The 288358-nt window shown below is 39.3% G+C and overlaps 4 protein-coding genes and 3 non-coding genes across 7 annotated transcripts; 4 read left to right on the plus strand and 3 right to left on the minus strand.

The window, feature by feature from the left end:
• Nucleotides 1-36210: 36210 nt before the first annotated feature.
• Nucleotides 36211-36283, plus strand: Trnaa-agc. The gene has a single exon. It is a non-coding gene; the product is annotated as a tRNA-Ala (tRNA).
• A 15466-nt stretch (nucleotides 36284-51749) lies between these two features.
• Nucleotides 51750-51822, minus strand: Trnaa-agc. The gene has a single exon. It is a non-coding gene; the product is annotated as a tRNA-Ala (tRNA).
• Nucleotides 51823-86213: 34391 nt separating this feature from the next.
• On the plus strand, nucleotides 86214-226302 carry LOC124158147 (protein gooseberry-neuro-like). The gene is made up of 7 exons (XM_046533331.1): nucleotides 86214-86706; nucleotides 119425-119728; nucleotides 132165-132271; nucleotides 206320-206519; nucleotides 207608-208052; nucleotides 219294-219511; nucleotides 222940-226302. Exons 1-7 carry the CDS (start codon nucleotides 86649-86651, stop codon nucleotides 223387-223389), a joined length of 1782 nt encoding a protein of 593 aa, XP_046389287.1. The 5' UTR covers nucleotides 86214-86648; the 3' UTR covers nucleotides 223390-226302.
• Trnag-gcc lies at nucleotides 214669-214739 on the minus strand. Its single transcript has one exon. It is a non-coding gene; the product is annotated as a tRNA-Gly (tRNA).
• A 9714-nt stretch (nucleotides 226303-236016) lies between the features above and the next one.
• On the plus strand, nucleotides 236017-242172 carry LOC124157557 (protein arginine methyltransferase NDUFAF7 homolog, mitochondrial). Its single transcript, XM_046532386.1, has 9 exons — nucleotides 236017-236226; nucleotides 236668-236918; nucleotides 237085-237195; nucleotides 237432-237525; nucleotides 237659-237819; nucleotides 238221-238343; nucleotides 238752-238907; nucleotides 239608-239781; nucleotides 241437-242172. Exons 1-9 carry the CDS (start codon nucleotides 236151-236153, stop codon nucleotides 241614-241616), a joined length of 1326 nt encoding a protein of 441 aa, XP_046388342.1. The 5' UTR covers nucleotides 236017-236150; the 3' UTR covers nucleotides 241617-242172.
• A 1662-nt stretch (nucleotides 242173-243834) lies between these two features.
• LOC124157556 (aarF domain-containing kinase 1) lies at nucleotides 243835-261619 on the minus strand. The gene is made up of 10 exons (XM_046532385.1): nucleotides 261151-261619; nucleotides 260725-260814; nucleotides 258108-258311; nucleotides 257445-257621; nucleotides 255289-255447; nucleotides 253966-254241; nucleotides 252189-252389; nucleotides 251053-251195; nucleotides 248530-248772; nucleotides 243835-245915 (listed from the first exon to the last, which is right to left on the minus strand). The coding sequence occupies exons 1-10, from the start codon at nucleotides 261283-261285 to the stop codon at nucleotides 245912-245914; spliced, it is 1632 nt and encodes a 543-aa protein (XP_046388341.1). The 5' UTR covers nucleotides 261286-261619; the 3' UTR covers nucleotides 243835-245911.
• Nucleotides 261620-265526: 3907 nt separating this feature from the next.
• Nucleotides 265527-279168, plus strand: LOC124157558 (epoxide hydrolase 4-like). Its single transcript, XM_046532388.1, has 7 exons — nucleotides 265527-266038; nucleotides 266307-266431; nucleotides 268505-268617; nucleotides 269141-269303; nucleotides 275280-275434; nucleotides 276337-276633; nucleotides 278255-279168. Exons 1-7 carry the CDS (start codon nucleotides 265811-265813, stop codon nucleotides 278473-278475), a joined length of 1302 nt encoding a protein of 433 aa, XP_046388344.1. The 5' UTR covers nucleotides 265527-265810; the 3' UTR covers nucleotides 278476-279168.
• The last annotated feature ends 9190 nt before the right edge of the window (nucleotides 279169-288358 follow it).

Genomic DNA, 288358 nt, shown 5'->3' on the forward strand with positions numbered 1-288358 from the left:
CCATAATGCACTAGCTCCACAAAATTAAGCCTGGAATTAAAAGTTAATATCTCACGTTACACGAGGTTGTATTTACTATTTACTGGTATAGTAAAGAAACGTATGGATAACATAGCGTAGCTCTATGCCTGGTTATGAAAGCTTACCATCATTTCGAGCACGCAACAAATCTTCTTCCTTCTAATCTTTTTCCCCAGCAGTTCCCTTATTAATCACATCAACAGAAATGGTAACCAATAAATGAAGATAAAAGAAAAAACGTATGCATAATACAAGCAAAATTCACGGAACGTGCAAAAAACTACTTCCAAGAAGAAGTCGGTACCAAGCACGCCAAAACACAGACAAAAAAGAAACGCATTACCCTACGGCGACTAACAATGCAGATCCGATTGAACGCAATTGTGTGGAAGGAAACATTTTCAATGGAAGGCGGGGGTCAATGTTTTTTCTCTCTCCTCTTCTTCTCCATCCGACCGAGAACCAACCTGGCCGAGGGCGTACGGTGCCCAAGTGGTGAATGAAAAGTTAATATTCTTGAGGTATGAAAATTCTCTTTCACGGAGGTCGCACGTGTGAATGGACTGGAGAGAAAATGGAGGGGGAAGGAGGGACAAAGAAAGAAGGGAGGGAATGAGGATGAGGAGAAGAGGAAGCATGGGAGGAGGTAGAGGCCAAGCAGGGGGATGAGAGCGTCTGGAGACACGGAGGAGACGCCGAAGGAGAGCTCAGTCGGCCATTTTCCCACTTATCCTCGTAAGCCTGGTTTGATTTTCGTTGGCTGCAACAGCAGTATGTCCAAAACGATATATCGCCACAAATATCAATACAGAAGCGTCCCAAGAGAGCTAACACGCTTTGCGATGGCAGAGGCTTTGACAGGTTTTCGAGCTTAATTGAACGAGAGCTTTGAGATAGTATCAACAATGCGATTGCACAATCTCTCCCATTTCGAAATTGTTTCAGGCAATTATAATCGCATATTTTTTTCCAACCTTAATTTTATTATGCCCTTGAGAATACAGTGTAAAATAAAATGCCGAACACGTTAGATACCCCAGAAAACCGCTCCAATGGCAACTGCAAAGTGCATCCAAAAAAGTTGTGAGTTACCATAGCTCAGTAACTAAAGAGTTGCGACCCCATGTTTATGTACAAAAAATGCTTAAAATTTTCTCCCCTTCCACCTCTTGAGGAATTTCAGATTCCTCCTGAAAATCGCGTACAGTAGTATGGTATAATAGTAGCGGCATGATACCATAGCAATCAAATTCGATGTGTAAAGAAGGATGCACATTTTGGGATGGCTTGAATAATCGATACCACTAGGCATACTGCAATTGGTACATAAGCTAGGTTTATACGGCCGTGGACAGAGGTAGAAAAACAAAAGAAGAGTCAGTTTCTACGGAGAAATATTTTTATCTCTTCTTCGTAATGAGACAAACGTAGGCTTACCATTTTTCCTTCTGTAATCATATGATTTGCAAGCGAAATAAAATCAAGCCGCTATAGGGTACATATCCATATCCATAGACTGCTGCTGTGTTACACGTAAAAAAACTACTTCAACTTTGTTATTGGATCAAATGACGGCCCCAATCGATTTGTACCAACTCTATTACGAGTCTCAATCAACACGTAGAGGTAGATCTTAACTCTCAGCCTCTACAGTAGTCAATTTCGACGTGTAAACAAGGCTGCACATTTTGCGATGGCTCGATTAATCGATACCACTAGAGAAACTTCTATCAATACATAAGTTAGATTTAGCACTTTCATTTCTCAGGCTGATGTCCTAACATCTTCCAGTCATACGCCAATTGAGGCGGCCTACAAAGAATTATGTAGGATTGAAAAGAGTAGCTTTATTGCCCTACGACTGAAGGTCATTTCGAACATTAAGTCTATGAAAAAATTGAATTTTACTTAACTGGCCTTCGCTCGCAAAGTAAACCTTATTCTAAAGCACCAAAACTTCATCAGAAAAAACTATAATTAATGATACAAGTGTATGAGTGATACTTAGCTTCAACGTTTGTTGGACGAGGCAGATAAAGAAAGCAAAAAATAAAAAGTCCGGAGACCAAGGTAGGGCTGATTGCTAGGGTGAAGTCATGGAGGAGAGGAAACATAATCATAGATACACCAATATTGTATGCTCAACAATTTTTTAATAATCTGACCAGTGTTTCGGCACTATACACAATGCCATTCTCAGTCATAAGGAAAATGACACAGAGACACTCTACCTATGAGAATGAGAGAGAGTATAGTGTCGAAACCTGGATAAGACTATTAAAAAATGTGTATATTAGTGTATCTGAGATTATGTTTCCTGTTACAGAGCTCCACCAAATATCGCCATCCACCCTTAGGTTGGTTATGGAGGAGAGGTGTGGAATCACCCGGGAAGGTATGAAACAAGACAGAATGTCAGAGAATAGTGACGATGGAGAACGATTCTGGAGTGAAAGGCGGAGATGGAAAAAGGAAGGAAGAGAAGAAGGCGAGGAAGGAAGGAGATGAAGGCGGCAGAAGTAAAGGAGAGATGGATGTGGTGCTGAAAAGACGTTGATTTTCGGAAGAGTACATAAAAAACGCGGGGAATGAGGTTTCGGATTGTGTGGCAGGGAGGGATGAGGAAAAAAACGGGAGCGGGCGAGAGATGAGCATTCCCTTTTAATAATGGACTCGAGCCGTGGGAAAGCGTTCCCTTGGAGAAAGGACGTTGTTGGCTTAGAAACGGGGTACGCACTGCTGTTGCTGCTACTACCTGTGAGCAGCGTCATTCTTTAACGCCGCCCTTCACGTCTGTGAGTCTATGTGTGTCCACCTCCCTATCTCACGCCACCCCCTCCAAATCCCCTATCCCTGCTATCCCAACCCATCCCCCCTTCGGCGAGTACTTCGGCGAAATTTGCTCCAAAAGCCTTCTTGCCTCGAGTCTCCCAAGATTTGGGGATCGAAGTCTAGCGGAGGTTGATTCACACTTCCCCTCCTCCCGATTGGGGAATAGGGCAATTCAAGGTCGTGAATCTACATCTACTCATGCAGTCTACATCACGCTACTTGAATCCTTTCCGTAAATAGTACCCTCCTCAGCAACTGCATGTGTCAATATACATTGAAATAGGTTGATCTTGTTTCTCATTTTGCCATCTTACCATGCTCTTTAGAATCATATAATAAGGTATGTACAATTGTTGGTGATTGAGTTTATCTTGCCAGTATAGTTATATATTAAATCATTGTAATACATGTTGTTTATTCATCATATTTTTATTGCTATAAATTAATTGAGTTAAATCATAGTGTTATTTTGTCTTGTTACTATGCATTACTGCAATGAATAATTGTATTATTGTGCCATTCAGTTAAGTAAAAAGTACAATGTTCTTCACAGAATTTAATGCTCAAAAGGATTTGCGGTCCTAGGATAATATAGCTACTATTTTCAATCCTACTTACTTCTTTGTAGGCCACCTCAATTGGCGTATGACTGGGAGATGTTAGGACATAAGCCTGAAAAAGTGCTAATTTATGTCGAGACCGTCATTGTATTCCTCAGGCTGATGAGCTCCTATTGTGAAATATAGATTGTCACCAAAAGACAATTGACTCTCGCATGACTTTCTCGTGCATTATTGCCTTTCCCGGATCCAAGGCCTCCACGGCTCCTCCTACGCCTCCATTTCATGCAACTCACATTTATTGAGCTAAGCTCAAGAAAAAAACCGTGGATAGCATTTTTTAAGTTTGCGCTTTGCATAATTATTATAAAAATTTAGGGATATTTTTTCAGTGCTTTCACTACGGCTTTATTTTTAAAATGGGCCTCTATTCCTCGTTCTAAAAAAACTTTAATGCTAATACATTAGTCAATGTATCTCTCCCATAATATCGCAGAATCTGGAAATACCGTGAGTTTTCAAAATAATATCCTCTCTTGGTCTAAACGAAAGATGGCTGTTATCAATTTCTCAAGCATCCAAGTAAACCTAGCGCGTATCCTCTGAGCATCTAGCGGCTATAGGATTTCATGCAACTCCTATATTCGGTATTCGCATCAATACCTCGGCCGCGGGCGAGGTATTAATGGCCGGCCGGCCGTTGCTTAGCGAAAAATCTTTATTTGGACTTGGAGGAATTTTGGTTTTCTAGCAACCTGAAGGACCAAGGTTTATGGCTCTTTTTAAACCTCTAATTCTGGTTATTATTACCAGTATTCTTACAGGTGGATTAAGATCGTTGTTTTGAGGAGGAATATTTTTTCGCGGCTCCCAGGGAATATGCCATGAATCACGCCATACCTCTAAACGAAACGAGCTCTCGCATAGACGATTAAAAGGTATCAAACGTATTAGTGAAAAAAATTAACAAAGTTCACTATGTGGGCTGAATAAAGGGCTGGTGTTCAAACGTCCTGCCAATGGTTACCAATTTTCAGTTTTCACGGTAAAGAGGGTCATCCTACGTTAGGGTGTCCCTATAAATGCAATTTTGGAATTTTTATCACAAAAGTTTTATTTATATCCTTTTAGCAATGAAAGCTCATCTGTATTTTTTAGTGTATCAATTAATACATACATGTGTCATAAACCTTTTGAATATTTGAAACAAAGTGAGTGAAAATTTGAAAAGCATGGGAATTAACCCAAATTAGAATATTCGGATACAAAATTGAAATATCCTTCTAATAAGTCATAAATAATTGAAGTATAAGGAATTTGATGTCACTTACCATGTTTTTCACTCCTTGCTTAGATTTTGGGAATGGAATATGACAAAAAATGTACCTATTGACATTGAACTGTTTTCGTACTCCAAAAACATGGATAAATGTGCCTAAATATTCATAAAAATCAGAAAATAATCGCGAATAAAACTATTACATTCGGCGAAAAGGAAAGATTACATGAACCTCCTACCACGATAATGAGGTACTATTCTAAGGATCACTAAACTCTTTTGCACCATAAAATCCACTGATGTGGCACTCATAATCAGAACCAGAAAACGGGAGTTAAATTGGCATTTCACTTGATCTGTAACAAGAATCGTAGGCGGATCTAGGAGGGGGCTCGCCCCCCCCCCCAGACTCTTAAAAAATATGCAAGATTTTTAGTAGGGTCCCTTTATCATTGCGCTCGTTTTGTATCACGAGGTATCCTTGTGCCCCGCCCCCAGAACCAAATCCTGAATACGGCCAAGACAGCAACATAGATCTTTTTGGGAACGATTACATAAATACCAGTAAAAATATACCGCATTCAAAAAATTAAGCGATTGTTAATCGGAGCTGTGACCTCGCTACTGGCTAGAGCGAAGTGTCTGATAAGCTTTTCCAGCGGATAAATGGATTAAAGGATGTGCACCGGGACAAAAATTCCACCACATTCCAGCGCTCTAATCGATGGTATTCATCTGCCTCTTCACTTAAATTCAACTCGCAACCGTCAAAGCTGCTAAGCTTTATTTGGCCTTTTATACTATTAATTTTTAGTGGAAAATTACTTCATTTTTAAGCCTAAACAACACACTGCATAGAGGGTAGAGTGCTGGAATGTGTTAGAATTTTTGTCCCGGCATAGCCAAATGATTTTTTCATGGCGAAATTTCTCCTTGGTGTGTTAATTATTACCTTTTATTTTTCAAATATATAAATTTAGAACGATGTTGCAGGCGTAAGGGATAGAACATTTTAAATCTGGATATCATTGACCCAATTAGTAAAGAAGAATTTTACAAAGAAAAAAATTACATGAGAAATTGAAGGCAAAATGACTTTGTCTCTATCACACTCTGGGTATCTCCTCGGAATAGAATGACTCTGATGTGAGGGCGACAGTTGACGAGAGTACTGATAAATAGTCGATAGTGGACATTGCGTTCCAGGATACGACCATAAAATCTCCCGATCCGGGTGGTGATCATTTCGGCGTGGGAACAGGAGGAAAAACAACAAGGATCCTGAGACAATTTAAGACACTATCCTCCTGCTTCCCAAAGGACCTCCCCTCTCCGTGAAGTCGTGAGAGGAGGCGGTGGGGGTGGGGGGGGTGGGAGGATGTTGGAAAGAGACACGAACGACCGAACGGTCTGGCGGAGGACAGTTTGGACAAATGAAGGGGTCTTTCCGCATGCGGGCGATTAGAGAGCGGAATGGGCGTGGCCAATGGATGAGACATGGCCGGGATGTGAAATGCTGTTTGATCCTGCTGCGGCGAACTTGGTTCCGGAATGGAGGATTGGAGGTGGGAGGAGGTGAGTGTGGGGATGAGGGAGACGGTGCGTGGGAGGAGACCTCGAGTCAATTTTGGAAAGACTTAATTGCTGACTGGAGATGATGCTCCCGGAATACGGTTATTAAAAAAGGAGGAACATCTGCATCTCCGTCCGAGCTCCAACGGGAGGCAGTGGCGCAGCGAGGGGGGGTTTTGGGGGTTAAACCCCCCCCCCAGAGCTCAGAGAAATATTTAATTTTAATCCATTTGACTTAATTAGATTGATATTACTAATAGAATAGTGTAAGGATTAATAAAATATCCCTCATAAAGCCGTAAAACTCACCATTTTGAACCGCTTATCTTAAAATTCCGCAATTTAATAATCTCGCACCTACCGCTTATCCTGGAGGGTATTCCATACCACCATTACCCCAGTATTAGTTGAACCTAACCCCCCCCCCAGCCTTAATTCCTGGCTGCGCCCCTGACGGGAGGAATCGTGCTACAGAACTTAATCACAGTGACATATTCGTCATGGGCAGAATTCACCTCTTTGTAGAGGATAGGAGAATATCTAGAGTTAAAAAGAACAAACTTCATCCTCAGGTACCCGCCGCCGCGTCGAAACTAGTTGTACCACGAAAATAAATTGGTGGATAAATACAAAGTTCGTTCTTTTAAATTCTTGAAATGAACATCCACAAAGTTGAGCCTGAGACTATAGAGATTATAGGAGAATATCTGTCGAGGTCATCAATACCACAAATACTTCCTACGGCCCTTGATGTTGCTGCCAATGCACGAGTACATGCCGGATTACTATCACGTTTCAGAGAGCTACGGTATCTTTTGAATTAGAACCACTTGCAATGCCAGTAAGTTACTAACTCAACACAAAAATACCAAGTCCGTTCGATGAGGCAGTAGACTGACCTTATGGAAAATTCCGCACTTACATTTTGTCCTCCATTACAAAATGCACGACCTCCGTAATCGTTCTACTTATCATATATTCTCACAATAAATTTTGCATTGAAAGTGGCTAAATATGATTCTACCATATGATCTTGATTTTGATTCTAATTATCTAATAATTATCCGCGCAATCTTGTTTTTCCAAGGGATGTAGTATCTTTGCTCCTTGACTAGTACATCCAGGCCCATCCCATCATTCTCCGGCAGGGAGGGAAAATATAACAGATTTCAAGAAGCAGCTCACGGAATGGCGAACCCAGCTCAAAACCTGGAGAGATATGTGTGCTTTGTATACGAAAAAAATATGAATAAAATAATTTCGCTTACGAAAAAACTCATCTCAACAATCAATTCACCCGTATACCTTTATTCAGGTAGTACCTGTTCTAATCATATTCCATTCATCGAAAAATCCGTAGTACCTAAAATTGAGTTCAATAAAAAGCTGTGACCAATTCTTCAATAAGGAATGAAGAGAATTCAATCAAGGTATCTGCATTAATGCCTTAAGTATGTGGAACATTTTCCAACAAAACCATTAGAAACGGCGGGAAGCCTATTACGTGTGCCATCCGGAGGTAGCTTATCCACTGCTTGAGGTCGGCCATTTTGCTTCGATGTCGGCAACAGTGAATCGTTTTCGTCGCGCGGATTGGTTCCTCGCAATTATCGGCTAAGGGATCGTAAAATTTCGCTTTGCACCGCATATTTCGCGGAGACGAGCGATTAGTTGTGGAATGGGGAATACTAGCGTTCTGCTGCCTAAGGATATCGAGGTGTGGACGGGAGAAGGATTTTTATCCGTCAACTAGAGGCACGCTTCTCATGTTCTATAATGGAATTAGCACTGGAACTTCAAGGTGCAAGGATGAAAAATCCACCATCGTCCACAACTATGATGGCTTCGTCACAAGTGGAGAAAGTGAGGCGGTGTACAGGTAGCAAAAGTGACTAAATAGTCGTAAAAAGCAAGATTAGGGACACATTTAACACCCGAAGCTAAAAGCGAAGAGTGATAATAAATGATTTCGTCGGCAGTGAAAGAGAACTAGCTTACTTCCTCCTGTGGAATGGGTTTTTTAGCCTGCTGCCTGAGGATATCGAGGTGTGGACAGGAGACGGATTTTTATTCGTCAGCTAGGCACACGCTCCGCATGTCATATAATGGAATTAGCACAGGGACTTCAAGGTGCACGGGTGAAAAATCCTCCCCTGTCCACAGCTGTGATCGCTTCGTTACAAGTGGAAAGAAGGTTAGGCTATCTACAGGTAGAAAAGGTGACTAAATAGTCGTAAAAAGCAAGATTAGGGACACTTTTAACACCCACAGCCAAAAGCGCAGAGTATTAATTGATGATTAACTCAGCAATGAAAGAAAATTAGCTTAATTCCTCCGATTTTCTAGCAGGAAAACGTAAAAAAATGAATGAATAGGGTCAGGTGGTTTAGAAGACGAGCAAAAATGTTTGGGGCTGCACTAGACGAGATACGACAAAAAGTCATAAAAGTCTACCCCCATTAAAATCGTCTGAAACCCTAGGAAAAATTGTTAAAACACTAAATGTTCTATTTTTAATCAAGCTAAGGTTAGATATCATGGAAAAAAGGCCGCAGGCCAGTGCCGGATGGTTTGAGGGGTCAGAACCCTCCCATCGATCAAGAACAAGTTTTAAGCATAATACTCCGCGCTACGAATATTACTACTTATAATTTTACAAACCAAGTGTAAAAAATACTGCTTTATCACGCATTATTAAGCAAGGTATCGGATACAATCGTGAAGGGTCTGCGTGGCGTTGGCTAAGCAATCTCTATGGGGAGCCCGCTGCGCGTCAGTCACAACATTCGGATGGAAAGACCATTCAAATTAGAAAACAACCAAAACGATATATTATAAAAAATCGAGAACAATCTCAATAAATTAAGAGCACTACCAAATAAAAATCATACAAGGGCGCCGAGAGTTGAAGATAAAAATGTAAAGACTCATTAAACTTACGAAGATATAATAAATATATATCATTAGTATCTGTCACACATAAAGAAGCCCATGCTATTCTTGAAAGACATTCACATTACATTCATATAAATCACATGATTAACATCTCGTTATCCTCCTGTGTCAATAATTGCCATAGTTTATCGAAATATCATCGTCACACATTTTATTTCCATCGATGGACTTTTAAACTATCTCTTTCTTCAAAAACATAAACTCATCCAGTGAGGGTATATTCAAAGGAAGTTTTATTCCAATTGAATGAAACGATTAACTGACAGCCATTCGGTTTTATTTTGTATGAAATTCAACGGTTCTATCTCTAACATTCATTAATTCTCCAATGGCTCTATATCCACCAATCTAATCACCTCTTCCATATGACGCGAACGATAACTGTTATGAGTAATCCCCATTAGCCGGCTGTAGTAGCCCCAAATAAACTAATGATGAACCACGGTACAAGTCGCAGAACCTGGCATTAACGAATGGAGGAAATGGTCACGCCGCTAACCAGCCAAAATCAAAATCGACTCCAAATGAATACGCATTATATATCAGTTTAAGAATCGTATAGCTACTGGGCTCTGAATTTAAAACTTCATGCATTATCTCTATTTTCTATTGAATTTCAAAATCACAACTCCAAAAATATAACGCCACCACGCAATATTATAGGAATTTCCCTAAATTCTGCCAAATAAATTGTTAAAAAAACTTCTAAGTCGACCTTTGTTTGACGAAATTCTAAAAGGGTTCACCCTCTCCCTGGTTTCTCCACCTCTAATTCGCCAATTTGAGCATTTTTAGAGCGATGAGTAACATGGAGGGAAGGAGTTTCCCAAAAAAATCAGGACGGATAAAGAAAGACAAAAAATTGAGCAGCGGAAGAAAACTTGACATTATTTTGAGATTGCGACCATGTGTGGGGCCCTCCCCAGTCGAGAAAATTTCTTTTTTTTAGACGAAATAAAAAAAAAACTAGGGAAACCTGAAGACCACCGTGTCGACGAGATTGCCTTGATGACAACCACGGCCATTACGACCGTAGGTGACATTAACGGGAAAAAAAATTCAAACAGGAAGGACAATGTTTTGTGCTTGCATAGTTTATTTAACAACGGTTTAAATCAGAAAGTCTAAGTTCTTTGACATAAGATAGGTTTGAATGAATGAATGTTTGAATGAATATGAATGAATGCTCAGAATATTTATTGTGATCTAGATAAAACCTATAAGAGCTAAAGAATAGATAATATATATAATGTTCTGCGATATATTAATATTATAATAATAATAACAATATTTAATTCGACATTCATTCGGTTCTTTAACTTCTTCGGTAAAATTGTGGTGTAAAATTGAATTTTTGTCTATTTGGTTTCCCTAAAAAGAAAGACCAAAGAGAAATCTCATAAATTGTTTGAGCACTAGTAGCAATTCTCACTTTTGAGTTTCAAGAATGAAATTAAGGCATGATATGTAATGTAAGCTAATTACAGTGTGCACAAATCCACAAACCTGGAAATCAGTCAATTATAAAGGTGTAATATTAAGCTCATAAATGCACAAGGAATTCAAATAACTAAATATGCGTACGCAAATATTTTCACGAATCAATAGGAATATCTCAGATCTCCGAGCTTAGCACAGGAAGTGGATTGGAAGGATTCCTGTGAATAATAAATGGGAAAGGCTTAAGATAATGATATGATAGGTTCCATAAAGTGTACCTGAATACAATATGATACAATATGCTATCAAATCGAGGTGAGAGTTCCGTTTCAGGTGAAAGGCAAAAGTGCAAGTTGATGTATAACTGCGCAATAACATTTTCAAAATTCATAAATGAAATTGACAGTAATTACATCTTTATCGCACATTTTACTCTCTTTGATACATAAAGTTTAAACATAAATATGCTAAAACAAATTCAGAATACAATTTGCATTGTATAATTAACAGTGCTGAAATAAATCAATGGCATATAGCTGCATATTGTGGAACACAGGCTGGCAGATAATTGCACGAAATAATACAAGGTAATTGAAGATGCTTACTTTCATAAAATTTACGAGTAAAACTAGTTTCAGCAACTAGGAGAGATATTCAGGACCAATTATAATTAAGAATAATGCCATACCACGAAAACATTTATCAGTTTGAATAATTATCCTCCACAGTTCGAGTTTCAACTGTTTAATATTAATGATTTTTAAATTAATTTTCCCGTGAGTTGGGTGGAAAGTAGACTGCATATGCTCATTCTGGTTGCTCAAAATATAACATTAATCTGTATTTCCTTGGACTCGTAATATTGAGCCTATTTCCAAAAGCGTTAGGGTAAAAGGAACAAAAATTGAGTTTACCTGAGAACGAGTCAAAGTAAGACCGCAATCCGAACGGTCGCGCACAAAAATTATGGAGCATGGCGGAAAACCCAAGGCTCAGAGCTTGTTAATGATGTGTGCTAATTACTGTAACCAATCTGGTGAATATTTTTTTTCTGCTCCCTACCGAGATGATGAGGTGACTACAAAAAAAGATGGATGCCAAGATTAATGATGTCGGCACCGAAATTATAGCGGCCAACTCTTTTAAGGTGTTTGACTCTGGCACTCCTTCATGGCCGGATGTGCCCCTGCGGCGAGAAGTTTCAGTAAACATAGAAACAGTAATGATGTCGTAATTTTTCAGAAAAATTTACACCTAAGAAAAAGTAAAACACTTACACACAATGAGTTATGAATTTCAAGCAAATACACCAATGACTTTCATCGCCCTAAATGATTATATTCTTAAAAGCGATCAATTTTTTCTTTTGTTAAATTTTTAATTGTGTATTATCACTAATACACAATTTACAATATTACATTCATATCAATTCGAGTAACTTGGGCTTTTATTATGCAACTCATTCTAACCATTCCGTCAGCTTAAGTGTTAAAGTGTAAATGTTATATACAAACTTCAAGCCAAATTAGTAAATGTAAAATTCTTACAAGTGGTTTTGGTGGGCTCTCTATCTTTCATATACAACAATACGTTTTTCAATTTTCTACTTTTATACAATTTTACGACCACTATTATCGATAATATATAATTTTAAAGTGTAGAGTATGCACCATTATGCTACAACTAAACTTTTCATTTAGCTTTGTATGTAAATATACAAGCTTTGGGAAATCACCACAAAATATTACCAGCCTAAGAACAGTGAAGAAAAGTTGGACGGAGTATTTTTCTCCCGGTGACTAAGATAAATTATCATTTTGAAAAAGGAATGCATGCTTAAGTATTCATTTATTTGGACTTCATAATAAGCGGTAGTGAGAATTATTTTAGATCTACCATTCATTTCAGGTGTTCATCATCCAATTTAACATCGGTCATTTCCAAATCTACTCTACCGATATGGAGACCCTTGATCTAACTAGAGCGTGACATACAATTTAATACCTATATGTTTGTTTCCCAAATGCTCCAAGATGAGGGATTCTTATTCCGTATTTACGCTAATGCGAGCATTGGGGACAGCAGTCAGCTATGAAGTTGGAGACCGGAGTCTTATGAATTGAGAAAAGAAAAGCAATCTCGTTGTGGCACACAAGATTTAACTAGTTAAAATATCTAACACTCCTCATTGTCTACAGGATAAGAAAACCAACTTGAGTCATTACCGACTTAATTTAGATGCTTCGTCCTGCGTCGTCCAAAGTAAAGATCGTGAGATTTGGTTTTAGGACAGCTTTATCTAACCAGTGTGTTTCGTTATTCATGGAAGAGAGAATTTACTCGGGTTACACCATGATAAAATCTCATGTTCTCATGGTTAAAATCAACGAAATTACTTATTAAATAATGGGGTAAGGAGTAATTAACTTCATCCCTTGAACAACTTTATCTCCCGCGATAGTCGAGAAGATAACGCAACGGACTTGGTGTGGAAATAGTATCCTTGAAATGTAATTTTCCAAGCGTTAGCTAGCGGATTATACCTACCTACTTCCCATAATGAAAAATAAATTGTTTTGCCAAATTTTGAGGAATGCCCAGCCATACCGAATTATATGCCTATTTATATGTCTACCTAAAGCTCCATCATTTTTTGCTGCCAAAGCTGTAAATTTGAGACATTTTGGAGTAGTAAATTTATTATTATTATTAGTTTTATATTAACGCACAATGCATTTAGAATAATGAATGTCTTATTCCACAACTGTAAGAAATATAAACATTTCATCTACCGCACCGGATGAATGGTTACCGTAAATGCGGTAACCATTCATCTATCGCATATCAAATACTTATAGAGAACCACACCTTCCACTCGACCATTCTTAATTGGTGACGAATTACTCGATAAAAACTTGTACGATCAATTTTTAGTGTTTATAGACTGTTATCAACATTTGTCTGCATTGAAGATTTGATAATTTTATATTTTACCATTTAATTATTCTATCAGATGCAATTTTGATTATTTGAGAAAAAGGAAAAATATTGAACAGGGACTGCTCTGATTAAATTGACAATTTCAAGATGATTACGTAATTTTAGAAAAAGTATTTTCTCGCGATGAAAGACAAAATAAGACAAACTGATAGGGAGTGATGCGTTCTTTCAAGAGATATAGGAGCTATAAATGCAATCATTCCGGCAGTTGCCAACCGAGAGACGATAAAAAGCGGAAGGATGCACCGCTGCCTTCAATTCAACTTGTGACAGAAGAAAAAATAAGACAGGTTGATAATAAGTGATGCGTTATTTTAATACATAAGCAATAAATACAATCATAGTGGCGGTTTCCGATCGAGAGACCGTCAGCTCAGGAAATCTGTGAAGGGAATGAGCGGGCTGATAAAAAGCGTAAGGATGCATCGCTGGCTTCAATTCAGCTCCCGAGCCAAAACACCTCAGGCTGCGGTTTTATGTATTGGGGATTACTATAGACCCTTCTCCTTGCTCGCACCTCATTCGGAAATTGCCCTGGGCCAAAAGAATGAAACGAGCGGGAAGCGTGGGGCGGTAAGTAAGAGACGGGGACTGACGTGGAGGTAATTAATTGAGCTTCCCATCTCTCCAAAGAGCCGACTCGGCTACCTGAATTAGGTGTACCCACCACTCCCGCCTCCCTATCACACGATTCCCGTGACGAGAAAAAGAGAAGAGAGGAACGCAATTAAAGAGGCTCACGGACCATCCTTCCCATAATTCCTCACTCCTTCCATTCCGCCACCCCGAGAATCGTTCCAAATTCTCCGGCCCGCGGAGCACCTACAGCCATTACACCACAGTGGATGACTTCAAACCCCTCCTCAGCTTCAAATTTTCCGTTTCTGGAGTTATAAAGAGACTGGGGTGGTTATTAACTGCATATTTAAATGGCAACTCTCAAATGTATATCGTTTGAGCTGTCCACCGCAGGCCCCTTAGTGATATTGTTGTAGGTACTTTATATCCATCTACCACGCTATCGCACTTATCTATCTTTTTTAATTTTACATGCATGTTAGATATAAAGTATTATAGAGCGTCCTTACTAAAATTACTTAACCTAACGTTAAATTGATCTTATTTCCCCCAAAGGTACCTATTATATATATAGATACGCCACTAGGAGCTAATAGCAGGAAATTATTGCGAATAAATTGTTTCAAGAACATGGCAAAAATTCAAAATATTGACGAATTTATGCCTCGTTGAAGACACACAACATCATATATCATCGCTACCCAATACTTGGATTGCTTTAATATAACCTTCCAACCAAATCTCCAAATTCTTGAGACTCGATGACTGCGCGCTAGGCTTTTGGAGAATATATATATTTAAGAGCGACCCGGAGACTATCATGTTAGGACCGTACTTTATTTCCAGGTCCGACAGAAACAATAAATTGAGAGAGATTTTCTGCCGAACAGATAGGAGTGGAATTCGTTTTCCCCCTAACAATAAAGGATTTTAATAAAAGCTGGGTGGAACTAATAATATTTGCTTTTTATTTCTTAACGGCTAGTGTCCTAACGTCCCTGGCCACACGCTTATTGAGGCGGCTTGAGGAGCAATATATAGATATAGATAACTTATATTTTTCGCTATTTATTCTCTTTCATAGCCTTCATCACTTGATATGTGTGCCTCGTACCAGACCTTCCTTTACCGTTATTCCCATCTGCTTGCCCTTCGATGATTTTCTTCAATACACCATCATGCTTCATGGTGCGGACGTTTAGGTTTAATAAAACCTTCCAAGCAACTTCCCAAACAGCTAGAGAATTAGAAGCTGTGCGCTAGGCTTATATTGCTTGAGTGATGGAGAATACATATCTTTAAGAGCAACCCGGAGAATATCATATTAGAACCGTACTATATTTCCTGGTCCAACAGGCATAACTCTGCTACACAAAGGTTAAGAAAAGACTTCGCTGTTTCACAGTCTTTTCTTAACCTTTGTGCATCATGAAGGAGTTTCACCGTGTTACGCCAACCACCATCGCATCGCATAACTCTGTTACCCTACCTTCTTAAGATTTTTAGAAGATCTCTATTTTGCAACTCTTCCAATAGAAAATTCTTGTATAAGTCATTATAAATAGTTGTTACAATGTTTTTAGGAATAAAGAAATAATTTTTTAGTATTATGTACACTGGTATTAGACAAAGAAGAATTTATATGGCAGCGTCGTCCGGTCGCATTTTTAGCGAAGTGCGAGGCTCGCCAGTGTCCAAGCCAATGGTTCCTGCGGCGCGAATTAGTCACTAATGATTAAAAAACGAGTTCCAAGGATTAGGAAGTCCAAAACTAAAATAAAATATCGAGCATTTATCCTAGAAACGAGTATTCTTGGTCGCATTTATCATATTTTCAACTTCGCGGCTGGCGTAGTCTCGTTAATGGTGTCGGCGGCGCCCATCTCTAACAGTGATTGGGTCAATCGCACTGTTTCAGGCGTGACTGCGAGGAATTTACTAATTTTCATAAAATGATAGGAGTCAATTTTTTTCACAAATTTAGTTGCAAAACTTCACTACGACCCAAGTTTCGAAGAAAATCTTCATCATCGGGCACATTGGTCATAAAGAGCATCGCAATTATTGCTACAAATATTTATATGGAAAAAGTAATAAACTTTGTAAGGATCACCAATGTATTTTTAAAAAGCACGACCAGGGTTTCATAACATAGCTACATATTCTGATGACTCTTCATGGAAGATGGAGCTATGATATGACACCCGGGTTTTGCTTTATTAAAAATACATGTGAACCTTACAAAGCGTATTCTTTTATTTTCCTTAATGGAAAGACTTCATGCAGTCAATGCTGACGTTATCAGTTACAAATATACAGTTTTAACATCCCCGACATAGTCATACCACCTACCTCCCCAAGTTTGCGTAACTATAATTTAAATGTCTTTTATAACCAATATGCCTTATCATGAAGATCATATTGGAAACCTAGATCGTAGTAAATGTTTGCAATAAACATTTGTTGAAATATAAAGATATTCTCATTAATTCATAATGATTGGGCAAAGTTTTAAAATAATTTCAGGTGGCAGGAAGAATATTGTCCTACACAATGCTTTCTTCTGGCTTATCTGATAGTATCGTTCTTCGAAAGCCTCTAACTAGGATCCTACGCGTCAATCAAAGGCGGCAAGGGCAATTCAAACATTTTCGCTCATTGAGGAAAGGATTTGTTCCCATCGTCAATCTTCGCCATTCATTCCGAAGGGATCTTCATTTCCGGTCCCCTCATACTGAACCTTTTTTCCTCTTCTTCTTTTTTTAATCCTCCGCCGACTTCTTTTTCACTAGGAGGTCCTCGCGACTCCTCACAGTGGGCTTCTCCCTCGGGGCAGGCGGGCTTGCCTCAATCCGCCACGGCAACCGTCCCTACCGCACCTCTTTCGCCCTGATCACCCGACCCTCTCCCAGCCACTTCCTCCACCAGCAGCAGCGAGCCGCACCTTCCATTCATCGTTACGAAAATGAGTACCTTTATTCTTTTTTATTTTAAGTATTCTACCCCTAAAAGTAGATTTACAAGAGGCATTTCGCCGATCCCGTAAATCCCAGATTGGAGTTCCCTCTTCAATTCACATTAAGGTCTACTCCCATTCATTCAATCTCAAAATCCAATTCTCTTTCTTCACCTTCCCCGCTTACGTCGCATTCTTCCCTCTGACACTGTTTTCAACATCCCCTCTCCGCTCAGTCCACGCTCCATGCAAACCTTCCGTCATATCCGTATCTCAACCATAAGCTGCCTCTCATACTCACCATGTCGGGCACTTCCTTGTTCTTCCTTCTATCCGTCAACTTTCTCCATTCCTCTCCATACCAACACCTTGAAGGCCTCCAGTCATTTCTCGTCCTCCGTCCCAAGTGCTCATGTTCCAGCACCGTAAAGCGACATTCTCTAGATCAGACTCATCAGAAGCCTTTTCTTTAAACTCTTGCTTAAAGATCCTCTCATTAGCTCCTTGTTCATTAACGCCACATTTTCAACCGCAATTCTCTTCCTGATTCCCTTGCTTCTGTATCCGTTTTCTTCCAATGTCCTGCCCGTATAGTTGAATTGCTCTACCTACTTTTATATTGAGCCTCATATTCATAGCTCGCAGGGGTTTTCAAAATCGCATAATATCGCAAAATCGCTTGGTATTCTTGTGGTAATAGAAATGCGAGGTTTATTCAGTTTGTAGATAATTTTAATTATTTTCATTCAAGATATTTACCACGTTAAGTATCGCAAGTAGCGGGAATGAGGGTGGAAGCATTTGAGAAAAGAGATGCTAGAGAAGAATGATGAAAATCGAAGGGATGGGCCGAGAGAGCGATGACGATTGGCTATAAAGAAGAGTGGGAGAAACGAAAAAGGATTTTGATCGACCCCATAAGTGTTAAAACTTTCGCGTCCATATATTACCTCATTGGCGTAACGTGCTTAGAGTTCGGGGAAAATTTTTGAAAAATGAAATGCCTGAAAATACATTTTACACCATTTTGGCACATAAAATTTGGGTTTCACTCGAAATCCCACGGGAAATCATTATGCTATAAATAGGAAACAATATTAGCATGGTATAAAATTCTCTCAGGCTTTGGGGGGCGGAGATCTCTCCCCTACTTCCCCCCTTACTTGTATCACTAATAGAGATTTTCGTTTTCCTAGGTTTCTGAATTGCAAATAATTAGACGTTTAATGTGATAGGAAAAACCAACGCAATGGCTGAAGGTTTCTGGAGCGAGAATCATGTGCTTTGATCTCTTTTGGGAGGTGACACGTGGTGTATACTTCGTTATGTTGACTGTCGTCGATTCTGTGCGGGAAGTTGGGTGCGCGTATATTCAATATTTGATACGTAGGATATGTCCTTCATAGAATTTAATGATTTTATTACGATATAGGGGAAGTTTCTCCTGATGGGGAATAAAATTGATAAAAATTGTGCATAAAATGGGATAAAAATACTTTAGAATAACAATTTCCATGATTTATTTATTTTTTAATTTCCTGAGGAGGTCGGCGGACCCCCCTTCCACTAGGAGGTATTCTAAACCCTTACCTTCCGGAAGCCCGTCCACCACCAAGTTTTACTCCATTCGTCGCCAATGATTATGTCGCTGCCACCGCAAGGCGAATCATCATATGGTGATAGTGGCCGTCTCAAGATCCTGATGGGTCTTGAAACGGCCACTAAAGCTTGGTTTTCCTCTACCCTTAGGTGATACCGAAGGGGACCAAAGCAAGCGCAACACTACAATGGATTTTGAGAATAACGGGTATTGACAACCGCCCCACACTCCCCATAGGAGCATCCATGTCAACAGAACAATTAAAAGCGCTCACTTGACACGACCATTCACACCGTCTCAGTAGCACTTACACAAACACTGCGTCCAATAATTTCTGTCCCAGGTCACGCACTGTGGAAGCCCATGTCCAATTGCTGGGTCAAGACGGCTCGCCAACAAGCGACGGCGCTGCGGGGGTAAGCTCCCTGTTTTAGCTCCGATGTCCATGCGCGCATTCACTCCGGCACTAAATCAAGCGTCCGGAATAAAGGAAGACAACGGAAGGAGGAGTGTGGAAAACATGCACATGGGGGACGAGAAAAGTTTCGGCACAGTTAACGGGCCCTCTTTTCACTTGTCCATCGCCTCTCAGCACCGTACTGTGCACTAGAACCTTCCCACCGACCAAAAAGCTTGAAAAGGAGGGGGTGTCTGCGCATGCTTTTACGGACAAAAAATTTCAGACCCAAAGACATAAAAATTTAGAAAATAATTAAATTGAAAACTTAACTTCACAATTCTGGGGCGTAAGCTAAAACAATTAATAAGCAGTGGGAGTTTACGTATTATGGTTACATTAACGCGAAAATCATCGTCGGTTTACGTCGACTTTGAATTAGCGTGAACATTTTTGAGCTCACAATGTCGTAGTCATTTATTTCGTGCGCTTTCCCTACGCGTTTAATTATCTCAAAAACCTTGAATCACAAAAATTGCAACAGAGGATTCTCCATTGGCGTCTGCATGTGTTGTGATTCACCGTCCACTATATTTGGTTTGCTAAAGTCATCAGTCGCGTCGCTGACGGTCATAGCAATCACGATTTCACAGATAAATAAGCAATTTTTAGCGCAGTTGAACGTAATTTATATTCGTGATTATGTGATTTATTAAACTCATAACTTTTCAATGCCAATCGTTACGATATTAAAAACAAATGGATCGATCGCAGCTCATCGACGCGCCACGGACATTTTTTTGAAAACTGATTAAAATGCTCTCAAATAGTTAACAAAAACCAAGCTTAACGGGACGAACTGGATCCTCCTCAATGTAGTCTTTGCCGTGAATTATGAGGATAGGATATCATTCAAGACAAAATATAGCATGATTAAAATGATGGTATGGAGAAACATGCTTCGGAGAAGGCATTTGGCCACCTTAGAAATAATCTCAATACGGTGGGTGCGGCAGTTTGCAATTAGTTCCTAAAGGAGAGATTCATGGCGTCCTTGGATGTTTACTCTGGTTACCATTGGCAGTGGCTAACCTAGTAGCGAATAAATTAGCGACTATCGCCACGATTGTTAAATTAGCTCCAAATGGCTATTAATGTTGGCTGTAACTACAGCTAGGGACGAAAGAACCGGAATAAACACCCAGAGCGCTAATTCTAATTATTATCAGCTGTCTCAAACTGAAGCCAGCAGATAATTTAGCGACATTCACTGAGATTACTGCAATATATTCTTATGGCTTGCTAATGTTAACTGTAACGCCCTTACGACAGAAACGGAATTTTCGGAAACGAATTAAAATGCTCCCAAAGTGGCAACAAAATCTAGTTTAAACGGGACCGACTGGCGCCTCCTCGATGTATTCCTTACCATGAATTATAAAAGGAGGCGTATCTGATAAAAAATAGGTTCCACGCTATTCTTGTCTACAATGTAGGCTCTACAAACGCTGCTAATGATAACAGTACTGGAATCTCACGCTAAAAGTGCTTCCGACGGTTAATTTATTGCTTAGATTTTCTTAAAACCGCCCTTAACTTGTCCATCCAATTCCACCCGCTCTCCTTTAGCCTCATCTCCCTGCGTATCCTGTCGAATAGAAGTCCTCCGCTCCTTCTCTTACGCCATTGTCTCTCGGGACCCCCGCGGGCTCCTGCATCTTTGTGTGGGCGTCAAGAGAGGGTGCAACCTATTTCCCTACACCCCCACTTCCGAACCCATCCCATTCCCTTTGTCTCGCACGGTCACCGTCCCATTTCCCGGGAAAGCAGAGAAATGCCACGACGCTATAGAAGGAGGAAAATGTAGACAGGAGAGTTGGAGGAGGAGGAAACAAAAGGAAGGAAGGAAGACGTGGGTAGGTCTTCGAGGAGAGAATGAGGAGGAATGGAAGGACTTCCGAGCGAAACAAAAAATATACAACACGAGGATTGGGGGGCACAAATGGAGTGTAGAAGTGGGTGGGATGGGGTGGGTTCGAACCCCTTTTTTTTGCGAATGTGTGAAGTGAGAGAGATAATAGGGGATGGTCTGGCTGCTTTTTGAAAGAAATAAGAATGGAGGATGATAGGATGGATGAGGCGGTTACATTTTCGTGGAAGTAGCATATCATACCCTACATATAGTCAATGACTATTACATGATAAACGATGGGAGGTGTGGATCGGGTTAGTGTGCTGGCTGAATTGTTGGATTCCAACCTCGTGGACTCGAGTTCAAATCCCGGCGGTGGCAGAGAATTTTCAGAGACTGCCCGGTCACTGCTTGAATGATGTGTGGAGGACATTTCAAGTGCAACTATGCCCGTCGTATGGGACGTTAAGCCTTCGGTTTCTTTCTTTAAGAGCAGGCTAATGCCGACGCCAGGTTTCTCTCCACCCTTCCATTCCATTCCCTTTCCTAATGGCGGTGATGACCTCAGCTCTCGGTCGCCTCCTCAAAATACTACCCAACAAAGGATGCGAGATGAAGATCAAATGAGTGTCAAAGAAGACCTTAAGAGGATATAAGGCTGAACGCAGTAATCTTGGAAATATCTACGGGAGGATTGATTGGATGTAAATATAGATTCTAAGGCGAGTATATGAGCCTCTCATCGGACGACTAATGTTAATGGGGCAAGTGCGATCAAATAAATATACCTTAAGACTATCAAATTGTTTTTGGGACGAAATTAAAAGTTCAAAATGAGCAGATATACGATTGAATATGAGACGAACTATTAAATTGAGATAACATTCGTTTTTACCGTTGAAACAATAATAAATGAATAGGTTAATGGATATGTACAGTTCATAACTAGAACACCACATTATATTTCTATACCAATTGGAAACCATTTGAAGGTATTTCGAATCACTGAGACAGCATAAAGAAGTTCCCTAAATGTAAAATACCTATTTACAAGGATAATAACGGTGCATTAAGGCCTAGGGGACACGGTTGTCAGACTGGGCCATATTCATAGATTTAACTTCGATTCAAGTGCATTATAAGTTAAGATCTAAGATAAAAATGCTTAAGTTTAGCAAATCAAGAGTCGCGAAAGCATGGCACTGAGCAATTTGCGTTGAAACAATTGCTAGTTGAATATCTCTTATTGATGAGAGGTGGAATAAGATGCAGCTCTTCTCTCAACTTAATGGCTCCACTGAAAAAGGACGAAGAATCGTGAAAAAAAGATCGGAAGTATCTAATTCCTGCTTAATTAATGACAAATTTATTGCAATTCTTTCCTAATATAATGATCACCTGTGACTACTACGACTTCATTCTCCCAAAAAACCGCGAGAATATGCTAAGTAAACTATGATCGTTTATGACACAAGCGATAGTCGTAAAGCAATCCCATTCAAAACAGAGGTCGAAAACAAAGATAGGCCTTTAATATTCGATGACAATAATCCATGACTGACTAACGTCGAGCGATAATCGCATTGAGAGAGGCCCTTTCTCAAGGAATAAAACTCTAAGGTTACGATTTATCGCCTCATGCAATACAGCAAATATCCTAACTTTCGCTCAATGACTGTTAATCCAGAAACAATAATTTCATTGAAATATATTCTTCTAAGATTTTCCCGTATTTACAACTAATCAAACAGATTTAAAAATAATTATCACAAAATATAAGTAATAATATACCCTTCCTCATCCTTAATCATCTCCGATACGATTGTGTTCCGCAGTGCTTTCGTAAGTGAAACGAGAAATAAATTCCGGCTTGAAGTAGCGCGGTGTGAAACATAAATAGTGAGGGTGAACACTTGAAAATACACTAGTCCTCGAGTATTAAAACTGGTTCTCGAGCGTCCATAAACTTATTCAAGTAACCATGTATTCGTTTGGACAACCATGGTCCAGGCGAATACAAAATATGTAAAGCTAGGTTCACACGTCGAAGATGATTGTTGGGTAAATTAACTACACCCCCAGTTCAGGGTAACTGGTGTCAATTAGGTTCAAGGCATTGCATAACCTAATCAGTGGTCGCGTTATAAGCTAATTTAGGGAATCGCGTGCTTTCTAACGCTTGGAAAGAAAGGGCTCTGGGATAAATTGTAATCACGGAGTTAATAACGTGAAAAGGGAACTTACCAAGTGATCTCCGCTGTATCTTGAGTACCCCAGTCAGCCTGCTCGGGCAACTGGCGCTGGATGTCAACCAGAGTACATACTGTGGATGAAAACAGAAAAAAATATATCAATCAAGAAATAAAGAAGAGATATTTACGTAGTTACGAAAGTCAGACGAGTTCGTTAGACGAAAAGTTGATGAAGTGTGAATTATATGGAACTTTTCATTTACTCGTGAAAATAATGCTATCTGATTGATTTCTTTTTGTAAAATGGAAAATTTGTGGGAATCTTCGTCGTTTAAATTCTGTATTTTTCTGTATATTTGCTCTATTTCTCCTTTTCATTTAAAAACTGGAATGGAAAGTGTGATGGCTATCAGTTTTGTGTCACACTAATTTTCTTATTACACTAGAAATCAATTTTCTCAAGTAATCGGAAAGTTTCATGCAAAAATAAAAACATAAAGTTGTAATGTTTGAGAAATGGTTGGGTGAAAAGAGGTTCGGTAACGACCCCAAGGGCTAACTATTATGATAATCCTAGCTATTACTATGGGAAAGCAATACTAATTTTGCTTTCCTGAAATTTTGTCTTATATAACGGGGTCTTTTGACTCATTGATAAAGTGGTCTATGAAGATGATAAAATAGTTACTAAAGAAATGATTTGACTTCTGGTATAGGTGGAATATTCCATTCATATCATGTATTGGTAAATGTAACGATATTCCCCTCTTGTTTCAACCATTTAATGAGACTCCCGGTTTCCATACACAGTTATAAATTTCTACTGTAATTAAAAAAAAATTGTCGCGGCTGAGCTTTAAGCCACCGAGTGCGTCCACCGGGTTGCGGATGGTGGGTCAACCTTTAGATATAGAGGTTAGCTGCGATATAAGCAAGTTTACTTGTCGAATAAGCAGTCGTGGACAAAAAGCGGCGGTAATCCGAGGTGGTATAGGTCTATCCCTGGGTGAGATAGGCCATCTAAATGATACATTAAACCTGTGAAGATACCGTGACTTGGCGATGAGAGGCCGCCAACAATTATGCCTCACATCACCCGGAGGAGAGGGCAGCAGCTCTTCTTCATATGAGTGAAGGTGGAGATCACGATGGTCAGTACAGCGACAATCATTGCACTTCAGGCGAGGTAACATTTACTTTAACGGCTGTAGTACTGCGATGTGGAAGGCAAGGGGAAACCACCACATTATTATCCCGAGGAGTCGCAGCTACTCCAACTTTAAACTATCTGACATGATGGAATTCTCTCAGGTAAAAAATTCCGGAGGTAAACTAGTCCCCCATTAGGATCTCCGGGCGGGGACTACCCGAGAGGGTACATCGGTCAATTGTGATAAAGTTATGAGGATAGGTACATGGAACGTGAGATCACTCAGGACTTGCGGTAAGCTAGAAAACCTTAAAGTGGAAATGGAAAGACTGAATATCGACGTACTAGGAATCAGCGAAATGAAATGGCCTGAGGAGGGAGACATTTGGAGTGGAAGCAATAGGATTATACACACAGGATCCCTGAACGGTAATGCTGGGGTTGGGATAATGCTCAGAAAGAGCGCCGAAATGCGTGTGAAAAGCCTCTTACAGTACAATGAAAGGATATTATGGTGAAGATAGAGACTAAGCCGGTGGATACCGTAGTGGTACAGGTCTACATGCCCACGACAGACTACGAGGATGAAGAAGTTGAAGACGTCTACGATGATATCAAGGAAGTAATCAAAAAGGTAAGGGGTGAGGAAAACCTTATTGTTTAAGTGATTGAAACGCTGTCGTCGGCGAAGGCCAGGATGGAAGAATAACCGGAAAATATGGATTAGGAAATAGAAATGAAAGAGGAGAAAGGCTGTTAGAGTTCTGCACAGAACACAAATTAGTGGTTGCCAACACTCTATTTAAGAATCACATGCGAAGAAGATACACATGGAAAATGCCAGGAGACAAAAGAAGATTTCAACTAGACTATATTTTAGTGAAGCAGAGGTTTAGAAACCAGATAAAGGGCTGTAAAAGCTACCCGGGGGCAGATATCGACAGTGATCATAATCTAGTGATGATGAAATGCCATCTGAAATTCAAGAAATTGAAGAAATCAGCAAAGAACACCTGGCAATTAGAGAAACTGAAAGAGCCAAAAAATCAACAGGCCTTTCAAGAAGTAGTGGAGCGCTAGATAGGACGAGATCAGTCTGAAAACTCAGTTGAGAATAACTGGACTACCATAAAAAGTGGATTTCAGGAGGCCGCTAGAGAAGTTCTAGGGAGAAGAAAATGTGTTAAGAAAAAGCCATGGATCACGGATGAATTCATATACCTCATTGAAGAACGGAGAAAGTATAAGAATACGAATACTGAGGAAGGACAGGCTTGCTACAAGAGAATAAGGAACGAGATTTGCCGCCAAGCGAGGAAAGCCAGAGAAGCGTGGATGAGGAACATATGTGAGGACGCACAAAATAACCTCGTAAAAGGGAAAGTGGAAGCGGCCTATAGAATAGTGAGGAACCATTTCAAGGAACGAAACACAAAATGTAATAGCATAAGGGACAGGAATGGAAACATTCTAATTGAAAACGAAGACAAAGCCGAGAGATGGAAGAAATACCTGGAGGAATTATACAACGGGAGCAAACTTAGCTCAAAAGTTCTCGAAGAGGAAAGTGAAGTTGAAAAGGATGACATTGGAGCAAGCATCTTAAGATCGGAATTTGACGCTGCAGTAAGAGACCTGCGAAAGAATAAGGCCCCAGGAATAGATGACATTCCAGCAGAGTTAATAAAAAATGCAGGAGAAAATGTCTTAACTCAACTGTATAAAACTATCTGCGATATGTACTCAACAGGAGATTTACCTAGTGACTTCGAGAAGAACATCATCATTCCCATACCCAAAAAGAAGAGAGCTGAGAAGTGCGAAGAATTTAGGACCATAAGCCTGACGACACATGCGTCAAAGATTCTGACAAGAATCATTTACAGGAGAATTGAACGAAGAGCAGAAGAATTCCTGGATGAGGACCAATTCGGATTTAGGAAAAGCAGGGGCAAAAGGGAAGCAATTTTGGCTCTTAGGATGATCATAGAGAAGAGAATGGAGAAAAACAAACCAACCTTGATAGCATTTGTCGATTTAGAGAAGGCCTTTGATAACGTGGAATGGAATTCAATGCTTAGAATTTTGAAGGAAATCGGCATACTCTACAATGATCGTAGAATTATTCATAGTGTGTATAAAAACCAAGTAGCTGTGATCAAATGTGGACCAAACGGTGCAGAAGCAAGAATAAGAAAAGGGGTTAGACTAGGTTGTGCGCTTTCCCCCTTAATTTTTAATGTTTACATAGAGAAAGCCATCAACGAAATCAAGCAGAAAGCTTCGGGTGTCAATATCCACGGAGAAAAAATTAGTATGCTGCGATTTGCTGACGACATAGCAGTCATAGCCGAGACAGAGAAGGATTTGAAGAAGACGTTGATAAACATGGAAAGGACAATGGCCCGATATCAGCTGAAAATCAACAAAAAGAAGACTAAGATATTAGTTTGCAGCAAAAGAGAGGAGGCTAAAACAAACATCAACCTAATAAGCATAAGCTTGAAGAGGTGAACGAGTTCTCTTACCTGGGAAGCCGAATTACCAGCGATGGACGGAGAAAGAAAGAAATACACAGTAGAATAGCGCAGGCGAAGAGGGCTTTCTACAAAAAGAAGAATCTTCTTACAGCTGAAAATACCAGCATAGAAGTAAGGAAACAATTCATCAGATGCTACATATGGAGTATGTTTCTCTATGGAAGCGAGGCTTGGACGTTGACAGCAGCAGAGAAGTCAAGAGTGGAAGCATTCGAAATGTGGTGCTGCCGAAGAATGATGAAGATAGAATGGATTGACCGTGTGAGTAACCAGGAAGTGCTAAGGAGAGTGGGAGAAAAGAGAAGCCTCCTAAAAACATTAAGCAGAAGAAGGGACAACTTAGTTGGCCACATTTTGAGGTACGATGGTCTAATGAAGACATTCGTTGAAGGACAAGTGGAAGGGAAAAAGGGCAAGGGACGGCCCCGAATGAGTTATATAGGACAGGTTATAAAGGATGTAAAAGAGAATAAATATGTAGCTATGAAGAGATTAGCGGATAGGAGAGAGAAATGGAGAGCTGCGTCAAACCAATCTTAGGATTGTTGACTAATGATGATGAATAAAAAATTAGTGTGACACAAAATTGATAGCCATCACACTTTCCACTCTAGTTTTTACATGAAAAGAAATAGGGCTAATATGCAGAAAAATACAGTATTTAAATGACGAAGATTTAAAAAAATTGCCATTTTACAAAAAGAAATCAATCAGATAGCATACTTTTCTCGAGTAAATGAAAAGTTCCATGTAAATCTAACTTCCAAAATTTTTCATCCACAAATGCTTATGTCACAAAAGACTGTTTTGTGGGGTGTGGGATAATTAAGATTCGCTAGAATAAAACCACCGGCATCCTTAAGAAAACGATTAAGTTGCTTTAATACCTTCGTTTCACACGTTCCTCTACAAGCAGTTAGATAAAATATTACCAAAAGTAACCCGAAAACTGAACGTGAAATAAATCGTTTTCTCAGCTGCGACATTGATTTTTTTCTGATATTATTTCAGCTAACTTTTTACCACAACCGAACCGGATTCTCGGAAGATCAATTGATAAAATCTGAAACGAACGTAAATCGTAGTTCGTTCAGAGAGAAAAACATATCCCTCGAGTCAGTGCCGTTCCCGTGAATTAATTGCTTCAACGAATACACATTCCCATGAGGGACTGAAGTGGTTGGAAGGCTTAAATGAGTTAAGGTCGAATGCGCAGTGCATTATACTCTTGGACCTACTGCAGAGAGTGCGTTAAATTTCGGGTTAAACTTTGAGTCTGGAGAGAATGGGAGGATTGAGGATAAAGAAGGAAAGTTTGATAGGTATTGGAGAAAAGGCACTGGAGCGGTAGCGCAGCGGTGTTGAGACGATCCAGATGTAGTCAACGGCTTCATTCAAGTGAAATTAAAGCAATTCACGTCGCTGAAAAGCAAGACCCACCGTTAGCGGAAGTGATCGTGAAGTGGAATCCGCAAGCTTTGCGGTGCTTGAACATCCCCGAGACGGTGGTTGTTTATTTCGGGGATGAAGAACGAGGGATGGCTTTTTTTTTGTTTCAAGACAAATACTAGAATTTAGAATCGCTTCACCAAATCATCCAAACTATCGCTTTCTTCCAATAAAACAATCGTTCACAGTGGAAATATAAAATAAATAATTATACGGTTTAAATCCTTAGATATATTTGATACTCTGGCGTCGGCGGTAGGTAAAACTATAATAATAGATTCTAGAATACTAGAATCAGTCGAGAGCGAACACCTCTAGTGTTTAAAGCTCGGGCTTTACTCTTCGCCTCTGGTACAGCTTGGCAGCGCAGACTTGGACGGATAGTAGGACTAGAATAATATACTCAGCAGTCCAGACCATCTAATCTGGTTAAGTCCACAATTTTCCTCAGAGAGGATTATCGTGTGGGTAACTGAACTGGCTAAAACACTACTACTGACTACAGGTGTAGTAGTATTCTCACTAATGAGGACGACACAATGGACCACTAATTTCCAAAATTTCTATACGAAGCAAAACGTCTAACAATACAATTGGGAAGAAAACTAGGGAAAATATGCTTATTAAGCGGGAAAAAAACCTTACAATTAAAGCCTACCCTTTTCTAAGCTACTCGACACTCTGATGGATCGTTAAATGGAAGGAGTACTGCTTTCAAAGAGATCACAGTTATGTGCCCAGCTTAGAATCGGGTATCCATAAGCTAAATCTTTGGTCCATAAAATTCAAACCGGAGGGCGTTGGAGGTCAGCACTCTATAGATGCCTACCCCTTCAAACAGGATAAGCATAATTCTCAGGGTACTGATAATGTTAGCATTAGTTTTATATCGGGCGGTCGACACCCAGCAAGCAATTAGCAAGATGTTAGCTTCGGAGGGAGCTAGGGTGGTATGTGGGTATACTGATATTATGTAGTCCATTTGCACGCATCGGAAAACCATATCTTTCATGAAATCAGGAACATATTTCGTTTCCTTTCTGCTGAAAGATAATTCATCGTTCGTTACTGGCAGACGTTACGAAATGTAACTATATTGAAAAATGACGAGTCAGACGATAGACGCTTCATAGGCAGTGGTCTCCTCTATAGATGCATCGCTGGTAGTCGCCACAATCTAAAAAATTAGGGGGAGCTGAAAGCCTCATAGCTCCCCTGACTACAAAACTCACATTAAGACACAAAATAATCTCAAAATGACATGCGAGAGAAAATCAGGATAAAACGCCTTGCATGATTAGCTAACGATAGTAGTACATATAGAGTGAATCCGGATCAGTGGCGGATACAGAAAAAACTCAAAGGGGGGGGGCGCAAACGACATCTTGAGCTATATTTACTTTTATCGTTATTAAAAAGTAATAAAGTTACATGCACGTTTAAGAAAGTTTTATTTTAACTGATTGCGCACATATGCTAGACAATGCTACCTTATGAAACAAAAAAGTTACAATTGTGGTTCTGCAATGTTCGTGCAATGCGCGTTCCCCCGCACCCCCATATGTATCCGCCACCGATCCGGATGCTGACGAGGCGGAGGAAAATCCTCACCCCAAGAGAGACAGAATATCGCGTCTCTTCTGCATCATTTTTACCGTCCATTTCCATTCTCGGTGAATTAAGTGCAAGAGAAGGGAAGTGGAGTGGAAAACATCTAAAAGTTAAGGAAAAAATAAAGAGTAAATCGAGACACGAATCGTGAAATCACTCAGAAAAGAGAGTAGCTGCTGGAATTCCTCCTCCGGAACCTTAAGACACAGCGGTAGCGATGAGCAAGCGTTGGATGAGTTGCAGAGATGTAATGACTTCTTTTACCATCCTTTGTGACAATCCGAAAAACAGGTTGAATGAGATTGAGCGATAACTCCCTGTCAATAGTCTCCAGCCACATAAAAGGGATAAACCAAGGGAAAAAGTCGAGAGGAAGCTCCAGCTGGATCATTTTTTGTGACTAATTGCTCACATTAAACTTGTGCCACTCATCTTGAAATTTTCATAGACTATACGGTAGACCATGGTCGACATTTACTTGAACTTATCTCAACTTTGAAAAATTTTCTAATAATTTTCTCAGATTCAACTTTTATGTACGTATTTGAGCAACAGTCAAATGCTAACAACGGTCATCTCTATTCAATCAGAAAATTTTTAGATGACCGCCCATGTTTAAAAGGAAACAATGCTTGCCCCAAAAAAGTAAGATACAACCGATCGAGAGGGTCCTTTAAGTCCTGAGAACGCAAAGAGAAAAACCAGTGCGAAGTAATCAAGTATGAAAAAAAATTGATCGGCATCCTCCATTTCCTGTGTCTCCACATTTACTACTGAAATATTGGAGACATCAAAACTTCGGACCTATTAAGGCTCAGAAATAAATTTGCAAAATTTTTAATTCAAGGACCGATTAAAAGAAATAGAGATTCTTCTACCCCAGAATAAGATGAATAAATGACCACGTCCGCTATCTCACTTTTCTAATACTTTCAAAAATTTGTGTAAGTTTAAAAATAAATCCGAATCCCTTTTTTTCAAAACTATACGTTGCCTGTAATAGGGGGAGGAGTTAGTAAAAATCCCACAAATCGGCTTACGACTGAATTGAACCTGGGCCGCGGGTTAAAGGTGGAACAAGCGAAAAACCTTCGAAACAGGATGAAAAAACATGAAAGCCGTGGTCATCCTAAGTTGCCCGCGCCTGACGCACTAATTTGTCACGTACTCAGTATTTCGAAAGGTGAAGATAGAACTCAACCCCCGAACTGAGATACAGACTAGTGTAATTTACAGACTAGTACTGTACTGACTAGTGTACTGTACAGACTAGTGTACTGTACAGACTAGTGTACTGTACTAGTGTACATTCAGGATAAGGGGGAGGGGAGCAGCTCCTTCCCCTAGGCCACCTTGTGCTAGGAGAATTACGTTTATGTGTATTCGAAGGCACCACTCCAGAAGCTAAACTTTCTGCCCACTAGGTTACCCCACTAATATGGAATACCACCTACTTAGTTTAGATTCCAAATATGGATACCAATTCGTATCATTTTTACCCTATGATATCTACATCTACGACATGATTATCCGAAAAAACCCCAGATTAAGGTATCCTCTGAATAGTCTCTCGCCAAGTTCGAATAATCTATGATAGACCCTCACTTTACGATATAAATCTGTTCCAGAGGACCAATAGTAAAGCGAATTCCATCGTATGTTGGATAGGTATCATGTACGGATGAGGTATCAGTTAAAATAGCTTCAGCGCTTGTAAATGTTGCTATGTTAAAAATTTATTTTGCACACAAATAGGCCTTAGAATTAAATAATTGATGACACACTGTGCGATTAGTGAAAAAATCGGCAACATTTGAGAAGCACGCGCGAAATCAGCTCATATTGTATGCCGAATCCGTCGTAAGTCGAATCCATCGCAAAGGCCAACGTTTAACACGGTGCACACAATTGCTCAATCTGACGTGACAATCAGAAATTGCATCGTGTAAAGGCCGTTTTACACGGGGCATGCAATTGCACAATCTAACGTGTGTACGAAGGCGCAGTCAAAACTGCGTCGTGTAAATCGGTGAATTGCTAGAACACATGCGAGAATGCGTGGACGTGAGATGACACATTAGCCCCTGTTCTAATTTCGTTCATGTACTCGCGCAATTCCACGCCATTTTATAAATTAATGCAGTTCTAACCTGTGCAATTCCGTTCACCATGTAAAACGGCCTTAAAGCGTTGAATTACTAGAACGCATGCGAGAATTCATGGACAAGAGATGGAAAAATAGCCCCTGTTCTAATTTAGTCGATGCATTCGCGCAATTACACGCCACAAGGAGAAGTTAATGCAGTTCTAACCCGCACAATTACGAGCCCCATGTAAAACGGCCATAAAGCGTTGAATTACTTGAACGCATGCGAGAATGCATGCACCAGAGATGGAAAAATAGCCCCTGCTCTAATTTCGTTCATGCATTCGCGCAATTCCAACCATGAGGAGAAGTTAATGCAGTTCTAACCTGCGCAATTACTTGCCCCGTGTAAAACGGCCCATAGTATTGAGTAGCCGCCACTCATCCTAAACACCACTAAGCTCCCTCGCAACAGACTAGAGTACATGGGAAACTCCTTCCCCTTCTATTTACGGAGACAGCGGCCGGGGGACAAGGGAGGCGGAGAGCAGGAGGCACCACGATGTCACAAGTTTCGCGGCGATTGGTCACGGTGTTACAGCGACGTCTTAGGGAACGTTGGAGAGGAAGGAGGGAAAGCGAAGGGAAAAGGAGATGAAGATAGTAGCAGGATGGGGAGGGAGGGAGCGAGGAGTTGGGGAGAAATATGGGGGTGGGGGAGGGAGAAAAAGGGAGAAGCCGGCTTTGTTTAGGGAGCCCCCAATCATGACGGTATTATTCTTAAGAGCACGGTCACCAGACATTCATAAAATCCCCAATATTCATTCAATGACTTCATTCAAATAACAGAATAGTGTTAGGAGAACGTTGTTTAAGTGTGCTCGAAGGCTACGCCCAGATTTTACCGACCCCTTGATCAGTAGGTAAACGTTCTATAGACAATCGGTCAAAAATTCATTCAATAATTCAAATATTTACACTTTAATATTTGAATGCTTCCGGGAAGAGAGAGATAAAGAAAACATTTAAATGTCCTCCTCCTTCACTCAATTAGTGTTTCAACATGAAAGTTGATATTTATTAGGTGAGGGTAGAGCTCACAACAGACTAAGCCACAGATTTGTGAATGTCACTCGTACATATGGAGATGGTTGCATGAATAGAGAATTGGTAAACCACCACGGTCTCCATCTTAATCTTGGTTACATTAGCATGAACAAGCAAGTGCTCCTTGACAACAATATTAAAGAAGATGATGGCGCCATTTATGATGGCCACATTCAGGGTGGCGGGGCAGTTGATTTCCCTGGTCCACCTGGCATTTCGAATATTTTGCTACTGGGATATCGGAAGGCTTCATTCGGGGTTTGAAACCGAGCAGTAGCCATGCACTCTACCTGCTAAGCTTCCTCCCCCCCCCCCACACCAATTAGAAAAGCCAGGATGCTCCTTCTTAAAGGCTGTTTTACAAGGGGCACGTGATTGCGTAGGTTAGAACTGCATTAATTTCTCATTGCTGCGTGCAATTGCGCGAATGAGATTAGAAAAGGGGATATTTTTCTATCTCACGTACACGCATTCTGGCAATTCACCACTTAACGCGACGCAATTTTGACTGCGCTTATTCACACACGTAAGATTGTGCAATTACGTACTCCGTGTAAAATGACCTAAAGCATTGTAAAAATTACAATCTTTTAAACGAGGATAAAATTTTAGGGCCTAACATTAATTCGAGTTCTGTGATAAAATGTTACCAACAACCTACTCTCTCAATGTTCAGCCCTAAGGTCGGCTCTGATGGGAGAGGGTAGGGGTCACCCGCTGGAGTGTGAATATCCACTGAGTAAGGGGACCCAAATAATTTACCTATCTTAAGGATTGATTAGGTAAATAATTTCTGAGGATATGCGAGGGTACCTATTGATTTTGAGGCGTCCAAATACTTCACTTATCTTGGAGCTTTGGGCCAATCAATAATTAGACAAGCTTCCTGCTCCTCAAGCTACAGTGTCGTAATGCAGGAAGCATTTAACAGCGATTCTTAAGAAGTTTAAAGCATGTATTGCGGTCCTCGATTAGTTTTAGTGTCTTCTTCCGTACTTCACAATTAGCTTTGATAAAAATACCTGAAATCGTAAGCCAATGCTTTGTAAGATCTGCCTCTTAAAGAATGAGGAAGATAAGCTAAAACATTAAAGAGATTTTTGGTACAAACATTACATCCGGGAATACATTTTAGTGCTAACTGAAGAGAAATAAAGGCCAACAAGAGAGAGGGAGACGTAATTTTTCACGAATGGCAAGAAGCCCAGAGTGTTTCGAAGATTTATCGTAACAGCCACGATACACACAAGGAGACTTTTAAAATTTATTATTTCACGGTTCATAGGAAGCTTTGAAAGAAAACCCACAAGTCGTAAGTCAAGAGAGGACAGGCAAGTGAGACAAATCGCACATTAATGATTCCCTGGCAACGGCTGTCGGTAACGGCCCCACGCGCAGAATATATCACGAGGCCATTAGCATTATTAATGGAAGAATCGGATCAAATAAGGGAAGGACTATTATCTGGTGCCTCTCAGAAAGTGATTAATTGGCCGCCGATCGCAGTTAACTGAGGTGGAAATGTACTGAAAAATTGCTAGGACAAGGCTTTCTTCGCAACCTCTCAAAGCTGACATAATTACACTCATAAGAACTTAAAGCTAGATTCAAGATTCCATCAAGAGACAAAACAAGCCCACAGAGATACTGTACACAGATAATAACGATTTATTAATTAATTTAAATATCTCTCTCGAGTTCATATATTTATAACTTACAAGTATTAGCCGAACTAAATGCAGCGGCATACTTTTTCTAATTCTCTCGTGTAAATGAAATGGTAAAAAAGTAATGTATTAAATAGTAGGAAATTAGCGAAGAAATATTGATGAAAGCAGGTGAACAGGATCACGTACATCAATCATCCAGATCTATTTTACATTTTACATGACAAAGAAACATTGCAAAAAATATATAACGAATAATTTTGCTCTAGAAAAAGCTATCTTTCCTGGAGCGCTCTGGAAAAAGCTATTTTTGGTTTCTTTCTGCGCTGTTATATTTCAAAACATTCATCATTCCTCATGAATTATGATTTGATGAAAATCTGCAATACAAAAAACAAGCATAATAAAAAATATCAAGACATCATTTACAGTCAAAGTAAGAAAGAGCCATGCGAATAGATTGCAGATTTCGAAATGGCCCAATTCCGTGGAAAAAAATTAAGAGGTTAAGAGACTATTACAAATAAATCCTCAGTTTGAAAAAATTGCCTTCTTGTCTAAATAAAAAAAATCTCCATCTAGCATTGAAAGGTAACGATAAAATGGCCACCGATCGTCACTAATCCCCATGTGAAACTATATCCTCAGGTGTAGGTAACGGCTATTGAATAATCCCTATTGAACATTGATATCATTTTCCTCTCACAATCAGTTATATGAAAACTATGATATGATGAAAAATAAGTCACTAAAAATCAAACATTAGATATGAAATGCATTAAGAGCTATCACACTCAACAATGCTTTTTAAACATGCTTTCTATGTCAAATATAAACAACAGCAAGCTGAAGTCGACATGATCGACGGGTTTTATCGCCGTCAAGTTATTTACGGTAAATAAAAATAATAATTGTTTACGAGAATAATGAGCTCAAATAACATTCTCGTAGGCAGAAAATGAACTAATTATCGACTTTCACTTTATTTCATGTTAGTATTGGTGCTCCACCATAAAAAAGACCACCTATTTCCACGGCAATCAACGACCTATGGAAATAGCCAACACACCATTAAACTGCGAAAACGATGTGATTATCCATGGTTCTCTGCAGTAAAATCTTTTTCCTCTTTTACATAAAAGTGTATAAAAATTATCACAAAAATTTCAAAACCACCAAAATGTAAGGAAGGGTTAATGAGGTAAATTATAAATGTTGTTAGTATGCCAAACTATTCCAAGAGAGATTATGTTTTCTTGCTTATCACCATAAAAAAGAAACGGCAAACACACCTTACAATCAATAGGGGGCGTGGCTCAAATGGTAGAGCGCTCGCTTAGCATGCGAGAGGTACCAGGATCGATACCTGGCGCCTCCAAACTTTTTGATCCACTCATTCTGCGATTACTCAGTATCATAAATTTTAAAGGAGAATACAAGAATGTAAATTTTACACATTATTTTTACAGGTTATTTTGATATTAAAAAGCATAAGGTGAGTGGAGTTTCAAAATATTTTCATAAATAAAATTCTTAAATTTGCGTTCTCTAACGCTAGGTTCCCGCTTTGGACTTCGCTCCAGATTCAATTCACATACGATTCTATCCATTCTCATTTACAATAAGAATTTGTTTATGAAGTGCTACGTTGTGCACAAGCCTACTGAATTCTTAATTCAACATTAAATGAAAAAAATAGCTCATTGAGGTAGCTTTTACATCATGAATTGTTTAAATCTAATAGTTTTTAAATTTTGCGCACGATATTTCGTAGAATACGAGAAGGTTTTTCTGGATCAATCTTTAAGCTACATTACGGGAACCCCTTATCCCAAGCTGGCAGAAGATAACGAGGTAAATTTTGATGGGGATCGGGTGATTGTGGAGGCTAGAATATTGGCCTCCCATCCCGTCGGCATGTGTTCAAATTGAGGCTTTGAAAGAGATTTTTCAGACACTGCCCGATCCTTGCTCAAGTGCTTTTTGGAGGGCGCTTCAAGTATTCCTTCCGTCGAATGGGACGTTAAGCCGTGATCCTCTCCCGTTAAGGTACGTCGATGCCGACGCCGGGTTTCTCTCCACCTTTCCCTCCCTTCCCTCATGGCGCAAATTACGCAATGTGTATTGCTGGAAGATTTTCGGATGAGAAAGTAAAAGAGAGGTGCTATTTCGCACTCGACCGACTACGCCTTGAATATGCAGCGAGCATATGGGATCCGGTACAGAAAGACTTAAGACGTGAACTTAATATAATACAAAAGAAATTCGTCTAAAATTGCTACGGGCCTACTAAGAACGTTACACAGATGTTAAGCGAATTAGGCTGGGTGCTGCTCGAGACTCGGCGCTTGCCTTAGATTGCTTGGGTACCTGAGAATAATTATCTTTAAGAGCAGCAAGGAAAACATCAAATTAGAGCTCCACTATATTTCCAGGTCCGACAGGAGCAAAAAATTAAGAGAGATTATTTGGCGAACGGATAGGCATGTGAATTCGTTTTTCCCCTTAACCATAAAGGGCTTTAATGAATGCTAGTCGTAATTTTGTTTGAGCATTTGCTTTCATATGTGAACGGCTCCGCTACAAGCCTTTTTAGGCGACTTGCGGTGTAGTATGCAGATGTAGATGAAATGACGTAGCCTACGGCTGCCTCCTTCAAACACCATACCATACCGTTAATCTTCATTCTTGTTTCCTCACGGCACATGATACGATAGCGCCATTGTGATATTCCCCCTACGATTAAACCCACCATAAGGCTGGGGAATTTCCCTCACTCCACACGAGCCAGCCGCTTCGAGCTTCTCAATTGGCTGGAGGGGAACCCTTTCACAGCCATCAACTTATCGCATGCGTAACCCAAAGACCCGCCCCCTCAATATGCCATCTCTCCCCGTTAACCGAAACCTAAGCAGTGATGCCAGCACACACGAGTATTCAGTGGCGTAACGAGGAATATGCTTTGGGGGGGGTCTGGGGGTGAAGCTCCCCCTCCGTGCAACAGGGGGTCCGGGAAATCTTTTGAAAAATTACATACCGGAGATACATTTTACATCATTTTGGCACTTAAATTTTCACTTTGAGTAAATGCCGTAATTATATGTCAAAAATAGATTATAGTTTAAATTTTTTTTCTCTGACGCTTTGGGGGGGGATATATTCCCTTTAACCCCCCCCCCCCCATAGTCACGCCACTGCAATTATTCGATAGAGGATTCTCCGTTCGGCCTTCAAATGTGTTGTCATCCACCGCGCAATTAAATGGTTTTGCTTGCGTTGTTGACAGGGAGAACGATCCAAGGGTCACGTAGAAATAAGCTAGATTTAGGGCTGCTCACCGATATTTGTATTCGTCACAATGCGATCTTTCAAACTCATAAATTTTCAGTTATATATCTCACGATTGTAAATATTTAATATTTATTATTGAGAATAAATCTTCCCTATTGCGCCTTTTGTAACGGACACCTACTACACTTACACAATTGCCGTTTTTTTCTCTCTCCCAGATATCACTTTTTTTACAGACTTCCTACCTTGTTAAAAACTATTTCGTCTACCTACCCTTCTCTCGATCTCTCAAGCCTTTTAGATCATTCAAGAGGCAGCTTCGAAAAGCCACCTCCTAAATATTTATGTTTTGTTCTTTCTTTTAGTTATGTTATAGTTTTAATTTGTTAAAGTAGCAGATTATAAGTTTTATATTGAATGTAAAATCCATATAGTCTGCTTTTGAAAAATTATATAAATGAATACGTCGATTGCTCTCATCTCATCGCCTTACTACGTACATTTTTGAAAACGAAAAATTACCTCCCAAGTGCATAAGTACAAGAAGAACAAGAAAGAAATCACGAAAAAAAAGTACCACAAGGGAGACTCGATTCTGGAATCTCGACATGGGAGTAGGACACCATAGCCATGGGACCATGACAACATAAGCTCGAATGAAGTTCTGTAGGTAACTTAGAGTGAAATGCATTGACACCCATCGATCCTCGTGCCACTAGTGACAAAAGTTAGAGTGCGATTTAATGTGCGGGGACCGGGTTCACATTAGGACTGCTACTGCTACTTAGTTAAGCTTCCATAGTAATATAAATTCTATGCCTGGGATTTAGGTACCCAACTGGCGAATTGGGGCACGGCTTAAAATACGCCAATAAGTGGCAACAATAATCAAGCTTTTAAAGAACGGACTGGAGTCTCTGCTATGTAGTTCCCTCGCCACCACGATCGAAAGCCATTCCTCCGCCCGCGCCTTCGCTTCTCGGCCGAGCATGCTTCCGCACCCACCCACGCGAGGAGCCACTTCTAAATCCCAGCGCCTTCTTTGAAACCAAGCCTCGCCTTTCCTGCTTTCCTCCCATTTCAGACCCCGGGGGGAGCCTTTATCGAAGGCCCCCCCTCGTCGAGGCGAGCGGAAGGGCGTACTCCCGAGGAATGGCTAGAAAGCGAATCGGTTGTGGCGGCTGCGGTGTCCGCTCCTGGCACAGGACGGTCGTAATTCCACCGAGTCGCGGTCGTGGACGGAAAAGGTGCGCGGGAACAATCCGCTGTCTCCGCGATACGCTCCATATCCCTATCCTGCATGTAAAACCTTTGACTGGTGTACTTCGAATACCTGCAACATATTTAAATGAAAGGTAGTAAGTAGCACTTTTCCCCAATTATATAGTGCATACGACGCGTTTCGGCTCACAGAGCCATCATCTGGTACAAGACCTTCAGATATTAGCTCTGTCAGTCAAAACGAGTCGTACACATTAAATAATGGTGGAAAAGTGCTACTACCTTTCATTTTAATACGTCGATTTTCCACTTTATCACGCCTGAATCGGCTGAACTTATTCATATACTACATGCCTACGAAAAAAACTTACATTAAACGTTGTATAAACAGACGTAAAAAGATACTTACGTCTGTTTATACAACACTCCCTTGAGGTCGCCGGTGTCATGAGCACTGACGCAAATGAATTTCTATTTCTTGCATTAAAATTGACTTTTAAGTCACACTGGCATGAAGTTCTTCATTACGATCTCCATGGAGACTGAAATCTGATTTTTTTATACCTAAAAACTCCTACAGTTACCTTCGCAATAGCAACCGTGATTTTTAGTAATTGAGTTTAATTTATTTGCCTATAAATTTCTTCGAAAAAGTTGACTGACGCATTAAAATTTCAATTTTTATGCATAAAATTTAATAAGGATATAAAAATTCCCAATTTAAACAGGTAAAAAGACCATTTCCACATAAACCGTTGACTGGGTGAATGGAAGTATGTGCCTACCATTGTACTCGTGTCCTAGCCATAATTTTTAAGGCTAATATAATTCAGACTCATCTGTACTCCTAACATTCAATCTGAGCCTAATGAAATAAGAAAAAAGCCCACTGTTTCCACGCATATCCCTTTTTCACGTCTCACTCATTCAAATTACTTAAGGTAAAAACATTGAAATGATTCATGAATTTACTTCATACAAACCATTACTCTATTGAGAAATCTAATAATACCAAATAGAGCAAAAAAATAAAAACACTATCAGTAGTGCTTACCGCGAATGTGTTATTTCATGAGTTATAGCACCTGAGAATTGATGAACTTTTCACTTTCTTTTATCAAGAACAGCGGTTCCCAACCGGTGGTACGCGTATCCCTTTGTGGTACGTCACGAACCAGTCGGGGCTACGCCGAAAACAATCGGTAATGGCAGAAGCCAGGAAGCATGTATCTCTTAACCAGGAAATATGTATAGATAATATATGAGGTATTTAAAACAAAGTTTATATTTATGCAATTATTTATAACTAAAAGTGTCACCTACCCGTAGTGAAATTATGTAATAAAATGTGCACATTACATTTTTGGGGGTGCAATATTAGTTATACATATACACATAGAGGGGTACGAGAGGAAAAAAAGTTGGGAACCGCTGATCTAGAAGGATATCTATTCATAACCGTGTTAGAGTAGGCATCTTCAAGAAGATAAGAAGTGGCAATACGCTACTCATGCCCTTTTCTATCAAGATGTGCTCAGGGCGTTACGTGGCTGAGGATTGATCTGGAAAAAGGATGACAGGAAGATTGAGCATAGATGAGAGAACTAGATATTGTAGAATAGCAATTGGTGGATTTAATGCTCTTTATCAGACCGAGACTAAGAGGTAAGGCCACCGACGATGCAGTTCAACGAGTAAGGCAAGCGGAAATGAGGGTACGAAAGTAGTCTAAGCCAAGGGAGAAGGGTGTTATACTCACATCAGCGAGGGAGAGATGTGTGATTCAAAATCAAAATATTAATTAAGAAAAAAATAAATGACATGAATTATGACATGGAGGCAACAGCAACGAAGCTCCACACACCTTACAGACATGAAACTAAAATTATGACTAATAATAGGACGAAAAATATTATTCTTCTGTCTCGTTCAATTCATAGTATCACTATGAAAAAAGCTGGCATTTTAAAGCGAAACCTTTGCCTACATACAAACGCGTTATACACTGATCAATGAAGTTACTAGCTTTTCAATTCAAATGCTCATCGAAATCCACCGGCCAATTCTGGAATATGTAATGGAAAACTGACTTTGCAACATCTATCAACTTGTTAAAGTATGCTGATTTACAGCTTACTGCAATATACATATCAAAGGTAAGTTGCAAATTGTTGGAAAAAAGGTAATTCCATTACAACTTATTCACTGCGATTGTCATTCATAATGCATTTTATGATGCACTTACAAGATATTTAGGATAACCTTGGGAGTTAAATCTGTTCATTAAATAAAACGGCGATAAATAATTGGTACCCTATATGTATTTATATTCCAAACGCTATTTCATATACCTTTCCTAATAAATAAAAATTATTAAGTCTGTGTAGGGCTTTATTAGTAATTTGTATGAAATCGGTAGACAGCATCATCGTTCACCAAAAAGTGAGGTGTTGTACACCTCCATTCGTAATGGCTCGCTAAAAGAAAATAAAGATGGCGAAAAAAGATTTTCCCACGACTAATAGAACTCCTTACCCGGGAGAAATCAATAGCTCAAGTGGCAAGTGTCACGAAAATCTCCGCCTCTATTTTTAGTACGAATTCCGCGATACTCGTTGCAAAAAGGCGTCTCCAACTCGCCATGGAAGAATTTCTGCTTCCCGATCAAGCTGTTGAAGGGAGGAAGAGAAGGACCTACATGAAATTACGAGTACCGACAGTGAGGTGCCCGACGTGACTTGTTTGGTTTTCACGCTCATTATTCCTCTTGTATCTCGCTTCATAACGGTGATAATCAAATTCGAAACGCTGCGAAGGGCGCGAACGATGAAAATTACGACGCTCACCAAGAGAGACGTACTTAACAGTTATGAAGTCTTCCTTGTGACGAGAACCAAGACCCCTTTCATGATGCATTGCAAAGAGATAATTGTTACCATAAATCCGCCGATTAACAGGCTGTGCGTGTTTAAACGGCAGGTGTAGAGTGGTAGACAATGTATTTCGCCTCAGGCGCATCGTATAAACCTACGGTAGGCAGTTTTAAGTAGCAGTTCAAATCCGCATTATCGACCCTGACTTACAATTAGATACATACATACATAAATACCGTATAGCAGTTATAGTTATACAGTAAACAGAAAAGGGAATACCTGAAGAAAGGACGAACAAAACGAAAACCAGAAAAACAACTAAATTACCTATAATTTGAAAAAACAATAGTTAAATGATAATAAATGATAAATTGACATGTAAGTAGCTATGAAAGGATCTTGGTTGTAATGGGCTTGAAGACTGCCATGTGATATAAAACTAAAATACAAATCGAGAAAAAAATAAAATGGCAAGAGTTATGACATGTAGGCAACAGATTCACAATTTCAAAAAATTAGCGACATGAATCCTAAATTCTGGCTAATACTAGGGCAAAAATTATTTTTCTCCTGTCACGTAAATTTCATAGCATAATTTTGGGAAACGCTTGCATTTTAAATCGAAGCCTGCCAAGTATGGATGCTCAGTGTCTCAACCCAAGACATTGAGCCTCCATTGAATTTAATAACTGCCTATCGAATTGTAGTTTAATATATAAAAAATATCAAAGACAGATCATAAACGCATGACAAGAAACGAGAAAAGAAATACCGAGAATTGTTAAGACTAGAACTACCGATGGAGTCATTCTGACTCCTCGCGATTTTTATTTCTCTGCCCTGACTAAAATTTTCCGAATTCTGACCTGAAATTCCGTTACTTTTATTCATTTTTGACACAAAGTAATGCTTTGCGATTAAAATGGTACTAGAAAATAAATAAGTACACGTTTTCAAAAAAATCGCGAGTTGTCAGAATGACTCCATCGGTAGTTCTAGCGTTAAAGCAGAGGCAGAGAAGGAGCCGAAATTGATTTCTTCAGCGATTCACGTAAAGGTAAAAATGCATACGAATTACGGCGATGAGTTAAAGAAACGTCCAATTTTTATTCTATGGGGCCGAATACGACATAAAATTATCACATCATCATCATGGTTAATTGTGAAGACAGGTCGCAGCAGGTTTGATACACACCGTAATGGCCGTTTTACACGGGGCACGGAATTGCGCAGGTTAGAGCTGCATTAATTTCTAAAATGGCGTGGAATTGCGCGAATGCATGAACGAAATTAGAACAGGGGCTATTTTGCCGTCTCGCATCCACGCATTCTCGCATGTGTTCTAGCAATTCACCGCATTACACGACGCAATTTTGATTGCGCCTTCGCATGTACGTCAGATTGCGCAATTCCGTGTACCGTGTAAAACGGCCTTAACAATTGTTTGGCAAGGCTTCCGGCAAAACATAAATTTCCATTAATTCTTTCGAGGATATTTTTTCTCGGCATCTTTGGAAAATAGCAACTAAAGTCATAATTTTACAATTAAAACAGTCACCTTGGTAGCCGACAGTCACAAAGTATTCTGACAATTAAGTTAAAATTACTACGTAAGTTCTGTCGGACCATCTTAATACATGAATTTCTACGTTCGCTCGTTGCGGCGTACGCTACGATTGGTACCATCTGAGTTGCTCTAAAATCTAATGAGTCAAAGGGTTGGAAGATAAGCGCAGCCATAATTATGGAAAATGGGAAATAAGTCCCTAGTACAGATCGCACTCGAAAAAAATTATTTCATTTCGAAAGGATTATTTAAGACGTGGTTACAACAAGTACACGACAAGATTGTTGTAACAAGTATTTTCAGCCTGCAACAAAAGGAGTGTGAGTTAAAATCCACTGTAGAATCTTTAAAGCAGAGGCAGTTTTGTTGTCAGGAAAAGGGAAAAAAATTTAGAACGTAGGATGAATAAACATTAAAAAAAATAATTGAAATGCTACCAAACAACGGCGGAAGCTTGCCCAGAAACAACATTGTTATGGGGTCTTTTTTGTGGTAGACGCTATTCAGTAAACCTCCAAACGATACGCCTCAACGTCGGTTTGCCATAAATAATTCTAGCAGCAATTACAATTAGTTCAATGATAAAAATACAACCGGAGATGGATATTTATAGTCGTGGGTAGTGTAAAACCCGAAATTTTTGTCCGGTCGTAATAGGCAACGATCCTGCTCTACGATTTGGACCGTGTAATGAACCATATTCACCACAAGCGCCGCGCTTTTTGAAGTTAACTGAAGTCACGACCAGATTCCGTACTTCACGCAATCTTTGGTACGGACACAAAAGCCCAGGAAATGAGGAGTAGTATTACCGAGTTCAGAACCCGCTAATCGGCCCATGAAGAATAACACAACCCACGTGCTACGCGTATGACGATAGCGAGACCAAAATCAGCTCTTTATGCAAGAGAAGGTGAGGATGGGGCCATAACTTTGAACAAACAAGTGAGTTATTTATGCCTCAATCGACATGGGTCAGAAAAATCAACTGGAAAAACCTTGCTCGTAATGGTTCCCTCAGGGGCCGTTCACACCGTGGAGCTAAAAAGGCAACCCAAAGCATTGAGGAGGACGTATGATGGGCAGCTTATGCCCCCTCTAATGGGGCCCTTAAAGTCGATTGCCCAGGGCTGTGGGCCATCCTGAGGGCGAGGAGGAAAACCGCCATGCACCCCCTTCCTCACAGATATCGCTGCCTTGGGGCTCTTTGGAACGGAAGCAATCCAGGAAAAGGCCTCCGGATGGGCCTTCAAGACGAGGCCTCAGGAGAGGCCAACCAAAAGAGGTCAGGGTGCGTAAATTCCAGGGTCGGCGCTCACTTAGGAATATCGGGGAAAGAAAAGAATTTGCCTTAGTTGCTGGGAAAAGTTCGATATGTAAAAACCAAAAAGGGAACGTTACGTGCACTCATTTATTGCCACACCACCGAAAATAGCACTATTCGAATTTTTACACCGGGGTTTTCAGAACACTAAACAGTTATACGCACACGAACACCCATGCTCTGGATAGGGGCAAAATACCTAGGCGGGACTCGAACCCGTGGCCTTCAGTTTGGCAGGCATGGACTTAACCCCACTCTCATTATAATAATAAATTCTGGGAATCGAAGACTTCCTAGTTCGTACCGACATTTTCTGATTTTTCATGCCCTTTTTATAGGCTTATCGCGTTAAGAATCATGTAAGTGTAAGGAAATTTTCCAACCCCCTGAGAATAAGTACATGGGTTAGCGTACTGGTTACCTTTCAGAATTTTAGCGCACCGTTATACACAACGCTGCAGCCCTTGAAATATTACGGTCTGAAATGCTTATTAGTTGGCACCAAAAAGTAGGTACTTAATTATGAAGTCGAAAGTAAATGTATTTGTGCTCCATTAAGTATCTACTTAAGTTAAATAATTTATTCCAATGTATTACAAAATCAATATTAAACTCCTACTTATTGGCTAGTTCGTTGTGATTTCGAATTTCAATATGCCTAGTACCGAAAACATAAGAAACTTACAGCGAAATATCCGGAAAATATCGAAAAATACCTCGGTAAAACCTGGAAATTTATTTCCAGAAAGGAGAGGCTATTTCAAAAACCAAGATCGTTGAGGATAGGACGCTGGGGTTGACCAGAAAGATGCGAATGTGACGGCTCGTTCCTTGCCGGGTTTATGACGGCCACACCCTTGAAAAGGGGAGGCAAGGTTCAGAATTATATTGACCCCCACTTAAAAACCCTGAGGGTTGAGAAGGAGATGGTCTCGCTCGGGAGGTGGGAAAACATTGCGTATTCACCCGGTTTCCTCTTGCGGAGCTAAAGAATTCGTCGGGACTGGGCAAGAGAGGGCTACCGAACTTGTAGATCCCAAAAACCGATCGGCTAGACTCAGCGGCACCTCCACGAGTTTGAAGGATGACTTTATGAGCGACTCGTGGGCAAGGGGTGCGGGGTTGACTCCTTGACGAAAGCTCTTTTCAGATCCTGTCCTTCCGAGAAACGAGCTGACCAGGAGAAAGGCGGGGGAGTGAGCGACAAGGATACAAGCCAAAGGACAGGGGTAATATAGTCATAAGAAGAGGTAGTGGTGCCTCTTTCACCCACGGTAGTAACCCCCCTTCCAAGGATCTTTGTGCTTTTGACTTCGGCGTACTTCGGGTCGGGGGCAGAAAAAGTCTGGGGAGAGCCTTAACTTTCCTCACGAACCCTACCCAAAGAAAATTCGGGGTGAAGAGATCCTCAGTTTTGTCCCCATAAGTCACAATAAACGCTTGCTCTTAGCGACCGGATCCGGAACTCATTGTACTGCCCAGAAGAAACCCCGACACAGTCCAGTCTAGCTCACCTACTTCTTTCCTTCCCTTTTCCGAATGTTATTTTTTCTCAGTCGCTGTCGAGAGCGGTAAGTTTTTCAAGGGACCTTTTCACCTCCTGGTCCAAGCGGAGAAAATTTCCTTTCCAGGAGCTGTGCTATCTTCCTTTCTTACTGCTTCACTCACATGTCCACGACGGAGCTGGCAGACAAATTTGGACTAGCCTGGAGTGTGAGGGTAGAAGGGAATGCGTGGACAAGGCGACCGACCTGTTCCCTCGGAAATAAAGAGGGATTTCCCGCGGTGTTCGTTTCCAATTGTTGTGACTTCTGCACCATCTCTCCGATGGAAGCGAGACATACAAACACGCCCTGTAAGAATAGCTCAGGAGGACATCAATGTGACATCTGTGACTCTAACGGGGACGATTTGAAAACCTCCTTCAGCCACCGGTATGCTCCAGATATACATAGTTATATAGTATACATACCGCAGGAGAAGTAGGAGCGGATCACCATTAACAACTGATCCATTCTACAAGACGATAAATATTCTTCACACAATGAACCTTCTCTAGGACGGTGGTGTTAACGCATGTTTTTTTTAATGTGACGAATTAGAAGTGAATTGGTATAGCTTGTATTAGCTAGTAATCCTTACTTACAACAGCCTCAATTCAACCAAACACAAAGGGGCACATCAAATGCAAAGGAATAGCAAGACATTGTAGGAAATGCCTTGAAACGTATCCCGCTTGTAATTTGATAATATTTTACACATGGGTAAATAACGACCCAGCTGCATAAGTAATGAGGTTATATTTAAAAAAAATATACGAGTCAATGGCTATGGCTACCGACGAATAAAGCTCCAAAACCCTGAAATAGGTAGTGATCATCGTTAAATACTGTTTAATGAGAGTTATATCGGCAATCGGATTTAACTACAGTGACTCCTGGAGTCTTTCTAAGGAATGATTTATAGATTTTTTAACCGAATTCCAGTAAAACGGACTAGAAAAGCCACCCAAAATAATGCTGCCACTCATGTTTATCTAAAGTAATTGCTAAAGCAATTTGACCAATGTTGCGAAATATGCAATAACCTTAATGCATGCATACAGATAGCGTTGTTTTGGAAATAGAAAACCACTGGCATTTTCCTGTGAATTACCGCCCATGTAAATTTTCAAATCATTGAGTTGTAAATAGTTTGTCAAAACAGCATTGCTTGAAAAAATAATTCTGTTCTATTTTCTCTACACACGGTCGACTTGGCTCATTCCTTTCTGTAAAAAGTCATAGAGGTTTTTCCCATTTGAAATGGCAATGCTTGCTTGGCTCTGCGTTACTAGACATTACACGGCCTAGAAGAGCGGTGAACGGTGACACAGTATGGCGCGAAAAAAACAAGGCCCCACGGCGACACTTTAATGTAAGTTCGCAACCGTCAAAAAGTGCTGAAATCATGTTCCTGTGCTAAGAGGCTAAGAATGTAGCCTTAGGACCGAAAAAGAACGGTTGAAAAAAATATTGACGATGGAAAAGAATTGAAAACCGTGAACGCATAGTTTCTAACGGAGCGCAACGGAAAGATTCAAAGATTTTCCGCGTTTAGAGAAATTCTGCCACTCCAAATTTTCTGTGAGGCGCCGTAAAACCTGAGGCAGGCGTTCAACAGTTAACTTTATGGATTTAAGGGTTGAATTTTGACTATAGAGAAAGCAATATAAATATTTTCCAAGGTTAAAACAAATGTATGGAATTGTACACCCGTCAAACGCATTTTCATTTTTCTCATCATTGTTTAATCCATAACGACTCAAGTATACCTCCCTTAGCCATGCAATCTTTACTACTAATCTACTAATAACTGTAAGCCTATAAGAATATATCACTAGGAGAGATACCGGACAACCAATAGGCCATCATTTTCTTGGTTAAAGGTAATTAAAAAAGTGAGTAGATGTTTTCCTGAGTTTAATTTAACATTATTATCTAGAGTGTACTCGTATTATTCTGAATTAAATTCCCAGAGTTATCACAGAAAAACCGGGACCTACCACATGGTATAGACGAACAGACGAATTAGGTACTAAATATAATTCTTGGTAACTTAGCCCTTCTTTCAATAAGTTGTATCCTCCTAGGTTTGTCATCACGAGAAGAGGAGAATGAATAATTTCATATTTCATTTCATCAGTAAGACGGGAGCGTGTCTCGAATGGAAGAGCGCTCGCTTAGCACGCGAGAGGTACCACATACCAGAATTGACAACCAGACCCACTACAATTTTTCCCACTCAGTCAAAGAATTTGCAAGCATCCAATTCTATCGGATGTTTCGCATAACAATTTTACATTTTCTGAAGACAAACTATGAAAAAATTCCCTTAGCAGTTTGTGATAATAATGATATGCACTGAAAATATGCATTAGCCAGATGTTCATCCTCGCACCACAGATATACTATCAAAAAGATAAAAGGCCAAAATGAGACGTCAATGAAATCATATGTTATTAATTTATAAATTTTAGCAGAAATGGTTATTAAACATGTATTTTAATTTTGAATTCCGTTAAACCCATTTCGGGGTGGATTAATACGGGCCTCAACATCACCTTTTTTCAGCTATGAGTGCTCTTAGAAACTAGCTTTTACCTTAATTTATATAGAGGCAATAAATTAACCACAAAGAAATTCTTTTCATTCCATCGCATAAACATGACATACGAAATGAAAGAACTAAGCTAGCTATATGTTAGCGCTGACATAAAACTTACTTAGCAAGTACGGGGGTAGGGAGAGAGTTGTGGTAAACCACTCCTGAGGTTGTGACGTCACCAACTAATCTGCAGAGAAGGTTAAGGCTATTGCATGTATCTCGAAAAGGAGGAGACGGATCACTAAAGGGAAAAATATTGGTCTCTTTATTTCCCAACTATATCAAAATAGACATTTAAAAACAAAATTGGCGAACGAGCCCATTAAGGGTAATTCATCAGCAGGAAAGCAAAGAATAAGCAACTCGGAGAGCCTTAAACTACGACAACTACTTTCCTTAAAAACATCTTCAGTCTCACTTAATACTGCTAAGTCTCTGAAAATGATGAAGGTAGATGAGAGATCCAAACCCTTCAAGGGACGAAAATAATGTGGGCGCCCTGGGATAATAACTTATGATGGTAGCTCTGCCATAAAATCTGCGTAGCAAGTGATTCGGGCATGGATAAATATTTGCGTACTCCACATTTTCAATATTACAATCATAGTCCACCTTCATTAGTTTTGTCTTCCTATGATTTTTGCTGCGAATGAATAATTACAATGAATGACATCCTACCCTTGGATTCAGCTTATTTTTACAATTTGGAGGTTATTAAAATCTAAGAATGAGCGAAGAACAAATTAAATGGCGCCGGAAATTGATGCTGGGATTCCTCGTGCACAATCATTGGAGTCACTATTCTCAAGGAATGAACCTGAAATTATTATTCATTGTTCTACTGCATCCAGCCGGAGAGAGCGATTACCATTCACAGCATCCCACAAACTTGGGGGTCACTGAAATCTTAGAATAGAAGAGGTAAACATTTAAAAGTTATCAAGTTACCGCTCGGTATCGATTCTGACATTTTCCCGGAGAGGGAAAAAGTCACCAGAATGTGAAAAGGAGCGAAATTTCGCAAGGATTGCGGGATAAACCCACGGTCTCGTCACGAAGAGCGGGACTTTTCGAATTGGGAAGGAAAGGGACTGCTGGAGAAAGAATAGGGGGTGAGCTGCGAAGGGAGGAGGGGAGGATGATAAATGGGTTCTGTCTGCTGCAAAGGGACGAGGGCGGTGGTATCCCTCCTTGGGGTCCTTCGCCGGGGCGGCTGTTTTGCTTGACTGGCGTCCACTCTTTGAATGATGCGTGTTTCTTAATTGGGTGCTCAAGGTGGGTGAGAAGAACACGTGAAGGAGCAATTTTGACCCGAGGCTAATTCCTTCTTCCTCTCCTTCTCCCTAACCCCCAGCCACCCCCTTCGGCCCTTTCTGTGTAAGCCGCCGCGACACTCATCCCCTTCACCCTTACCCCCTTACCCACCTCTTCACCGTATCGCGCCCTCTTTCCTCTTTCTCAGCCGCCCCGTGCCAAATATTTGCGCTGAAAAGTCAGTCTCGTCTCTCAACTTCCTCCCCCAATTCACCCGCCCCGTCAACGTGTTACCACCTTTGTAATTGTATCGATAACAGCGGTAGATTAAGGGGGGGATCGAGTTGGTTTGGTGGCTAGAATGTTGGATTCCCACCTCGTGGGCTCGGGTTCAAATCCTTGTGATGGCAGAAAATTTTCAGAGATTGCCCGATCCCTGCTTTGAATACTATGCGGAGGAAATTTCAAGCGTAACACTCCTTCCGTCGGATGGGACGTTAAGCCGTGGTCCCCTTGGCGCTTTTTGTTCCCTCGTGGCGAAATTGGCCTCATCTGTCGGTCGCTTCCTCCAAATTCCACACCGCACCGGATTAAGGGACACGACCTTCAAGGTGGCTCACCAATGAAATATTGAATTTCAATAGCTTATCGAAAATTGTTAAAAAATAATTGATGAATATCTAAAAGCCACTTGTCTACGCATATCAGACCTCAGACACATGATAGTGGAAAGATTTGGCGGTCCATCAAGGCGGCGTGGAAAGGTAAATTAGAAGACCAAAGTCATGCGATTCTGTGAAGCACCCCGAGGTAGGGACATCAAGATAAAAGTAGGCGGGACAAATGTACCGGAATAAAAATTTAGGATTGAAATAAAAGTTTTCAAAAGTTATATCATACTAAGTTAGGGATAAAAATTACTGGAGGCGCTCGGTATCGATCTTGGTAACTCTCGCATGCTAAGCAAGATCTCTACCATTTACCACATTCCTATTTACAAAAAAAAATTAACCAGCATTTATATAAAGTACGCCATACATACACTTTCCAAACCTCCGTGGGTGAACCAAAAAAAGTTCCTAAGCTTATCATAAACAAAAGAAGAAAAAATATAGGAATGAAATTTTTTTCAATATTTATATCATGCCAAGCTCGTGATAAAAATTTCTGGAGGCGCCAGGTATCGATCCTGATACCTCTCGCATGCTAAGCGAGCGCTCTACCATTTGAGCTACGCCCCCTCACATTTTGCCACAGAAAATTTAACCGGTATTCATATTAATCGAGCTATATACTTTCCAAACCTTTGCAGGAAAACAAAAATAAGGTTACTATTCGCTATAAGCTTATTCGCGAAATCAATGGCCGATGGAGGCAGCACTACCATCGGCGGCAACGTGGTAGGTTACAAACGGTGTTGTTGGAAATTGGGTTCCACCCCCACGGTGGCCTAATGATCTCAAATCGCCGCTTCATTTGGGAGATTTTGCAAGTCCTCCAAGCGGCTCTTAAGAGATGGTCAGCCTTCATCGGGAGTGTTGGACTGAGGGAGAAGCGGGGAGTGGAGGGATGGGCAGCGGGGGTCTTCTCTTTCGGAAAGCGCCGCTGTGGTCGCAAGGCCGTCTCCCGATGACTTCAGTCTGCTTCAATTGTGTTCCACGGGCGGCGCGAGCAGATGAAGTGGCAAAGAAGGAGGCGCCCCCGAAGCGAAAGAATTTTCTAATTAAATCTTCTTCTCCCCCACTTCCCAACCGCCACCACTCCTCCAGCCACATACTGAGGCTATTCAGCCCAGTCGATTGACTCATGATGACCAGCTCACACCCCAGTATTGAACTCAAATCAACCTTAAAAAGCATCGCTAAGCTGATGTGACCACTGGTCATACTGACCTCAATCGACATTGTGGTATATAGCCGATATGGTATATAACTGAGTGGAGAGCTGCGTCAAACCAATCCTAGGATTTTTGACCAGTGATGATGATGATGATGAGCCGATATATCCACTAGATATTTAAAGATAATTAATGACCAGTTCAAACCCTAATAGCAAACTCAAATCGAGCATAAATGTAACCACTGATCATACCACCTCCATCCTTACAGCGCCTTACGATCGATTTAGCCGCTCAATATTTTGTACGTATTCACACGGCATTGTTTGAGTTAATTTCCTTAAGTATCTGTAAAGGAGAAATGCATTATTACGTTATGCGACGTCGACAGATATTAACCGTGTTCAAAGTAATGGCGAGGATAAATACTATTCATGGTATTTAATTTCTTGACTTTGGAGCGTGAAAACTCAGAATTGCTGAAGATTGTTTGCCCCAAATTCACTTAGACGGAGCCACCACCTAAACGACGAAATAATTTCCTTTATTTCCATAGCAAATTTTCCAAAAGATAGCAATGAAATGTAATATTACAGACTTAAAAGGATCTGGTGTTAGAATAAAAAGTAAACCTACCAACCAATACCAAAATGTATGAGCTAATGTTATTTATAATACTCTGCTTCTCTAATAATGCTTTCTCGGTATTTCATTGTTTTTATTTTAAATAATATTTCCTTCGAAAATGTGAGGGACAGGGATTATCCTCATCGGCTTTAAATAATACTTAACATGTTTAATCATCATTGCTGAATAGTTGTTTTCACCACTCTCACTACGAAAACAATCCTGCAGCTATAAATTGGAAAAAAATAAGTATTTCCCTCATTGATATTACATGCTAACTGGCCAGCCGGCGTTGCTCGGGAAGAATAGTACACAGAGAAATGGAAAACTTGAAATTCGTGGTCACATGGAAGGATTTTTAGGTAAAGGAACAAAGTAGGTATAATGATGGCATAAATATGTAACATCAAGCAATGGAAAAAATTAATTCCGTATACCGCGCACGGGATCAGCTTAAACCCCGCTCCACAACACTCTTCGTTATGTGTCCGTATGTGAGCAGAACAAAAACATCGTTTGAACGCCTGCACCAGCAAAAAAGTCTGAATCAAAAGGATAAATTGTTAAGTGTAGGATCCTATTTTTTCCTTTGATCATGTCAAGAGCTGTGCCTACCCGGCACGATGTCGAACCACAGAAGTTGTATGACGTGACCTAACAAACATTAATGAGAAAACGATGCAAAGGACGCGTCGCGTCGGACACATCCAGAAGTAGCACTGCGGGCTTTTAGGGTATGAGATGCACCTACGTACTAACTTTGGTTGCCATCCGTAAAGCCGAGTGAATATGCATAGCGTAGGTACAGAAAAACATCATTATGTTTTATAAATATAGATTTGGTATTCAAGAGAACTAGAATTCAAAGAAAAAAGTTGTAGCACTTTATTTTTACTTCAATTTTGGGTTGTCGGAGTCGCACCCAGAGTGGGGAGTCGCAGCCAGAATGGTCGAGCTTCATGGTCCCGAATCGTTTCACCAATTGCCTGATTACTTATGACTACACCTTAGGAATAATCGCGTGGTCCATTCTATGACTGCTACAAAGGTAGTATCCACTTTAAAAATAGTTTACTGAACAGAGCTAAGGAAAACTTAAACAAAAAAATTCTTTTTATCTCGAAAGAGTGAATATATTAAGCCAATCCAAAAAGCATGAAGAGGCCGATCGATAAAGCAGAGTATTATAAATCCTATTAGTACATATGTTTTGGTATTGGTTAGTGCGTTTATTTTTTACTCTAACACCAGATCCTTTTAAGTCTCTGCCATTACATTTCATTGCGAGCTTTTTGCTTCACCTTTGCAATAATGCGTGGTTCATTACGTGACTGCCACAAAGGTGGTACCCTGCACTTATGAAATAGTTTACCAGACAGACCTACGGAAAACTAGAACAGAAAAATTCGAACAGCACATCGCGTAATAGGGAATAAATTAAGCCAATCCAAATCGCATCAAGAGGACGATGGTGGTGTGCAAAAAAAGAGAAGAAACTCGGGCAATCAGTCGCGGCAGCTCTCCGAGCAAACACTTGGAACGTGTCTCCGATAAAAAAAATCACCGACCGAGTGACGGAGGCACGCCATTTGACGCGAAACGTGCCTCAGGGTGACACTTGAAGCGAATCATATCTACTACTTTTCGGCAAGAGCGTAGGTACACACTCTTCCCCGAGGAGGAGAAAAGAAGGCGGGGAGGGGAGGGTTGCGGCACGGCCAGGGTCATTTATCTTGCGCCGAGTCCCGAAAAAGGCTAATTTGACCGACACTGCCACTTCCCAACCCTTCTCGTCAAAATGGAAATGTCTAAAGAGAGGAAGACAGAGAGAGAGAGAGAGTTTGCACGCTCGTGCATGTGTTAGTAAGGGGAAAGAATGAGAGGTTGAAGAGGGAAATAAATGCGAGGATAAGATATGCACGGGTCCACACTCTGCTACAAGGAGGATAGTCGTGACAAATATATACGAATACACTCCTAAAAGTTTTAATTCACATGAAGTTACTGAAAGAATTAACATTTCGTTTGGTAAACGTAACTACGATGGGCTCAATCTATAGAGAGAGGAGCATTTCAACATTGAGAATAGAATGTAAATGTAGTATTATCCAAGGACGTATTCGTCTGCTAATAACATACAACAGAGTGCATACACAGCATGGAGGAAAATTGTGTCTCAGAATTTAACTCGTGATAGCTGATTCCAATAGGAACCAAAATCACTGATGATGTTTGGGTCGAAAACGCACCATTTTTAAACCACAGAGACTTTGAAGCCAAGCGCTCCGATTGGCCGCGAGTTTCCGATGCCGGACGCTATGGATAACTGATGATTTCGAATGCTTTGCCTGCGGGAGTTCGCGATGCATCTAAGGCTTGGCTCAAAGTTTCTGTAGATAAAAAATAATCTGTTTTCGGTCGAAACATCATTGGAAATTTTGGTTCATACTGGCCTAAGCTATCCGCGGTGAAAATTTCAAGGGACAATTTTTCTCCACCCTGTATATTTGAACTCGACATAATATAACACATTGATTCTCATAGCAATTAAATTATTACGAATGATAACAACAATCCGTCGATGATGTTTTGCGTACTTATTAAATCAAAACCCTTCTTGGTTAAATAGTTACAAAGAAATTCGATTTTTCGATAATTTTAAATGATAATATACTTGTACATTCATTAAGTAGATATTCACCGCACACGGTGCAATTACTCCATTAGAGAAACATAGAAAATATTGTTTAATGGCAGATTAATAACACATTGCAAAGTTTCTGCGCCTCATAATTATGAATTGATCTTTTGAAGCACTCTTATTATACCTTTTTTACAGATTCATTGGAAAGATAACGTGCCGCATGAAATACCTTTCACATCCACACTATTGTAGCACCACAATGGAAATTTAGGCATGATATATGATGAGTTAGGTGCATATTAAGGATATGAATTGGTATTACCTAGCAGCCATATTCCTGAAACGCAGCGATACAACAAGACAGCATCGTGCTATACTAAGTAAGTAATGATGATAAGTAATGATTGACTGTACATAAATTGGGTATGGTTTGGGAAATTACCGCAATAAAAGGAAAATAGGAGGGAGTGAAAATTATTTGAAAAGGGTAGGTGAAGGAGCTTTATCCCCTACCACCACCTAATAAACGAGCATTATACCGTGACTTTACCATCACCATTCTTTCATTTAGTATTAGAGGGGATGGGAGACCTTAATATCGACGGTTTTATGACGTGTATCAGACGATAGTGTCGGGTTAAGGGATCGTTTCGGCCGGTTGCAACCCCTTTGTCCTGCCCCCCCGAAAGGACTTGATGAGCACGGAAAGGGGTGAAGGGTCGAGGGGACGCCAGCATGCCCTCCTGACGCCTCCAACGACACACCGTGACGTAAGAGTGCATCAATCAAGCTCACAGCAAAGTGAGCATCGTTAGAAAGAAATTCCAGAGGAACACGACGCGTGTCATCCCATTTCTGAAAGGAGATATCGCGATTTCCCTATTTGTTTTCCTGATCGACCACTTGTGTGTGCGTGTATTCCAAAAAGGCATTTACAACAAGCCGCTTGAGTTGCCGTCTCGCTATTGCCGATCCAAAGCCAAGCACTTGAACTGAGGAAAATTACGACATACGGCGACGCTCATCCACGACAAGTAATATTACAAATGACGGAAGACTGAGTAACAAATAAAGCTGAGTGAGTGAAATTCCATCTTTACCAACCGAATAAAATAAATTATTCACTAAAAGTCCCAAGTAAAAAGAAATTATACGGCTTTCTATTAATTACCTCTTAAAGAGGAAGATAACGATTGCAAGTGGTTAGACCTCGAATTGCGATGAGAGTAGTAACAACTAGAACGAAATCAGCTCTCCTCAACCAAAAAATCCCATGCTATTTTCTCTGTAGAACACGCAAAATTAGTTAGGAGGAAATAAAACATCCACATATACGATTTTCCGGGCAAGCCACCACCATGGTATGGGGCATGGGGAAATTCCGTGCCAGGCAGTTTGTTATTGAGGGTGCTCGTTCTTCAAAATTCTATCTCCAAAGGTCATGGGTAAAGAGAAAGGTATAAGGAACAGAAAGAATTTGTAAAAAAAAAAGGTTTTCGGAATACAAGAGCATTTTTGCCAGTTCCTCGGCCCTCTCTTTACCTACTCCACTTCGCCATAAATGTCACCGTAGTGACGCATGTACGCACTCAATAATTATTGAGTATAATTGTTTAAAATCAAAAGAAACTCCAAAGCTTGCTAACTAGTTTAAAAATCCTCATTATACCCACTTCCACCAAATTGCGTGCTAATTAACCTAGATTTTATCTATCAATTTAGACCACGAGACCCCTATATTCGTATCCCTCATAACTAGCCTCCCGATCGTACACCTAATCGACGCCGCTCTCCTCTCCAGCTCGGCTTACGACCGCGCGGTGGCCGGCTATACTAATGGGCTGAATAATTTTTGGAAACACTTTTTAATGAATGGACTCCGCGGTTGGTCTCTCCGGTCGAAGAGGAGGCTAGAGAATTGGCCGCGTGGAGATAGGAAGAGCAGCGTAATGGACGAGGGCCCTGTTGTTCATAATTGCCAGCACCCGACTCTCTCGCGATGAGGAGTTAAATTGGGCAGTGAGAAGGACAAGGGAAGAGGGGAGGGATGGCGGTAATGACCGCGGAGAAAATGAAAAAAAGGAGAGGAAGGATATATAGTAGGGGCTACTCTGTGGATAGCGCACGGAGTTGTTTGATGTGGGGCCTGGATAAGGAGGTGGAGAGCTGTGGGTATTAATCATTCCCGCTTGGCTTTGCCCGGCGGCGGCCGCTGGGGTTTGAGATAATTCACACCAATGAGGAGGATATAATATCAGCCAACGCCGGGAGCGATGGTGTGGCTTGATGAAAACGGAAGCGGGGGGTGGGGGATTAAGGAATTAAACCCTTTCCCAAAATGGCCGCTCGGGCGAAGGAGAAGAATTCGGTGCGAGAGACGGACGAGTTGCGGAAGCACGAATTGTTTTACAACGACGCGATAGCATTATGTACATCACTTGCTGAATTGAGATTATTTTTATAGCTTGATTTTAAAGCTACGGTAACGTTTGGTGTTATAATACTCTTGGTGCTTAATGAATGTTGATATTTAATGTTATTAAGAAGTTGCTGATGTTACACATAAGAGTCGCTCTAAATGAAGCATCAGAACCTATTTTATGTCTGCTTTTTCCCAGCCTACGATGGCAGTGAAGATTTTTCGGATCCTCCATATCTCTTTCCTGATATTCTGATATGGAGGACCTTACGCGGAGTGAAACCCGAGAAATCTTCACTGCCATCTGAACATAAGCTAAAACGTTAACAAATCATTGTGAGCGCAGAGGCAATTTACAAGATATGTATAGTAGATACCTCATCTATTCACCTTTCAAAGGATCATTTAAAATCAAAAATGCGTAGTTAAGAAGGAAAGATAATTCACTGCATACGTAACATGAATCGCAAGAGGTGAAGTACCCGGGTGGAAGAAAGTCAAGGATAAAATCAGCAGAGGAAAGAGAAATAAATTCTTGGATGGTGGCTCACTATTTCCTCGCGGCCATTGTAAGTACCTTTAAGTAACATTGTAAGTAAATTTACTGTAAGGCACAACACAGACTGAGATCCCGATTGCTTAGGGAAAATTGCGTTCACTGATATGTTTTTTGAAGACTAGAAAGACTCTGAACTCTTCAATTCAAACAAAAAACGCGCATAAATATACGTAATTAGCTGCTATATTTATTGGAATAATAAAATTAATCAAAATATTAAATTGAACCTTTATAGACTAATAAAAACATAAATACTTATTTCACATTCAGAACATACAGAAGAAAAAAAATAACTAAACAAAAGCTTAACACGAGGATCGACTTGTACAAACTTTTTCAACGATCTGCAAAGCAGTTTGTTTATTACTTAGATTAAATATCTAGTAGATATGGAAAATATTGTCACTACAGTAACAACCATAATGAATAGCATCCAACTTTCCTCAGAGAGAGAACATAATTTGAAATAATAGTGATAATAAACTAATTTATTGATCTAGGAGTGAACTCCTTTGGACAGAATATGGACTCCATTTAAATTGCCTTCTCTGAAAGTAAATAATTACCCACTTGTTATAATGAGAATAAAAGCTTAAAAATATACTACAGTGTCGAAAATAAGAATAGATATCTCATGAACAAACATATTGTGGCGATAGTCAACCTTATCCACCAGCTAGGAAAAGACTCGTAAAAAAACAAGAACTAATTCGCTTTGTTTGTTTATCGCGGGGACTGTTGACGTTTCCGTGAAGGCGACACGGGCTCTTAAGCAGGCACGTGTGACGAGGGGATCCGAAAGATTCCCACGAGGTGTCGCGGACCCTAAAACAGTTTTGAAGTGTTTTCTAGCCTTTAAGGAAGAACCGGAAAAAAAGCAGAGAGAAATTCCAAGAATGGAAGCGGGAAAGGGATTGACCACCACCGCCGCCGCTGAGTGTTCTTGGGCTCCGGGAATCGGTGGCACATTGGCCCACAGAGAATTCTCCCGTCCTCCTCGGATATCTTTCTCCTCACCGCGCGTGTCCAAAGGTATTCGAAACGCCTGCCTCTCCGACTCCGTGGAAGAGCATGCCGCGAACTGCTCGGAAGGAAGACTTGCGCGCTCTTCTAGGTGGTGGTGGACATGCGAGTCAAACATCTCCCTCAGGAACTATACTTACTGCACAGGAATTTGTTAATAGAGTTTTTGACATATTGACAGCGCAGTTAATTTGATCCTCAAGCATGCATATCAATAACTCCAGGCTTGGGAATAATTTTAATTGGGACTGCTTACTGTTCAGGAATCCAAAACTTAATGCTAAACAGACTGATTCGTCTGTATTGTCTTGTTTTCCTGTCGACACATGGACCTGAAATATCTGGAGCTATTAGCCTCGCAAAGGTGAGGGTACAAAGGTATTTCAAACAAATGTGAATAGAACCCCTTCATATAAAATAAAGCTACTCAGTATTCAATATGATTAACATTTTATAACATTTTAGAACCTTCAATTTGGTTGTGATAACCCATCAAGAGCCCTTTTTATCGACCAAAATGATTCCAAGATATATCATCGGGTATTTATTCATTAATCCTGAATACTAACTCCCATTTATCAGAATTACAAATTATTTAACATTTTGTCAATAAATCGCGATTTCATCCCTTTAACTAAGTAATAATAAGAGAGTGCTCCAAATGACTGTGCAATAACAATGAACAGAGGCCAACATTTAAACCCCAACTTCAGCGTTATCATGGGAGGAGAAAAAGTTAAGAAATAAAATTATTCGAAATGTATTGAATCTATAACATTTCTTCTTATATTAAGGGCAATTTAAATATAATTCATAATCGAAATAAACAGAATGAATAAAAACGCTACTGTCGTCACTATAAGACCCATTGTGTGATCTTGGATTTTGCTATTAAATCTTCATCCCATGAGCAGAAGCAAAATATCGCTCTTGTTTACATTTGCACAGGCTTGGAAGAGAGATTAAAATTGTTCCAAAAACGGCTGTATTTCTTGTTGGACTTTAGACGCTTCAAACAGCAAGTCGATATGGGTCTATCGCGTATTACTGTTGCCCCCATTCCTGCACTTTAGCTAATACGTTTTAAGAGGGAATATTGCCAGAGAAAACCGAAAATTTACTATACATATCATAAAAATGTAAATATAACCATTGAATTGAATTATGAATAGGTTTTTCTACTTAATAAAACACCCAGTTAGCCTCAGTTCCGAGTTGGCACCATCATGTTAAAACTGACACATGAATTTACTATGTTCGCTAAACAAAGAGAGCTCATTAACATTGAAACAGTGTTGTGAGGCCTAAATATGCAAATATTTTGTATACAAAACTTTTATCACCATACAGCAGAGCACAACAAGCATATTTGATTAGTTGGATTACCATAATTTCGACTTTTCTATCGTATTAAATAGGAAGCATTAATTTAATAATTTATTCTTCTTTAAATTGTTCCCCACCTAAGATAAAATCAACCTAGGAATAATTTAGCCCTGAGAAGTATCCTGAGGTTAGAATTTGCTGCTGTCTTCCCTCCTAAAGGTATGTGAGCGATAGAAATGGCACTGAAAATAGATTCCAATGGAATTTGGGTACAAAAATTAAAACAAATGAAAATTTGTAAGGAGGCAAAACAATATTATCAGTAGAATTTTGATAGACTTTGAAACTCCAAGAAGCCGACCGCGAAATACTCAACTTTCGCAGGGGAGAGTCAACTTTTTATTAATTATGTGCGTTTCAAAGTTCCAGTAACTACGAGGGATTAGCCACTAAATCTATCAGGTAGTAATGTGCCTAAGATATAGGCACTGGTTGGACGATTACTCATACGGCACCCTATTTAAAAATTCCTCATTCAATCTACATCACTGAACAGTCACTAATGCCTACATTCACGCTCTTTAACGATTCATAAAAAATCATTCATTGGAGCACTGGAATTCACCCGCAAATATCCCCTTTAATGGCTTTTGGTGACATGAAAATTTGTCGACATTTGTCGAATTTGTCTAGCGTTTGCTTCTGAAAAATTCACATCCTCCAAATTCATCGAGTTCATCGGAATTACATCGAGTCCATTCTCTAAACTCAACGGTGATTATTCCTATAAAGTATAGCAAAAATTATCAGCCGACATAATTATACAAAAATAAGCAATCTAAATCAAATTAAGTTTCACTACAAGCTGATTTACTCCGTCGCATTAAAAATCTTTTTTTATTTCCTGCACAATATGTTCAACTTCGTTAATGGAAGTAGCTCTTTCAATATTTGAGGCTCTACTTAGATTCAGTGTATTAGAGGTTCAAGCTTAAATTTTGATCACATGCATTATTTTCAAATATTAATGCAGCGCATTTATTTAAAATACATATAGATTTAAAATAATTAACGTTTTCCGGCATGTTAGAACCTTCTATTGGGCTGTATTAATAATTAACCGACGAGAGCCCTAAATATCGATCACTATGACGCCAAGATGTATCGTAAGGTTAATGTATTAATCTTTTTCCTAAACCTTTTAACTAATAATTAAAATTATTTAATATTGAGACAATATATCACGATTTCATTAATTCAGTCATAGTACGCGTACAGAACAAATAACAAATAAACTAAAGTGGACAAAAAAGTCAGAGGAGAAGAGTTTTAAATATCTCTAAACCCACCCGTTTGCAAGGCTATTAGCCCAAGGCAGATATTTCAGAATTTCCGCGTATCGACAGGTAAGAAAGAAAACACAGGCAAAAGTCTGTTTAGCATAAAATTACGGAATACTGGACAGTAAGCAGCTAAAATATATATTTTACATGCAACACAACACGGGTGATGGAGAAGACAAAACAATTACCCGACAAACTAAAAATATTCCGTATGAAAAAAGCCAGCTGTAACAAATTATGAAATAAAAAAGCACTGCATGAGAACACTCACAAGGGCGAAGAACGGCCGCCGAAACACCTCCGGGGGCAGCAGCGGCGTTTAGCACCGTGTCCACGTCCTCCATTCGGGCCCGTTCTCATGGAAAACGTTCATCTCCACGGAATAATTGAGATCTTTTTCCATATCCACTCGCCGTGAAGAATCATATTTCCTCGGGTCGCGGCAAGGTAGGGGGAAGTGTCTGTGGGAAGTGAGAGAGAGAGAGAGAGGAATTGAGGGAGAGGAAGGATGCGTAGAAGGAAGGAGGAGGATCAATCCGTGTTTATTCATCAAAGCAACAGGTCCACCAATCTTCTCGCCGTAATCAGTCCACCCGCCTTCTCTCTGAGAAGCAACTGTAGTGTGAAAGAGTCCCTCTCATTTCCACTTCAAAGGGATGGAGATAGACAAAGGGAGTGCATCTTCAGTGGATTTAATGGGTGGTTAGTGTGCCTAACTAAGTGGAGGGGAGAGGCAGCTCAAAGGATTCCCCAAGTTAAGGACCCCTCTCCGGCCAACGAGCAACTATTCACCTTTTTGTGGGGCAATTTCATCGCCCTCGTGGTTCGTCTATGATGTTTCCAAATAACAAGATAATCTTTAAGCTGCCTACTTTGCTTTATATTGATAAGGTCACAACAATCAGGCTACTGATTCAAATGTTATGCCTTAAATTGTTATCATGAAAGATTTAACTTAAAATCGAGGCATCGCATCGGCGTCAACGGCCCTGATGACGATGAATGAGTCATTCATCGAAACGTCGGCAAGGATGGCGATTGAGGATCTAACCCGGATGGAAACCCGAGAGCTGTCCATGTCAAATTGTTATTAATTCGTAATATTCTATTATTTGCAAGAGATTTTACGAAAATTCGTTTTTGCGTTAGTAAATGGCAATAACGGAGAGGATGATCTCGGATAAAATATCTGCACCAGTTACTGAAGAACGTGAAAGAGAAGACAGATGTAAAATAATTAGCTATACCTTGACGTAAAATACCTAGATGTAAAATAATTAGCTGATTGGAGATTTGAGTGGAGAGCTGCGTCTAATCATGACGATGATATATGAGATTGCTCGAATACAGAAAAATACTTATATATAATATAATATAATTGCTCGAATACAGAATACTTGGAAACTACAGAAAAAACCGATGGCCAAAATTTGAAAAAGATAAGTAGATCCGAGACCAGTTATATTGATATCTATGGGGATAAGGCCAAGCTTAGAGTGTGGATTTTATGAGTTATTATAGTAGTTATAGCCGGTGAATAACTATAATCGGATATCATTATCAGAAATATCTTTCCAGGTGAATCTGCTATAAGTATGTTTAGTAACTTATTTAGTAATTTTCCACCAACGGACCGATAAGAGGAAATGACATAAGCCTCGTGTGGCTCGTTGCTGTTAAATCTCTCGTTTCCGATTCCTTGCCTCGGTGAATGGTTCTTCCTGATCGAGTAAATGAACCAAAACTCCAAATCTTCGCAAATTCACTCTGATTTTTATGGCACTCCACACCAAAATACGATTGATTTAATTTTAACTCAAATGCAACGAAAATATTCGAAAGCTAAGAAAGGAAGCTGAACAAAACAAAAGCTCTCGCACCGGGTCAATAAACTAGCCATTTCCGCAGACCGAGGCTCGCGTTCTCCACGCCTGCGCGGCACATGAGCTTAAGTCCACGGGAGCGGATCTCAAAAGACAGCGAGGATGAAAAGGAGGCGCCGATATGGAATGAAGAGGAAGGAACGAGATGAAAGGGAGAAGAAAGAAGGAAAGCGATGGATAAGGCATGAGGAGGAGTCACCCTTCATTTAGCACAGAGTCGAGTCTAAAAAGTCCAAACGGCGATGCTTGAGTTTACACTCACACACATCACAGCTGCTAATGCCGCCGCCAGAGTCCCTTTCATCTCCTCTGCTGCCTTTACACGCGCCTTTGACGGAGAGCCGAACAAATGGAATTATTCGCAGAGGCGCGCGCGTGCCACCTTCATGCTAACGAATCGACCGAATCAATTAGGGCGGCGATGCGGAGCCGAACATCGAGGGGTAGTAGGCATTTATGCTGAAGCCAAGAAGGAAGAGCTTTCTCGTGGTCTAATTCATGTACCCATCATTCGTTTTATCTTCTGAGAGTAAATACAGAGTTATCATACAAGAATAGTGAGATTCCGAACATGGTTTAATTGAAAACAGAATTATTCAGAGTATTTGTTTCTTTTATTTTTCGAATTTCGTTGTCTCAAACAGTTTTTTTTACATAATTAATACATTTCAATATATACTCCCTTAGTGATTGGCAAGAGAGAAACCCAGCGTCTATATTAGACTATTCTTATAGACGGGACGGGACGAGTTTAACGTCCCATCCTACGGACAAAGTGCTGTATTTTAAGTGCCCCCCTCAAGGCACTCAAGCACTCAGCCACTGAAAAATCTCTGCCACCGCTGGACTATGAACCCGGAACCCTTTAGGGTCGGAGTGAACGACTGAAAGAAAAAAGTTAGCAAACGAATTACTTTTATTCTGATCGTACCAAAATCTTGACTTCATCATTGTGAGAATTAACATCAGTTCGAAAAAACAACACGAAAACAAATCTCTTGTCGTATGTAGCCAAACAGTCCATCTTATAATTACGTATTCTGCCATTTCAATCCTGATTCCACACACTTAAATAGATTATCAATCATGTATATGTTTACTCTGAGTTATGCTCCAGGCGACTCGTGTCATGTTTATCTTTATCCATGTTATTGCCTATATATGTTTTGCTTGTCCTATATTTCTTTTCGCAATTCCCTTTGCTTGACGCTAAACATTCATGGAAGAATTCGGTAGCATTATGATTGACTCCATGAAAGCATCTTATTATTGTGAATTAAAAGCAGTAACTTAGTAATTCTACTGGATTTTATTGAACTCAAGTGGGATTCGACTTTGCAAATTACCATCAATCACTTCGCATGCTCCATTGCGACCGACTTCACTTGGTCACACTTCCAATTATGATGTTAAAGGTTAAAATGCATCTCTCTGAAATTTGTTCAAAGAAATTAGCTGTATAGGTTTACCAGAAAATTAATCCAGACAATGTACAATGCTGGGAAAGAGTTTAATTTGTAATTCGAAAATCATGAAAGACATGGTGGTTGCCACACAAAAAGTTTTATAACCTACGCACTTTACCACCGAAAAATTCTATTAATATTGAACTGTAATTTGATTGATTTACATTGAACGTTCAAGGGTAATTATTTGTGAGCTATAGATGAGATGCACGGAAATTGGTAAAAATTATCTGAAAAGAATACAAGACTTCGAGGATTGGTACTGGATGAGACTTTAGAAAATATAATTGACGGCTTATGTGAGAAAAGAGGATGTATACAGAAGATTAAGAGTTGGAAGGAAACAAAACAGTACATTAAGATAGGTAGATCACGGTAGTTTGGCCAATCCATCACGCATAGAAATTACGTGGTAGGCATAACAGAGAGTTATGCCTACCACGTAACGTACCCCCCCCCCCCCCACAAAAGACTTAGAGACAAATCTTTGGAGGAAGTTTTTTTTAATAATAATATATTTATTACTCCGTTCACAATTTAAAAATTTAAATATCATACATATTAAACCAATTTTGGAGCTTCAGGTGACCACAGAGAGTATTGCCTCTTGGAGGGATCACCTTCAGAAATACAATTTTAATACATATTATATCGTTACATAGCAAAAAAATGCCTTCGGGATGAATTTTAGATGCATAACTAATATGCAATAAAAGATTTTTTTAAAGAAAAAATGGAATCGAAGTAAAATATTCAAAATAAGAAGTGTCGGATGATTAGCGGGGATTGTCGAAAGGAAGTGGCATGGGGCAGTTAAATGCAGTGCTGCAGTATACCAACCCCATAATTTTAATTCTATAGATACGCGTAGGTAAATGTAAAATGCCATTAATTATTTTTCGACATAAAGTAACTGAAATTTTTTTTATAAAGCTTAAGTTTTGACCATTTTTAAAAAGCTTTTTGGAAAGATCACTCGGATTCATTCCCCATAGAGGGTATTCTTTTGAGCTCTTGCTACCCCTATTTCAAAACTGAAGTTAGGCCTCTGTAATCAGTGAACTATAACTTTGCTATCCAGACGTTTTTGTCTGATACAGGCTGGCACGTAATTCGTAGTTGAAGGAGACGAATGGCAGCAAACGTAATATGGCCCATGAGAGGACAAGAGAGGTAGAGTGTTGGTTGTCGTGCTTGCTGTTCATTTTGGCAGATAATATACTCCAAATACGCTGCCTTTCACAGAGTAGCTGTCCTGCTACCTGCTTGTCATTACATCTCCATAAATAGTGACAATCATTTTTAATGTTCCAAGTATTTGCCGACGAAACTTCTCTTATTGTCCTCTTTCTACGAAAAGTTACTGAGTATTTCTTTTCCCAACCATTAAAGTTGTGCTTCTCCTGATTTTTTCCCACATGTATATCGTATGAACCTCATCAAACCTTACTTCCCTTTCGTCAAATCACAATGTCTCCTCATCTTTCTTCTTCACTCAACTGGAGATCTCCTCACTCATTAACGTTAATCTTTGGTAGTGAAAAAATATCCACTAACCCGAGAGAAGAAAACGCCTCCAGGCCATTGCCCCAAACGAAACGTTACCAGACAAATGAACGACGCTGAGCGTACTTCTTGGATTTGCCTTCCTCTGGATACATACCCTTATTCTCATTTCCGCGAGAAATCCCCAAAGCGGACCAGGGACTGTTTAAAAGGGTAATAAAAAGTAAGGGAGGAAAGGGTTGGGCGAACACACAGCGGGGAGGAACGTGGTAGTTATAATAAAGCAAGCAGCCAGTAGTCTCTCCCGCTGAGCGAGGACAAATTAAGGTACTGAACCGCGGGCCTCCGGAAATGTGGTCCAACGGTTCCTGGAATACCCAAAAAGCCTGCGAAAGAGAAAAAGTGAGGACGACAAAGAGAGAGAAATAATGAAGAGGGAATTAACTGTTGAACGCGGATCTCAATCCGGATACGTACGTATTTATACGATCACGACAACTGGCGATGAAATTGAAGCGAGGTAGTGCTCAATGATTACGGACGGAGATGGCCTCGTTGAATCTGAGAACTAATAAAAGCCAATTTGTACCCAATCATGGCGGATTTAAGTTGTTTTATGCCGTTGATTTCATTCAGGCGGTTTTAGGACACCAAATGTTCTTCTTAATTCTTATGTGATGCAGGAAAACGTCGTACAGTAACAGCGTCTTGCTTTCAGCTTCATTGACTTTACTCCATGGCAATTTTACCGAGATCCAAGCGCGGAGAGACGCGAAAAAGAAGACAAATCACGTTAAGACCCTATCATGCTATAAATAGTAAGTGAAGTGAAGTTATCGTAAAGAATATTTTTTAACTTCTTCCAATTATCTAACTAGATTCGATTCGAAACAATATTTCTTTGCTTTTCTCGGCAGTTTGGAGTTCACCATATTTGTTCTGAGGAAGCTGTTTCATTTAGAGAGGTATTGTAGGATTGGTGAGACATATTTTTCGAGTATTTCCAATTTTCCTCAGAGTTCCTTGGATTGAGAACGTGTTCTACGGAAACGACGATGTTTTCCGTAGAATTTCTCACGTTCTTTAGAAAAAATTTTGCAGAAATATTTAGCAGGAAGCTATTCGCTTAAATATACGCTACCATGTTGAAATTAACAGGGTATACAATGTAAAACGTTTTCAACAATTTTATGAAGCTCAAAGTTGAGAAGTGTAACTTTAAATTATTTTCTAGGACGTAATTTTTTAACATTTGAGATATAGGCTGATGTTGAACTGGATCCAATGTACTTACCGTGAAAATTTCACAGCAAGTTGTACGCGAGTTGGTGAGGAGCAGGAATGCAAAGGAATTGATGACGCATCAATGAATCAAGATGACGCCTGATTGATGTCAGAATTCCTCAGCTAAGTGATGAGCAAACGAGCTTAGAAACTTAGACATATCTCCTGTTTGATATAAACCTATCCATCCTACACCAAAAATAAACTTTTGTGCACTCTATTACATACTCATTTCCCTAATAGTCAATTCTTTGTGATCAGCACAACGGAATTTTTAAAAATTACATCACAGATATATTCACGGCTCCATTGATCAAAATTTCTCTAAAACTCTAGCCTCCAACTTCTAAGGGTCTCCGATGGACTAGGGAACAGTTTCTTATCAAATCAGGTAATCGTAAACAGAAAGTCTTGTATGATGTTGGGCACGTTATGGTGGAAGTTCTTAATACTAGTAAAATAAGACATTGCTATACTTCCACTGAGTTTTATTATGACACTACACGTTTCGTCGTTACAAACATTGGATAATGTTGTTTGCAACGACGAAACGCGTCGTGTCATAATAAAACTCAGTGGAAATATTGCAATGTCTCATTTTACTAACAAAATGGAAAGGCCGATGGCAAAAAGACTGATCAAAGGGGAGGTGTGCGTCCTCTTAAGAGAGGTTTCACTTGGCATTACAGAGCGGACCACTGGAGACTGCGCATTCCACAAGTGGCGCGTTGTTACTCTGACAGTGGCAGGCGCCTCCGTGATGTGAAGGAGGAGAGGATGGGAGGGAGGAGAGAGAGACCTGAATGGAATTCTTTCGGGGGGCGGAGAATGAAGGGAGGGAGAGATGGGGATATTTGGTAGGAATGTGGGATGGGGATGAGATACAAGGGTAGGGTGGGAGTTTATGAGGAGGAGAGAATAGGGGAAGGGGTTGGAATAATGTTGGCAGAGAAAGGGGAAGGAGAGTGGCAGGAGAGAAAGAATGCAATGACGAAGATGAGGCAGGAGCAGGAATGCAAAGGGATGTGTACGACGCATTGATGAAGCTAGATGGTGTCTAGATGAATGATGCCGGAATTCCTCAGGAAAATGATGAACAGACGAGCTTAGAAACTTAGACATATCTGCGGTTCAATGTAAACCTATCCACCTTACACCAAAAATAAACTTAAGTGCTATCTTTTATACATAAATTCCCCTAATAATTAATTCTCAGTGATCAGCGATACGGAATTTCCAAATATTGCATCACAGATGTGCTCACGGCTTCATAAATCAAATAAAGAGAGAAATTATTGATTCATTTAACCTAATCTCCACAAATTAGGCAGTGGTGCACATCAAAAACATATTCCATATCCTTTGGTTTTTCTCTGTGTCTCTGTTAACAAATAATTCTATTATAAAATAACTAATTTCATGAATACGATCCTAGAGGTACTCCTATTGATACTATTCACTTCATTCCATTTAATTAAAGCTTTTTCTGATTCATTGTAGCAGGAAATGCGATTCCATGAATTCGTATTAATATTCATTAGAAAATGCCCAGCCTCAGTCATTACACAACGAAATTTCTATGGATCTTTAGCCTCCGACATCTACGTGTATATGATGGACGAGAGAACCATTTCATATTAAAACGGGTAATTTAAAATCGAATGACCTACGGCCGTGAAATTAAAGTAGATGGGGATCGCAGGAAGCATTGACGCGAAGGGGTTTAAGGAGATATGTGGGCATAAAGTGCAAGAATATTGTGAAAGAGGAGCAAAGTAGTCGGATGAAAATGAATGGGAGAACGAGAGAATGAAGGCACACTTAATTTAAATAACTTTTGAAATAATTGGTTTTGGAAGGAGAAAAAAATAAGCTCGCTCGGCTAAACTTGAATTGTATTTCGCTTAATTATTAGAGGATAAAAGAATAAACGACTACCATATTTTAGAAAAAAAATGCCAATTCATGGCAATTTAGTTTGGTCGCGAAGAAAAGTATGAACCACTGTTACTGAAGTTCTCTTAAATATATAAATTCTTGAAAAAATAATAAGGATGACTTTAGAAGAATCACTCACACTTCGGAGTGACTTTTGGCAGCTCTTTCTTCCTTGCATGTATCATTATTATGAGTGTTACGGACAACACTGCATATTTTCTTTGCCTTAAATTCTTAAGCCAAATACGCCTACTCGGCCTTCAATTAATTAACTACTCATCTTGCCCTGTTGATTAAAATGTTTACCGTCCATCCAAATTCCATTACACGATATTTACATTTTTTCAATTGATTATCAACTCATAAAATACAGAACATATTTAAAATGTCAAAAATGACTTTCATCCGGCTGAATAGATAGAATTCATAAACTAACGACTTCTGCCGCTTTAAACAATCTTATCAATCCATGTGTGACCCAAATAGAATCAGCAACGCGGCTGAACCAAATTATTGGCGGTCCAATTTTATGCATGGGAATGATTCATACTGCTGTAGTGGTTTAAGACAAAAGAAAATGATGAAAAAAGGCAAAAGAAAGTAAAAGCATCAACTCATTACTTCGAATGCTTTGCCTTTGTCCAAAGCATCCGATAACAGGGCAAACTCGCGGCCAATCGGAGCGCTTGGCTCAAAGCTTCTGTGGTTTAAAAACTGTGCGTTTTCGACCTAAACATCATTAGTAATTTTGGTTCCGACTGGCATCAGCGATCTTGAAAATTTCGCGAAACAACTTTTCCTCCACCCTTCATAGCCTTAACTCGCCCTTGTAAAGAGGAAAATTGGAATTCGAAGAGAAACGGGGGACTATGGATAGGAATTTGAGCCGGACATATTCGGAATCCCTTGGTTGGGGCCAAAAGGGGAATGTTTGAGGGGAAGGGGTAAGGAGCGATGCGGTCTAGGACGATAGGATGAAGGCTGCAGGAGGTATTAGGGTGGTGGAAGGAGGACAGGGGTCGTCTCTACAAAAGAAACTCCGATACAAGAGGAGGAGGGTGCTTTGCTCTACTGCCGCCGTGTTGTGCGTGTGGGAGGGGGAAGAAAGGAGGAGAGAATGGTGGGAAGGGCGTTATGGAGAGAGGAAAGAAGAAAAAAACGACGTTCGCTGGGCGTTGTGAGAGTCATCATCAATTTTCCAGCCGCCGGCTGTGAACAATGGCACGGTGCGTGTGGGTGGGAAGGTGGAAGGAAGGGGCGAGAGGAAATAAATAGAGCTGGGAAGGAGAGAAGAGCAGAATAAGGTAGAATGGAGGCCGAGGATGAAGAGGCGAGAGCAAGAGGAACGGAAAATCCATAAGACTTTGATGTAAAAATGTTTCTCGGCAGGCACGTAGCCAGAACGCTGCATGAAACAAGTGAATATGTACGCAGTCACGCGCACGGGTGCAAATTTAATATATACACCAAAGAATAAAAAAAATTCCTTTCTTCTATTCCACACTTTATTTTAAATAGCACGACCCGGGTTTCAGCTATCATCACCTGAGCAGCATCATCGAGCAGCATCTAACGCTATCATCACGTGATGATAGCATTAGATGCTGAAACACGGGTCGTGCTATTTAATACTAAGTGTGGAATAGAACTAAGTGATTTTATTTTATTCTATGATGAAGCAATTCCACAAAGTAACGCCTGAGACCGTGTCTTATATATACACCAAAGATGAATTTTGCCATGAAAAAATATTCCTCGACGGTTAATCCAAATATTTTTTCATGGTGAAATTCGTCGTTGGTGTACGTATATAGCGTTCACGATATTTGCTTCGGAGGGAGCATGGGTGGTATACTGGTTGCCTATCTGATCTTTTGTTTCCAATTGCAATTGAAAAACCATACATTTCATCAAATCAGTTTTGTTTTTCGTTTGCATAATGCTTAAAGTTATATTCATAGTCGGTCATTGACAGGCATAATAAAATTTAACTATACTGAAGTGTTGAGTGCCAGAGGATAGGTGCCCTTAAGCTAGTGGCCTCCGCAGCGGATGTATCACGAATAATCGCCACTCATGAGGGGGCTGGTAAGCGAAAAGAAATACGAAGTGATGAGCAGAAAAGTGAAGTTGGATAGGAATAAAGAATGGAGATGCGTGGACTCATACAAGAAGGCGCAAATTAATTGAAACCATTATTAAAATTAAAGTTTAAAATAGGCCGCGTTTCATTTCATCGTGCGTAAAAATACCACAGCAGCCCTAGTCGATAGAACCTCTGCGTTCACACTTATTTAAATATGAATTATCCCATCCTTATTTCGGTATATGTTTCTTGATTCGAATGAATATTTCAATGACGATATTTAGGTCAAGATTACCAGTTATGATTGAAATTATCCGCACGCACTTACTGCGATCGGAATTAGTCTTTGAAAATTTTCAATCCCAAGGCTCACTACCATAGCTCATAACGACATCGGAAGTTTAAAAATTCGAGCAAAAATTCCAGTTCCAAGGCAAACCGGTTGGAATCAACCGTTCGAGATGAAAAATTCCGAAAAATGCCAAACATACCCCCACGCGGTTTATCAGCACACCTCTGCGGAATCTATACAGACAAAGTCATATGCCACGTACTTATATAATATGCCATCGCCACATAAATAAAATTGCCCGCCTCGGTGGTGGCGAGTCTTTGCCTACCATACCAATGGTCACGGGTTCGAATCTAGTTTGGGTGGGTTGCCCCTATTCAACACAAGTATGTTCGTGTACCTTTCATTTTCAAGATAAAAAAACGATGTAAAAGGCCAATGGTGCTGTTTTCAATGGAAGAATAAATAAATAAAAATAAATAAATATTGCATAGCTCCGAATAGCACCGTCCATCGCTCATGGCATCACCTACATGAAGTAACAAGAACCATCATCCCCGTCCTTCTCCGCGCCCTATATCAGTCCCCATTTTCCCAGCAAGAGCTCTTTCCTCCTGTTCTCCCCTACCCACACTTTCTGCCTACCCCTTGTACCCCCCCCCCTCCCGCCCGCCCCACCCCATTCCGACGCAACAGGTGGCTCATTTCGAAACGGCCTCCGACCGATTGTCAAAGAGGTGTTGCTCTCTCTCGCTACTCCTCCCGACGGGGGGGGGGGGTTTCTGGGGGAAGGGAGTGTAGAGGAGGGCCCGGCAAGAGAGAAGAGGATGCGAGAAAAAAGAGGAGACGATGGAGAGGGAAAAAACACATGAAAGAAAAGGCTCACACCTACGAGCGGCGCTGCATGGAGGGAAGGGGACCCAGTACGGGACCCTGCGGAACTCCCTCCCTCGCTGAGGAGACGATGTATATAATGCCGCGGAGGGAAAAGTGGAGGTTCATCGTTGAGGGGGGTTGCTTTGTTTTGTTTGCGGGTGGAGGTGCCGAGTTCTCTGCCGGGATGGGAGCGGGGAAGATGATGCAGTAGGTGGTGGACTGGGGGGTGAGGGAGATTATTTTTTCGATGCGAGAGAGAGCGGGTTCCTTTTGATGAAGGCGGCCTTTTGTAGGGGGGCAGGGGAAGAGATTGGCCGGGCATCGAGCGAGGGTGAGGGTGGTTGGCAGATGTGCGTAAGAGAGGATGCTCTTTTCTGAGCGGTGAAACTGAGATGAAGTCAGGGAGGTGGTTTGGGTGGAAAATTGAGTGGACTCACCGCCCCTCTCGCATCCAAACAGCACTCATCTACTAATATACCTACCAATTCGCTCGCAGCATTCACACCAGCAAATGAGAGGGCTATAATAACGAACGGGGTAAAGACGGGCACACGCGTGTCGTGTTTGGTGAACCATTTCAATGATAACGAAGATTCCGCTACCTTTGCGATAGTGAATTACTTGATTAAAAACACTTTTTCCTGTTTGATAAACATTTTCCAAGCTTTTCACGTGGTATATTTGCATTCATTATGCACATGATAATTTAATTTGAAATCCTCAAAAATAAAAGGCTTATGAAAGAATTTATCTAGGGAGTATGGTAGCGTAATGGGTAAACTACTTGGCTGCTGATCGAAGGCTAACGTGTTCAAGGCTGGTTTGATTAACTTTTTCCAGGTCGCGTGGTGTATTTGCATTCATTATCCGTATGATAATTTAATTTGAAATCCCATAAAATAAAAGGCATACAAAGGTATTTATCTGGAGAGCATCGTAGCGTAGCGGGTAAAGCACTTGGCTGCTGACCGAAGGCTTCCGTGTTCACACTTCAGGTATAGCATTCGAAGACCCCAAAACGAAATTCCTACGAATTTCTCACGTCTGAGGCTTACTCCGAAATGAGCTCTGCCCTCATATATCCAAACCAACTTTACGTTAGATTCACTGAGTGAGTGAAGTATTTATCTTAATTTAGGAAGGTATACATAAAGCGTAAGGCCGCCTCCCACCCTCCGAAATGAGGGAAAAATGAGGATTAGAATCCTGAAACATGCGCGAGGGCATGGCTACGGCATGCAGTGTCACTCATGGATGAATTTCTTATTAGAATATATTTTAATATTAAATAATATATATTGCCCTTATTTGCAATGAGTTAGCTATCGTTACATTCATCTTGGCCCACACCCGAGGATGTACGCATAAATGTAACTGTCTTCATTACCCTGATTTGATTGATTGGAATGGATAGGCTATACCTACCTAATATTTTGAAGAACAAAGTGTTTGTCACATACGCCGAGCCCATCATCATTCATAAGATCCAATATCACTGGAGTAATCCATTCTTCTTCACATTTCTCTTCCAAACTTCTCCATATCCTGAAGCTCAAATTCACTCTAGTCATTTTTTTCGGGGGTTACTCACTCGTTACGGTAGGTTTACATGAAAGGTGACACACTCATTATGCTAGTAATTACCCCTGTCCCCTTTTCCACGTTTCATCTCTGCATGTGATTGTAATTTTAAAAATTCCAATTACTCACTGCGTAGGTTATTGCAGTGAATTTTGAAGAGGGAAGTGATTATCCCTCTATTAATTGCCATATTTAGTTTTTCCTTGTAACATATCTCTTCACCCATTCAACTTTGAAACCGGAAACATGGAATTTTTCGGTAAAACGCGCTTTTGAATTTTCTAATGAGGGAAAAATTTCCTTATGTCCTTCCAACTCTTCATGCTTTCACATCCGAAAAAACTTGCCTCTATTCTTTATAGTAGCTAGCAAAATGATCATCAAAGGAAAAATTAAGTGAAAGTTTGGTTCAGGAAGGTTTGAACATGTTGATGTGCCGGTCCTACCCCGAAAGTCACGCTGACCAAATAATACTTACCTATTTAGACTTTGTCGATCAAAATCTATTAAAGTAAAAATTAATATATAAGATAATGTTATTTTTTGAAGCCATCACCTCAAAAATCGACAAATCATGTAACAATATTCCCGGACGTCAAAAAATCACGAATTTATTCACACGATCACCTTTCCATAGATTCGATTTCTGCCGGCTCGATTTCATAGCTTGCGCTTGGATTCGCGAACTGAGGAGAACGAAGAAGATGAAATAAACAGAAGGGAAATACAGAAGGAATTAATAGAAATTGTTTGGTGATGAGGGGAAAATTATTGAGGAGATTTTTATAAGGGAGATGTTTTGGATGAAAAGAGTACAGACCGGTTGCTAAACACTATGTTGGAGGGAAATGTTAGGTAGGCGGGTAATAGCTAATGCATAGAGTGAAAGGGAATAGGCCTTATTGCAAAGAAGGGCACATTAACGTGAGGGCACAAGGAGAAGAGGCCGGAGATGTTAGCGTATTGCTCCATGCAAACCTACCTTGACCGGATAAATCAATTTCTATGGACATTAATATACCTAACCGAAAATGACCAATACAGGCAGTACTAACGAATTTATTTTGACAATAATTTTCCGTTGATTTTCCTACCATGAAAATTTGAGCGCATCATTACATATTTGGAGTGTGATAAGCACGACCATTACAAAAGCAGAAAGAAACACTTACCTTTCTAATTTTCAAGCATACGAGGATTGGATTGGTTTTGTAAATTATTTACTTTCAGATCCATTTTCATCGCGAAAGATTGGTCATGTATTGTTCAGATCGCCAAAAGGAAACTTTGCCACGTTTTATTAGGAATTATTGGTCCAAATCCAGCTATGGTTTCTTCTCCAGCTTCATGAGCATCCTAAGATTGCATTACGCCAGCTAATGTCTAATTTTAAGAAACCGGTCACTGCTCAAGAAATGTTAGTAAGTCAGCACTAATTCGAAGGCTCATAACGGATTTAATACACAAGGAATTACAACCAAAAATAAAATATATCCATACCCAGCAAATGGATGGGCATTTAATGCCAGAATTTTTATACGAAATACTATTTATTTCATCGCCTTGGTAAACCAAGGGGCTTTGGCTCAAGCAAACAACTTCTCTTACCAAACGCAAAATTTCTCCAAGAATCAAAAATTATTGACCGAAAAACAGCATTCAATTCCTAAAATAAAGGCTACTCAGCGAACATAGAAAATCGCATGAGAAAATGACGGCGGAGCAATCAAAATATAGGTCGGGATAGATTAAAATTTCCACGCGTAACAAAAACTACATTATTTCGTAAAACATGAAGCAAAACCTAGTAATGCCAGAAACCATATGTTACAATGAAATTAAATATAGCATGCCAATGGTTCTATATCCGACGTGCCCAGGGTAACTAACGCTTGCTTTGCTGCAACGTGGGGGGCACTTCTAGGCTAGTGCTCTGAGCGTCAGATGGGACATTAAACCGTGAAGCCGTTGACACCGACAAAGAAAGCGGGCGAATGCTGACGTCGGCTCCTTGTCCACCATCTCTCCATTCCCTGACTTCATTCCAGACCACTTAGCCTAACGGTTAAAATTACGATGGTTTCCGGCAAGTATACTACATATTTCCAACGAACATCTCTCAACAGCACATTGACATGCCTGCATCAACGGATACCAATGAATTTCGTCCAGAAAAGAGAAACTTAAGAGAGAGGGGTGAAAAAATAGTTTTCAAGGGCGCTCATTAACTGTTGCACTTCAGTTTCATACACTTCAGGGGTGATGAAAAGAAGTGTACATAACACAAATAGACAATTATTCTTTTAACGACGGGCACGCAAATAACTGAATGTATCAAACGACAGACGATCTTGAAGTGAAAATAAAATATACATTTGTAAATAAACTTGTTCATTGACAAAACCAGTGCGGCTCTGATGTATAACCTTATATACTAATTCCGATCCGTAACTTTACCGCACTTTATATCAGCATAACAAGGGACACCAGGATAACATCACCAAGATATCACTTGACACCAACATGGCATCTTCTACATCATCATCATTTATTACTTGGCGGTTGAAGTGGGGTTTTGCCGGTTTCCCTCACGTCTCGGACAAATGTCGGACCATTAGCCATCCCGAAGGAAAGAATTCCAGGTAATATGCGTTACAGTTGCTGCTACAAGCTCTCAAACAAATGTGAACTCAGACCCGTGCTGGGCCGCTGGGATACCGGGACGTATCCCGGTGCGCCCTCCTGCCTGGAAATCTTTGGCGCCCTCATGTTCCGAAACAAACAAATTTTACAGCCAGAATGTTGAGCAGTTGACTTGATCTCAAATATATATCATTGAACAGCATAATTTACTCCGTCTTGAGTACACAAAATAAAAGTTTAAATTTATATAATTCAATCTGGCGAGATTCAATGTAATTTCAAGAGAGTAAGGATAAAAATTTCGAAATTTATTTTTTATATTCCACACTCCCAGACATCCCCTTCTGGTTGTCCTCCCCCCGCATAGTGCTGGCGCCCTCTGGCTATGACCGTTCACCGCCGTAAGAAGGGATTCAGCACGGTCCTGTGTAAACTTGAATTAACTATTTGACAAGCCCTGAATAGGAATTTCCGAAACGAGGTTCATGCTGTATATATGCCTGAAAACTACCAAATCCATGTAAATATCTATTGCGCAGGGGCAGAATTGGAAATTAACCTCTTTTTGGATTCACTTGAATTTCCATGGAGCAACATTTCCGTTCGTCTCTTTCAGAGAAATCTGGAGCGCTGAAATTCGTTCGTAGGTTTAAGCGGCGATGTTCGCGATGACTGCCAAATCCCGGGTTCTCCAGCCGCGTTTGTCGCTTTTGATTGACTACAGTTTCAAAAGCCATCCTGCTTTCATCTTCATGTCGAAGGTGAGAAGTCTTGATTTATCGCCGTCTAAAGGACGCCGGAAGGACGGCCATTGCTATCTAAGACGGCGAAAAATCAAGACTTCTCACCTTCGACCTGAATACTAAGGATGGCTTTTGAAACTCTAGTCAATTATAAACGACAAACACGGCTGGAGAACACGAAATTTGGCAGTCACCTGGAGCGCTGCTTAAATAAGTTTTTTTAGAATTGAGCCGGACGTAACATGAGGACTTAGGTTTCATAGATATGTCAATATGAAAGGATATTTTGCACTGTAATGGTCAATAAAGCTTGGCTGACAATGCTGATGCGCTCATAATGAAATCGGAGTGAGAGACAATTTCAGGGAAAATAAAAATACCTACAGGAAGCAGACGTGAAGTCATGGAATAAAGGAAACTGGAATGTAACTACTAAGTGACGAATATTACTCGGGTTTTCCCGGAGCCCGTGAAATATTCGTCTGAAGTATTCACCGGGAAAAATTAAAATCGTTTAACTTCTAAGTATTCGCCCTATTCTATAATGTCCCTCAGCCTGAGGCGGCGCGATATTTTGATGACATTTACAACGAAAAATTATTTAACCTAACCCAATAATTGAAAAAAAAACTATGAAATTAGGGAAGCATGTGAGTTTTCCTTCACTTATAACAATATGTAATATAAAAGACTAGCATTGGGAATACGCACAATAAGATTTGAACATCGTTCAAAAATCATTCCAAAACTTTTGTTTACTTTGCAGTCAGACATTATTATCTAATTTAAGAAGAATAAATATTTAACAAGCTAACATTTAAAAATAAATTTAGCAGAAAATGCCGCCCTGTTTTCGTATGAATATGACAACATGCGATTTTTTTCAGGCTGGTAGGCTAGACACCAGTAACCCTCTTAAGGGCCCAACGCATTAGATAGAACAAAATGGTCCACCCAGCATTTCCAAAATGTTTGCAGGGCTTAGTTTTTGTGCTCAATAAGTTTTCACCAGTAATTTTCGAAGTCGAAATAATTAAAGTTTGGAAAAGAGAAGAAACTTAACTCAAAACAAAATGGAAAAAAAACAAGTCTATCGTTTATGGAACGCCTCTACCATTAGGTTTCGAACTTCTACTCTTTTGATCTCCACTGGCCACTCTCTGATTTCTTTTTTCTTAATTGCCATTAAGGAGTCCATTAATCTCATATCACATAAATTCATAAACATCCTGAGGAGGGCGATATTACATGCGGTAACAATTGTAAACCGTGTCTACGCGCTTTTGGTCACGATAAAATGAAAAATGTTTTCACGCGGACGTGGTTTCAAAATATTTCCATCGTTGGAACCATTGCGCGGAAAGCTCACCGTGAATTCTAACATAATAACGTTGGTCACTCATCAGTCTCTCCTATTTCTTCTTCTGCTTTTGAGTTCAAAATGAAAGTATTTTCCGCCGTCTCAAAGCGTTATTGACTGAAGAGGTATTTAAAAATACTCCCTGCAATCAGTTTGTAACGCCACCTGTTTCAAAACAATTTAAAAATATTTATGACGCTATTGAACATAAAAGGAGACTGGCCCCAAAAAGTATTGGAGTTGTTTCAGAATTTTTTACCTAACGGGCCCATCAAAAGGACCAACTACCCTAAGTGCTCATTGATTTTCACAAAGGTTAATGAAAAAAAGAATAAAAACCCGGCAATACACATATAACTGCAAAAAATTAATCTAGCCATTCATGACCTTAATGGAGGAAGCACTCGAAAGCTAAATTTGTCGACAAAGTTATCGTAGAGTTCATGGAGACAGCTCAGGCCTCATCATAGTTTCACACAACCTACAGTTTCTTACAGTGGTACTTAAAGAACTAAGCTAAAACCTCACAAAGATTAGCCTAAATCGTAATCGGGAAAAATGACGTTTGTGTTAATAGCAAATTAAATGAATGCAATGAGTGCGTTTTAATCACCAATCACTTACAAGAGTATCAGCTGAAAAGAGTGGGGCTGATAAAAATTTTAAGTACGTTTTGACTATGAATGAACTTGAAACTTTCTCCCTGAATAGGTAGCTCAATATGTACCTACTCATGAAGGATAAGGTGGTATGTTTTCCTAGCTCAACACCCACCCACGACTAAGAGATTACTTTTACTCATACAGGAGAGAATTAGCTAAGAAACTTGATGTGGTCATTGTATATTTAGCACGGAAATAATTATTACAAAATATTTTTCAACGCACTGCACAAGCTAACAAGGAAAGGAAATATAAAACCCACTCCAAAAATAGAATTTGGTAATAATGACTGATTTGCCACTTACTTCCTTTCACCATGTCTTTTTTTCTCTATCCTCACCTCCGTCACGAAGCTCGACAAATATTTTCCCTCTTCAGCATCAGACACCACCTTTTCCGTCATCCTGTGTTTTCAAACCATCAACCTGCTTCCTCCTCACTAAATGCACTCCCTACCATTTGTCTTCCTCCACCTCAACTTTCTCCAACCTTGCCCAAACCTGAAACCCAGTGCCCATGGCCATCCGTCTTCGTCCCGAGTCCACATTTCCGCTTCTTCCAACGCCATACTCCATTGCAGTAGTAACTATCATTTCCCTGCATCACCCCTTACTTTCATTTGTTCTAACAAACGCTTCCTGCCCTTCGGGGACCGAAAACTGTCAGAAAAAAAGTCGCATAATGTGAAACATATCATATTCAAGTAATCCAAGCATCAAAGAAGGAGAAATGATGCTGAATTACATCTGCTGTCAAAAAATGTCTTACGTGCTGGGAGGAGGTGGAGTTTTTATTAAGAAAGATAGCATAAAATGTTTTAAATTTAAGCTATATTGTGTGTATTTAACTGCTGTGTGTTTCTGAAAATAACTTTGTAGTTATCATGTGTGTTAACTTTATAGGTAAGGATAATAACTGGATTATTAAAACTGAATGCACAAATGATGGGCGAATAAAAATAATCATTGAGTTTAATCAAAGAAAATGTGTATAATACATTGATAGCACCAGTTCTGTTGGAGGAATGTATGATGGTAGCCCCAAAACAGGTTCATACAGGGTATCTATACATTCTACTACTTTTTAAAGGGTATTTTGTAATTGTATATGAGTGGGATAAAGCTATACAATGGTATTTTTGTTATTATTTCATTTTCTATTGACGATATAAAAGAATTACTTGTCTAGTTATTTTCCATAGTTTTCATTAAAAATATACCGACCATTAAACATAAACCGACGGGTGACCGTCATGTTCAAGGTGCCGAAAACCAGGAAAGCAAAAAAACTGTTTTTCAAACTGCGCTGACAGAAAAGCTCAAAAAAGTAAAACCTGAGTCAGTTGTTTTAAATTCCTCTTCTTAATGACCATCTAAATTCTCCCACTGCGACTAACCAAACCAGATATTCTAAAATTGGTTTCATTCCCTCACGAAAAATTCTTTGGACAACAGCTATGTTATCTTAGAAAATGTAATTATTTCCACGAAATGTATGACTTCTTGGACGCTGAGGCCGCAGTAAATGTTAGTAAAGAAATCTAATACGCAGCCGTAATCCCAGAGCAGACTGTCATCAAGAATAAAGCCGTCGAAATGTGAGGAAAACAATGTTAAAAATGGATTTCTTTGTATAGGATCAGTCCCACATTCGACTTTTGGGAGACCGTGTGTCAAATTTCAAAAATATAGAAGAAAATGTAACCACTTATTTCGAATACATGTAAGTAGGATACAAAGTGCGAAAGTTATGTCATAATCATCAAAGTCATAATCTGAAATGCATAAATAGGCATATGTTTTTGCCAACAAATTAAGCGGATAGTACATAAAATTTTAAATTCCTTCAGTAATATCTAATCGCAACTAGATAAAAATATATTAAAATCTGTCCATTTGAATGAAATAGGTTCGTATTTTGCGTTTTCCAGCGAATTCGGTTTGAATTCCCCGTTCATTCTCCGCATCGCCTGTCATAAATATCACCGACAAAATTATTCAATGAGCAATGTACAGCAATATTCTATGGGTTTACAATATATGTTTCTCTTTATTAGTAATGAGGCACATTTCACCGCGAAGCAGATCTGATGATTTGATTCGGCGGAAGATAATCATCAATTATTTTTTTTTAGACTTACGTGGAAAAACTTATTGGCATTTTATACCACAGTGATTAGATTTTGTCAAGGTAAATAGCTTATTTTCTGGTGGATAGGTTAATTAGTAGCCAAAAAAAAATGCAGAATGAATGTGAAATCAAATAGTTGTGGATTTAGAAATGAAATTCAAACTCAAATTCAACCAGCAAAAGATTAAGAAGTTGCAAAAGTCTGCTCTGCCCATACAGTTGGTGAAAAGTAGGTACTCACTGGATACCTGAGAAATAAATTCCTATCAAAAAATTTTCACGCAGTAAAAAATATTATGAGAGAAAGAATGGGAATAAGACTGTGATAGAATTGGTGACTATATACTATATATTAGTAGAGTTGAGAGACTATTCTAACAATTCTAACTTAATTATGTAATTGAATTATGCAATTGAATGCAGTTCGGAGAGAAAATTTCTGTCCGAAATTTTGAATTCTTTACCTAATTATGTATTTTAGTAGTTGCCATTCATCTTTACAGTTTAATCAATGAATGAGTAATCAACAAAAGCATCGCATGAAGTAAATCAATTCAACAAAGAACTTTTTTCATTTTACGATTTTCAATTCACTTTCGCCATGAAGAAATGATATTAAACATGTACTACAAGAATATTCGAAACATTTATTAGAATAAAACAGAAAAGTGACGGAAATATTCTGCCTAAAACAGAAAATTTTCAAGAAAGTGGCAGTTCTACATATTTTCTTAATGGGCTGGGCGTGGGCTTCAGTCACCCCCCTTCATCGATATTTGACGGATCCTTCAAATGCGTGCCAAGAATATTAAAAGATATGTTAAAATCTTTCGACGAAAATCATAATAAAGTTATGCTTTCTCATAGTTTATAAAAAAAATCCCATATAATGAGAAAAAAGAATCCATTCATCTATCGATTTCACATGTAGCAGTTATCAAAAAAACTGAGACCTAATGAAATAAAAAGGGAAATTAATTGGTTAAGATGGCGGAGGAATCAAATAAATATTCCAAGTTCCAATTTACAAAAACAAAACGTTAGGCGCAGGGTATTTTACGCATTAGCATTGGAAGAATAAAATAAAAAATAATTTACTAACTTTTTCATCAAAAAAGTTGACTTCATACTCGTATTATATATTCCATAGCACAGAATATTACCAGAGCATCAATGACGAAAATTATTAACCTCTTGTCTATTTTCACTCAACACAAAATTAAAGGAATTCGCACCACACGAAATGAGGTTTTAATTATTTTAGCTGTACGTTAAATAGGTTAATAAGAATAATTTTTATGTGTTAGGCAATATAATCATTGTGAAATTCCCAAGGATTCAGATGCAATTAATAGCTATGTAAATGCCTTAAGTTTGATGAAATTAAAAGAAAAAAATAATGCTGTAAACGGTACTCTTTTCGTGCCTCATATACGGAAGCATTGGTGCTTTGTGTATTTGAGTAATATCAAGGACCTTGTGCATTAATTGGTACTTTTCAGGCCGAATTTTACATCAAATAAAATAAACCACGCTGTGAGAAACTACATTTTATCTTAAAGTAAACCTGAAATACTGAGTGTATTTCATGTTCAACTACGGGTATCTTTATCGTGGGAATAATGAACTGTCTACGCAGTCTCGAACAAAATTTATAAAGCCAGATTAAAAAACAATCAGGCTTTAAGATCCACGAATACAAGGATCAAGAACTTTGCTATTTCCACATAATATTTTATTAGCACCGATAATGGTTTCGTTACAGAGTAACATTATCAAGGTGATCACACACAATGATTACATTGCCTAACACATAAAAATTATTCTTATTAACCTATTTAACGTACAGCTAAAATAATAAAAACCTCATTTCGTGTGGTGCGAATTCCTTTAATTTTGTTTTGAGTGAAAATAGACAAGAGGTTAATAATTTTCGTCATTGATGCTCTGGTAATATTCTGTGCTATGGAATACATAATACGAGTATGAAGTCAACTGTTTTGATGAAAAAGTTAGTAAATTATTTTTACCTTGATAATGTTACTCTGTAACGAAACCATGGTCGGTGCTAATAAAATATTATGTGGAAATAGCAAAGTTCTTGATCCTTGTATTCGTGCTATTATGGATTTCCACCAAGTTACGCCCTCTACGATTAATTTTATTATTAATTAGGCTTTAAGATATTCTTTCCAGAGAGAAGTTGCGATATAGATTCCGCATGAGTGTTCAACATTGCAGCATACGAAAGTAAATTAAGAGTACAAACTTGAGTATGTACATGAAAGTATATATAAATAAATTAGGTAATTTCAAAATCGTTACGCGAGCATGTACTTTTATTGTCGTTATTTATTTATGTCGTGACATATTGTTACGGAAAATCGACGGCCCAAAACCTCAAAGATAATTTGCCTCGTTGTATCCCAAGCACCGCCATGGAAATACTGAGCGAATTGCACGACACACAAGCGGCAATGAGGGCCACGACATGTAACTCACTCTTAGTAGCACATACTTTCCCCAACCGCAACGCTCATGACCGCGTATTTAGTTCAATAGACCCTTGCGCTACTGCCACCCCGGAGATATAATTAAACCATTAAAAGCACCCCTAAGCTGAGGCAGCTATGAGGGGCAATAAAAATAAAATTTCTGATACGCACCCGCACCGAAGGAGAAGGACCAGGCCCATCCCAATTCTTAGAACCTATTCATTCCTAAACCCCCTCTGCTCAGGAACTTCCCCCAATGCATTATCTCCACCCATTGCGACCCAAGTGAGCCACGCCCATAAAAGAGGACGCGCCCCTAACCAATAGCGTGCTGCGCGCGAGTTAAATCGCGGGCCAATGAGAGAGAAGAAGTGGGCGTGGCCAACGTTGAGACCGACCCAGGAGGAAGAGGTGTTCATGACTGAAATAGGGGGGAGTGTGAGGGAGTGGGCTCTGTAGGAGAGGCATGTTTAAGGGGTTTTTAAGGGATACGTCATTTCGTTTGATGACGGAAAAACGGCGGGGTAGCACGGAAGTTGGGGAATGGGAGGGAGAGGAACACAGAGGAGGGGATTAATCCAGGGTGGGAGGAGTTTAAGAAAAAGATTTTTTTCAAACCTTTGTGAAGAAGAGAGAATGAGAGGGGGCACTTCAGTTTGTCTCTCCAGTGAAGGATTGTGCGATGGGAGGGGAAAGGAGTGAGGGACGTTTTGAAAAGAGGGGTAAGTCATGAGTCTGGGAGGGGGGGTGGAAGAGGCAGGGTAAAGAGGTGGAGTTATATGGAGGGTCGGCACTCCCAGACCTCCCCTCCAAATACCCATTGCCCTTCCCCCACTCCTTTCACGAGGGCAGCTTCTCCATCGTGTCTGGGACGCACGCCCTTCCAGTCCTTCGTGAAGAAGGCTAAGGTGTAGCACGTGAGACGGGGACGTCGTTAACCCAAGAAGACTGGCGAGAGCCTCCGTGTGTGTGCTAGTGGAAGAACGTTTGAGGACTGCCAGGACCTGTGCCGTACTGATAGTATATCCGACAAGTGTGGACCATCATCGTCTCGGACCTAGAAATTATCTACCGTGTAAAAATAACCTTCAGGTGTGACCGTCTAAACAAATTCGCGAACTCTTACAGTGTGCGTGTTCTGTTTCCTCCGTACCAGATTTTCCCCAAGAATACGGTCATCTGGACTTGTCCGCGAGTTGAAGTCTCTCAACGCGGAGTGCTTCTGAGGAACTTCTTCCGTTCCCCATTTATGTGATCAACAAGCGTTCTCCGCCAAAGACAGCACAATAGAGCAAGGAAGATCTCGTCTACAGCAGTGAAGGGGGCGGGAGCATCTCTTGAAATATGACGGTGACCAACCTGGGGATGATGCGACCATGTTTCACCGGATACCCTTTCCAAGGTGAGTGTAAGTGGCTTTTGATATTTGCGAGGATCATCACGCTGAAGTGTGAAATCCGGTGATTCTAATATTACAATACGTGCAGTTCAATGCGCTGGCCCCTGAGTGCAAAGAAATGTCTGGGTTGAGGTGATTGTTTTGGAAATCTGATTGCTAGAATTGGTGTGACTGTGAATAATTGTAAACATTCCGTACTTGTGCACTCATATTTCTCTCTATAATCGTTCCGAGTTCACTAGCCCTGAAACACAATCCCTCGACGGGTCATAATACTTTAAACAGGCTATAAAACTTGTTAGTTCGAGGTTGTGTTGCAACCAAGACATTGGCATTTGAATTAAGGCTTGCAAAAGTACCTTAATGTGCAAAAATAATATTCAACGCAGTGGAGGATTTCAGGGGTGAAAGAAACGCGCGATATCAAGAGACAGCAAAATTTTAAGCTCAATTCAGTCGTAGAAAATGAGCCACGGCCAACGCAATCAGAAAAATCGCTTAAGTGAATCTTGTGCATTACCAAGTAGCAGATTTCTCGCATTCTCCACGCGCGCAATACAGGTGGACGGATACTTACATGCAAATAGATAAAAAACGGTAAGTAATAACTATTCACCTTTCAAAGGCAACTGACGTTTTCACTGACTGTCAGCCCAATGATATTAAATGCCTAAGCTGATTGAGATGGGGTAAATAATTTTGAGCTTAAAAAAACACCTCCAGAAAGTTTCACCTGTTCTTTGTCAATTTTTCATGCGCGAGGATAGGGATTTACGGGAAAACACTTCAACTACATTAGAGAAGCGTAAGGAATTCGCAAACTTGACAGGATGGCGTTGATTATTTTAATATCAAACGTAGAAGTGCCTCCATTGGCACTACAGGTAGTCAGTGCATCAATACAAAGTACGTAATCCACGTAGGTAAACGACATATCGTACATCAGTTATGTGTGATGATAACCTCTTCTAAAGACGAAATACTGTTTTGTGAAACCTAACCATTAGAATGGGTTCAAGGTAAAATAAAGAGACCTGCGAATAACCATCACCGGCTTGCCATCTGGATGACGGATCGATATGATAGCGGGGAATCCGTGAGCGAATGTGGCGGAGTCTGCGCCGGCAACAGCGGGCGCTGGACCACTCAGCAGACCCGCACATGGAAAATCCGTGAAAGGCCGTCAGTCCATGACGACTCTGTTCAGAAACGACATTTATATTATACCTGTTAGTATTGTCTGCTACTTTGAATTCCTCTTATAAAATCATCGCCTTCTATTCCCACCTATACTATTGTATTTGTAAATGGAACTTTTTGCAAATAATTATGAGTCAAATCTTATCGATTCCTTAACACAAAACTTTACCAATTACAATATCAGAGCATCTGAATGAAATTTAAAATTTTATTTTTTTCAATTTTTAAAAATGTATAAGAATGGATTCGCATTTTACCAGCAAAAACCAACAGCTTCTTCAATAATTTTATCGTCGCCCGCGTTCCATGTTTGTCCTTATTGTCCTTGTTTGTCTGCATAGTCCTTAATTGATAATAAAAGGCTTGTGGTCCATTGGTAATTATAAATGAATTATCTTTCATTATTGGCCATACGAAGGTAGGTGCGTATAAATTTTTGGAACCTTTAGTACTCCCCCTTCTTTGCACACGCTTTATAAAATTTAATGCGATATTATAAGAAAGATAATTGGCAACTATGAAACCCACAGGCAATGCGTCTTCCACACACCTCTCCAACAATAAATTGAGAAAAAATTATTATTAGCAATAGCAATTCATTGTAAATTCACCTCACCGCTATCATGATCCTTCCTTTTTCCAGGAAAATGTCAAAACATTTTACAGCCTGCTAGCGTTAAGATGATGGCAACATAGTTACTAATTCAACGATATATATTCAACAAATACATAAAAATTGATCGAATAGAGTATCATTCATATGGATAACTTCAGTGAACACCGAATTCTCATTGATGACGGAGATTGAGTATCTTCCCTAAAATACCAACATTACTCGTAACTCAATCACTTAAATTTTCAGTCCGATGGTTGATTTGAAAAATGAAAGGTAGAGCTCAGCCGTGGACTTAGCCAAATGCATTGATGTCCTCCAAAGATTCAACAAAATTCGGATTTTTATCTGTCAGCCCCGCGAGGATTTTTTTAATGGGTCCATGATAAAAAATAAACACCACTAGTAATTTTCACACTTTAATACATGTATAACTCCACCACCGGCGATGGTTTCGACACTATGTCATTTTCAAGGTGGAGAGAATTTAGTGTCGAAACCATGGTCAGTAGTGGAGTTATATAATAAAGTGTGAGAAAGAGAAGAAATACGTAGGAGTGAAAAGATTAGCTGATAGGAGAACTGAGTGGAGTGCTGCGTCAAACCAATCCTAGGATTGTTGACCAGTGATGATGATGATGATGATGAAAATTACTACTGCTGTTTAAGTATATTTTATCATGGATAAGTGTATCGCATTTCCACAACGTATAGCCTAAAACGATTTCATGCGTTATTTTATGGGGATTTCAAGGGCTTAAATAGCATTTGAACAAAGGACCATTCCATCATAAGGCGAACGCTCTCCCAATAGGCTCCCTCGAAACAAAACGGCGGTAATGACCAATGAATGCGGTGTTCACGGGGTGATTTGCTGCTGGACAATATGTAGGGAGCATCCTATATTATGTGAACGAAGAGTATCCCAACTTCAGCAGCATAAGGTTAAATAATGGTTTCAGGACCGTGACCACAAGTGACCCACGTAACCAGGGTGCTACCGGGGGCAGAAAGGCGTGGGCAACTAATTACCGCACGTAAATAAGAGCTGGGCAGCGAGGGAGGGTGGGGAGGGATGATAATTAAGGCGGCCGGTCAGAGGCGCGATTGATTCACGGTGCTGCAGCCCCTGTCATCCCGAATCGTATTTATCATTCGTGAAACGGGAACCCTCGAGCCAAATGAGAAGAGTGAGGGAGGAAACCCCCCCCCCCCCCACATTAAATTTGTCATTCAATTAGTCAGGGGGAATGTTTCAGGAAGGTACGGTATTGGTATTTTGAGGAGGTGACCGTCGGTTGAGGTAATTTACACCATGAGGGAAGGGTTTGGAGGAAAGGATGGAGAGAAACCCGGCGTCGGCATTAGCCTACTCTTACCGAAAGGCGCTAAGGGACCACGGTTAAACGTCCCATACGAAGGACAAAGTGTTTACCTTGAATCGTACCCCACACAACACAGGGATCGGGCAGTATTTCAGAATTTTCTGCCTCCTCCGGTATTTGAACCCGAGTCCTCGGGTTGGGAAGGCCACAGTCTAGCCTCCTCACTAACCCGATCTCCGTTTCAGGAAGGCCTGCGACTATTAGAGCCACGCATATGCCAAAATCAAAATGTTGCTTTGATCAAGAAACTAAGAAAATTATTTTGGAATCTAATATACCGCTTTCATTCCATTCACACTGTTAAAAACATAATCGAGACATAAGTTAAGGAAGGACGGGGGTGCCAATGCTGCGAATTCGACATTCAACAAGTCAGAGGGTTCTAGGCTTAGAACATTTCAAGTGTCGAAAATGACGAAAACGAGTATCTTAACAAAACGATTTTTTTAGTATCAAATATTACCCTTTTTTCATTCAAAGAGCCAAACTTACCCTGAAAAGAATAGAAGACGGAGCGTAGAAACGCTAGTAGGGTAACCCTTTACACCCAAAGCGCTCCCATCAAAGTTTCAGAATTTTTTATCGTCTAAAATGATGCAATTTTCCTGAAATATCATACGCCTCTTACAGCGGCGGAATTATAGGCACGTATTTTGACAATCATAATAAAATTAACCATCGGTTGTATATCGAATAGGTAATAGTTGCCCATTTATATCATACAAATGCAACGATTCTGTGCACCGGTGGGTAGCTGAGGCATACTGAACAACATACAGGAATTAAATCGGCGGATTGTCTATGTCTCCGCGGAAGCCTACCAGATGTTTTTCTGACGCAGATACCACAAGTATTAATCTCGGTGATAATCCTAGGAAATGATTCGCTCTCGCATAAACCGGCATTACGTTAGCTGTCATAAGTACTTGACGGATAAGATCCAATTTACGATGTGGTCAACTTCAGCATTGTGATTATCAGTCATTAGCAGACAATCACTTCAAGATGCAGAAATACCTGCCCGCGTCCAACAATTAGCCACTACTCACCTTAATAGCGCATATTGTAGGCTTAATTAATCACTATCATTTCCATTCTCTCTTGATATATGCTTCTATTATGTTCCCAAGAGTATTTTTGAATTTATTAAGAAACTTTTTTCAGTCAACTCAAGAAGTTAACTGCGATAAATTTTTATACGTGGATATGTGCAAAGTAATTTTACTATTTCGGTTGAAAGTATTACGTATCTTACATCTGAGTTCAAAATATTGGATATTATGGTAAATTTAAATTACTTTTTGTACAAAAAATTGATATCCATTCTAAAAATTTACGAGTTAGCTATCTTTTTACCAATTGCTGTTGCGTTTTTATCTGCGTTTTGCGTATCTATTTTAGCAACTGAAATAGAGTAGCCTGTTAATTTTATCGTTTCCGTTTTTGCTCTATTTTGCCAACCTCGACGATGCTCGAACGATTTCAAAAAGTTTTTGAACAGTTGAGAACTTTCTTTGCAGGGAGAATAATATTCGATCTCAGAAAATAATGGGAACGAATATTTGTGTATAAGGCCTGATAACACGCATACTTCCATGAATATTTTCATACACTTCCAGAAAAGCATAAGTCCCAAAATTTTAACTGTAAAATAACTTCCACCAATTAATCGGAAACCATTTTACGCCTGATGTCAATATATTCCACTGACGGAGACTGTTAGCAGAGGTAATGATAAACTTTTGTAAACTGTTCATGAGTTTGGTTGTAAAAGGCTGTTATCTATGCAAAATTCTTCATCTTGATAACATAATGATCTGAAAACTACAAGTTTGCGAGTAGCATTAAAACTCAGGAATACGAATCGAACAATGTCCCAGTATTTGGCCCACATTAAGAATATTTAAAATATTATTGGCTGAAGCGGAAGCATCCTCCTGCTAGCAAACAGAAGTTTTCATGCCATAAGTCACGCCTACATATATTGCACTGCCACCCTATTCATTTTTTCAAGCGCAATGGTAGGAGAATTCTTTGGGTAATGGTCATAATATGGTCGTTTGACAGGAAACCCACTTTTTTGTTTACAACGGTGGCGAGTGCCGTAAAACTTTCGACTTCGGTAATATTTATAACGGACGCCTTCACCCTGCGTACTCGTCTGCAAGGGGCACGTTTACCGTTAAAATCTATTAGGCGTTGGAGGGTTTCTCAAGAATTGGGGGTTGCCAGGGTGACAGAAGGGACGATGAACCCGCTCAAGGTCCTGTTGACTTGGGGAGCTCTAGAAAAAGTGACGTTTACAGCCCGGACATATCCCTCGATGCGGAGTGTTCCTTGGAGATTTGGGAGGGTGAAGCACCCCTCATTACCCCTTGGTCATTGACCGTCCAAGAAAATCCTCGATGGGATAGCGCACCGTAAGTGTCTCCAGAAGGGGTCAGGGCCCTATCTTTTATGGCCCTTGCCGAAGGACAGTTTTTCGTAACGCACCCGAAAATCTCACAAATAAGAGGACGAGTAAATACCATTGAACCAGACACAATGTGTTAACGATGGCCGCACATTTCCCATTGGTTCAGCTAAAACCGGATCAGGCACATTGGGATGGGCCTCGGCCAAGCTATTTGAAATAGAAAAATTGCAGAATGCGAGCAAGGTGATTTTTGAAGTATCTAATCATACTTCCAGAAAAGGATTCATAGGATGGATTACACAATTAGAGAACCAGTAGATAATCCAATGCCCCAATGTCCAAAGGAAGGGTCGCAAAAGGAAGTGCTGGCTAAAAGAAGTGTGGCAAACAAATGAATTTCGTGGTACTGAAAGTTGAAATGAAGTTCATAGTCAATTTACAACGCCATGTCGCGTCAAATATTTTCACTTCCAAAGGAGGAGCATTGATATTTCAATTTTAATTTCAACCTATCTCAGTAAAAGAAGCAAGTTAAATATATTATATCTATATTAAAAACGAGTTTAAATTTACCGTGGTGATAATACTGGTACTATCCCATGGTATAATATCCCGATAATAATGGTACTATCCAATGATGACAATTATTCAGAGATGTACTCTTTTACAATGCCTTCATGTGGAGCGTTATGTTCGGAGGCCCTAACCAAGATGGCCGAATCGTCCAGTTTTTGCCTTCACTCAAGGCTACCGTCTTTCCATTGTACTGAGTTAAGTGGCAAATATCCCTGCGCCGTCGGTGGGTGTGGCGTGGTCGTATTTGGCGGGCGATTTCTTGAAAAATAGAAGGAAGGTGAAGACTCGGGGGACGTTGGTCACTCAAGGATTTGCCCTCCCTCACGCCTCCTCGCAACAATGGTCAAGGACCAAATGAAAAGACTGTGTGACAAAGCACCAAAGGCTAAGGTCACTGCTGGGAGCAATGAGGCTACTGACCCTTGTGGCATATGAGTGGTGGGGAAACGGCAGTCAAGGTAGCTGCGCGTACATTGCCACGTCCAATTGCCGTGACATCGTGAGCCGAACTGAATCGACATCCCTGATCATGATGAAACGGGGAAACCAATCCTAGCAAGTTTAGAGACCCACCAAGATTGCACTGATGATTTTCTCGTGAATAAACGTATGATGAAATATGTCAATACTTTTAAGCGACTCACAAATTTTTAAATTGAAATGTACCACGTTTAATATTTCGATCATCTAACAGCCTCAGGACAGAGGCAGGGTAAAAGACTCAATCAATCCCGTTCCGCTGGACTTTATTCACTACGCATAACTTGTTTGCAGCTTCGTATGGAAATAAACAGTGTGTGTCAAAATTTGTCAAAATCTCAAATATACGATTTTCAATCTGTACTTTTTGCGTATAAAAATTTTACACACAGGTCATAATTGCTATAGGTCTAGTTTTGCGTCCTCTCGAGATAACAAGTCTCTAAATTCGGAAACATGATAATGTTAATTATCCATAGGGAATAATGAAAACATATGAATAGATTACGGATGACATGTAAGTTGCTATAAACTTCATTGATTTACATGACCATGATTATTTATTTAAATTCATCATGCTGCGTTCCATTTGTACATGAGTCTCACAAAAAAATTAGATCAGCACCAATTATACACGACGACCAAAAAAGAAACAAAAGACAATGCTCTAGGAAAGCACAAAGGCCATGCAATATAAATATACTTATAGCGTGCAAAAAATAGGCTATCGAACTTTTTATTTAATCGTTTTAAAGCTAAGCAATCTTCCCATCTTGTGAAAGATAGTTATAGGTATTTGACATTATTTATTAATAGTATTGGTTGGAATAAATCATCACATCCATTTTTCATGAATCTCTTATGTATCTGTTGCCAAGCATATATACTAGAAGGTATACATGATTGGTAAAATGGAAGGTAAGGCATTAATCTTAAAGACGATATTATTTTTTAGGAGGAAAAATATTACCTCATTATTATTGGAATTTCGCAGTATAGCGATAGAATTAACGGCTTTTTTTCTCACAGCTTTCTGTTCATCCCTCCAAGGATGGTGACAACAACAACAATAATAAACAAACTGTCTACAAATAACAGTTGCCTTAATACAATGTTGGAATATAAAAGCTATATAGAAATTAGTATTATCGAAGTTATCCATGCATAGAATGTTACGAGGTATAGTAATTGACACACGTACATAATAAAAGCAAACTTTACTCCTTGATGACAATAGAACTCTCAACAAGAGGCGAGGCCGATTGACCAATTCCGAGAATTCGTTAACAAAACAATGCTTGTCATAAAGTGATTTTGCTTGCCAAATAAATTATTCATGAATCCATTTTTAATCCGGGATTTGACAGATATACGCTCAGGCGGCAATCCGTCAAGCAGGAATCGGGGGACTTCGACGTCCGCATCGGTCACCAGGCACTCTGTCTTTCCCTCCCAATTGAGCACTCGCCAGCGAAGGATTTATGAGTCTGGGCGTGAACACATGACGGCCGCTCGGAGGACTTGATGCCGGTAACTAGTCCGCCATAGAAGACGCAAGAACTTCAACGCGCTTCCGCGTTAAGAGAACGCATCACTAGGGTGATTATAAATACGCAAAGCTTCGAAATTTTAACGTTATTTATGTGACATTGCTTCCAATTCAGATCAAGAGCAAGCAAAAAAATTGGGCAGTGTTTAGAGGTCATGTAACGGCTTCAAATCATGGAAAATGGCGATTTTCCTACTAAAACTAACACATTTGCTTAAATCATGGGGATATAAGTAATGTATGAAGGATGGTGGATGATCCTCTCATACATGCGGCGTTTCAGCTGTGAATTGATACTTATTACTTCTCATCATTATCTCTCGACCGGTCTTTCCCCTTCGCACCCCTGGCAGATCTTTATTCAAGAACCATACCATCCTCACAATTCCCTCCCTTTACATACTTCATTGTGCCTTATTTGTCAAACATAACCTCCAAATATTCTCCTCTCACCATGATGTGCCCCCTTACCACACACGAAATAGTACTGACATCCACCTATCCCAAGCCTCTAGATCCCTTTCTTTACATAGCCCTCATCATTCAGCCTCAATAATCTATAGCAAATTACCATCTGATTTTAAATCACTTACTTCTCTACCAGTGTTCAAAAACCGTGTAAAGAATTAGCTTCTTGAAAAAGCGTATTATTGCGTTTCTGAATTCATGGTATCAAAGTATGACTGTTGTCATACTTGAGCTGATTGTATTTGTTTTTTACTGAGTCCTGCAGTGTTTTTTTTTTAATTTTTGCTACTTAACCTATGCTGTTCGCTATTATGTATCATTATCTTTATGTATCATTTTTTCCCCTTTGACGTTTTATATGTCACTTGATAACCAACAGAAATAAAATCATTAATATTAGTATAGTCAATTTTGGCAGACGAGACAGGGAAGTACGCCTTTCAATCAACAAGCAAAATTATAAGTTAACAAAATTACCATTTAACAAGTGTAAAAAGACACGAACAAACGTGGAAAAAACCTACGGATATAGACTTTCGTCGTTATTGAAAGACAACCAACTGCAGGAAATCGCAGAATACGTTTTAAATGGCTCTTGCGAAGATCATTTCCGTAATTAACGGCAGAATTTTTCATTCGAGACTTGAATAGTGCCAGAAATTTGACAAATTCCCAACTCATCGTCAAACCTGCCCTCGGAAATTATAGCATGGCCTTCCGTATATCTTGACAATATTGACTTGTATCTGGCATCAAGAGCCTCAAAATACTCTCCTAGTTCGTCACCATCCCGTTTAAATGCTTATTCCGATCTTTCTATTAGCGACGTGATTTTGACGTTGTCAATGAGTCATTCCTCTCTTCTGATCAAATGTTTTGTCCCACAGCGAAAATTGTGTTATTATTCTTATCATTTCAGTTTTATTTTTACAACAATCTTTCTTAAACATTGACACTGTCTTATTTCTGCAGTTGGACCAATACTTGGTATAAGCCCACTGGTTTATGTATCTATTTGCTAAGAAAAAATACAGCAAAAAGACATATGCTTCAAATTCAGATTTTTTTACGTTGAATGTCATTGTAATGATAGATTTTCTCCTTCTTTTGGACTCTGACCAGATGTATTCTTAATAACCCACTTAACCAAGAATCCATCATATCTCATGATTATACTAAGTTCTTGATGCAATGGATTGGGTATGTATGACTGATATATTAATTGATTTATCTAACATTAATTAGTTTTTAAATTTAGGTACCTTTAAGTCTATACGTTTTCGATGAAAATATAGCAAAGTAAAACAAAAACTAAAAATATATTTGATATTCAGTTCATCGCATAGATACATGTTTCAAAGGTACGTTATCCATAAGGTATTCCAATCAACAGACGCAGAGGATAATTTTGACTTCATTCCTCATTGCTATCCAACGGATTCGATAAAAATGTAAATCGAAGCTGTCCGTCTACATGGGGCAGTACCTACAGCAGCTACTGAAAACCGGATGAAATTGTTACCGTGACGAGAAAATAATAGCTGAAGATCAGTATCCCATTCTGGAACTAAGGGGGAAATTCATACCTTGTCCTAGCAATTTTTAATCCTCTCACTCAAGAGTGAACTAAGGCGTGTCGATGTTAAGATTACATGTTTGCTCATATATTACGGTAGGTATGTTTTATCACACGCGTGATCCGGCGTCGATTCCTCCTATTTCATTTTAAGTAGGTGCCTACACGCAAGTAGGTAGGATAGAGCCATTATTTCCTACAAATCATTTTTTTGGAACGGAGAGCACTCCTGATACTTCCACGGTCTGAATAGCTTCCTGCGTTCACGTAATCACCTGATAATGAATGTAGTCACATTCACAACACTGGAAATGGACGACAGTTGTTTGTTAACCATGAAAATTCGGTTCGTAAAAAAACATACACTTACAGTTCTCATATAATGAGAGCAATATAAAAAAGACGTATCTGATTATACGCAACACTGCTTTCTCTCACTTACATGATGAGATACGGAAGCTTTAATGCCTTAGAAGAACCATTAGCGAAGAAAATTTCGTTTCCGTCCTGATGAGTGGCTTGGAATGTTTGTTTCTCTCCTCGAGGCATCAGAGGAGAAGCCGGTTATTAAGTTTTTAAGGACCCAAGACTCCATATTCGGAGGGGAGCGGGGTCGGACTCCATAAAATTTGTTTTGGGCAAATTTTTTCCCTGCATAAAACTCACAAAAATCTTCACGCGATCAAAATAATTGTTTTCTTTCGAAGATGTATTTTCATTTTGGGACCTGCATTCTGACGAGTTAATTAAGATGAAATGAAATATCAGACGTTGACAGCGAGAATTTGGACACATTTAAACAATAAGTTAATTTGAGTACAAGTAATTTCTGCGTGTTTCTCATAGCAAGTTATTTATCATGTGTGTAAGGTTTACATGTATATATAATGACTGGATTCTTAAAACTGAATGCACAATTGATACAAAAATAATAATGGTCACTGAAATGAATAAAAGAAAATTTGAGACATACATTGATAGCTCCAGCTCTTTTAGAACAATGTATGATAGTAGCCCCAAAACAGGTTCATGTGGGGGACCTATATTTTATTCCACTGCTTTTGTAAAGTTGATGGTTTGAGGCGTTACTTTGTGAAAGCGATTCATTATGAAGAATGAAAAAGAAACATTGTGCTTTCGTACGAAAGCTTTTGTAAAGGTTAACTTCAATTTTTATGAGTGGAATAAAGTTATATTATTATACATCATAAATTTCCCGCGATCAGAATTAGTTTCGGTCACTCATCTTTAGAAGTCAGGAAATTTCAATGAGTAGTAACTATGCATTGGTTTGTAGGCTGATAAATATAAAAATAAAATTTAAGGGTACATAATTTTCATTTTTAAATAGTTTCCGCATTGAATGCTAAAAACAATGCTGACCTATTGACCTTGACCAATTATGTTAATAACACCAATGAGTCAAGCATAGTCAGTGACGTGAGAGTTTCGTCAGATATCAATTAACGTGCAAGCTTCTATGGAAATATTTGGACATTTTTCTCAAATCAGGTAATTTTATTTCCCCTTTAATACATTACTCCTTTGAATCATTTGGATATCAACTGGAGATTTTTCCCCCTAATCTGATTCAATAATGTTCAAGTCAATTTTTCTGGCCTTGAAAATCACATTTTATAAGTTATCTCCTTCATATTCAAGACCAAAACAGGCCGATATTCAGATTTTATTACTACATTAATCGGAGCTAGGAAAGAAAATGATTCTGGGGGATCTAAAACAATTAATCGAAGATTTTTTTTCCTAATCACTGCTCTTGATACTGAGTTTAAACATTAAACCAGTAATATTATCAAGATAGATAACCAAATAATAATATTACACTTACTAATTGTAGTGACTTTTTATTAATAGTAGATGAAGTGACTTTAACATCAGTCCAAGTTAAAACATTATACTTTGAATTAAAATATTCGGCGCAGGGAAACTGAGTTGACGGAATAGGTGGAAGATAACTATGACCGATAAATTTATCCGATAGCGTAATGCCATAAAATGAATAAAAAACCGACCCAACATTCTATCATCAATTTTCAGAATGACGAACAACTTTATCACATCATCATCATCATCACTGGTCAACAATCCTAGGATTGGTTTGACGCAGCTCTCCACTCAGTTCTCCTATCAGCTAATCTTTTCACACCTACGTAATTCTTCTCTTTCACATCTCTCTTTACTTGTTCCATATATTTTGTCCGAGGTCTTCCTTTTCCATTCTTGCCTTTCACTTGCCCTTCGACGATTGTCTTCATCAGGCCATCAAGTCTCATGATGTGGCCTATAAGGTTGTTCCGTCTTCTTATTAAGGTTTTCATGAGGCTTCTCTTCTCTCCTACCCTTCTTAGCACTTCCTCGTTACTAACTCGGTCCATCCATTTGATTTTCATCATTCTTCTGTAGCACCACATTTCAAAGGCCTCTATCCTTGCTTTCTCCGCTGCGGTCATTGTCCATGCCTCACTTCCGTATAGGAGCATACTCCAGATGTAGGTTCTTATGAATTGTTTCTTTACTTCCATATTTAAGTTTCCCGCTGTAAGCAAGCTCTTTTGGTGGAATGCTCTCTTCGCCTGGGCTATTCTGCTGATAATTTCTTTCTTGCTTCTCCCGTCACTAGTTATCTTGCTTCCCAAATAACAGAATTCATCCACTTCTATCAGTTTTTGCCTCCCTATTTTAATGTTGGTCTTGACTTCTTCTCTTCTGCTGCATACTAAGATCTTGGTTTTCTTCGTGCTTATTTTCAGTTGATATCTACTCATTACCCTACCCATATTAGCCAGAATATTTTTCAAATCCTTCTCTGTTTCAGCTATAACGGCTATGTCATCGGCAAATCTTAGCATGCTAATTTTTTCTCCATGGATATTCACTCCCAATTTCTTTTCTTTGATTTCATTAATGGCTTTCTCAATGTAAACGTTGAAAATTACGGGTGACAATGTACAGCCTTGTCGCACTCCTTTCTTAATTCTTGCTTCTTCACAGCTGGGCCCTGATTTTATCAGGGCTACTTGGTTTTTGTATAAACTGTGGATGATTCTTCTGTTATTATAAAGAACCCCAATTTCCTTTTGGATTCCAAGCATTGTGCTCCAATCCACGTTGTCAAATGCTTTCTCTAAGTCCACAAACGCAACGAATGTTGGCTTTTTCTTTTCCATTCTCTTCTCTATGAGCAGTCTTAGGGCCAATATTGCTTCCCTTGTGCCTTTGTTTTTTCTGAATCCAAATTGGTCCTCATCCAAGTACTCTTTTGCTTTTCGTTCTATTCTTCTATAGATGATCCTTGTCAGTATCTTTGACGCATGTGTAGTAAGGCTTACATCGGCAGTAAATTAACGAGACTCTTAACAACCGGCCATGAGTCCTTAGCGGGTATCCTTATGATTCAAAAAAAGCGTTATCCACCTCGCCGACGAGAAACATCGTCATCCGAACGAATGAAGGCCAGTCTGCAAAGGCATCTTCTTCTCTCCCCAGACAAGGAGTCGAACACGTCCGCTCTGGAATCCAGGTGGATCACTTTCGAACTCAGAGGGCCGTTGAAGGAGAGCAATCACAAGTGACTGACTTTCTGGACAATTAAGCCCGGATCGGCTCGTCCTTTTTCCGATTCTCGAGTTTCCGTTAATCGAGCGGCTCGGCGAAAGACCGTCGCCGTGAAAGTCACGCCCCCGCACACTCCGGCCGTCACACGCCAGCCTCTCTCGAATCCGGGCCCGAAATGCAGTTCGTGCGAGGCATAGACCTCGTACTTACTCCATGGATCTTCCCTCCGGCCGGACGATGTTTCCTTCCTCTCCCTCAGGCTGGAAGTCTGAGTGTCTGAAATTTATCCATCCTTCATTCGAAGGAATAGGTACCCTATAGCCTCATAAAATGCATGATTTACTAATTAGGGTAGTATTGTAGCCCAGTGGGTTCAGTCTGAATCGTTCATAGGGTCCAAAGTAGTACCAAAGGGGTCCTTGGTTTAAGGCCTTGGTTTTGGTCTTTCGCCAATCGTTAGTCTCGATCGAGCTCTATCCTCCCCTGTCCAATACAACCTTATTTTTGGGTAGCTTTACAATGTATATTTATATTAATTTTGTTAGAATCGAGCACGACGAATGCATCGGCATGCATATAATTCACTAAGAAATCCGTACCTTCAGTTTATATAATGCGATATGCATTGACTTTAATCAGCAGCTAGTGAAACATGCAAACTCCCTTCACTTGAAGCAAACAAATCCACATACTTAATAACATTACAATGGCAAAGAAAGCATCAAGTAAACATTAGCTAATTTTGCGTATAGTTATGTATTTCTCGCAGAAAAAATTTTTTAAATATTAAAATTACCAAAGTACATTAAAATAAGCACTTTCTTGTCCCAAATACAGCTTGCATTGCGTCATCAGTTAGGAATGAAATAAAAGTTTGTTCAATAGTAAGATATACTCTCCAGTACTGTGTTGAGCCCTTAATGTTTCTGAAAACAATTTCGCATTCCGATCGAAAAATAGCTTGCTGTGTCTAAAAGTTCGGATCGGGAATGCACGCTTAACGTTTCTGGGCGAAACTGCTTCAAAGGAAGACACAGAACTGAGTGTCCGGAGCGAATATTACAAGAGAGATAGAGAGATATCGGCGGGCGAGAAATCGGTGATTTCGGCAGAATAGGGACACTTGACGGCCCAAATTATGACTTCTTCTCTCCGTATTTCAGGTCGATATTCAAATGGCGGAACTGGAGCAAAAGATTAAAGGATGTCAAAATAGAAGGAGCGCATGCGCTTTCGCATTTTAATATCGTAAAAGTTCACTTGCCGAAACCTCTACTCGACACTTGTCGCATCGCACTACATTTAAATGATGTACGGACGCAGAGAAGTGACCAAATGTTGAGAGAATGATTTTGCAAGTGTAATTTATAGTATTTTTAGAAAAGTAGTATTATTCAATCAAGAATTAGCGAGAACTTTCTCAGAATACAAGGATCGAAGGCAATTTTCTCTGATTTCTTAGATTTTACAAAAGGTAAAATATGAATTTGCGCGCAAAGGTTGACTTGAGGACATTTCAAGCATCATGAACTAATCATTGACATAAGTGACCTCAAATGGTAGGGACTTAGACGTTTAATAGCTTGTTTTCTCGTTAAAAAGGTGACCAAAGTAATAAAAGGCCAGTGGAATGATTCCGCCCTTGATTGAAATTTTGTACAAGATATAAATTTAAGTGGATTTCATTATCAGTAATTTAGAGCCGACATTTTTCTAATGCATACTTGGAAGTGACGGATATATATTGAGATCACACAGCCTCCTAAAATAATTTTGAATTGAACGAGTTCCAAGAAGGGACTATGTGCTGTAATTAAGCGATCTATGAGATGAATCACAGGTCAGTGGTATTTATGCGCATGATCACTCAAAATGCATGCAAAGTAATCGTGATACTAAGGAGTGGAAAGTATAATTCTCCATGAATCATTCATTAACTTATTTCAGACCTTCTAAATAACTTCAGAAATTCCGATGGTTGAAATACTTCGAAGGCTTAAACGACCCCATTTTACAAGAATCAGTTTGTTTATTATAGTACACAGACTAAGATATCATGAAGTACATCCTTACCAAGAATTATGACGGAACAAAAAGGATTAAAACGATAATGTCCCACCCTTTCACCTTCCAAAACATCGAGGCGGGCACATCTCACTACCAAATTACATGTTGTACACCCACTTCATCCGACTTGCGGGCTATTACCTCGAAGAGAACCACTTCCTGCTTCGGCGACCCCTACAAATTCCTCAAAGTACGGACTCCTTCCAAAAAAAGTAATCCCGCCTACTCTGGCCTAACAAAGTTATTTAAAGCTTCCGAGTGAAGGAGTCAATTACGGCGGCGTTCTCATGACAAAACACTGACTGGATGTTCGCTTCTATAGGGTGGAAAAAGAATGGGATTACGGGAAAACCACCGTATATTTACGAAAACGGTGTATCCTTGATCTTTTGGCGAAGTCAGGACCGCTATATTGTTACCTCACGAGTCGGAACGCACGCTCGGGGTGATAAAACCACCGCCATGCATAGTGAGTGCAACGATTTTATCCAATCTCACTCCAATATCTTGCACACTTCTTATTTCTGTCTTGCCACAAAGCAAGGTCAAGAAATCTGATTGAGGCGATGACAGGAGTTGCTTCAAAATTCCACATTTTTCTTGCCGTACAAAATATATTTGATGAAAAATTCTCTTCGTTAAAACTTTCGCGGGTGCTCGTCATTATGAGTAAAAACTTTTGGGCTATGGCGCCGCGTCAATTCTTGTGTGGCCCCAACGTTTCCCGACTGATAATGGACGCTTTCTCAAGGGATTCTGAATCTCAAAGAATCTCTTGAGAAAGCGACCAGCATCGGTCTGGAAACGTTGGGGCCACCCAAGAATTGACGCGGCGACATAGCCCATAAGTTTTTATTCATAATGAAAAATTCTCTTTTGCTACGTCCAATATTACTCTCCCTTATACCAGTCTTTCCTTCAAATCGGATGTTTGAGAAAAATTATTGAGCATGCATGCTCTTTTGCCAACTTATCCACGGACTAGTACCAACCCGTCATAGCAGAAATATAGAAATTAATACATAATTTAAAAATAATTCATTCTTCAACCTGCTATACTCAGGTTGCTCACTCTGGCGTAAATTTTTCGTTGATCTGTCGTAAAATACATCAGACAATGGATCACTTTTCAATCTAGCAACCCATTATTCGACGGAAAAGAATTTAATCATATCAGCATCAATTGAGTGACTAATAAAAGAGAATACGTTAATAAAAGAGACTTCTTTATCTGGTATACCTTGGCTGACTAGATTAATTATTAAAAGAAACCTGGGTATGTCAAGAATACTCATAACTCATTCAAAAAACTATCATAATGCTCCTTTCGATTGTTTTGCATTCGATGCCGGAAATAATACACGGAAAATTGGCAATTAAGAGACTTATTGTTGCTATTATGGGGCCCTTCCACCGCGTCATAGCTTCCAATTTCGATTTAAATACTCGGAATACTCATTGATTTATCGGCCTTTGGACCATCTTCGATGAAATATCATACTGCTTGCATTATTCTTAGTTTATTCTTGCCACACTAGGATATGCGAACCATAGGAGCGAGGCATGTTAAAACAGATTCCAGTGAAGGGTTCATCAACCTGACTCCATGAGTATGATCCGCCGCAACAATATTAGAAGCACGCATCCTTTGGACTTCCATATCGGGCTCAATGAAATCATCCGTTCATCACGAAAAGCGAACATATCTCTGCCCTAGGATTTTATTCCGCGTACACTGTACAGTCGAGCCCGAGGCGGCAGTTTGATCTTTCAGCTTTCATGCGGGAACCTAGGACAAAGGCGGTTCGCAATCGCACGGACCCTCCCACACACCGTTGCGACAGAGGCCCCCGGCGAAGCATACCCGGGGCTCACCGGGATAGCGCCTCTAAATCCTCGCTTGGAGGGCGAAGAGTTTTGCGGAGGCTGGTGCCCTCAAATCCTTCGAAAGATAATCGCGGATGCATTGAAATACGTAGGCATTACAAAGCGAGGGAAGTGCTCATGTGCGCTCATACGGATGGTGAGGAGAGAAACTCACCGCGACAGATAAAGTAGATGCATAGGGCGTGGTTGTAGTTATTAGTTTTGGGCTGGGAGTTGACTATTCAAGTGATGAGGAGATACACGACTGAATTGTTATTAGTAACGGGAAAACATCGTCTATGGAGATTTATCGTGGGTGTTTTTGCTTCTATTTAAACATACGTTTGCCGATTGTGAAAGTATTGCCTATTGAATGGAGTGGGATAGCATTGATCACAATGGAACACATCAAGCTGCTGACAGGGTTTTGAGACCGTTTAGTATTTTTTTAATATAAAAACGAGCTTTCTGTCTAATATTGCTTATCCCAATGAGTAAATTTTACATCTAGAGCGACGTTTTACCTTGTGCTTATTGAGGGTGGAGAACTTGGGGCTGTTTGGGCAGCATGTATCTCAACCGCCAGGCGAAACAAGCACCTAAGCTCAGTCCATTGCCTTACTCATCTTCATTCTTTAAATGAAGCCTAGTAAAACCTAAATCTTTCTCTAATTGTACCTCACAGGTTGAGGCACAGGGTGTTCGAATTATCAGAATAACTTAAGTTTTCCCCACCGTTTGTTATAAAAAGAAATTGAAAATTTTGGGAAATTGATGAATAAATTAAATGAATTTCGAATCCATTTCACAAAATTTATTTCAGAATCCAATTCGCATAAATAATTTTAAAATACAATTCACATAATTAAGTTTAAAATACAATTCCATGACCCTAATACGGAGCATCTAACCACCAAATCAAAAGAGCTACGACAATTACGAGACATAATCGTATATTTTATCCTGAAGATACTACTCCGCTGCTATTGATGTGGAAACGTAAATGATACGGTATGTTCTATTCACAGTCATTCAAAACCAAGGTAGGTTAATCAAACGGATGCTTCATAACTTTAGCCAGCGATAGTGTGGCCATGATTTTTCTGGCCGTTAAAATTTTCTCCAAGAAAGAGAGTTTGCACGAACTTTCTTGGAGTAAAATTTTCTGTCGCCTAACACCTGAATCACCATTACCTGACCGTGGGATAGGCGTGTAGCGCAGTTGAATGACGCTAGTTTTGCCTTGACATGTTGAAATTGAGACTGTAATTGGGTGCCTTCAAGAGGGTTGACGAGATCGTCTCGTGGAATTATCGATTGGATCAGTTGAGACCAGCGTTCCCGTACGCGGCTGACGCACAATGACGTTCGGGGATGATGACTTAATTTTTGCTGTCTCAAGGAGAACTCTTTGTCCAGGCGGGTGGTTCAGTAAAAGAGGCATTCTTATGGTGAGCGTCGTCACTCCGATCGTATTGCCCTCTTTCCTACCCCATATTATATACAGATATATCGGATGGAAATCATTTGCATCAAATTTTTCTATGGTATTCATCAAGCTTTGAACCTTACTTGCTTGAAGCAGTTGTCAATTAAAATGTAAACTGGAAGAAAATGCTAATATTTTACTGCTTTATAAACAAAAAATTTGAAAAATCTCAACCTACTCTACGTACCTCAGTTTTATATAAATATAGTGAACAATGATTACATGAATCATAAAAACTGGGCAATAAAAACAAACGACGAACAAATCGAAAAACTATGCAAGAATGCATGGAATAAAATTAACATCATTACTGCAGTCAGTGTATAAGTGAGTACGCATTTAAGAAAACCTATAGAGAATACAATATCTGAAATGGATGTAGCGAAGTATTTGAGTCAACTTTTTCATTGCTTGGTTTTCCGTTGCTTGTTTATTCACCCATTAATTTTTTTTAGATCACTCAAGTTCTATCACATTTGCATCGGTTCCGTGATACCAAAACAGAACCGAACGAAAATCCACCAACTTTGCACCTGAATTCAATATAATAAATTGTTCACGCACCTTGACCTTTGTGGAATTCCTGAACTGAGATTAAAAAAAAACGAATTAGTCACTCCAGCGAAAACGAAGTTCTGTAGGTCGCTCATTTGACTCTGATTCACGGTATTTGAAGAAGAAAAAAAAAACGCGTGACGGTGTGTCCACTGCCCTCGTGAGAAAATTTGCCGTGGGAAAGGGCGGGACAGGTCGATCTCGGCGTGACAGCTTTCACGGGCTCTAATGCCGCTGCGCATTTCCCCGCTAATCGGCCATTGGATTGTCAACGGTTCCAATGGTACGAAGTCATTGATCCCGCCAATCGAAGAGCGCGAGAAAATAAAAAAAATAGGGAGGCAACGAGGAGGAGAGGAGGATCGTGGACTTTTTGGTGGTACACCACTCCCTCTATTATCCGACAATTTACTTCTCCGGCCCTACCAGTGTTATGGCATTTTTAAACAGGCAGCTACCAAGCGGGTAGCTCGGTACTTTAGAGTGGTCTACTTCGCAAGTGAACTTGGTACCTCAAGGTTGGTGTGCAGACTAGAGTGTTGGCTTCCCACCCAGTCAGTCCGAGTTCAAATCCCGGCGGTGTCAGGGAATTTTCAGTGGCTACCCGATCCCTGCTTCAGTGCCTAGTGAAGGGCATTTCAAATGCACCACTTCGTCCGTCGGATGGGACGTAAAGCCGTGGTACCCTTGGTGTCTTTAGTTAAGACCCGGCTTATGCCAAGGCCGGGTTTCTCTCCAGTGTTCCCTCTCTACCCTAGCCTCTTGGCGCAAATGACCATAACTGAAGAAGCTGATATATATTTATAATTAAGACATGATAGGTTTTCCTTAGCGTACACATTTATTGATAAAATAATTTTTACAGGTGTACTGGTTTACATCGTTGTTTTTTAACGTTTGTTGTATGCCTTATTCAGGAAAGAATGATTTCGTTTTAACACCGATGCTACCGTATGCATAACATAAAATCATCAACTATCTCCATTGGCATATATATTTTGGCGAATGATTCCGCGCGGGAGGGAAATTTGTAAGCTTGAAATAAATTTGGGAGACTGAGTATCGTAATTAAATTGACGAAGTTAGAAGCAATCAATATTTCAAGAGACAAATATATCGTTAAAAACACATACACAAGGTACTTGCTCATTGAAATATAATCTGAGTGGCTATTACTTCTTTAAGGCCTCACATTTTACTTTGAATTGCGATATTAAAAAAAACATTGGAGGGTAGAATGAGAAGTTAATACATAAGGATTCGTAATTAACGAATCAAATCCACAAATGAGGGCTGAAACTTCTATGAGGAATTGATTAAGTCTAAGACAAGGTTATAATTATGTTTTAAACGGTTCCAAACAATTTTTTTAAAGGATCTCCACTAAAGGATTTCGACGCTTGCAATGTCGCCCTCAAAACCTCAGGTGGCGTTTGGTAATTCTTGAAGCTTAATCACATTGCTTTTTTCTGATAAATGATAATCCGATTTCAGTATTTCCATAGCTAACGTGGACGCTTTATTTCTTTTTCAACCAGGGAAATTACTTAGGAAACGATGACCTTCATATAATTCGTTGTTTCAGGCGTGACTTCATGGAATGGACTTGACATAGCGAAATGCAAAAAAATTTGTAATTCCACATAAGTGTAATGGTGTACAACCTAAGTTTCAACGCATTTCATCATGTGACGTTTCTAGGCGTTAACTGGCGCACTTATATACGCTATGCGAATCGGTCAATTGGCATTGTCGAGAAACGATTCATTAACTCCGATCAAAATTAAATAAATCATAATTAGCGCCTGAAGATGATGATAATTCATTGAAACCTGGGTCGCGCTCTGATAAAAAATAAGTGGTATAAGTAATTGATATCCAGGAAAACTTACACGATTCTTTGCCTAACGAAAATCAGCATACTACGTATCAGTGATCATTTTTTTGGTTGATTAATAATTTCCTTAACCGTATGATGAGCCGCTCATATGTGGGACGCAGAAGGGTATGGCGCATCCCTGAAGGCAGATCCAATCCATTTCGTCCAAATTGCATCGTTTTTCTCCGGAAAGATCCTCCTCTTTTTGCGAAAGGCACGCTCGAGTTCTGCTCCTCCTTCCCCTCGCGCAGGATTATTTTTACCATTTTTCTGGAGGAAGGAAGGTTGGGACGGAAACGAGCATAACGGCGCTCCAGAGCATGGAAGAAATCGGTAATGAGACCCAGGTGGGCAACTCCGGAGCTTCAAATACGTGCCGAAGAAACAAAGACCGTTTCCGCACCGGGGACAGATCTGAAACCAATTCAGCCCCACGTCGTAATAAAAAAACGACCACCTGGAAACAAACTGCAGTTTCAAAAATGAAGCGTCAATATGGTACTTGCGGGTATTCTCTGCCGTGAAACTCACGGAATGTAGAGCAACGCGGGGCATTTAATGATCCCGAGGTAGTCAGCACCACATCGTGGCGAAGAGAGCAAAAAATGTAATCCATAACCAGTAAAGTGCCAGTTTTTGAGGATTCCGCTGCTTTTTTTTTCAAAGTTATTTCGTTTTTCTTCCATACTGTATTGGTGTCAATATTTCATAGCGATCAAGTCAACGGTAAAATTCCTTTAAGAGTAAACGCTCGCCGGTAATCATGGTCGTGAAAAAATTATGTTATAAATTGAAGGGTTCATTGGCCTTCAATCTGTTGCATCAAAGTTTAGGTGAATCTTGAAAGAAATTTCAGGCGCGGGTTGAGACATAGGAATTTTGTTTTAATCCACTCATTTTTTGATAATGCCTAATTGATTCCATCTGTCATGGTAGTCTAATGAAGAAAATCGTTGAGGGACAAGCAGATGAGAAGAATGTAAAAGAAAGAAAGCGAACAAAATATATGGATAGGTAAATACGGATGTGAAAGAGTAGAAATACGTTAAAGTATAGCTAACAGGATAATTGAGTGGAGAACTGCGTGAAACCAATCTTAGGATTGCTTTCCAGTGCTGGTACTGTACAATAATATGTATCGCAGTTTGCATTTGAGTAATAGGTAGCAGACCAAAAATTTATAAGAAGGTGCCTACTTCTGTGAGGATTTTGTGATATGTACCAAAGTAAAATAAATTGAACAAATTGAAAATTATTCACTCGAAAAACTGATCTCTCGTCCCTCCAATCATTAATGACTTAAATAATAAAAAATAATTAAAATAACAACTAAATGAATAATAATGAATAAAAATAATTGTTAGAGAAGAAAATGTTACATAAGGCAACTTCTAAATGAAGAGGCGACCTCTCGCATGCTAAGCGAGCGCTCTACCATTTGAGCTACGCTCCCATTTACTCTATACTGAACTTTTTCACGTACAGAAAGATTCAAAAAGAATACCACAACTTTAAAAATTTGTACTTAATCAAAGAGACACAACAGAAACTTGCATCATGCATCATTATAAAGAGTATTTACATAATTTTTTTGTCACTTGAAAACAAGTTTACAAGTGTTCAATATGACCTCTTCAAGATCCTCGAGCGATATCAACCCGTCGCTCAAACTCGTTTCCCACTCTCAAAAGCATATCGGGCGAAACAGTTTGGATAGCTGCTGTTGTTTCTCGTCTCTTCAATGCTAGCTGGTAGTGGTGGTCGAAACACCACATCCTTAACATACCCCTCTAAGAAAATATCAGAGGGGGTCAGGCCAGGGTTTCTTGTAGGCCATCGACGAGGAGCAATGTCACGGACTGCCTGTCGTCCGATCCGTTACCTCGGGTTGTTGTCGTTCAGATAGTCACGGACAAAGACATGAGGAAACAAATGAGTAAATAAATGAAAATTTATAATTTTAGAGCTTCCTTAATTTGACGAAAGTTAGCGATTAGCTCTCCTTTTCTTCTCTGCAGAGTTACAAAGTTTTCAAGTTTTGATATTCCCATTGAACCACCCGGTATATTATTCCCACCAGCTCGGGTATATTCAAATAAGCATTTCACAGTTCACCACTATCTAAGTTTTATAACTCGAAGAGATATAGTTTCTTGATTACCAATATATCCTCAGGATTCATGTTCATTGGCTTGAAGTATAAACGTACTCGCTATCCAGTAAAACATGTAGCAACGATAAAAATATTTTGATATATAAGAAAGTATTTCCAAACGAACAAGAGAGTCTTTTAAAGATGCATATAGAAAGACATATGGACGCATGCGATACGCACTAAAACCTATTTCATAATCCAGAAAGTTGTTGAGCTCAAGTGACTGAGCCACAAATTTAACCACGGAGGATTATGACCGTAAAATGTTCGCCATCCGTCGTTCCCACACTCGCTGGTTTGTCATGAACAACGGTCGACCTGCACGCGTCTTCACTTTCCTCGACTTACGCGTTCGAGCGAATACCCGGGCTGCAATTTGCGGTGAGAGTAAATACTCAGCTAGAATTTCTCGCGCATCAAATTGTGATGGGAGGTTTCCCTTCCGTATCAGATGCGGCGATATACGCCACATGTGAAAAGTACTTCAAGTCATTCACAGTGCGAGACAATCAAACTCTAAACACGGTTATCAGCTTAAATCAATCTCTAAACACGTGCCATGTATTTCCTCTAATCTCTAAATGCCGACGACCCTAAACATTCAGAGATTATCGAAGTGAAACGTGAAAACAATGCTTTAAAAAATATTTAGAGATCGGGCATTTTCAATTCGATATAAGATCAATTTAAGCGTGCATTTGGGTGACAAGTAGTAGACCCTAAATTTATAAGAATGTGTGTGCTACAGCGAGGATTTTCAGGTACGTCCTTGCGTAAAATACATTGTAAAAATCGAAAATTATTCACTTTATTAACTGATCTCCTATCCCTCTAATCGTTAATGGCCTAAATAAGTGAAATAATTGCCACAGAAGGAACTGATGTATAAAGTATTGGGCATATTTTAAAGAGAGAGGCTATAAAACAGCATAGGTACACGAATTCAAGATAATAATATGATATTCAGGAATGGAAAACTCATTTGGTATCAACAAGAATACGTACGGCCCCTCTTACCGTGAGAATTGGGCTCTCCAAAATAAGAATGCTGCTCAGTGTTCCCAGAATAAGAAGTTAGCGTTTGATTTTTTCATAAATTTATCCTACAAGAATTATTTGACATAGATTTAACTATGTTTTCATCGTTAACTGTGAGGAAGATAGAATTCACAGCAGCCCGTTCATGGCAATTCCAATGTTTGAACCACTTAATCAACTTAATCGAAAGTTAGAAATATTCTAGGGATGTTAAGGTAATCAGCTTAAAAAGATAAATATTCTGAAAATGCTTATGGTAAAGATAATGCTAATTATGCACTGCCTTCGCTGGACCGACGATAAGCACACCATAACTGCCTTACTTAATTAATGAAAAAAAGGATGGGGAGGATCAAGATCCATCTTATAGCTCTCATATGATAAGCTATAACTCTACCATTATAGCCACTGAATTCTTGGATCAGTCAATGGAATTATTTACAGTGCAATAGGCAAAGATGGTTACCGATGAAAGCATTTTGGTCCCCAAGAGTCATGTTTGGTAGATACTATTTAGTCCGAGTCTTACATAGTGGTAGGGAATTTCTTGTGATGTTTCTGGCAAATTTTATCATAAAATATTGAAAGGATTAAACAGTAGACACGTGTAAAATAACAGCTCCAAATCTCGTCCTTGTCTGTGTAACTGTGGAGATTTCTGCCTCCATATCTGTGTTTCCTTCTTTGTTGAGTATATTCTCAGCTGTAGTTCATCATTCACCATGAGCCATGAAAAAGCGATGAATTTGCAGTGTAATGCGGATTGGATGAAGACGCGACGCTGATAGACAAACGAAGAGCAAGTAGCGACTAGCGGAGGGGTGATAGGCAATCATGGGTATGACCGGGGAAGTGTCGCAAACCGGAAACTGGAGCAGAACCGTGCAGTAGAGCGCTTAGGTCTTCGCCAACACCGAGTGCACAGCTCTCGACCTCACAGGAGAGGAAAAAGGGAATAAAAGTGAAGATACGGCGATATCACGGACGGGGTAGTGAATAGAACTCTCTACAGACCTGGCCTTTTGCGATTAGTCCTGTCCGACCGATAAAAAATGGCTTGGAACCGTAAAAAAAAAAAAATAATCATAATTATAGCCTTGTCCGTGACTTAATCAACTCCACATAAAAGTTTCAGCACTCAGTCGTAGATTCAATTTGTCAATTATTAAATCAAAATATGAAGGAAGGTCAAACTTTTATGACTACATAATGTTTAGAATGCAAACTGGAACGCAAGTGCTGTATTGCCTGCAGTGAAATTAATTTTTGATAGCGACAGTCTCGTTGAAATCTCGGGATTAATGTTTCCAAATCAAAAGCGTGGTCGTTCACAGCAAAATATTTTTCGGAATTTGGAGAGTATATATTTCTCCAATTGTTTCTGTGGGAAAAAATCAAGCATTCTCGGAGATAGCATGTTAAGTTAGAATAGAGAGAGGTTAGGCAAAAAGGGAAAATTGTCCCTTAAATATGCCAACCCCGGGCATTTTATAACAAGCAAACATTCGCAAAGAACAGAGTAAAAGTATTACGAGTGCAATAGTCTCTCATTAAGATATTTATCCAACGATGCGTCCATGAAAGTATTTAATAATTACACCAACATCGGGGGACAATAAAAACAACTCGTTACATCATGAATGCTATATTAGTCTACAGCGATATCAGCAAAATATTTTCAAGTGACGAAAATTAAATATTATTTACCCAAAACATAAACAAACTTAAAATAATACCAGAAAAAAATATGGACTTTACTCATGCCTAAGAGCCACTAATATTACCTTTAAACAACGTCAGTTGCGTTAGTTGTAAACATTAAGCGATCTCACTTACGGTAAAATATTCTTGATACATTTCCACTCATTTTATAAAAAGCGATCGTGGTTTTGACCATTTATATCATTAACAGATCACCTGCCGGGTACTCAAGGTTGAATTCGTGAGCGATAAGCATTGGAAGCTTAGAAAAGAGCTCAAAATATTTATACTAAGAATGATATAATGCAATAATTCGTTGGAAAAGCCAATTTTTCAAATACGGTGTTAGATTCCCCCTCGGATCCGTCTGGAGCGGCCAGACGGTGATGTCTGCCATGGATGGCGCGGGAAACACGGCGGGAACTTCCGAAAGCAGAGCGCGCGATCCTCCGTTTTTTTTTTCGTGATCGCCATTTGATATCCTCACTCCGTTCCAACACCGTTTCGCCGACACGCTCCATCACGCCTGATTCTTGGCGAGGTCTTTTAGAGTGAATTGGGGAGGCGGCATTTTTATATATATAAACGACACTGCGAGTAAGAGCAAACTGGGAAAGAAGAGTCATAGTAGGAAGGCTGGAAGCTCTGGGACGCAATCACCGGAAGAGTGACTTCCCTGACATTGCACTGGATGCATCCTCGAGGGGGTGGGGGTGGGAGAGGAGATGAGGTGTATCTGTGCGGTTGGTACAAAGAACCGGATGACAATGATTAAGGAAATTCGGGGACTGGCGGCGAGACTTCCGAAGTAAACAAACCTAAAGCAGATTCAATTCTAACAGAAAGTATATTTGTCTTCATAGCCAATCATCCAGAATCGAAAGCTTTTTCAAGAGCACACGAGCACAGCAAAATTTGTCGCTGATGGTTGTCACGTGGGGAGGAGTTACATATAGGGGATTGAAGGAGCTTTGTTGTATGGACTACGCTTTAAACTGCGTACACTATCTCCAAAGTATTTTTCGAAGGGTTTGAACCCCTACGCTAAGGCTTTGCTTCTAATATTGCATCCGGGAACGCTTACAAACTATTATAAATCATTATTGTTGTTTTAACTCATTGCACGTAGATATAGAACCGTAGATGCACAAGCTATGGACGAAAATCACTCAAATCTAAAGTATATTTTCCTTTAAAGCCAATCATCCGAATTCATGAGCGTTTCCAGAGCGGCACCATCTACCTTCCAGTCATCCAGCTGAATTTGACATCTAGACCTCAAACGAAATTTTGGTCTTCCAATTCTTTCCACATTATATAGGACTAGGCAACCATTAAGTCTTCTTTATACTATATCCCGCAACATTCAATAATGAAGGTAAACACGGTGTAGACCTTCAGCAAAAAGAACCATCCCATGCCTTGTATAAACTATTTAGTTCATGTGGTACAAGACGGTGCATTATTATGACAAATGATTAATATAACTAAGGTCACAAGAGGTGGTATATATAATAAGGAGAAGGTTCTTGGTAATTTACCGGTAATCGGCTTTAAGGTTCATTTTGAAAATTAAATACATAAAATACGCCTCCACAACGTTCGCAGCACAGTCATAATTAGGAGTAATGGAGAATAAGTTTATTTATAACCCGATGTGATAAATTCTTGTCCGCTGAACCACCACGTGAGCTGCTTTGATGGCCAAAGTTTCGACCGCTAACTCATCCATTGATCTTAGAATTACGCGAAGGATTGAGAGCAGAGTTAGCTATCGAAACTTGATGCTCTATTAAGTCAGTCGACGCAGAAGCATCATCATTATTCATCAGCATTATTTGATGGGAAACGACCAAGTTCTCCCAACCGAGGCATATCCACTCTCAATTTTTCCTGTTACCAGCACATAAAAGCCTGAGTTTCTGCAAAGACAATCAAGAGTGCACGGTTACACGGTCGTTCAGCTTCAACAAGCGTGGATACGATACGACCAATTGGAGAAAACATTAGTTCTCATATCGTGTGATGCATTTCTCGGATGATACCGATTCTACCGCAAGCATCGGAAAATCATAGCGTATTATGGGAAAGTATTGCCAGGAAAAGTGGTTTCTCATATGGTGCGTATCCATGGGGAACCTTAAGCAATTGGAATTCAAAAGTATACCTGGTACTTCAATTTTTAATATAAGAGTGAGAATAGCAGGCTAACACAGCTGTATTAAGAGCCAAAACCAATTATACATGCATAAAATAATTCTGAAAAGGAGAGATAGAGTTTGGTCATTTCGGAGTACATTTTACAATTAACCTTCGCTTTGGGTACATCAAGTAATGCTTAAAAATTTGTTCAATTAATTGCGTCAGATTCGAAATATTCTCAAGGATGCAAGGTTTCAATATAAAATAAAGAATTGATTTATTTCTGTAAACCCCTCGAAATTCTGATGATAAGCATTATATTGTTTATTTAATTTGAATAGTAATGTGGATAGTTTGAGGCGTGACTTCCTGAACTTGCTTCATTTTGAATAAAAATACCTTGTTGGTTTCAATAAATAATTTTAATATCGACCAATTTCGTAGCTACGAAACTTGTCGATATTAAAATTACTTATGTGATGTATCTCGCACGACGTCGTTGAAGTTACAGATTATTACTGACTCTAAATACGTGAAAATTATAAAGAAACACAAAACGAACGAGGAGAGGTAATGTTTCTACTGCTATTTAATAACGTATGATAGCGCTGGATGACTAGATGGAATAAGCACTAGTAAATTAATTGCTATAAAATCCATACATAACTTAGACACTAGATAATTCAGCGGTGAGTTTCTTTCCTAGATGAATCAGAGACCGAATGTTGGACGCCTAACGCAAAAGATATAGACACCACTCCCGCTTGAATTGTCGTATTTCGCTTTTTATCGTGACGTATAACTTCATTGAAACTCATGCCACCATTTTGAAATTTTCAGGTCATATGGAGTATACATTCTTCAGCATTTGCTTGTATCTCAAGCATAAAAATTCTGCGTCTGAGAAAATGCTTAGGTAAACTTTTTAAATTAGAGGAACAGGCAAATTCTTTCAAGATTCTACTCGAGCTAGCCTGATTTTTTATGACGATAACGTAAGTTGCCATATAAAAAAGACCAGTTGAGCGGGAGTATGCGTCCTCTGTAACTGGCCGGGGTGCTGATACAGCGGGACCGAAGCAAAGGCTTGTAACGCCTGACTCATTTCAAGAGATTGAAAAGGGGCTCCAAATTTCCTCTGTAACATGGAATATTAGACGTGTATTAGGTAGCTATGTTACGAATGATGCTAAATGTTACGAATTTAAGGCCACCCTTCTAACCCATACATTTTGGGGTGTACTCGTGATCCTTCAGCGGTCTAAAATTTGAAGTCAACGAAAAAAAAAACGCTCCAACCCTGATTGAGTTCCGTCAGGAAAACAGATGCAGTGAGGGGTACTTGAGGATAATGGTCACTTACTGCGACGCCTATGCTTTTCATTGTGCTCACAGATAGTTCCCAAGGCGTGACAGGTCATTTCCTCCTCGATCAAATACAAGCGGACTTTGCACGTCATTCCTTTCCCGCCCCCTCTTCTCCCCACCGGTTCCTCCCTTGTGTTTGCGGGCAGGTGGACACCGGAGGAGGGAAAAAAATGGAGAATGCGTTCTGTGGTGTCCGGGGCTTCCCGGGCCAATGGCGTGAGGACGCCCTTCACACTTTTTCGTCAAAAATGCCGACGGCCGAATTGCGTCCAGAAGGGAATGAAAATAAAGTTGATGGGAATTAATGGTTTAAGTTGCATGCCAGGTAGCCGGGAGCATCTGTCTTGATATTACGCCGCGATGATTAGGAAGTTTGCGGCTCTTGGCCCGAGGGAGGGCTCTGAGCGTAGGCAATGCAAACTTAAAGGCGGATTTTGCCCGTTATGCTGTGAAACGTTTTGGCAAAGTGTGGTGCAAATCGAGAGCGCAAATACTGATAGGTGAAACTTTTTAACGTTTTCGGATATAAGTACTTCGCGAATACTAGGAATAGGAAATCAAAACTCACTTTGTTCATTCCACACTAATATTTTATTCCTTACTATTGTTTCGAAAATACTGCGCGACTGCTAGTACTAATAACTTTATGCATATGTTAAAACCATGAATGTAAAAAATGAATTTTCATTTTTACCAATTAAGTAGTTTTCATCATATCTTTTCGTTTGATACTTGTGAGAAAAAACTGCGAATCCAAGGAGAGAACCAATTGAATGACCTGGTTTTTACCGAATAGTCACCGCATTAGAAAGATACATACGGAAAGGTTAGTTCTTTAGAGCATCAATTCTTTTAATCCAAGGACACTTCCACTGTAATACAAAGCTTTCTGTATGCTTTTACTAAAAGAGGTTTGCGAATTGACGCGATCGTTAATCAATTATACCTGTATTTCATAGGACTCACACAAATCCTGGAAACTGATGAAATATCTCGAGAGTTTTCGGTAATTCAACCTGATACATTTTTCTCGAGATTTTAACTGAGATGATTCATGAAGGCCGATGTTTCATAAGATATCTATCATTACATCTTATCGGAATTCTCTCTCCATAGATGAATAATCCCTTAATGTTTTAGGTGATAGCAAAGAAGTTTCGCGGGTCGTGGCAAAAGAGATGCTCCAAAGAAATCTATGGACTTTTGATGATGGCGATGATGATTAAATTGGATTTAAGGGCGTATGTTTTTTGACTTTTGACACGTTTCCGGGGCTATTTTAAAATTTTAACGTGGGGTAAGAGACAATAAGTTGACTACACTCGACGAAAATATTGACGGTGATAAAAAAACTTTGGATGATTTAGACTGCATGACGAATTTTTAATAATAGTAAGTGCTTGTAATGCAAAATGACAGGGGAGAAGGCACAAGTTTGGTACTGTGCCAAAAATGGCGGGGTTCGTATGGAGAAATGTGCTGAATTGAGAGGATTAATACTTACCTCCCAAGAATATCAATCAAGATTTTAGATAAGTGTATGCATAGGCATATGAAACTAATCTTTAGCTTCCATTATTAGACACACCACATACTGATTGGAATGGCGGCAGCTTTATTATGCTAACCACTTCTTCTCCGAGGCTTTCTTACATTATGCGAATAAGCACTAGCCCTCCGCATCACAGTCTTTTTGGCGTATCTGAAAATCTTCCATAGACAAAGAAGTTTAGGAACGAGAGGAGATAAAGATTCGCTTGAAAACCTGGTCACGTTTTATGAAATCAAATTACTACATTGGAAATGCTCCATGAGACCACCCAAATAAATTAATACTGTCATCACTCCCTGATAAAATACATATTGCGAAGGTGTAGCTGCGCAAACTTGCACAGCTTTTCATAAAAAATTCTTCATGAAAATATTCTATGAATTATCTTAACGAAGTGAATTGAGGACAGCAATAATGGGAGATATTGTGACACTTAAATACTTTTCGAAAAAGTGATGTAGAACATAATGCTCAAAGATTAAACAACTAATTCAAGATTTTATAGCACCGTGCTGAAGGTAAACTGAGTGAAATATCTGCTTCATACTGTCGATTTGATCTATGGAATGTTGTGCGGACCGTATCCATCGGTATTATAAAGAAAAATTACAACAAAAGAGGATAAAAATTCAATTATTTTATTACAAGTTCACATTTTTAGCCATTTTAGCATGCCGTTCCGCCGATTCCAAGTAACTTACGATATTTTACTTCAATCACACACTCGTTTGTTAAAAACTCAAAAAATTGTACAGTGACGTGCTTTAATTATGCATAGTTCCTATCACATAAAGAAAATTTTACCAGGTTTTTGTCAAAATGATGTACGTATATATATTTACTATCGCAAACCAATATTTTTTTAATGCTCAGAATAGTACAGTCATGAAAAACGTTGATTGTCAAATGCTATTTCCAGAAGTGATACACCCAAAATGCTATATTTTATCACCCTTATTAGATACTTGAAGTACAATCTAAAGAGCATATTTTTAAATTTTTATGAAAATGGCATGTACCTAATTAGTTAGTCGCACAAACCTCATCAACCGCCCGCTTCCATCTTGCAGGCCAGGGCCGCGTCAACCAGCTGGGCGGGGTGTTCATCAACGGCCGGCCCCTGCCCAACCACATCCGGCTGAAGATCGTGGAGATGGCGGCGGCCGGGGTCCGGCCGTGCGTCATCTCGCGGCAGCTCCGCGTCTCCCACGGCTGCGTCTCCAAGATCCTGAACCGCTACCAAGAGACCGGGTCGATCCGGCCGGGCGTAATCGGAGGCAGCAAACCCCGGGTGGCCACCCCCGAAGTGGAGCGCAGGATTGAGGGCTATAAGAGAGAGAATCCAGGAATATTCAGCTGGGAGATTAGAGACAGGTGAGTCCCGCATGGTCACACAGAGAAGGTACTTCTTATGGCGGCTTCATACTATATCATCCTCCGACCAATCAAGAAATATAACTCAATCGATCACGTTTCATTTGCTGTCGAGGTCTCATACATCCATGAAAAAATATGATGCAACAATAGTAGTTTCCTCCCTTTAATACACAACATCACCTCCAACCATGGTTTCGACACTTCTAGGACATTCTCAAGGCTAGGAGAATGACCTAAAATTATCGAAAGCATGGTCAGTAGTGGAGTTGTGTATTAAATTGAGGAAATCACTTGATGTTCTATATTTCATTATGGATATACCATATTTCCTCCGCATCAAGCCTAAAACGACTTCATAAGGCCTCGTGCATTTTAACATTTAATGAATAAAGCACTAATATTTCGATATTTATTGGTGTTGTCATCATATGAAATACACTCATTTATGAAATAAACAATTGGTATATGATTTGGATCGCTAACTCGCCGATTATAAATATCAGTATTTCCTCAGATTCCTAGGAGGCGCCACTGAAATAAAATGACTACTCGGAAAATTACCGATTGAAGACACCTCTATACTTCCCTGCCCAAACGGAACTAAAAAAATATTACATCAGTGTATCATTTTAGGGAAGAAAATAATGCCGAAACTATGGTCATGTTGTAATAAAAATAAGGACAAGGGCTAGATACAAGTTGCTTGTTAGAAGTCCAGCTCTTGCTTAGGATCTTTCATTTCAACTGAAGTAGGATAGTTACTTGATATGCAGTGTAACCTTATGACATCTCTTTTTCTCTGAAATGTTATCAGAAACATGGAATTTCCAACCGTATTTTCGAGGGTGTGGTATCAAGTCAATCATGAGCCATAACTGAAACAGAAGCAGAAAACATGGCGAGATCGCATTGGTGGATATATATATATTTTTTTTTTTTTTATTATGCTCGCTAGATGCTATTATTCGAGTCGCCTTTAAATTTAACGAAAATACGATAGTACTGTAAACATATAAAATGTGATAAAATAAATCTAATGAACTTGTGGATAAAATAATGCGTCAAATTAAGATATGAAATATATCATAAATGGAATTTTAATCATTTTATACGGATATTTATTCCGTAATGGATGCCTTATCATCGTAAACTGACGATATATTCTGAAAATACAACGAAAATCTTTCTATGTATTTGAAAAGTGATCGCATTCATACCGGATGTTATTTAATTTAAAAATTATAAATAGGCAGTCCAATTTGAAGGTCTTCGGGTAGCGCCACGAACATGAATGGGAGAATTTCCTAAAAGAGAACTTAATTAGGTGGCATTAAACAGTTACGTTGCCCGGGTGACTATCAGTAACCTGCGCCAACCCTCACGTGCGCGTCCCATCAATGGCGAGAATGACCTGCAGGCGAAGTGATGACACATCTCCAACTCATCACCAGTTATTCCAAGGTTCTGACTTTACCACAGTTCCCCGGCAGCGAGGTTGAACTTCAGGGGCGCCGACCGGACAAAACCGTGCCACCATTCAAAAGATCAAAAGCGTTGCCCTCTAGCGGTGGACGAGAGGTCAATTCCTTATTCACGGTGAATCGCGGTTTGGAGAGACAATAATTAAGGCAATCTACTCTATCATTTCTCCAATGGTTCCGTAAAGAAGATGTCCAGCATCGAGTTTTTCATCGCCTTCCAGGGACCAGAGATGATGATCAAAGAAGCTCGAATTACATCATTGCTAGCTTTGGAAGCAATAATTTGCGATTGATGGCAACTCCGCTTGAAGAATATTAATGATTTTCATGATCATGATTAGTGATAATGAATAATGCATACGTTTCTTTATAACGCGCGGCATTAGCCAAATAACTTTTGAGTGATACCACAGCGTATCATCCTCTTTTCATAAGAATTAGACGTGCTTTATAATGACGTTTCGGTGACGAAGTAAATATGACGATCTCCGCTCACTCAACCAGAACTGTTTTCAGGGCCTAAACATCAAGCAGAAGTAAAAAAGTTTTAATTTTCATAAAATTAAGTCCACCTAAGAGTTGGTCAGGCAAGGCAATCCAATTATTACTCAATTATTTGACAATTTCTCTCGCCACTGCTACGCATTCTTCTTTATTTTATCCGTTACTTTTTTCATTCATAGTTGTTTTTAGGTATTTTTCTTGAGTTCCTCTCATAAATATTAAAACTAATTTATCCATTAGCCGCTCATATTTTAAAATATGGCTATTTGGGTTCCCTTAAATGTATTTTAAAATCCGGTTTTCTCAAAGAGGATAAACTTGGATAATAAAATCCAACTAAATAAAACCGATACTTTCCGCAACTAGCTGACTGAAATACAATGATATTCCCATTAGGCTCCTGCGATAGCTGAGTAGGTCGGAAAAACATTAATTGCCACGTTCATTAACCGTGCAAACGTAGTAATAACATTTGTTTTTCACAGACTCCTAAGGCCTGGTTACACGATACATTAACACGTACGGGTTAATGTCTAAATATATCAACGAGAATAAATGGCAAAATGCACCGTGTAACCATCCAACTTGTGCGAATGCATGCACAGAAAATAGAACCTGTTCTAATTTGGCTCATGCATTCGTACATGTTCCGTTCCGGTCCACCAAAATCATTCACGCAAACGTGCATTAACTTGTACGTGTTAATGTACCGTGTGACCAGGCCTTTAGAATAAAGGGTTTAAAGAGAAATTATCTAATCATAAAATATAAGACAATCACAAATATGAGCTAACGTTTAAAATGAAATATCTAAAACATTATTAGCGGGCCAATTGACCGTGATAATATCTTTGTGTAGGCCATCGTGGTGTGGTGAAGATTCAGCGGAGAGTTTCGCGGGTTATATACCGCGTGTATCCACGCATCATTAGGGAAGCGATAGAGATTATGAAATCCACGAAAACCTTCAACGGGGTAGACGGGTACCATCTATTCAACTCATGGAAAAGAATGCTAAAAACCGACTCTGAGGCAAACGGAAAACGCCAGGAAGGAGAACCAATGAGAATTGGCCTCATATGAGGACCAATAATAAGACACCAGGCTCCGATGGATGCGAATGAGAGACGGTCGAAAGCATCGCTCTAAAGAAGCCAGCTGCGATTCCGGCGAAAACTGTCGTCTGCGAAGATGGGCACACGCTGTGCATATCCCATAAACCTCTCCGCTTGGCCGTGATAAAAATTTGACTTCTGGGGTGTCTGTCCAGTACTGCTCAAGGAAAAGGGGAAGAGGAATGACGCATGAGGCTGAGGTAGTGGCGAAAATTATAAGTGACCACGGTTTTCCTCTTCCACGGGTCACTGTTTCCATCAACTTTTTCCGTCCGTTTCAGTCCTTTCCCCTCGTCGGCACCAGTCCCCCTCCGTACCACAGTGCACACTCAGACATCCTCGTCTTCAATTCACTGATGGTCCGAATGTACGTAGCTGATGCCATTACCATTCTCTCCCTTTCAGTTTTTTTTATAACCTAAAGTCGGTAATCCTCCAGTTAAGGCAGTTTTGCATGGAAAATTTTGCGCATTAGTCCGGCCTGTATCCCCTCCCACATTTGACTTCCCTTCCCAATTCGCACACAAAAGCAGCAATGCAACAATGCAAATCAAAGATGCAATAAAAAGTAAAAAGCTACACTAGTAAAAACGTGGAAAGAAATAGTGAAAGGCTTTAGAGTGGAAGAAGACTGCCAGGCAGTGGTGAGCGGCGGGTGTTGCCTACTGTACTCTCTAACGCTTATCTGACAAAGCCCATTGAACTTTAAAAATTTTCTTAAACCTTGCCTTGGCTAATTCCTTCCCCACCCCTCGCTTCGTACTCCATCCATTCAGATTATTTTTCCCATAAGCATATCCTTTAGAAGTTTCAGTTACTTAATTAAGGTAAAATTGGAACTTTAACGAAAAAAGGGAATTATTGAAATTATAAAAACTGGGGACAAAAATGACTTGAGCATCAGAATTCACTGCGTCGGTATAAATTTTCTTTAACGACCATCGCAATATTAAATTTCCTTAGGTAAATGGTGGTGCAGGAAACTAATTAGAAAAGAATTAAACTACCAACCATTATGTGTTCACTTAGCGCTTGATTTTGAGGAAAATTTTGAAGTTTTTTCGTCATACAATATGACTTCATGCGAACTTCCCCCGGCCGTTTTGCAATATTGAATTTGTGAGCATAGAGTATTAATGAAATCAAGTTATAAATGAACGCAAGATATTATTAAACGCAAAAACCTCTTTCACTTGTGTGTTCGCGGATGGTAAGAGGAAAATAACTCGGAACATGAGTTCTTATACTCCATTACATCTTTTCGAGCTTTAGATTCGCAGCTGCGGTGTTGCGTAGTTTTCATGCGTAGATAATGCACCATTCGCTGTTATTATTTTTCGAGCTCTTATGAGTTATTTTATTATTTGTACTTTATGGACGCCGAGATGTTACGTCCCCTTAGCCAATAGAATTCTTCCCTTTCGGAATTAGGTACGGGGGTGTGCCGTCCCCCTCCTTTCTCCTCTCAAGACGCGCGGAGAGCACGATCGGACCCATCCCACTAAATGGCCGGTCGGGGGCGAGGGGGTTCTCAGGCCTCGCGTCTCTGGCCGTAAAAGTGACGCTGCCGCAGACAAAAGCTACTCAGAAAACACAGCTCTTACTTAGACGCGCTTTTAATTTCCATTCCTTTCCCCCCGGAACGAGTGTGCGCATGGCTTTTGTCTCGCGAAACTCTTGTCCGAGGAATGTGCCGCCGCAGTCCTTTGATTTTCGCCCGGCGGAAATCCTGCCCCTGTCGCCGACTGGATGGGGCTGTGCCTCGGCATAATTTAAATTAATCGGCGGAATGTTTGAGGTCCAATGGGCTGTGTCAGGTCAGCGCCAGAGAGTTCAGTCAGCAACACCCCCGCCCCTCATCATTGCCTGGCAGTCTTCTTCCACTGCTATTACTTTTCGAGCTATTGTGTGGGAGGGGGGCGAGAAGAAGAAGAAGATCTCGTTTGTTTTCTTTCCCTAATTTCTCTAGCTAACTCTGTTTAGAAGAGAAAATCACTTGCACTCCTTGGATTCTGACCCTCTCACGTGTTATTTTATTTGTTGTTATTTATGCAAGTCGAGATATTACGTCTCCTTCCCCAATACAGTTATTTCCTTTGGGTTTAGGCAAATTAGTGGCGGATACATATGGGGAGCGCGCGTCCCTTCCTTTTGGAGCCGTTCGCATTGCCTAACAATGCAGAGTAACAATTATAACATTTTTATATCATAAGATGGAATTGTCTTGAATAAATGTAAAATCAGTTTAAAGAAAAATTTCTTAAAATTTGCATGCGACTTACGTTTCATAACGATAAAAGTAAAGGTGGCTCAAGATATGTTTTGCGCCCCCCTTGAGTTTTTTCCATATCCGCTACTGGGCAAAGGAGATGTCTTACCCATCCTGACACCTCTCAAGAGGAGTAGTACTCTATGTACAGGTGTTCATTATTTCTTTTCACCTTTGATTTCAAGTGTAGCGTTCTTTTGGTCGTTCGTTTATTGTATTCACTATTTAAAATCCATTCATTTACTGTATACTTTATGCGAAGGATTAGCTTTTAATTAAAGTGATTAAAACCCGATTGTAAACAACAGAAAAATCATACTATAAGACATCCAACTCCCTCGTCCCTTCTCCAAATTCTACAATCAATCGTATTCTACATTTAAAACCTCTTCCCAACCAATAAATGTCTTCAAAAGAGCAAATTCAAAATATTCAGAAAAAATATTGACAGTAAAAACAATATCACAACACAGTCAGAAATTAATGAAAAAATAATAGACGTAACTCCAGCGATGTCTAGAATAATACGGGGCTACTAGAATTTTAGATGATTTAAAAAAATGGCTTTGGACTATCCCCGGAGCGCTGTGGACAAGAACAGGTTACCAAGCAAATAAACTTTTAACTTAAACTGTATTCAGCTTGAAACTTTTACTAACATTATTTCCCTCTCCTCCATAGAAGGCTATCATAAGATCAACAAGAAACAAGCAAAAAAAAAAGAAATGTCACACAAGCACTCAACCACTCCGAAAAACACATTTTCCCTTCGAATCCTTAGGGATCACTACGCACCCAATAACGGCATATCGCACCGAGCGAAGAAAATAGCTTCACAAACTACAAGTAAACATTTGAGATTCTAAGAATACCATTGTATAATCCAAGGGGAGAAATTTACGGTAGCGTACGGAAAGGCAAGTGGTGCATACCAGCAGTTGGACGACCTCTCCCAGGGCAATCGCTCACAAACCCACCCCCAGTCACGTCGTAAATCCATCGGGAAGGGTGAGAGGGTGGAGTAGGAGAGTGGAGGGGACTGATTGGGGGTGTTTATGGGCTTTCTCGGCCGAACAAAAAAAGTGCGCGGGAGGAGGTTGAGAAGGTCATGGGCGTGAGAGGAGAGACATCACATTACCTTGGGAGCATGCGCCTTGAGAGAGATGGGATATTATCTCAACCGTCTTTGCTGTTATCCTAACCAAAATGTTAACAATCAATATGATTCAATTGACTTACGAGAAAAATAATTTGACGCAGCACTAAACTTTGCTTTCCAATTAGCTAAATTTTCATATTCACGTTTTTCTCCTCTTTTACATCTTTAATAACTTGTCGTAAAGGGCGTATTACGAACGAATTTGGAGAAGAATAAGAGCTGAGAAGCGCAATACGCCAGATTAGGATCCAGTGAAAAACATATAATAATGAAGCATATCACAAACATATGATGGTGGCGGCGGGGATGAGTCCTCCCCTACCATACCGAAGGTCGCGGGTTCGGGTAAAGATAGGTTGCCCCTCCAGGACATGAGTGTGTGCGATCGTCTGTGGTTGATTGTTTAAACTCCCGATGTAAAGGCCACATTGTGCTGTTTTCGGGGGTAATTGAGATAAATAAATAAAACACAGTGATTACGTGAGGAATTAAAGAGATGGAAAAATCGAAGGAAAATACACTCCAAAAAGACCAAGAGATAAGTATTTACCTGGGGCAGATCAAAAAGGACACAAGGAAACTAGCTAGAGGAAAGGGAGAAATTCAGGGGTGTGGTATACCAATCGTAGGATTATGATACCATGAGTGAATGAATGTAACACACTCGGGGTATTCCTTTGACCTTCATCCCATCCACTTGTCCTTCGACGATTGCTTTCATTTGTTCATCAGTCCTAATGATATGGTCAATTAAGCCGTCCTGTCTTATATTTACGGTTTTTAGAAGACTTCTATTTTTCCCATTCTGGTGGGGACTTCCTCACAACTCATTCTGTCGATCCATTTTATTTTCAATTTCTTCAAAAACTCCACATTTTGAACACTATAATATCAACTATATAACGTCGCGAATTAGTAATCATATTTTTTAAGCAAATTGAGTATAATTATAATATTAAAAATACTCTCTTTCACATTAAGATTTCTATTTTATCAATTATTTGAAAATTTTTCTTAAATAGAGCATTTATCTTCTTCATTCACTAATTATAATATATAATATTTATTATTATATATTATAATTATTACTATATTATAATATTTATTATAATAAATAAATATTGTTCGAATTTGCCATGCATAAATACGAACTACTCGCAATAGTGACCAATAAATGTATGCTCATCGGAAACCTATATAATTTTTGCACTTACCATTACGGAAATAACCTGAAATACCAATTGGATTTATTATTAATTTTTTAAACATTTATGTGCTTGAATTGCAAAAACTTGTAGCATACTTAAAAATATCATGTTATAAATTAACTTTCCCAAACAAATGAGGACCTATATTTATTATGAAAGGAAGTAAGCAATCATGACAGCGGAATTATTTTCGGCCATTTTTTTTTACGATTTGGGATCACAGCGCGTCGTGTCGTGCCCGTACAGGATTCAATCCTGAGTGTGTCACGAGTCGGAAGGGGGGAGTAGCTCTGTCCGGCGTGATTTTTACAACCCAACCGTCGGACTTCCAAATCGAGAGCAGAATTTACAGCACCCTCGTCGTAAAAGAAGGGATAGGAAAATAGAGAGGAGAAATATGGTAGGGAATGGGGGAGAGAATGGGAATAGAAATGAGGAGTGAGTGAGGGGTGCATGAAGTGGGCTGTGGAAGGAATAGTATCAGTGGCAAAAAAAGGAAGACGTGTTTTAGATAAGGGCGATTGGGTATCTGGCAGCTTGGAGGCTGCTTTCGAAGATACAAGGACGTTAAGATACAAAGTCGTGAAATGAAAAACAATTGAGAGGAAAAGATTATTACGAATAGTATGAGAGAGTTAGGAAAACACAATGTTAAGTTTAAAAATTCTGTTTGCACGTTCAGCCTGAATGATGCAAGCGCGCCCCCAAGCCTCCTGCATTACTAAGATACCGAAGGGTGAGCAATCGTGGCACTGAAAAGTCATATTAAAAGGGCGGAAAAAGTTATCCATTTTCCAGATATAACATCAAAAATGCCATGGATTTAATGGATTGATGGCTGAGTAATCTGGATGGTTTACATACCCACAGACAACCAAGGAAAAGACGCTATTGGAGCTAGCTATACAATACAAACTTTCCTACTACAAGTGCGCTAGAAAGTCGAATCAATCTCAAACAACGTCCATATTTTCACTAATTCACTGTGTACTATAACGACATAAAAAATTGAAAATCTGAATGATGGCCATTGCTAGAACTGAATCATTAGATATTTTTATCTGCAGGAAATACTTTTAAAACATTCTTACTGCCGTTCATACCGGCAACTATTCGTGGTAAAAGGGATTATTTATTCATTGTCCTTCATTTTTCATGAATTTATAATGTAGGGAATGGATAGGCTATGGATATTGAACCAATTTAGAATAATCCCACACACAGCTCTACCGTGATAGACAACTTACGGAAAAAACACGTGGATATATTTGCGGTTGCTGAAGAAACAAAATAATTACAAATGACTAAATCCTTCGCAAATTCATCATCATAATACATCAACCCGAATATTGGTTCGACGAAGCTCTCCCATCCGCGCTAACCTTATTATATTTACGCATTTATTCTCTTTTACGTCCTTAATAAATTTTCAAGTTCTTATAGTATTCCTTGCATTTATTCCCGTTCATTTAACCTCGGACGACTGCCTTGACTGGACCACCATGCCGCACGATGCGGCCGATTTAATCATCTCTTCTTCTTATTAGTAATAAGGGATTCCTGAAGACTGCTATCATAAGCGTGAAAATTCCTTTTCCATGGAAAACATCTGGTCTACAAAACGGCCTCATCACAATACAAATGCGGAGGAATTTCTCCACAGTAAATTACGGAAAAGTAGAATATAAAAGCCAAATTCAGAACTCTTTTGAGGGAAGCAGCGAAAATAAAATCGTATCCCGGGCGAAAGGGAGTGAACAAAATAGAGAAGGACACGAGCTGATGAGAAGTCGAAAGTGCGACGAGGGAGGAGAGAAAGGGAAGAAAGACGTTTGGGACAAGAAAGAAGAAGGAGAAAGGGAGACGAGAGAAAATTGGGACGAGCGTTTTAGTGCTCGCGACTCGAAAAAAAAGGTCCTAAGAGCAGTGCGTCAGCGTGTGCTTGCTTTCTCCCTTTCCATGGTCAGTCGAGAGGGGTTGGGGAAAAGGAGAAGAGGGAATGGGGGTTAGAGGCTGGTCACCGGCTAGTCACTGGCTGCTGTGGATTGCACTTGGGTGGTGGGGAGGATCTTCCGTGAGGACGAAATTTATGGGGTCGTTAAGTCAAAAGACTTGGGGAAGTGAAGACGTTTTTTGGAGGCGGATTCGGGATGGTTTTCGGGGATTTGAGAGACGGGTTGAAGAGAGGGTGTAGTAGCGGCTATTAGGTGTCCGCTGTGTTGGGACAGGCCTCGTGGAATGACAAGGGGGCAGAGTTTTTGCTGGGTGGACCGAGGATAAGGCATAAGGCGTGAGAGCTCACGCGGTACTCACAATAGGGTAGTTTCCTTCATTAAAGAAAACGATAGGCATTGATTGCGATTCGTTACCCACCATTAGTGTATTCATAATACACAAATTATTTGGTTTTTGAAATACCGGTTTAGACGAATGGCAAGGGTCAAATTTTATCCTCATTTGAAAAAGGCCAGATTGGCGCCCATGCGATTCCACTCCGCGTGACGTCACAGGGACCTAGTTTCTACACGAGAGGATAGGAGTTATACATCGTCTGAGGTTACCAATGCATGCATGAGGCACAGAGCTCAGGGAAACATGTCTTAATAATCACCTATTAAAACTGGCTAAGGTCGGAACGTTTTCTTCGTTTGATAAGGTATTAATAAACCTTTTTTAAGCCAAGCGCTACCATTCAGCAAGGTACTCAGCTATCCGCTAGCATCCTGCGTCCTATCAGCGCTCAGAGCCTCGATCAAGGTCACTTCACAAGGAGAGAGGGGGAACCAGAAATGCGTCGCACGGACTTTCCTACTTATGCGTCGCGTTTTTGCGCGCTTGAAATTTTTCACTTTTCATTTAATCGCGAAAAATAGATATCGTCATTTAAAAATCTAAAAGCGCGAAATACGTACTCCAGGAGTAATAATCTTTCGATTTAGGCAATAAAAAAATAATAGGAAACCACCCTATTGCAAATTGATGAGGCCAGGTGTAAATATTACTAGTGCGTGGACGTGGCAATAGGGACGAAACCCTGGACGGGTCTCGCGAGGATACACTCCTGAGGCAGGATCTACAAGTCAGAAGAATTTTTTATCCTGACCCAAGCAGCGGACGATATCCATCGGATATCCAAATGAGGTTGATATATCCAAAACACGACGTTATTACACGATGGATATTTTGACAACGTTACATAGATACATTCTTTTTGTAACATCCACGACAAGTTGTGAAAATAACGTGACATAGATATCAAAGTTGAAACGTCCGCGATATTAAAAAAAAATTAAATCGAAACTTGAAGCTTTTACGTGGTGGAAGGGCTCCATATTAATAATGCACCATACATGTATTTGAAAATGGTGTAATAGCCGAAACCGGTAATAAATAGAAACTCTGTGAATTTTGTGGAAGTAACAAAGTGTTTTTCATTATTAATTTAAAAAAAATGTTGTTCCAAACAGTTTCCATAGGTAGCATATGTTCTGCACAGAATTGAAGAGCATTTATTTTTTGTCTGTATGTCTGGGGATGACCAAAAACCATAATAAGAACACCCATTATCTACTCATCGGATGTTGTGAAGATATCTAAGAGATATTGTAACATGGATGTTAACGCCGACAATTTTGCCTGGATGTTGTGGGGATGTTGATTGTTGCTTGGGGATCTCAGAAGAGCTGGGAAGAGGAAGAAACTAGACGGCAGAATGCAGCGTCGTCATTACGGCCACCACTAATGAAACCAGATTTACTATTCTATTTAAAATCGAATCTCATTGAAGAGACTGATCAAGGGATTTTTCTCAGGATAACATGAATATGGATGTGGTAGCCAAAAATCCATCTCTTCCGTCCGTACAAAAACAAAGCAAGTAGGTGAATGGGTTATTTGCACGGCTGCTTGAAGTGCTGAGTGTCATTTTTTCAGCGTCTAGGTTCATTATGATGATTATAATTTTTCTGTCATTATCTTTTTATTCTACCAACGCTGTTAGAGAAGAAATACGTCACTATGAAAAAGTAAACGGATAGGAGAGAGGAATGGAGAGCTTCGTCAAACCAATCTTAGTATTGTTGAATAATGATGATGATCAACCATTGCATTTCAACATCAACGTATCAGGTGGATTTTAATTCATGACATCAAGCATTAATAATACGTCTTTGCAATTTCTATAAAATATTCACACAATTTCTGATATTTACTCCCGTTTTTTATGTAACGCGGTATGACCAACACAGGTACAAGATGCCTCATCAACAAATCCGTTTCTGCCAATTTTCCATTGTGACGACGTTCTAGAACCATTATGTTGCCGCGATGATCAGCTTTTATCTATTATTAGAGGATATTTTCTTTTTTAAATTTAATTTTTGGCCTTTTGGAGCTTCTCAATTTTATACAGCATTGCCTGTAGTTCAAATAACGTTCGTCTTATGCCAATTAATGCAGCCAATCGGAAATAAAAATTTCTTGAAATTAATTTATCTTTTTGGCGCTGCAAAAATTAAAATTATCTTCCCCGAAGAAATATTTTCCCCCTTTTATTATGGTGATTCGACCCATTATTTTCGTATGTGCTTCCATCCCCCAAAGTCTCCTTGCTCAATCACACCTCCGGCCCTGAGCTCTTACCTTTCAAAAAGTGAGCCCAGGCCTGATCTAAAAGACTGCTCCCTTGATTCACGCAGGCTCATCAAGGACGGCATCTGCGACAGGAGCAGTGCTCCGTCCGTCAGTGCCATCTCGCGGCTTCTCCGAGGACGAGAGGGCGACGACGAGAAGAGGAGCGGAGAGGGTAAGTGGCGGTCACGTGACCGGATTTTCGATGTTGATTTTTTTTGGATCGCATTTGATTTGATAGAAAAACTTGATTTTCACAAAGTAAATCGTTGAAACTATGGATGGGTCGTTTCCTCTCTTTTTTCTTCGTTTCCAATTTGGTTATCGCTATCGTACATGATAAAATATTAACAACAAATTGTTATTTCCATACTTTAATAGATAAGTCCAGTACCAAGGTTTTTACACTCCATGTCATTTTCAAGGATGGCAATGACATGACATGGTAACGTCCTTGAAAATAACAAGGGGTATCGAAACCTTGGTCTAAAATGTTGGTATACATATTTAAGTGCGGAAATTACAGTTTTTTGTTTATATTTCATCATGTATATATCCATCACGTAAAGCCTGAAACGATTTCATGCTCTCTCGGTATTGTTTCTCTGTCCCGGTTCTCGTATGCAGTTATTAATCATGTGAATTATTTTAATTGCTTAATTTTTATAATCTGTCACTGATAAGCATCAAGGTTTTATGAAAAAGGCCTGAAATAACTTATCAAGTTATCCCACAAGTGATTGAATTCATTACGAATATCTATTTTAAGCTGTTAATTTGCTAATTATGATTACTAAATTTTTTTCAAATTGGGTTTATCGAAAATCTTATCGTTGGATGCTATTTGGCTTCGACTTCGATTCTAAGCTCAAGGACCGGATGAAAAGAGAACCGAATAACCGAACCAACATCTGTAATTTGTTCCTTCCCAAAATTATGTAAACAAATATTACCCATTATTATTTCTTCAGTCTTTCTCTGTACGCTTCTATGTATTAAGATGGAAATACCTTGTGATCATTTATTTTTAACCGAAAATACAACTATGATGTTTATCGTAAATCTTATCGTTGGATGCTATTTGGCTTCGACTTCGATTCTAAGCTCAAGGACCGGATGAAAAGAGAACCGAATAACCGAACCAACATCTGTAATTTGTTCCTTCCCAAAATTATGTAAACAAATATTACCCATTATTATTTCTTCAGTCTTTCTCTGTACGCTTCTATGTATTAAGATGGAAATACCTTGTGATCATTTATTTTTAACCGAAAATACAACTATGATGTTTATCGTAAATCTTATCGTTGGATGCTATTTGGCTTCGACTTCGATTCTAAGCTCAAGGACCGGATGAAAAGAGAACCGAATAACCGAACCAACATCTGTAATTTGTTCCTTCCCAAAATTATGTAAACAAATATTACCCATTATTATTTCTTCAGTCTTTCTCTGTACGCTTCTATGTATTAAGATGGAAATACCTTGTGATCATTTATTTTTAACCGAAAATACAACTATGATTCAAAAATTTAGTCGGTTTTAAGAATTTGCCTATGGACTCTACCAATTCATTTATTATCACAAGAGATTCTGGATAGCGTAGAGGTCTAGGAGGAGGTCCGGAATGGTGAAAGTCTGTTGTTCGAATCTCAGACGAGATTATTATTTCCACGCAATTATGAATTTGAATTCCTTCGGTAATCATGAAAGACATCTGTAATAAATTAGCTTAAAGGCATATTAATGCGTAAATAATTTCATGAATCTCAGATTATCAAACGAAAGGCATGGTAGGTAAAAGGAGGGTATCAAACGAAAGAAGTATTCACTTACAGGTAACACCCGAATCACTTGGCACAACTGAGGAATTCTCATGAATACTAAGCACTTGGAACGAATAGGAGAAACCTGTTTTTCACTTTCAATGATCTCCATCCTCTTTTCAGAGCACTCTAGAGAGAAACCGAGAGAGAGCATGGTATTTGCACTGAAAAGTGGCTTACCCAATTTGTCGCGAATCGCCAGTAATTTTAGCTCTTTTTGGGAGCAAATAATCTTGACATGGAAAAAAAATTACAAGAAATTATGAAATATCTGAGAATTAATTTGATTTACTTGTGAATATATGTTAAAAATAGTGATCAATGTCAGTGGAAAGGGCATGAATTAAATTCGCACTTTCTTTTTGCGACGGATGATGAAATATTAAGTTGATTTATTTCTAAATACATGTTAAAAATAGTTAGCAATATGAGTGGAACGGACAAAAACTAAATACGCAGTTCCTTCCTGTAACTTCATTAGAAAAAATATATGAGTAGTTTCCAATGCTAAAATTTTTAATGAGACCGGCTTCGCTCCCTTACAGTGTCAATAGGTAAAAAAAGAAAAGCACTGTGGCAATCAAAACCAATAGTATTAGAACCAATGATATTAGAAGTGGAAGTTCCCTATAATTTTATTCGCATTATGCTTCCCTTCGGTGCGATCTTGCATGAAATCTCAAGTTACATCCGTACTATAAGTACCTATATTATGCAATTCAATGATAATGAAAAGCCTCTTGCTCACGCACAGATTATGGACGGTCGGTAAAAAAATCTGCCGTCTTTATTCCAATAGTGAACCATTGGAAGGCATGGTGGCGTGAACACTGACCGACCACGACCCAGTACCGATAAAAAGTCGGTTGATCTCGACAACCAAGGAATTGATCGTATAACTGTTTAAAATCCGGCTTATGTGCAAGCAGTGCTCCAGCGATAAAATATCGGCCGATTTTTTTACCGGTCGTCCAAAGGTGGTGTGTGTGCAAGTAGCCAAAACCTTTGCCTCCGATCATGGCCAACTCAGATATTATAGTATTCCAATGCCGAGGACATGTCTCCACTAATGCTAATAGTATTCACGTTTACTGGGTTACCAATTCCAATGCTCTTGGAACAATAAATAATTTAAATGTACAGCTTCTGAGAAGCCATTAATTCTACAGAAACCAAAATAGATCAAATCGACTATTTTTACACTAGCTTTTTTATAATAGAGTTTATGCCTACAGTTGAATGCAAAGTTAAAAAATGATCGAAATCTTCGTACAATTAAATACCTCTATATATATTTGATAGAGAAGGAGAAAAATAGGTGTAACTCTCACGTGGGCATAAGACGCACGCCTAAGCGAGGCGGCCATCATCCATCGACGGAGGAGAATAATAACGGGCGATAAAAGGGGATCGCTTGGCTCTTAAAAACGATCGCCGACGTGGCTACGACTTCTAACGGACGCAAAACACCTTGAATGGGTGGCGCAATGGCGGAGGAGTGACGTGCGTACAAACGCCTCACGTCCGATGCAGATTAAGCGCCGGCGCACACGACCGCCCATCCAGGCCCTAATAACAATGATGAAAAGATTCCGGAACGTCTCGCCGTTGGTTTTTCAGATTTTTCCCGCGTTCCTCAGCGCCGAGTTCACTCGGATACGATGCCCGACAAAACCGCCATCGGTGCCGGAGCGAATTGCGTGAGAATCGGTAGCATCACCGCTGACTCAATCAAGCAGATAGTGGGGCGCAGAAGGAGAATAAAAGATGCCACACTCCGAATTTAATGCTGAGATCCTAAATATTCTCTCCCTAATAGTTTGAAAAGGTTATGACAGCAACTAAACTTGTTAGGACATAAATGAGTTTGAACTTGGTGAATCAAGTTTAGTCTATCAGTAATGATAGTAGCAATCAACTTGCCAAAACGTAGGTTGGTCGAGCATAAATTCTATGGATATTTGCAAATGTTTTAGCGTAGCCATTAAAACCAGAATTTTACCTCGAAACTTCTTCTCCGAACAAACTTTTTGACATAAGACGACATATGCATTGTGGGCGTTTCTTTCAGGGTCCATGCCAAAACTTAAAAACACAGTATCTTTCCATATTTAAAGTATTTTTTATTTTTGACATGGATGTAAAGACTTTTAACCATTTCATACGTTCATAATCATTCCTTTCAGTTCGATATGCTTATACTTCCTTAAAAAATGAAGCACATCCTGCTAATTGTAAGGTTATGGAATAACTAACTATTTCGTCGGACGACGAATATGTAGAAATTCTTTTGGCTTAGGGTATGAGAGAAGAGAAGGATTTTTTATAGATGGGTTCTTATACCATGAATTATTATCCAGGTTAGTTTATACTTATGACTTATATACGTAGTTGTAAAATTTTCGACGCTAATTGGAAATTTTTAAAATATACTATTATTACGCTTGCACAGGCGGGAGGCTAAAATACATATTGGCAGATTTGGATTCGACAAAGATAACTAATGCCAAAAACTTATTTGAGACCAAGAAACAAAGAGAATAATTCTTTTTTCGGGGCTATGCACTCTGCTAAACCGAATTATAGAGACAGCTCGAGCTGGTCACGGACATTATCTCTCCTTTAGCAGTTTGATGACTCACTCCTCACGGTGTTTTCAAAGCCCTAATCTAGTGCTTGTTTTTATAAAATTTGGCCCGCCTGGTATGTAATGTCCAAAGGACGTGCCATGAATAATTAATATCAGCTGGATGCTATAAGATAAGGGTTTATTGGAGATAGAAGTTTATAATTAAAATTTCAGAGGAGATTGATAATAATCTTAACTAACCCAAACCTAGGTTCGATCATTTTGATATCTCGAAATTCGAATAAAAATCACCAAATTCTAGTTTTTTTGTGGCAGACTTACTGGTGAAAGTAGCATTATGACAATAACCCTCTAAAGTTATATTAATGCATGTGAGATCTCTAATCATGAGCTCAATTTTAGCGCGATGGAGAAAGAAATTGTTGACTGAAAGGTGTACTGACTTACAATAGAAATATCTTGAAGTCATATGAATAAAGCGTGGCCGGGCTAATTTTCTCGGTCGATGTTTGCTAGGACAATGGACGTTAGTCTGGATTCTGAGAAGGAAAAGAGAGTATAAGTACACTTCTGCGCTGGTGTTATCAATCTCGTTTTTGAAACAGTAAATAAATAAAAATTTTAGCGTCTACGAAGCCATGAACTCTACAGAAAATTGAAATAGATCGAATCGAACATTTTATACATATTATCCCTTTTATAATACAGTTTATACCTTCTGTTAAAAGCAAATTTAATAAGGGGCCACAAATTTCGTAAAAATGACCTGCGCCATTCTTCTAAAAACATGCGCCAGAGGCATAACAATTGTCCACCACTGTTTGCAATGTGACATGGCGATAAAGGATTTTAGCATTATGGACGTTTCCTTACCTCACGCCCTAACCCTGTACATATATCCAACCGTACTACCACCAATGCACATTCGGGGCCACCGCAGCATGACGGGGTCTTTCCCATTGGTGGCATGCGGGGACCTACAAATACCGCTCCCTCACTTTCCCACCTCCCGCGACCAAACAGAAAGGGCACAGTGGCGAAGGGTGGAAAAAAGCATGATGCCACCATTGCGCGGTGAAGGATTCGAGGGCTCTTATGCTCCGGGGACAGTAATTTTCGATCTCAGTGGGTGGTGCGCTGAAACGCTCTAGAGGTGCGGATGATGGCGGGAGCTGTTGCGGCGACGATGAGGGCAACCGCCACCGCGGGGAGGCATCGGCCGCCTCGTTCTATTTTTTACGGGCGCGAGAAATCTTTAGCAGTCATCCAACCTGGGTATCCGTATTACTCATCGGGTTTTTATGCAGATTTATTTCATTTTTATCGAAACAGTGACGTGATTCATATTACAAAATAAAACACACGGAGGGATAGCGTCGTTAAGTAATTATCAATTAATACTGAATGGATTATTTGAAAATTTCGTTTCAGCAGCGTGTCACCCATTTCACAACAATATAAAGAAGAATTATATTGGATAGCGCGAAGCAATACGAATATGATTCGTATCGTCAACAACAACTTCTAGATTTTGTCAGAGGTTGCTCTCGCTCCATTGATGACTGTGTAAAATTAATCCTTTTTTGCCCCTTGGAATTTTATGCTAATACAAGGAATTCCCCATTCTTATTACGGAAATATCCCTATTCTCTTTATCTACCCCAAAATCTCGCCCAGTTTGGCAAAAAAAACGACTTGTAGACACTCTCATATGTAACCCCAAAAGGTGTGGAGACTTACTACACCTAAATCATAGGACACTTAGGACTTATGCATGAAACATAAAAGAGGGCACATATGATTACTAGATGTCAAATGTTTTAAATGTGTATCTGTGAAAACAATGTACATGTAAAAATTTGACTTATATATTCAATTCAATTATATTGATTTAATTTTAAACGAACAGTTTTCAGCGCTAATTAATTAATAAATTATCTACACAATTTGTCATGGGGACATGTTTGGTGCTTGTAAACGGATTCGCGTTTGCTCATGTGAAAACTATCCTGAATTTCCCATATTTTGTATTTCAATGATTGCTTTAAGTTATATGAGCCCCAGAAAACTAGACACCACAGAAATGGTATGTTCCTAAAGCCTGAATCACACGGTCATTATTTCAGTGCCTTGTAAGCCATAGCTGCAGCGATTGCCCTAACAATGGCGGAAAAATAACCCTTCCGCACTATTATTTTCCGCAAAGACAACAGGAATTGAAATTTCATCCCTTCTTCCATCACTTGCCTCGTCCCTCTTTCCGTCGCTGAAACCATTGTTGGTACAGTCTTTCAGCCAATCAGAACGTACAGCCGCTAACATCGATTGCAACGCCACGCTTAGCTTTTATTTGAATGACAGTTGTGCATACGGAATGTGACGGGGATCGGCTTGGGGTGATGGTTAGTGTTGGCTTCCCACTCCGTAGGCTCAGGTTGAAATCCCGGAAGTGGCAGAGAACTTTCAGAGGCTGCCCGATCCCTGCTTTGAATGTCGTGAGGAGGACATTTCAAGCACAACACTCCGTCCGTCGGATGGGACGTTAAGCCGTGATCCCCTTGGCGCTTTTCGTTAAGAGCAGGTTAATTCCGACGCCGGGTTTCATTCCAATCTTCCTTACCTACCCTTCCCTCATGGAGCCAATGACCTCATCCGTCGGTCGCCTCCTCCAAGTACCATACCATGCGGAATGTGACGGAAAAAGCGATGGAAAAAGGACGGTTAGAATGATTGCGTGATTCAGAAAATGATGGGTCGAGCAATCACTCGTTGGGTCCCTGAAAACCTATTGCTGGAGCTATCACGATGAAGGACGGTAAAAATGATCGTATTATTCAGGCTTAATCCTTAGGAGGACAATTTGGAGGCCTGGTACACGTTCAACGACGGACGGACCATTTTACCTCCACTCTTTCCCGACTCGGGATGGGAAAAAGAGTGTGAGAGTGAGGCGTAGCACGGTGGCGCAAATAAATGAAGCAGAAAAGAAGATAAAGTGTGAGGAGGGATGAAAAAGGGGGGTGGAGATGGTGTGTAGGAAGGTACGAGAGGGGAAGGGGTAGGCAGAGAGTCGGGTCGAACGTATCAATAGCGATGCGGAGGAACATTAGCATCAATACATTCAATAACTGCTGTTTGGTGGGGAACGCCCATCGAGCCGTCGTGAACAAACCCCAGAATTACGACGACGGGGAGGAAGGGGAGGAGAGGGGTGAGGAGGAGGGGAAAATGAAGGGGATGGGGCCGGAGGAGGTGGGGTTGGAGCCACGGTGAAGAGTGTGAGGGAATGAGACAGCACGTAAAGACGGGAGTATTTTTCTAAAATGTACCTGAATATCTTCCGCATATGAACGACATTATGATTAAAGTTAATCTTGGCAAATATGGCATTCAAAAGGAGAAGGATAGTCGGAATTCTGAATAGAACTAATTGTAGCAAACGGTTTAAACAGGACCGTAGCCAGGATTATTGGCCAGGGGGGCTGAGAGGTTGTCAGGTAGGTATTCAAGTTTACGCTACAGGGGGGTGGGTATAATAAATACAATTGTAAAACGCTTGTAGTAGGAGTTGTCCACGTCGGGCAAAAATTCTCACAGGTCAGGCGGCACCCGACCTGACTCTTCTGGCTACGGCCCTGGGTCTAGAGTGGGTCTGGATGAAATTAACCAATTATGATATCGATTTATTAATTTGATTGATTTATCTTCCATGATAATTATGATTCTTTTTAATATTCTAATTATTTGTACAAATGAAACTTTAACGACGATTTTATCTCGGTGCCACATTTATATTTAGGTATTCTTTTTGATACTGTATCGTAAATTGTTACGAAATGAAACAATGAAAGCAATACGTGATCACAAATTATGAAAATAATGTTTATAGAGGGTTGGGTTGTTGGAATAGGGTTTTCCTCCGATTGCGTTACCGAGGGTTTTATCCCTAAGAAAGTCTTACCAGCCGTCCGTTTATCAGGTACCAATCACCAAAAATAGTACAGATCAATTAGATGAGGATTAAAATTCAATAGCTCTTAAGAGAATTCTCGAAATTGCTAGGGTAGCGATAGAGAGTTCAAATGATTTTACTGTATTGGATGTTAATCAATTATTTCTCGTAGTCACTGGTAATACATTAAAAACTGATAATACTACCGCCTCTTCTTTGTCCTACGGACGTGAAGCGCAAATTCCAATTTTTCTTTGTATCCTCGAGAATGGAATAAAAGTAGAAAATCGCTTTGTTCTTTACCAACAGAAGGCTTATTTATCTGGATCTATGGATTCTGACTATTTGAAGTACCAAGGGGTGCAATAGTTATTAGTCAGAACGGAACAAATTCCACTCCGATAAAATGAATCACCGCATATATATCTGTGAGCTTCAACACCGAAAAAATTTGTTAATATGCCTCTTAGATTTTAAATCGCCCCTGTAAGGGAGGGGAAGAGAAAAACTAACCTAATCAGTCGAGACTACGTCATCAGAAAAAAACAGGGGAAGACGTTCACCATAATCCTCTAATCCCACATGCAATAAGGTGGCCAAGTGTTTTCCCAGAAATGATTTATCATTTGTTCCCATTCCGTGAAGGAAGGAGAGTAATAAAGTTTAAATAAGGGAGCCGAGAGAATAGGAGGATAAAGCGGGCAAGAAGGGGAGACGTGGAAGATATATGGAGGTGACTGGAAAAGGAGGCGAAAGGAACCACGGGGAGTGAGTTCCACAGTTTGTAAGGGACTTCGGAGAGCATTGGGACACCCTGCAGACATTCCACCAGCGGACGCGGTAGACGGAATTACTACGGTAAACAACAGGCAGTAAAATCAAGGGGATTTTTCAATGTTATTTATTTACTCCTATACCATGGAATACAACTCATATTGGCCATTTTTAATCGGGGAGTTAAAAAAATTTAATTACACGTACACGAAAATCCATGCCCTGTGTAGGGTCAACCTACCCAGGCGGGACTCAAACCCGCGACCTCTCGTTTGGCAGGCGGGGCCGGCGAGTTAAGCGAAGGTGTTGATTGAGTTCACTACCTTTGAGGTTGGAATGAAATTCCCGAGAAGGAAGTTGGTAGAAAGCGTAAATACTCTTGCAATAAAAACCTCCGAAGAACATTAGGCCGTTTTTGCCAATTAAATGGGAACAGAAACGACTTAACGCATAGCTATGAGAGATTACAGACTGCTTGCAACAGGAATAATACTTTATGGTGGCCAAGTGTAAACATTACGAAGTAAAAGAGTACCTAGGCTCTTCACACTTGGTCTCTCAGAGCTATTGATTATTTTTATCCTAAATATTCATTGAAAATTTTCATTAGAACACAAAAATTTCAATTTTTTATTAACATAAAGTCAATAACTACTGCAATGGATTCCGCGGTGTCGTGAAGAAGACGCCTACTGAAACGTAAGTGAACTATTGTCACCATATGCATCACTTTGAAATTAGCGAATTTATTGAGCATTACTATGGAAGACAATTTGCATTTAAGGTTCACCATTCAATCAAAGAACATTACTGTGGAAACAGTGGACAAAACAGGTGGAAAAGTTCTTTACAAATAGACTTTGGTGCATAAAAAATTATGCGGCTCAGAGTCAAATTATTTGGGTGTTAGGAGGCTAATGCATATTATAACGCTAAGATAGTACGCCTCCTTGAAGAATTTCTCCAGATTTTAGAATTAACTATTTCTCAAGAATATTTGAGAAGATATGATGATTCCTGATTATATTTTTAAACATTAATCTAGAATTAAAATTTAGCCGTAGACAGAACATAGGAACGTAGGAACATTCATGATGCTGCCGCTTTGCGCCCATACGGTTTCGTAAAATAGAAAATTTTACACTAACTCCTGCATGTATAATTTCAGCGTCAACTATCCGTAAGCTTGCAATTGAAATGATATTTGTAAATCTTTAAAAAAAAATGTAACACAATAAGTATTTAGCTTTTAATCATCATCAACAGCCATCTTTAATAAGGTTGGTTTGACGCAGCTCGCCACTTAATTTTTCTATTGGCTAATCTTTCAACACCCTCATAATTTACATCCTTCATCACCTGCTCTGTGTTTAAATTTTTAAAGTTATTGAGCCCATCATGGATTAATAGAAAATAACCACTCACAAGCAATACAAGGACTATTCTTTACTGTACTTTTAGGAATTTATTTTACAATTTTACAAGCTTACGAATATATTGAAGCCCCATTTACAATTGCAGACTCAGTTTATGGATCTACATTTTTTGTAGCTACAAGCTTCCAAGTGTGACCCAGTTAAATGCTATAATCTTTTCACTCATGTAACTTGTACTGCTATAACTAAATCTTATTTAGGGTTCACTATTAGTAGCGGGCACCTCTACTTGTTAATAGCCTATGAATATTTTGGTCCCAATGAAGCCTAATACCTGCTAATAAGAGATTTGGTTGTACGCACACATCAGTTACTGGTAAAGGTACCACAAGCCCGTAACAGTTTACCAAACTCTACAGTAGGTGAAACCGGTGTACGTTCACTCGCAGTTTAGTCTGACAATGGAACGTGAACATCGATGCGTCACAACCCCGCAAGGCCGTGAGGGAAGGGATACGATGAGAAAGACTAAAAGCAAGAGAGAGAGGAAAACGGGACGAGAGACTGAAGAAGAGGGGATGGATGGAGGAACTTTGTGAGAGAGAGGGGGGAGTGGGGTGGTGTGGAGGAGAGGAAGGAGGAGGAGGAGGAGGAACGGGGGTGGGAGGTTCGAGAAGTGAATTAAACGCCGGCGGCCTCTCAAAGGGAAATGGATATTGCGACTAATGGAGGGAGGCCCGTGTAATTTGGGCGGAAGAAGTGATGAGGGGAGGGGGATGGAGAGAGAGAGAGAGAGAGAGGCGCGCGGGGTGTTGTGGGAAGGCAATTGGTTCTCTCTTGGGCCCCTAGGGGCGCGCGGGGAAAACTTGCGTAGGGAAGGGATAAGAATAGGGTGGGAGGGGGGAGGGTAGAGGATAGGGCGTGTAAAGGGATGTATCTCCACCGATGGTGTGTGGATATGTTGTTGTTGTCGGTCCGGTGGTTTGAGGGAAGACCTCTCTCATCTCCGTTTAAGATGCGGTCGCCGCGCGCATACTGGGGAAAGGTGTGGGGGAGCACACCTTCCGAGTTGTTGTGTGCTGGCGGGAGACAGCGTGGCCTTAAGCTTTCGGCTGTGTTGGTGTGTGCTGGGCGCGTTCCGTCATCTGGGTGTAGGCTAGTTCTAATGTTCGATAGGTAGGCTGGATGGCCAGAGAGTGTGTTTCCTATGACTGGAGCTAAGGTTAAAATCGTGGAGATTTTTCGGAGGTGATCTGATCCCCAATTTAGATACCTTTATTATTATTAATATTTTTATGAACTATTTTACCAATTATACGAATCACACTTTGTGTAAAATATTAGTAATATTATGGGAATATTTTTCCAATATATGTGCTAATATCACAACTTTAAAAAACTCATACGGTAGGTGTCCCACCGCAAACAACACAAACGCAAAGTAAGCCAAATACGTTTAACCCAATTAGAAAAATAGTAGTCGACCAAAATAGAAAAAATCTCAATTTCTACCCTCAGAAGCAGTATTTTATCGTACTATTACAGATTGAGTTACAGTACAGGTTGATAAATTCGGATGATGCGGGCGCTACCATGAAATCAGTCGTGTAGAATAAAAATACAAGGAAAATGTGATATTTCATGTCAATATTTTAACTATAATCATATGCACCAATTTTTGCATAAAAAATAGTAAAATTATGAGGATATTTTTCCTCTCCATGTGCTAATACTAAAAAAAAAGGGTTTGAAAACTCATTACCTTTTACGGTAGTTGTCCTACCGCAGATACGGACCAACCCTTACGAGATTCATTATTGAAAAAAAAATGCAAAATCACGCACAAATTGTGTGACACACAGATGATTGCATATTAATGTTCACATTCGTTACCCACTTCTTATTTTACCCCTATCTTTAACAAATTATTTCAAAGTTACATATTTTGAGAAATTTTTCGTAAAGATTTTATCGAACTTCGAGCAAAAGCCTTCATGGCTAGTCATGCAAATATCGCTTCGTTCCTCCCACTTTCAAACTCCCCAGAAGAACAAAAGGAAGACCGCCCGATTCACAAGTCGATGGGTGAGCATATGTCGCTCTCGTTCTGACAACAGCATCCCCTTCCATTCTCACACTCAACAGAGATACCCACTGACTATCCCCTTGGCTCCCTCTCTTTCTTTGAGGCACCCCCTAATAAGTCCACCCAGTTAATGTAATCGTTTTGATCCCATATCTAATCATTTCTTTGCAAAAAAATCACCCAAAAAACCTCAATCATTTCTTTGCAAAAAAATCACCGAAAACCCTCGTCAAAGCATAAGGAAGCACTTAGAAGGACTAACTTGTAACATTTTTCAATCCGTGAGTATTCCCTGACATATTTGTTTTTATTTTTGGTCTAGTTAGAAAGAAAGCTCTTGGTAGTCCCGCATGAAATGATTTTTTCAGTCCCGGGAACTAGATTTCTGCTTGTGGCGTCACCATTAGCTGTCACTTGACAGAGGTGGAGTGATTAATACATTTATTTGAACTCTGAAAGCTGGCACGTATCAATTAAGGTACTAAGAAATATACAAATAACATGATTAGTCATTAAGTGTTTACTTTCATTTTTGCGAATTTCACAGCAAAATATTGAGATGTCAGTCATTATGTCGCTCATATCAGCTATGTAGCTTCAATGATTCCATATAATATATCGTTGCATTTCTTCATCAAATTCCGGATATGGTTTTAAATTCATTTACTTGAAAAAAAAATCATTAAGCTGCGAATTTATCACCGGGCATTTTTCCCTTTTAGATTACTCACCATGCGCAAGAAAATTAGATGATAGAACTTAATGCTTAAAAACCGCATGAATGAAACGAAAAACTTCTTAGCGTATATGATTAAGAGACAGAGCAACTGAAAAAAAGCATTCCTGGAAAACATCACTCCATGTAGTCAAGATTTCTTCCTTACTCCCGAGACGAAATTAGGCCTTGTAAACATTCCACTTACTTCTCCTTCCCACGCCAACTGTCTGCCCCTCGCCTCTACCCATTGTAGTGGGCTCCATTAGAACCAAAAGGCCTCACTCCGCTGCTCTATCCCGTAGACCTCCTCATCCCTCCGATGATTCCACATCACTATCTATTGAGGACTATCAAAACCTTCATTCGGCTTCCCCCATCCTCCGTAGGAATTTGTCCCTTGGGATACCTCTCTTCTTGGAAATGACGCCCTGGAATTCCCAACGCAATTTTACCTCGGTTTTGGCTGCATCATGGCTCATTTTATCCATGAAGGGTACTTCATTTCAATCCTTCAAAAGCTGCAGCGATGCACTCGTTCTTCGACTGTTCACTTGCCGTTTTCGCGAATCTTACAAGGCAAGGCAAGTTTAAATGTAATCCCCAGCAATAAATCACAAAATAATAAAACGTTTACAGATTTTAACGGGGTTGGCAATCGCCTTTAACCATAAAACAGCACTCTTTTAATGAAAACGTTGATTGGAGAAATTATGCCACGCTATGCAAACAGGTCCAATAAATATCGATTCATCAATTTTTTCGGGAACTGAAAAGGATTCATCAATGTCTATTAGTATAGCTTTTGGGTCCTTTCCAGATTCTATCAAAGAGAAACCTCCGAGGTATTAATCAGCTCTGTTCAATACTTAAGTATACTACCGTACCTGCAATTAAAGAATGGCATTAAATAACGAAAATATAGTGCCGGACTACATGAAAGAGAATGCAAAGAAGTAAATATCCTATGTTACACCATTTTATAATAAGCTCTTTTAACTATTGCTTTCATCTGCATCACTGCCCACAGAGATCACAAATATTGCTGCTAAAATAGACTTAAAATGTTTTGAACAATAACCTCAAAATTCACAATCAAAATAAGTATAAAGATTCAGTGGATATTAATATTTGAACCCCGAAAACTACAATGGAGGTGGATATTTATTCTTCAATGTATTGTAATAAAGTTGGTCAGCTCTACGGTTTAGGTTAATTTTCAAGGTCGCAGCCAGCAAAAAATTCCGGGGTGGATGGACATTTGAAGAACGAGTACAGTTTAGGGGGTTATGGTGACAGGGTACGCTTAAGAATTGATCTCCCAAACATCTCGGGGGTTGAACACACAGACGCCCCCGCTCGCTTCGGTCCCGTTAGTATGTGCTCAAGCACAACTTTATTCAATATATAGATGTTGCAGAAGCTGTATCCTAAGCAAAACCTTTTTGAACGAATTTCCAAAAGTGAAACATGTGAGAGACGACATGTGACAAAATGAAGCACGAGAGACAGAGGGGACAAAATAAGAAAAGATTGTGCGAAATTTATGAAATACGTAACTTCGCTATAGGTAGCTTGGGCTCCTTTAACGACGACACAAAATTCACCCTTACCGTAATTTGCGTATCTATCCAAACCTAAGGGATTCTCTAAGCTTGTCGTAGCAATGTCCCCATTCTCTTTATCCTTCCCTTTCTCCGATACTGCTGATAACACCGATAACACCAACCAAAACGTTTCCGGATTCGCCCAAATAGTTTCCCGCGCAGAGTACCGCCGCCGAAGGGTCCGGTAATTACGACGCGGCATTCTTCGAAAGAATGCGCGGCTCCTTTTGTCTCACAGACCATGCCCGATGTTTTTTTCAAACAGAGCACGAAAAAAGGAAAGAAACCAATCCGATCAGAAAAGATCTCTATTCCCAGCTGTTGCGCATCTTGTGCGTGGAAATAATAAAGACACCGCTTCCATGCATGCGCGATACATTATTAGGAGAAAAAAATATAAGTGCGGCATGACTGACCCTTGGGGGATACACTGCTCATTGAGAGGGAAATAAATGAATGAAAAATTAAGAAATGAGAGCATTTTCTACTCGGTAAGTGAGTTAAAACGCTGCCGGGTTACAAGGTGGATTGGTATCGAAGACAACTTTTGGGCTCATTAAAGTCATTCTCCCTGCTCATGTTTTCATTTTATAGCTTCCGCCACCTTATAATACATCTCTGTTTCGAGCTTCCAAAAAAATAAGTACAATTCTGGCCGCTAGACACAATTTCCCTGCCTTAAACTTCCTTCAACAGCCGGAACCTCAACGGGAATACATTTGCATCATTGCCGATACCAGCTATTCCCAAATCCCTATATTCTCATGAGCCAATGAAGATAACTCCCCACCCCTCTCTCACCCTCTTCACTATTCATCTCCTTTATTCTTTTCCCTTCTTCTCCTCAACCCTCTTCGCCCACCTCCCTCGAATAACACCAACCCTGGCATACGAATTCCTGCCGAAAGAACCATTCCCTCAAGCGTTCGACGTGTGCATACATATGAAATTTTTCATCCTCTTCCTCCATTGACCCCTGAGGGGGATCTGTCGTCCTACCTGGCCCTACGAAAGCCTTTTTAACGAGTCCGTGGCCCGTTCCATCATGTTAGATTTTTTGCCCCCATACGTGACATGGTTCCCGGGATCAGTGTGACGTGAAATTCCCAAAACAAATATTGCCACAGCTACGGGAATCTACGAAATGACTATTTTAAAGGGTGATGAAGTCTATCAACACTTTTACGGCGTTCGTCAATTAACATTTTTTTTTCCTTTCACAAAACTATAAAACTTCCAATCCTCTCATAAATATTATCGCAGCTATTTTCTATCTAAACCTATGCAAGAGAATGAGATGGTATACGAAATAATCAAGGCCACGGATATCTGTGAATATGTTTCTCCTGATTGTTGGAAATTCAAATACTATATATCAGCTTTCGCACTAAGCAACATTTTTATCTAGTTATATAGTCGTATCAGTGGCGGATCAAGGATAGGGACAAGGGGGGGCTAAGTGGGGGTTAAAATTCCAGTTGCAATGGGGGTCGGAAAAAATTACCATTCTATCTAGTGTAAATTGGATACTCAAGGGGGGCTATTGCCCTCTTAGGCTCCCCTCATAGATCCGCCACTGACAATTAGTAGTATGATCAGATAAAAATGCATCTATGATACGAGATCCTTCCGTACTTATCGCCACTTTTTGTCTTACGCCATCTTAGCAGTTTTCTCGTCTAAATTGGAATGAATATTAGTCACAGACTACAAGAATGAGGATTATGAATAAAACTTGTCGTAAAAAATGTATAATTTTGTTTTAACTAATACATGTCAACCCAAGATTCTCGGAGGACAGCGCTTTTACTTGGTTACTTGGATTCTGATCGTCTTCAACTTCCGCCTCATCCGGGTCACGGAGGAGTATCGCAAAGCTGCCGCTTCATCTCACAACATTTAATCAAGCGGCCAATTTCTTTATTTTAATGAAACGAGTAATTTTTGCACCCATCCCACAGTCTTAATAGGCTTCCACGAAACCGTTACCGTTAATGACTCAAAGAATTAAATATCGCGTAACAGTTTGTTAAAGCGATTTTTTCGGAAACCGGACGGACGCACGTTTTTCGGCAATAACTGACTTTTCAGGGTGGGTGCAAAAATGGATGAGAAATTTTAGCTGATCTCGAAAGGCTTCTGTTGTTGGTGGATGGAATACCGTGAGAATATGTTTGATATGACGGAATACCAAAAGAAAATTTATGATCTTTTCTCTACGATTCTAAAGTCATATGCACAGTAGGCCACCGGTACGAATTGATTAATCTCAATTTTCCCCTCTCAAAGACTTGCTATATAATAGATTATACGAGAAACTACATATACTTGTATTAGAAAACTCATCATAAAATAATTCTGCCTTAATTCTAAGAGAAAGTGTTCGACCATAGTGCAAATTTTTACTAAGTCTATGATGTAATATGATGCATTTATTTTTCCCGGATTTTCAAATTTATTAGCTCCATATTTCCAGAAGTATCCTAAATTCTCTATTAATGAAGTAAACGTACTTTAAAAAGCAGTAGTCAAATGCAAAACAATGAAGAGAAATCCTATATGTTGAAGCACATAAAATCCTGATTTTAGCCAAAAACTCGGGTTCCAGAAGGTCCTAATGATAATACGCCCTTTATGGCGATTTGCAATAGAGTTCAGACAAATATAATCATAAAGCGGATATTTAGTTAAATATGATTTTCAGATTAATTCATTTCTGATTTAGACTATCATGTGCTCAATTTTTATATTCTGCTTCAGCCTCCCTAACGTTTGCGTTTTGCGTTGCGTTTGCGTCTCGTAAAAAAGAACTTGAGTAGTTATGGAAGAATACACACAAATACAGCTTTCTTCGGACCATAATGACAGCAAAACGCTACTATCAGGATAAATTAGATAGTCTTATTTCTTGTTGCTGAACTCGGGCTATCCAACGGGTGAAGGTCTCCATCGATGTCGACATTTCGAAAACCGAGCCGGTTTACGTCTTCAGGGCGAGTGAAAGTTAACTATACCTACCTTGAGTTACTTGATGCCGAAGTTTAGAACACAGATTCGGTTTTCGAAACGTCGCGTTGGCATGAACGGAGACCTTCACTCGGTGGACAGCCCAATTTCAGCTAGATAGTCATTCTGTTTTCCTATTCAAAGCCCAAGTGAAACAAACCTCTTGCGGAAACCAAAAAGGATTTGATCTAAAAGATATTGAACACCCAACATCAAAAATCGTCGCCTCTCCCTTTAAACATATCTCGTTTAATTCAAAGGCATTGAGCGGAGACTGGTGTGTTGTTGGCACGGCACCAGAGAAAACGGTCACCAATTTTTTCAAAACAACTCCATGAATTCGTCCACAGGCTCAGTCAAAGGAAGTTTTGCCACAGAGTGGAGGAAAGTGACGGCCGGCGTCTTGTGAAATCAGCCAAGAATCCTTTTTGTGCCATCGCCTGACGCGGCAAGAATTCATCTCCTTCCGAGGTGAAGACGCCTGCTGGCGGAGCAGAGGAGGAAAGAGAGAGAATAGGCGTCCAAGGCTGTCTGCGCGTCAACGCCTGCTCCCAGAATTCCTCGCGCTCGCGATAGGGAAAAACGATCAAAACAAACAAGATGGCGGTCGCGATGGACTCAAGAAAGAGAGAGAAGAAAATAAAAAACGGAAATGAAAAAAAAACATTTGAAACTCTGGGGTCTCTCAATCTCATACCCCCTTCAACAGCCAACTTACTGACCATGGTAAGGACAGCTGCCATCGGCGGAAAGTTTTCGTTCGCGCAATAGTAATTTTTCCAAGGTGGCGAAATCTCAAAGGTACTGGAAACTGGCAAGCATTGAAAATAGAAATTTAATTGTGTAAACAAATATTAGAGAGCTTAACTGTTACTAAAGTTTTACAGCTACCCTAAGGAGAATGGCAATTGAGTATTACTAGGAGTGAATGAAAGACACTGTGAAGAATCGGAAATATGCATCCTTGAATCTTATAATAGTATGACATTCATTTTTATAATCCAATTTTCATCCGTAGACAAGATGTGATTAGGAAACATGGGAAAGCAGGATAAAACGCAAGGAAAAGCCTTGGCACCACTTAATCTACAGAGAAAAGTTGGGATACTTACAAATATTTGCCTTAGGTACAAATGCATTGACAATGCATTAAAAAGTTAATTAATGAGATCGTATAAACAAATATTCATAGGCATGGTTCATTCACAAAAAAAGTTTGGTGAGGGAAATTGGAAAATTCTTCGACGACCTCGACGTTTTCCTCAACAATCCCTTAGTCCAAATTAATGTTAGTCAAAGAGTCACTTGGGCATCCGCCAATATTTGTCCATGAATAAAATATTTCTGCGAGGGCGATAACCGCGCACTCCAAACAGAACACTAAGATGTTACTTTTATTGAGAAGACATCAATTTATGGTTCCATTAACTGCCTATCTATGTCAACTAGTTTAAACGATTTAAGCATCGTTTTTGAAGATAAATCAGTCAGTTGAAAATTATGTTATAGTCGTCGAAAGCAATAGCAGTTATTGACACCGTATCTTGTTGTGTTTACTATGAATATTAATTCGCTCCACTAAGTAACGCCGAAATCACTTCATTGGATTTATTGAAAACGTCCATAGACTGGTTAGGTAGCGTACATACAGGATGACGATGTCAGCGTAGACGTAGGGTCATCACCCTAATACCCTCTCCTTCCCAAGACCACCTCACGTTGAAGATTCTTCTCCCTTCCATCTATCGCTTAGACTGCCACACAGCCATTAATAAAGCAGACATTAAACTTCGCCGAAATTTTGGGTATCCATTTCCCTCTCTCCAAATTTTTTCCTCCGGACGAAACCCTCCCGCTCATTTCGAGGGACACCTTCTGCTCCACCTCCTTCTTATCATAATACACATTACGTTTCATCGGATCGCGGAACCCGCAAATTAACTCAACGGAGCGAACGGAATCATGCGGGGAGAAGCTATGGAAGATGGCTTCGATGCGAAAAAAATACCGATCAGAACGTAAAAACGATTGATTTCTTCGATCGTGGTGCTCGAGCTTATGAAATCACTCGCAAAAAGAGTTTTCTCACTCAAAAAGCGGAAGAGGAATACTTGGGAGGTCCAACCAAGCAGGGAAACGTTCGATGCTCTGGAATCAGGAAAATGTGGCTTACATTTTCTGAGGATTTAGATGTTTTTGGAATGCGGCTGGCCGTGGGAACCTTCGGTCATCTTAGTAAACAGATAAGTTCATCCTTTTACTTTACCGCTGTGCCTCGGAATATAAAAGAAAGATAACTACGCTCAATATCAACTCTGTCGATAAAGCACGTCCACCATTATTTTGGAAGGGATGGATGTGGATCGACTGTTTAAACTCACTTCAAATTTGGTTCTTTGCGTGTGCGAAAATTTCTGATTCGATCTCATCCTGAGAAATTAAATTTTCTCCATGGGAGTTGAATTCCCTCAAATCTAAAATATATATCGAGTCTAATTGAATGTAGGTTCAATCGTTCCTATCATCATTTCCGTCGTGCACGATATAGTTTTTATAACACAACCTCTACTGAATTGTAGGCAGCACGGTGGAAGAAATATTTCAAGAAGACCTTCCGTGTTTCCCTCGCCTTATTCTGACTGCACTAAGGCTTTTAAAACTTAAAGTCCCCCAATACATTTGAAGTCGACTTGAATATTATTCCCAGAGTTATGATACCAGACCAAATCTTGGAGTAATTTCTTTCTTAGACCACGTTATAGACAGCACAACCAAGCCTCAGTGTCATTAAAGAAATGGTGACGCAGTTAGTTACTGGTTTACGAAAGACAATTTTAGCATTAATGTTACCCCATATTTTCAATTAATACCTACTAAACGACGTTGAGACCTCTTGATATATAAATTTCACAACCTTTCAAAGCAGTAAGTGGCCAGAAGACAACCGTGGAATGTCTTCTCTGCTGATTCATACCCAATGCTGCTCGCTTTTCTCGTGATGACGCGGTGAGGGAGAGTGTGGCGGATAATGCCACCGTACGCGGGGGTCATCAATGTTTGACACGACTCTGTCCTTTCAGCCGAGGTACAACATGCATTTCTATCATGCCCCTTGCATCTCGTCTCCATTACTCTGTCGCCTCGGGGATATCGAGGGGGGTTGGGGTTGGAGGTATAGAGGGGAAGGGAGAGGAAAGTGTGGGATTGGTGAAAGATGCCGGGTTAAACGACTCGGGCAATTATGCAAATGGAGTGACGGGGAGAGTCGTGGAGGGAATGGGGGAGATCATGGCTGGTGGCGGGGAGGGAAGGAGAGGAAGAGGAGGATCTATCTTCGAGTGTGTGTGGGGGAGAATTTAGAGATGCTGAGATTGGCGCCTCCTCGTCACTCATTGGATGCGAGATCGTGCGTGACACTGTTTCACCCCCTCCCCCGTGGATGGTGACGCGAGGAGTTCGCGTGGGTGGGAAGGGAAATCTCCGAGGGGGCTCGAGGTGTGGGCGGTCGAGATGAAATGTAGTGTACAGCCACTGGAACGTATGTCACATAAATCTGGCGAGATGCTGAGGAGCATATTGACAGACTAGGTAACCCGTGCAAAAATTTCGCTCTTTCCACAAAGGCTACAATATAAAGAATATATACTCGAGTAAGACGTATAACGAAGGATCTGGTACTTTCCCGGCGAATCTTGTTGATGAAGTCTTCACGGGAAATCAGCCGGGTCAAGATTGACATTGAAACGTTGGCAGCAATGTCAATCTTGACCCGGCTGATTTCCCGGGAAGACTTCATCAACAAGACGTATAACTTTCAACTATAAAAATAATTCCATTTCGGCAGGCCATCACTAGCCCGATCCTTGACAGGATGAAACGCTCAATATAGTGTTAATGAACACGAACCAAGTGGGACGGATGCGCGAGGCCGAGTAGAGGCGGAGAAGAAGTTTAGACAAGAGTCACTGACGTCATTAACTTTTCAGCGAAAGGGCCAAACCAGTGAATTTTTCACTTCGAATAGCTCGAGAAGCAGGGGACGGATCGAAAAATGAAAAATACGACTGTTTTCATTTTTCAAACACCACCACAATCGACAATAATAAAAAACTAAGTACCCCATGCGAAAATTTCTCAATTTCACGTTATCAGGGATTAATTATGCTCCGAAAACGGTGTAATTGGGTTTTAGATAAAGATGATGCATCATAAAGTACTTTCTTTATACCAGTAATTAGTATTTCGAGTTCTTATCCTAGTTACCTAATTTTAATCATATTTTAGTTTAGCTGTTGGTTTAATTATGGATTTAACGGCATTTTAAACCTTTTTTGAAGTTAAGAATATAAAAAAAATGTGTGGAATCGATATACCTAGAGCGAGTAATCGACATTGAAAAATCGAAAATTTTAAGTCAAAGTAATTGGTAAATAGTCCCATTTGAGATAGAGATAGTATTTTTCATCAGAAGCCAGTGATTCAACGTTTAAAATGATACATCATTTATCACTGTAGGTGTAGTATTAACGGAGCATATGCGGAGTGACAGTAAAAGACCTCTCTGTAATAATATGCATATTATGATATCATAAAAATGTTTCTGATGTAAGTTTTTGCGGCGTTAAGGGTCGCAGTGGGGTAGATTTCCGGTTTCCGTCCGCTTCGTTATTTTGGTGGTGACGTTTCACCTACTTTGCTGTAGGCTACCTCAGGCCAGGTTGAGTGCTGAGCGCTTACCGTACCATATAAATATTGGACACTCTAGAAGCACTCTTCACTTCAGCCTGGCCTGAGGACGTCTACAGCTCGGTAGGTGAAACGTCGCTATCAAAATGACAACGCGGACGGAACTCGGAAATCTACCATTGATAGTAAAAATGCCATCGTAGAGGTCTACATTTAGTAACTTTGGATAAAGACGTAAGATAATTTTTGGATAAGACCTGAGACCCGAAGATGGGAGCTGGAATGCGCCTAGAACTGTCGCCTACCATAATGAATCAATGTGGCCTTAACCTCGAGAACATTTTTCCATTTAATCGCTACGGAGGTATCCGTACTTACTTTAGTAATTTGGCTAGAAAACAATATCATCAAGCTAGGTGCCCTGAACTTTCGCAAGAGCATTGAAACTAGTTTTACTGGCGAATTTGATAATTAAGGACATCCAAAATACCCTTTTACTTATTTATATCCATATTTATCATTTTTGTACCTCATAAGATGCTACTTACAGCTATATCTATAAGATATTCTTTTTATGGGGGCAAAATGGTGCTGTAAATTCAAATTGATTACATTTTCTGGAGAAGTTTTTGTTTTTGTCTCCAAGGAAAAACTCAGTTATAAATGTTCTCTTTCCTTCAGTAGCATGTCTGATTAAGAAAAATATACTTGAGAAATTACAATAATTCAACAAATAAGTATCATTATTTTTCATAAAATATTCCAATCTAATGATGGCATTGCACTAATTCATCGATAGGTATATATTTGGAAATGAAATTACATGATGATACATCGAATAACTATAATCGTTACGCAATTTAGTCACGTATTTTCCATTCAAAAAGCACATTTTTCCACATGCAAAGTTTTTTTTTTGCAGAAAGAACAAACAGTGGGAATAAAAGCAGGATAATAGATAGATTTTCGATCGCGGTAGAGTAGTTGGAAAGGCCGCCACGGATGCAGCGACCCATTGGATGGTCTATTTGTCCCACTGCCCCTGGGGGCGGGATTTCTCTCTCGATTTGCCCCCGGAGGCGGGGAGTGAAAAGCGATTTTATGGCGTTCAAAAATCTTGATTCGTCAGCGTTTTCGTCATGGCCATTGAAAATTCATTTATCTTATCCTTAATCAACACCTGCTGAGCCGCCACTCTCCAGCCAAAAAGGGGGGAATCGGTGAGCGTGGCAATATTTATTGAAATTTCCACTGCTCCAACTTTCTATATTTATATAGATTCTCCATGCTTGACGAAAAGAATACATTTGCACTTCATATGGCCATTTTGTGGCACAATGAGAGAATAATGGTCTGAGGAAAAGCTTGGTCGTAGTGGCCTCCTAAGTCGTCTACTCTTCGAGTTATATTCACGTTAGATTATTTTATATTTTTATTTTGATATAAACTCAGGTAAAAGCTTTCTATCTATCACTTAGATAGGCTTATCTTTTAGATTGGTAATGCGTGGTTATCAAGCAAGTGTGTAGCATGGCAATAGTTATTTCGTGTAAATATAGTACAATTTAATACTGATGCAAATTTAGGTCTTATATTTCCCTAATGTGATATCGAGAATACTCTTAAAATAATGTTTGCTGATTAAAAACTCCAAACCATTTATAGTGTAAAACAGTGATCATTTGAGTATGAATTGTTTTGCTAGATTGTGGTCCCACATTCTCGAATATATGACTCCGTTTAGGACACACGATAATTGAAAAAGTATTCTATACTTTGAGTATAGAATACTTTATATCTACTTAACACTAATCGACGATCATTATCTAAAAAATAGAGCAATTCTGCACAAAAGAACATTGAGAATTTAAAACATCAAAGAACTAGAAATATTTCACATCAGAATAAGTTGCCCTAATTTGCATATTAATATTAAGTCTTAATTTAACTACTCGCCCTCCAGTCAATTACTGCTTTTATATTAATTTTAACCATTCAAACGCACGAGACTTATTAATTGCTAAGAATCCTTAGCGCGACTGCACATTTTTATTTACTTACAGGGAGGACGTAACATTTCTACGAGCCCAATGCCATCATATTTGTAGCACAAAAAAATTGATCATCCGTGACAATAACGGCAGGATAAAGCCCCTCGGAGGCGTGCCTTAATATGTCGTGCCCTTGCACGTGGAGAGTCAGAAAAAGCAGCGCGTAGTCTCGAGGGATAAAACAATTAGCGGCGTTATTTTCGTCGCGGAAACGTTTCGCAAGGCGCTCAACAAAAGACGGCCGCTGCGCGTCGCGTCCAGGAAGACAGAGAGGAATGAGAAGGGCTGAAAAAAGAAATTTCGCTCCCCTGCGTTCAAAACCCTGAGGGCACGATGCGAGGAAAGAGGAGGTTGGAGCGAAGGATAAGGGAGAGACTGTGGAGGAAAACGACGGGAGGGATTGAAGGACTAGGGCAAGTTATGGAAAGGAGATAAACATCAGATAACGTTTTTATTTAAGCGAGATTGAGACTGTAAAATCTTTCCTTACAAATCTTCGCCTCCGGGGCGGAGGGAAGGGTTTCTCGTGGTGAGGGGTGGGGTGTGGGGAGAGGCGATCACGTGACCTGTCTTCTGGGGTGGGATGCAAGATCGAGTGGGAGGGTCGCGGGATGGTGTAGCGGCGGCGGCGGCGGAGGCAAGAGGAGGCGACGGATCGCCGACAGGAGTGGGAGGGAAAGATGGGAGGAGGCCGGAGAGATATGGCGGGATATATGGACAAGTACGAGGGAGCAGGAGAGGATGTTAAAGATGGAGACGAGAGGGCGGCGCTGGAAAGAGCATGGAAACGAAGAAGGGCCGTGAGATCGGGGAAAGGACACGCATAACGACTGCTATAGTTATACGTAGCATGCACACCAGCACACTAATACTACGTATCCTATAGCGTGCTATATGAAAGGTATTATTTATTTGCTGGCCGCGTATTGGTGTGAAATAGGGGCCAACATTTTCATTATTGACCTACAAAGTCCCTTTGAAAATGTCAGCCTAAAATTTGAAAACAATAATCGTGTCCAATCTGATACTTAGTATTAAGATGGAAACGGAAAATGTTTCTGAAATATGGATACTAACTATGTGAGAATAAGCTATTTTAGTTTAATAGGAATCATACGATTTAAAACTTTATCTATTCAGTCAGAAGGTGTTTTTTATAAATATTATTTCTTCTTTCCGGGTAATATATGAGTGTTTTATGTGTAGCGGTAGCCACATAATTTACGGAAATAACCACCGGAAAAAAAAATCAGTAATTAATCGACTTAGAAATCCCCAATGCAGAATAATTTGAACACTAGTTTTCCCTTTACTATCCTCTAACTTGTGTTTAATCTGTTGTAAACCATCCATCTGTCCAAATGGCGCGTGTATCATTAACCGTCGGTAGCCACTCGAAATTGGAAACCAAGACAGAATTTAAGTAGATGAAGCCAAAGAAGTGACCAGGGAGATAAATATTTTGGGTAATAGGTGTATTTTTAATTTTTTCGTATGTTCTCACAGGGAAAAGTTTCACCGATACCAATAAGCATTTTCCGATCAGTTCAGTTCAACAGCGCAATATGGACAAGAGAGGAATGAACTAATGGAACCGAGAAAAGAGGAGAACATTTTTACAGAGATATCGTATTCGAACGAGCAGCCATGAGAAATGAGAATGTATTACGAGACAACAACCATTCGGAGCGCCTGAACTGGGTGGATTAGACCCTAAGGGAAGGGTAGGAGAGCAATAAAAGGCATGATGAACACCACTGGAAACCCACAACACTCTTCATTCGTAGTAAGCTACATCACGCACATTTAATTGATAAAATAAGACTTAAGGAACTTTAAGAGGACTTTTTTTTGGAACGGCTTTCTCTGCTATTTTTTTATATGCGACCAACTCATCTCTAAAGGATTTTTATGGCTGTGTTGTGGCTTGAGAAAGAGGCATGAACCCCGCACCCAATCTCCAGGAGTTAAAATCCGTAGTTGTGGAGAAAAAACGACACATGAAATGGCGTTCTTTAACCTTTCCAACAAATGTCCTGTTGTGTGGAAGGAAATCAAAGCATGTCCTCTACATTTTCCCGGTTTTTTCCACGTCAGTTGCCTTTTGGACAACACGACACTGGCAGGAGATCCAGAGAAACTGTTGTCCACTATCTAACTGAAGCGGAAGGAAACCTGAGACAAATACAGAGATCAAACCATCACCGCGGAAACAGTCCTTCTAATCAAAGCATGCATCAAGCATAATGAAAATGTCTTTCAAATACCTACCTAGATAACCATAATTTTAATAAAATAATGTATGAACATTTTAAATCTACAAAAATATTCTTCAGAGATGAAGCTGAAAGGTAGCCTAAAACTCTAAATCCTCGAAACGATTTAGTCATAATTACATGAATTTTCTTTCACGTACACAGCAGTAAACAGCATAATTTTTAAAACTAAATTTTAATGTAAAAACGTCCAAAATGATGTTACCTCGAGAACGTTTCAATTCACGGTCAATCTCTACCAACGTATATGGAACACGGATGGAAAGTAAAACAGTAAAATACGCTGATGTCATCTCGCCTCAAAGTATCTACGGATAAACCGCTCAGAGATGTGGTTAAACTCAATTTTAGAGCTCAAAATTTTCGGTAAAATACCGCTCTATGGTGCAACGGACGCAGCATCACGAGAAGAGATATTGAAAGGTCGCATCGACGTTATAATGGCCTGTTTGTGTGAAGACGGAGAAGGAAATAGGAAGAGCGGTGTGGAAAAAATAAAGAAGCGTGCCGGTAATGCATATATTTCCGGTAATGAGAATCGATTTCTCGACCCCGGAACATGTGTTCCCAATAAGTCACGAGACAGCTGCTTAAGGGGGAGTAGCACGTCGAGTGCGGAGAGGGGAATGGTGCTCACACATTTCCTTTCGCGTGGGCAGTACTCGAAAACTGTTCTCTTGATTAAAGGGCATCCCATTGAACCTGGGTGGTCAGCGGGCGTGCGAACGTGCAGGGAGGGTCGTCCTCTCTTAAGGCCTCGATTATAAAATACTTAACTTCATTCAACTTAGCGTTAATTATGGTTGAAGACTAGATAAGAGTGTCTACTTGTTCAAAACAGCTTAAGGGAGCCCACCACCTCCGTTGCCATTGCTGCTGCAGGCCATGCCATCATCCCTTTTCTTAGCTTGAGTTTGACGCCGAGGGACTCATTTTCAGTGTTCTACAGAAAAAAAAACTGCACTCCTGGAGTGCCGACAGAAGTGAAAACTTGAAATAACGTAAGAATTTTTGAATGTAAGGAAAAAATTTTCTCCAAGTGTTTCCTTTTTTTATATTTCTACAATATATAATTGTAAATACTTATAAATAACTTAAACATTTATAAATTAATTTTATAGCACAACATTCGAATAAGCTACTCAAATTGAAAGTATTAAAAGAAATTGAGCTACATTATACTAACCTTCAGTATTCTTGAATCGAGTACACTGTGCTGCACGAGTATGGACTGGTGACGGTGATGCGAGTCTAATGGTTTATACCCCTCCACAAACGAGTATACTGTGTATATACAGAATGTACACAATTATACATATATGAAGTAGCGGTGACGGTGACGCGAGTCCAATGTCTTTTACCCATCTGCAAAAGTGCTCAACGCGACATAAAAAGTTTTCACTTTTACCCATCCACAAATGAGTATATATGCAGAATATACAATTACACATATATTTAGTAGCGGTGATGGTGACGATGATGGGGGCCCAATGGCTTGTAATCCTCCACAAGTACTGGATATATAGCGAGTATACTGTGTATATACAGAATATACATAATTATACATAAATGTAGTTGCGGTGACGGTGACGCGAGTCCAATGCCTTTTACCCATCTACAAAAGTACTCAACGCGCCATAAGGAATTTTCACTTCTAAAACGTGTGCCGTCATTTCGAGACATTGCCAATTTTAGTGTTGGTTTCATAACGCCTGGTTAGCGCTAGCCATGAGATGACCCTTCAACTTTACCTGGCGGTTGCTGAAAGTTCTGGTTAGCTTTAAGTTTGGTCTTACACAGATGCTATCCATAAATTTCAACCACTACTAACAAGTAACGTTAAAGGCTGTATCATCTTATGGTTAGCCTTCACTAGACATTTAAAACCGGCCCTTAGTGTTTTATCAAGGAAAAAATATACTTATAACTAACGCTCGTTTCGTTTTTCCACATGCTTCATGAATTTTGTGATTCTAAAAAGGATGATAGACTGTGTTGCCGGGATTTAGCTTTAATTCTCACGAAAACAGGATGCAATAATACGCATATGAATATTAATCTACATTAAGGAACATAACGAGTTAAGGAGATAGGTTCGCAACTGCGTCATTTAAACCAAATATTTATCTTGCATGCAATTTAATTGATTACATTTTCCAAAAAACAATATAGCTACCGTTGAAGTTAGAAATCGAAATTAGGATATGAAAAATAAAATTTCATAATATAAATAAACATTTTTCCCGCCATTTAAGCTGGCCGTAACCCCATACATATTATAATCTGATTTCCATCCAATTAAACCAATGACATTTACTTTAAGTTGTTTTATACAATTGACTACGTTTTACATCAGTATGCTAGGGAATCTGACAAATAATACCCTGTGTTGGTGTAAGTGGTATAGAATTGCAAATGGTTTGAAAGTGTTAGCAAGAAAATTGGTATTACTCAAAAGTAGGAAGGTTACGTACCTAAGTTTTGTTTTTACCACGATTTTATGGAAAAACAAACACCTTTATCGGTTTTTTGTCAAAATCGAATAATCTTTTTGTGCAAATTATATATACATTATTAGTTATCAACATTTTTCCGTAACTCCGTGAAAATTGTAGCCATAAAAACCTTTAAAATAAAGTTCATTTACAATAGCTATTCCAAAAAAATGATAGTTGCGGAAAGTCTATTTGTTTCAGCTATTAGTAAATGAGTTACTCGCATTAATAACCTTCTTAAGTTACGCCGAGTTAAGTTGCGGTCGGGCAAGACGCACTCCCTCCTTTTTAACACGCACGGCAGAGGGCGTGGGGCCAGAAACGCCATTCACACCGAGCTGCGGCGGAGAGAGATAGAGTGAAAAGACGAGCCTTACTCTTAATTGAATGTGTCGGGAAGCATCCAGTGTGTCACTTCCGCCAAGATTGATGGCCGTAATGGCGCGCGGGTGAGAGAGAGAGAGAGGAGGCAAGCGTGCCCGCGTGCCATCATCCCGATGCCTCGAAATGGATTAGGGGAGAGAAGAATAGCCGAGGTAATTAAAGGCGAGGGCGCGTGGAATGCAATGCAAATGTCAAATGAGAGGAATGATCAAACGGTCGTGTGGGTGATGTAGCGGCCGGCCTCAGAAGTGGACTTGGGATCCCATTAGTGAAATCGTAGCTCACCTGAAGTCAAAAGGTTCAAAGAGTCCCTATGAGTAATTGATTTACGACGGCCACTTTAATGAAAATTATTCCGAATGGAATACACTACCCCTTTCATAGTCTAAGTTGTGGCGCGCAGGCTAGCACGTGTCTTATACAATTACCCGCAATAACATGAGTCACCTCAATGGAATATGGGATGATCTGTGAGGCTACGACCGCGTGAACGTAACAGGAAAGTGAAGAGGTTAAGTTTACGCTTGGACTATTGAAACCGTTGTTTAATTTTAAGTTCTTCTCTCAGTTTTTTTACTGAGAAAATATAATATTTGTAATCGCCTCCCCATTAATTTACCATTTCTATCAGGCCTCGAATGTAGTGTGTTTGCAAAATGTTAATGTGCTTGGTGTTCTGCAAGGCATTTGTTTTCAATTGCTCTTAGCTGAGCAAAATTTAGCTGCAAAGGTAAGAATATACATTCAAATTGCCAAACTTTTATAACATTTTCAAATGTTACAGGCATTACAAGATGGGAAATAAGATCTTGAAGACATCTGTTCTCACTTGCCATTGGCCTGGCAAATAGAGGCCAAGCCCCCATCAGCTAAAAACCAGTTAACGATGCCATCTTCCCTTAGTCAGCCATTTCATATGTTACCAGCGTCAAAAGGAGTGAGATTTATTAATTCAAAGGAAAAAAATGTTCTATATTTCTACCACAGGTAATTGATTCCAATTAATATCAGTCCCCGTTCGGTGCAACATCATGTTACCTCCTCCGTTCCTGCTATACAATGTTTGCCCGCCTTTGATTCCGAACTTACAATATCGGGAAATGAGTTAGAATATGTAGTGAGACTTCGAGTGCACTCTTTTTCAATTACTTACAAGACTGGAGTCGTTTAACCGTGATTTACTTACAACACTCTCGCATTTATTCATTCTGCGCAGGAAATGTTACGAGATCCATAGCAAAAAGACAACAATCCGGTGCCATCAACGAGAGTGCGTTTTAATTGTTCTCATCAGCCGCTTCGGTGGTTGCCAAGCAAACGCATTCAGTCGGGATCAATGTCGGAAGCGCCACCTTGTGGTATCGCATGGCGCGGTAAACAGATAAATCCCAACCGGTTCGTGTTCGACGACTTGCGAGGAAGAGCACGGAAGGGTGGAGACAGCAAAAAAGTTAAAAATCCCCGAAACGCGCAAAAAAAAATCGGCGAGACGCCTCAGAAGCCACCGCCATCGGCTGCGATTGACTGAGCCCGTTCCTGTAATAGAATCTCCGCGTCAGTACTGTAATGAGTTAAACGCATCAAACCGGATGTAAGACACGGCGGTTTGTGGGGATTGTGGGCAGGGTGGGAGGGCCCCGAGGGGTGAGAGGAGGAGGCGGCGAGAGAAAGATATTCAATGGGGAAGGAATTATGCGTGTACCTCACACTGTACCACACGCGGTGGGAATACGAGGAAAATACCAGCAATGCCGGATGACGACGCAATGGGATGGACATGAGCACCAAAATAACTGATGAAGAGTCTTGACGTGGTCTCTACTATTTTTTTGCTGTGTATTGTGGAATTTTTCTATTCTGTAAATAAGAATTCTATCTAAATTTAATATAAGTACTTTAATTAAAAAATCCGCCGAAGAACTGAGAGTTGAATGCCTTTTAAGTTTTAGATAAAAAAGGAAAATATTACTTATTGAGCTCCAATTTCATATGAGTAGCCAAATTGATTTTGAATCGCATAATAAATTATGAAATTGGGGTGACATTGATCATACGCCAGCAGTGGCGGATCCAGAGCGGGGCTAGGGGGATTGGAACTTCCCTCCCCTTGGGTATCCAATTTACACTACATAGAATGTTAATTTTGTTCACCTGTCGTAAATATACTGGAGAGGAGAGCTCCCTAGCCCCCCCTTGTCCCTATTCTTGATCCGCTGCTGTACGGCAGGGATATCTAAACGTATTTATAGAATAAAAGTACTTACGTCCGGTATAACAGTTATTCTCAAACTGTCTTTGACACAAGCTACATAAGCATGAACTGTCATTGACACAAACTAGTTGCATAGCTAGTGCCTGATTAGATGCCATCGATGAACATCATTAATAAAAAGCACCCATAACGTAAATTCACTACTTAGTAGGAACATAAAGAAGGACGTATTCACAACACTTTTCTTCGGAATTAATTTTTCCAGCATGGATGATGGATGATCATTGTAAGCCCTGTTTTCGGGCAAGTCCAGATGATTATTCTTTCCGATATTCTCTTACTTGCACACTTCTGGTGAACGCTAGGCAATAAAATTACTAAAATGCAGTAATCTACAAATATCACAAAAATTTAATCTCACAATTACTGAAATGGAGAAAATAGAATACTTCTTGACCTGGCGAGGGAGAAAAGCATTTTTTTTATGCTTACCGGAAGAATAAATTAATCTACACCTTTATCAATGACAGATTTGAAGAAAGATGGCAACCGGCCGATGATGAGGGAGGGAAAGAATGAAAACATCATTGTTTGCGATTGCAATTTGGATGGAAGAGAGCATTTATAGGGAAAAAGTACGAAAGCCTGCGTACGAGATGGGGATTGCTGCGGCATGGGTTTGATAATGATGATTTTATTCCATTGTTTCTATGCCATTTTTACAAAATCGGTAAATTACTACGTGGTTATTTATTATCTCCGAGTTTTTGGATGAATTTTGAATGTATGTTTAAATGAATGAATGTTAAGAGAAACTTTGAGGCTATATTATTTTTTTATCACTGTTTTTACCTGTTACTATAATTTTGCTGCAATTTTTTTATTGTAAAACAACTAAGGATGACAGAAATTGTTGAAACATTGGCAAGGAACTGAATGCGAACTTCAATCGATTGAGCTAAAAGATTAACTAAAACAAAGATGACAACCGCCGAGGAAAGAAGGAACACGAAGGAAATAATCACCGAAGACGCTCGAGAACGTTGAAAAAAATTGGTGATTATTTCCACAAAACGATAATCGAATTGGGACATCGATGCGCGCACACGGGAACACGCATCGCCTAACCCTTTGGGGAGGAGGAGGCATATCGGAGCGCGCGAGGAGAGAGAGAGAGAGAGGGAAGAAGAGAAGAGGAAGACACCCGACTCTCGCCGTAGGGATGGAGAGATGGAGGAGGTCCATGAATGATTGAGCAGGATGCTACTCTTTCATTAGCGGCAGACGTGGCGTGAAACATGCCGGCCGACAACGACACGCCCCCCACCACCCCACCCCACAGCGCTTCGGACCCCCCTTCCCCTCCTCGCGACCATACCCACACCACACCACCCCCTCAACCCGTCTTGCACGTACGTTTTCGTACCTTTTCCTCGGAAATGGTCACTTCCATCCCAACTGAAAACTGTAGATGATATTTTTTTCATTCTTCCCTCCCTCAATAACCTCATCTTCTCCCCTCCCACCGCAATAATACTCTTGAAAAAATAATAATTTTACTCAATTCCGCACTTGCTTATTTTCCAACCCAGGTTTCGACTATTTAGCTTGTCATTACCGAGATCTTAACCGTGCCTTGGTGAAGATTTTTGCCTTTAAACATTTCTATCCCAGTGTTGCTTCTAAGTAACATGAAGGAACGTCATTTAAAAATATGAGCTGAGTGCATTGTCAACTGCGCTGAAGACGGATATGAACTACTCGTCATTATATGCTGCAAAATGAAATGGACAAATATAAAGCTACCATGATTATTCCAATTGACCTGAAAATTAACAAATTTTCGAAATTACAAATCTTCAAACACAAAACATCAATCCCCGGGAAACGACGAGACCCTACGAGACAAATCTTCAAGTTTCGAATTCACAGAAATAACGTTGGGCTATAAAGGGTTAATCTCTCTCCTCCCCCAACCACCCCTACCGCTTCCCCTTCGTCCTCCCTCCGACCTCACCCCACACCCACGATTCCCACGCGACCGCTCACTCAAAAGCCTTCTTCAATGATGGGACTCCGTCCACCCACTCTCTCTCTCTCTCTCTTGAGCGGGCGGCTCCTTCCCTCTCTCGCCTCCCCTCCGGGAGACCTGACCCGTTCTCCCGCGGCAACGCACCCCGCCCCACCCGAACATTATAGGCAAAGATATAGAGAGGGAAGGGTTGGATGGATGGCTGAGGCATGCGCCCGAAGCATGCCTCTACACTCTCCGTGATCGGCGCGATGCTGCCGAGTATCGAGACGTCGATGCATTGATAACTTTGTTTCTTCCGCACAGCTTTATTCGGTTCAAACTCGAACGGTTTCAACACTCCCATGTCATCATCATGTCAAGAGGATATACAGGTAGTATTTCCACTTGATAATGACACGATAGGGCTGAAACCTCGAACGAAGTAAAGCTCTTGGGAATGGACAAAGTTATCAATAGGTTGATTCAACCATGAGCAAGCTCCACGAAGTTGACTCGTAAACAATTGAAGATATATAGACTTCGATTCCCTTCTCGCGCGATGCCGCGATCTTCATTTATTCCAAAGCAACATTTTTTACTAGTCATTATCATAAATACATTTTTTCTATTCGATTTTTAGTATAATTTTCGCTTGTGTGGCTTACAGCTTTCTTTATTTACAAGCATAGATGTAATTATAATGCTTGATTTAAATTCATATTTTTCCACTTATATTTATAATTATAGAATTTCATTCAGACGGATTAGATCTTCATAGAGTAATAGTCGGGTGTGGAATCGGATACCGATGTTTTCAGACGTTTATTTCACTTTATTCCTAATTAACTATGTTATTATGGTGAACTTATCATTGTTTCATTTATGAATATGATGAACAATTGTTTTAATATAATTATAACACCGGATTATCGGGATTTCACGTGGTCTTTGTCTTTCATACCTTCTCTGGTTACGCGGAGCCGTTTATGGGAAGCGTGGACCATTCATAAATGATAAATTAAGAGAGAAATTTTACCAAACGGACAAGAATATATTAATTGTTTTTTTCCTCGACAACAAAGGATTTAAATAAATGCCAGGTTGAACTCAGGCAGCGAAAAAATTCACGGTGAGTACCTATTTTTTCCATTTTGTTTTCTCTAAAAGGTATACGTCGGTAACATAGCACTTCCCGCTATATACCTAAAAGTATATGTATCAGGTCGAGGCGTGAAAAAGTTAATTTTAGTTTGCTGACCAATGAAACAGAAGATTGGTTGGTATTTAGAGGGTTAACCATTTTTATGACTTTTAACCAATATCCACTGTCCATCATTAACCAATATCCATAACTATTGGTTTGATAGAATGCGCATATTTCAGCGCAAGATACATATACAGGTTCAGACTCCAAGTTCCAAAAGATAGTGAGATGCCCTGAAGTTTGATTTTTTCATGAATTAACAAGGATATAAATGTTCTCATACCGACTGGATATTTTAGCTTGAGACATTTTCTCAAAGAATCATCGACTAATGTTGTACTACGCTAAATTTACGCCGCATAGCTCTATAATGTTGACCCTCTCTTCTTCCGCTCCGTTCCCGTATCCCTCCTTACCACGCCCCTTCGGCTCAACTCACTCCCTCAACCTATTACGAATATTATTAAAATGTAAAAGAAAACGCCCAGACGAGTATCATGTTTCCGTGCCCTCCACCCTGCCCCTTTTAATTCCCCTCTCCGCCATCTCATCCCCATCTATCAAGAAGTTGCGCAAAAAATGAAATCCACGAAGACTGTTCAATAGCTATCCTAAGTGGGTACATAGTTTCCAACATGTTCCGGAAATAACGAGAGGAATAACATTGACTCAGATTTTATCCACTTTCTGACCTCTACTTTATTACCTTGTGTGGAGCTATAATAACGCGTAATAACCAGTTTTTATGACTCCATGTCAACAGGAAAGATGTGCAGTCACGTTCGTTATTTTTTCATGCTAAATTTGACATTTTTGGCGCGAAAGGTAGAAAATTCCCGACTTCTCTTAGAAACTGTCTGCTAAATAATTCGAAATTTGATTTTTCAAACCTCTCGTCCAGCTTATATCTACCACTCTCGTATATGATTCAGGCACGACGGACTAAGGAGAGTATAGGACTTCTCCATGCCTGGGATACTTTTGAAAATGCTAGATTTTTCAAAAATATAAAATTATGAAGCGTTTACGTATCTATCGTCTTCATTAAACCCCAAATATGCAACGTAAATAGCTTTGAATTCCGGTTTATATATTTCATATTGACGTTTTACATAAAATATCACGAAACCCTCGAATCCAAAAACATACCGTTATTGAATCCCCTCTGTTCCACGAAGCCATTGAAGGAAATAAATTATCTCTCCTTGGCAGCATCCACGAAAACACAACAATGCGAAAGTACAAATAGCCTCGTTATCACGAAATCGATAATAAGTTAATTATTTCAAGAATACGTTCACTTGGAATAGAAAGAGTCCAATTTGGGAACGTCGGACAGTGCGCATTGTCATCCGAAGTCACTCTTTGCCGAATCTCTCTTATTACCAATTGCTAAGAAGAACGAACTGCAAGGGATCGGTACATGGGTCCTTGATCTTCGCAACGAAGCCATTAATTTTTAATTAGCTCTTTAATTCAATGATTCCATGTTATCACTCGATACTTACGGAGTAAGCGGAAAGACTCAGTACGCCGAGGAAAGGTCTAGAGGTCACAATTCGGCACGTTCCTTGGGCAGTGCGGTGTTTATGAGGAAAGACGGAGAATCAAATACTTATCCGCAAACGTCTCGTCCATTCAACTTTCATCGGCCGACTCGATAGAAACCGAAGACGCGTGGTCCCGCTATCGGCTGTGTGATCTGCCGGTAGGAATCTTTAGTCACGGTACTCTTCGGCCTCGAAGGGATATTTTTTCCCTTCGGCAACGCGCCCGAGACGGTTTGAATGGGACAAATGGGCGCGCGTGAAGAACTTGGGCGGAGAGGGGAAATATTATAGACATTCGAAGACCACAAAGCGATGTCGAGATTTATGGCGTGGCGAGTTTCCTTGGCCAGGTCAATGAAATAAACGACAAGCGTGAGGTAGAATGAAAAGCACGTACTTAAACACAAAAACAACTCGTTGTTGACTCGTGGTAAGATTGAAATATTTTCAGAAGTGGGCTAAAATCCTTCGGAGAAGGCAATTTCGCCAATTGAATGAAGAAAGTGGAAAACATTATCTTCACTATCCTAGCGAAGATTTCCAGATTGAAATAAAAGGTTTCAAAAATACACGTTTCGGCCCACAATGCCATCATCTGGTACAACACTTTGTTACTTTGTTTCTTGTTATATATTATTTCTTATCTTGTTATTGCGCCAATGTAAATTGGCAATAATTGCTGTATGTGGGCTTTTGAAATAAATAAATAAATAAATAAACACAAGGCCTTGTACCAGAGCCGAAATGCTTAGTACGCAGGAGAAGTCGCAACTACCTTTTATTTCAATATGTCGAACTTCCCCTTCATCACGCCTGAATCGGTTGAACTTATTCGGAATATTTCTATACCTGTTCATTCTGATATGCTGTTCACATGGCAACTAGTTTCCAATGGGGATTCTGCAGATTTCATAACTCAATTACTCATAACAATCACTAATAATTTCAACCGCTTTATATTATTACGAACCTGAAGGAAATTACATATTCACCTTACGGTTTTTTGAATCTACGTTTATGTTCTTTTGGCAATTTTACTCCAAATAGTATCACCGATATAGAATATTTTCTACGAAATCACTCATCAGCCACAAAGAATGTGAACGCTACTCTTAATCTTCACACATCTTTCTTTGCTCAGCTGAAATCAATTATATTATCAAGTATATTTTTGCATATTTTTTTTAAGTTTCACAGCATCAACGTTCTCAATACCTTCTTCCTTTAAGGCACAATTTCCTCATATCCCAGATTAGTTTGAGCAAGAAATTTATTTTAATTAAAAAACTCAGCGTTTTTAATGTAAGAATTAATAGCTTGCGAAAACGAGTCGACAGCAAACTCCATTTGGGCTCAAAATTTTGAAAAGATAAATTCGTCCCCAGCGATGGTAGATAGTGAAATGGAATGTGCTAATAGCAGGAGCAAGCAAGCTCCATCCAGTCAAGAGAGCGGGTACCTCATCTCCGGAAAGATCTGGAGCCTCTACGACTGGCAGTCATAAAAAACGCAGCGGAGAGTCAATTACGCCCCGGTGAGATAATGATGAAATCGGGGCGGGCTGAGAGGCAGCCAGAGTCCTATTGTTGAGATCTTATTAACTAGCACCTATGAAAACCTGCTGCTACCTCACATCACCCACTTCCATTGTCGTCAGGAAATTCCTCCAACCTTCTTCGCTTCTCTAACGCTCTTCTTTCAAGGTTGTCTCATAGTGTGAAGCTACCAAATATGTCAACCACGAGAGGAATCGTGTAGTGGCACGTAAAATTTAACTCAATTCGTTTAATAACGTAGCATCGGTGATTTATTGCGCCTGTCTTTATATTCACCTGCTTTAAGAGAGTGAGACAAAATACTCATGACAAATCGGCAATAAAGCAAGTGAATCCCAAGAGAAGATAGAAAAAAAGTTATTTTGGAATATGAGGACCACTAAATACTTTCTGCTGTTCTTTTATTTCTGTGATCATTTAAGGAAAATATATGGCTCTTTTAATCTGTTCCACCCTCATTATATTCATACATTTAAAAATATTTTTTATTCAACCGCGTTCCTAGTATGGAGGGATTTACTGTTTTGGCAGTTGATTGGAAAGCTGCGCCAAACCAAGGAGTCATAGACTCACGGTGGTAATAATTCTACTGACTCAATCATTCTTTCACACTCAAACCAGAAATCATCATAGGCTATTTATTTATATAACACACTATATATTTATTATGATATACTATATATTTAGTATAATGTACTTACATTTTAACGCTATATTTATATTTTTAATAAACGCGCTAAAAGTACGGACAGTTTTCATTTCCCGGATATGAAAGCTATGATAATTGAATTGAACGAATACATTTTGTGGGGTGAGATTGGGGAAGGACGCGTCCATCGATTCAGACTCCATGAACTATCATATTATACTTGCTTGACAGTTTTCAAACAATGTAAAATATACTACAAACGCACAGAGGAGAAAAATTATGTAAAGGTAAATGGGAACCCATAGGAAAAAATCGCATAATACATCGATTTGTTAATCTAGTTAGATAATCTTACGTCATCGGTGTATCACGTGAGTATTAAAAATGCTTAGTTTCTCGATGATAAATGTGTATGCGTAACGTGCGATTTTCGTGCTTCTGCTTCCTAATTTACCCTAATACCACAGAGCCCTTTCAACATCATCGCTTTGTATGCCTGAAGCGATGAGTCCTTTCCCACGCAAGCAATAAAAGTCTATATTACATTTCGAGGATCGTTCAGGGAATATTCAGGCGGTGATTCCTTAATTGAGTGCATATTTTATTGTGAAAAAATTATGGAGATGAGGAAATGGATTTTTTCTGCAGTTATAATTGTTTCGTCCTCTAAATTTGGATCGAATAACTGAAAAATTAAAATGATGGACCTTTTGCTGCCTGCCGGGTCATTAATTGACTGCGTTTCGCTACGGTCTGTTCTCAGCTGGAGAGTGCGATTAGCATCGGGCAGGCAAGGTGGGAGGTATATTAGCGATCGATTTAAGATTTTGATTTGCATTATCACATTTATCAGATTTTATCCAATAACATACACACACGCACACACAAAAAACGCTCACAGATCGTGAGCACACCAATGCAAATATAAAGGATTAATTTCATTACAAAAAAAAAACATGTACCACGGGGGCATCTTTATTAAAATTTATGCACAATACTTGTCACTGGTAAGTCCTTTAGTGCGAAAAATACCTTCGGCGAGAGAATACCAGTGGCTGAAGAAATAAAAATTTATTCAAATTTTTTTCAGGCTGATATTATTATGGTAACAGTTCAAAAAAGAGTGACGACTCTTTTTTCCACTGTTGTGGTGCATAAACCTTAAGAAGTTTTCTATGTTTATTATATGATTTAATAAACCGAGAATCTGTTAAATAATTCATGAAATTATGAGCCATTTACATGTCTGATTTTTCAAATACTAAAGTACCTCACTAATTCTATTGCACATTTTTTAAACTGATTAACGATTATTTTCCAAATTTTACTTATTCTCACATTAGTGGAGTCCGTAATACGTAAAAATAACCGCCGCGGGATGAGGTATGCCATGGCACACCAGCCCCTGGCATGCGAGGTAGCGAATTCGAAAATAAGGGCCAGTCTCCCAAACAATAACATAAAATATGTGTTTTTCTTAATTGTTTTGCAAAACCTCTTGCAACGAAAAACTAAATAACAAAATAAGATCTTAAAAATTAAAATATTATGAACAAAATCTTTAGTAATAAATTCTTTCGGAACGATGCATTGTTTCAAAGTATTTATTTTTGCATATCTTCAGAGTAATCCAATTGTTATAACGCATTCAAAATCCGTGAGAAGTACAGGAGGAGCGGGTATTTTTTGCGAATTGGGGAGAGATATTTGTAGGTTCGGGTCCGTACAAGAATTGAGAACGACTTCTCCACCCCTCGTATGGTATGGTATAATATTGAAGGAGGCGACCGACAGCTGAGGTCATTTGGTCCATAAGGGAAGGGTAGGGAAAGAAGGGTGGAGAGAAACCCGGTGTTGGCATTAGATTACTCTTAAGATAAGTCCCCATGGGACCACTCCTCAACGTCCCATGAAATGGATGGAATTCTGAATATAAAATTCCTATCTCGAAGCACTCAAGCATGGATCGGGTAGTTCCTGAAAATCTCTACCATCGCTAGGATTTGACCCCAAACCCTTACGGTAGGGAGCGAAACGCCTTTTCTTCTCCCTCCGATTATATTTTCATGATGTTACTACATCATCACCGAAGTCATTTATCTCTTCCTGCGATGGTTCATGGTCTACACCAGTGGTCTCCAAACTATGATCCGCGGGCCACGTACGGCCCGACACATAATTTAATCCGGCCCGTCAAACAAATCCCCCTGTGTCTAGTTACTATTCTTACAATTCGCTCATCTAATCTGAAACCTGACTTCAATTAAATTTCTAATTCAAAACGACAGTATCATTCGTCTCACTAATTTGGTTGCATTAAACTAAAGCCAGGAATCTATTTAGTCAATCCTTATTTTTTTCCAACGAGATATTTTTAAAAATTTCCACTCTAAGTATACTCTAATTTTTGAGGAAATTAAATTACCGGCACTGATGTTTTAAAAATTACTTCAGCCCACATGTGAGAAATATATAATATGGCCCTTACATTGAAAAGTTTGGAGACCCCTGCTCAACGCGGTAGCACTTCGGCTCGGATAGATCTTTTACCTTCCTCGTAACTCCTCCGCACCGCTTTTCCCGAACGCGGTGGATTCCAAATATGTGGGCTAATGGCGCAAGATTATTCCCCCGCCGGTCCATCGCCTCAGCAAGCGGCGATATGCAAACGTGAGCGCCTAATTTATGCGGGACGCGTCTCTCTCACTGTATGTGGGGAGGGGGGAAAGTGAGATGTAGAGGACGCCGATGGCCTGAATCTCTCACTTTCCCATCATCCGCGTTTACACCAACATTTAGCCCACACCACTCGACACCGCATCCACCTCCTCCCCACAGCCTCCAGGGAGAACGCGGACTCGGGCGAATTCCAGCGGGAGTTGGATGATGCCACCCGCGGAGAGAGCTCGCCGTATCCCCCCTCGCCTTCCCCGGTGGAGCGCGGGAGGAACAAGACTCCCTCGAGGGCCCTCAGAAGACTGGAGGCGCATCTGGAGGGGACCGTGATTACTCTCTCGCGGTCGGGACATGGTCGCGGCTACTCTCTGCGCGGGAGCGCAATAAAATTTATAATTGCCCGATGATGCGTCAACACTAGTCCAAAGCAACTTAACTTGACGTAGCTCGGCGTTCAATTTGAGTTGGGAACTTGATTAAGAGATTCTTTGAAATCTTGCTGTTGAATTCAGGTTGTCCACCGGGTGAAAGTCTCCACTGATGTCGACGTTTCGAAAACCAAGTCGGACTTCGTCTTCAGGGCGACTGCTGCGAAAACCGACTCAGTTTTCGAAACATCGGCATCAATGCAGACTTTCGTCCGGTGGGCATCCCGAGTTCAACAAGAAATCATTCGCCAGCAGCTTCTTTGAAACTTTCGCAGGTGTTCGTCAAGATAGTTAATAAATTTTGGGACTGAGCTTAGTGAACTTCTTGACGATCTTAATTTGGAAATTGAGCTCTGGTCAAGATAGGAATCAACCGTTGTTGCGGACTTTCTGACGCTCTCAATCATTGTTAAAAATGCTTGGGATGTAAGTGTACATCCGCGTCACTGTTTCAAAACAGCGGGTGATTTCTACGTCGAGCAAAGCTCAATTTTCCAGCTAATCTGGCAAATGGCAAGGAAGATATCAGTAAATATCGAATTAGAGCTAAAAATAAATGGAAACAAAATCGACTCCCCGCATGATCCACGGTCTGATATTTGCAGGAATAATCAGATATTGTTCTGGATCGCACTCCTAAAATAATTCCACCGAGAGCGAGGATGTCGAAGGAAAGAGGATAGTCCTCCAATCCCATCTTTTTCAAAGGGCACGTTTGTTGCTTACTCAGGAGTTAACTTTACCCTCGCTTATTCCAAATAACCTTCAGGTTGAACCTCTGACTCAGTGAGTGGGCTGCAAACTCGAGTAGCTAAACATCTGACCCGTGTTCGTACGGCCTAGTTATGGCGTAGTCACTTGTTGAGCAATGCCAATTTTATCGCATTTCTTGCCAATAATATAGACGATAACTATGCTTACCGGTACTTCTAAAACTATCGATAGTCCTTTTAAACAATAAAACATTTTGTGCATTCTTTTTGAATTCACTGGATCCTTAGGGTTCCATTCGGATTAGTTTTTCTATAATTATCATTTTTATGAATACTCGAGATATATACGAAGGGGATAGCTTAAAATTCCACATAATGAGACATGATACCATGATGAAGAGAATAGGACAAGTGGTCGGGAAGAAAAGAAAAGGGTAACCCCGAATGAATTACATTGGGCAGGTTATTGAAAAGAAACACGTGAAAAGGTTAGTTAAATGAGAGGTGGGGTGCGCAAAAGCAATCTTCGGATTGTTGCTGACGTCAATCGTTGTCTAGCCATCGGTTTTCTTTGAAAACACTATTTAGAACGTTGTGTAAGCATCAACAAGGTATAAAGGTCGAGATACTTAAGAACAGCTCAATGGAGATCACTATTAACACCACCTAGATTGATTTCCTGGGTTAACCACTCGTCCGCAGGTTGTCACGGAAGTTAATGACCACCTGACGTTGAAAACAAGCATTTCAATTCATTATACGGAACAAGTTGCGTGTGAGACCCTGGATCGTGCATAAGATTGACCTTTGAATTGAGAGCTATGTTAGCACTATACAAATCAACTTTGAATGGAACACCAAGAGAATAGGGGAGATAATGTATACCTTTTACTCCTCCAGCCAATCTTTCTCAGTTAATCGAAAGTGAAAGTACTCTTCTCTATTCGACCACGTTGAGTTACTTCCTAAGCAAACGTGTAACTTTCGATTGGGCAACGTAAATAGCTAGGCTTGGGCTTGTCACCGTATCGAATTGGTCGGAGACTGTTGATGTATTAACCAGCAGCCCGAACATTCTAGCGAGGGTATTGAGAATTTTGGTAACTGAGGTCTTGGAAAAAGGGAATTGGACAAATGACGGATGAATGGATACCTTTCCACAATATAGCTGAGGTAAGCACGAAGTGAATGAGAGCATTCACTGAAAGGAATGGACATTTAGAAAGTAAAGGTAAAACTTTAGATACTTACTCCTGATCTAATTTCCGATTTTCCAGTGAGCAAATGTCTCCAGCGTTGGAAATCCTCCATTTTCGCTTTCGTCAAAATACCCATATCAGCATCGCGAGATATAAAGTGCAGTTTTCGATCTTTTCAATTCATTGAAGTTCATAATAATTTGGAAAGTTATACTTCAAATAATGACTTGTATCATAACTTAGATAAACATATAGTTTTATTTCATTTCTGGAGTAAAGTTATGGAATGTAACTTATTACAACTGACAACCACCTACTTTATTATTAACGAACTAAATTACTTTGATATTCAATAGAAATAACTTAATTGCTAACGAAATAAAAAAAAGAATGTGAGTTATTTTTAAATGCAAAAGTTCAAAAGTCAAACTTCAAGGAATTCGTGGAAGAAAAGAAACATAAAATAGCGATATCTGATGAAATAACTACGTCAAATGGATCCTATATATCTGCATTAAAGATGAATAGCTAGAAACACAAATAAAATACGTAGACACCGAACTCGCCCATAACGACATGCAAACTAAAAATTGCGTAAAAAACAAAGAGTGGAATATTCAGGACATTGATTACGTGGAGAAAGGCTGCCCTTTTTTTTACGAAGAAAGCAATTCAAGAAGGCGGCGGGACTCAATTTATAGCCTCGGATTAACAAGCACCTCCGCAACGTATATTTAGCCATAAACACATGCCGCAGCAATTGAAATGATCGTATAAAGCGTTCAAATTTTTGCTCGCAGAACTATGCAAATAAAAATAGGTAAAATGCTTTTTTTGTAAGCTACGATACGAAGTGGAGAGCGTATTTTACGCTAATGGTCATATGAAATATCGTCATCAGTATTGCAATTAAAAAACAAATATTGGGTCTAACGTGTACTCTTCGACAAAGGGTTGAAGAATGGTTAGGAATAAATGCCATAAGAAAACTCATGCACTAACTTATTGTACACAAGTAATGCTCATTAAAATTAATAGCCGATTTTAAACATTCCTCTCCATGTTAGTAAAGGAAACTTATTTTGTTACGCAAGGGCGTACCCAGGATCAAAACAAGGGGTGAGGGGGCAAGCCATGGTTGTTCAAGTTGTAGGTAAGATTTAAGAATGGAGAAGGGCAATGAAATCAATATTTTAAGGAAACTGTAACAGCTCTTTATTAGTTTTTAAAATTATTTGCTTGAAAAAATATTATTTTCCTTAAAGACATTTGCAATTTTTGTTTCTAGGGGGCAGCTGTCTCCTCCTGCCCTTCGCTGGGTACGCCCATGCAGTTACGTGTTGTCTCTTAATGAGAATCTTAGGTTTCATTGCCAAGAGCGCAATGAATTTATGAAATCAATACAATTCATGACATTGAAACAATAGCCGATTAAAAATAATAATTGATCATGAAGGCCTTTTGACTTGTTTTCTGCCTTGAGCTACTCTCAGATGCTGATCATCATTTCCTCCATAATCGTCCCATGAAATTCTACCTTAATATTAAATGTACGTAGCTATCCATCTGATTGGGTAGTCCTCAACTTTTAAGAGTATCGATGAAGACCAACCAAGGTCCAAGAATTAATTGTAATGAGGTTTCTAATTATTCTTCCTGTGGTCTTTTATATTAAATTAAATACGTTTCATTCTCTATTTAAAGTTGACATTGAGTTAGGAAAGAATTATTTACGTAAAAAATTCGAAGTTTTCAATTGAAGAAATCTTCCTAAAACTGAAAGGTAGATAAATATGACTGAATAGGCCACCACCAAAAACGAGTAGTGTCAGGTAAGATCGAGTGCTTTCGTGTCTTTTACGCACCCAGAGCATTCCCTACTTAAGCACATGCCGACATCGCAGCGGGAGACATGGAAAAGGAAGGAAGAGAGACTGTTCGTGGCCGTTTAATTGCTCCTAATTTTTTTCAATCTCCGAAACGCTCTCCAAAAGCATTCATTCACCAATCTCCATTTAATCTTTTGATCTGACCGTCTCATCTTAAATGAGACTATTACATAATTGATGTGACAGCGAGTCAGCTGCCACCTCGGAAAGAGAGCCCGATCCGGAGAGGAAAAAAGAACAACCAAGGAGGGAGATAAAAACACGGCGAAGGGAAAAATGACGGAGTGACAGGGGCTAGGGGGAATGGAAGGGTAGCAACGGAAGGGGTATGGAGAAAGGGAAGATGGTTTCACGCTTAGAGGTGGGAAAATGTCGGTCGATTTTTCGCGCTATCAATTTTTAATCGAAATAAAAACTCGACTTTTTGACAAAAATCGAAATTGGAACATATCGATTCGTCGAAAAAATCGATTGTTCATGTTAAAACACAGTTGGTGCAAAAAGTTGCTTACATTATTCATTCGAAGGACACCCAAAATACACAATTGAGTGATAGGAAAAAAGGCTACGTAGAATACACTTTTGAATTCTCATCATTAACATACTTTCATTAAGAGGTCGCCACAACTTAATCTCTTCCATTACTTGAGGAAGAAAACAAACGCTAAGAATTTTATCTTTATTTTTCAAGCTGTGATGGGCAATGCACGAGTAAAATCTGGTGATTATTTTTAAGCGCCATCTTATTTTTACTTAGAATGGATATGATCAATTTAGATTGCTCATACATAATCGGGAATGAACCTTATAAGAATGCTACCGCAAAAATAATTCAATCACCATATTTCCTGTACAAAATGGTGTTAAACTTATTGTGTTATTTGAATCGGAACAAGGAAACTCTTTCCTAAAGAAACAGATATGTAAGAGACAAAGACACGAAATAGTCTAGGGGCTATACTGATCAATATCATTGGTGTAAGAAAATAATTCCACCTGTGCCCAGTTGATAAGATCAGTTGGGCAAAAAAATCGAACTCAAGTAAAACTTTAAGGAGATTCAACAAAAAGTAATCGCGATTACCGGTACGCTTACAATAAAAATATGGATTGGCTTCAAGAACCGGAATAATTTGATCACCATGACCGGGAGTCACAAAGGAAACGTTAAAAACTATTTTCACAGTTCTCGCTGAGAGGAACGGGCAACAGTTGTTGTCATAAAATCACGTATTAATATTTCAACCCGCACAAGACTTATGAAAACGGATGGAAGACGACATGGAGTCTTTTTCCTTATTTAAAGATTCCTAACGCTCACTTCAGGGCCGTGTAGGTGGAGACATAGAAACAAGGAGTCAAGATTCGCGAAAATGTTTTCACCTGCAAATAATTAGACACGAGAAGGGCAAAAGACTTACCCATCGTTGAAGTGGGCTCTCCGCTGGAGTGACGGCATGTTGAACGGGACACACAGGAGTTCCATCGCAATGCCTCGTCGATTCCCTCGTGCTGGGAGGTCGCCTGATTTTGTGCGTGGCCTGTGCAGAAGTCGCTCGACATCTGAGGAGAAGGAAAGAGGCACGAGAAATGGGGCATGAGAAGAGCCGCAAGAGGAGGGGTCCGGAAATGAAGATACAACGAACGGAAAGAATAAAGAAGGGAATGAAGTAGAGGGGAGAGCTCCATACAAAGGCTATGATGCCTGCCAAATAATTTGTGACGCCTATCCGTATGGTATGGTATTGGAGGAGGCGAGCGACAGCTGAGGTCATTTTTGCCATAAGGGAAGGGTATGGAAGGAAGGGTGGAAAGAAACCCGGCGTCGGCATTTTCCTGCTCTTAACGAATGGCACCAAGGGGACCACGGCTTAACGTCCCATCCGATGGACGGAGTGTTGCGCTTGAAATGTCCTCCACGCAACATTCAAGCAGGGATCGGGCAGTCTCTGAAAATTCGCTGCCACCGCCTGGATTTGAATACGAGCCCACAGTATGGAAAGCTGGCACTCTAGCCACCACACCACGCTTACCCTTCCATGTATTTAGAATAAACAGCAGGGGTAGGTAATCGACAGTCCGCATTACTTATAATTATCGACAACATTGCACTTGCAATAATGAAATTAAATTATAAAATTATACATTAATCGCCTTTTGCATTAAGTTCACAAATAATTATTCTGCGTAAATACCACGAGAATATGACAATCCATGCCAACCAGTTAGCCTTACCTATTTGCAAATTCGGCCCACAGCTACCGGCCAATTTCATCATCCTTCAGGTAGATAAATGTCAATTTCAACTCGTGGTCTGCAGGAATGATAAGAATGCCTAGCCCCTTCACAGAGAGATAAGTATTTTCCGAACTCGGTGATAATATCATCATTATCCAGAAGCTACATCCGTTTCTCCCGAAAGAGAGTGATGAAAATTTTTAAATGTTAACTGTATACTTTATACCTACTATAATTAGGAAGTTAGAATTAGAATCGGTATTGAATTGATTTCCAAGTATTTAAAATTTAGATGAAGTTTGACTTTAAACGAGTAGATTTAGATATAGTTTGGTTTCAACGAGTTGGACCCATTTCGTTGTTTATTTTTATTTATTTTTTTTAATTTTAATAAATAGATACACATACAGCAATACTGCCAATTTAAAGTGCACTTATAACAACAAATATTAAACAATTATAGAATAATTATTTGATTACAAAGTTAAATAGAATAAAAAAGAAAAACAAACATTTATCCGGCTATCTAGTCATTTATGCGATAAATATGCTAATTCCCGATGAGTAAAATTTTTAAGTGTCAGACCAAACGGATCAATATCACTGGGTAGAGTATTTATTAAAAGGGAAAGCCTATGGAAAAGTGAGCGCTTAATTACAGATAGCCTTGGTGTAGGAATGTGGAGTAAAGAAGTAGATCGGGTGTGGCGGGAAGGTACTCTAATGTTGAGGAAGGAAACAATGTCAGGACTGTCGAAGTGGGAGTTAAGGGTATTATAAATGAATTTGATGTCTGATTGAAGTCGGAGAAGGGATAGACTAGGGACGGATAAAGAGGATAAAACTGCACTAGTAGGTGACTCGCGGAGATTTGGGTTTCTTAATTTTACAATTTTTGCAAAAAAAGTTGTAACACTGTTAAGGGTGGCAAGATTAGTAGGGACAGACATTGACCAAATTGGGGAGCAATAGTTGATCACCGGAAGAACTATGGTTGTGAAGTAGGATTGGAGTGCCTTAGTACTGGCGATATCCGTGAACCGGTAGAGTAGTCCTAAGAGTGACATGGCTTTAGATTTATTAAGCCATAACCTACCCGAAAATGTAACTTTTCAACTTAGTACGATCCCACTAGGGCAGCATAACAGCCCAATTTATAGATAAATCTCTAAAAATAGCTTAACCAGTTATTATCTTTTATATTTCCTACGGATAGCATTTTTGAGTTCTGCTGTATCGGCACGGTCAAATCTTGAACTTTTGCTGACATAGCTAACATCAATATCAGTAACTTTGAGCTAACATGTCAGAATTTAAACGACAGCTGAAGATATAATTCCTGCGAAGCAGCAGAAACGAAAAAGCTATCTCTAACAAACAAGATAGCCGCTACAAAATTCCACATTTCAATTTAGCTGTACTAATGCCTTTGAGAGTGCTGCTGTACTTGGTTTCTTTAATAATGGTATCCTGGGATTTGAATGCCAAGAATAATTCCCCTACTGCTGTATTTACACCCTAGCCTTCAAATTGTAATTTCATCACTCAAACTCCGGAAATTGAAGATTAAAATTATTAGCGTAAGTACAGCTTAAGCCCTCGGAATTATAGGCATCTTCGAATTCCAAATCCTCAGCAGCACGCCAGCCTTTAAAAAATAAATTATGTTCCTTGAGTAACGATAATAAAGAGCGAGTTTTGGCTTCAGCGCATATGTTCGACCAAGATTGTAAAAGACAACCTCAAACTAATTCCACCTCCAATAAATTTCAATTCCAATAAATAATGTTGGCAATGGTGTTCTTTACAAACCCAAAAAATTGTAAAATTATAGCGTAAAAATTAATCAAGTAATGCTTATCTTCTGACGCACCAACACCATCCGATAATTTTGACCCTACAACTCAACCGTTCACGCTCTTAAGGCCGTTTTACACGGGGCACGTACTTGCACAATCTGACATGTGTATGAAGGCGCAGTCAAAACTGTGTCGTGTAAAGCGGTGAATTGCTAGAACACACGCGAGAATGCGAGGACGTGAGATGGCAAAATAGCCCTGTTTTAATTTCGTTCATGCATTCGCGCGATTCGACGTCATTTTAGAAATTAATGCAGTTCAAAATTGCGCAATTCCGTGCCCCGTGTAAAACGTCCTTTACAATTTAAACGCGGAAGTCTTTGATGTACCAAGCGAGCAGGAGACTGTTTTCCACACCGCCGTAGTGGCAGGCCAAAGCTTCTCTGCATAGGGGTAGGGCAAGGCCCTCGGCGACGCTCCCCCGGGAACTGATTGCCAACTTATAAAACACCCGTTCAACCCCTCCGCACGAATCAGTTAATGCGAGCTAATACGATCTCGATTTCGCAAGAGCGCGCGCTTTGCCGAAAACACAGAAAAAAGATCGGAGACTAATTTTCGACCCTCGCCTCTGATGAGAGATAATCGCTGGATTAAAAATGTGCACCTCGGGCGCCAGTAGCGATGAAGACGGTCTAGGGAGGCTGGGTTATGAGGATGCGATGGGAAGAAAAGCACAGCACGTCTCAGTGTGCGGTGTTTTTTACGGAAATCGTGGCGCCTGTTGAGGAAATGGGTGTGAGGGGTCACCAACGTCTCCTCCGTCCTCTGGGTGTGAATCCTTAATTTCCGTTCACTTAGCAACTCAATGTGGCGTAACTTCACGTGTCAAGAGTAAGAAAAATAATGACATATTTCTTCAATCACATCAGAAACGGTGCATCAATGGTGAAATCTATTTTGAGGGACTTTCGATAGTTTTTATAATTGAGTTTTGTAAACTTAATAGCTCAAATTAAGGCTCTTATTTGCGTTAGTTGAGATATTATACATTAGCAACAGATTTTGCTATTTTAATCCTTTCATTGAGAATCTATCAGTGTCTAGTCAATAATCTTGACCTCAATGGCATCTCTCATTCGTGTTATTTCTTTTTTAAATTTAAATTTGAATATCTAATCAATTCATGAATCCAACATTTATGTCTCTCGATAGAATAAACTATATTCCTTTTATCTGATGAATAGAAAGTGATATTCGAGCTTTTCGTGATGTGTACTAAGTGTTCGTTAGGAGTTTTCAACACCATAGTTAAGATCAAATTTACGGAAAGAGAGAATCACGAGGATTTTTAGCGAAGAATTGGAGACGACTGTAAATACTCCAGGCGTCTGGTGGTAGGCCAACTCATAAAGTACAGTGATTATATGATGAATTAAAAGGAAAAACAAATAGAAAAAAATATCCCCTGAAGAAGACCTACAATAGGCCCCTAATTGGGGCATATTAAGGGCACAAGGAAGAAAGGAAGAAAAATATCAGGAAACCAAAGGACATAGCGTAGGAAAGAAAATAATTGAGTGCTGCGGTATATCACTCTTAAGATTGCATAGCTATGAATGAATTCAGTGTTTGAATCAATATAGCCCCCAAACCTAATCCCTCTAAATATGTAAAAAAAAACTCTGTGATTCCTCGAAGCGGTTTTTGGCATTACGTCCTTAACTTCAGCGCTAAAGGAACTAGCTTGAGAAAGAAAATAATAGAGGGTTGCAGTATACCAATCTCAGGACTTCGTAACCATGAATGAATGAATTTCGTCATCCAGTCAATATAAGCCCTTAACCTAATCTTACTAAATGTATGAAAAACCACTGCACTCGCCCTTAGCGGTTTTTGGCATTACGTCCTTAACTTAAGCGTTCGCATAAGCTCGACGAGAAGCACTAAAGAAAGGCGCCGGAGGAGGGTGCAAGGAGAACCACTATGCTTGGAAGAAGAGAGTAGGATGGGGGGAAGAAGAAGAGGGAGATAGAATGGATGGATGGGGAGATGTAAATTTTTCCTGGGTGAGATGGTGGAGTGTATGAAAATCGGGGAGGGGGAGGGGGGGAGGAGGAGTGAGGCATGTGGGAATGAAGAGAGGCCGTGTAGTTGAGGGGGAACGGGTTGTAGGGGGTGGGGGGCGCGAGACAAAAAAGGAAAGAGAGGAGGAGAACAGGTGAGGGAAGTAGGCGTAACTCGGGCCACCCACATTTCAAAGGGGGCCGACGCTCTTGAAGCCGGGAGATGGACCCCTCGGGGAGATATAGGAGGAGTGGGGGTAGGGGGGTTTGAGCGGGCCGGACGGAGATGGCCGGGTGTGAGAGGCGATCCCTTCTCCCACTCCCAGCCTCCCTCCCTGCTTCTCACCATCCCCCCCTCTCTTCCCCACCCCCCTGGAGCTTCGATATTCAACCCTATCCATCGCCCGAACACCTTCCCACCTTCTTCGCCACTCTCACACTTCCCCCTCCCTTGCCCCCATCGAAAACTCACTTCAAGAACGGGCGATATTTCTATTTTTAGCATCACATTCGAATATTAAGTCAAAGTATTGATACGGTTACATAACGCCCCCGTATGTTCTGTTCCTCATAAGTCAATAAAATTTCCTAAGACAGAGGGAGACGGACAACAGGCGAAATTTCTGTTCTTATTTCGTTGCTATCGCAATGGGTCATTACATCGAAGTATCGATACGGATACCACAATCCTCAAACATGCTCTGCCCCTCAAATACTCACTTCGCTCTAACGAAAGATGGAACGGGGAATTTTTAGCATCGCATTACACCGAAGTATCGATGTGTATGGATCGGTAGTTACATGAAAGTATCGATACGGAGGGCACTACCCTCTCACGTGTTCTCTTCCCGCAAAAACTCAATTCGCTCTACAGATAGAGAGAGAGTGAGTACGGACGTTGTTTCTATTTTTAGCATCGCAATCGGTCATTACATCAATCCTCTCACATGCTCTGTCCCTCAGAATCTCAATTAAATCTCCCTAGAGTGAGATGAAAAGGGCGATGATTCTATTTTTATCATCACATTCGGTGATAACATTAATGCGGAAACCAAAACCATCAAACATGCTCACTCACTCAAAAACTCACTTCGCTCTCTCGAGAGCTAGAGTGGGCGATTTTTGGCATCGCATTACATCAACGTATTGATACGTATCGCCCTACCCTCTCACGTGTTTTTCCCCTCAAAAACTCACTTCGTTCTCTGAAGAGAGATTAAATGGGAAATAACGTATTTTTCGCATTTCATTGCATCGAGGTATCGATGCAAATACCTCCACTTTCCACATACTCCGGTTGGCACAAGGATCGAAAATTTCACAATCCCTTCTCGGTTCAATTTTAAAAATCATATGCATTGACCGTGATGTGAACTATGGCCAGTTTCTCTAGGCGCATAGGCCATAGCTTCAGCCCTTTCCTAAGCAGATCATAAATAATAGTCTCTATTTCCTGTCTCGGATCAGTTTCCATTCCATCATCAGCGACAGCATATGCCATACTTAAAACTTTCACAGTAAATAATTTATACTTTGAGTACTCCTACGCGATTCAGGAATAACAATGGTGTTCCTATAAATTTCATTTGTCAGAATGAACATATCCTTCATTTTCTGCACTCAGATAATTACTATGAAAGTATTCTTCCGACTAAGGGAAGTTTATTGGTAATATCTCGGGCCTCTCTCATTACCCAATATCGAATCGTCAATTCAATGTAAAACAAGGCCTACTCTCTTTCATTTCATCTTTAAATCCTTTTATATCTCTCCCCCTTCCTTATCTAACTAACATTCTTACCTATGACTCATATAATATCATCCCTAGAGGAGAAAAAAATTATCTATTAATATTTTTTAACAATAAAAATTGTGAAGATTTTTTTTACACTACTCAAAAACGTTGAATTCTGCGAGAAAAGCCTCCAATGAATCATGTTTAATAGTTAATGCATGGCTTAAGAGTTGAAATTAAGAATACGTTTATAAAGCATTCATGTAGTGTAAACTTTGTCACTATTCTCAGGAGAGGGCAATATTTATTCCAATAAAATTCTGTTTCGTGCCGTGCGTGTCACATCTCATGTACTGAAACGATAAGTAACAAACAAGACTCACACTGCATCCGATGTATCGCAATATCGCACCGCTCCCTTTCCCCATTATCTCCTCCATCCCACTCCGACTACCCCCTTGCTATTCCCCCCCCCTCCCAGTTTTCTTCACACTCATCTTCCCCTCCTCTCCCCTTCATCTTCATTTTCCCCTCGTCCTGTCCCGCGCATGATGCAGGTGATGAAACGATAGCACAGCCTGCGCCATCGCCTATGCTGTGGGCACGAGAGCCAGGGGGAGGCGGCCAAGCCCCTTGCCAGTCCCGCTTTCTCCTCCCCCACGGGCACCGGAACCTTTGAAACGGTCCTCTATGATTTCGATGGATTCGGGAAGAGGGGTGGGGGGTGTGGATGAGAGGAAAGAATGAACACCGGCCACTATGGTCTCCGGATGACCGCTCACCCACGCGCGACCGGGAGAGTGACGAAACGTCAGTGAGGAGAAAAAAATTGGAAACCTTCTCATTCCTTTTCGAAATCGGTTGTACAATGGTAAAAAAAGAGTGCCTTTTGTCTAATCCATGGTCTTTTCAGTGTGTTCGAATGGCATTGGGTAAAACTAGGTAAAACTACAAAAAAACAACTCCTGTATTTCTTAATATAATTTGCCGATAGCTATTATTTTGATTGCTCTCTAGAATTATATGAGTAAATTAATTTTACCCTATATTCTTTTACGGCTATATCAGCAAATAATATCGAATGTATAATCAGAAAAATCATATTGCCATTTTTAATATTAAACTACGTCCGAAAACTACCACTTCTGAGAGAAATAGTTGAAATTTGTAACTATTCTGTTCCTCCTTTTTTGATTGAAGGATAGTGGTGCATCATTACCCTTCGATTCACGCAGAAAAAGAACGATATGAATGGTGGGAAAGCTATTTTTCTATGGATTCCATTTTGAATATCCTACTACACTAGTCTATTCATTTCTTCTTCTGCTTGAGATCATTTAATATTAACATAAGTAGCCTGAATCTGTTGAACTTAATTTCAGTCCTTTAATCATGTCATTTATATTATATCAATGCTTTGACTTGAAATATCTTGCCTCTATCTAAGGACTAGTGACATGTCTCGGTCCATGGGCGATTTTGTTTCAAAAACCGAAAATTTTCACGAAAAAAATATAGTGAAATATTGCTTCTATCTTAACTCCTTTAGTGATTAAGTTAAAAGCCATTACTTTTCTAGCTTAAGCGTAAGTACATTAGATAAGCTTGAAAACAGAACACTGTCGCTGTGTATTAAATGAAACGACGTCGAAGATCGACGTTATCCAACCGTAAAGGGAAATTGAGATGAATCCGCAAAAAGCTTAGGGCTTTCTTGTAATTATTCATCTCTGAGACCGGCTCAATTTTGTATCGAGCATGGACAACATGAATCCTTGAGATAATTCCATGGCTGTCCAATGCCACCCATAGCTCTTAAGAGGAGAGGATGAAAATCTACAAAGGATTGTGATGATTTAATGAAATAAAAATAATAATTTTCAGTACACCAATTTGGTATCGCATCTCAATGGTTGTTGTAAAAAAAGCTATCTTTAAAGTAAGTCTCACTCAGCTTGATGGGTTCGGCAAACAAATGACTAACGTTTCACGCAAGAGTAAATGCATCGCAGTTTTCAGAGCTTTCATGTTCGCTGCACCTCGAGGGTATGTGAGAGGGGACTGAAATTATTGTGAGCCGGTTTATACCACTTTTACGAGGTACTAAGAGTGGAAACAAAACACCGACTAATGAAGATACATGAATATCTGTCAGTTCCATGCAATGAGGCATCTACGATATTCCATATTTATATTATCCGTCACGAAGAAGGCCATTATTAATAATAAAAACATGGCTTTTGGCGTTGCGTTGCACCGCCATACGATGCTCTTTGCTACTAGGACGATCTTAGCGGTTGGAATGATGGTTTGATGAGTCTCAATTCTCCATCAACCTTCCGAGTCTTCCATCGCGTTTTGCATGAGAGCCGACAAAAACAGCTCGCCGGCTGAAAATTGACGAGCATGGTCATGATGAGAATCCACTTATGCAAGCCTGTACGCGAGCCCAGTGATCGATTCTCCACGTAATTTAGAATTTTCTCAAAGGATGCCGTACTATTTTTTTCCTCATATTTTTTGACGGGAGGGAAACGGAGACTTTTCACTGTCAGACTAGAAAATGAGGACTGATCTTTAACTCTAGCCTATGCTTGGAGACGAAGCCATGCTTTCTTAAAAAAGTAGTCCGTCGTTCTAAATATTGTCTTCCTCATTGCAATCAATCTTGTTACCTTTATTTCCTACGTTTGGTGAATATGAGGTGCTTTCCGGGTAATTAAAAACTTCTATTTTCAACAATATCTTCCGTAATTCTCCGTTTAAATATGACCACAATACATGAATGTAGCTAATCATTAACGAATGGAATTAAAGGCCAAGCCAGTATTCCGGTGAAATGACATGAATAAGTTAAATAAAGGGTTAAAAAGGTATTACAGCGATTGAAAAGGTTGATGAACTTATTGTTATAGCATGTTATATGATTATTACGAACTCCATTGTATTTGCGTAGTTAATCACGGGATATCAATTGTGAAGGCGATGAATATTTTCAGTGAAGTAGGTTAAAAGAAATATAGGCCATAATTGAAAGACTAGCATCCAATGACGACCTTGGTTATTAAAATAATAGCTAACTCCATATAAAAACGCACAAAAACCGAAAATTTCTGCGGGAATGGTTCGTTTCCTTCAACCGATAATCTTTCGGAGCAGTCGTAATTTACCTTTGAAAGCTGAAAAACATACAACCATCCCTTGATACATAAATGGCAAAATATTTAGCGTTCCACGACAGTCAGATGGCAGTGAGGGACATCACCACAACCAGGGCAGTTTTCGTTTCAGCGCATCTTAGCAAACGTAGATGGGCAAAAGAAAAGCAGGAATAGAAGGATCAACAACTTTGCTCTTTCCACATAGTAATTTATTAACACCGACCATGGTTTCTTTAAAGAGTAACATTATCAACGTCTTGATAATCTCACCTCATCATCATCATCACTGGTCAACAATCCTAGGATTGGTTTGACGCAGCTCTCCACTCAGTTCTCCTATCAGCTAATCTTTTCACTCCTACGTATTTCTTCTCTTTCACATCTCTCTTTACTTGTTCCATATATTTTGTTCGAGGTCTTCCTTTTCCATTCTTGCCTTCCACCTGTCCTTCGACGATTGTCTTCATCACGCCATCATGTCTCAATATGTGGCCTATAAGGTTGTTCCGTCTTCTTATTAAGGTTTTCATGAGGCTTCTCTTCTCTCCTACCCTTCTTAGGACTTCCTCGTTACTAACTCGGTCGATCCATTTGATTTTCATCATTCTTCTGTAGCACCACATTTCAAAGGCCTCTATCCTTGCTTTCTCCGCTGCGGTCATTGTCCATGCCTCACTTCCGTATAGGAGCATACTCCAGATGTAGGTTCTTATGAATTGTTTCTTTACTTCCATATTTAAGTTTCCCGCTGTAAGCAGGTCTCTCTTTTGGTGGAATGCTCTCTTCGCCTGGGCTATTCTGCTGATAATTTCTTTCTTGCTTCTCCCGTCACTAGTTATCTTGCTTCCCAAATAACAGAATTAATCTCACCTCAAGGTCTTGATAAGTCACCTTGATAATGTTACTCTGTAACGAAACCATGGTCGGTATTAATAAATTACTGTGTAAAGAGCAAAGTTGTTGATCCTTCTATTCCTGCGATTATGGATTTCCAACAAGTTACGACCGCAACGATTAATTAAGGCAAAGGAAAAATTCGACAACTAATTTTAGCCCAAAAGCATCCGGCTAGAGTGAAGTTCTAAAAGAATTATTTTTTCGATCCAGATGACACTCACGGCATTTCTCCGGCTGGTCTTCCTTTCCGTTTTGGCACGAGGATCGAGAAGTTTTTAGCGTCCCTGTCCCCGAGGCATCCATTTTGTACGTGACAGACGAAGGCGACCGCTTAAGCCATCCTTCTATCGCACCATTTCAATCTGCGCGCCCTGACACTCAAAAGTCAACCCTTTTTTTCCTTTCCCAAACACTCATTCTGTTGCTGTCTCATTACGGTAGATAACTCCCCACTCCTCTCTCGACTTCGAAAGTATGCGAATTCCAGTAGGATGATGCATCCCAACGCTGCATTCCAGAAGACAACCATGATATTCCTCAGCGAAGACCTTAAAATGAAATACCGCGGTCATTCTGCTTTTTTATTAGATAGAAAATGCAATCCAAGCCGAACACTACGAAAACCAACTCTCCTCAATAACTGGAGTCTTGCTAGTATAACTGGATACAAACAAATACTTCTGGGGTTTTGGTAGCAAAATGGATAATTAGTTAAATGAAACATTGCAATATAACTTCCACGAGCTACATATCACACAAAATAATTGAAAAATGAAGAAGACTTAATCCAGAGCTTAAAAAACGTTGAATTTAGTCTGTAAAAACAATACGTGCGCTGTGCTTACTGATGTAGTGTAGAAGGAAATGATTACTTCCGCTAGTCGGAACAATGACTATGAAATAAATGTTATTAGCAGATATATTCGAAACCATGACCGAAATATCAATCTGCGACTTTAATACAGCATCTTTAACCATTCGACCATCCCAACGCAGTAATTAATGAAATAATTACTTCACTTCGAGTCCAGACTTGATTTCGCAAAATTGTACCAATTTTCAATCTTTGAATCAAGGGTCATAATTTAGAAGCCATCATATTTTCCATAACAGCGAAGAGAAATAGCATCGTAAGAGAAGGTGTTTCCAATCATCGATTCAAGTTGGCACAAGCCTACCAAAATCGGTGAAAGTGTACACGAATCGATGAAAGGATATATCTAGGATGTACTATCAAATATTCGACGATTTCATTCATTGGACGACAATTCAACACTTTTAGAAAATTTGGATCCGAATGATACAGATTCATCAGTGTCAAAGAAAAATATCGACTTCTCAACGAAAATACATCGATTTAACTTTTGCAGACCATTATTGGACCCATGCATACATTTTCCATTGGAAAAAGAAAATCATATGACGCTTAATGCTATGTCTGCAGTTACCACTTTAATCATTACGAAGTTCTCCTCTCCTTCTCCGGAGAGTGAGTAAGACCGAAGGATCTATTGAAATTCATCTTTAACCAAATTTCTGTGTTTTTTTTAATTTCCTTTATTAAAAAGCAGTTTACGTTAAAAATGGTCCACGTACCGCTAGCAACCCAACATCTGGTCGCGCAAACTATCAATTTTCAAGCCTCGGATAAATCGTCATCGCGAAATTTAATCCATTACGCAATCTTTGCTCACGGAAACTGTTTAATTATTTCCCCGTGCGGTAGGTATTGGGAAACCGATCGAAAAACGACGTTCATGAGATTCGCATGAATATTTCACGCGGGACTATTCCTTTAATTACAGCGGGAGATTACATGCACCCACGGTCACCGCCCATTATATCCTCATTCCCCTCCTTGCGACTGCCCTTGGTGTTATTTTTCTCCATTTAGCTCCTTACTCCTCGCGGAAGGATGCAAAAAAATTAAGAGTATACACACATGGGTGTATATAAAAGCACACGCGCGCTGCCGAAGACAAAAGAATGGCGATTAAACTCGTCTGGAAGGGGGGGAGGATGAAGAGGTGCTCCTGGCAAGTTTTACGGACACTTAATTGCGTGCCGTTAAACACACCGAAATTGGCACGGAACACTTTCCGAGCGCGAGGTAGCTTCGAGATGAGATATGACGCGGGATAGTGAAGCGACCGGGAGGTGGGAAGGACGACAGTGGAGCATAGGAAAGCGGACTGACTGTGTAGATCATAGGAGGAAGGGTACATTTTATTAATTTAAAAGCAAAAAAAAACCTCCCCGGATTAAATTCCTATGTGTAATTAAGAATGAATCCACCCCCATACTGAGGTATTTTCGTGATATGCCGAAATGAACGGAACGGTAAATTTACGCGGTAAGATAATAGCAAAGAAGTGAGCGTGTGCAAGGGGAGAGTACAGAGATTCCATCTCGAGATAAATGGTTTGATAAACGAGAGGCGATGCTTCAGATTAATTTAATGAACGAATGTAATTTAGCGAGTGATCCACGAAATTGGGTTGCTGATACAAACCGTGACTAACCTAGAGAAAAAATTGACCGATACCGTAACCCTTCAGGATACTTAGTTGGAGATTTTTTCGACCGCTGTAAAAAATAGATTCTCAAAAAACATTAGATTTCACTGGATGACATATAACCTTAATTGAAGTGTATTTGCTCAAATTTGAGATATTTCAACAGAGTATGCATTCCCAACTTCAGGAAATTACTGCATTCTATATACTGAGATGACGGTATTATTTGGACTGAGATTTCAAAAAAGTATTGAACAAATTTTTTCTTCAAATGGAAAGTGAGGCGGAGTAGAATCTATAGCTGATCTGACTGTGGTCTTGGGTTCGATGCTCATTTAGAGAAATAGGTTAATTTTGGTGTCTAATTTTACGATGAATTAAGCTGAAATTTGAAATTTTCGCTAAAAACCCTATTTAACTTGGTTTGTATATTCAAAGTATTTAATGTTAAAAGTTTCTTGAAAAACTTCCTTCACATCATCATAAAGGGCAGAAATACAGTAAAAGTTTCAAACAAGACAACCGATTTTCCAGCAAGAAGGTGTGGGTTTAGAAAATATGAAAAGGGGAACATCTCCATTACTACTTGAATGCTGTGCTAGTTGCAAAAGTACTCCTCTCGAAGGAAAGGGAGTAATTGGGAAACCGGTTCGGATTTGATGAGCAATGTGAAAAGTGATATACCATTCATTCTTCCAACGTATACTTACCTATATTTTTCAGATAGTAATATACCATGATATAATTGGATAATAATTATGAAGTATATTCGGAAATTACATGGCTACAAAATGACGAGCAACTCTGCCGTATTTCATTATTACAATTTGTGATAATTTTCAGGCGACGGTAAAATGCCTCACCATTAATGGGTAAATTTCAACCGTCAAGAACGTAAATAGATCTGATAGATATGCACCCATAGAGTACGAATGTTGACAAACTCCTCTAAATTCAAAAGAAGTTAAGGCGTTTCTCTCATGGAGGGAATTATATAGGTGCCAGGTCGAAATATGTGAAAACGAAATATGTGAGAGGGTACTGGAGAAATTACTCGTTCCGGTCGCCAGGGAGCCCTTGAGTTCATGGTTGGCTTTCTCGTCCTCAACCACCAGTAGCAGCTACTGTAGCTGCCTTCCATCCAAATCTATCCCCTCGATTCCTTTACAAGATGACGATAATTCGACATTACTCATTCGATAGAGAGAGTACTTTTCTGAGAGACGGCATGGAAAACACAAGCAAGTTCTCCCACGTACTCTTTCCGTCTGTTACCGATGTTTCTATCTTTCAAAAGCAGCTTCCTTAAAAAAAACTCGCGCCATTCTCGAATAATTTTGTCTTGTCTTCGAAATTATGACCGCAAAAATAAAAAATGCATTTCCTTTAATTCTTAATTACTATTTTATGGAATTTCAACTTGTTCCTTCGTTTATTACCAAGGGTTGTAAAATATATTTCAATAAGAATCATTTCGGAGAACTACAAATAGAAAACATTAAAGCACGTTCCAAAAAGATCACGGTTTCGATATTGTTCTTTACACGCAGGTTCGAGCGAAAGTTTTGCAAGTCATAACAGAGGATTTACCTCGAAGCTTTTTTAATCGCGGGCGCAGAATCATTAATATATATCATGCAGTTTATCATAATGCATCCCTCGAACCTTTGAAAAAATTGATAAGATAAGGTTAGTCATTTCAAGAAATGACACTAAATTAATGTTCTTTTTTATAATATACCATTAAAATATATCATTTCTTATCGATTTACCAGCAGATACGATTCGTTAAAAAGGCATGAGTTCCGAGGTAAACATATTTTCAAATGGGCGATGTCGAATACAAATTAGCCGCTACTTTAATTAGGCGGATACTAAGGCTGACCCAAATGCTTACGAACGAACTTATACGCAAGAACTAGTCGTATGAGCGCAGCTTTCTCACCAAATAATATAACGTCTTTTTGCATGCGACCCATTCTAGAGACACAAACTGACAGGAAAGTATTTGAATGCCGCTCTCGCTACGGGGAAAAAGCCTGTTGTACATTACTCCCGTCAGATTTTGTGATATTTTGGCAGCAATAGAAGGTGACCAAAAGTCTCTTCCGCAGTAGTCACGCGACCAAAACCAAGCCAAGAGACAGAAAATACCTTCGCGGCGAGTCAGTGACATATGTATGCGAACACAATGATTTCAAGATGCAGCTAGAACATCCCGATATTTCGTCACCCTTTCCTTTTCGTCGTACCTTTTACTGAGTACTCTCCAGCTATAAACATTTCATCATGTATACCTCTAGTGCTTAATTCCTTAAATTTTGAAATCAAATTAGTGTTCAACGTTTTTTATACTCAAATTATACATAAAACGATTTTCAAAATCGGTTATAATATTTTAAAACAATTATCGCCTCGAACTTATAATGACACCCTGAATTGGTTTGAAAGCATATTCAACAGCATTCGAATTGAAAATAAATATAAATTTCATTGAACACTGAAATAAACTTCAAAGATAAACTCCGATAGCAATAACATTAATATTCAGACCGATCAAGCATTTTTTCCACCTTTCACAGTCCATCGAATATTAATTTTTTAAACGAAATTTTTATCATTTATACAAATAAAATATATATTTGACTGGAAATTGAATATGGACATCTTTCCTTCCCCCATTATCTTTTTCCATCATATATACGCACTTAATTAAGAAAAGAACACGAACTACCGGGCGTCACTTGCCCATTAAATGAATTCGATTAAACACAGGGAAATTTGAAAGGTGCTTTCCCATTAAAATAAGCTCAGAGATGAAAAACAAATATGTTTTATCACATAATTAGACATATTCTCAGATAATTTTAAAAATAAATATCAGCAATTAGATTACTAGTAAGACTAGTGAGGAATCAAGACCATATTCTCGTCCGTTAGATATAATATTCCAATTTTGGCAATGTGCGAGATGAAATTAAGGATACTTAATAAATGATATCAATATGATAACAAAATAAAATAATTTTTCATTGATAACAGGTAAAAAATAAAACTAAACTAATGGAATAAATAAATAGCAAAAATGAGCATAAATAAAAGATTTATATTCTAAAAAGCGAATTTTATGACTTAACAGTTCATTGTATGACATAAATAAGTCACGGAAGAAGAGAATTCACGCTGGGAGGAGTGTTCGAAAAAGATAAAAAGCTCAGGCGCGATGCTTAAACATTCACTTTTTAAAGGAAAGGATAACAACCACGGAGATAATTATGATTGAGGCGAGGTTAATGGAGTGGGACGGCACAGAGGAGAAAGAGAGTGAGTATCAGTGAGGAGGTAGAGCCCCTCTAAAGAATTTGAACATCGCTCCCCGCCGAGCTCAAGATGTAACCTACACACGTGTGACACGAAACTAAGGCGAAGGGAAACGAGTGGATAAAGGGAGTGCGTGTCACCGGTGTCATCCCTCCATAAACACACACACAAACGAGTCAACTACGAGAGAGAGGGAGGCAGCACTTTCGGGGAAGCAACACGACTCCCAAACGTCGGTCCCTTTGAAATGACAGATAACCGGAGGTTTTTGCGCCGGGAGTGAGCGTGTGTGGAAGGAAGGAGGAAGTGTGCAGCATCTATCGGAGGGTTGTGAGACACGGCCGGAGGGGTTCGAGGTCCTTAGGGTGGGCGGGGGAGCTTGGCTATGTTCAGATGCAAATCCTTATCGTTCAAATTGGCTAAGAGATCCAAATCCTTAAAATTATTTAAATAAATACGAATAAAAGTTGAAACAAAATGCCGAGAGAGGTTACCAAAACGTAGTCACAAATAAATTAAACAGTAATATGTGTAGTTTCTAATTTTCGACCGTTTGTCGCACTTCTTCGGGAAGGAGTCAAGTGGGAACTGAATGGATTACTGGAGGCTGATGAGGGTAGGATAAGAAAATGGGAGGGAGAAGGAGGGGAGTGGTGGGAAAAGGAGGGGAAGGTCGTAGTAATTAGTGGGGACGGAAATTTTTCTTTCTAATAAAATTAATATTAATATTAATTCAAAGGAGCATTTCTTAAAAAATTCTCTTGTTTGTAAAAATGGATAACCTGTGTGTAATACTCGGCCCACAGATACATCTTTCTTCCGCTTGTCTTTTTATGTATAAATACCCATACTCAATGGTGGAACTTAGGGTATAAAAATTTTCTCTCCGCTTTTTTATCGCTGATATTGAAATTTATTCATCAGTTTTTTTTCGCGCTATATTAATTATATTTGTAACAAAATTATTAAATTGTACTTATTAGATAATAATAATAATTCCGTAGCCGTTTCTTTTCCCATCTAATAATTAATAATTCTTTAGAATAATTTCTCTTCTAGAAATTAAAAATTATTAGATGGGAAAATTATCTGCTTCATTACAAATTTATTAGTAAATAAAACTAAACAGAAGAGATACCAATGGGTACGTTAAAAATAAATACCCTTAGCTTCTAATTTAATGGAATAGATTTACATATTTTGGCATCATCTTAGCCCTCCTTTGAACTTCTAAGCCCCGATCCTCACTCCCAACCCACTTAGAGGGAAGTTTCCGGCTATGTGCCTGCCCAACAAGAGAGAAAAAAAAGAAGATGCCTGAAGAGTTCTGGAGTTGTTTGTGGGAGGGTAAGGGGTCGAGAGACGGGAGCTTAGTGTTCTCTTTCTTCTTGACAAATGACATGAGTTTTAAAGCATCGTTTCCTTCGACAAAAAAAAGGACGACTCCCTCGGCAAGGTGCAATACCACAAAGGAGATGGCGCCGACAAGGGTCCGCGACACCCTCACTTCATAATTTCACAACACGATCTGTCAAACTAGCGATGAAAGGAACCGCCGAGTGGTTTATATTTTTTTAGCTTGAAAGTCGATTATTTGAGAGAGATTTCTTGAGAGTCTATCGAGTCAATTCCCCCGATGATTGTTCAATCTCTTGGGAAGAGTCACACTATGTGCCAGTCGTATGTTGCCTTTTTTATTTTCCGCAGCTGAAATTCTCGTACGTAACCTCTGCGAGAGCTTTCAAACAAAATGGTTCATGAGTAGGAAAGAATCGCATGCGACAGCGCATTCGAAGATAAAATCGGAACTCTTTCCACCCTTATGGGGTTGCATTCACTGAAGCTATTATTTAAAATTTCGGATCCAGAGCCGATGTCTTTCGCGACTTTGGATATGGCGACGATGGTCGGATCGGATCCGAGGTATCCGATCCGACCATCCCTACTGAAGACGCAAAGCTAAATTATTTTAAAGTTTTAGATACGGACACAAAGTATAAAATAACGAGCAGTACAAAAGACAGTAATTCCGCAACATATTTTGCGCGGTAAAGAATTACACTTAATTGAATATAAAATTACAGTATTTTGATACCTTATCTCCACTTTGAATGTCATATTATCATATTTACCTAATTTATAACATTAAGAAGCAGCTAAGCGTTGTGTTCGTGTAAAAATATCACTTTATTTTTACGAACCAAATCTAATCGTCGCTCCTGATTTTTTGTGGCAGCAATATTTACAGCTTCTTTCGTTAAATCAGAACACCTGCTATTTTCGTATATTTTTATGCCTCAGGATTAATACTTTTTAGAGTTTGCGTAGCAAGGTTTCCGGGTTGACCTCCGCGTCGATTCATCTTCAAGACGACAGTTTCGCCGGAGTTGCAGCTAGCGTCTTCAGGTACGAAGTATCGGATGCAGGTTTTTTGCCCGTCTTATATAGGCCTTGGTTTGGGCTAGGTGCGTTCTGATTGGTCCGTGGGTAAGAGTCTCTTCCATGTGTTTGAGAGCGAATAACCTGCATCCGATACTTCGTACCTGAAGACGCTAGCTGCAACGCCGGCGAAACTGTCGTCTTGAAGATGAATCGACGCGGAGGTCAACCCGGAAACCTTGCTACGCATGCTGCACCACCCCGCGAAAGTCTCCATCAACACTTTTTAGAGTTATTTATATAGATTAATACTACATTGGAGATTCTCATATTTACTCTCGAAATTACCTTAACAATGAAGAAAGATTTGTTGCTTTCCCGGCGAATGCTGCTGATAAAGTCTTCAAAAGAAATCAGCCGCGTAAGGATGGACATTTCTGCCAACGTTCCAATGGCCTTCTCTGCCATCGTCTTCAGGGCGAATGAATATTGAAGACGATGGCAGTTTAGGCCATTGAAAGGTTGGCAGCAATGTCCATCCTTACCCAGGTGATTTCCCGCGAAGACTTTATCAGTACCTTAACAATATCGACACGACCAAAAATTATTGCATTCCTTGGAGGTCTGGTTATCCTGTATTGTGGTTGCATTAGTTTACTCACGCCACACATTAACAGAGGAAGAATGGACGCCATTGGGGCACACAAATTTTTGGCAAGAGAAAAGTCTAGAGCTCTCCCTAAAACCAAAGGAAACAAGTTTTCAACGCAATTATCTAAAAGTAATTAACTCATCCCAATTTAGGAAGATGAGAGAAATTTCTCTCGAATGGAAACTTCTTCAATATTTTTCGTAGTTTCATAATTAGCGGAGGATAACCATGTTCTTCCAAAATTACATATGTGGAATATTTCACCATATAGTTGTTAGGACCACTAGCAGTATCTTTGAATATTAAAAAATAAATACGTTTAAACAAGCGTAGTTGATGCAAGAGTGGCTCAACAAGCACAATACTAAACTTTAACCCATTCCCTGAGAAACCACCTGTGATGCAAAAAATATGTTTTAAACATCATTTGAGATCAGCTTTTAGCGAGAGTTTACAGAGAGCTTATTGAATCATAGTAATTCCCTCTACATAAACGACAGAAAGTAGATGTGTATTACTCTTGCAACAGAGCCCATGAGGATGTCATTATTTTGTCGTATTTATATCTCAGCAGAACAAAAAATTTGGTCTATAGATATTTTCAGCATATCATTTACGGGAAATGGTTGTAATTTGTAACCAAAGGCATTTCCCAATGCCCGTCATCTGCCCACAGCCAAGCTACGCGACTACTAACGGTAAAAATCATGCCGAAAATATAATAGGAACACCGACCTCCGAGGAAGCGGCTGAGGAAGCTTACGGAGTAGATAGAGCTTTTTTCCAGATAGAAATTATCACAATCTCCTCGAGATTAAGCCTGAAGCAACTTAGGGAGAAGAATGATGCAGTCGGTGGCGTGGTTGTCACTCTACCTATAGGAGACAAGAGGAAGCTCGCCCGCTCTCCCGAAGGGCGAAGAATACACAGGCGACGAGATGGTCCAGAGAGATGAGCGCGCGAGCGAAGATGGTTCAAGGGATGATGGAAAGAGGCCGGACCATCGAGCGAGAGAGGGCGGAAGTTTTAAAAGGTGCTCCTTGTCACAGCTTGAGTCAACTTCGTGTCTTCTCCATCTCACGCCTTGCTTTAAGAGACGGGACGCGGTCTGGGAAATGGGGGAAGGAACAAAGGCGAAGAAGCCGACGAGACGGAGCGATGAGGATGAATAAAAAAAAATCGGAGATGAGAGAGATCCGTGTGCGCAAACGGAGTTTAAAAAAAACAACGAAAAAAAAAAACAAAAACAAAAGGAAACTTTCGCAGCAGAGGCGGACATCATTGGGCTGGGAAGCTGGGTGGGGTGGCTCTTTAGTGGAGTGGGGCGAGGAGGAGGGGGAAAAAGAGAGATAGAGAGAAGGAGTCATTTACGTACGAAGATCGGCTTCCATAAAAGAAGACGCGAGGAGGAAGAGCCCCGTTTCGTCAGCCAAAACTAATCAACGGAGATGATTGGTTTTCGGCCACGGGATGTCTCCCTTAATTTAATAGGACATAACATATCTCAGTTTAATTTAATTATAATATCGATGTGCGTCCCGGCGAGTTATGGGGTGTGTTTTTCGGTATCGGGGATTACTAATCGTTCGCGGAGCGGAGAGGATTGAATAGGAATGATCGGGAGCCGCATCGCCAAATGTAACTCCTGCTCCGAATATTTTATGGGTTGCTTCTTTTGGAAGTATTTACAACTTGCGATAAATTTACCCTTAAAAGTCATGATTCTTAATTTATTGAACAGCTATCCCTCAAGGAAACCAATGCATCATCGATATCTTTTGGAAATTATCCTTAAAGATCCGAAGATTAACAAGTAGATGACATCATTTTAGCTCAAATGCGTCATAAAACCAATAAATCAGCAACATAATTTTGGAAAAAAGCTGTGAAGACATAAGAATTAGATATTTTATGACATCACTTACGCTCAAATGAGTGCAACTGTGGTTATCTCAATATTTCTGGCTCTGAAATTACCATACGCCTATTAGTTATTTTTTTAGAATAATCTGAATTGCAAGAGTAGTTATTTATAGCAATAATAATTAAAATCCTGTTCACGCGTTCTCTAGGAATTTGATTTACTTTAATTTTAAAGTCGTTAAAGTCAATATGACTCAAATAATTTTTTTCTAGCAAGACTGTCAGGAAAGAATAAAACTTAGCTGTTAGGTACCAAAATAATTTATTCACTTGCTACGGTTTCAATACAGTGTATCATCTTCTGTATTGAAGCCGGTCAGAAGTGAATAAATTATTGTGGAACTAGCTAAGTTTTATTCTTTCTTGACAGTCATGAAGGAGTTCCATCAAGTAACGCCTCAAACCATTGCATTTTTTTGGCAATTTGTTTTTTCTCTCCTCTTTTAGATCCATTTATTTTCTTAAAATTCAGTAAAACAACTCAAATAACGAACTTCACACCACCATCTTAACTTACTTTATCTCTCCAAAAATATAGGGATGTGCATTGCCAACCAATACAGAAGGGTGCAGTATCAGTTTTCTTATAGTGGCTGCAGGTCTTTCCCAATGATCCAAACGATGGCTAACACGGTTTGAGAGAAACGTGAACCTCTTACTTTACCAAGCTATCATTATTAATTACCATTAAATCTGTCGGTGATAAAGAGAAATATCGCGATTAGTAACAGTAACTTTAGACGACATTGGCTTTTTTTTAATCTACCCTATACCTATTGTCGAGATGGATTTATGAATTCGCAATATTCTATTTTGATATGAGTTTTTTTACAGCTAGTCTAAACAATCTCCAGCAAGGCTACAATATAAAGAAAATAGACTTGAGTAAGACAATACTTTCGACTCTAAAAATATCGATTTCGGCAGATATTTGTCAGTCAGTAGCTCGATCCTTGACCGGATGAACGCTCAAGAAAATGCAAGTGAATACGAACGAATTGGGACGGATGCGCGAGGCGGAGATGAAGTGTAGAATGGTTACTGATTTCATTAACTTTTCTACGAAAGGTAAAACCCGTTGAATTTTAGCTTCGAATAGCTCGAAAAGCAAGAGACGGATCGATAAATGAAAAATACAAGTCTCTTCTTTTTTAAACACCACCACAATCGGCAATAATAAAAAAAAACTAGGTAACCCGTGCGAAAATTTTGCACTTTCACGCTATTAAGGAATGAGTATGTTAAGGAAACGGTGTTATTGGGTTTTAAATAGAGAAGAGGTGCATCATGAAGTAGTTTATTTATACTTGTTTTCTTACAAAATATGAAAACAATACAGGCAAAAGAGTTTGGTACCACTAGGAGCAATCATCACTTCATTTAATTCTTGGTATGGTATGGTACGGTATTTGGAGGAGGCGACCGACAGCTGAGGTCATTTGCGCCATGAGGGAAGGGTAACGAAGGGTGGAGAAAAACCTGGCGTCGGCATTAGCCTGCTCTTAACGAAAGGCGCCAAGGGGACCACGGCTTAGCGTCCCATCCGATGGACAGAAAGTTGCGCTTGAAATATCCTCCACACGGCATTAAAGCAGGGATCAGGCACACAGAAAATTCACTGCCACTGCCGGGATATGAACCCGGCCCGCCGGGTGGAAAGCCAACACTCTAGCCACCACACCGACCCAATCCCCACATTATTTAATTCTTGAACACTTTCAATACGATATTTTCATTCTTTCGTGATACACATTATCATATAAGTGCCTTACATTAATGTCTCTTTCAACGAACGTTTAACACTCTTCAGACTTTTTAGATTTAATTTTAATAATTTTTTAATATTTGCATTCATAATGATGTCATGTTTATTTTGTTTAATTATGGATTTAACGGGCTTTGATACCTTTTTTTTAGAGTTTATAATAAAAAAAATGTGTGAAGTCGATATACATCGAGCGAGTAATCGACATGGAAAATCTATACTTTTAAGTCAAATTAATGGGTAAATGGTGATATGTGAGATCGAGATTGTATTTTTCGTCAGAAGCCGGTGATTCGACGCTTGAAATTATATATCATTTATCATTGTAAGTAGAGTATTAACGTAGAATATACGGAATGATACCTTTCTGCAATAATACATATGATGCGTGAACGAGTCCAATCGTCGGGGAAAAAAGACTAATCGCGCGGGGGTGATGGGTCCTCCTAACCAGTGGTGCAGCGAGGGGAGGGGGTTTTGGATAACCCCCCAGAGCTCATAGAAATTTTTTAGTTTAATCCATTTCACTTAATTGGACTGATATTACTAATAGAAGAGTACAAGGATTAATAAAACATCCCTCAAAAAGCCGTAAAACTCACCATTTTGAACCATTTATCTTAAAATTCCGCAATTTATTAATCTCGCACCTACCGCTTATCGTGGTGGTATTCCATATCCCCACACACCCCGGTATTTGTTGCACCTAAACCTCCCCCAGCCTTAATTCCTAGCTACGCCCCTGCTCCCAACGGACGTAGCAAAGTGCATCCCCTGGAGTATCAAAGTAGAGAGAGAAGAGGAATGCCAAGAAGGGAGTTAGCCAAAGAAGGGAGTCTGGGAAGTCGTGTAAGGGAAAAAGGGGGCGTGAAAACACGGCCGGCGAGAAAAAAAACCCGAAATTAATCGCGCAAACCCGCCAATAAGTCATTCGGTGCACGAAAATTGTCTCCCCCACGGCATCGGCAGCAGCAGACCGCTCGCTCCTGGGTGGCTGAGCAAATCCCTTGTAATTACAAGTCACAATGGAAGGGGGGAGACGGGCTACCCATGCCAGAGAAGGAGGGAGATAGATAGAGAGAGTGAGAGAGCCGTCGGCACGGCGGGGCCTCTCATTGGAAGGCCAGCAGCCCAAGTGCCTTTTCAATACAACAAATGAAGTGATGGAGGAGGCCGGCCTTTAATCAAAATGAGGAAGCCGTAAACCGGTTCCGATAGAAGTGCGAGGGAAAAAAAAGAGTCCGATTTTTTTCAGCCACCTCGTGCATTTTTTCTATTTTTACTTTTCTTTTCTTTTTTTAACATCGCACCCCTCTCTTCTCCGCCTCAAAACTCCGAATTCCCCTTCCAAGACTAGCATCGGATTCCACGAATTCCCCCCCCCTTCCCCACTTTACACTACCATACATACGTTGCATAGCATAGCTTCCTCGTCGCCATTTCTATTTCCTCCCACCCGACAAAAAGGGTGCCAACCATCCCAGTAATATTACGCGGAATTCGTCCTGAATATGGTCGCAATGGTTGCGACACTTCTAACCGGGAGATTTGAGTCAAAAGCATGAGTTGCACTCATCGAGAAATCAATGATTAAACCATCAATATTTCATGCCTACAGAAAATTCTCGTAATTTTCGGCTGGTATTAGTGAAAATTGTCTTCCGTAAAAATGGAATCAAGTACGTACCGCTAAGTTCTGATGCGAGTTTCCAAATCGTGAGAGATCGCCGCAGATTAGAATAACAATCTTTCGATATGACAGAACTATACAAAGTAAGCGTATGAATAGCATAAATAATCAGATAGACCCTTTTAGCGAATGACTTAACTTACCTAATTGTAAACAATTTGGTTTCCACTTCAATTTCCCGTCAAATCAACATAAGTTCATCTTCATCCACATAGTAATCCGCAAGACAACTCAACAGGAGTGTTAGGACACCAGCGGTAAACAAAAAAGTAATAAAAGGAAATACGCGTTCCGAGTTCCACTTGGTATTTATTGTAGTCTTAATAGTTCGCAGGAAAACGAATTCCTAAACATGTAGGTTCGGCAAAATATCTCTCTTGATTTATCGTTTCTGTCGAACCAATAGATCTTATACGGTCAGTTTGGTTATCAGATGATGTACTCTTTTGTGTCATGTAAAGAGAGTATACCTTGCAAATGACACGCCACATTGAATTTAAATTGCTTATTGCGAATGAAACACTGTGGACTGAGTATGTAGAACACTATACAGTGCAACATCTTTACTGTGAAAATAAAACTTATCCGCGAGCTACCAACTTCGCTTTTACACAGTACCTTGTATGTGTTCTAAGAGACTAACAATGGATGGCGACATTTCCTTGACACCACGCCCCACTCTGGGCTGTAGGACATCTGGGGGAGGGACAAAGGACAAGCGGGACCCAAATAATTAGGATCGCTCGGCTCGTTTCTCCCAAAACCTGCATACAATGACACGCCTCCGCTACTGGCCACCCCATCCTCTTGATCTCCTCACATTGAGGTCGCGACGACTCAGTCATGCGGAACATAAAAGAACAATGTTTGCGGAAGCTTCTGTACATAATACCACTGAGAGAGACTCGTCCAATGACAAGCTACTACCACCTCCAGGTCGGCCGGAATGCTTCGTGACTGAGTAATTATTGAAAAGCGATGCACAATGGGGAAACTTCTAGTCCGAAGCATTTCGATTCCCCGCCCAGTGTGGAGGGCTCGTGCGGAGAAATGCGAAAGGACAAGCGATGGAATTCAGACGCGAGGAGCACATTTTCGTGCCGCTAGTCCGATCTTTTCCCACTGAATGAATCGGCCTCGAGAGTGCCTCATACATCCCATGAATGAAAGAAAACTCGAAGGTGAGCTTAAGAAATGATGGAGGGACGCGCGCTAAAAGAGGAATTAAAAGCAGAGTCATTTGATTTCCCCAATTAATAATTAGTCATCTTCGCCACGTGGTGGTGATGGGAGCCAAAGTGGGATACAGCAATGGTGGCTGCAATATTTCGGGTTCTCCAGCCGCGTGAGTCGTTATATTACAGCAATGTCTGCCGGTGGCAACTTTAATCGAGGGTGATCGGAGGTTTTCCACCTAATCAAAAATAGAAGTTTTTATGAGCAGAAGAAAGATTTTGGTGACTTATGGTAATATTCCGGTGAAACTCTCAAATCCCGAAAAACAAAAAAAATCTGCTGCAGAATGCTTCAGTTCGCATTTTTTGCTGCCTCTCTTTGGGTTATGAAGAGGCAGGCTTCGTGTCCTCGATTCCCGAAATAGCGTTAAGGGGCAAAATGTTTTGAATCGCGATATCTAGGAAAAATTTGAAGCTTCCATTACATTGAGGATGATTAATAAATTGCAGAACAACAGCAGAGTTTCTCTCTACCGTAGTGGGCACTTCATTTTTCCTCAATGATTCTTCGGCAGTGCAGCTTTATTGGGTTAATACATAGTTTACATTTATGAAAAGGGTGAATAGATGATTTCTAACATAACATTAAATAGAATCTCTCTGGCCTATAGTAGGGCATTTGGATGATGATACAAGGATACTTGGTTCGAATCCTTTGTGAAGTCTTTGTCGCAGCTGAACAAAATATTTCCCGGTGTGAGGTGGCTCAATGCCCTCTCACTCCCTGGACCTGTGATCATCTAGTGGCTTAGCACGGAGTGAGCTCTACCTTCAGCTATCCAATCCAACGTTAGGGTTCAAGCACCAAACGCAAGAATAAATGCGTAGGTATATTTGAACTATTTTACCAGAAAGAGGCACTAAGTGATTTCAAACCCAAATAAAAAATATTTCGTGGCATGACCATATGTTTCATTTCTTTTCTTTCGCAGGGAGTAAAACGAGCGACGGGTCAGACTGCGAGTCGGAGCCTGGGATTCCGCTGAAGAGGAAGCAGAGGAGGAGCCGGACCACTTTCACGGCACAGCAGTTGGATGAGCTGGAGCGAGCGTTCGAGAGGACGCAATACCCGGACATATATACGAGGGAAGAACTAGCCCAGAGGACCAAGCTCACCGAAGCCAGGATACAGGTAAGAGGAGCCAAGTGCAGCGTTTGAAAACATACACCCTGGATATAGTCGATGGCGCCTTCCAATGTCCTAGCCGAGGATACCAAATAGAGAAGGCTCCAGTCCGTCCCGCTGACACTTGATTTTGTTGCTGCTCCGGGCACATTTTGATCGTTAATCAAAAATGTCTGTAATTAATATATGTAGTATTTATGACCGTAAGGAATAGCACTGCAAAGTTTGATGTATTGTATCATCACGATTATAAATTGCTGTTAGCAACCTTATGAGGGGACACTGAAAGCCAAGGGGTACAAGTGTATTTTTTATAATTTTGGAGATAAGAGCAGATAATTATTGACGGGGTGTAAAATATTTCTGTAGTAAAGGCTAGAAGCCAGTAAATGAACCATATTTTTTCCCTGAATCATTTGAAAAACAAATATCACCGTAACTGAGCCGTAGCTAATGCAAGCAAGTTTTAATTTGAACTGTCGGGAATAATGTTTCTTATTTAGAAGCAAAATTTTCGGTCATTGGAGAACAAAACACAATCTGGCTTAAATAGCGATACCTTGCTTCCGAGTCAAAACGAAGTCTCTGTCTTGAATTTTCTCTTTTCCTGGTGGAGAGAAAGGTGGTGAGATGTCAATATTTCGGTATTTTCAAAGTGCTTCGTGAAAAGTGTGCACAAATATCCTAAGTTAAAACTTTTCCTTTCCAGCTGCACTCACTTCCAAATGGCTTTCGTGATATAACACCATCCTTCTGGGACAAAATACACGAAGTCGATTAAAATAATCATATTTCCGGGATCCACCTTCCTTTTTGACTCGAAAGAAAGCTATCATAATTTAAGTCAATTTTTTTCAGTTGATAGTATCGACAACATAAATGGTTCTCCAATGACCGAAAATAGTGTTGGTCAAGAAGTAAACTTATCCCCGAAATTTAAAATTAACGTTTGTTTGCATTTGCGAAGTAAAAGAGCGTTAATGGAAAAGAAAAGTAGAAACCGTTAGCCAGAATGGTAAATTTTTTCGGAACGATTTTATCCGAGTTAATTTCCGATCGGAATCACCACAACACGACGTTCCTTTTTTCTTCAGGTCTGGTTCAGCAACCGGAGAGCACGCCTGAGGAAGCAGCTGGCTAGCACCAGCGGCGGGGGTGGCGGCGGAGGCAGCGTGACCGGCAGCGGAGGCGGTGGCGGAGGCGGGAGCTGCTACGGAGGCGTGGTGGGGACGCCGGCCAACTCCGGGGGCGGAGTGGGAGGCGGAGGCGTGGTGGGCAGCGGGGGCGGAGGGGCGCTTCACTCGGTGGCGCCGCCCGCCATGATGTCGGCGCAGGGCCTGGTGGCATCCATGACGGCGCACCACCCCTTCCACCCGCACCACGGCCACGGGGCGGCCGCGGCTGCAGCGGCGGCCGCGGTGGCCGGCGGCGGCGCTTACATGATACCACCCCCGCCACCCCCACCACCGCCACCCGCGGACTCTGCCCCCTACCTCCAGCAACACCACCACCGACACCACCAGGGAGCACACTCGCAAGGTAAGAATTCGCCATACATGCATTCACTGTTTCGAGTTGGAATTAGTGTTTAAAATAATAAATAGCTACTGCATGTGCGAGCCGCATTTTAACGGATGCCCGCAGTGCTGACACCTTCCATGGCATAATTCAGATGTAAGCAACCTTCTAATCTGAAGGTTGATTGCAGTTTCAGTGATTCGTTATTTTAAAATATATTATGCGATCCGCTAGCTTCTAGTTTCCGGCTCCATTAAGGGGTGTTCAAATATTAAGTTCACACTCCTGGGGAAGGGGAGACGAATTGGCCAATTTTAATTAATATTTTATTTACTTGTTATTGATTTATTTTATACATAATTATTTTAATATTATTTATTTAATAGCTTTTATGCATTCAATCTCCACCTTTGAATTTACCCAAACTGATAGTAAAAGGCGGGAAGCCGGAACAACTACGAATAACTAACTAGTTTCGATCATGACTTGAAGGAACGTTCATTTATCACGTAAGCATCTTTTTGGCTATTTTTGACCTCCCATTTCAGCAAAAAGAAAGCATTTGCCAAGCCCCAAAAAATGCATATTCATTTCCTCCCCTTCCTTAGGAGTGCTTACGTAATATTTGAGCGTCCGATTATGAAACTGAATCGGAAACCCACAGGTCGCCAAGCATTTCCTACGAGGACACATTGCTGCAACCTTCGCATACGAAGGTGGCATCCCCTTTGAATATATCATAGAAGGCGTCAGTATAATAGGGGCTGGCAAAATACAGCCCGCACATCCGGTAGCTGTTAATTATTTTAAACACCTAGATGAATTATTTCGTAAATTTAGGGCATGTAGCTATTTATTTATGAAAATTTCAAGTGTCAACACTAATATTTACGGTGTTAGTAGTCGAAGCAGTTTGAAAATATGACCCGTAGGGGTGAAAACGATGATGACCCCTGCAGTAAACAAACATCGAAACCAAAATGACTTTGCAGGATCCGAAAAAACGGAATGCATCTTAAGCTCTTAATTCTCCATTAAAGATGTTTATCTGCTTCTACTTCCCTTAAGTATCGAAGCGAGATAACTTTCTTTAGTACCGATCATTTTTTCCATTCAGCGTTTTCGCTAATTAATTAAATGTTAAAAATACGATGTACCAGGTGTAAAAAATAGACCACAGGGATAATTATGAGCTAATAAAAGCGATAAACATCGTTAACGTATATATTCATTCTATTACGCGGCGTTTCTTACATTCATATCCTAATTACCCAGGATTGTAGTTTTTTTATATATATAAGTACATCTTCCCACTTGGACCAAATATGATTCATATTCCTCGTGATGTTCCTCGCTCGCAAGAAAATAACACTCTCTCCGTACAAATCATCCCACCCACTCGACACCGTCAACGTTAAAGTATGGGATCTTGACCCATCCCTTTGAGTCGATAAACTTCGGTAATAGCCGTCCCAATATCGAACGTAACTCAGCAGCAGAGACTTTTTTTCTAGATTCACAAGTGGTCCCTTTGGTGAATCATTAAGATCCCATGACTATTCAATAAAGAGTCGTAACTCATCGGAATTACGACCATGAAAGACCACCAAAATATCACTTAGGACAAAGATTTCAGTGAAGCTGAGGGGTGAAAAAAAAGAAGTCGCACCTGCAAGTACGTTTATCTCCGGCTACCTGCTCGCGAGATATTCGGAAAATGAATTTAAACATTCAATCATTCAAATGGAAGTGGATGTTTTCGGTTCGGGTGGCTTCCGTCTGCCCGCGCAGAAGGGTCTCTAATTATAAGGCAGGGAAGCAATTAATGAGAACGCGCGAGCAGATAAATCCTTGTTAAAGCTCCTTGGGCGACGCAACGTTAGGCATTATTATGAATGGAATCGGAGCATGAAAGGAAGGATGATCGTAACCATTTGTGATGCTGCTCTATCAGAGAGCCGCGCTAAGAATGCTTTGGGGTTGTAACATACGCAGTAGAGAAGTAGTGGCGAGCCTCAGATTAACAAGATAGTTAGTTAACAGTTACAAGTAAGTCACTATAAAATGGCAGCTTCAATTCAATCCCGCGCTTGTTGCAGAGCGGGAATGAATGAAAAGATGGTTGTAAGCAATATGGAATAACAAGCAAATAGGAAAATTTTCTAAATGCGATAGTGGTTGGCGTAACATGGTGAAACTCCTTCATGATGCACAAAGGTTAAGAAAAGACTTAGCTGTTTCACAAAATAAAATATATTTGCGACCGGTTTCGATACAGCGTATCATCATCTGGCCTGATGATGATACGCTGTATCGAAACCGGTCGCAAATATATTTTATTTTGTGAAACAGCTAAGTCTTTTCTTAACCTTTGTGCATCAGGAAAATTTTCAGTCATGAAATCGTTTCTCCATGGGATCTTCAATAAAAGGTCGGCTGTCCCAGAAATCGATTATTACTTTTTAAGATGGTCCTTTTCGTGGTGATCATTAAAAGACCCCTCTTCAAGGAATGAAATTTCCAACCATAATAAATAGCTTGAAAACAAATGCTGTAGGTATTCAACAAATCAGTCTCACTAAACCAGGCCATTGCACTTGATAATGGCTCTGTGAGTTGAACGCCTTCTTCAGTTAATGAATTCGTGTGAAAGTTCAGCAGTATTCCAAATGCTAATTTTTACGGAGACTGAACGAATTATAAGTCCACAAAGCAAATATTACAGTGACTGTTCGAATGAATATTGTAAAATAAAAAGTTAAACCACAATAAATGATATGGTAATTTCGTAGAAAATTGAAATGAAAAGGTCAACATTGATATAATAGCTCATTTGAAATATCCGAGTAAAGGTCGTGGCCTCCACATGCATCACGCGAGTACGACCTTTGGAAATGCTAATTTAATTGGGTGCAGCAATTCGGTCGAATAAATGACTAATCGTGAGACTTATCCGCAATTAGTGTCCCCGCAAATCGTTTGTCACGTCAGAAGTCTCACATAACTTCGCCTCTATTGCTATTTAGAATGAAAATATAAGCGGTTTACCGAATAAATTACTTGATAAGAGAAGATCATCAATTCATATGACAACACAAGCTTCTATATAGATACTTTGCAAAGATAAATTTTCTTTTCATGAGCCCTACAGCCATTGGACCTTGTCAATTTTCACCAGCTTGATTTAATGACTTGCTGTGCCAATTACCATAAAATAGCACTTGATATCACTTTCAAGGGACTTAACGTATATTCCTGTAATAGGAAAAGATAACTCTGGTCTTTACATTTTGGAATAAGGATTCTGATCGGAAATTTTTATCTTTCTAACTCTAAAATAGCTTAATTTCATAACATGAGACATCAAGATGTTCAACCGAATTCAACCCTCTAATCGCATGGTAATATAAACAACAAGTAGTAGTGCCCAGTAAAACTTAATTCCAGCGCTTGGACCCTAGACATGACTAAGGAGAACCATTCTTAAGGGGAATGGAAAGAACCTCCCCATTACCTACCTTTCCAACCTCGAAATGGGGTGGAAATAAAATCTTAACAGATGTGCCGAAATTGGTGGCAAGGTCCGCTGTATTTCTCAGCTCAAGAGGCCTCCCAACAAGACTTCCTTGATTTATTGCCTCGGAGGCTGTCCGCCGGAGCAATTCCTTTTCCCGTGGCGTGAAATTCGCGTTCTCCAGTAGCAAAGCCTTTGAATTGCTTTGTTTTCTCAGCTTGCCTTCGACCAATCTCCCATTAGTCCACACGATTTTCTCGTTTCATTACACGAACTCGGAAAGAAAAGTAAAAACAGATCTACGCGTTCCGTTGTCACTCCTAAATATCATTTAAGGCTGATTCGCATCAATTGGCCCCTAATCTACATTAAAAGCAAGTTTGCTTGATTTCTCAAGCAATTCCCTTCCATTGCAGTACCAAAAATGAAATTATCGAATGAAATGATGCAAGTAAGAAAATCAAGACAATATAACAGAAGAGTTGGGGGAAATTAACTAGCCTAGCCAGCATTTATCTGAAAGAAAGGCGCCATGTGGATCTCCTCTAACTGCCAACGGTATTCTATTGGAAAGACTAAACAGTAGTTTTCATTCCATCAAAAATTATCCCTTATCAACCAAGTGGAATAGAGACATATTAGATATAGAAATAACTAGGTTATCTTCAATACAAGATATTCACGAATTTATTCCGAAACTAGTTGTCCTAAAAATAAAACGAAGTGATTGAACCTCCATTTCTTCGAAAAAGTGACATAGTACGCCAATTAACCTTCAGCAATTTACCACTTCATCCAATGAAGAAGTCTTCTGCTCAGTGTATGTCTTCATTTTTAGAACTTCTACCTCTTTATAAAAGCATGACCAACAGCAAATTCGCCCCCAACGATTTCGTCTTCCTTCAAGATATTTGGGACCTCTATTTCTTCAGAAAAAAACACCTAATAAGCCAATTAACCTTAAACTATCGAAATTATTCCTTCTCTAAAAAATATTCCGTGCAGAAAATTCGCCCTTATTAGACATACTGGTAAATTCAAAGTTACTAGAGATTCTCCGCAAATACTTTAAATTCATTTTAGTTAGAAAAACTGCAATATTTCATTTAACTAATATCAAGAACTTCCACCGCTACGTGCCGCATACATATGATACTTTAACTTCACTCCACGACCGGTGTCAATACATTGTGTAGCAACTCAACATCTGTTCGGTTAACCCAGTCTTAGATTCGCCTTGGAAGATGATGGTTTGGTGGCGTAACTGGTAGCATATCTTACCGGCAATCGGAAGATCCGGGTTCGAATTGCGGAGAAGCCAAGTGATTTTTTCATGGCAAGTTTCATCCTTGGTGTACATAACACCAGGGTAATTGCTGAGCGGGAATAAAACCCTTGGATCAATGGCATGTTAGGAGACAACAACTGTTAATGAACTAATACGTTATAATTACACCAGATTAAGCCTGAAACAACTCTCTACAGTAATTAAGCATAACAACTGTGAATATTCTGAATAGATACAGAAATGCAAGGAGTTATATCCACAAGCCGGAGCATCGTAACCCTAAACTTTGAGTACGAAGCCTGAATACTCTGTCCTCGCACCAATATGAACTCACCGAGTGCGTCCTATTCTTGCTGCCCGCGGCGCGTCAACCATCTCCCACCTCATCCATCTCCATCTTCACGCCTCCTTTTCTTATCCACCTCCCGCACACTCTCCTTCCAATCATTCTCATCCAGGACTCATTCTGATCCCATTGCCGCATTCTTCACATCTTCGCCCTCCTCGCAGAGGGAGAGTTTTTTCTCTCCTTCCCAGCATTCCCTGCACACCTCCGTCTTCTCACCATCCTGACCGCCGCTTTCCATTCATCATCCCGTTGTCTCTCTCCCTTCTCTCTCCTCCCCAATTTTCTTCAACCCCCCCCCCCCTTCCACCACGCACGCCTCCCTCCTCCTCGAGTTCTCGGTCTCCGGGCATGTCTCTAGGAAACGACTCGTTCCCAGTATCCTCCCCGGTTCCTTTGTCCCTTGGTGCCGCCACAAGCCACGGACGGCTCCCAGGGGGTGTGTTAAGGCCGTTTTACACGGGGCACGGAATTGCGCAGGTTAGAGCTGCATTAATTTCTGAAATGGCGTGGAATTGCGCGAATGCATGAACTAAATTAGAACAGGGGCTATTTTGCCGTCTCGTATCCACGCATTCTCGCATGTGTTCTAGCAATTCACCGCTTTACACGACGCAATTTTGATTGCGCCTTCGCACGTACGTCAGATTGCGCAATTCCGTGTACCGTGTAAAACGGCCTTTAGACACCCAGAACGGAATTATTTCGATCGGTTGTCGTTACGAGCGATTTATAAGACGCGACGGCTCCCGAATAGGATTTTGCTTGAAACCGTTCGGAATTATTACGATCGGTTTTCATTCCGAACGGTTGATTCCGATTGGTTGCGTCGCGATAGGAATTTGTTGTGTTTGAAAATTCTCAATCCGAAGACTCACAACAAGGGCCCATATCGACATCGGAGATAAAATTTTCAAACCCAACAAATTTCGATCGCATTGCAACCAATCGGAATCAACAGTTCGGAATGAAAGCCGATCGTAATAATTCCGAACAGTGTCAAGCACATCCCCAATGGGAAAGGGTGTTAGACAATCTTATAGGAATTATTTCGATCGGTTGTCGTTAGAATTGGTTTATAAGACATGACGGTTTCCAGGAGGTGTGGTGGATACTCAGATCGGAATAAATTCTATTGGTTGTTGTTACGAGCGGTTTATTCGATGTGTCTTTCGGTAAATAATTTATTTGAAATGGGAAAAGATAAATATCATGGTCAAAATTAAACTCAATACTTCTGTTATTCAAAAGGATGCCCTGACGTTTATAAATATATTTAACAGATTACGACAATGCATCATAATGCATTAAGAAGAAAATGTGTATGATATTTTGCTGATAGGGAACAATAAACTGTACCTACCCTTGTTCGATAAGTCTACCCTTGACGAGTAAAATAATGAGAGCAAATTAGATTACGGAGACCAGAATAACGGAGACTGGCTGAAATTATCACAGAGTTTCGATCTCACACAAGTAAACAAAAAATTGAATCGGCCGGGAATCGAACCCGGGCCGCCCGCGTGGCAGGCGAGCATTCTACCACTGAACCACCGATGCTTATGAAAAATGGAAGAGTTTTTCGGATAAGACAAAATTTAACACTTTTTTTCCTTTATTTTAGAGACATAAATCCTTTCGTTTCGAAAAATCAAGTTTACTATTTTGCAGTAGTGACCTCTACGCCCTGTCAATAATTATGCCTCCTTTCTTTCGGATGCTTAGAGAATAAGTATTCTCACCTCAGCCACGGACCTTAGAGCCTCCTCTATCTTCAAAGTCTCTTTCTCTTCCAAATTTTCTGCTGCAATTTAACTAACCTCAGATCGAAATTTCGGTACAACTGACGTGGGATTCATGCTTGGCCTCTGAGTACAGGTCTCCGAGCCTCATGATTTATATCCAAACAGTTTGGACTAGTAATACTTATGGTTCTATTGAAAATTGGAAAATTGGTTCTAGATATATTAACTGAGTGGTACAATGTAATATAGCACTTGCGAAATCATACAAATTTCATGTATTTCGTGCAGGTCAGGTACGTAACCAGAAATTAGTTTCGATGTGGGTGCTTTGTGGTATGTGGGTTGCCTATTCTGATATTTTGTTGCCAATTTGCACGATCGAAAAACCATACATTTCATTCAATCAGCTCTATATTTCGTTTGCACATTGCTGAAATTAAAATCCATCGTTGATTATCGCCAGAAATTATGACATACAGGATGTTTCAGGGTGAATCTGCAATACTTCAGGAGGTGGTAGGGGAAACAATTATAAGCGTTATTTTTCCTTAAACATGGGGTCACAACTCCTTAGTCAGCTATGGCAATGCAAAAATTTTTGATGCACTTAGCAGTTGCCATGAAAACGAGTGTACTTGGTTACCTAGCCATTTCGAAATTTTATTTAATACTCTGGATTTTTAAGGGCATTAAATGATTGAGGTAGGACAAAAGTGGGCGATTATTATTGCCGGAAACAAATTACCTAAAAATGGGTGAGATTGAGCTGTCATGTTGTTACTACTGGATCAAAGCTCTCGTTTAATTACCCTCAAAAATTGTATAACTACTTATGTCAAAAAAATGGAGGGTCAAAGGATATGTTTCCTAGTCTCAAAATGTGTATTAATCTCAAAATGGGAGAGATTGCGCAATCGTATTGTTCATACTCTTTAAAAAATCTCGTTTAATTTAGCTTAAGCATTGTATAGCTATATCGAAAAAATGGAGGGTCAGAGGATATGTCCCTGGGATAGTGGTCAGCATTTATCGTGGGTACTCGTCTCATCTCAAACGAAAGAATTTCGAGGGGGCTTAGGCCCCTTAATCCCCCCCTCTAGTCACGTCTGCTCCAGGTACGTGAGAATCGTAGCTTCAAGCCTTTTCGAGATTTTAATTCTTCCTTCGGGGCTCTTATGATCGCTCGGGCGGCACGAGGTCTACGTCTGTTTGGGTTCAGCTCCTTCTGGTTCCCATCGGAACCCCCTGGAGGTAAGGCGATCGCGGAAAAGGTGGACCGGAGCCAGAAACGCTATCGCATTTCTGAGTGCGACGGGGAAGGGGGAGAGGCGAGAAAGGACAAACTGCCACTCTCACAGTGGTGGTGGTGGTGGTGTTTCCCATCACAGTCTTGAGTCATAACAAATGCTCTCTGGCTCCGGAATAGAATTGCGTCGACGATGATGAAGGCAGGGTGAAGTTGAGCCCTTAAGAGATGGACGGGCGTAGAGATAATGAGGCGACGCAGCCCGATGCAGGGCCAGAGACAGGAGTCGGAATATGGCTGCCCATCTGGGTGGAACTTCCTCCATTCGCGATTTCGTATCTGCGATCCTTTACGAAAGACGGTGCGTCGCTGATTTTAGTCTCTTTAATAACACTGAATATCACTTTAATATCACTGAACGAAAGTAAGAATAGTGCTGCATTTTTTATTATTGTGAGGGTCCGGCCAAAGTGTCATGGGAAAAATTAAACGACTCCTAACTTGCAAGCTCTTTTTCGCTTTTGTTTTTCTTAAATTGACCTGCGGAAGCTGATGAAGTGGACTTTAATCGCGGGACCACAATTCAATGACATCTATAAAGCACTAGCTAACGTATGTTTGCGACAAATTGGCCCAATACCATCGGAAATAGTTGAGTTTACATTCGGGCATGTTTCTCTCGGCATTAATGTAAAAGTAAAATTTATAAAACCTTAATAATTATAATTGAAGGGCTTCTGAGACGAAAGTTGGGTTAGCATGAAGCATCTGGAAAGATTAGGGACGACGAAAAATCCAGGGCATAGTGGTCGACGAGAAGACACTGATACACGTGCTAAGGATGGCACAGATTTTGATGGAGCGAGTACCGGGAGGGAAAGTTGGAGGGAAGAATGATAGGTAAGCGAGAAAGGTAGAGGTAGAGAACTTATTCTCAGTAGGATGAAAAGTAATGGGCCTTTCTGGGAATCGAAGAGAAAATTTTAATTTGGGAATGGGTAGCAGGTGGGATGATTAAAAAAAATGCTTATGTTAACCCACCTCAATACGTTGAAGAACTTCAATAAAATAATAAAGGTTTTACAAATTTTACTTTTACATAAATGCCTAGATACACTGAATAGTAGAGGCCTTCACGTTGTAGAAATCCATCTTACTGATTTGTGAATGAAAAACTTTGCTGTTTCTACAGAAACATTGTGAATGCCTAGATAACATGCCCGAATGTCTACCCAACTGTTTCGATGGTTCCGAGACAAATTTGTCCTAAACATACATTAGCTAGCGCTTCATAGGTGTATTTATGTTTTAGGAGGTCCGCAGCAAAGTCGTAACTTTTACTAGATATCGTGTTGACATATGGAGTCATTGATTGTAGTGTAGATAGCCATTGCGAACATTCGATCTAGCACTTGACGGTGAAGTGTAGTGGTAAGCTGACATCAAACATTCGGATATCCGTGGATCTGGCGGATATTATAGAGATATAGGTCTGAATTTCTTTCAGGTAAACTGATTACTTGGTAGAAAATATCTTCCTGAAGTTTTTTGTATTCTAGCATCCGCAAAAGTTGTTGAGCTAGCTGGAGAGCAATATTTAAGATTAATCGAAAGAATTTGAGATTTTCATGTATCTCATTCAGTACACATACCATATTCCATTGAATGAAACTTGTCCATAATAGTGTAATTTCACGTTGTTATGAAAAAGATAAGGAATACATCATAATTTCCCTGAATAATTGGAAGCTCCTGATATTAGAGAGAATGACAATACATATTTTTTACACGAATGATGACACGTGCTTTCGTAGAATGACTATGAAGAAATTTAAATTTTCGCTGGGTAAATTACAGAGGTGAATGAATTGCCATGAAAAGTCATAGCTCTACATTATCAGGGGCTCATCTAATATAGTGTGTGATGAAATTATTACGTTAGAAGAAAATTGTTGACTTATTAAATACAAAGAAGTATTGATGGGTTGAGCGTGATAAATTTGTAATTGATTTAAATTAGGTGGCTTCAATTAGTCAGCAACACCTACCATTATACTGACATGAGAAGAGAGCAAATTGTGACTCAATACAACTGATAGTGAAAATAAATAAAAGAATATGAAACGTAAGTTTCCGAACATAAATTAAAAACCATCGTCTCTCATAATTCTTGTCGTTACTCCTACGTGATAGCAAAGTGCTCTTCGGATGATTTTTCAATTTGTCAATATATGACCAGTGAAATGCTAATCTGTCTCTTGCAATTACCTCACTTTAATTACCCAACCCAAAAACATCGTAATGATAGAGACATTATTTTATTTCCATAGTATGTGTTACGCTTAAAATAATTCTTTAATAAGATGTAGTTAAAGATAAAGATATTCAACTACAAAAAAATCATTTAGCTGGACCGTGGTTCGAACCTTCTTCTTCCGGCACTAAAAGATCCAGGTTCGAGACTCCATCTAGGCATATTTTTTCAGATATCTTATTGTTTTAATCTTAGCGATCGCTCTATTGATCGCGTACAAATTCCCAGCAGTGCTTGAAATAGTTGAAGGTTTTCCTCTTTTTTTTAACCTTAATTGATTAACTGCATGTAATTAGGCATTAAACTAAATATCCCAAATGTTTCACTTACATAAAATGATTTAGGATGTTTCCGAAAACGGAAAAGTTTGTAATCCAAGGATAATTAAATTTAAGGAGTTTTGTATTGAGATTCATATATCATTCATTTATCTTTTGTTGATGGAAGGTCGTACAAGAATTTTTTCATGTTGATGGAGACTTCCGCGGACTGGGGCAGTAGGCGCAGGTAGGCTTCAGGGATTTCCTCCGAGTCGCTTTTTTTTGTGACGACAGTTTCTGCGGCATTGAAGCAGGACTTTGGCCTCAAACGCCTGATGCAACGCCGGGGAACATGTCGTCACGAAGATGAAGCGACGCGGAGGACAACCCGGAAGCCTAGCTGCTCCAATCATTTCTTTAGTTTTTTTCCAAGCAGAAAAATTTTTCCGTTTAAAAAAGGGTTGGAAATATTTTGTATCCGTCAATAATTGTTTCAAAAGTTGAAATGTAGTAATTAAATTGATTTTTCCTTCCTATTTCTCCTTGCAGACCACTCGGCTATCTACTCGTCTCACGTGGTGTCGGCGGCAGCGATGGCTGCGATGGGTGCGGGTGGCGCACCCGGGGACCCCGGCAGATGCGTGAACCCTTCGTCGGTGCCGACGCCCCCCTCCTCCGTGCCCACCCCTCCTTCCTCCACCTCCTCCTCCTATTCCCTCGCCTCCCCCTACGTCTCCTCTTCCGGCCAGGCCATCATATCATCACAGGTGAGAGACACACGGACGGGATTAACTTTCCCACTCCACCATTATACCTACTGACGCCGATTTATGATTCGAATATTTTACGCGAGATTGCATTAATGCACGCCGAGGATGGCAATTTTCCATCCTCCGGCCGCATTATGAGGTGAGACATGAAAGGGGATGGATGGATGGACGGAAGACGTTGACTCAGTGGTCATCATTTTAATGGAAGTGGTCGAAATACGTACGCGAGAAACTAGTAGCCTTTAGGGTGGTTTGGAAAACTTTATCTCGTAGGGGTGACTTGTGCGCAGCGCCAGTAGGTGAAGTACGCGACCGTGTAAGGCGCCAAGAAAAAGGGGACGCCTGAGCCCTCAGTCCAATGTTTAGTATATTATATCATATATATATGTATATTTAACTTATATATATTTAAGTGGATAGCTATACCCCCACTATTCAGGTTATTATTATTCCCAAATGGACTTGTCCAGTCGTCTGTCTCAATGTTACCTACCTCATTCGTAACAGAACTATGAATTTTTTTATATAATTGGATTTTAAGCTCTAAAAAGATCAAATTTTATATATAAGAGCGAGGACGTTTTAAGTTCATTCTGATAATTAAATATCGACCCTTATTCCTAAAGTATTTTTATTCAGCGGCAGCTCCAGGATAGGGACAAGGGGGGTTAAAATTCCAGCAGTAGTGGGGAACGGAAAAAAATCACCATTCTATCTAGTGTAAATTGGATACACCAGGGGGGGGGGGTTATTTGCCACACTCCATAGATTCGCGATTGTTTGCATTTATTTTAAAATCTTTCCAGAGAGAATCCCCACTACCTCTCAGGTTATTCTTGACGGGGCCCCGGAATGTTGTTCGCTTACACTACAAAAAGTGTCTCGAACCGGCCCTGCTTGTGCGGTTTAGAGGGTAGCGTACTCATTATTCGTAAATGAAGGTGGAAAATTTTCACTATCGGGATTCGAAACTTAGTAGCGGCCTCGCCTACCGAACCCTAGACCTCGGGTTCGAGTCCCACCTGGGTAAGTCGCCCGTATCTAGGACATGGGTATTTGTATTCGTTCATTGTTAGTTGTTGAATGCCCCCTCGTGAAAGGCTAGCAATGACAGGATCTTCAGGTCGAAGATGACCTGAAGACACTGGTAGTGAATCTAGCATAAAGGTTGCCTTCGCCACAGCAACCAACGCGGTAGTAACCGAAAATGAAGAAGTACAGTAATTAATTTTTGCTAGATGGACGAGCATCGAGAGATATTATTCGGCCATTTGAGTTTCTTCATTCCACATTGCATCTATGAGGCCGTAGAGCTCAGTTCCCCAGTTTTCTTATTTCAAATGAGAGCATTTGGAGCAAATTTCACGACGGATTATGTATTCATTCGGGTCAAGGGGCGAGAGAGGTCACCAGATTTTTTTGCTACAGCTCTAATGCTAATTTATAGTGATTGGAGCGCCCCGCTTTCTGACAGACGAAATGAGCACTAAAAATACCGCTGGTGGTCGAGTCAGTGCTTTACCCGTGTTCGGCTATAAAACTACTAATCCCGCTAATTTATTGTGACCATGCCACAGCCGTGGAAACCGAACGCGCGGCGGGGACGGCGCCCGTAAAAACGAGGGCGGGAGACGTCACACTGGTCGGCTCAAATTAGCCAAGTGGAGGCCGAAACAGATGTTAGAAGGGAGTCCATTAACTTTTACGCACCCTCGGAGTCCCTCGGAGAAGGGACGCTCATAAAAAGAAAATAAAATTTGCCCTTTGAACTACGACACCCAATGCTTAACTTTTTTCTTCTTTTCTCCACCCCCCGCCCCCCACATCCCAGCTGAAAAATATTTCTCACTCTTTTCTTCTCCGATTCAAAAGTGTAAATTTTTATTTTCCTGCTCGTAGCAAATATTAGATTACTGTAATGATATCATTTTATAATAGTTTAAGTAAAATATACATTTATCATCAAAATTCAACGTTTTAAATGCTCTTTGAAAGTTGATGACTAAATCTATGTTTTATTTAAACTGTTATCGTTTCGATCATCTGGTATTTGCTACAAGCAGGCTCGTAGCCAGAAATTTCCTACGGGAATGTGCTTGAGTGGTATTTGGATTGCCCCCGCCAGTAACTTGCTGTCAATTTTCACGCGTCGGAAAAACAAATATTTCATTAAATATGCTATCAATTTCGTTTGTACGGCACTGGAAATAAGTCATATTTGGTTTTTAGCGAAGGGGCAGTCAGCACTATTCCTATCTGCCCGGCAGTCAGTAGGTGGTAGATGCCTAAATGCGAAATAATTTCCTCATTTCCGGGGGGGAGGTCCTCTTGGACCCTCCCCTCACATACTTTATTATTCTATTATTCTTGAAGTGAAAACTTTTTCCCGCCCACCGAGCACATTTTAGATCCTCAAGGTAGAAAAAGAAAAGAACCGACCTTGGTGGAGATGTTACCTCTATTTTATTTTAAAATTATTTACACGCTAACAATGAATACCGGAAAAAAAATACTGCATTGCTGAACCGGAGGGTTCGCAGTGTATTTTCTCTCGCTTGATTTTTGTTTATTATTCGTTTGTATTTGATAATTGCCTAGGAAGCTTAATATACGAGAGAATCATTTTTCCTACGCATAAACAAGTGATAACCCGTGTTGGAGGCGGGGATGTGGATTAAAATTTGGTCTCATGAGCTTAAAAAGAATATCCCCCTCTTCAAAATTTTGAAGCAAACGTAAATTCTTCACATAAAGAACTTGTACGCTAATTTTTGCATTAGTAACTCAGTGATTCAATCAGAAGGCTGGTTTGGATAGGAAAATTGCTCGAGGTAGGGGAGCAATTCTTATCCCTGGGCCACCTCGCACATCTAGAACGGGGGTGACCAAAAGCTTCACCTGGGATTAGAATTCGGATTTGCAGTACTAATAAGTTTTATTTCCCTCATTGAAAAATGCAAATTTCTTCAAATGAAAATAAATTAGTTATTAGACCGGCATAAACAATCATTTCAAATATTATTAAATTTTTACATCTGTCGACCCAGGCACATAGCTTTATTTAGCAGGCACATAACTATTTATTTAGGAGGGAAAGGGAGACTAAGTCCAATACAAGCCACTCATTTGAATAGACCACTTTATAGATATATTTAGGCAAAACTGTTGAAATGTGCATTCTTAAGCAAAGTAATATTTTTATAAAAATGATCATAAACTAACTTAATTGTGCTCAGTCGGTAGCATGCATTCTTTTTGTGAAAGATGAACAAATTTTGGAAGATGCCTAGGCCCCCATAGCTCCCTCCCAAACAATGTCCCTGAGTCGCATTTCCACATTCTCCTTTCTTAATTATGCATGATAAGTTCTAAAGCCATTCCAAGTCCCTTAATACTAATAAATTTCTTTTCTATTTGCCTTGCAGATGTCCGCACACCTCCCCACGGACCCAATCCTCTCCCCATCGCACCGCTCTACTTCCTTGCATGGCCTGTCTATGGGCACCGGAGGAGCCTACGGTGGTGGCTCCTTCTCCATGCAGCACCACCACCCACACCACCAGCACCAGCACCAACCGTGTGGACAGGAAGCCACCCAGCAACCACAGCACCTCCAGCAGGACATGGCGCCCTGGCTGCCCCGAGGCAGTGCCGCCGCCCCCTCACCCATGGGCTCCCCACCTGCTTCCCCTCCGCCCCCCTCTGCCCCTCTTGCATCCCCCACCATCACTCCCCCAACCACCTTTGGACACCACCACCACACCCCACCGCCACCCGCCCCCGCTGCCATGTCAGCCGGACCAGCAGGATTTGTGTCGCACGTCAGCCGGACGCCCACGATGCACCACCACCAGTCGTTCTACGGGTGGTACTGATAGTGAATGGTATCCAAACCTATGGGTATCACGATTATCTGCATGGCCTCATTATTTTGGCAAAGGATTTCAAGAGAGAGAAAGGACTTAAGACTCTTGAAATTGTCAAAAGCTCCAGTGAAAACCTTAATGCCCCTGGGCACCTCAGCAAAATGCTCACCATAGTACTGATGCGGAACAATCCCCCAAACTGCCTTCCCTTGTTCCTTTCACAAGAGGTTTCCTGAGAGAGCAGGGATCTAACCTCTTGAAATCCCAAAAAGTTCCAGTGAAAGTCAAAGCTTATGCCCCAAGTTGTTGCGCGAGTTGCACCGATATGGAGCTCAACCTATGTATATCCCCACATTCTACCTTGACTTGTGACCCAGATGTAAGATTTCATGATAAAGCAGGACTAAGCTTCTTGAAATCACCTAATGTTCCAGTGTGAGTCCTAAGAGGATAAATTCTTGAGAAAAAACTTTGTTTTGTGGTCCCTTTTCAAGCCCTTGCATCAAAGAAGAACAAGAGGTTTGCTTATGTTGGCCATAGTTGCAGGCTTCATATTGCATATCAGCTGCATGCCCACAGTGTACAACCCCCAGTCATTCTGTGGTTGGCTATTATGGGGATGACCTCCTACCCAACTGATCTTCTCACATTCTACCCTCTCCGATTTATCCAACCATAGCTTACCTGAGAGGACAAGAACTTGAAATTTTTAGGTTCTTAAATTTTCCAGTGATAACCTTTTGGCTTTGCTTTTGGCTTTAACAAGGAAGGACTTGGCCTTTTAAAACCTCCCGAAGTTCCAGTGAAAATAGGACATACAATTGAGAAAAACACTTGTCTCTAGATTCTTGTGATCTCTGTTAAGTCAAAGGAGGATTACAGCAGTGAAGCCTAAGCCTAAAAAAACAAAACCAAAATGACCGATAGCTATGATATCAGTCGAGAGTCAAGTCCAGTTTTTCTGTGTGTTGGACTGATACATACTGGTATCGTGACTTCACTTCTAATCCTTGTCTAGGGGATCCGTTTGAGCAAATGTGTCTGTTACAAAGCTTCTTCTATAGTGATTAGTTTTGATTTTTTGCCAAAACTTTGAGGAAGGCAAATCGGAACCCATAGAAGGACATGTTGAGCAGGAGATAGGCATTGGCAGGAGACTGACTTTAGCATTGGACAATATCCACAAGAGCTGTAGGAGCACTTATTTGTTTACAGATCTTTGCAAGGAAAAGGTCCTTGTCTCTTAATCCTGGTTTCTGGTGTATTAACTACATTTTCAGTGATAGCAAAAGATTTGTGGATCACACAATAGAAGCAAGCATCATATCAGGGATGATTGTTCCTATATGGACATATGTGTGGATGTTTTAGGACAAAATATCCAAATACGTTCACCAGTGGCAGAGAAGTGTAAATAATTTTTGCACATCATCTAGGGGTCCAACAAAAACTTACAATCTCTCTGGATTTGAGCTACCCAAGTGAGAAACACCACGTAAAACTGCAACGAACTTATGCCAGAAATTTGTGATGTGGCATCCAGTGGTATAGAACTGAAAACAGCATTCTGTCAATGAATTCTGTGAACAGCACATGTGGTGTAGAAAAGAGAGCTATCGTGTGGCATCCTGGTTTAACACATTATATCACATCTTATTTGCTGAAATTTTTCTTTCCATCTTGATCGCAACTATAACAATCAAAGTCACTCTGAGACATTGGGTGATCTGAAGCTGTGTTCTCTATAAGACCCTTCTACCTGTCCTCCTTACATCAAGACAGCCAAAGAAAGTTTTATGGGAGTCGCTGGTGGCCTCCCTCTCAGTGGGGGTCACAATCTATTCAGATTAAACACTGGATCAATCAATCCTACCCACACATCTTACAAAGCATATACACAGGAAATGCTCCATGTTGAAACATAGTGAACTAGTTGAGAATAAGGATAGAGAAGATTTAAAGTGTCAAAAATGGTTTAAAGAAGGTATCAGAGAATTGATTATCTATGTCCACTGAATGCAAATGGGTGAAGGTGGAGGTTCTCGTCATCAATGGCACAGCATATTGTAAATAAGTTCTTATCAGTTTTATGAGTAAGACCAAGTGCACCTGACCAATCAAATTAGACTATCGCCAAATGTTTATGGCCAAAATGTACTCGTTTTTAGTGTAACTGAGTGGCTAAGATGTGAGTGGACCATTAGTAAAATGAGGGAAAGATAAAAATTTCCCAAAAATAAGGAAAAAAGACAACCTGTTGAGGAAATACGGTTGGGGTCACAAAAATGTGAGTGCAAACCAGTGATATGAAGATTACTTATTTTGAAAGAAGTCAGTAGCATTTAAAAATCCATAAAGGCTTAGTTTTATTGTGTTGTTTTACGTCAAAAATAAAATAGTAACTGTAGCTCAGGCTGCAACCACTGAAAAATTTTGTTTGGCTTGATCCAAGCGAGCCATTTGTTGTCACGTGTGTTCCCAATTTCCATTTATTTGGTCACATAATATGGTTTGCCTAACCTTTTTTTGTTGAAGATTGAAAATGGAAATGCATCACAAATGAAGTTATTTGTAGCATAGATAATTTTTTGTACTTAATAGAGTGATTGGCTTTGATCTTTATCATGGCATGCATAATTAAAACATATTTGTAATATAAAATTTTAGTAATTTAAATAAATACATTTCAAGACAGTCAAATTTCATCTTTTATAATTGAAATATATTTACTTACCTCATGATTTCCCAGAAAATTCAGCTGTCCACATGATGAGGTAGGAACTGTACAATTAGCCTGGGATACATATGTACGTACATATTAGGAAAGTGAATATCATTCAGCATTGTATGGGGACCTGGTGATCTCAAAAGTGATGATATGAAGTCTTTCCCATACAGTGCTAGGCTGTATTAATGGAATGGGGTTCATCCTGCAAAGTTAATAGTGATGAGATAAAAATAATTTTATGCATAAAGCCTAAAACTAATAAGACATGTATTCTATCTGCACAGAAATTATAGTGCCAGCAGACATTAATTGACATCAATTTCTTGTCAGTAAAAGTCAAGTTGTATCAGCTGAAATCAGCCCTCAGTAAAAGCCAGTTTCAGGCAAGGTGTTTAGGGTCACAAATCAGGTGACCAGTGATGTCATGGCAAAATTAGCAGAGCCAGAACACACTTCCCTTAACTCTTTTTAGATGTGAAATATGCATTACTCTGTGTGTTTTTTATTAAAATTTATTATTTTCATTTTATTACATTGTTTTTGTTCCAGTTACGAATGTATATCTTAGAAATTTTGGGACAACAAAATTGATAAAAGTGTTATTTGACATTGTATGATATTGTTTATATCTTTTGTTAACCAGTGCCGGAATGCCATGACACCACTGTAGGTGGCTACAGTATTAGTAATGCTCGACTAACAAAGATGTCACCTGACATCAGTAATTACTCAAGTAAAAATTTCTCCCTTGAAATAGAGCTGATTCTGGGCTGAAACTCTACTGAATGCGCTAAAACTGCCTTGAAACAACCTTGTCACTGCACTGCACTGTCTTGTCCTCAACAAGAAAAAGAGCACTCAACTGAAACTCTGATGCATTCTCCCTTGCAAGTCCATTGAATTTGAACTGCTTCTCCCTTGCTGCATATGTGCCCCACTGATACTGAACTGGACAATAGGCTCAGGCCAGGCCGAATTTATGACACCACTGCGTCTCTCTTGCTGCATGTCTTTACTGCCTTGCCACAGAGCTGCGGCAGCATTGGGTATCCCCTCTCCCTCATGGATTTGAACTGCTTCTCCCTTGCTGCACATGAGCTCTACTGGCACTGAGCTGGACAGTAGGCTCAAAGGCCAGGCCAACTTAATAACTCCACTGAATCTCTCTTGCCGAATGTCTTAAGGTCTGGTTTCGCTGGTGCGTCCCGCGGCTGCGTCCGACTGCCGCGGCCGGCCGCAACTGACTCATTATATGCACTACACATTGTAGTGGTTTCTTCGACGCGGCTCGGCCGTCGCGTCCAACGGCTGGCCGCCGACGTCTGCGGCCCGACTGCTCGTGAAGCAGTCGAGACGCAGACGTCGCTGCGGGCAGTCGTACACTTGGTCGTGAGCTGAGCGATGGCTACCAAATTATCTGCCTGAGACGAGTGCCTTATAGAGGAAGGAAGGAAATATGCACCTCTTTACGACCATCAGGATAAATATTTTAAATATTACGCGATAAAGTAGAATACCTGGCCCGTGATTACATAGAAACTAGGGAAAAAGCGAGAAAATTTTTTTCTTTCATATTTATTAATAAGTTTATATAATTGGCACACAAATAATTCACTTCCTTCGTTCATATACAATGGGTCGGTCAATGCTCATGAGTCGAAATACACGTTCCTGCAGCCAAATTGAAGCTCCTTCTTCATTGAAAAACTTCATTAAAATGTCTTTCAGTTAAAAACCTTCTGATCCAGCGAAGAACCCAGTTCTTCCCGAAGGGCGATATTTGCTTATGGGTCTGCATTAGCATCGAACTCATATTGTGGCCGCTGTTGCTTCTCTAATAACCACCCTTCAATAAATTATGCAGGAAGCATGCTGTTATTATCAGTGTTGCGCATATTTAAGGGGTAATCGATATTGATGGATAAAACACAAGAAACACTTGACTTAGCAGCCCAAAAGCATTTTTCGTTGCTCTACGAGCACGAGTTTACCTGTTAATTAATACAATCTTGGCTCTCTCCGCCCGAGATGTTACTTTTTTATATGGTTTCATTATGTGTTTGTGTAATCTAAACACTTCATCTCCAACGATAACATGGGGCAAAAGTTTATGACACACGGGAAGTTTTTCATCTGGCGGGAAAAATTTTATTTATAGAATATTCCACTGCCTCCTTCTTTTCCATATGATTCAACATCTCTGGCAGCAAATTACAATTAGCGCCAACCATGGCTAGTAACACAATAGAAAAGTATTCCTTGTAGTTAAAGAACAAAGATCCGCTGGCTTTTGGGCAGAATATTCTAACGTATTTTCCGTCAACGGGGCACACAAAATTTGGAAATTTCCATCTCTCCCAAAAATCCAAAGCATTCTTCTTCGAAGTCTTATGATTTTGTGGGGAAGTTTACAAAGGTACTAAACGGCTACACAATGCTTTTAGTGTTTATTTAAGTATCACACTTTAATAATTGTATGAAATACGAAAAGCAAAGCTCAGTGACCGAAAGGTTTCTCCTGTAGCTAGACACTTGAAAAAGATTATTCCTTTAATAGTTGACTAACTTATATTTTTTTCTTTTATCATAAAGGGGATGACTGTAAAAAAGGTGGAAGAATGTAGGGGACAATTACTTAAAATACGAGCGAAAGCAAAAGCTTGGGACAGGCTCTGCTGCTTCTGTCAAAACGTCAAAATGGCATCGACAATGAGCTGTTAGACCAAAATACCTCGGAACCATTATTACTAGAAAAATTGTGAAGAAGTAACTAAATTCAGACGATTCAAGAGCGCTAACCCCAGACTCCGATTATACTCAGAAGTATACGAAATTGAGGAAGACTTCAAAGCCAGCTAAGTATTACTTCAAAGATGGCTGAATATTTTGAAGAGAGAGCAAGAAAGAGATTGGAAATAATTAAAGACATAAGGAGACGATGAAGTTGACCATTTCGTGAAAATCACGGCTTGAATGAAAATGAAAAAATGAAAAAAATATCCCCAAAGTTAATTGCGTAGGCTCAATGTATCAGGAAAAAATCGTCGTCCATTTCCACCATGCTCCAAGCCAACCTCTTGAGAGGCAAATAGCTACTGAAATGCATTTTCTGCTCAAAACAATGTTGTCGGGCCGCAGCCGTCTTGCGACCGGGACGCCCGAAAGAAACCACCCTGCCGCAGCGTCCAACCGCGACGACCGAACGCGACAGTCGGACGCAACCGCGGGACGCCCCAGCGAAACCAGACCTTTAACTGCCCTGCCACAGAGCTGCTGCAGCATTTGGGTATCCCCTCTCCCTCATGAATTTGAACTGCTTCTCCCTTGCTGCGCGTGTGCTACCCATTGTAAGATTTGCCAACATACGGAACCCTTCTACCGGACATATACGCGACCCCTGTTTCCAGCGGCAATGTATTTTTTTAATTTAGCTTTTGGCAACACGTATACCTTTTCCCGCGCGTCAAGCTGTCGGTTGCCGTTATTTCTCTCAAGTTGCTAGGAGCGAGGTGAGCGTGGGTTTTAGCATGAAAAGATTGATGGCATAAATATTTTCCCGGTGCTTCGACGTTTGTTAACGGCAAGAATTAATCGAAATTAAGGTGAAGGGGAGAACGAGGTCGGTGGTGGTGACTGCAGTCATAATTGGAGGTAAGCGTTTTAGCTTCTCTGATGTATGTTCATGGGCATGTTTATTCCTTCCATGTTTAGCAATGATAACGTTGACATTGAATTCGTGTTTTAATCCAGGCACGTTTAAGGATTTCAAGCTCCTTTTTCGGGGGTCATGCAGCCAATAACGAATTCTTCTTTCAACGCGTTGGCGACTGCCGTCCACTTTTCCTGCCTCATGGATACCCCGGACGAGGAGGATAATACACCGACCGGTCATCAATGCCGCGGATGCCGCGCCGTCCGTTAGTCATCCTGCGGAGGACCGGACTCAGTGAGCTCGAGCGGGCTTTCGAAGAAATAAGGAATGCGGGTATGTTTTGCAATAGTGCAATGTATATTTACTGCTTATACTTATTAGTTACTGCTGAATGTTTTGGAATCTTTCGTGGTTTTCGTTTGGAGTTCACACATAGCCTAAGTAACGAGTCATCGCTTCGTTTTTCATTTAACTATGATGCAAAGGCATGCTTCCTCAGTGATAATTTAAGTTTTGCTTTCTATAATTTGAATGGTTCACATTAATGCACCATATAACTAATAAGCCAAGTAAAGGAGAGTTTTTCATGTGCAATTTTGCTAATTTGATTTTGAGTTAAGTCGTTTGTGACTCTCATCAGTCATGTTTCTTCTCTTTTTCAGGAGCATCTAACTTCCATGACTTCTTTCATTTGGAATATTTTTGTATGTGCTTTTAACAGTTATTAATTTATTGATGTATTTTCATGTTCTAATAAATTGTGTCTTGAAAAATGTTGTGGTCATTGCAGTTATAATAACTATTGTTGATCGCAATCACCTATCCACCCTTTATCTCTTATCATGCATGCAAAATTGTGGGAGAAATCTGTTATGTGATCATCCACTGTTGGCTGGGTTGCGCAAGTTGTTAATTGACTGTGTTTCATATGATTTGACAAGGGAATTTTAATGGGTTGGGTAGGGGAAATGTATTCAGCCAAACAAGGGAGTTTCAGCCTGGCATACAAGGGAGTTTCAGCCTAGCTATCCAATGGAGTTTCAGTCTAGCTGGTCAAGGGAGTTTCAGTCTAGCTGGTAGCCAAGGGAGTTTCAGTCTAGTTAGTGGCCAAGGGAGTTTCAGTGTAGCTAGCCAAGGGAGTTTCATTGGAGTAGCTGGAGTTCTTAATTGCACTGCTACTGCACTGCCATCCCTCTCCTAAACTCCACTGGTTTGTTTCAATTTCAATGCAGTTTCAGCATAGAAGCAAGGCAGTGAGTTTCAAGGTAGTTTCAGCCCAGTTTCAGTCAAGTTGCAAGGGAGAAATTTTTACTTGAGTAATCCAGCTGATGTAAAATTTCACGTAAGTATCAACCTTAACATAATGATGACTTGGAAAAATTCTGCACTGGTACATGTCTACCTGGTATGTTGCCAGGGGTAGATTCAGCTTTGAATATGGTGGTGGTGGTCGGTCTATGGAGTATGGAAATTTTTTGCAGGAAGAGCTACACTCTACGATAAATACAATTCAAACTTCTCTCACGTTTGGGACTCGTAGCCAATCATTTGTATAAACACACTCTTATGAAGATACAAAAACTATTAAACTCATTAAAATTGAAAATTTTTGATTCAATTTGGAGGGGGGTCAAGACCCCTGTGACCCCTCCCTAAATCTGCTACTGTATGTTGCCTTATCAGTCTAACCAAATGGCCTGGTAAAATGTAAAAAAGTTGAAGCAGGTGTAATACAGATTAAGATGAGAATGTTTTCTTTCCCAAATTTTTAGAGAAAAAAAATCTCTCAGACCTTTTATCCCATTTGAGTTACAGCTATTAGGCGTGGAGGAGAATAGAGGAGCGGAAATGGATGAAAATAAAAATGAAAGGGTAAGTTCCACACAAAGTGGGTGAGGAGAGAGAAGCTACAGAAGATATGAACAAGACAGAGGTTGTGGATGAGGAAGCAATTCAATAATTAGGGTGCTGAAGATTTGAAGAGAGAAGGATATGGGTGAGAACAGATAAGATACAGAATTAAGTTAACGGATAGAATAAAGAGAAATAACCCTATTGCTGCAATGAAGAATGAAATTGAATGTGAGAAACTGGTCAGGCTACAGTACAAATACATAAAATGATTCATCTAAACATGCCTAAATCAGAGGATAACAATTAACAATAATAACCGACAGCACATAGGATCCCCTCTTTAGGAGACAGTCAAACTTCATAGTGGAGACGTATAAAACCTGAAACTATGTATTTCAGGATACCAACACTTTTTTCTATTGCTTGGGTCTGATGTTTAGTGCACTTTTACAACTTTCCACCCTCAGGTTTTCCTTTCTCTCTACTTGAGAGCCTCCGATCTTTTCTATCATCTGGTTTTTAGTGTACATACTAATGCTAGGCTCAGCCTCAGTCAGCAAAATAAATGAAGTCAATTCTACAAGAACTCCATATCCCAGGACTCCGATCCGGGATGAGTAGACACTGAGGAGAGGTCAGGTCAGCCGTCGGTCTGCGCTGGGAAGCAGTGACACAGGCGAGCCGATCGTGTGGGCATACTTGGTCTTACCGGTCGGTCGTCGGTCTGTGCTGGGCAGCGGTGACACAGGCGAACCGATCCGGTTGACTCTAAGGCCCTGATCGAGTGGGGGGTGAGCTAGGGACTCACGGGGTTTATATACCCTGATACCGCTGGTCACCCCTCCAGATGGTGGGTCAGCCGTCGCCGATGCAGCATAGTTTGTCCCTCGCAACAGTGTATGTTCCCCGCAACATTTTATTCTAAGCCGCCCTCAGATGGCGCAGCGGGTCGGGTGACGCCGACGCGGCAACCATGTCCTCTCGACATACCAGATTGACGCATCCACTTGGAAGAGACATAAAGCTTAAAAGTTGAAAGGCCCTCTCCATATTTCTTACTTCCTTATCAACATCACTCTAAGGACTTCATCTTGCCCAGCTGTTTCTGAGCCTCCTCCTTCCCTTTTACCTTCTCTCATCCTAGACAACTGTCACCCCTCGATTGTCAGAGCAGAATCCAATACATATAAATTCACAATTGCCGCAGTGGAGAAATGCATGGCATCAAAAATAAGGAATGACCATTAACAAGGAGACCATCAAGATATTACTCCAAATTTAATTGAGTATTTTTCCTTGAAATTATCAAAGAATAGGACATACTATGTCTGATACCTGGGTTTATAGGAGCAAAATACACATGTTCAGCTGACGGCATCTGTTTAAAGAGTTTCCATTGTTTGAAGGTATTAGTTCCATAAGGTTCAATGTTCTGCCACCAGATAAAAGAGACCATAACCTGCAGTCTTCCTTTCTGGTGGAATTTGGGGGAGAGGGTTGTTTCAGAAGGAGGTTTTCAGTAAATGGTGGGGGCGGCAGAGTGTCTTCAGAGCAGACAGGCTGCCAGACGGATTAGCGGGCCACTTGACCAAACGGTTCTTCTGAGTGCAGGTGGGGGGCAGGGGAAGGGGATCAGTTGTTGGACAACTGAGCCCCACCATCCCATTCACCATGTGGATATATGAATGTTTCCGGGGAAATTTTTTTTACTCCAAAAAAAAGCTGCATTTTCCATGTTTCCGCTGAAATTTGGTTTACCCCAAAAAAAACCTGTTATTTTCCATGTTACCTCCCGTACGAACCCCTGCCACCTCTTTCTCAGGTTTTTCCAGACATCATCTTCCCCTCTTTTACTCTCCTCTCTATTCCGTTCACTTTCGTCTTCAGGTTTTCCCACCTCCTTTCTTTCTCTCTTCCCTTACTTCCCCACTCCAGTTAAAAATAGCATAAATTCAATGCACTAAACACCATTTGTAAGTTGAAGATGATGTAGTAACATTTAAACCTATGTTGTGAAATCGATCTTCGAAAATTACAAGTATATTTTTCAATACATCTAATCATTATTTGGATGTTGACTTGCTCAAAGATGCTCCTCCAATAGGGTGGTTTCCTATTATTTTTTTATTGCCTTAATCGAAAGATTATTACTCCTGGAGTACGTATTTCACACTTTTAGATTTTTAAATGACAATATCTATTTTTCGCGATTAAATGAAAAGTGAAAATTTTCAAGCGTGCGAAAACGTGACGCTCAAGTATGAATTCCGGGAAATATCTCCGTACGTCGTATTTCTGGTTCCCCCTCCCACCCGGTGAGGTGACCTTGAGGCGAGGCTTAGCGCTGATACGTCGCAGGCTGCCAGCGGGTAGCTGAGTACCTTGCTGGATGGTAGCGCTCGGCTTAAAAAAGGTTTATTTATACCTTATCAAACGAAGAAAACTTTCCGACCTTAGCCAGTTTTAATAGGTGATTATTAAGACATGTTTCCCTGAGCTCTGTGCCTCATGCATGCATTGGTAACCTCAGACGATGTATAACTCCTATCCTCTCGTGTAGAAACTAGGTCCCTGTGACGTTGCGTGGAGTGGAATCACATGGGCGCCAATCTGGTCTTTTTCAAATGAGGATAAAATTTGACCCTTGCCATTCGTCTAAACCGGTATTTCAAAAACCAAATAATTTGTGTATTATGAATACACTAATGGTGGGTAACGAATCGCAATCAATGCCTTTCGTTTTCTTTGATGAAGGAAACTACCCTATTGTCTTGGCCAGCAGGATTAGGTCAAGAGCAAATTTTAACTATGTATTGTGCTCTAGCTTGCATCTTATGGGCATGGCAGGAGTAAGGAATTATAAAAGGAATTAAGTGGGCTAAGTAATACGAAACTGATTCCTCAGGGCTTCTGAGCGTTGCAGGTAAGAATCCCAATTGATATTATTTGATTTTTTTTCTTTTCATTTTAGTACTCCACCCCTGGGACTAGATCAGCTATTGTAGCAATGCATCACATAATAGTCACTAGGCTGAATCAAACAATAATTGAATCTGCATATATTCACAACAAGTAGTGTGCTACTATATAGAAACATACTTGAAGTACCTACATGGTACCACCCACACAGCACACTCAAAATTTATACCGTATAAAAGTTGCATAAATGGATAGGTATAATATTCCGTCGATTATGCACATATTATGCGAATAATATGCACATAATATTTAAATATTATGCCGCCGTAAACTATTACTATAATATTGACATAATATGTATATTATTACATTGTTAGTAACATTTCATCGTTACTTATGATTCATATAAGAATCATAAATCAGCAGCCACCCAGCAAACTCAAAAATCCTATTCAGTTTAAAGTTGCATAAATGGATAGGCATAATATGCAAATAATATTCCGTCGATTATGCACATAATATGCGAATAATATGCACATTATATTTAAATATTATGCCGCCGTAAACTATTAATAATATTGACATTGTATGTATATTATTTCGTTGTTAGTAACATTTTATCATTAACTATGATTCTTATAAGAATCATAAATCAGCAGCCACCCACCCTTGTAAAAAAGTAGTATTCAGAGCCCAATACTCAATGGACTTGCACAAAGTTACTAATTGATAGATGTAATATAATGATGCTAAAACACACCATATTAGGTATATGATAATATATCCTCAAACTGATAGCTTAAAGTTACAATTAATCACAATGGTTACCCGTGAATAACAATTATCGGCCATAAGGACTAATTTTGTGCTCCTTTCCTCAGTCAAGTGGCTAAATCCCTATTTTATAATAATAAATTGCATACACTAATTGAAAGAGACCACGCAAGGTGTAATCGCTACACAAAATTGGTAGGCAGCGACACAGATTCTGCTCCATTGTACTCTATACAGAATAACTAACTTCACTTGTAGTTGATCCCTCTGAGGTTGATCCTCCCGCCAGAAAATGGCGCCCCTTGGCGTCGCTTTCGCTGTTGTATCATTGACTTTATTATTAAGCTCCGGATACAGGAAACTTATGTTTCCTGAGGATGTTTAATGGATGTATTTCTATGTAGTCCCTTATCATCCGAAATATTCAACCGATTCGATCGTTACTTAAGAATAAAATAGGCCCCTAAGTAATGACTATTTAACTAATTTTATAGTCTCACTACACCTGTTCTTACAATCTCAATAGCAATAAAATGGACAAAGCTGCCGAAGCAGAATAAGGAGCTGTAAATAATTACATTACACATAACAAATACGTGACTCACAAAAACAATTCTTCTGTCCCAGTAAAGTACGAATTTGAATGACCGCACTGACACCAAACGACTGCAGATATAAACAAATGAGTAAAGAAATATGTATACTGCGCAATGTGTATAAATTTGAGAAACTCTGTTGGCTCTGCAGAAAGATTCATTGCTCAAAATAGATACTATAATTTGAATCGTGAAGAAATGACGTTATAACTTTTATGATGTTAGTAATAAATGTCAACAGTTCGAAATGATGATATTCAGAACAATTGTAGCGCGAAGCGTTTTCGCTTTTCCTCATCTAGTCAAGTCTCGTTCGAAGCTGGGTACGTAAATACTTCAGTGTGGAAAACTTTTGGCATTTGTTTGTAAAATCTGTAATTTAGATATCATTTCATGCTGTAATATGATGAAAATTAAGAATACTTGAGTTTGTATGGTACCATATCTTTTTCTTAGATGCTATTATTTGAAACGATAATTACAGTTTACTGAGAGGGCCTCACGTCTCACATAATTTATTTGAATTCCGGCATTTTAGCCTTGATGAGATACCAAATTTGAATTTTTTGCTCCGTCGAGTTATTCCATGATCACGAGTTACAGTTGAGACCTTCACATGGGTCCTCTGTGAGTCACTTTAGGGCCAACTAACATAGGTTATCGTCACGTACATGCTTAAGATTAAATTAGCCTTGTTATTTGGGTAATTTTTCTCTCAGAACAACCTCAAATTTAACTGAAAAATTGTTCGATCCCTTTAACAGCATGCAGGTGCTTGAGCGATCATGGACCGCATCGTAATTCCGATTCCGTTAAAAAGGCGAAGGAGCATAAAGAGGACTTATCTAGGCAACTTGCAGCTAGAATTAGGATGATGGGACCTATACCTGTGGCTGAGTACATGAGGGAAGCGCTCACCCATCCAACTCTGGGCTACTACACCACTCGATCTGAAGTCTTCGGGAAAACTGGAGATTTTGTGACTTCACCGGAGATTAGTCAGCTTTTTGGGGAGGTAAGCGAGAAATAATTCCTGTGGATCGTGTATTTTTACTGTTTAGGTCATCAAAATATTTTAGAAGATAACAAATGATGAAGTAAATTTTGATGCTTATTCATTCGCTAAGGAAATCACGGATATCTTAGGAAAACAACTATTAGAATATTATGTCTTATTTTAGATGGTTGGTGTATGGTGTCTCAATGAATGGCGTAAAGTAGGTTCTCCTAAGCCTGTTCAAATAGTTGAGCTAGGTCCGGGCACAGGTTCTCTGGCTGAAGACATTTTAAAGGTGAGATTGACTGTAATGAGTTGGAAAAGGACTCTATGATATTTGCTTTGTTTACTGGTCATCAATCAAGCAAAATTTTTCAGAGAAGTGATTTCTCCTTGAAGTGTAGTAAAGCAATCCATTCATTCTATCTTTATGGCATGTTTTATTTCTTAGTTCATCGCTGTATGAGTTTTCCAATATAATCTTGGGTTTACTTCAGAGTATGCCATGCTCTCTTGTGTTTTAATTTTAAGGTCTGGTGCCACTTGGAAGGAAATGATGTCACCCTAAGACTTGTGGAAATAAGCCAATCTCTCATTAAAAGGCAGGCCCAAAGGTTATGTGGAGGTAAGTTTGAAATTTTTCCATTAATACTATTTCGTATTTCTAGAATATTATTCCCCTTGAACATAGCTTTCACTACCCTTAAATGCTGAAATATCAGAATCAATTGGTTATAATAACAATTGTTTTATTTCAGAAAATGTAGCTCTTGAAAAAATCCCTCCAGAAGGACTGAAAACTTCTCGTGGTGATGTTCCTGTTCAGTGGTATTCTGCTGTTGATGATGTGCCAGTTGACTCCTTCACAATATTTTTGGCTCATGAATTCCTTGATGCCCTACCTATTCACAAATTTCAGGTAAAAATTTGGCCGATTCTCAGAAACTTCCTTTATTTAAAGTTCGTTGCCAAACATCACCAAAAAATTTTTCTTACCGGCCAATTTTATATTTTCTGCTCTGAAAAAATATTACAGTCTGTTTTACTGCGTAATTATGTGTGTATTCCTCTCATGTTTAACTTAACAAGCTGTTCGAGAGAGTCTGTCACAGATTTGAAGAGTTGGTTGTCGTAAGCTTAATCAAATGAAACTTTAAGCAGGTATTCAGGGCCCATTTAAGCAATAGGTTTTATTGCTGCTAAAATAATAAATAGCAGCCTGGGTAATGAATAATTCAGGTGATCACATTGGATAATTATTTTTATGTGATCATTGGAGGAATTGGTTTAAAGCCTATCACCATTTATATTCTTTCATAGTTTACAGAAGATGGTTGGAGAGAAGTTTTGGTTGATACCACCAAAGATTCAAGCCCTGAGACCCCCAAGTTTAGATTTGTCATATCAAGAAATGAAACACCAGCATCTAAGATATTCCTGAAGGTAGTATGTTATTATTTAATTACATATGAGAGGGTGAGAAGCCAAGGTATGTAAGTGATTTTTTTCTAAACAGCGTTACGTTCAGAAATTGATAGTACAAATATATAAAAACTTGATGGCCAAGAGATAAGAGTGAGTTTTTGTTCTGTGTGGACATTGAGTGGAAAATCAAATTCAGTTCATAGTAAATATCTTGTTGATCTCGTTTGTTTTCTTAAACTAATTTCTATATACGTAACTGTTTAGGAAAAAAATCACTTGTACCCCTTGGCTTCTCACCCCCTAATATATCTTCAGCATCTGAATACTTTGGTTCATTTGACAGAGGTGAACTTAGCTAACAAAAATGTTGGCCCTTATATATTAATTTCTCACTTGAAACTAAAATTTTCTATTGCACTCCCAAAGAATGGGATTGTGGGGAGGCAGCCTGGAGTTGTCAGAGAAGTGAGTCCTGCTGCCCTTGCTTTAGGCTACCAGCTGGCAACTCGTATAGAGGAAGATGGTGGATTTGTGCTAATTGCAGACTATGGTCACTTAGGAGAGAAAGGCGATACTCTCAGGGTAAGTGACTGATATGAATTTCTAAGAATGGTGTCGGCCAGGGGTGGTCTGGGATGAATGGGGGCCCTTGATGGTGCCATCCCCTGGAAAATTTCAGGAAATTGCCTGCCCGGAATTGGATATCAACGCTATTCTGGCTCTTAAAAACTAGACATTAGTTAATAAAAATAGCAATTTCGTTAGAAAAAAATAGTGTAAAAGGTGAGAATTCCACAGCTTATAAAATTTAGTAATACGTTTACAAATCTAAAAGAAACCTCTCAAATAAGCTTTTCGAATAACCATTTCAAAAATTAATCAGGTTCTCTTTATTCTTTTGACTCCTTTTTTTATGTACCTATTTTTATATGACCTTTTTAATCTGATTATTTTGAAAATGAAGAAAACTAATTAAAACTCAGAATTTTATTATTAAAAAAAAAAGCTCTGGTTCAAGTAATCTGATTCTTCAACAATTACACCTTTCATAGGTACACATTTCACGATAGACATGAGCGTTGTGGGGGCCCCTAAGCTTGGCTCCCTCGGCGATCGCCCACCTGGCCAGACCGCCCCTGGTGATGGATGTTGGTTTTATAGATATAGGGTCATATCATATTTTCATGTATGTACATGTATGATTGTGAATCTAGATTCTTAGTGTTAGGTAAATTGTAAAGGTCCTAATGAGAAATTTTCACTCATGAATGAATTTCTTCAGGCATTCAGCAATCATAAACTTCATGATCCCTTGGAGAACCCTGGGAAAGCAGATCTTACAGCAGATGTTGATTTTAGAAGGCTCCAGGATGAAGTTGGGGAGAAGGCACTCACTATTGGTCCAGTACCTCAGCAGCTATTTCTTCAAAATATGGGAATAGACATTCGACTCGAGGTATGAAGAGATAATCTTAGGATGACTTCAACTTCCAATTGTTTTATTTACATGTGCCTCTCTGTTATTTAGCATTGTTTCGTTGAAAATTTTGGTAATAGGTGAAACTCTCTCCTTCAGTATTAATTGCGGCTAGTTTACAGGGTTGCAAGTTAGCTTTACCCCTGAACCCTATCCAAATGTGTTTTTCTTTTTGGCTTCTATTTCACACGTGGTAAAATAAAGTACCTAATTAAGATTTTAAATTGAATTTTTATAATTAGAAAGCATGAGAAATGCTCAAATTTTGTAGTAAATAATATCAATACTTAATGTTAAATTTTTCATCATTTGTATGCTAATGGCTAATATTTTCCCTTGCTCTGAATTACTGGGCAATTGTTCTTACAAATTCTCTTACAATATGCTGGTTACGATCATATATATAGAAACAAATGGAGACTCAATTTTTATTATAGGGAGACTTATGATCATAAGAAAATTTATTGATACACAATATTATTTGAACTGCCAGGGATAGAGAGAGAGAGATGTATGTATTAGCAAATTGGCAATGAAGTCTCAACTTGTTTACATACTCTTTCAAAGGCTATTTATTGAGTGTAGTACCATGGATTCCTCCTCCTTTCATGGTTGTACAGTAAAATCTCACTCAGTATTTATTTTCTAATGTGACTATTATTTTGTATGATAACTATAATAATTACTCAGAAAAGCAATTTTGGTTTTACCATCGGCATCAGAAACTATAGATAATGAGAGGGGGTGAGGAAGGAGTGGAGTTTTTAATATGTTAGTTATTCATCGAGAAGTTTGGTTTGGATAGTTGATGGTAGAGCTCACCCCTAACTAAGATGCCCATGTGAATTTCACACATTCAGTGTAGGGGGCTTATTTCTTTCCATGGGCCACCTCACACTTCCAAGAATTTTGTTTGGGGTGTCTGAATGCTTAGGTGGATATATATGTACCATATCTGATGGCATATATGACGTACCCTCATTTCAGTATGACACGCACAAGAAAAAGTCTGTGGAAAGGTCCCGCACCCAACAACTTAAGTTCCTTAGATCTCAAACGAATGTATAAATCAAAGTGAGACATCGAATGAGAATGATCACATAAATACGATCACCCTTGTTCGATATCTCGCTCCCACTTCCATCGATATCGCAGAAGTGAGCAAAATGATAGTAATAATAAATAGCCTAAGTAAACAATAAATAACATCACATAATAGAAATGAGCTTAATAGTAACAGTAAAATCCTCATAATTCTTAAATTTAGCAATAAATATGTATGTATCAGGAAATATAATGGAGTCAGTATTGAACATTGACCCAACTTGACGTTAAACTCTGCATCTCATATGTGAAGGTTGGTCCTCCAACCTTCACATATAAGAATCAGGTGATTTTTTTTGAGCTGTTATTTAGGAAAAAAAGTGTCTTATATGCTGTTAAATACAGAACATATATGTATTTTCATGCAACCAAGACATGGCAATATGAGCCTATATGAATGCCCACTGACATTAAATAGTTGCTTACTATTTACTTGGCTGTTTAGGGCTGGTTGCATTTCTGAATTTGACATCCATTTCTATTTTTGTATCATTGCACTGATCATATTTTTTTCTGATTTCCTTCCATAGGCTTTGAAGAAGAGTTGTTCTAGTGAGAAAGAAGTAAAGTGGATTGAGGCTGGTTACCGAATGCTGACAGATCCAACACAAATGGGCGAGAGGTTTAAGTTCTTTGCATTGTTTCCATGTGTTCTTCGTGAATTCTTGCACAAATTTCCAGTGGCTGGCTTTCCACCTCAGAGAATGTGACTCTAGAAGTTGAGTTTTTTCTGTAAGATTTTTATTCTTATTAACAGTTGTCAGTCCATCCTGGAGATGTGACTTGCTGTTTATTTGTGATACCTGACCAAGCAGTCAAGAATTGGCTGTTAGGTGAAATATTATTGTGGATTCCTATTTAAAGTAGAAATTTATTTGTATGAACTTCTTTAATACTGTCTTTCAGGTGACCAACTGTTGAGTATGCTTTACAGAATCCCTTTTAGTTGGTTATGTCCCTTTATTTTATTTAAATTTTAATTTATTGTATTTATGGCTTGTAAATATATTTATCTCTTTGACTTGCAGTGAAAAGTTACATATAAGATTTAATGTCACCCTTCTAAGGCATCTTATACAATATTTTCATTGTTGTTGTGAACAGTTATTCTCATCCTTTCCTGTCACAACTGTAGTGAAATTGCGCTTTTCCAAGTAAATTTACCGGTTTAACTGCCTAGTGTTTCATTATTTGCCATGTAATTAGTATTCAATGATGCTATGCTTGCTCATATCTAAATTGTTTAATAAAATGAGAGTGCTATTATTTGGAAAGACTTATGATAATTTCAATTTAAAAAATAGACTGAAATAAATACTCTTCCGATAACTATTTAAAAAAAATTTTTGAGGAAAAAATATACCTCCATTTTAGAAGCATTCACTCTAGGATGATTTGATAGCAGAAATAATGATACTTATTACGATACCATCACCTACTTTATTCTAGGTATGGTGTGAATAACTCAATCTTCTTCCGAAGATATTTTTGGGTCTACTTAATCATCTGGAATAAAGACAATTAATTGATTGTTGATGCTCAGAGAAACACTAAATTCACCGAAAATGTTATAAAATTCTAAGAACAAAATTACACACATTGGAACATGACTGCCAAAGAATTTAAAATATGTGTCTAAGTGTCATCGACTTCCTATTTAAAACTCCCCCTTATGTTCAGTATTCAGATTGTCATTAAAAGTAGTGAAGGATATTTAGGGCTTTCCTTGGTGTATGTGGCCAACAAGTAGCATTAAATGCTAAGTACAATTGGAAATCATTTATTTAGGCAAATGAGTGTTACAGCCTGAGCCTTGTGTTACTGACTACTATAGCAGGATCCACTGTACAGTTGTATCGTGGACCATGAGGATACTTGTAATCCAAGTACATGCCGCTAAAATTTCAATTGTCACATTTTTCGTATTAACCACTTATATGTGAATGTTTCCAGTTTTGATACGTGGGCACTTCTCCAATTTATGCTCAGGATTCAAAAGATTCTAATGACATAAATTTCCATCAAGATTCCAGTTTTAAAATATCCTGATTTGGGAGATTGCAGTGTACTTTTCCAAAGAATTCTCCAGGTAAATTTTGACACCCTGTAATTGGCTGAATTCACAAAAAAAAGGTGTAAATTAAACGTGATGTATTGGATTCCATTTCAGTTTAAGATACCAATTCAATAAATGTTAGCCAATACTTCATACTATCAGTATCCTATCCCAATTCCTCATATTTGGGGCTATTGATAGACACTGCTAGCATCTTAGAACATGTAATGTGAACTCTATGGCCAAGGGCAGATCCAGGATTTCTTCCTGGGGGGGCACAAGGTTCTGACAAGCAAACCGTCTTCTGATATTTGAGATTAAAAATACCATACAATTATTACTGTATGAAATATTCCCCTAATTTTTATACAAACGTTATTAATATGAAATTAAATGACTGAGGTTTTGAAATAAACAAACATAATGATAACCGTATTCAAAATCTTGTCTATTTTCTAAGCGTTAGGGGAGAGGGGGGGCATGTGCCCCCATGACCCCCCTTAAATCCATCAAGGTCTATGGCCTCATTAGTGACACAAAAAATTGTTTCAAATGGCTTAATATGTATTACAGTCATTGGAATTTTCTGCTTCAGTGCTATCTTTCTTTTGGTGTAATTAAAGAGAAAGTTGATCTTTGCTAAATTTCAGTCCATTCCTATTTAAGTTAATTTACGCTGTTGTGAAGTGGCAATTGCCTATACTCAAAGTGCTTAGCCAAAACGTTTGGCATCACATGTGAGTGCCAGCAATGCAAAAAATGCATTATTTTTAACGCTACATCTCCTCCCAGCAATTAATGTAAAACACACAAGAGTGAAAGAGGCTGTTAACTGATAATAAATATGAACCAATAACTTCATAATAGCAAAATACTTCAAAATATTTTAATAAATAACAATAACAGTTATAAAATAATATAAAGGACGGTTACAAACACGATTAGTCATGGAAAAATAAAATTCATGAGTCAATGAAAACAAATAATGCTATGTACAACATCATGACTAAATACTTAATAGTGCACATGACTAACTGGCCTTAAATAGAAGGCATTTGTCTCCTTATTTGGATTACCTTCACTTCAGATTAAACTCCCTGAGAAGTGGAAACATGTATCATTCCCTCATGTAAATCCCTAGAAATTCCTTACTATCCCAAAATTACCCATGCATGTCCACCAATATCTCCACAGTGTGACTGCTATTTAAATTACATTGGCAATACGTATAAAGTCACTCATTTAGTGATTCAACCCTGAGGTTGGTTTATAGTGAGGATAAATCTCAACCCAGAATATGTGTCATAAGCATGCAAAGTGATAATTGAAACAGCAGTAGTATTTTTACACACTTTCTCGACCGGTTTCAATGCTTATGCATCATTATCAAGAGCTATCTAATGACACAGTGTCTCATGACAGCTCTTGATAATGATGCATAAGCATTGAAACCGGTCGAAAAAGAATAAAAAAGTGTGGAAAAATACTACTGCTCTTTCAATTATCACTATCCATGGACTTCCACAAAGTCAACTCGTCAACAATCAGTTTGATTCATAGGCATGCGAAGTTCACGCATTCTTTCCTAGGACCGCTGTGCAGTTTGACGAGATCTTTTGGGTTTCAAAAAGCTTCACCTGGGATTTGAACCCAAGAACCTCTGAACAGAAGCCCAATGCTCCATCCACAGAGCCACCATACTGTCAATCACATAATATAAGCATAAAAAAGATCTTAAAACATGGTTCCATTCAAGTGTGATTCCTTGATGATTGCAGTGACAGAAAGAACAAACCAAATATGTGTATGATTACAATCACCCACCAATTTACATTTACTGCAAGTGGTTATCCTCCATTTTCCATCATTATCCTTGGTAGAGGCAAGTCATTCAACAAAAATGTAACAACTTCGGTTTTTTTACACCAAAGCCAATAAATTACTACAGGGCAGAATCAGCCCTATTCCTCAAAAAGCAAATTTTGTCAGTTTCATCTCAATTTCCATGATGTGAAAGGATAATACATATTCTCATAAAAGGATGGACCACTAGCTAAAAGCTACACTAATTGTCATTATAAATCATCTGTGTTGTGTGCGAATGTTGACAACAGTGGCATGTATTTCTGTTGAGATTTAAGATACAAGCACTTCCTTGGTTCAAATGATAATATGAAAACAGCTTGTTAATTCTACAGAGCTTTTGTAAACCATATTTTACAGGTTTTCTCATCATTATTTATTGTTTGAACAGAACCATTTCGTTCAAATCAATAATAGAGATCCCTGAGGAGTAGGTACATAATTAGTTGACCTTAATTCTTCCATATTTTCGGATGACCAACAGTGAAATGCAAGGCTACACAGACACATATTTACATATGCATGAATGTCCTCAGAAAGGGAGTGATTACCATTTGTGTATACCGTGTCTTTACTGGGGTACAATGAGAATGACAACCCAAATAAATTCCAACATCCATCCAATACAAGGCTAAGCATTGGTTGCCAGGCCCTCCTTCATGAAGAGCTTAAAAATACTGATGAGCATCTCTCCTGATCACATGCAACCATCCTTTAACAATGTCCTTATTTTCCATTCACTTAGTCTGCACAACCGATTTGATTTTTGCTAGCAAGACTTGAATTGCATAAATGGAATACATACTTTTAAAAATACCAACGCCAAAATGCATGTTATGCATAAATATGTATGTAAAATTATGTATCACTGGGAGAAATTGGCTGGCTCAATTGATGCACAGATCTAAAATGAGCTGTTAGTAGTAAAAAGAATAAATAAAAAAATATTCACTTTCAGAAAACAGTTGTGCACTTTATCTCAAGGAAACTCGTGACTCATTTTACTACTTCATGTCATGAGTAAAGTTGATCACTGAAGCACTTTAAGAACATCATCACATTTTTTCATCTGAATGACATTCCTAGCTAGCTGAAAAGAAAAAAAAAGCACGGCATTATAATTTTATCCAGTCAAAATAGCTAAAATGCACACAATATTAGGAGGCAAATTGAAAAAGTGTATTAATAATTATTTTATTCATTTACTTGTTTATTGTTGGTATATATAAATTAAATTTTCATATTTAACATTTTCAGGCTGAATGCTAAAATTTAATAGACAGAAACATCAATACGTGTGCTAGTCTTTACTTTTTAAACAGCAAAAAATATTCATAAGCAAAGCCTGGAAAAACAGTCCTTAATCTGGGGAAAAAAAGTAAAAAATATTTGGAAAAAACACCTCCCTATGGTTCAAGGTGCTTTCCTGAATGTTCATTAAATGAAGTTATGCATTTACGTAAATCAGGCCTCAGAAATGAGAATTCATTCCTTATGGCTTTGTTACATCAATTAAAAAAAAGATAAACATTAGTAATGCAACACAAATATTTCTTTTTCAACTTGAATATTTCCCGGGGTGATATCAGGCACATCCGAAAATCTATTGATCCATGTTGTTCACATAAAACCTCACCTGTAAAATATTCATTCATTGGGCCAAGAGGAGTATGATTTGACAAATTATCACTGTCATGTAATAAGTTCCACAAAAAGGGCACCAAAAAGAAAAATTATGAAGGGCAAAGGAAGAATTACCTCAGGCTCCTGAAATAAAGGGTCTTCATTTCAGGCAGTAAAATTCATCAAAAAATGTCCAACTTCTATAAATGATGTCTGCAATTTCTAACAGGACTTAGGGAAATAAGAACTACATATATACATGCATGCATGTATAAAATATTTAATTGCTGATGCTGTTAAATTTATTTACCAAAAAATTCGAGACAAAATTAAACAGGAATATGCGAATATTTCAATGAAAATTGATTAATGGGCAGTTCACTAAATCTAAAAGGACCTTTAAATATTCCTCTGGAGATTCAATAGGGTTTCCTCCTGAATGATAAGAGTAAAACCTAAACATAAAAAACTGACATTCTATTAAACCTCTGACAAGTAAATTCAGTTTCAAGAGTAAAAGTTAACGCTCACATGGGAAAATATTTTGATTAAATCAGCATCAAAGGTAAGTTGGAGTACCATGGTTGATGAAGTGGAACAGTTCCAATTAAGGTATTTCAATGTTTGAATTAAGTGGAAAAAAATAGCATTTTCAGCTTGATAGTAGACAGGCAGGAGATATAATCACTGGCAAGTCAGAAGCCATTTATGTATGTAGTCCAATTTATTCATTGGTATTTAAAGGGAGGGAGGATTTAAATGCTGCTCTCAATTTCATTTGAAATCATTTGAGGTATGTATTCTGAGTTTTAAAATGAGTGATTTTGATTATAAAATGAATGAAGCAAAAATATATGCAATTATCATGGACAAAAACTAATTTTCAGGATTAGATATTATTCTTTCATCCATCAAGCTGTAAAAAATATCCAGAATATCTTGAGTGAAAGTAATTACAATGATCTGAAAACTAAATAGACCTCTCATTTGTATGAGCACAAGAAGGCTAAGGTTGTGCTGTTTTGTTAAGTATTGTGAGCTAGAGATGTGTGGCTCAAGATAAAAGTAGGTGGGAAAAGGCTTGAGCCGGTAGAGTAATTCAACTTACATATTTGGGTAGCATATTAGAGGAAAACAAATACAGCAGTAAACACATCAATGAGAGAATTGCAGTAGCCAAGGAGGCCTTCATGAACAGGAAGGAGTTCACGAGGAGTTTTTATGATTATGTAAGAGTTTAAAGAAAAGACTAGTGAAGAGTCTGATCAGGACAGTAGCACTTTAGGGAGCGGAAACACAGTGGACACTTAAGATGGAGGATGAGAAAAGACTTGAGGCCTTGCGATGTGGGTATGGAAAAGAAGAAGAGAAAGGAGAGGATGAGGAATGGCAAAGTGCTAGACATGGTGGGTGAGGAGACAAAGCATCAGGATGAGATATTGAAGAGACAGAAGCTTTGGTTTGAGTGAGTACTAAGGAGGGAGGGGATGTTAACAACTGTGCAACAAGAAGGAACAATATTTGGTAGGCAAGGTAAAGGAGAGTGCAGGTTAAGATTTATGAACAGAATTAAAGGGAATAAGCCTTATCGTGAATTAAAGAGAGAACTCCAAGTTGGGAGGGGGGGTGGACCAGGGTGAAGACCAAAATACTTCATGTAAACCTACCTTGATAGGAAGAAAACTTATAATACAAAAAATGTCTTCTATTGGATGGTCTTCCCACTCTCTAAGAACATAAAATATGGTTTCACTAGAGGTAGCTCGGGATTTATTTAAAAGAGAAACAAGAGGATAAGGCCCCGCATGCACAGGCAACTTTTTCAAAGCAACTAGGTATTAAGTTGCTAAAAACCCATGTGGTCTATTCCTGTCGGCAACAGTCTACTCACCCTTGGAATAGGTCCAGACGCAATTATTAGTTTAGCGGCAACTAAAAAGTCGCCCGTGCGCAAGGCCACAGTCAATGCCGTGCGTTTCATTGGAACTTCCTCAATGCAACAAAATAGTTGCTTTGTAAGAGTTGCCAGTGCGCGGGGGCCCTAAGTCTCTTTTATATATTAGATCATCATGCATACATACCTGGGAAGTATACCAGGAATGATACCAGGGCGTAAGGCATTTCTGATGACATCTTTTAATGAAGGGAAGGTTGGGCGACTTATCATCAAAGGCAACACAGCATAATATGCATAAAGACGCACAACAGCCCAATAAAACTCCAATGATATCTTCATTGTCTCCCACTTGCTTTTACTATTCATAAGACGTTCTTGGTAATAGCTTTTGACGCAAAGGTCAGCCATGACTCGGAAAGAGCCCATTCTGAAAAAAATTAGAAAAATAAAAGTGATAACTTGATTGAGTGATTAAATTCATGAGTATATAATTCCATACAACATTGTACGTCAAAGTCATTCCATGAAGGGCATTTAGAAGGCATTTTTGCTTTCAGAAATGAAATATCCCTTATACACAGTTTCCACATGTTCCACAACATCCTCTTGCATCTGCATATCATAGAACTTAAGAGATCCCAAAGACCTTCAGTAGAGTAACCTCAAAATATTACTTCTTTGAATTGTCCCTTAATTCTTAATGCTCATCTGGATTCAAAATGTTAAATGCCAATAGTTATTTTTACATCCATTCTGGATCAGTATTAAAACTGCCAGAAAATCATTTAAATTTAAATTCGATTCAAATTTACAGTTTTGCAAAACCCAAATCACAAGCAATGGAAGTTCAAATTCCTAATAAAAGATTAAACGAATGCAAATAATGATTGAGATATCAAAGAACAGCTTCTTAAAGAAATTGTTCCATACACCAATACAACCCTAGAGGCAGTATGACAACACTAGCGTATCATGACTCGTGAATGCTGTTTTATCAACTGAATCATGCCAATAATTTTCATGGCCAAGACACCCAAAAATAGCACAAGATAGTGAAGCCTCTCAATTGGAAACAGCTATAGTGAACATATTCTTGCCATTAAATTTCCTACAGTGCCTCTCAATCTTTCGCACTAAAGGCTCGTTCATAAAAAAATATAGCAATATGCACATAAATATTCCACAGGGAGCACTTAGCTTGGGTTTCTAGTGCCTATACATCAATGGCACAATTCACAGGAAAAAAATAAGCGTAGAACCTGGTGAAATTATCGTGGAGTTAGGTCGATTCTGTGAACGTGAAATTTCAAGAATTTGCAGTGTCGTAGTCATCTGATGAGGTAAGGTTTCTTAGATAGTTTACTTTTAATTATAGCACTACTTTTATAATTAAAAGTGTATGAAAAAGTAATGTTGTTATCCTATACAAGAAACCTTATATGGAATACCACACAATTAAGAATGAGTTAGCAAATTTTGTTTGATGAAGTGTCTCATGCACTTTTTATTTTTCTTAATTCAAACTGTAAATTATGGAAGAAGACATGTACGTATAAAAATAGTTTGGATATATGATATGTGAAAAGGAGAAGTTATATCCAGAAAAGACACCGAGGGAGCAAAGACACCACTCAACTCAATTTCTATACAATCAATCAATTTTTTTATTTTATTTATTTTATGCCGGCCTCGGTGGCGGCGGGGTAACGTTCTCGCCTGCCAAACAAGAGGTCGCGGGTTCGAGTCCCGCCTGGGTAGGTTTCCCCGGTCCAGGGCTCGGTCGTTTGTGTACTTGTGTGTTTGTTTACTTGTTACATTTGTTAAACACCCCGGTGTAAAATGGCCGATAAGAGCTGTATCCGGTGGTTTGAGAATAAAATAAAATAAATCCGTGCAATTGTTGGTGCTTAGTTCTGCAGAGGAATGAAAGATGGCATCCCACCGACCCTAACTTTTCTGTAAATGCCTTGATGCTGTGAAAATAATTTTTCCTGAAATGCATAATTTTTATTACTGATTTTTTTATACTGATAATATCACTGATTTTTCTATAGTCCGCAGTTATCAAAGCATAGTTCTAAGTTATGTTTCCAACACTGTAATTGTTCTCTTCACAAATATTTCTTTTCACAATTATCCGAAATCTAAGGAAAAAAATTAAAACAAAATTTCATGGAGTAAGATTTTTCCACAGGATCTTTCCCAAATTTGCACTGAGTTTTTTTATTAGCAGCTTATGCAACCAGAGCAAATTTTAGTTTAGATCAAGGTCAATGATTTTTCTTATGGGGACTAGTCTTAATTCAATGCAGAAATACATCAAGTTAAGGTCAATAAATGTCTTCTGATTCTTTGCCAAAGTTTTCATTTGTAATTTATTCTATCTTCAGGAGTACAATAACACATACTTATCTATAATCATTTTGTATTAAGAAGATACAATAAATTGGATTTTAAAATCAGCTGATATTTTGTGGATGAATGCTCCACAGGATTTCCACATAGTGAGCTGTTCTATCAGAGCTGACATTTTAATGGCTAATTCTGCCATCATTCTCAGGGCATTGACTCTCCTCACCAGCTGGGGATCCCGTTAAGCATTCATCCACATCCTGCACCATGAAGGCATCTAGTATAGCTGATAATTTATTGACCTCAACCTACTTCATAACTTTCATCAAATCATTTCTCTATCAGTCAAACCTACCTTGTGTGAGTTCTTAAAGTGTACTCAATCCCTCTGAGAAGGTCATTAGTTTTGAGTATAAGTAACATTTGCCGATCCACAGTGGCCAGAACGTCAGTGATTTGGGGAAGTAAATGAGGGATTTCCTTTTGGAAGTCATGTTTCTGGAATAAAATTAAAAGAAAAAAGGTTTATAAGTGATTGTAATTCAATAATTATGATGGATACACTTGATATTAAACATTTTAACGAAACAAAGTTTGCATTCAATCCTCTTGATTACAAATAAAAATCATGACACTACCAGTAAGGGTACATGAAAGACAAATTTAAATTGATTAGCTTTAAGATATGGATAAACAGCTCTTATAAATACAGTTAGGAATAGTTAAATAATATCAAAATAATAGCAACATGAAGATGTTTAGAATTAGACACTTCAAACCAGCATCAGCAGCTACCATATTTACTCATAGAACCCACGCACCTTCTTTCCAGAAATGCCGGTGATAAAAAGGGGTTGAGCATCTTACACGAATCTTTCATATTTTCATGCAACCATTTTCCCTCAAATTCCAATAGTTTATCTCTCCAGAGTTTAGCATTGGTAAATAATGTCAGAATTACATTTCTGGTATTATTTAACTTAAATAATCATGATATCATAACTTAAATTTATTGATTCACCAATAAATAACGATTTCCTATATTAGACCGCACCCAAAAAGTGCTAAGAAGTTTTTTGCTCACGAGCCAGCTGAAAAATGGAGTTACTCAGGATACACAAGTAAGTGCCTTACACAAATAAATACGGTATTACAAATGGAGGTTACTGCTTAATGAAAAGTAAAGAAAACTTTTCAATTCCTTGTAAATATTTACTGTATGACTTAGGTTTTGGCGAGGCACGTCATCATCTGGTACAAATGCATAAATTATGCTCTGCCTCCTCCTATTCTGATACAAATGCATGGAAGGCAGAGCATAATTTATTCATTTGCACCAGATTTGTACATGCCACATCAAAACCTAGGTCGTACAATATGTATTTATGTGGAATCACAGAGTTTTCTTTACTTTGTATGGTGTTAAGAAGTTTTCCATAAAGTCACGCCTGAAACAACTAATTACACAGAAAAGCTCCATAGTTGATTTACCTCACTGGCAGTGAATTTAGTCACCTCCAGGCCTCTGTTGATTGACTCCCATTTTCGACCAGAAACCATGCAAGCAAAGAGTGCATACAATGGTTCTGCTATTCCCAGAGCCACTCCTTCTTTCCTCATTCCAGCGGGGTTGCCATTCAGAATGTGCATCCACAACCTTGAGTATGTAGCACGGAAATTATCAGTTAAGTCCTGCAAGGATAATAGAAGCATGCCTCTTAGTAAAACGTTTCCTTAAATAAAAAAGAATTTTCAAATGGTTCATAACACTTCAAGGAGCTAAAATGAAATCATGTCATGGTGACATTCTCATTAGTATAACATTGTCATGCGGGAATGCTATGTGGTCAATTCATGTCAAGTAGCCTTATTTCAGAGATTTGACTCACTCCAACTCTGTGGATTTCAAAATAATGAGTAAATAATTGCACATTTAGCTATTAAAAATTAGCCAAGCTTTATATTCATCAATGCAATACTCACTCACTGAGACACAGTACATATTTTGTTAGGCACCATATTGCAAGCTTCTACATTAGAAATAAATACAGCACAAGTACAGTACTAGACACAAAAATCTAGGCTGAATGGCATTTTGGCATATGTAAGAGGTAATTAATAAATCAGAAAATATTTTGCAGGATGAAATGAAACTTGCATTGAGTAACACATACATGGCAACAATATTTTCTCCGTGAGATATTTTTATGAAGTAAAGTTAGGGTGAATTGGCTGTCAAAGCTGCTTGAAGAAAGTATTACATTTAAGCTTAGAATTTCAAGATTTTACATTTTCCCAGCTTATCAACTGCAGAAAGGATTCTCAGGTTTCCCAACTGGTAATTGGCTCCATGTCTGCCGACATTTTGAAGAACGACTTGCTCTTGGTCTTAAGGAGATCTTCTGAAGAGCAAGTCCTTCTAAGAAACATCTGGAGAAATGGAGCCAATTACCCAGTGGAAAACCCAAGAACCCTTTCTGCATTATAATTTCAAGTTTCATGAATTTATGATGTGATAAATGTGGCTATGCTTGTGATAAAGTATTCCTTTTAAATTTCATCAAAATATGAACATTTTTCTCTCAGCGTTTACCATTAGCTAAAGATTTAATTTTAAATCCTCTAAAAATATTTAACTGGTTTTTGATTTCCTTCATATAAGGCCCTGAAAGTAGCAAAAACGGAGGAGGGCTTTGCAACAAAATAACTTGGTTGACATTTTGGCAATTTTGAGAGGCAATATCTTTATCAAAATATTGAAAAAAATTGGTATCTCGTCCAAATCCCAAATTTGATAAATACAACTATTATCTTCACAAAATACTCCAACAGAAAATTTAGAGTGAAAATGGTCAAAGATTTTGTGGTTTGATATTGAATTCAATTTCAAATCACAGTAATTTAGATCAAAATAAATGTTATACATAAAATACAAAGTGTATTAAAAATATGGGTTTAAAATAGAAACAATAACTGATTATGTTTATATTTCCATTATTTAACAAATTGAGTCCAAATGACACTTATTTCTCAAGTGAAAACAATAATATTGAATTATACCATAATGCAGGGACATTAAAGCTAAAAGGATTCAACAAAAAAATTACTGACTAAGTTATATCTCTTAAAACCATTTTGATTATCAAGAGCATGATTGTAATCTTTAGACGTTACTCAGATTATTCACTGCAAGTATGTATTAAGACTATAAAATGGGTCAAAGTTGATATCAATGGAAAAAATAGTAAAACTAAATAAACATACTCACAGCATACAACCCATGATCTAGGAGGACAAGTTCCACATCTCCCATTAACTTCCCTTTTCTTTTCCGAACAAGAATGTTGCCCGGGTGAGGATCACTATGGACAAATCCATTCTTGAAGATCATTTCAGAGTAAATGTTACCAAGGCGTGAGGCTACTAGATAAGGATCAATCCCTTCCCTCCTAATATACTCCAAGTCGTTCACTTGCCCAGCACCTTCCACATATTCCATAGTTAACACCCGACTGGTAGTCAAATTCCAGAAGACTTTTGGAATCTAGAAAATAATCAAGTCCGACAGTCAGACGAAAGGAAGAAAGCCACAGCATACTATTTCAACTTTAAACACAAACAAAGCCATTAAATTTATAAAAACTAAATGTCTCAATGATTTCATACAGTAGATTGAGGACATGTCCCGCATTAGCTCAATGGGGTGCAGCACAATTAAATAGTAAATTAAGCAAAACCACAACAACAACACTAAGACATTCCCAAGTCTTTGTCATTTTAACATAACAGATAAAAAAATGATGATTTTCTTCAATCAAATAGATATGATACATCATACACAAAAAAGTAATATAAAAAAATAAGAGAGTAAAAATATAATTTCAAAATGGTTTTTAAGACCATATTAATCCCTCATTCTCTGTTAAAAAAAGAAGAACCATTTTCACCCTCAACCGCCAATGAATTTATTGTATGTTCAGGGAAATATATAATGCAGTAATGCATTTGAAGACACTTCATAAAATGCAGACAGCATATTAGCCTAGTGATAATGCATGGAAACCTTAAATCAGAAGTCGAGGACCCATGGTAGGCTTCTTGACTTCTGACCAAAGGCTCCCAAGTTAAAACCCTTCTCAATCAATCGGATGAAGCAGTGATGGGCCATGCCAGTAATTTCAGTGAGGTCAAACCATTCACTTGAGTGAGCCAATCATGAATGGTCGATCATCGGTCATGACGTATGTCGGCCACTACCTGTGTGAATTGCTAACGATGTCAATCACGACTGATATTATTCAAAGATGCAAATTACTTGGGATCTAAGAGCTACCAATGAATAAAAGACCAATGACTGCCTTCAATCGCAAGTAACAGATGACCAATATGTCAAGAATGATAAATGACCAACTTTGGTCGCAAACGGCCAAAAAGATTGAGTTATTCATTGGAATCAATTTACCACAAATATGATCTTGGTATCCTGCATCAGTTATTCATGACCGACCCATCACTGGATGGAAGCCTTCCAACCCCCTAAAGAAAAATCTTCAACATGAAAAAATTGGTGACAAAAGCTGACCCAACTCACCTTTAGCCAGGGATAGCTAGCAAACATGGTCCTGGCCTTTTCCGCATTTTGGCCTTCTAGGTAAAAGTCCAGCTCCTTGGGAATGTTCTTTTTAGTTTCATCTACCACCCACATAAACTTGAAGTCAGGAAATGCCCATGATACGACTTTCACCAAGAACTATAAAGCAAAGATTATACATAAAATAGCACACGGAGAGAAAATAAACCATAGGATCTCGATACTTGAGCTATTGAATAGAGACACTTGACAGTAGAAATCAGGAAATAGCAAATCTAATATCATAGGGAAAAATTAAGATTTTCACATGAACACAGATGCCTAATTTAACTTAAAGAGTCAATTTTAACCCTTTCGTGCTGGACGTCTTGGCTTGCCTACAGATGTGATTTTAAGATAAATACAGTCATTACTGACAGTTTTCAATTATTGACTCCATTTTTAAAATAATTAGGGGAAGTAGTAGTTACAGGATTCCACAGAGTCCTATGGTCAAATACAGAGCTGGGCATCATCAAAAACATGTGCATGCATTTCCTTTATGTATTTTTGATACTTTTCTACTTTGTGTATACAGTACACTCCTGATTATCCGGGCTAATGATGGGGTGAGACAGCACGAATAAACGGAAAAATGGACAATCTAAACTTTCACTAAAATGTCTTGCAATGTTCATAAATTACCTAAAACAAACAATATATTACTATTGATGCAGTTATTCTGTTATTTTAGAACGAGTCCAAGACTCAATGAGAGCTTTCTTCGCCAGTTCCAGATCTTTTCAGCGGAGCGCAGTCGCGCACAGCGAGGCTTGGAAAACAGGAACATGGTGCTCCCATGAATGCGGCTAGCGTGTGATCGCTTCCATTTTACGAAGGGGATTCTAACGGAAATAATAAGTTCTGTATATCCTATCATTAATACAGTTATTCCGATGATTTTGCGCCTGATTTTATTTTTTTAATAAAGATCGCGAAAAAATTGAGCAAGAGCAAAAATCATGCGTGGATAATCCACAACCTGGATAAACCGCAGCCGGATAATCGGGAGTCTGCTGTATGTAGTATCCAAAATAATATATCTGAAATACATTTACAAGCTATAACATATTTAATTTCAAAATACATTACAAAGAGAGATACAGTGAGTCCTTGTTCTACGTCACCCCGTTTAACGTCATTTCGCGATAACGTCACGAAAATTTTGAGACCGTCACTCGTTTATCGCACCTTCGCTTCGCGATAATGTCAAGGCTTTTAAATTTCGTGCGAGAAAAAAACGCGAAGCGGCGGGCGTTGCAGGTTGTTCGTTTTGTGGGCGGTAATACAGTCAGTCTAAATGAAGTGTAAAACGGTGTGTTTATTGTTAATTGCGATTACGGGTTTAGCAAATTTTCTGCAAAATGAATTCTTAGGCAGGTGTGCAACGTTTTACTTGACATAATGGTTTTCAGGAACCTAAAAAGTGATTTCAAGGCATTTTTCCGTGTAGAACTCGGAGCTTTTGTCGTCACTTTTTTCGCCGTGTTCACAATAATTTTGGTTCCTGTAACTGCGAAGATGTTTCAGCGATGATGATGCCCAGGCGACGCTCGCCCGGACGACCACCATAGCGAAGCCGAAAAGCAAATGGGGGAAGATACAAAAATGGAGAATGATTTACGTCAGTGCTGCTATTGTCGTCGATGAAGATAGGAACTCGTATTTATGCCATAGCTTGGCATTCCCATCATAAAAAATGCCCCAGATATGATACGCTAAAATTTTTTCGCGTAGGAATTGTGAGGTCTAGGAGCCGATATTCACTTTTTACATTGTTTCTTATGGGATATCATGTTTCGATCAACGTCATTTCGTTTATTGTCACATTTTTCAGGAACGGTAAGTGACGTTAAACGAGGACTCACTGTACATAAGAGAATCCTCTGTATTGAGTAAAATGTATAAATCATCTGCAGAAAAAAATTGTTCTCCCAAAGTCCTGCCTCAGCACAGGGAATGACACACAGCTGTTTGAACTGTTGAGGCAATCTGAGATATTTATAAGAATGATCCAGATATGCAAGCTTAATGTACCTAACTTTTGGACCCTTACAAAATTTTGTGGCTAGTAGGTCTTATGGCATATGAGTAACATAAAATTACACTAAACTCACCTCCATTGTCTTAAGGTCAGCATCTGCATTGAATTTCACAGTTGGATGCTGGACTTTAACAGCCAAAAGCTCACCCTTCTTCTCTCCTTCCTGAGGTTTCAATCTTGCTATGTGGACTTGTGCCAAGGAAGCAACCCCTATTGGCTCTTCCGAAAACTCCTCAAAAATATCTGCTGGCTGTGAAACACCAAAATATTTTACGTAAATTATAGGCTATTTTAAATGTATACCTGATTGTTATATCCCTAATAACACATCAAAATAGGGTTGGAAATATTATCAATTGATGGCAAGAAAATGTAAAGCTAAGGTAAGATGATACAAGACTCTTTCCTACTTTTCATTCATGAAAATGTGTTACTGCCAGAGAATACATTTTATTAATTAGAAATACTCCTACACAAAAGAAAATTACCCAAAGCAATGAGTGCAAGCATCCTATTTGATACTTTTTGATTGAAGTACATGCATTAATTGCTTACTGCCTGATATTGCCAGTCTCTCCAGCCTTGAGAGGACTTAATAAAAATATCTGATACAGAAACTAAAGAAATATTAAAAATAAAATGCAGAAAAATCCTTAAATTCCTTACAGCAAAAAAACTACGATCTGTAAGAAAGAAATGGAAACAATTTGGAGACTAATGTAAACTTGAGACTTACATCTTTTCCGAATTCCTGTTTGATTACTTTGAGAATATCTTTGAGGCTAGAATCTGGAGCTTTACTGTGCAGAACTTTCATTGTCTGTACATATTCTGCAGGTAGGAGGTACTCCAGTGCACCTATGTGCTGCCCAACTTTAACAAACATTCCTTTATTTTTTCGACAGAGATCCAATAACTTCTCAGCTGCTTCATAATGTACCTGCAAGACAAGAACCAAATAATGAAAATGAATGATAATTAATACCCAGAAGAAGGCCATCTGAATCATTTCAGATTCCATCTCAGTCACTATAGCAATTTACTTGGTTTACCATGAAATTTGAACAGGCCAATCTCCTCCTCATTGAAATGTAATCACCCCTACATGCAAAAGGGTAAGAAGCACTTAAGACATAACCAAAGTCATTGAAGCCTGTTCATTCTGAGCACAAATGCTCAAGTTAAAAATCCGATAAAGAACTGTTCAATGAGACAGAAGAAACCTATAAAACACCATACACTTAACATAAAATACATTACCTTTTAAAAGAAGAGCAGAAAAATGAATAGGGCAAGAGCCAAATTCCTTGAAGGCAAAATGCTAAAATGTATTTAACATATTTTTCAGAGGCAGATCCAATCATGAAATATGCCCCTACCCCCTTGGTTTCTTCAAACCTGATTCAATTGATTCTGTTGAGGACTGTTAATCTCCCCCTCCTTCGGAGATTTACATTCAAAACTTCTAGCGAGTGAGAGCTTAGACCAGCAAACACTCCTATAAACAGTCCTTCATTTCCTACACACATACGTAGACATCAATCACTCAGTGATTCAACCTGATGTAGTTAGATGTTTTGTTAGGTGATGGTAGAGCTCACCCTGGACTAGTCAACAGGCATGTGAACTTCACACAATGGTTTTCTTTCCCTGGGCCTCCTCACATTTAGAGGACTTATATTTGGGGTGTCCAAAGGCTTCACCCAGGGTTTGAACCCAGGACCCCTTGTACAGCAGCCAAGTGCTCTACCCACTTGGCTGCCATGCTCTCCATCACCACCAGCAGATATGCTGGCCTACAATTACATCAACCTATAAGCAAGTTGATGCGAGTGTTGTCCATTAAAGAAAAACATCTATTAGAGTCTTCTCTTTCACCCATTGTTAAGACAGCATGGGCCATTGAAAAATATATAGGTACTCAAAACTTAAAATAGATCAAATATCACTGAATAGCATGTTTCCACACAATATCCACCTGACATTTACAGATGGTGATTTTTTATTATTTTTTTTAAAGCTGTAAACGGCTGGTGTCCTACCCCCTGCCGCACGCCTTTTAGGTGGCTTGCGGGGTATTATGTAGATGTAGATGGTGTAACTAATCATATTTTAATTCATGATGGTCATACTCACATTACAATTAATTCTTAGAATCTCAAACTCGAGAAATCAAAGTGACAATACTCCTCAAAGGACTATAAGGGATAGGATGTATGCTAATCACATAGGACTCCATGGAACACCATGGAGGCTGACTTTGCAGATATTGGAGCATGCTGAGACTTTCATTTAGGTAAACCGTCAACTTTGTAAGTTCTGTCAAGCCTACAGTGTGGCAGACCCATATAGTTTTTAGCTCTAGGGTTATGACTAAGAGCGTCAGCCCTTTTTGAGTAATGATATTATTTTACATAAATAATTTAATAGAAAAAATTACAAACGGTTATAATTTTTAGGTATTTAAAAAGAGGTTGACAATGTTCACGGGAACATGAATTACATAAAATTCTGACAGCTTTGATTGCATCATAAATAATTTAGCACCAGGTACATGCCCCTAAGTCTTAAAACATAGGCACAATGTGAATTAAAAAATGGATAATATGATTTAGTTAATAGTCTGATAGTGTAAGATAATGGAGAGGTGAATGCAAGGGTAATATATGGTCATTAGAAAATTTACTGCCGCAATTCACAATTTCAATTTGTTCAACCACGACCGATTTATACCTGTTGTTCATACAATGTAAAACAGGTTCAAAAATTACAACAATGCTTTTCATTGCATTAAAGTGTATTTATATACCAGAGTATCTGTCATTTTTTAGAAGCATGAAGCATAGTATGAGCTCTATCAATGATTTGAAAAACAGTACATATCTGTATCTTGTATTATTTTTTGTGATTTCACAACGATAACTTAGAAATAATGCGTGGGCCTGTATATTTATCGTAATTTTCATTTATTTCGAACAAAGGAGTTCCACAGAACAATGCTAGAGACAGCAACCTCGGATTAACTTCACTCAGTAGCTACTATTTCACAAGATCAAATCTTTTTGGGTCAAAATGTGACCCAATGATAGAAAAAAACTAGTGCTAAAAAATAGAAAACAAGGAAGGGACACTATAAAATAGACCATGACCCCAATAAATATCTAAATTGGCCCATCGTTTGGACTCCACTATTAAAATCGAAGCGAATGACAACCATAGCATTCAATAACTTGCGAGAAAAGATTGAAGAGTTACAAGAAATAAGAGGAGATATCAAAGAATTAAAGCCGCAAGTCTAGATAATGTTGGCACACTTAGCCTGAAGGCATTGATAAATATGAAAACAGCTTTACCTGTGAACGCAGCTCCTTGTATTCAGCAGACTGAACATCATATTCTTTAGCATAAATCGTCCTCCTATACAGCCGGGCAATATCGAGCACCTACGTTATTATAAAAATGAGATTACGTTAAACACATTATCATGTTAACACTAGTAATAACAAAATCATAACAGTGATGTGTTGAGGTCAAAGACCGACATTCAATCTACTAAGTGCTGTAATGAAGCCATGCACAGTATGAATTTATGCATCATACATAATTCAAAAACGATAAAACAGATATCCGACAACTCTCTCCAATGTATCTAAAACTAACTCCAGCAACACCCCACATGAATTAAGAGTGAAAAGTGAGGCTAGTAAACCTAAACAAAAACTTCCAACAAGACATTAATATGCTAGACATGAAGGAGGGAAATAATAGCAAGAAATTACCGTGGTGGCTGCACGTCCAAAGCGGATGATTCCTATGGAATCCGGATCGCCAAACTGATTAACAGCATAACCTACACCTCCAACTGCTGCTCCTCCTAAGAAGCTAAGCTTCAAAATTCGCCGGGCAGGAAACATTTCTGGTGTTCAGAGCATGCTTCGTTTCACAATGTACAATAGCACCACGACATCACTAAGCTAACAACATTTTCACCCACTAGTACATTTATTTCTGCATTTCTTCGGCAAAAAAGGGTCAACGCAGTGACGAAATGAAATTACATAATACCGAGATTTGAAGTACTTATTGCAAACTAATACTTTCATATCATCACCACAAGTATTGCATTTTGAAGCTTTCGAATTTCCTAAAAAATCTATATAGTAGTATTTTTTGTATACGTGTACAATGTCCATTCATAACTGTTTCTCTAAAAAATTCCCCTTGACCTTATTGGCTGGACCGAACTTAGACCATTTAAGTAAGTAGACCTGCCGTTCGGGCGGAACGCTGTGGCCAACATCGCACGGCGGGGAAGTGAGTGGGATGAGGGCGCGTGACGTCACGGTTGGGACCGCAGACGATATTCTGTATGCGCGCTTGAGATATTTTAACGCTCATCCGCTGCAAAGTCGCTGAAAAGTGACAATATTGGGCACGCAAAATGATTATACACTTAATAAATATATTTTTACGATGAACTAAGGCATTTTATAGCCTTGATTGTGCGCAAAAAGCTAAATAAATCAAGATAAGGCGAGAAGCGATCGCATTAAATAAATTGATTAAGAATGTCATATGTAAACATGGGCGTACCCAGCGAAGGGCAGGGGGAGCAGCTGTCCCCCTAGAAGCAAAAATCGCAAAAGTCTTTAAGCAAAATCAGTACTGAATTGAAACGAAAGTATTCAACAAATTTTCTTCAAACCAACGAAAAATGATATGTATTAGTATAAGATAAGTAACTGAAATAAAACTATTTTTTCAAGGAAATAATCTCATAAACTAATAAAGCGCTGTTATAATTTTCTTATAATGTTGGTTTCATTCATCTTTTCCATGCTAAAATGTCACAACTTGGCTTGCCCCCCCTCCTAGATCATGGCTTCCCCCCCTAGACCATGGCTTTCCTCCCCCTAGACCATGGCTTCACCCCCTCTAGGTAATAAGAAAGGGTCCTGGCAAGTATCACGTAATTTTTTCCGCAAAAACCAGTTTATTGCGATCTCGGTAATCTTCAATAAAAATAATTAAACAAATCGTTTTATTTATAAACCCAACACAATGAAGCCTAGATTAACGTATTTACACTGAAAATACGTATTTTGAAAAATCCTACGTGAGATTAGAAAGAAGGCAAAATCCCACGATATCTCACAAAGGATGAAGGGAGGGGTCCATAAAAAGGCAAAATTATTTTAGAAATATTACTTATTACTAGTAGATTAACCTAACGGTGACATTCCTAGAAAATGAATATTAAGACTGTCCCAACGGTCGTGTGTCATTTTTAACCCGTAATTTTAGTAACTTTGCATCGAGCAATATTCATGAAAATTGGCACACTTATGGGGAAAGGTCCTAAGTTTTGTTGAGTGTAAGCAAAATTTTACAATTTTGAACTTTTGACCTCACAATGTGGGTCCAAACCAAAAATTTTAATTTGCCTTATGTGGTTTTAATCTAAAAAAAATCGAGATAGAAAAAAGTCTACATTTCATTGACCAAGATGTCAATTCTCAGGTTTTCGAACCCGAGAAACCCGAAAATAACACTTTCATTTACGAAAATTCAACCGTTGACCCAGTTAGGTCATCGTCAAGGTCATAAGGGTGGCAAAAAGAATAGCAAATATGATGCATTAAAACTTAAGTTTCGTATAATTTTTTCTTTGGTATATTTCTTATATTTGAGTGATTTTTTTCTTCATTTCTTTTGCGGAAAAGGTCGTGAAATTTTTCACACGAATTTGTTTAGTTATATTTCACACATTGAATTGCTTTTCTGATGCACACACTTCATTTACAGTAGAAAAAACGAGTTCAGTCGCAGCAATTGCTTGTGGTAAGGGCAAAGAATATTTCTTAATTTTAGGGCAATATTGTATGGAATATGCTTTGTTTCAAATGATGAAATATTTATAACCATTTGTACTCTATCAAGAATTGTGCTGAAGCCCAAGATTTTACCCTTTTTTAACCAATATATTTTTTTAAATAATGATACCTCATTAAAAAGATCGTTTTTGGAAATATTATTATATGGAAAATTTTATGCACAATGATCGAATGATTTTAGAACATCATTCCAATTAAGTTTATCTTTTAATGTAATCCAATGAAAATGTTCAATATAATTTTAATATAGCGTCCACTCTTCTAAATAATCTTTGCAGTTACGATAGAAATTTTTAACGTGATTCATGATATCTGCATGATTTATTGCACCCACTTCGAGCTCACTTATGCTCTTATCGATGGTTAATGGAAAAAAATTACTTTCTGACCGCTTTTGACTCAGATATTTTTAACTTCATTCGCTACTTCGATTACCAAAATTTTATCATCTTCAATAACTTCAATAGCATTTTGAAAAAGAGGTGATTGATTGTTTTTAAACTCTAGCTAAATTTGAGGATTCTTTTCAAAACTCTCTTCTACAATTTTAGGATATTGAACCTGATATAGATAGTAGGAATTCATAGTGTGGTATAATTTAAAAATTCTATCTACAGCTGACGAAAGAGGTAACTAGCGCGTTTTACAGTAACCAAGTATTTTCTTATACATGCGACTTCCGCAGTTTCATAAAATTCTTTCAGCATTTGAAGACGCACAGTGTAATTAGAAATAAAAATATATTTTAAAGACAATATTTTCCACATCTGCGGGCAACAAAACAGCATCTGTTTGAACGGCGTTATGACATAAATATGTGCGCTGCAAAACCGATTTGATAAATTGTGATGTACAGGCCTTACATCTGAAGGAAAGACTATGAAAAATAGAATGGAAAGACATCCTTCTGCTAATGCTAGTTTGTTTTCTTCGTCTCCATAAATTGTTTTTACTAAAAATTTCTGTATTTTGGAGGAAGATGCAGCAGTATTTAAATATCTTTTATGCTCTTGCGTCTCCAAGTGCTTCGAAATATCATACTGCCGTGAAAAATAGAAAATTATCCGTTATATTTCACACATTTGACAGAGTAATCGCTTCTGGATTTTTTAATAAAATGAGATTCACTTCTTAGATGATTTTTGAATCCGCATCCTCTTTTCTTATGTATTGTGACAAGAATATAAAAAATTAAATTATGTCGTAAATTGTTTAAAAAAATTAAATTGAAAACTCTGTAAGTACATATGTACGAATTTACGTACAACATTACATGAAAATATTTAATAAGTTATTCAATGAATTATATATAATTGATTGTTTTATAGCAAATTTATTTTTAAAATTATTTTAATCCAATCCTCTCTTTCTTTCTAATTATAAATATGTTAATAGGTATTATTTATTCCCAGAAATTTCCGTAGCGAACTTATATCGTAGGTGTCACTTGCAAAGCCGGCGCTAGACCTTTTTCCACCATCGCAAAATATAAATAACACGAGAGCTGTCTGCTAAGTAAAAAAATATGCATTTAGGAAATAACTAAATTACTTACCTAAATCATAATAATGCTGATTTGTTGACATCACTTTTTAATAGCACTAGCGCGCAGTTCAATTTGCATCGCATAATCGACCGTTTAAAAATTACTATATGCGAAGGCGTTGCCGCGTTACTTCGTGGACGACCGGCAAATTCTTTACACCATGACCCTTTTCCTCTCTAAAATTCCCCCGTTTACAACTTTTGTGCAAGATTTCATGTTTTCATAACGATGTTCCGAATGATGCTAGATCGCTAACGAGATAAGAAAAAAATCTGCGGAAGTTTACAAAGGGCATTGTCTTCATTTTACTGCCACAATATTTTTTCGTCGCTGCCAATGCCGAAAAAGGCCACTGTTTATTAATTGTAAGTTCACCAATCCAACCATGGCTGAGAGAATACTTCTCGTACATAACGCAATATATATTAGTACTTTTAATTGAAAAATCGTGAAGAAAATGGTCAAAATACCGCAGTGATACAGTGAATCCCCATTCGTTGCCATGCGCTACGACGATGAGCGTCCCAACCGTTACGTCACGCCCCTTTAAAAGTGGGCGGGGAAGGAAGGGAGCGGAGGGGAGATGTTGGCCACACGGCGAGACATGGGTAGGGTTGGGGAATGGCGGGTCTAGTTCTTATATGGTCTAAGGGACCGAATGAGAACATCGACGCAGCGGATGTAAGCATGGTAAGCAGACGATGGACTGCGGGAAGAGGGGGCGGGGTTTGCACTTTACACCTCTAGTGGAGACATCTGGACTAGCTTATTGAATGCGTTTCAGCTATCTTCTTATCTGCACGTACAAAAAATTAGATTCAGAAATATCGCATCTCTTTGTGCATTCGGAAGTCAGAATGGAGATATGGAGGTAGACAGCTCTGCTTCATTACTACGCCTCGTGTGAATTGTTGTTGCCAACAGCCCAACAGGTGGTTACATTGGAAGTGACGGTAGTCAAGCGCGAGTGCAGTCGTGGGTCTTGTGGGGGTCAGTGAAATGGGCATGCAAATGAAAGCACATGAAAAATGTATTGAAATCGTGTCCATATGGAGTCGCATCAAGATATATTTTTTCTCCATTTTATTTGGAGCTGTGGTGATCTTCGATAGGCTATCTCGGTGGGCCTTGAGGCCAAAAACGTTTTTCGCATTGCAGCAAAGGGATAAACCTCCGCATTTTTTGGTCGACAATTCTCTCGGCCAGCATTCCTACGTGAAATTGAATGTAAGTTCCATATATTCTTTGTTTCAGTTTGCGAGATTGATACGGGATTCTCTCATATGTGTGATAAAAATTCAGGATAATCTTGGTGCATGTGCTATCACTCCAGTTCAACTCTCATTTTTTTATGTGCTAGCAAGTATAGATATTTACTTAAGTTTCAATGTACTATGGCCACGGGATGTGAGGAAAAATAGTACAATGTTGAATTCAACGGGTCGTGTACCTCTGCAGTAGAAATTAATACAATAATTTTGAATATTTTGTTCAGGGTGTCAAACTGCACTATGTTGAAAGTGGACCCAAGAACAAGCCTCTCATTCTTATGCTTCACGGCTTTCCGGATTGTTGGATCAGCTGGCGCCATCAAATAGCACCGCTATCGAGTCATTTCAGGTGAATGCCATTGCCTCTGTCTGTGTTGTGCTTTGTTTAGAATGTATATACAATGCATACCACCCACTGATGTCACCGCATGCATGATCGATTCGAGGTCATGTATTTCTGTTCGAGATACTGCCCTGGATATATATTTTCATGGGCTGACTACCAAACTCTGTGGTCACGTTTTTAAAAATATGATGTAATGGGAAGGATTGAGCTTATACAATGAAAGTGTAATCATGGCTCTTTTTTGCTTGGTTTGGAAAATGTCACAATTACAGAGGATGTAATGAAGGAGCAGTGGAATAATTAAAACTTTTAATTCTTGTATACGTAGCCAATAAATTAGATAATCTCCCTTACAGAAAAGGGATTGCAAGGTTCAAGATTATAATAATGTATTTTTGGGGTGCTATGGATGGAGATGGTGTACTTCAGGGGTGTGTATTTATAATATTAAGAGCATCATGGAAAATGCATGGCAAAATATTCCTTGGATTTTTAACATCACTCATAAAACTGAAAGTGTACCACAACAGTGTGTACTTTTTGTGCACAAATTATGTATTCAATGTGCATGCATTATTGGTGGGTGAAGTTGGCCATGATACTTGAAGCTGATATGTTAGATCAACATCAGCTTTCTGTTGGTCGTGTTAAAGTCTTCCAGTCTAAGCCAATGTAGGCAGAATGTCGATTTTCAGTCAGCTTACATTGGCTGATTTTGCCAACAAAAAATTACATCTGGACAACAGTTGATGATGCTTGGGCAGGTGGCCCAAGGAGATAAAATGCCCCCATAATGAGATGATTTCATGAATGACAACCTACCCTAAATGATAGATCAGTGGCTTCAGAGGATGCATCACTCCTATGTATCTGATCTTTTTTATTGGCACTATTGCCTCTTTAAATGTTGCAATGCCATCCTAAAGTTTTTAGGGTACACATAGAGTACACTTAGAGTAGACCTTTATAGACTTTCACCTGTATTTCAAATCTGAACATTTCACCTCTGTTTTTCTATGAGATTTTTATGTTAAATATAAAATTAAATTTTGACAAGGTTCGACTCCATTTACTGAAAATTTCGAGGTAACAAGTGGTTTTAAACAGTTAATACTTCAGGAAATAATGCAAAATACGACTAATATACTGAAAGTTATGCGTTCTCTTAAGCCTGAATTTCAAGATCATATGTTTGCATAATTCTCGCAAACTTATCAATTACGCTCTTGTGTAATGAGAGAAGTAATAGATTGAGCCTGTCGCATAATAATTTTTCCCCTACAAATGTTGTGAATGGTTAAAAAACTGATTAAGATTGCTATCGTTGCCACTCTCCCTGTGAATGATGGCCTTCAAGAGTAATTCATTTGAGATTTATTACCGCAGTCCTTGTATTTTATGAGAGAAATGATTGTGGGTCCTAAGGCTTGGGTGAGCTCATCATTTTATTATAAATCAATTTTGCATCTTTGATGAAACAGTGGGTTCTAGTATCTACATGGAGTGAATTTAAAAAAATTGATATCATCATTAATGTCCACTATATTTGTATGTGACTTAGATTTAAAGCTGCTGAGGAAAATCATTGGAGATTCTCATGTGAATTCTTTTACTGACTGATCTCAAGGATATTAAAACAACAATATTGATGATTGAGGTGTACTGGTTTAAGTGCACTGCAAATCATTGGCAAGCTTATTGCCTCTAATGTCTTAACCCAATGGTTAACTTTATCTTATGTCAACTTTTTCTCTCGATTTTTTACTGTCTTCTCCTATCGTCTTCTCTCAATCAGAATGTTTCTACTTAATGCATCGTCATACTACAGTTTCTTAGAGATTTTGCCATTAATGATTTACTGGGGATGGATACAGTAGACCATCAATTAGTCATGTTCCAGGTTTTGCTTATTGTTAGAGTTATGAAGCATATCCTTAGTCTAAAATCATTCTAAGGACCTGAAAGTAATAAATTAATTGTTTCTATAAGTACAGATTTTTCAGAGGTTTTAATTTTCATCTTATGGTTCTTTTTCCTGAATGCCTCTTAATATTCTGATCTAATTATGAATTACAGGGTTGTAGCATTAGATTTGAAAGGATATGGTGACTCAGATAAGCCTATGCAACGGAGAGGTTATCGGGTTCCAGTTCTACTTAAAGAGCTGCGTGACTTTATTACTGCACTGGGTATGTATTTTCTTATTTTATCATTAAATGAAATTAACTTACCCGACTCAGATGAAAGGTGAAGGAGCCAACCTTTACATATTTTCTAGGAAATTTATCCAAATATATTTAACAATTGTTTAATATTGTAAGTCTAATTTCATGAACAAAATATTTTGTTGTAGCATCTCACTAATGCCTAATAAATCTTGGATTTACATCCAGGTGAGATGTTCTATTGTCTTCATTAGTCTCATATCATGTTTGTGCTATTTTACATGTCATTGTAGAAGCTGTTACATTTCATGCATTCAGGCATATATTTTTGGTGAGGTGCAACAAAATTGATTATGACTATTGATTAACAGCCCTGCTCAATGTAGTGTCTGTTCATCATTCTGGTGAGTTATGTTGTGGATTTCAGCCAGCGTGGCTGTTTATGTATCATTCTGCCTTTAAATTGTATGCATAAATTTTTTATCAGAAAGAGTGTAATTATGCTTGCATTTACTTGAGCAATTATGCGATCTGGCTGCTTTTCCAGGTGCGTCATCTTGTGTGATCATTGGTCATGATATTGGTGCTCTTCTGGGATGGCTTCTTGCGTACAGCTACCCAGGTCTAGTCAAGAAGTTCGTTGCCATTTCTTGCCCCCATCCAAATATATATTGGGAGGTCCTTCCTCATGGTGTGCAATTTGGAAAAAGGTAATACATTCCTTTTTCATGCTAGCAATCTAGAAATGATTCCACGTGATGATGATTGAAAGAAATTCAATGAAAGTGTTCATTCATAAAATTCTGTGATGTATATATGGACTTAATGTGGTATTGAGTGGAAATGTGCATTAGGATAGGCGATGCACGTACCATATGCATCTCATATTCTGGGAAGAGTGCTTATATTTTTGTTTTTTTTCCCCAGCATTTTCATTATTCCTAATCAGTGACATTATATGTATGATCAAAGTTAAAAAATGTTGAATTTTATGTGGTGTGAAAAATAATCATCAATACATCTGTTGTTGGTGGCTGAAAGTTTATGGGTTGATATTAAAAGTGTTCAGTTTGTTTACCTAATTTTGATTCCAGTTCTGAAAATTACTAATTTATACATATGTGAAAGAACATTCATCTACGCATGAGAAAAATTCAGTTTAATTGATAATTATCAAGTAACCTGCTAGATATGAGTGGTGTTACCTCACGAGCATAAGTACATCCTCTAAAATAACTATTTGTGTGTGCATATCATGCACAAGTATATACACATACAGGCAGTCCCCGACTTTTGTACACAATGCGTTCTCGAAAATTTGTACGAAAGTCGAACCATTGACTTCCATACTAATTAAGGGTTACGTTCCAAAAGAGCGGAATATACGTACTAAAACCTTTTTTTTCACGGAATTCATTACAATTGACTTAATTTTAATAATATGTCAATAAAACTCCTAAAATCATCTAATTTCTTTCGAAAATACGCAGAAATGCAAATAAAAGCTTAAAAAACAAGAACTCCGTTGGCTATCGAGTGAAACTTCCTCTTAGCGTTTAAGTTGACATTCCACTTTATTACGTCCTCTATAAATAAAAGGACATATCATGAAGCATAACAAAATGTAGTTGTTGAACCCGCACTCTGGATACCTTTTAATATTTACACCAAAATTCGACATTTGGCAGGTGACATTCGTGATCGCGAATATTTCGCATGTTATTCAAAAAAGACGAACGGAATTCGGGTGATATTTCGTGTTATATCGTTGCTGAAGGTTTACATGAATTAAACAGCACTCAAACGAAAGAATACAATTAGAAAGAAGATCTTACTAGTTTTATTGAAAGCTATTTGATGATGTATAGTCAACTTCTTTTGAAAAATATGTTCAATTAAGGCTTTCTTCTTCTCTTGATAGAGGAGCCTATAGCAGATCTCTCCCAAATAAATCACCTAGATTAGAGTCAACTACCAACAATTCCCTTCATTATATACGTTCGTATTGTTCGCATATACTGCCATTTGAAACAATTGAATGTTGAGATGCGCAATAAACATCGCGGGAATTTAAAAAAAATTACAGACCAACGTCCGAAAGTCCGAATTTAGCGTACGAAAGTCAAATAAAAGGTGTCAATTTTGAACGTACGAAAGTCGAGTGTATGAAAGTCGAGGACCGCCTGTATGTAACAAATAAGGTACTCATTGTGGGCTTATTGCAACTTAGGAGTTACCTTATCATATGAAATCCTAAATATTATTATAAACTCTTATAATCATGAAGATAACAGAGTTTGGTAGCAAAGTCTCCACATTTTCCATAACTTAGACCATGCTTCATTTAACTGTTCGTTTGTGTATTAGTACAGACTTTTTGAGGAGATTGTTTTTTCTTTTAGGTTACTAATGGTCAAGATATGTTTTAACTGAATTTTTGCTTGAAGAGTGTGATTGATATAGCATATTTGTATTAGTAGAATACAAATAGAATTAGCAATTTTAATGTTAGAGTATTGAAATAACAAACAACTTGTTTGTGTTTTTTATCCATTCAGTGGTGGTTCGTAAGCTAATAATCAGAGATGGATCCAGACAGGGAGGGAGGGAGTAACTTTTGTTAATCATTTGCTATTCTCCAAATGTAAATGTTCTTTTATCAGCCTTTGAGAAGCTTTTTTCTTAAATGTTGGCTTGGGGGAGGTTTCTCTCTTAAGAAGGGTCCTCCTCAAAACTGCCTCTTTTCCTTTTTTATTTGAACTTGTTAATGATTTTGGGTCATTCCATGTCAGTTCATCCAGGCATGACACCCACCGACTCGGATTTTGATGAAACTTGCCAATTTTCATCCTTCCATGCAGGAATGAAACAGTGTAAAATATTTCTTGGCTATCTCTAATAGTTTTTTTTTCACGACCATTTGAAGTTTGGGTGAAACTGCAGTTTTTCAATGAATGCGGTCTCCAGAGGCACTTGTACCTCCGGAGAGAAATAATTTGTCTCAGCCATAGTTTTCATCCGATTCTTATGAAAATTTGCAGGTTTACCATAGAAGTCATGGGGATTCCAAAACCTAATTGAAAAATATCCTAAGGAACATTGGAAATTCTCTACACTCATATGTTTCATAAGATTTTAGAAAATTTTGCATAAAAAACATGGTTCTATAAAACATCAAATTTTGACCTGAGGCAATATCTGAATCAAGCTAAATTATTTTTTCTAATATTCCTTAAGGTATGACCTACCATCTGTAAAAATAAAATTCATGGCTTTTTGCTTGCTTTGTTGTTAAAAAAAAATTTTATGCAAAAAAATCCCTTTTCACGACTCTGGTTGTCAGTGTTGGGTCCTCCTTCAATTGTGATGAAATGCTTGTGTTAACTGTTTTCTATATCTAAGCAAATATTTACAACATGAATCTGTTGCATAATACGCTCAAAAATTAAAACATTTTTTACGTGCAGGTTGTTTTTCTCCCGACAAGAAAAATATATTTTTGAAATATAATATTTTAAGGAATTCATAGCACTTACCCGTCATTGCTGGGGAAAACTTGATTGTTGCTGTATAAAACACATCTAAATACAGGATGCATGTCAATACAAGTTAACTTTCTCCATTTTGTATTGACAAAAAACTTCACGAATATGTTTTCCTTTATTAATGGTGCACAACTTATAAATGAACAATCACAATATATAGTCGATTTTTCTGTGCATCATTTTGTAGTTAAATAGGATAGTATCCAAGGTCTTCACTGAGGCCTATCTCTGAGAAAGCTAATATTTCAGTTACACAAGAGTTACATTTTTTCCAAGTAGTGGCAATTCCAAGTTTTCCTTTTAAATCCAACAGCCGTCGGTTCACACGTTCAATGTCTTTCTCCGAAAAGTAATACATTTGTCCTGAGCCTCTTGTGGTAGGAGTTTCCACATAACAAATGACATTATTTACAGGAACAATGCAAATATTTCTTTCTCTTTTGGTCAGTAAAATGATAAAGAATTTCACTTTTATATCACATGGATCAACATCCTTTGACATAAGTAGCCCAAAAAACCAGTGATTGTCATACAAGCAGGCCACAAAAGAATTAGTACAAAATTTTGTCAAAATTTCTTCCCAACTTGGCTTTATCAAGAAATTGTGGACAACACTGTATGTGGTATCAAAGCTAATTTTTTTTGTCGCAATAATGTATAGAAGAATGGTAGCTACGAGTACCTGGGATTGTTTTTACAAGGTACCAGCGAGTTTCTAATTGTTGCCGAATCATTGATAATTGTTCTTTTTTTAAAACGTAAAATGAAATTTTATCCACTTTGTACTTGCAGAACTCAAACACCTTTTCAATGGAAGTCATTGTATTACCCAGATCCCGCTGAAGGCTTTCTCTTGTAAGAATGCACTTAACTGTTCCACCTATCCCATCACATGGAGACTTCCCATGACTAGTTGAAAAAAAAGACCAAGAAGCATGCAAGACAAAGTCCAGGTGATGATGGCACAGGTTTATAAAGTTTTTACAGTTCTTATATTGGCCAGCACAATCATCACTGAAATATTGCACTTTCTTTACTTCAAGGAACTTTTCTTTAAAAACTGAGTGACTATTTTTTGCGTCTCAAATACGAAAGCTACATCATGTTATAGATCGTCACAAAATACACACAAACTTGACACACAGATATCTTTCATCAGCTGTCCAAGAGTATAAATTACCGCTGGATGTAGGGAACAACCATCCTGATTCCAGTGATGACCCTGAACCTCTTGATCTTGTATCACATAATGGTAGTTTTCACTGAAATCCAGCAAAACAATGACTCCATCTGGCTGTAGGTTATTTTTTAGTTCTTTTAGGTATCTTGCCTGGGATTTGTTTACGAAGGAATGTAGGAGAAGTTTTTCCAGATTGTTCACCAGACTATTGATGTATTCATCCAGAGTCTCTGTTAACCTAATTTATTCGGTCCGATCTGTTGTCACCCATTGTATGTCACTTCATCTTCAGGGTCAGATTCCTCAAATTTACTTTACAGATGCTCCTTTAGTCGTTTGTCAGACATACATTCTGAACAGTGCCGTAACATGCAATCCCTGTTATCTTTGGAACATACCAAGTAGTCAAATAGGTCGTTGTAGGTCTCCTCTATAGAGCATCCGTGGAGAAGAAGTATTGCATTCTGATGGATAGCACAGACAATGGGTTGCAGAGGAGCCTGCCAACACACACCATTTAGGTTGCAACAGACAGAATTTTGAAAAACCTATGTTTACACGTGGGAATTCAAATTAAAAAGCTGCATACAGCTCATTTAGGTTACTTAGAAGTAACCTCTTTTGCTTGCGGACATTTTGGACACACTCACCTAATCTTACATTCCTGGCATAAGGCATGAATACTCGTAATTTTGGAAGTATGACTGAACTAAGTCCACTGCAGTTTGTTCTATGTTTTTGCCCCTCATTGGATCTGGTATGGCTACGATGCCTTTCATTCTTAGAATTCCCTAGCATGCCGAATTGTATATTCACTAACATTAATTTCGGTGGCTACTTTTTTCCTACTCCACGAAGTCGGAGCTAGTGTTAGTAGCTGAATTATCTCTCGCTGACTGCCTGCTGTCACCAGTTTTTCTTTTAGTAACCCAACTAGCCCATCCATATCACTCGCTTTATCAAGAACTTCTGAATCATACTCTGGAAGGAAATCTTTATCCAGTACTTTGAAAACCTTTTTGTTCAAAGTAAAACAACATTAATGAGGTAAATGACATTCGTGAAGTTTTTTGTCAATACAAAATGGAGAAAGTTAACTTGTATTGACATGCATCCTGTATTTAGATGTGTTTTATACAGCAACAATCAAGTTTTCCCCAGCAATGACGGGTAAGTGCTATGAATTCCTTAAAATATTATATTTCAAAAATATATTTTTCTTGTCGGGAGAAAAACAACCTGCACGTAAAAAATGTTTTAATTTTTGAGCGTATTATGCAACAGATTCATGTTGTAAATATTTGCTTAGATATAGAAAACAGTTAACACAAGCATTTCATCACAATTGAAGGAGGACCCAACACTGACAACCAGAGTCGTGAAAAGGGATTTTTTTGCATAAAATTTTTTTTTAACAACAAAGCAAGCAAAAAGCCATGAATTTTATTTTTACAGATGGTAGGTCATACCTTAAGGAATATTAGAAAAAATAATTTAGCTTGATTCAGATATTGCCTCAGGTCAAAATTTGATGTTTTATAGAACCATGTTTTTTATGCAAAATTTTCTAAAATCTTATGAAACATATGAGTGTAGAGAATTTCCAATGTTCCTTAGGATATTTTTCAATTAGGTTTTGGAATCCCCATGACTTCTATGGTAAACCTGCAAATTTTCATAAGAATCGGATGAAAACTATGGCTGAGACAAATTATTTCTCTCCGGAGGTACAAGTGCCTCTGGAGACCGCATTCATTGAAAAACTGCAGTTTCACCCAAACTTCAAATGGTCGTGAAAAAAAAACTATTAGAGATAGCCAAGAAATATTTTACACTGTTTCATTCCTGCATGGAAGGATGAAAATTGGCAAGTTTCATCAAAATCCGAGTCGGTGGGTGTCATGCCTGGATGAACTGACATGGAATGACCCTTTTGTTTTTACTCCTCTATGTTAATTTAGGTGGGTGTATTTTAGCCAGTTACCAGGTTTACCTGAAATTGATGTCCTCAGAGAAGATCTGACTGATATCACACAGTGTTATGCTCATGAGAAGTCAAATGGTGATGGGAAGATGAATGCTCTTGAAGCATATAAATACTCTTTTTCTCGGCGTGGTAAGTTTTCACAGATATTTTATTCTTTATAGGTGATCTTCAGTTTTCAATATGTATTACCTTGTCAGTGTTGATAAATGATGCTTACGTGTCTACATATTATGCATTTATATTAGTGTTTTCACTGATGTTATACCTTTCTCTTAACTTTGTTCGTTGCTTGCTTTAGAGGTACAGTTTTTATTATGATATGAATTGTCATAATTATTATGAGTTTAACAAATCATCATCCTCTAAGAAACTCTAAAGCCTACAAACCAGATTAGATCCTCTATAGATTATTGAAAAAAGAAGAGTATGTGCCTAAAATGCAGTATTTGTAGAATTGTGTTTGTTCAATCATTTTTAAAAACTATTTTGAAGTTTATTAGGAGAGATTATTTGTTGCTGGGGAATTTATCTTCCTTTGCATTTGGGTGTTTATATTGTGTAACAATTTAGTATTCTCAGTATCCAGTGTTTCAGTATAAATTGAATGTATGCATTGAATAATCTAAAAATTATGACAAGAATTTTTTGTTTTCATTTTTTTCTTCAAGCTTGCACTAAGTGAACTCATTACCACTTTTGCTATATTTGTTTTAAATATTCTGTTTTGAATGCTTGTATTTCCTAAAAATTACATAATTATTCAAAATGTTACCCATCAATCTAGGAGTGACATGTGTGATGTTCTTTAATGTTTGAAATTGTAATATATGAAATAAAAAAGCATGCAGTGAAACTAATATAACCTAATAATATGACCTAATAATTTGCTTAAGCAAATTTTAGAAATTTGCCATCGAAGAGTTTCCGTCACATGTAAACATCTCTCAAATCCTGGAACTCATTTGATAATAATTTCAATCTAATGAAATCAATTTTAATGGTTTAAGTGCAATGCTTCTCAATTTTTTCAGAGGATTGGTCTGGCCCAATAAATTACTTCAGGAATTTGCTGTATGTGCGTGTAAGATTGACTCCTCTGCCTGGCAAAGTGGAAGAATCATGGGACGATGAGTCATGGAAAGGTGGGCAAGTGCTACTGATCACTGGCGGTGAAGATAAACGTGCCTCTCTCGAGAGTATTGTTCGCTCAACTGAATTTTTACCACCAGAAGCCCGTGCGATGGTCAGAGTAGTTGCTGGTGCCAAGCATTTTCCTCACCAAGAGTTTCCTGATCAAGTAAATAACTATTTACTTGATTTTCTTCATGGTGAGTGCGTTCATTCAATTTTTGTGAATTGTCATGAGGAGGGTGAGAGAATAAATCATAATAGAAACACAATTTCATTATCTTTTCAATCTGAGATAGGAAAGCTCATTCAATAATGGCCTGTGTACTCTGATATTGGTGAGACAATGAAGTTTTATCTTGTACATTTTTGGTTCCTGGTCGTGTTGCTTGATTTGCCCTTCTTTATTTGTTGAAGAATTTTCTGTGGAGGTCTATCGTGCAGTTGTTTATTGATATTCTCAAATGTTGAGAAGGGTGTGCAAGTTATTTTATGGGTTATGTTTATGAAATCATGATTAAGGTTCTTTGATACCTTAAAAATTAATGTATCAAAGAGGAAGCTAAAATACATAAAAATGCAAAGTTTTGAGGATACAAAGTCTCTCTTTATAAGTGTTTTCTTTGGTTATAAACCTTCATTTAGTTCTCATTCTTTCAAGTTATGTTTTCCATAATTCTCTAATGCGTTGAGTTGTTAGATAAAAGGTTTATGAAAGCTTACTATGCTTGGTTCAGTCGCTTGATGCGTTTCACTCACTTGATACATTGGATAAATTGAAATGTACTAATTATTAACTTTAGAAGAGTGTGTGCTTTGTTTGTTTTTGGATTTTACATTTAAAAGAAACTGTGGGCCAAATAATGGAATAGCTTTTATAGATTGCTCAAATTCCAATACTGTATTTATATTCAATGTTTTTGGTTGGACGTACAGGGGATAACCAAGGAAGTTGTTGTGAAGGGTCACATTCCTTGAGTTATGACAGTATGACCGCAGTAACATGTGCAATTTATCATTTCAAATTAGGTAAATATTCAGGTGGAATTTATACCCATCTTCCCCCATTTTTTTTAATGTAAGGTTTTCCTCTTCCTTTAAGGGTTAATATGTTATTTTACAAATTTCTTGGGCCAAAATTTATTCCATGGAACTATTTTGACAATTAAGTATTTTCGAATTGAATAAAGCTGTTGCGCTTGGTAATACTTGACCCAGTGCTTGTTGGTTGCAGTTGTGGCGGCTGTTAGATCCTCTTCCCCTCTATATCTTATTTGCCTAGTGTGTGTTATTGATGCCTTCCCTAGTGAAAGCTGAGGAAGGACTTGCCACTATTGGACACGGTCACAGTCCAGAAAAATCATATTTGGGATATACCGTACATGTCTGGATATAGTCCTCCCTTTTTTTCCAAAAATGCCTGTGGTAAAAGTAAAGGGGGGGACTATATTCAAACGCATTTATTTAACTTTTCCCGAAACTGAAGCCTCAAAATTAGGAGGGGGGGGACTACATTTGGAGATATAGGTATATCTAATGGCGATTTTTCCTTATTATGTACACTCACTCCTTCAATGTTGAGCATCACTTTTGCTTTTAGTCATTCAGGTTGTGCTCTGTACCTGTTAGAAATTTAATGATATATGTGTCATGGTTTTTATTTATATGTGTATCAGATAATATTTTTCTGCTCTTCATTATATTTTTTGAGTTAATAAGACTGCTTATAATAATAAGAGTTAATAAGTACTCCTTATTCCTCAATAAATCAGACATTCATACCTTGCCTGTTTCACAAAGTAATAAGTTTTCTTCTTTCAGTTCAATGTTCTCCGGAGAAAGAGAAGGTGCAATGCAGTAATGGAGAAGGGCTCCACAAAAGATTAGTCAACAGAGTCCTCGAATCATCATGGGTTTCATCGACTGTTCGTTATGGAAACCAAGTTCTTGATGCAGCAAAGAAAGGAACAGTTGGCATTGGGCATGATGACAGCTCATTGAGTCGTATTTCAAATGGTTACATCCATACAGGGAAGGCATGATCTTACAGGAAGTGACTTTTTTATGTTCCTCTGATTCAAGTCAGGAAAGAGTAACTTTTCTCATCTTGAAGTGAAGTTTTCAAGTTCCTGAGTTGTTCCAAAGACTGATAGTGCAATAAACCTTTATATATTTTCGTACAGTGGGTTGAATACAAATTGCGTGGGTTCCTAAAAATTATTTCTCTCCTCCAGATTGATATTATAAGCATGCCTGGTGCTTTTGGTTTTTCAGTGCTGAAGAAAAAACTGAATGAGTGATGAAGCACTGTGTGCTTGTGTTGCAACTGAGTTGTGTTCAGATTGTGCATACATAGTTATAGGGATACAAAGTCCATGTCACATTTTGTGAAGTCATACTTCAGGGTAAGCATTATTCCTTGTTTTCATATGTGTAGTTTATATGCATGTTTGTGGTATAAATTATTCCATTATATTTTAAATGCCATGTTTGTTTGTTGAATGTTTGCTGTTATGAGTGTTGCGGGATGATTCTTACAAAACAATGTCAAAAAGTGCAATATGCTCAGCCAAAAGTGAAACCCCTTGTTAAATGCCATATTTCTTAAATTGTTATTTTTATACAATCTTATTCAGGTTGTTTGCCAGAAATATAATTTTGATAGTTTTGTACAGTTTTGATATTCTACAAAAGTTGAACCTAAGGACTTTTAAATAGATGGAAATGATATTTTATGTTGTGCATTCTTTTATATCCCTTATCCTTAATGAATTGTTTTATCCCATTTTGTTAGCATGTGTGTTTAAGGACAGAAAGTTTACCCATTTTATCTCACGTAAGGTCTGGGATGATTTTTTTTATTGTCCTCATTAAAAAATCATCTCAGGAGTGTTGGGACACCAGCCATTTACACATAAAAAGGAGATGCTCGGAAAAAATTTTCACTAGCAATTATATAGCCTTTTATTGTGCGGGGAGAAATGGATTATCTGTTCTATCCTATCTGTTTGGCTCTCTCTTTTGTTCATTGCTCTTCTTCTGTTTATCTCTCTTAATTTATCATTTCTGTCATACTTAGAAATGTAGTGGTGTTTTAATATGATGATCTCAGTGTTGCTGTTAAAGATATCCATTCTCAATTGCTCAAGCCTAGAAGGATACCTCTGAATCTCCGGAGGCTGCCAACCTAATTAGTTGAACATGTGTGTAATGCTTCCTGAAAATCTGTAACAGTTTTAGACAAATTGTGTGGCTTTCTTTGTATTTTATTCAGTTCACGGATTATGTCTTTCTTCACCAGTTTCCATAGGCTCAAGGCTGCATATTCAAGGTGTGGCCTGGCAAGTGCAAAATATCACCTTTCATTTCTTTCTCGTCCAAAAATATTCCTACAATACACTGACAAATACTGGAGAGGAGAACCCCCAAGCTTCCTGTCCCTATCCTCCGTCCGCCATTGCATCTAATGAATTGTTCTCAGTGGATGAGCTCATCCCAGCAATTCCTCAACGGAGACCCCTCTCAGATAGGTCTGCTGATGCCAATATGCACAGGGAGCACTTTTCTTCCATAAGCGTGGTGAATTGCTTGAAGCTCTGTCAATAAGTAGATACCTTATTCTTAAAATTCATCTTCCTCCAATTTATACTTCACTCTTCATGAAAGTATAAATAAATGGCTTACGAACCTCAAGTTCTGTTCTTGATATGCTGTGAAATCTAGTATCACAGAAAATATTTTATTGAATCCTAACCCACCTAAAACTTTTGGAACATAATTTTGTCCCTTTCTAGATTAGGCTAATCAGTTTTCCCTTTCTTTGTTAGTTATATAGCAGAGATTTAAAAACAAGTGGTCTGTTTTTGGTAGGTCTGGAGGGAGAGCATATCGAAATATTTAAATTTCAGCGAGAGTTGGACTGAGGCAGGGATATTTCCTCTGAAGGTAATCAATATTAATCGGAGGATAGGCAATTTCAAGGAAAAGTTGTTCTGTTGGTTCTACCATGTTGACTGAAAAGGAACATTTCTTATTGAACCACCTATGTTACTTCGACTGAAAATTGAATCATAACTTCCATATACAATCAGTTACACTGTGCATGTTGCTGTGTTTGAAGATTGAACAACATGGCCTATGCAGCTGTCTTCATAATTAACGTCAAATATAATTTTGATAAAAATATGATTTGTCATGAGAAACAATTTGGTGCAGTATGCAAGGGCATGGAGGAATGAAATGTCCAAATGGAGTGAGTATCCAAAGGAACTACTTTGCTATGTATGTGGAGGGAAGAGCATGTCACATTACTGTAGTGGCCAGGTGAAGCGGAGGTGAGGAATGGAGGATTATTGAAAATGCAGTAATCTCTTGACTCCCTCACCATCTGAGATTGCATAATTGCCGCAGTTAGGATGCTTCCTCTATGTTACTCAAATGATCTAGGGACGCTGTGCTTGCCTTTCTATCTCTTTTGCATGTGCCACAACTTTTGCGTTCATACGAATGACTTGGTGTTTCGTGTTAAACCCGGACTATATATTTTTAGAACCCTCCCAAGATCTCTTCAGAAGGGAAAACCAGTACCCTCAACCTTTATTTATGGTATATTTATGAAATTGGATTTTATGGGGGGCAAGAAGTGATTGGTGATAGTTTACCTGGAGTGAATTACAAATCTAATATCCTAAGCTAAACTCTCAGTAATAAAATCAAATGAAAAGTTATTCATGGTGAGCTTTAAATTTGAGTCGTATTTCCTAAAATTTTATACCTAAACTTTGTTCTTTAATTTTCCTTGGCAGTTCATTGCAACAAAAGTTTCCGTTGCTAGTCGCATACAAATTAAAACTTATCTCTCACAGCTTGAATTTCGCGGTGTCCGCAGGGTCACTTCCCCAACTTTTTTTCCAAAAGCTGAATTTTTCATGTTAGCGTCTTTAAATACGTAAATATACAGGGAAAAAAAATAAATATTTATTTTTGGCATGTTATCAAATTTTTTCCACACTTACCGACCGGTCAGTCGCTGCGTCATGAGTTCTTCGCTTTGAGTTTATGAGAACATCAGCGAAAATCTCTCGGTCGATAGTATCGATCCAATACATGGTCGTAATCGACAACGAACATCCAAGTGAATTTTGCTGTTGCGTGACATTTGGATGACTTCGTAGTTAAACATGTCATTGTTTTTTAAGGATGCTGCTGTAGTAATGATCGTGGATGATTTCTGAAAGAGGATTTGTTTTACCTCCACTACTCCACCGAATTGCGATTGGAAGACTAGTTTTTTTAAATCCATGTGTGGGGTAATATTCTGTACATCCTTTGGTATTCAGTGTCTTTGTTGAGGAATAATTTCGGTAAATTTTCATATTGCTTCATCTCCTAAGGAAACTTTTGGAGGTCGTGACTCCTGCGTAACACGGTTGCATTCTTTCTAACAGCTAACTGATCAAAGCCCTTAATCATTCACATCTCCTGCCTTCAGTTTTTAAGGTAAGATATTTTATTCATTTATACGTGTAAATGGTGTGTTCGTGTATCGTATATTTTTTCACACACCATCCACATTATAATAGCAATGAATGATGGCGGTGCATTGTGCAACTCTGCGGATGTTCTCAACCGTTGTCGATTTTGACGGCTGCGCTTACACCTGTTAGCTTAAATGAACGGAAGACATCCAAAAATGCTACTGGTTCATGTTTCACGACAGTTTCCTCGCGTTCATAAGGTTGGCATATGTGCTCTAAAATTTTCCTTGGCTCTTCTACACGTATGTAAAAATTGTGGATATGGATTACGTCTAATTTACGCTATAAATACGACCACTCAAAATTCTTAGTTATGAATGTTTTCATTTCATATTGAACCGGTAGCTTTTCGTGAGCGTGAGATGCTAAAAAGCCTTACTAGTTCACAAAATAACTACTCCGAAGTGACAGCTAAATTACGGCGGCAGAAATTTGACTCGGCAAACTCCCACGATAAATATCTCAACTGACACTTACGGAAACCGTGACTGTAACATTTGCTAGCTGGCGAGAGTCGTTATTTCACTCTACCGGCTCCTGCAGTGCCAACGGTGAGAAAGGAATGTAATTACTCATTCTGCCGTATTTTTTAGAAATGAATTAGAGTGCACATTCGCTGGCTTTTGGCTATTAACTCTATTTCCATTCACAGCTAGTATTACCTCCGGAAAACGGATGCACTGCTCACGTAGGGTGAAACGAATAAACTTGGGTTGTCATGTGAACGATGGTGTCTCAGACTGCGTTCGCCTGCTTTGGACTTTTTTAATTACATTTGAGGGTAGGCGTTCTTTTTTGTGTATACCATAGTAAATAGACTCAGGGGCAGATACAGCATCAAATTTGGGTGGAGGGTGATACCTGGGTTCGGGGTGCATGGAATACCCCCAGGAGAGAGGGGCGTTCCCCCGTCTAAAATTTATTGAATGGAGTGTTACGCTCTACGAATAATACCTCTCAAACTTCTCTCACGTTTGGGACTGTAGCTATGCATTTGCATATACACTCCTATTACTTCTTTGCAAGAATACAAAGACTAGTCAAGTAATGGCAATTATTTTTTTAATGCCTACAATGTGGGAGGGAGGGATAATTTGGGTCATGACTCCTGTGTCCCCCTAAACCCGTCCCTGGCATAGACTGTGATTTACCGACGAAATTCTATTTTTTCTTTAAAGGTGTAATTCTTGAAATATGTGAGTAATATTTTTAAGGCTTTGAACTCATGGTAGGATTTTGTATCAGTGAAGGACGTAGCGACCGAGATAGGGGGATTTTATATATTCAACCCCCATAAATGTTCGAAAGATTCACAATGAAGCTGGTTCAATTTCTCTCAAAACATAAGCTTTCAGGTTTCGCTAGCCACAGCTCGCGACGCCTCAATGAAGGCGCGGGGTTGGCCCTTCCTCAGCCTATCTTATCCCGAATAATTTGTTTTGTCTATCACGGCGTCACCCCCAATCCCTAAATCCTTTCCATAATCCAAGTCCTTTGGATGCTGGATGAAAAAGTCCATGATTGGTAGATCCGGTCTCTTGTAGGGAATATTACCCCGCGAGGTCGAAAGACTCCATTACATTGGAGGAAGAGTTCTCGGTTTTCCAGCCGGGTACAAGGGTTTTTCAACACCGACGTTTCGAGGGTGAAGTCTGCCATCGTCTTCAGGGTGAATGATTGACGGGTTAAAACCCTCATAATAACTCTCATTCCCTCATAACCCTCATAATAACTCAACTCACATAAAAACCCTCACAAGTACAAGTCGTAGCCAGGGTGAAGAATTAACGGGTTAAAACCCTGGATAAATTTTGGCTGACATATTCCTTTCTGTGTGCCCCCACCACCCACAAAATTCAGTCCTGTTCGAATGAACTTCCCTGAAAAAATTTACTGGATATAACCCTGAAAAGGAGTAATCCCTGTTTTTGAGTTCACATTGACTCATTCGCCCCTAGTTTAGGTTACGGGTCATTCTTATTGTTGTGAAGCGGAAATTATTGACAGTTGTATTCACTCTGTATGGTATTTGGATGAGGCGACCGAGAACCGAGGTGATTTTTACCTTGGGGAAGTGTATGGGAAAGGAGGGTGGAGATAAAGCCGGCGTCAGAATCATAAATAATAGCCTCCTCCGAACGAATGATTTCAAGAGGAGCGCGACTTAACATCTCATCCGACGGATGGAGTGCTGTCCTTGGTGCTACCGCGGCAGCGCCTCTTTCCTTTTTCCTACCTCTCCAGCCCCTCCCCGGGTGATCGGGCGTATAAGCCACGGGCTTGGTTCCCGGTGCGTTGTATCCTTAAGAGGGTTCACCTAGAACCCTCATAGTCTCTGTCCTTGGTGCTCTCCAAAGAGCTGGGATGGGACGATCATATATTTATTTATTAACGTCGCCATCAAAAACGGCACAAAGGCCTTTACATTGGCTGATGTCAATAAATTAATAAAAGCTGAAATATTATGCAGTAAATAAAAAATAAGCAAAAATCAAGAAACAAAATGTTTAAACATAAGAAGGGGGATTATGGATTAGATAGTGGTGAAGTGTCCAGGTGGCATTTTAGGGAGATTTGTGGTTGAGGAAAAGAGGTCTAGAGAAGGGTATTTTGAACCTCTGGAGTTAAACAAGGAAGGGATTCTGTAGAGAAGGGAGCATTGGGTGATGGAAATACGGAATCAGGGAATGAGAAGCAGAGAGAATATTACGTATGGTATGGGGCGAGAAGGGACATGAAAACGGAAAAGAGGGAGAATTTCGTTAGTCTGGAGGGGACCGCTGGAGATTCCATCCAGGAAAATGGAATCGGGTAAGACACTGCGGAGATCAGGGTGGAGGAAAGGATGGAGTCATGGGTATAGTATCTGAGTGTGGGGAATCGATGGAGGGCTTACCCGCGCGCCTTCGATCTCTGAAAAATCTCCGCCTCCATCGGGTTTTGAATCCGGGCCTGCGGGTAGGGGTGCCAGCAATGTAGCCACCACACCTATCCGAACCCCTGTCTCTATAACATCCCTGTGTCTCACCTCTCGATAGGAGCAAGTGCAATGATTAGGGCACATGCGTGGTGAACAATGACAGACAATTCGTTTCTCCACCTGCCTGACATTCTTCTCTTTCGGGATTCAGTTCACACTCCATACCCTATACATTTGAGACCGTTCATTACCTTCTCTTCCTGGAGAGAAGCGTCGTGTGGCTAAAAGATTGAGGGATGCTGGAGCGGTAGTGTCAGTTACACGAATATTGCGATCTAGGATTCTGTAGTCGGTCTCTGTATTTGTTCGTACCCACCGCGAATTTAATTGGGTTTACTGAAGTCGTCACTCGCATCACAATAGGGTGGTTTCCTGTTATTTTTTTATTGCCTAAATCGAAAGATTATTACTCCTGGAATACGTATTTCACGCTTTTAGATTTTTAAATGACGATATCTATTTTTCGCGATTAAATGAAAAGTGAAAATTTTCAAGCGCGCGAAAACGCGACGCTTAAGTATGAATGTCGGGAATTATCTCCGCGTGACGTATTTCTGGTTCCCCCTCCCGCCCTGCGAGGTGACCTTGAGGCGAGGCTTAGCGCTGATACGACGCAGGCTGCTAGCGGCTAGCCTAGTACCCTGCTGGCTGGTAGCGCTTGGCTTAATTAAGGATTATTAATAACTTATCAAACGAGGAAAACTTTCCGACCTTAGCCAGTTTTGATAAGTGATTGTTAAGACATGTTTCCCTGAGTTCTGCGCCTCATGCATGCAATGGTAACCTCAGACGACGTATAACTCCTATCTTCTCGTATAGAAACTAGGTCCCTGTGACGTCACGTGGAGTGGCATCGCATGGGCGCCAATCTGGCCCTTTTCAAATGAGGATAAAAATGGACCATTGCCATTCGTCTAACCCGGTATTTCTAAAACCAAATAATTTGTATATTATGAATACAGTAATGGTGGGTAACGAATCGCAATCAATGCCTTTCGTTTTCTTTGATGAAGGAAACCACCCTATTAGGTAGAGCGATCCGAATTTTACGGAAAAATAAGCCATAATAAGGGCTGTCAATATTAATGGCAAGGGAAAGTTAAAGAGAAAGTGTCAGTGGGCTAGTTGTCTCTTAAGGGGATGTATGGCAGGTTGTAACCACAGGGAAAAAAGAATGGGGGGGTGTGGGTCGCTGAAGCCCCCTGGTTACGTGTCTGCGGAGAGTAATGAAAATTCTCTCCTTTTCTACGACGGTCCTGGGACATCTGAACGATGTCTTAATTCGATTTGGCAGCGACGCGTCGCGGAGTGCGCTGGACTGATTACACTGCCTTCCGTTCGTTGCCCCCTTGTCTTTCTTCTCTCTTGTCCGTATCGAGGTGGAATGGGAGCTAAAGAGGCACCATTGAAACGTAGAAGCCGATGATGTCTTCTTAGGAATTCCGCGTGCAGCTCGCGCGTGTGTGTATTGCCTTCGCTACTCGCTGCGTTGATGTTCCATTCAGTCCCGTCGCCGTGGTTACGTTTTGTGTCCCTCCTTTTGTGTTTCCTCCCGTTTGTCCCATTGAGGGTTGCTCCCCCCGCCTTTCCTCCTTTCTTTCCCTTGTTCTCATTCCACGTCTCTCTCTTCATTTTCCTTTTTCATTCTTTAGGCCACTCCGCCGTCAGTTTTCTTTTCTTCGTCTCGTAGAAGTCCAAGTAGCAAGTGGCGTTCGTGCCTCGTTGGAGTCTTAATGCGAAAGCATGATTGACGCGTGGAATTCCTCTTATTCTTCCTTCACTTCTTCGTTCGGAGAACGCTGAGGTGTTGTGCTCGCGGTGGTGTCGTCGTCTTAGAACCGTTCGTGAGCAATTACGCCTCATCAAGATTTTTCTCAGCTTTCTCCCGTTTCCTAAATTGTCTTTGTCCGGTTCTGAGGTCGTTTTCAGGCCGCAGGGCCTGGCGTCAAATAGGCTGTAATTTCTTTGGTAGCTGTCAATGTGATTTCTACGCGAATGTTTTGTTAATATAGGGAAAAACAAAGAAATGAATTTAGTGGTACCTCCGTTAGAAGAGCTTACGTGCCGATTCGCTGCAATTCGAAGGGAATGGTATTGGAATGAACATTATAGGGTTGGAGCCGGTTACTCGTGACCGTGGGGTCGAATTGGGATATTAGTTTTTAATAATTATTTTGACTTATTTTAACTTTTCCAGCCAGGTATTTTTTATCCATTTTGATGAATATGTTTGTTTTTTTTTAACGTAAATGCTGGTTATAATTAACACTTGCAAAAATATTCGGCTATTTTTCACGTACAAATTTTTTAGTATATGTCCATAATTATGGATGGCAACACACATTGGGAGGTTAGCAACCCGTAAATATCATGTCCATTTTAATGGACAGTGTGATCGAAATGATAGAATGAACTGTATCACTGAAATTCATTTTTATTGCCGTGCAAATGCTTATGGTGAGTGCGAATATTACGTAAACTTACAAAGTTAATTATGTATATATGAAGGTATCTTGTGAAAATATTTTTTATGCGTGCCAATAAGCTATGAAATTTGCAAGTCCGCTCCTCAGGCGTGGGAAGGCTCAAGACCCCTGTTCTATGGCACCAAGCTGGATGCGTCTGTTGAGTGTATAATGGACAGCGCTGGATGGGCTTCTTAGCATCGTCTTTTAAAGGCTCCGTAATATTGAATACATTTTATCCCTCTTGAATGTAGAAGAGTATTGTGAGAAAGGTAATAGTCAACAAACCATTGTGAGCTCTAATCGGCGTTTCTTTGTAATTTTTGGACACCAGCAGTTTGGTAGGCAAGGGAATCAATCAATGCCCATGGAAAATGTCCGTTGAATTTTGTACAAGATTGCTTATAAAAATGTCTTCGCAAAAGATAATGATAGAATTCTTTATTGTTTAATAATTTTATTTTAACAAATGGTATAAAATATTTTACTCTTTGCGCTCGCGTACTGTGTCATTCAGGGGGCGGAGGACTAACATAAAGAGTAGCGCACACGTTAGATAACTTCCATTCGTTTGGGACACACGTGCCACTCCCGAGCGTGGCTGGCTCCTCCTCTGGACGCGTGGAAAATAAATGATGGACTGTAGTTCCACACACTAGTCCAAAGTATTTATTTCTCCATTCTGGCTTGAAATGCTCTGCGGCGTCAATGCCCATGAGGAACTGTATTTGAACTGTTATTCCGCGGCAGGCGTCGCGTTGATATGAAGTCTTTTAGCCATTTGAATGAATGAATCATTTTACGAATTCATTTGGAGGTTTATAGTTCTTGTTTCCATTTAAAAATTTATTTCCACATGTTATGTCCTTGAAGAATGATCTTAGGCTTTCCAGGCGTATCGAATCGTGGAAGGTTATTCGGGCATTCCACCGGGTCAGGTTCT

The sequence above is a fragment of the Ischnura elegans genome, chromosome 4, assembly GCF_921293095.1.
Source record: "Ischnura elegans chromosome 4, ioIscEleg1.1, whole genome shotgun sequence".
In the NCBI taxonomy this organism is placed as follows: domain Eukaryota; kingdom Metazoa; phylum Arthropoda; class Insecta; order Odonata; family Coenagrionidae; genus Ischnura; species Ischnura elegans.

Excerpts from the sequence above, each read along its gene's own strand:
- LOC124158147 (XM_046533331.1), top strand. The coding sequence starts at position 86,649 with ATGACGGTGACCAACCTGGGGATGATGCGACCATGTTTCACCGGATAC. Across the intron at positions 86,707-119,424 it reads CACCGGATACCCTTTCCAAG|GCCAGGGCCGCGTCAACCAG; the intron begins GTGAGTGTAAGT and ends TCCATCTTGCAG. Across the intron at positions 208,053-219,293 it reads CCAGGGAGCACACTCGCAAG|ACCACTCGGCTATCTACTCG; the intron begins GTAAGAATTCGC and ends TTCTCCTTGCAG.
- LOC124157557 (XM_046532386.1), top strand. The coding sequence starts at position 236,151 with ATGATGATATTCAGAACAATTGTAGCGCGAAGCGTTTTCGCTTTTCCT. Across the intron at positions 237,196-237,431 it reads TGGCTGAAGACATTTTAAAG|GTCTGGTGCCACTTGGAAGG; the intron begins GTGAGATTGACT and ends TTTAATTTTAAG. Across the intron at positions 237,526-237,658 it reads GGCCCAAAGGTTATGTGGAG|AAAATGTAGCTCTTGAAAAA; the intron begins GTAAGTTTGAAA and ends GTTTTATTTCAG.
- LOC124157556 (XM_046532385.1), bottom strand. The coding sequence starts at position 261,285 with ATGTTTCCTGCCCGGCGAATTTTGAAGCTTAGCTTCTTAGGAGGAGCA. Across the intron at positions 258,312-260,724 it reads ACAAGGAGCTGCGTTCACAG|GTACATTATGAAGCAGCTGA; the intron begins GTAAAGCTGTTT and ends CTTGTCTTGCAG. Across the intron at positions 254,242-255,288 it reads CTAGCTATCCCTGGCTAAAG|ATTCCAAAAGTCTTCTGGAA; the intron begins GTGAGTTGGGTC and ends ATTATTTTCTAG.
- LOC124157558 (XM_046532388.1), top strand. The coding sequence starts at position 265,811 with ATGGGCATGCAAATGAAAGCACATGAAAAATGTATTGAAATCGTGTCC. Across the intron at positions 266,432-268,504 it reads CCGCTATCGAGTCATTTCAG|GGTTGTAGCATTAGATTTGA; the intron begins GTGAATGCCATT and ends TATGAATTACAG. Across the intron at positions 276,634-278,254 it reads TTTACTTGATTTTCTTCATG|TTCAATGTTCTCCGGAGAAA; the intron begins GTGAGTGCGTTC and ends TTCTTCTTTCAG.